Genomic DNA, 217,105 nt, shown 5'->3' with positions numbered 1-217,105 from the left:
AAATTTCTGTCTCTGCTATCTCTAATATTATCATCGAAGGCTTTTCGTCGAGCAAATATAAGTTTATTCTACCACTATGCGTGGGATTTTTTTAATTCTTTTTTTAAGCAGACGAAAAAAACAGAAAAACTCCGAGAAAAAGAGGTCTAGTGGGAATTTTTTTTTTAAGCAGGAGAAAAAAAAAGAAAATTTCCCAGAAAAAGATCTCAGACCTCGAGGTAATAAGCGAATCGGATTACAGTTTGGTTCGTGGTTTCGTCTAAATCGCGATACCTGCGGCCAAGTGATTGGCTGGCTATATCGGGGCCCGACTTAGTTATCTCGAGCCCCGAGATTATCATCCTATGGTTGTGTCACATACATGAATGTTTCAATAACAGAAACGTAATCCGAACGGCTTATCATCTTGGGGCCCGAGATCTCTTTCTGGGATTTTTTTTTTCGCCTGTTTACCACCCCCCCCCCCACACACACACACACAAACTCCCACCCGGTCTCTTTTTCTGGGAGTTTTTCTTGTCGCCATGTCGCTTTTGCGCTCAGTACATTATAGTTCACAAGAAAAATATTGAATACTCCTAAAAAGAATAAAACATAATAATTTATTTGGATAGGATACTGTGTATTTTTCGTTCTATTTTATGAGCCCTACATGGATGTAGATGATAAATAAAACGAAGCACTGATCTTAATGTTAAGTCTAAAGCATTCTAAATTAAAATTTAAATATTACTCCCGAAATCGGGAAAAATAAATGTTGGCTGCATGATTTTGAACATTTAAACTCTGAAAGATGAGACAGGCACGTTTTGTTTCTTTTGTTTTCCGAGGTTAACACCATCACTGTTACATTTTGAATCAACCATTTCTTTAGAGGTGTTAGGCTGTAGGATGTAAATTATATTTCCGGGATAGGAACAACTGACACATACATATAAGATTTGTGTTCTTAGATTAGAAGGGGAAAAAGTCTAATACAATTGTTTACCATACCTTTATAGACTTCTTTAGTTTTCAGTTAAGCCCGGATTGGGGGTCGAGCATTCTGTATACCGCTGAGAGATATATAGTTCTTTCCGATGTCGTCAAAAACGGTTAGAATACATGGAGATCGAACGAATAAGAAGGGGTTTTATGGATTGCAAACATGTATTGGAATCTGGAACGTCGCTTCAGGGAGAATGTTTCAAGTTTTCTTAAACAAGCACAAAACTTATGTCATTTACCATATTCAGTCAATACTTATCGAGGGGTTTATGTTCACCGGAGGGTTTTGTCTGCCGTGATTTTGTCCGCGGGGTTTTTGTCTCCCCCCCCCCCCCCCCCCACGACATCACGCTATACCATCTCTGCCTGCATGCAGTCGACAAGTCCTGTTGATTTTTTTTCTTATCTCAGCTTTACATGTACACGAGACTAGCTTTCTATTTGATATATATTGTAGGGACAAAATCGTTATTTGGGTGTTGACAAAGGTATATGGGGATTTAAACCCTGGGTGTGAAATATTAACCCCTCGCTTGCGGTTCAGGGTTAAGTTTCACACCCACGGTATAAACCCTCATATACTTTTCTCAACATGCGGACAAATTCTCGAATCCTGCAGATGACGTTCAAATGTGTCCACTGAGTAGGTTATCTCCCTTTGTAGGGTGCAACAATAGTCACATCTCTGAACCAATTCACCTATACATCGATCTTCTGCACGGAATTGATGGTTCTTTGCAGGATAGGATAGGCAAATATATGGACGCCTCGCCCAATATGAAGATTACTAACACCATATATTTGCGTATCCCATCACTGAGTAACCATATAACTAAAAATATGCATCAATAATGTAGGCATATCCCACATGAAGTTGAAAAAAGGGCGTCTTTATTTCTATGATGCTGCATAACCGAGATATTGTATTTCAAAGTAAGGCAAATCGCGTGTATTGAGAAAATCGAAAGCGCCGCTATGTTATTAATTTAAATTTTAAGTTATTTCTATAACCGTATGTATATGTGTATGTTTGTATATTTGAGTGTCTGCGTCGTTCTTAATTTTTACGTCCTGCAATTTTTCGGTTATATGACAATTTATCAGTTATCTGATGACGCGGAGTCAGTAGGTGTGTGTAGATATACTGCATATATCTTCTTGTGACAGAGCTAATCCATGCCGCCAAGGTCCTGCGATCACTGAATTATCATGCCGAAGACACCAGACATGACACCCAACCCGGTCACATGATACTGACGCCGGACAACGAGACCCGTATTGCCTTGTACTGATCATTACGAGAGCATATGTCTCTAAGCCCGCTTTACACCACCGCTCAAATAGTAACTAAACGTCTCATACAGCATCAAAACAATAAATAGAATTAGGTTAAAAATGCAGCGATGTTTACAATAGCAATTTATTATACGCCACTGGTCTAGAATAAACATTTAATAGGTTTAACACAAAACGTGACAATAACATGCTTAATTAGTAGCAACTTAGACCCGCCTAGCACCGTGGCATAACAAGAATCTGGTTGAAGAAATGCAGTGATGTTAATAATGATTTGAATCATAGGCGACAGAGAGGCTATATCTATACCATGCAGTCATCAATCTGAATGGCCGTTTCGGGAGGTCTAGTAACAATCAAAATACAAGTTTTACAATGAGTAGAATTACCTTCTAAATAATATGGACACAGAGTCTGGAATCCTTGGCCTCTTAAATGTGTCTTAACTTGGGACTAGGGGCTGTATCTCCATCGTGTAGAATCAGATCCCCACTTTTGGATATGTGAACAGTTTCAGTCAAAGCGTAAAACACGTGTATTTTGATTCATGACCACTTGAATTAACTACCAGTGTACACGATTCGGAAATATTTGCCTAGAAAATTGGTTGCGTCTTTCGGCCGTCATTAAAATTGTTGAATGTTTCTCTTTGCATGAATCCGTACATTATATTCTTTCTTAGTTCATTTATGGTTTGTGTTGAACATTGCTTCTGAATTGGCCTTGTATTTTAGTAGACGAGTTGTATAGGAGTGTGCTAGACGCCTAGATTGCCTCTCACCTCAAACACTCAAGTGTGAATTATGTAATTTACGGTAATTATTATGCAGAGTGCGTCTTAACTACGATGAATATGTGCAACATTTTTTTTTCAGATTCCATGCTTAATGTTTACTCAACGTTACTTTATATTCTACACCAGTGCCGGCTAATAAATTGCAATTGACGTCACTATATTTTTATCTAATTCTGGTTAAGCAATAGTGTCATGGGGGCGCGTAATTTTCTTACTGTTTTGAAGCATTAGCATGAACAGTTATAATAATAAAACCTTGTGTGAGGTAAATTGACAAGAGGCTGTATTTCACCGGTCACCGGCTATCACACTGTCGTCGCTGCTCTGGTTTTACTTTCTATGATGAAGTCTTTTATATATACAAAAGCTTATACTAAACCTTGTTGAGAAAGCGGTACCTTTTTTGGGGCTACGGTCTAAGGGAGATAACTGCCCCAGCTTGAACCAACAAAGCTGTGATTAAATTTGGCTTCTTTGAGTGTCCGGATATGATTTTTCATCACCCATCAACATTAGTTCACACGATGTTGTTTTTATCCATATATAGTTATTCTTATCCTGTAGTATTGTTAGATGCCATAGCCACCACCGCCCATCAAATCTTTTATGATCTCTTTGCAAACGTATGGGCCTAGTTAGTGCAGGTGATGTACAACATCTTTACCGTCCGCCCGTCCATGTGTCCAGGTTATACTTTATTGCTATAATGTCTCTTTTTTCAAACAACTAAGAAGCTAAATTCAAAAACAGTTTATATCTATTTAATTGTTTTTTTGTTTTTTTTTTTCACAAAATTTTGGTTGGCCCGATCTCAGAGCAGTTATCTCCCTTACACCGTGGCCAGTCAGGGCTTTGGCTCGCAGCCGACGTGATTTTGAACAAAGGCATTATTGCCAGAAATCATATTGGTTGGACCCCCTCACTTGTTAAACGTTATCCATATTGATCCCAAATTTCAAAACGTCTTTTCTGTAAATGAATGAATTGCCTAACTGTATAAATTTCTAAATGCTACTGTCATAGTCCCAACTGCCATTACATGTAGTAGGCCTATGCCTAATAAAATAAAAAAGTTATCAGCATGTATTTGTACACTGTGAAGCACATGAAGTTTTACGTTAGAGGCATCGGTAAATGATGTGATACAATTTCCCTTAATTATAGACTTCCATATTGGAAGGATTTGTGCACCTGAGATGAAATAATATTTAATCCCTGTAGGAACAAAGCCGACAAATATGTCGACCGCCCATGCGTTGAGAGTCTCGTGGTGGTTGTGTTCAAAGATCGTCTGAATTTTGAGAACGTGACTCAATAAGGCGGCATTTCTGCGACATTCCCTCAATTCCGACCTAATAATTAGTTGATAATGAAGTAAATAATCAGCCGCTCACCGATTCATGTAAGAGGAGCAGTTAACAGATTAGAGGCGAAAACGTAAGGAATGTTCTAGAGGTACACATTTAACCAGTATCCAAATAACAGACTTATAGGTTGTATCTCAGATGCGCTTTAATTGATACCGAGTGCTCATATCCAACTATGAGTGAATGGCCCATATAACCCAAGGTTATACAGTTAGACCATTACGATAATGAAAACTATCCTCCACACTCCGTCCATATGTTCCTACAAGACAATTGCACCCATTTCAGAAACTTAATTGGGTTGAATACCCTTGACACGCCGGTTTTTGCAGCACAATAGGCCTAATAACTTGTGACTTTTATTGAAGCCTTCACACAACAGCACGTACACGTACATGATCTAGCAAACGCTACAAGGCGAGGTATGTACACGTCATAGATAGTTGAAAATGAATGAGATCTACATGAACAGTTAGAATTAAACCATAACTGAGTTAATTTGACAAGTAGTCAGATTTCACCGGTAATACGTGTTACCAATTGCCAATTATCACAAGGTCGTCACTACTCTGGGTTTACTCTCTATGTTGTTGTATTATATATTGTTGTCATTTTCACGTCGAGGGTCGAATAATTGTGCTGTGATTCGAACAAATTCTCGCCACGGAGTGGCTGAACTATACTGCATATGTGGCGATGATTGCTATGTCGTTCATTCATTCATCCATTCAAAGTAGCCAAAATTTACAAGCAGATTTATTGACTGTGTTAACCTAGAGCAGTTATCCCCCTTACACCATATAGAAAGCCAAGTAGTTACTATTGGCTCAACGCCGATTACATATATTACGGAACAGGGACAATATTGCCAATCAAGCCGATTTTACCCTTCACTTGCTAAGCTACGTTTATTCCCAAATCTCAAAACATCTGAACGATGAAAGTCATTTAAATAGCAGACAGAAAACCAGAGCAACGACGAAAGTGTTAGAGCTGGCAAATCAGGGTCACATGTAGGGTAACCGATGAAATACAGACTCATGCAGGTCGCTTTAGACCTTACCTCAGTCAGTGTTTTGTTCTAATTGTTCATGTAATTGCATAAATACATGCAATACAGTTACAATTTATTAGACGTCACTGATCTAGAATTACTCAAAGTGCTGTATTGCCATCACATTTAACACACAATAACATGTTAGGCCTACTCATACTCTTGGTAGGTATAATTTGCAAATGCCAATATACAGGTCCGTGATGGTACCTGCTATCCCTTGCGACCCATTCTTTCTACTGTAGGCCTATTTCTCAAATGTATTAACTTGTAAGGGTTATTTTTATGCCTGCATATATAGTTTGCTGAAACGTAAAGAGTAATCATAGAAATGGAAAGTTAACATCGTGGATTTGTAAACTGTGGCGTATGAAGTTTTACTTGGGAAGGGTACACTGACAAATTACACGACACTGTATTCGAATGATAAACCTGTAATAAGAATTTGTGCATGTGTAATAAAATAATGCATCTGTCGTGTGAAACTGAAGAGAGTAACGTGGTAGAATAAGTGCAGGTTATAAAATTTCCTGTGTGCCGCGGTAATCTTCTGAATTTGGAGAACGTGACTTAAAGGCGGCATTTCTGCAACATTCCCCAAATTCCGACCATACTGTTGATACCATATGTGAAACGAATTATTTTCTTGTTACATTTCAACGTTTAAAGTAACACATCAATATAACATATACACACGAACGCAATAAAAGAAGCAAAAAAGAAACAAAGAAACAAAAAAGATTGTATAATGCTTTGGAGGTGAAGGATAGGCTGTTACATTAAAAAATATCAGATACTGTGAATATTTACTGTAGTTTGCGCTACTTTGGTACTTTTGCTTTGGATGTTGAGTCATAGCTTAACCAATCAAAGAAGCCTCCATACCACCTTCCGTGAGGTTACCTATAAAAGGGTATATCTAAACCTGGCACATGCATGGTTCGAAGTGCGGGTAATCTACACTGTGTGGACTCGTTGAACACAACAGGCCCCGACTGTCTAAAATACGATTTTATGGCTGAAATACGGCCAACGTGGCGTTAAATCCTAAATCAATCATTTATTCGTTTATTCTTTCGCAGAAGCCAAATTTAAGAACAAACTGGTTGGACCAAATTTAGAGCAGTTATCTCCCTTACACCGTAATCAGTCAGGCGGTGTTGGTTCAACGCCGATGGCATGTGCCAGAACAAAGACATTATATCCAAATTAAATATGAAAAATATGTGCACTGTGCTTCATAACAGTGTGTATTTCAGCTTAACCAGGGGTTAGGGGCTGTATACTCACCGTTGAATTATATCGCCACGTTGGGTATGAAGAGTTGCATTCAAAGCGCACTAGCTGAGATACATCAATATATCTTATTATCTACAACTTACACAGTAGCATGGTACACGATTTGAACACTGATTTCACTCATTCGCCTAGAACATACCTTGCGTGTTTCCAACATGACTGGATAGCTCTTGCCTGCTTCCATTTGCATGATTCCGTCCTAATTTCGTACTTCATATAGGCCTATATACTTTCTTAGTTCATTAGTGGTTTTTGTTGAACATTGTTTTGGAAATTAGTCTTAACTTTTTGTGTGTGCCATAAAACAATATCCAGGTCGGATAACTATGTCGACAATCGATGCGTAGATTTTCGCGGTGGTGTAAAGTTGTGTCCAAGACTTTATTTGTGTTTTTCTTCTGAATTTGAGAACCTGACTCTGAGTGGGCATTTCTGCGACATTCCCCCAATTCCGACTAGATTAAAATAGTTTATGTACTTTTTACGCACGGAAAATTATTTTAAGTTAATACATTTGTTTGTTTCCTTTTGAATGCAAAAAAACAAAAAAAAAAAACAAAACAAAAAAACAAAACAAAAAAACAGCCCAAAAAACAAAAGCGAAGTCTGTGTTGCTTTGACGATTGAGGCTACTGATTTTACCCTGTATGCTGTTGTGTTTTATATAGGATATTACCTGAAACATCTTCAGTCTAAGTGTCTTAAATTTCCCAATGAGTATAATTCTCAGAAATATGGAAGATTTGTCCAGAATGCCTGGCACAGCTCGGCATATACACGAGAGATAAAGACCGGATTCAGTTCAACCGGATTGGTCGTGTTGAGTTGCGTCCTGTCGCCTATATGCCGTGATTGATGAATCTGACGATATCGTGTGAAGGTCGAAGTAGTCGCTAGTAGTTCTGTTTGTCCAGCTGCGATCTACATAAGCTATATCAGCTTAACCTAAATTGCTCGAACTTTGTCATACGAGCCTCGATCTCCCTATGTAGGCCTACATTTTTGTCACAAAATGCTTTTGATTTAATACAACCACGCAACTACCGCGAATAAATAGGAGTCATGTAATAGTCGTAGGTTCAATTTATAGGCGTGCCTGCAATTTATGGATAAGCTTGAATCGGGGTGGACCGGCTGTTATTGATTAACGTGAAACGATTGTGCTGAATAGGCCTATAGCAGAGGTGGTACAAGTAGTCGTAGCTCTGGTGTAACTAGGGCTGCAAGGCGGACAACTTACAAACTAGCGTTGTAAACGATCTGGATACAGATTAAATTTCTCTCTTGAAAATTCATTGCTTTTTTCTGGCATCACAGTTTATGTTCACAGCGCTCCGTCATAGCTTCGTATAATATTATAATATAATAACGGAGATTTTTTGACGAACATGTTTTGGAAATAGATCAAGCGACTACCGACCTTAAACTACCATCATGGTAGACGATTTATATAGGAATGACTAATACGGCCCCTAAATTTATTATGTTTACACTAGTAAAAACTTCCTTGTTGGATGTTAAACGATCAAATCTATATCTAGCCAAAAAACCCAAATTTAAGAAGAGCTAGGTTGGCAAAACCCCGTATAGGCTTACAGTTATCTCCCTTATACCGTAGCCCACGAGAAATGGCGTCTCTTTCTTTAACGAGCAATTTTTCCCATACTATAGCCCAACTGTGTCAACTTTCAACAGTTATTTCTATGATTGCACCCATTTTGCTGAAATACAAAGAGTAACAATGAAACTAATAATAAAATAAGTTAATCAACGTGTATTTGCAACATGGACCTTTACAAGAGAGGCAATGACACATAGGACGACAAAGTTTTCAAATTTCAAAACTCTCAGTGCTATGGATATGAGGAAGTATCCAGGTCGGATAAAATTGTCCAGTACCGATATGTGGAGAGTTAAGTAGCAATATACATGTGTTGGAAGACTTTCTGTGTGCCGTGATATTCTTCTGAATTTGGAGAACGTGACTCTGTGGCGGCATTTCTGCGACATTCCCCCAATTCCGACTTTACAGTTGATCTAATCTGTGCAAGCCAAATTATTTTCGGGGAAAATAATTACGTTTACGTTTTCCAACATGAAAAAACCGTTTAGGTCTTACTGAGGATGTATTTGAAGCACTGGCTCTCAACATCATACCTCAAAAAATTAAGCTTACCCCAACTTTATGCATAGGCTTAGGCCTACACATGGTGTTAGAAAGACATTAAGTAACCAAATGTGATTTACAGGGCAAAGAACATTAGGCTGTTAATTATAAGAGTCCCCAAAGAAATGCAAGCCCCGATCTATTCACGCCATAGAGTAAAGAAGTAGGCCTAACTATATAGGCCTCTCTGGAATTGGAGAATCTTGTCCCATGAAGTGTATTAGCGACATTCCCAGTTTCCCGAGTCCACATGTTGGTAAATTACTAATATATCAGACTACAGCAACAAAAATGTGATGGTTGACAAATCGTTACACGTGACGAGTGAAATCAGCCCTCTTATCAATAAAAATTAGTTGGAGTTTTATTCTAGCTTTTTATGCAAATGCTGATAAATAGTAACAACTTAAATACTCCAACCACAATGGCTTATGCAGACATAAAGTAAAGAAATGCAGTGATCTTAATTGTAATTTATTAGACCTCATCATATTTAAATAAAGAATCACAATGAAAACATTGCAAAGGACCAGGCCTTATGGATTCTTATACCACCAGCCGAAACTCTGTTTATGTAAGTAGAGAATAAAATACTAGACTCAAACAACAGCCGCGACCACAGTGTGAAAATTGGTAAATGGTCACATGTAACTGGTGAAATCCGGCCTCTTGTCAGTTTACGTCAATAAGGGTTTTATTCTATCAAATTATGTAAAGACTTAAAAATGTATTAACTTATACTCCCTCTAGTACTATGGATTAAGTAATCTATGTTAATTGGAATTAACTAAATGCCATTGATAAAAGCAGAAAACAGTGTATTTCTTGACTTCTCGATAAATGTCACATACAGCTCTTAATTGGCGGCAAAATGAATTTACAAAAGGCTACAGAATGAAGGGCAAAATTATAGTAGGGACGACACTGTGCTGGTTGGCAAATTGCCCCGCGCAACCGGTGAAATACGACATAGTTTTGACCTTATTTAGGCTCTAACTGATCATGTGAATAGCCTACTTAAATACTATCAACTAACAAATTACAGAATTAGGTATAAAGTATGCATTGATGTTAATAGCAATATAATTTGACGCCACGTCGAATGCAGATTTGAGTGCAGTTTATAAAGGCCCTTGTGTAGGCTTATTACTTTACGAACCTGATTGATGAACAACTGGTCGAAAACAACATGATGCGACATACCATCTTAAAAGCGAGAATAAAAGCAAAGGGATAAGAAAGGCAAAACAGGCACAACGCTATTCTATATCTATAGGTGAACCAAGAATTCATGTTTGAGTAAACTCCCATACTCACACAGAGCCACTAGCTGGAGTTAAAGCGGATTATTAACAGGGTTAGCCCTGTCGAAAGCATCTATCACATAACAAAATACTTCAGCCCGCAGCATTCTGCATCTGCTAACAGTTAGTTACAAATTACAAATCTCGCAAACTCCACCGCCTTTGTATTAATTACTTCCATGTAAAGCTGATGACAAGGTCACCGTTTTTATGATTAGGGTCTTTTAACTATGGTAGCGGTACGGTTGTGCATATTCTGGTCTAGGCATTATTAGCTCCCGACCTTTCTAGTTAATATAAGATATTATCTCGGCTGTATTATCGTCATTATTGGTCTTACTATTTCTACCAGAATGCATACAGTATAATGCTTAGGATTTTATAGCTGAATCCACACCTTAGAATTTTCTTAGAATTGCATATTAAATTAATAAGCAGAAAATTCTCTCTCCGCTGCCTCGATAAACTGCATTCAGGTTAAATGAAAAATATACAGCATATCAGTTTAATCTTAAGCATAATTAGGTAAAAAAATGGAGACACGTCACTGATCTAAAATTACTCAAAATTCTTTGATATCAACATTCTTAATAAACAATCACATGAAAACACTGCCGAAGACCAATTTATTCATTTGCTTGGTGCTTTATACCGCACTCAAGAATATTTCACTAACAACGGCGGTCAGCTTTATGGCAACGCCAGGAGAAAACCCACGACCATCTGCAAGTTGCTCGCACACGTACTGCCGGAGAGGAAATCAGCATGAGGTGGACTTAAATTCACAGCGACCACATTGGTGGGAGGCTCTTGGGTCACTGCGCCGCGCTGGCACATTAACCACCTCGGCCACACAGGCCCTGCCAAGTGCCTGAGCCTCGGGGACTAATTATCCACCAGTATAATCCTGGTTTATACAGGAATACAATATAAATGTAAAAGACTAGATCATGAGATCATGAGAGTCAAACCATGGCAGCTAAGACAGTGTGACAGTTGGCAATGATAACACGTAACCTATGAAATCCGACATCTTCTTGCAATTTACCATTTCATGTAAATGGTTTAATTGTGGCAACATACAGTCCCCTAGCATTCAGGCATGGGCAGAATAAGGTATAAAAGAAGTGTGTATAACATTTTATTATTTGGGTTCTGCACTGTTTCTAAAATAATGTGTTTCACGGTAACCTTTCCACAGCTTCTCAACTGTGTGTCGGTTAACTAAAATAATTGATATAGATGGAAACTCTTGTCTCTTACAACATATTACTCCAACAGCCAAAGGCTTACTAACGCTGCAAGTATTAATTGTCACAGGAGTTGGTGTGTAAAAAAAAAACGGACATTTCATACGCGAACGTCATCACCGGTGTCTGAACGTCAGATATACAATTACCAGATGTACTCTGAGAAACAAAAAGCAGATGTGACTGAAAACACAGGAGTTGTGTGTAGTTAGTCAACGAGACAGTTCTTTTGTTTGATTAAGGAGTCCGTTTTTGATGTTAATCACCCGAGGAATCAAACGGCCGACTACCTATTCACAGAGAACAGGTATAGGTGGATACTAGTCTAGTTAGTAACCCGGACCTTTTTTATGGTTGAAGGATTTACTCTGTGGATCACAAACATATTTGAACTCGCATGTCTCTATCCGAAGTCGAGCACTCTGTACCATCTCAGGTAAACGGAAATTCCCAGTTGTTACTGCTAGTACAAGAACGAGAAAGCCTACTAGCCTAAATCCTACTGTTTCTCAGGGCTTATCCACGTTCAAATGTCCATCTGTCATAGAATGTGTTTAGGAAGGCTTCACGTGAAGCATTTAAGCGGCTGTTAAACTACTCTTCTACGGGGTGATGTATAATTACTATTTACAATGAATTTTATACGTTTATATAATTCTCACTTCATTTTGTGTTCCTTTTTTTTGATCAAATGCATTGTAAAACACCTTATAGTAAAACGGTTGGTTGTTTCCTGAGGTTGTCTTGCGATTATTAACCCGGGAAATCCATTATGGTAGTCGGCTAATACCCGAATGTTTGCTTCGGCGTCTAGATTCACACCAAAGCGGACCAGATTCAAACAATAAAATAGAAGCCATGCAATTCACGCCTTCAGTCTCGGTGGGAGGTAACGCGTGGGCCGGTACGGTTGTTTAAGTGTGCCTCTGGCGCGCACTAATACGTAGGCCTACCGTACCATAATGTGTGCCTATTTATAGTGTCGATTCAATGCGAACCAGAAGTGGACATCAGTGTGTAGAGCCTAAAAACATAAGAGTAGGTAATGTGAATTTTGAGTAATTTTTAAAAACCTCATCTTCATTTAATCAAGCTAGCGATGTCCCACATGATTACAAAGCAAGTGTCAACCTTGCTGACGGGAAAATGGATAACCCGAAAGTATAGTGAGTGTGCGTTCCATGAAAGTACATATATGCATTTGGCATTACAATCACGTTTGTTGACATTCGAAGTTTATGAAAAGAATATCAATTTAGGTCTTGGTTTGTAAGTCTTTAATACGTATATGTTATATTCTTCACGGACATCGAATGTTGAAAGATTAGTATATGGAATTACATTTTTGTACTGTAACAGATTACATGGTATTGCAATTCTATAACTACTTCATGATATACATGTAACATCGACCTGTGGTCCAACAATGCCCAATATATAACATGTAATATCGGCATGTTGTCCACCGAAGCCCAATATATAATATGTACTATTGGCCTGTGGTCCACCGAAGCCCAATATATGACATGTACTAGCAAAGTGTCGTCTGCCAGCGACCAACGGATGGTCGTGGTTTTCCCCAGGGCTCTGCTTGGTTTTTTCCCACCATAATATTCTTGAGTATGGCGTAATACACCAATCAAATATATAGATTAATCAAAGTGAGGCCCAACGATGCCCAATACATATGATGTAATATCGGCCTGTGGTCCAATGATGCTCAATATATAACATGTAATATCGACCTGTGATCCAATGATGCCCAATATATAACATGTAATATTGGCCTGTTGTCCAACGATGCTCAGTATATAACATGTAATATCAGCCTGTGGTTCAATGATGCCCAATGTGTAACATGTAATATTGGCCTGTGGTTCAATGATGCCCAGTACATAACCTGTTATATTGGCCTGTGGTCCAACGATGCCCAATATATAACATGTAATATTGACCTGTGATCCAATGATGCCCAATATATAACATGTAATATTGGCCTGTTGTCCAACGATTCTCAATATATAACATGTAATATCAGCCTGTGGTTCAATGATGCCCAATGTGTAACATGTAATATTGGCCTGTGGTTCAATGATGCCTGGTACATAACCTGTAATATTGGCCTGTGGTCCAACGATGCCCAATATATAACATGTAATATTGACCTGTGATCCAATGATGCCCAATATATAACATGTAATATTGGCCTGTGATTCAATGATGCCAAATATATAACATATAATATCAGCCTGTGGTCCAAGGATACCCAATGTATAACATGATATTGGCCTGCTGGTCAGTCAAAATGCTGATATGTCTTTAGTCTTTAATGCTGGCTCCCTGGAACGCCATGTTGCATAGATACCACATGTGATACAACTTGGCCACCACACTGCATTCTATTTAAACTGCTGTGAATATCCTAACATTAAATAATGCTTCTTTGCTTATTTACAACCTGTACACTTTGGCATATTTTGAGTGCACTGTTGCCTTAAAAATTCTACTCGCCAAAAAGCTTTGCTGATAGCCAATTGAATCTATATTGTGTCTTACAATGCACACTTCCACCAAATTATGTCTTTTGATAGGAAAATGGTGAAAAAAATTAGTATATTAGCTTTCACCTAAAATTTGGACCAAAAACTGTGCAGGATGGAACCTTTCTCGCAGAGGCAGATAAAGGTCATAAAAACACATTTAGTGCAGAAACTCAAAAATTTCAAATTTTCTCAAATTTTAGCTCAAAGAAGGCATACTGGCCATTCTTAATAGTGCATGCCTTGTGGTAGATGGAGCTGTGAACAATTATTTGGTTACCATAATTACATGACAGTTGCCAGGATTATGTGTGGAGGAAACTGAGCCGTGGAAACCACTCGGATTCGAATCTTTGATCTTGCTGGACAAGAGCTTGTGAACTTCCTTCACAGGACATTATCTCCATGCCTGATATGTCCTTGAAGGCTGAATAATTTCTGTCAGAAGTTATTTATAAATTTATTTGAATGGTGTTTTTCACCATACTCGACAATATTTCACTTATGTGAAGGCGGAAACATTATGATGGGAGAAAACCAGGTAGAGCCTGGGGAAACACATAACCATCTACAGGTTGCTGGCAGACATTCTCACGTACAGCTGTGAGCTTGACTTGAAGTCACAGCAACCGCATTGGTGAGAGACTCCTGGGTCATTGCACTGCGCTGGCGTGATAAGCCCCTCAGCCACTGAGGCCCCCTTCAAAATTTCTAAAAACAAGTCAAAGAATGTTTGCTGGGTGTTGTAGATGTATACCAGACTTTATTTTCAAATTGCTGCAAACGTACTGAACACATCAATAGATAAAAATACACCTGAATATACCACGTGTGCTCATTTCATTAGAAATCATCCATTTGTACACAAAGTTCAACATAAAGGTCATAATGTAGCATTTGACAAATAACACAGTAACATGCAAAATTTAAAGATCTACTCCAGTTCAGCAACTTTTTGTGTTCCAGTTTAAAGAATAATCATACGGTTAATGGCTCAGATAATCCTGGTCATTTTTAAAAAAAATTTTGACCAATTAGCATATATTCAATATATGTACCTCCTTTGGAAGCCCCTGAGAATCTGTTGCTCCCACTTTTACCTTACATGTATGTTCTCACAAAGGCTTTTCATGTCATTCCAGCAATATTGCTATACATCAAATTTCCCTGATTAAACATCAAATCAAGAATGTTTTCATGTCAAATGAGTCAAATTTTACTGAGACAACCATAGACTTGTTCTTCAGAGCAATTCATCTATACTCATTAAATGGTGTTATATAAATGTATCATTTTGAACCAATGTGACAGGTTTGATACCATATGTATGTTCTGAAGTTCAGTCGAGCTTTTCTCTGAACTGGGGTAGATTTTTAACATTTAAACAGGGTAACCATTGTCTTTGTTCTTTAAAACATTGATTTCCTAAATATGACCATAATCCTTCATTGAAGAACTTATTTTCAGCAAAATATGGCCATAAAGATGATTTTTAGAACAACCCTTAACCTACGCAATGACATACAACAGATCAAATAGATACCCATACATAGTATGATCAAATAGATACGCATACATAGTATGATCAAATAAATACACATACATAGTTTGCAGCCTACGCCCCAAAAATGTAGTAACTGTAGCACTATTACATTTAAAATAAACTAACTGCACCTCACAAAAGATCATCATATTACCTGTGTTTTTCACATATCATAAAGGGTCTTTGCATTGAGACACATTACACATGTACAGCTATCTACTTTCCCTGAAAAGAAAATAGAGTGCAGATGGATTTACCATCTAAATGTTCATGTATAGATCTCAATTCTGGTGTTGTAACCTACAATTTCTCTGCATTGTCACATGTCAATTATCAAATCTTGTATTTTGGCCTGACAAGGTTGTTAAATGAACTACATGTATATAAAATGTGTCCATCTACTTTCACATCTGGATCAGAATTGTTACTATTTCAAAAACCGGCACCATATGCATTCTATGTTTATAACCTGTGTAAATAAATGTGAGAAATTCGGTGAGAGATGATCTTAACTCATGTCATTTACAAACTAAGTTATGAGAAATTTGCTTCACAAAGTTTTGTGAAAGTTATGTCTACCTTACCAACGGCAGATTGAATCTGACTAGTTGTGCACACTGTGGGTTGTGAGAGTATAAGCAATGTAATTATATCCATGGTCAAATTGCCTTTGAACTATATGTAAATATTATCCTAGTGCCAATGTCAGAGAGGCATTCTGTCAACTATGAATGTCATTCCACCATCACTCTTGCATTATATTGTGGAAATATCACTCTACTGTCACAGCTTGATTCTTGGTTCTGCAATAGATTTGGGTTGTTATACCTGTAACATACGTATGTATGTGAGTATCACACAGCAAGGCAGCCTGTGAACAAGACAGACAAGATGCACCTGTTACATGACCTGGCCGTGTTGACTACAACTTCTTTCAGGAATACATAAAATATCTGTGAAATAACCTTTTACCAAGTCCATGGAATTATATTTTTTGAGAACAATTAAACAAATTTTTGAAACTTGTAGCAATTTAAGAAACCTAAATAATGTAAATTGTGCATGTGATTTATTAAACAAACATTCCATATTTCTTACAATATGCGAAACCTAAATAATACATATGTAAATAATGCAGTTGAGTGACCCAACCATATGAGGGCAGGAGGGATATACTCAATACAGAAAGGGGTTTGGAATGGGGAAGGGAGAGAAATGCGGGAAGGGTGGTGGTGGTGGCGAGGTCTTAACAACTCCTGAGTAGAGAGAGAGCTCCCTCTCACACAACCTCTTCTCTCTTAAGCTGGATGAGTTAAATGAGGGTATGAGCACTACACTCTTTGTTTAGTATTTATCTACTTGACTGATGTTTTGCACCGTACTCAAGAATATTTCAAGTACATGACAGTAGCCAGCACTATTGTGGGAGGAAACCAGGCAGAGCCCAGGGGAAACCCACGACCATCCGCATGTTGCTGGTAGACTTTCCTTCGTACGGACGGAGACTTTGTTTAGTAACCCACCTATATGTGGCTGCTGTTTGATATAAAAACACATATGTCCATGAACATTTTACATTGCAGCAATAAAAGCTGAACAATGTTATATCATTTTCTCCTTAGTTATACATGCATAAACATTTTGTAAACTTGAAGATTTCCTTGCACAAGTTGTGACATAATGTGGGTGACAGACTCTTAGAAACATGAAGACTTGCAAATATTGAACACTACAAATAAACATGAAACACACCTCAAATAACCCATCAAACAGTAACTTCCACTATCGAACTGAGCGCCAATATCAAGAGTGATCATTTCTAAATTAATATGATATTATAAGACGACTGCATATGTTCCATTGAACAAGTATCTATTTCCTTCAACCAAGGGATGGTCAGCTGCATTTGTATCAAAACTACCCTAATATTACATAGTTGAGACAAGCTGAATCACAGCCAAGGCAAACCACACTTCCAAGCTGTATGAAATATCTGCACTAATTGAATTCAATATACCACCACCCCTACCCTGGTCTATTAGTGCTAAGGTATGAAAATAAAAAAATGACTTCTAACAAAACAAAACATCAATATGTCCATCTATTTCGCATTTAAGAACACATATCAGTAAATGACTTCCTTAACACTTTTGCGGAGAAAATAACAGAAAATTTAAATTTCAGAAAGTAAAATAAAATTAAATGGACGAATGTTAAAGTATAATTTGTGTATTAAAGATGTAAAATAAAGACAACTGCAGCTATTTTATACCTGCATAAAATAACTTTATCATATCTGAATTGAGTATAAACTCATCAGTACTGGATCAATTCACAATACATATAGACAAATACTAAACAACTGAACAAAGGAATAAAGAATACCACGACCTCCTCCCTTGTTCAGAGGGTGGGAATGAAACAGCAAATCAATTTTAACTTATCTACCTGTGATGAAACCATATGATGTACACTCAAGAAGAAAGTATATTAGTTGTCATCTCCATTATACAACCATTCCTGAGTTTTAGTGAAATATTACATCATAAAACAATTACATATGTTTAACTTTTAACAGCCACGTGTGGGTATAATTTTGCTTTTCCATAAAATCCTTCAGTTTTTATCTGAGGCAAAAGATCAAATGTCATGTAAATACATGTACAAGAAAATTTGAACATGACAACACTAGGCTACATTTTCATCGTAGGTATTCCGATACATTACCGATGCTAAAAACAGTTTAGATTCATGTAAATCAGGACTCACTTAAAGTTAAATAATTTTGTTGTAGAGTAGCTTCCCCTGGACTAACAATTTCACAATTTTCCCACGATTTGTTCCCATATGCCAGAGGCAATACTTCAAACCATTCATTTCTTTTTCCTTTTAAGGACACAGCTACAGAAATCTTCACCATAAAAAAAGAATTAGTTTGGACTACTGATCCACATTAAATAAAGATAAGTTACATCTAAACATCAAAGAAATGGATATAAACGTGTGCATACATGAAAAAGACAACCTCTTAACACCCATGAAATTCACAATCATAATAATAACAATAAGAAACATAAACATAATCACTCAAAAACAAAACAATACTATTTGTGTAAAAACCACAAATTTGGTCGGATATAACAATAAAGTACAATCATGAAATAAAAACTTTCCCTGATTAATTTTGATGAATGACTCGGATCTGTTTATCAAATCTGATAATCTGAATTTTTTCTGGTGAGGTAAAACGCAACTCAAAGGTAAAATAAAGTTTGAAAAATAAAAAATTAAAATGTGTGCTTCTCTGACAAATGAAATAATAACACTGGAAGAGTGACTCCTATAATACTGCCCTTAACACACAACACATAAACACTGAGATAGCACCTGAATCTGCTTTCACCTCCCACTAACACATCTTTCAAATTTCTTTTTTTCATTTCTTATGAAATCCTGACAGCATCAAGCAAATACATGTATGCAGGTGCTAAAACAAGACTGGTTGAGTTTTTAAGCAATCAGGAAAGCTGCTTTTTAACTACTGTCTGCGTTATTCTGTTGGCCAATCAAACCTTTGATTGACAAGTTGGAAAAATTTTTCGTTGTGACCTCGGAAATACCTGCGGAGTTTTTTAACGACCTGAGGGTTTATATCAGGGTGGGGTCTCCCTTTGCTGTTAGCCAAACAGCTCTCTCTAGAATCCTCACGGACACAATAGAACCCCCTTGTTTCGTTGAAGTAAAAGAAGTCCTGCCCGATACGGTGCTCAAGCCCAAGAAAGTCTTCTACCTTCTTTATAGCCCTGACTGGATCATCAACCAATTCCTCCCCACTCACAATCAAAAACTGTCGCAAGTGGAAGAAGTTAAGCCACCTTGCCATATGGCGATGATACACGGAGCGGCGGATTGCAGCATAATGCACATTTATTTCTCCGGTCAGAGGGTCAATGGCATTGTCCTCAAATCTTTTGAACGTCTTACCTCGGTCAATCTTATTGTACATGAGCTGTGCATAGTCAGAGATGGTCCGCTGAACTGGGTCTCTCACAATCAAAAGTAGACTGATGGAATGGTTCATCTTCCACACACGCTCAGGAACCTTCTCATTCACAAAGTATGCAGGACTTTTCTCCATGGTAATCTGATTTGCATATGAGAATGGCATTTTCTTACGGTACCAGTCATAGCCCAGACTGTAGTTGTAGTCATCGTCAAAGAAGTGTATCTCCCTGCCGGCTGCTTGTATGTTAGGATGTAAGTTCAGAAAACGGAGCAAAGCTCGAGTACCCCCTTTCCGGACCCCGATTATAATACACTGAGGTAGACGTCGGCGGGTGTGGGCCGGGTGCCGACGTTCACTTTCCACAGCTGAAGGTGGAGTATTTTCAGGAGGTAGACTAACAGCAACTTTCTGGGACTGCACCAGTGAGCAGATTGAAGCTGGCGACACTCCCAGTGTTTTAGTGCAAGTATAGACAAAGAAAACAACAGCGACAACGACAAAAAAACTGATGAAGGTGACACGGCACCTTGTCAACCTTGGCCATTTGAATGTCTTGGGCAAAATTTCATGCCGCACTTCCTCATCCCCCACACGCATATAATTTCCAGCGGAGCTATTATTCTGAAGGGTTGGCATTTTCTAGACATCAGACAACTGAAAAGAAAAAAATATGCATCTGTTATTTGAAAAAATAATTGTTTATTTGATTGGTGTTTTAAGTTGTATTTTAGAATATTTCACTCATGCAATGGCGGCCAGAATGACATATAGGAAGGAAACTAAGCAGAGCCTTGGGTGGAAGACCCAAAACCATCTGGGGGTTGGTGCCAGGCCTAACCACTTTAATACAAACTCAGGGAGCCAGTATGAGCTGGATTAATTCAATTCACAGCCACTGCATCAGTGAGAGGGGTTGCATGACCTACTTTTGGCAGCCATATTAGAGTGTTGTGGCTATACCTATGTAAACAGGACTCCAATATGGCTGACTGGCTATTTTTATGATGTTGATGATGTCATGTGCATCCACTCTATGGTGTAAGAAATATGAGTTTATACTGTATAAATTGCAGAGATCACTTGTATGGGATTCCGCACTGCAAATAATTTGCATTATCATGCATGATGTATATTCATATACATATACTACACAACGGCCATATTAACTTGGTGTTTGCATATGTATATTCAAGAATGAATAAATCAATATTATTATCTCTTTATCAATTACACCATTTCATCCCCATATTCATAAGACAATAATGATAACATTTAAAACTTACGTGAATTTTAATGCAAAGTGTAACACACACACAAAAAAAATTTATTTTTCAAAAAAGAAAAAGGTAAACAAAAACTTAATTAACATTATATAAAGACATATATTAGACAGCAATCAAAACACTTTTTCCTCAGAACAGTCATCAAGTGGCAAGTGAAAACTGGAACTCTAACCATCAACAAAAAAAGGCGGCAAGTAACACTGATATTTTCTGACAACACTGTACTGAAGAATTATTCGCTTATTACACAGTGGTCAGGCTTATTGACTGAGGAACTGGAGTGTCCCGCGTTAACCACAGCCTTTTACTAGGCACCTGACATGCTTCCTGAGTTAGTGAAATAGAACCACTGAGTGATGGATTCGAGTTTGCAATCTCACTGGTAAGGGTCTGATGGGGTGAAGTCTATAAAATATACATCATTCATAAAGATAAATGTGGTTATGTGTGAAGCCAAGATTCCATACACGTGGTAGAGGTATGTGCAGCAAAAAAAATGAGTGCATATGTGTTTCATTCGGGTAAAATCAATCAGTCCCTGTATCGATTTATGTGACATGCAGTATATATAACTGGATAAGAGGAGTGGGGGGGAGGAGTCCTAAAAGCAACTTCAATGAAGAGGTATTTCCTTTCATGTGGGTGGCAAGTAATCAAAAGGATACCCAACATATCAAAGATCCATGCTTGCACATCTGCATACTGCTACTGGATGTATGGAACTTTAGCTTTAAACGTCATTAGGAAATTTGAAAAACACAGAGTACTACTCATATGTAAATACCACTGGGAAACAAACATTTAGACTGGAATTCTAAAATTTCTCTTCACTGGTGTAAATCACTTATACAATTAATTAGCATAAGGATATACATGTATTGTATAAAAATAATGTTGTATGAAACAGGCATGGAGAAACACAACTGGTTGAAATGAGGCCTAAACAGCTGCAAAATTGACATCTAAATGTCTGATCAAGATGTGGTAGTTCCACATAATAAATCATTGTGCTTTTATTACTGGTCTACATACAAAATGTTATTTTTGAAAAATACATAGGATATATATGGTTTTGTTGTCTTTTTAATTATAGGAGGTCCCTCAACTAGAACTGAAGAGCTACATGTACATGTATAGGATTTGTCAACACCTCTGTATGTTCAAAGCAGTGTTAACTGATAAGGATCAAGATAGTCTGAATTATTCTCCTAAATTATAAATTATTCATATCAATTTAATATTTCCACCAGGTTTCTTTTAGAACTGGAGAAGAACTTTAAGTGAAGTGAGAAGCATGCAAAGCATGGTGTCTTGCATGTAGCTGCGATTGTGAAACTATTAACAATCCAATGAATCTTTGTTTGTGCACGATCAACTATGTTGAACAAGATCACATATATCATGAAGTGGGCACTATATTTGAACTCTCAAACCATTTAACATCACATTCGGGGTGTATACAAATGGGTTAATCACTTTGATTACTGTGTTGTTGTTTTTAGAGGCATACAAAGATCACAAATTGTTAATTTTATTGATGAAACTTATATTTTCCCAGAAATATACCATCTTACCTTTCAAACAAACCTCAACACATTTCAACGATCAACAGAACTCTCTGAATCATGCAAAAGGCCGGCAGAAGTAACTAAAATCAAATATACTCTATTTTCTTAACAATTCTGCATATGAAAGAGCAACTTTAAGCATCATTTATGCCCATTTTTGATTTGGTTTTGAAATAAAACTACACTGATTGGGTTGGCCATTTTCAGGGCTTCACGCAAAGTATAATTTTGTTAGTCTTCACAAAATAATGCCCTCAGAATATGCTTAAATAAACATATTGCAAACTTTCAAAAAGGTTGGAGAATTATAGTAGTAGTTGCTAAACCTTAATTTTGCATCCCCAAAACCTTGAACTCTCTGCTAAGCCTATGGTTATCCACTTTCCCAACCTATTTCTTTAAGCTAGCTAAATTTATCAGAAACCTGAAAGGATGTAGTGGTTTATCCTAAGCTTGCTTCACCCAGAAAAATGGCATATAGATGTACATGTATCCTTGATTACAGGATACACATGACTGCTTCATTTATCCTAGTGACGTAGGTAAGCCACTGCTTTCCGCAGGTTCATGTACCTGATGCAGCCACAGCTAGATCTGAACATGCGATCTCATTTTTCAAGGCTCTGACATTTGCAGTGAGCCAGCAAATGCTTCAAATCATAAATAAAAACCATGCACATACATATAGTTTGTATTTTTCAAAATATATCCGCTAAACTTGTTCTTTCTCAAGAAGGCATATCATGAACATGTGAGCATACTGAATACCCTTGGCATTTTGTACTGTATATTGTAATCTGAGTATTAAATGAGTGTAATTTTAGTGATTTATTTCAGGAGTCTTTCAAACTTGAATTAGAAGCTTGTGCACACTTCCTCATGCTATTATAATCACTTAAAACCAGAATCTCAATAATGGTTTTAGCTTTGTGTGTTTTTAGGGCAAACTACAACCTTGTTATTTGAAACAACAGAGCTGGTGATAATCTTTATCTTTTTTTCATTAATGTTGAATTAAGAGAAAGGCTTAGTGGCTTTTCTTTGTGACAGATTGCAATCTGATGCGGATCACAGCCAACGAGTTAATGTCTTCTTCCAAAATTACAGGTCAATGAATTTATGAATAAATTATCATGGCCACTTTGAATGCATTATCAGTGGAAAGCTGTTAAAAAATGACAGAAATAAAGCCATCTTGATTGACATAGGGCTGCTTTCTTTGTCCCCTCTACGACAGAAGATGTCACACAGGGAGATAAATGACAACCACAGCATTTCAAATAGCCATCTAGGAATGGCCATGTGCTACTGCTTTTTCTTGTCAAGGATATGCATTCTAAAGTAGTAATTTTTTATGCTAAATTCTTCACACCCACACCCACATAACAAAGTCAAAATTTTGATCTCTTTAGAGGTTAAGCTAGTAAAGAGGCTTGAAAATTCCTAATAAAAGCATTAGCATCCAGTTCAAGTGAAAGATGGCATTGACAGTCAGAAAGTAAATAAATTAAACTTATACTAAATATATAATATGAATATATTTCTCTTCCTTCATAGTCCCTCACCCCCCCCCCCCCACCCCATCAAAAAATAAATAAATACCATAAAAATCATCCATTTCACAAAGCCAAATGTCCAAGCTTCAAAAAGACAGATAATCACCCAAATACACATCTCATGTCTCATCGCCACAATATGCTTTCCAATATATCTTCCATGTTTTTTTATTGTTGGAATGCAGGTTAGAAGGTGGAATCTATTATCAGTGAGTAGAGGCAGTGTACAATAGGCATTCGTAGCAACAGCTATGATGTGCCAACCAAAATCCCTTGACTCTGCAGTCTCAAAATCTGCAATCTGTGTTCAGCAGTTTAAAGATCTACAAAAGGCTACAGCACAGAGTAAATCCATATGAGTGACAACAGTGTGAAAGTTGGCAAATGGTGAATGTTGTGTTATGTTCACATGGCTATGTTTAGGTTTATGTGATGGGGAACATGAATGTAGTGACAGTACAGTTTGTGTGATGAAGGAAAACAATATATCTTTGAGCATTCAATATCTCTTGTTATGAGTGGTTCCATGAGTGAAACTACTATAATTACCTATTAAAGAAAGTAGGAAAAGATCATTTGCTTTGAAAGTAAATTATAAGAAAACAGGTCAAAGATCAGTATTGATGAGTAGAATGTAATCTGTTCTAGAGGCCAATGGGCCTGTTCCACAAATCTTTAGTGGCTCGCTAAAGTCTATTAGTCCTTTAATGGTCATTTACATGACTATCGTAAGCAGATTACGAAAAGTCAACTAAGCGTTTCAAAAAAAATAAATGTGTCTAATTCTGAGCCGGTTTACCCCAGTCGGCTATGTGGTCACTCTGCAGCAAGCTGATTTGTTGAATCATGTAATTTATAAATTAGCCTTGAAATATAAGTAAATTAAATTACTACATGTACATGCATGTGTTAATAACAGAACAAATGACACAGTTTACAGACATAGGATAATGACCGAAAGTTGAGTTGAATTAACAAAACTGGAAGAGCTTTAGTAGATTAATTGTAAGTTTTAACAGGAGTTTTATTTGCTGAAAGAGGCCGATTTAAACTTTCAAAAATGGGACACATAACACCTTCAAAACTTAATTTTCTTCCTCCTAGCCACCTTCAGGGACGGTAGATCCAGGGTCAATCCTGCATCGGGTCACACCTAAGACATTAAAAGAAGAAGTTGTCGCTAGTCCTTCCTTGGTGTTTGGGGATAATGCTGGAGTAAGTTACCTCATTGAAGTAACACTAGATAAAAGAGTGGTGGAAATCCGTCTTGCTACAAGGAGGCACATGACATGCACTCTAAAGACTCCTTTGTTGTCATATGACTGAAAAATTGTTAAGTACGCCGTTAAACCCTTAGTGTTCACTCACCTTTAGAGTCATGCGACACATTTTGCTTGTTTCTGATTGATTCATCCACATTATATGGCCAAGAGCTTTTTGTGAAGTTTGATTAAGTCAGAAAAACATGTTGTTGGCATCAAGAGTATCATCTGAATTAAGGTCTTTATGTGCTTCAATTCAATATTATTATCCCTTAAGAAATAAAAAAGTATGGCAAACTGCAGGTACCCAAAAAAGAAGGCCTATTTGCATGTGTGATGGGATCCATTATAAAAATCTGGTTATAATCCAAATGACTCTAATCCACTGACAAGTTAATGATTAAGGTTTAACTAGCTGGGTTGTTTAATCTGAACCCCACGCCTGACTGTATCCCACGTATCTGACCAGCCAGTTAAAATACTTAAAGGTGTGACTTAAGCACTATTTTAACTTTCATCAAGAGTTTTTGATCCTATGGCACAGACAACTTGGTCAAGAAAACATGTAAGCTACTTTGCTCCTGGCACCAATATCAGGATGTAGTTGTCACACTTCTTCGAAAATCTTTGAATCAGCCTTAACATAGATCCAGTTAGTTTTAGGATAAAAATAAGAACACAGCAAAGGATGTATAAGGAAGTGAAAAAGGAGAGCCATAAATAAGCCATAGCTCAATCTTGTCCAGCTGTCAGAAGCATTTGGGTCCACATCGGTAGCATGTCCTGACAGAGTTTGCCTGGCCACCTCTGCCATGAGTCCAATGGCCTAATAGAATTACAGTGGCAGCGAATGTGTCACCTTCCACCCCATTAGCCCAAAACGGGCGCATTATAAAGCCTGCCAATGGATCAGAAACAGACGTGATTTTGCTGGCATCTTGGCTGTCAACGCAAATTTTGCAAAATGCAAATGAGGTGTCAAGGATAAAGAAAGCCCTGGAATGTGGCTGTGTGTCGGCATTAATACAGACGACATGTCCTGATCGGCATTGTCACACCTGCAAGTGACATAAATCAAGCGCAATTTGTCTCATTTGTCTCTTGGAATGGTGACTCTGATGGCATGTCTGCCTTTCCAGATCCACAGCAATTTACCCATAATCCTGTTTATACAAATGAAGTTTTCCCGAACAATGGTAACTTTTCAAAGTCACATGCCCCTAAATCTTTTGAGATTAAGCTGGAAGGTCTTTATGCACAAAGAAACGATTCTTTTATCTGGGAATAAAAAAAGCAGCAAAAAGGGATTTCAATAAAGCCAGCTCCCGTTCTTTAGGGTGACAGAAGAAAATCTTGGTGACAAAAACACGACCATAATTGGCCAGTAGCCAGCACCGGCTGCAGCAAGAGATGGAGAATAACACAAGGATGTCCTTGTAATGTTATTACCTCAGATAATTAAAATGGAAATGCAACACCAGTCTGCATAATTAAGCAGGACAAAGCGTTTGGGAGACAATGGATGTGACAGTGTGGCTGGTCTGTTGAGAACTGGACAGAGATAGACACAGGGGCTCGGGGTGATTGTGAATCCCCTACTGACCGTGTGGTCAAAGTCTGTGACCAGATTCTGACAGATAGCCTAGGAAATATTGTCACACCCCAGTCTCTCCCTTGTCACCCATACTGGTTTTCTAGGCATAGTAGTGAGTCTTACAGATAACATCTAACTCAAAGATAACCTCTGCCCGACACTCTTTGATCACTCCAACCCTATTTTCTCTCCTTCCTTTTTTACGTTCTTTTAACTCTTATATGAAATTGTTCACTGATAACAATGCAGAAAAACAATGCCTTAAATTACCTTATACAATAAATGGATAAGACTTACAAAAAAAGGTCACAAATAGAAATATTTGCTTGTGTATGTGCACACCATTTGTGGCACAAATGATGACTTTCTTTAAGAAATAATTACTCCAAATTAGAAATTCAAGGTCTTTCAACTCACATTCATGTTTTATGAATTCCGTGTCTTTTTAAAGTAAATCATTTATTTGGACCTAAACTTTTGTCTTCATTCATTTTGTTACCTAGAGGCCTACTTAGACAAGTATTTTGATGAGTTTCTTAAAGGTAACAATATGAAACTAAAAAAATGTAAGTTTCAGAAGCAAAAGAAGTCTACTATTGATTTTTTCAGGCAAATTCTTAGGGCAACAACACTAAATTGTAACCCTCAGTAAATTAAGAGAAAAGAGTGTATTTCATTTCACTCTGAATTTACACTCAGTATTAGTACTAAGACAGTTCCATTACAAAATGTAAATACATGTTACATAATGTAAAATATTATGTTGAACCACACATTGGATAACGAAAACTGATCATTCATTAGGGCTGAGCTAATACCATAATAATGGGAGACCTAAACCATTCAACCACCATTTCTCTCAATGTCGTTAAATGTGGGCTGTGAAGCTTTTCACCACTGTATATAAACCTTCTTAATATCACAACTGGTGAATATATTTATAAAAACTTAATAAATAACTAAACACATTCAGCAGTGATATTTGGGTTGACTTTATTTTGGCTTCAAAAACAGTTTCAGGACTGAAAGAGGCATGTTTGCTTAAAGTAATATTAACACACATGCCTATAGAGATGCTCACATAGTAGCAACATTGCAGCAAAATAGAATGATCACTATTCTCACATGTTATTCCAACAAAATGGCACCAGCAGAAAAGATCTCTCACCAAAGTAAATGCAGACTCAAAACTAGAAAGCTATAGAACACTAATATGGGCAAGTCAGTCATAAACTGAAGAAACACATACTTGAGTCATGGCATAAAATTTGCAGTTGACATATGTATATAACCATGTGCATGAAGTATGTATACTATATCTAGAGACTAGACTTTGATAGCTTATTGACATTTCAATATGAAACAATTGTTATGGTATATTTCTGCTTTGCCAGAGATATAATATTCTGTCAACATATCTTTGGTCTTTATTCACTGTAGGTCTATCTACTTCAAAACAAAAAAGGGATAGGAATACTGATGGCCTTAAAAACAAGGTTTTGACAGATAAATATAAATGTATACCTGTATATGACAATGTACAAACCAATGTCTCTTGAAAATATGAGAAAAACACTCTCAAAATAAGTTAAACACTATAAATGACATACCATAGTGTTGTGACTATTTTATAGACAATCCATTATTGTCGCACAATGTTTTGGTCCATGCATTCTGTGATACAGGCAGGATGCATCGGCATGATAGATACATCTACATGTGCATTCTGGAGTATTAATATAGACAATCCAACATTGTGACAAATTACTTTGGGTCATGCTTGTTGTATGACAGTGATTCATCACACTCGAATGAAGGATAAATTGTCAATTGCATTTATGATTGGATTGCTGGTTTTTAGTAGCAACGGATATCAACAATAAATCTAAGCTATTAGTCTGGATCACTTTATAATATACTTTCTGATACATCGTTGGACACAGACTTGTAGATATAGGTATTTTGCATCAAATTACTATACATGCATTTTCTATGAATCTTAAACTCCTGTTATCTCACAGTGGCTAGTATCTCCAGAATAATTTTCTTCTGTCACATTTGTAGATGCACAAGGGAGGTAACCACAGAGCTAAACTCTACTGTTCTCAGCAATTAATTCTCTTGGATTCCTCATTTCTTACACTGTTGGACACAAGTCAACAAATAAAAACACAATGCATTACGCAAGGCAGCCAATCAAGCACTCTAATGAAACATATAAATGAGCCAATCAATCATTCTCTCACTCAGGCACATATTTACATGACATTTGGACCATCAGTACTAAAATGAAGACCATTTCACTATGTCATTTTAACAATCATGTCCATCACCATATCATTCATCCCTTTAAGTAATATTCATCCATCTACACACACTCAACTGTACATTCACTGGAGGCTGTTTTATCATTATTATTATTATTATCATTAGCACTGTTTATATAGCAACTCTACCGTGGATTACTCCCATTCCCATTCTATGGCAGACAACCAGATGCTTCTGGTCTAGGGTGTTAGATAGAAAACAGAATCTATGATGAACCTCGATGTTTCTAAGCAAAATCTCACAAAACATAACTCATGAACCAATGACTACTCCTCTTGGAAGTTTTGCCTACAATGCCAACTATTCTCACTTAACAAAGTGCCTGCATATGCCTACATACAAGTACAGTATCAGCTAGAACTGAAAAAAACATGCAGAAGATTTAGGTTTTCATGTAATTAATCACCAGAATATTTGGCTTACGGTATCACCTTTTAGCTGTTAAGACAGGCAGCCCTATATACAGATTAAAAGTGTTCCTGTTGGTGTGTCAGTTGAATTTCTTGACATCCTATCTTCGAACATGAGGGGCCTGTGTAAAACTTTTGAACAACAGGACCTTGGGTGTAAAACACCGGCATTTTTTGCACGATGTTCTTGTTATGATATTGCAACATCTACAGAAAACCGCGTTTAGAAGAACCATGTTTAAGACAATTTCAAATTCTCCTTTTTGACACGACATCAGTATACTCAGTGTTTGACAGGATGTTGGATTACTCAATGTTTTTTCAACACAGCTGATCAACAATGGTGTCACAGTATTATTATTGTAACACTCATAATGGAGGCAGGTCACAGTCAGTACATGTTGATATACAATTGCTTTTGTACTTTCCCACATGTAAAGGGTTGTGCAATTAATTGTATTTAGCAAGATGATGGTTAGCTCTAACTCCGGTTTATTAAAAAAGCTGTACTTTTTAATCCTTCAAAGCACAACTATACATGTATGTACACTTTCAATGTACATGTGTAGTTTTGATGTACGTTATAGGGTGGTGGCAATCTAATGTGCACTAGACACTGTCAATATGTTGATTAATTCTGAAAATAACCTCATCTTCAGCCTTTTCTAACAGTTTTGCATGGTACTGACTTTTGCATACCTTCTGAGCCTTTACAAGTAATGCATAAATATACTTATTTCCATTTCTCAGGTGGATAATTTGCATTCCTTCGTAATCCTTCATACTATGGTTATAAGAGTTATGGTGCTGTACCAAAATCCAGACTGAATACTGTGATGTATGTCAGTAGCTGATGTGTTCATCATAGATTCTGCTTCAGTTCTCTGGCTTAACAAAGTCACAGATCAATAACCCAGTCTTCTGTTGCTCATGGCCACTCTAATTGTTGGTTGATCATTCTGAACAACCTCCTGTTGTGAGGACGAAAAAAATCCTGTAGTTTTTGTGTGACAGTTTCATCAATATGCGGATGTTTACGTCCTTTGGTTGATCCCAGGCATCGTTCTGAGGTACCATTTTTCATGCAGTAGAACCCTCGAGACGTGTTGAAATACAGGTTCTCCTCAGTAATGAAATGATCTAGTCCCAGAAAAGACTCTACCCGACGGATTTCGGGAATGGGATCAGTGATCAGACGATCACCGTCCACGATGTGGATCTGATGAAGCCCAAACATCTCCAGCCATCGAGCCAAATTGTGGTGGTACACACTTATTCGAACAGCTTTGTAGCGAGTGTTCACTTTCCCTGTGGCAGTGTCTATGGCAATGTTTTCAAATTTGTCAAAGGTTTTATTTTTAGCCATCCTGTTTATGTAAACTTGAGTGTAGTCTGAGATAACTCGAGTGGTTGGGTCCCTTAATATGGCTATGAGTTTGATTGAGCTATTCATTTGGTATATCCTCTGGGGAACATCTTCTGTAATGAAATATGCCGGGCTTTTCTCAATGGTTACTTGTTGAGGAGTGGAGAATGGCATTTTAGTCCTGTACCACTCCAAGCCCTGTTTGTAATTAGCATTGTTGTCAAAGAAATGTACCTCATCATCTGCGGCAGCCACATAGGGATGAAGGTCCAAGAATTCTAGTAAAGCCCGTGTTCCACATTTTCGCACACCTACGATAATACACTGAGGCAGCCTTTGTTTCACACCCTTCAGTTCTGCACGTGTTAAATCAGTCTCCCCAAGAAGTTTTCTAAACCCCACACCTGGCATAGCATACTCAGATTGGCTGAAACTCTGAGCCAGTAAACTTGGTTGCAAGTCCACAACATATGTGATTACTATCAAAAGATATGTGGATATGAACATCCCTGTGAAGGCTAGAAACAGCTTAAGTCGCCTCGTCATTGTTGAGCTGTGTGGGTCTTTGAAGGAGCTGGGTAATTTCTTATCTCGGCCATCCGAACTGGCACAGGTTAGATTCTGCTCATCCGATTTGTCATCATTCTTGGATTCTGATGGCATGTGACTCTCAAGGCATCTAATGGAAAGAAAAATAAAGTGACAGTATTTAGTTAAGTTTTTGGAAAAAGTAATAAGATATTTATCTCTTCACTGTGTTTTGAAAATCAATCCAATCAAAATTCCATACATGTACCTCTCTTCTCCTTTACCTATTCAACTTAGCCCTGAACTAGACAGAGAAAGGCAAAGCCTTGAAAGTCACATGCATCTATCAGATCTTGTAAATCTCACTTGATTATAGATATTTTTACTGAAAATTTCACAATCATGACAAACTGTTGTCTGTCATGAAGACAAATATTCTGCAGATATGCCAATTAGGTTAAACATATGCTCGATAAATAAAAATCTATTCCAGTATACCGGATACCACTGCATGTCAATGAAAAAAGATTCATTGTATTTAATTCAGTACCTAAACATGAGACATATAATGTATGAAGGGCCCAGAAGGGCCAACACCATATGTCAAAGTTTAAGCAGGTCTGAGCGACAAACCTGTGATTCCATGCATAAAATTTCATTGAAATTGACACACTAATATGCAATCACTTCTGAAGAGAGTGGACCAATTGCTTAATCACAGAATAATAATTCTGTCATTGAGTTATCACTCGTAAGATATGAGACTTGTTTGTATTTTCTTTTCTCTTAAAGGACACAGAAAACATACCAGGAAAGCTAAATGCAGACATGTTAAGTTCTATCAACATAATCACTCCAAAACCCACCTAGCTTTAAGTTTAGTGAACACCTACCTTGGTGTGGTATGTCAAAGTGCATACTAGGTATATTAAATATTTTCATTCAAGCTGAGACAAAAGTCAAGCAAGGTGTGCAAAAAGCCAATATCCATTATTATAAATCTATTGAATAAGTACAGGTGCATGACAATTTTAAATTATTTTAAGCATGGTCAATTCAGCCTAATGAAAGCCTCAAGACATTCCAGCAAGAAATAACTTACAGGTGTATTTGTCTGCATGATAATAAGCAATTAACTATCTGCTGTGCTAACAGTGTGAAGTAACAACTGGACCAATGTCCCAGCTAATATGATACACAACCATAAAACCAAGCATTCAGTGCTAAACTAGTTATCACAGTAATAATTTGTCTACATCCTTATGAGCTTGACAGAAAATCCTTGTTTGACTACTGCTTTTCTTTTCAGATTTTGTTTTTCACTTTAACAGATGGCAAACATTCAAGACTGCACATGTACTTCTCTAAGTGCCACAAACCTGAACCTCTTTCACAATGTCACATATATACAATTCTTGATCAGAGCAATCATTTAAGTGAATCAACACCTACACCTATTACGATCTGCATATGCTATGAGCCTGTTTGTTCATTTGATTTCCATTGCAATTAATCTAATGGCCTGACAATGGATGGCTAGATAATTAGTGGAATTAAGCTTAGGGCATCCTCACCATAGACAACTCACCTAATTTGTCAGGCATGATGTAGGCAGTCATAATAGCTGTGGTAATTATTGACATGTCATGTTACCACAGAGCCTCTGGTTCCATTCACAGCTTTTAGTTACGGTCAAATAATGCAGTTGAGCCACAGAATTAACTGTTTATATGCAATTCTTCTACAAGGCTTTGGTTGCTTCCACGCATATCTCATTCAGCAGGTGCATGGCTATATGGTAAGTCTAGATGATGCACTCTAGATACATGTAAAAGTTAGTGTGAAAAGTCTCAGTTCTTGTACACAAACTGTAGCAAATGCTTTCCACATGTAGTGTTGCATTTACTTCATGTCTCACACTGTAGAAGAAAATATCTGTCCTTAGGCCAACATACATTTACATTCAATAACACGACACAGATTTCCATGAAATAGCAATAGTTAAGCCTTCAATGAAAAATAGCTTCACTAATGACAAACTCTGGCCCCTGATACAGAGTATCAGGCACAACTAATTCCTGTGTACCTGTGTTCACATATAAACTTCAAACCCCATAACTGAATCATTTAATGTGCTTTCTGAGACTAGCTGCAGTGCCAGGCACAAATGGCAAAGTTCAGCGACGAGTCATACACAGTGCCAGGCACAACTGTCAAAGTCCAGCATCCAGTCAGACACAGTGCCAGGCACAAATGGCAACATCAAGCAACCTGTTATATACAGTGCCAGGTACAGGCGGCCAACTCCTGAGTACACTCAACCCTATAGCATCATGTCATAGTTCCTGGAAATATGGGAAACTGCGTCTATGTTTTAACACCACAAGACACTTGCGGCAAATCATCTGCAAATTAGTCCAGAGTGCCTTGACTTAGCTTGAGGTGGTAAAATGAAATGTGACATCCAGCCATCACACAACACAATGAAATAACACTGTTAATCTTTAACTTTACTGATGAAGCCCACACCACAACATACACAATGTCTTATTTTATCCTAGATGTCAGTGACACGGGTGAGTTTGTTAACGTCCTGTTAAATCACACTCTTCAAAATGCTGTCGTTGCTAACCACAGCAATTGTGTGAGGGACATGTAGAAGGCTGAAGGGGTTAACAGTCCCTGGTCTACACTGCCTGTTCACAGTGAAAGCTGGGGATTTGGAATGGCCAAGCCTCCCTGTGTAAGCCTCCTGACTGGACAGACTGGGGCTGTGGACAGGCCCACCCTGCTTAACAAACAAAAGGTGGCCAACGGTCCGGGAGAGTGATGCACGTGGCTGATGAATTATGCAAAGGTGTGATGAGTGCGCGTCCACAGAAAATGGGATCAACATGATATGAAGCAAGAAAATAAAAGGGTCTGATCAGAGCGAAATCGTTAAGCCCAAGAGGCCTGTGGCGGGGCAAACAAAAGGCTTGGGTCTGGGTAAGGGCTGCTGCTGTCAGTCAGTGGCTGAAAACGGCCAAGCACTCTGGGTATGTCCTACTGCAGTCTACATCCTTGTGGGGCATGACCAAAGGGACCTTTAATTAGCCACCTCATCTCATCTGATAAGTCTGGATATTCTGGGATATGATATACACCATCCTCCATTCACATTTCCCATTTCTAGTGTCGGAGCCTAACATCCAAAGCTTGATCCTTTTTCATTGTTTTTCATGTAGACATATATTACATGTGATGACAACACATCAGTGATTTCTAATAAACTGCATTGTTTAATTTTGCTTAAGGCATGGTGCTGGGGATGGGGTAATTTGCCACTAAATAAGCTTTAGTTTACATGAACAGTTAGAATAAAACCCAAACTGAGGTAAATTGACAAGAGGCCAGATTTCACATGTTATGTGTGACCGTTTGCCAACTCTCACACTGTTTTCACTGCTCTGGTTTCTTTCCTTATGTCTTTCATACCCTCTAGAGTCAGTTCCCTTTCTCACAGCTGCTCATTACTTGCATGTAATATTCCTGTTCTATACACTACATAAAGTAGTGCCAAACTTTAGGCTGACACAGTTTGATATTACCATCATAACTGACACCTGATCTTCACAGCCCAAACACCTTATGTTTTACACTGACTCTTTACTATATACATGTATATGGAAATAGCCAATCCTTATGATACCAACCATTTGTCATGTGTCATGAGAATTTTTCACATCTTACTTGTGACCCTCCCCTAAAAACTAATATAGTCTGCACAAGAATGTGCTATTTTGCTGTCATTGTATTTGAGCAAGTCCCCAGTTTTTTTTAGACTCCAGCACCTGGTAGTCCTGTGTGTTGACATCAGGCATAAGGGGAGGGCTGACATGTACCTTAACTGAAGGAAGCTTGTTAAAATCCTCTGGTACAGCTGAAGTAAAAAAAAAGGACTGAAGGCCAACATAAACAGGGGTGACATGAGCAGACACCTTGAATGTGCGATCTGAAAGGTTACAGGGAGGCAAGCAGTTATAGCTCTGCATTGCTTGTATAAAGCATATTTGTCCGCTCACATTTGCATGTGTATACAGGGACCTATTACACTATAATTCAATATGTTTGACATTTCAAGGTCTAGAGAATGATGACCTGGACAAAAATTAAGGTCATCTTATATGATTTAAAGGTGTAAAATATAGTAGATATTTATAGAAATTATAAAACATGATGGAAGTGGATAAAATGCATTAAACAATCATTTATGTGTAAAAATATATTTACAACGTCACTCTTGTGATGAGCTGGACTTAGTGTGTAGTCATCATATCTATTCTGAGCTCATCTAACCATGCTAAAATAATGGTTATGACATATTTATACTTGTTTGGAGAGAAAATACCAAGTACAACTTGAAAACATTGGGTGATATTGAAATAATGTAGGCATTTATCAGAATTTTCCAAGAGGATATGGACGTAAGTTGTGGCCTAAAAGCCTTAAAAAAAACTACTTCTAGTATATACTTGTGTTTTTCTAAGAAACTTTATACTTCTACATTACAGCAGACAGAATTCAAGTCATTAAAAAGGCTATAAAACCATAACTGATGAGCTGCTGTGTTTTGCAAGAGGTTTTCTTAATTCCCTTCTTTCCAACCAGCTGGTAATTTTACAGCCTACTGCCCTGGGGCTCCCTGTGGGTCACAGAGCCAGAAGGGAACATGATCAGTTTTTACAGGGGACTGATGATAAGGCTACATCAGAAAAAGATATGTCCTGAGAGTCACACCCCTGGTGGCAGACAGCCTGGCTAAAGTCAGGGTTACTGTGAAGTAGAGGTCATCTGAACAGTAAAAGCAAGTGATATTAGCACAATAATATAGTGCAAATGAACAACACAGAGGTCAGCCAGAACAGCAGTTGGAGATTAGGAGAATCCATAGTCTCAAAAAGAACATCACCTTCATACAGTTCTCCAAGTTGCTTAGATTTGATGGTGAGGTCGAAACAATGAGACATGTCAAAAGTTTTCACGTGCCACTCATTTCACCCCTCGGGCGACAATACAGCAAGTCAAGCGTCCCCAAATTGCTCAAAGGTGGCTGGAGATCATCCTGTCTGGTGCCATCTGCTGAGGACACATCTTAACACTGCCAGCAAAGGGCGCAGCCAGCTGGCAAGTTGGCAAGGAGTTTTAACACAAACTTGGTGGTTTTGCAATGATGAAAATTGGGCTTCAACACTTTTTTGGGCCACTCAATCTTCTAGAAACCTCAGGAGTATTTGGTGAGACAATCCAATTTAGCTGACACAATGCAATATTGGCACAGCCAGGGTTTGCAAAATAAACCAAAGTGAGCCTTTTTTTCCCTATTCTTTTTGTGCAGGGGAAACTGACCAATACAATATGATGGAATCATATTTATCCTTGGCAAAGATTCCTGTGAATTGTCAACAGATATACATCAAAATACCACTTTCCGTTTTATCATGGTTAAGTAATGAAACATAGACTAAGCAAATGCTTTATAACATTTTGAACAGGTGAGGTTGTTGTTAAAACTCACTCCACAAGTAGGTATTCATACAATTTTGGGGTGACTAAGCTTAATTAAGAAAGCTAATATCTAAAATTGCTATTTAAAGCTGGCAATACCATATCACATATTTACAAATATGCGTGTTTCTGCTGCACAACAGTTATACAAATCAGACAAACTGTTTAATACAAGGTCAAGGGCGGCAGCCTTAAGGATATACCACAAATTAGTTATCACTTCAAATCCTTTCCTATTACTGGCCAATCTTGGACTCTTTCAACAGTCAGAAATGTTCAATTTTCCCACTGCAAGAACTGCTTTTAATTAGAAGTGACTTGAAGTTTGATTTTGAATGATTGTCTTCATGGGTACAGAATAAAGATGGGTGATTTTCAAAGACCAGCGTGGCATGATTCATTTGATGGCGGTTTGGGGGAAACATCCTAACACTTCCTGTGAACAATATAACAGAAAGGCAATCTGCATGTTATATTGTGTGATTCGGACAAGAACGGGATTTGAAGATTTTAACACCACTTTTCCTTCGCCGTGGCTAAGATTTATTTTCTTTGTGAAACCAATGGCTGAGTGCATGGCATGTCTGTGATACGAGGAAGTGATAAGGAGCTGCTTTTGTCCCCAAACAAGCTCGTTGTTCATCCGTGATCAATTCATTCCCCTCCATGCATTTCATTATATTACGTAATAAAATCCACAAAAAATTCCCATTTTATAGCGGCTATATTGGGTACTTAATTTCTCCTTTAAGAGTCCATGCTCCTGCACACAAAAAATATCCAATTGGCACATGCCAGACAAAAAGAGTCAAAAGTCAACAACAAAGGAAGTTCAAATGCAATGAAATTAGAAATCTTTCTCAATATGGGAACTTGAATCAAGCTCTCTCTCTTTAGTTTGTATGATTTCCAAAACAATGTGAAAGAAGGCCTGAATATGCTTAGTACCCTTTGCAAATGTCAGGAGTGGATTGTTCATGTGAACAATGTGTAAATTCTGAAGATTCTTATTTTCATGACATTAAATGGCCCAGTTTTCAGTCTGGTAGATTGTTCACCCAATTCTTAGAAGAATGCACAAATCTATTTGCTCATAGACCCCTTGGAGCGGAGTTTAAACTCTTATTCCAGGATTACATATATGTAAATTAACTCACACAGAATCAACAGATGTATTTATTTATTTTATTGGTGGTTAACTCAAGAATATTTCACTTATAAAATAAACAGCACTGTGGTGTTGTGGTGAGTTCAGAGTAAACCCATGACCATCCACAGGAAGAGGAAGGAAGTATGAGGTGAACTTGAACTCAGCTATCGCATTGGTTAGAAGCTCCTAGTTATAACTGAGACACGGAGGCCCTAACAAAAATTTCTGGAACTTAAAGCACATAGTGTTCTCCACAACAAACCACAATAGTTTATGATCTACCCAACTACCTATGACAATTAAACCAGTTAAAACCACACAACTGTGGTTAAATAGGAATGAAAAGACTTCCTAAAGCTAGATTGTTTGTTTATTTATTTCTTTAATTATTTATTTGATTGGTGTTTTACGCCGTACTCAAAAATATTAACTACATTTCTAATTGCATATTTTAAATGTGCATAAAATAATTAAAAACAGTCTTCTTTTCAAAATTAATCCCAGTACTTAGCAAACATTCTTTTTGAAAACAGCAGTGAACATTAACACAGTTAATCCCAATGACAGCATTGTCAGAATTCAAAAGGATTTGTGGCTATATTGTGAAATAGGAATACTGTCTAATACCAACATGAACATGACACATTTTAAAATATCAGAACAGTATGATTTGTATTCAACATCTGTACAGACTATTTGTTGTTATGTTCTGTTGCTATAGAAACAGATAATTTGATTTGAATGACCTTACTTTAAATTGAAAGAAAGTTAAGTTGAAGTTGAGTACATGTAGTTCAAAAGCGAATTTCCTTACATGGAGTTACATGGACAATCTCAACTTCACATAACATTCTGTGAAGTTTATACCTATGTTGTTTCAGCATTATCTGTCTTGACAGCTTTCACTAGATTTAGCTAAAGACAATACCTATATTAATGCATTTTTTACTCAGGCTAATGAAATCTATTCCTACAATTTGGCAACAATTTAAGTTGTATTACTCACACTTATTTAATTCATACTTACAAGCCTTTTAGTCTGTTCAGCCACATTATGATGATTTGCTCTGGTGTAGTGGACTTTGCACATGAGATGATTTGTGTATGTATATTTTACACATTTACAGCCATATTAACGCAGTGAAATATGACAGCATTGTGAATTCAAAATCCATGCTGGTTTGGACACAAACAGCTCTTGTAGACATCAAACACTGAAATGATACGATCTGGGATATTTAGACCATCATAGAGATTACTGGATATATGCACACCTCTCTATTCGCAACACCAGAACACAGTCTTCATAGGCATAGATAACCTGGCCTAGATAAGCATATGGGTCTAAACAGCACAAGCTGGTCACATTATCTCTACATGCCCACAACACCAAAACACAGATCAAATTTTAAGTGGACTGCTCCGTGGCTTACACACTGAGCCTTAGGCTGATTGGGTGGGGGAGGGGCGAGAGGGATCAGTTTGGCACATCGGACAATCACACTGTACAAATCACAGATTCTCAACAGCTAGCTAAGTATTAAAATAACTATTGTGAGACCAGTTCCACATGTTTCCAGGGAAGAAATATCAAAAACACATACATGTAACTGTATAATGTACATAAACTGTGCATCACACATGTATTATGCACTTATTCTCAGGATATAAATGATAAATATCGTCTTTTCCAGAAATTGTAGGATCTTTTCATTAAGTTGCCCCATATGAAATATTCTGAAATGGTTTAATGTAAGCTTGCTATAACAAGCCACACATAGTTAAGACCCCTAATTAAATGAGACTTTATCTCAGTGGTAAGACAGTAATCACGCTAATCATCATTATCATTATTGTGGTTGATGTTATTATAAATATCTAAAAGAATAAAGAGGACTTGTTTGATGTTTTAGTCTGCACCTGGCCTCTAAGCTCATATAGTGACTGGACACAACTGATACTGGGATGGTTAAAGGGTTGTGGTGTGTATTTATCTACAGGTATAAAAAAAAAGTAAGAGGAGTATCTGAGCAATGCTCTTATCTTCTGCTCTGTGCACAGTTCTCACCAGGTAAACATGAAATTTGTTTCGACGCAGAGGTCAAACACAAGGGTCTCCCAGAGATGGCACGTTTCGCAGTCGGATGTAATCTCCGTGTCAAGTGCAGCTGACCCTGTATCTCTGCATGAGGAATTAGAGCTAAACACCTCTGCTAATGAGACTGACATCTGGTCTCTGGCCTCACTGAATGCTAACCTCATTGGGAGCAAGCAGAAGCCAGGCAGCCAGCACAGGTTAAAGGTCGCACACATCCATGTATCCTCATGTGCACATCTTTTGTAATCAGTATACCAAAGCCTACCTGGACCAGTGCAATAAATTTTGTAAAATTTCCCCACAACAGGGCTTGAATTTAATTTTTAAACTAAAAATAAAACGTTAAAACTTGTGACAGGTTAAGAAGAAACTTTAAATTTCATCAGTTATATATATCTATTGTAAGTAGGAGAAAATGTTGTAAGTCTAGGGAGGAGGACAAGGGAATGGTCTTGGTCACAGTAAAAACCACTTAAGACAAAGGCTACAATGAGCAAGGATTTGAATGAATTAATGCTTAGCCATTACTAACAATACGTAACACTAATTAGTCTGAAATATGCATAACACCTTCATGTTAATGAAGGTAATTTTAATTATTGATAAGTAATTATTGACAGCTGTCTAGTAAAGTAAACCATTCAAAAGTATAGAAATCATCATAATTTTATTGTTAGACAGTCTTATCTCTTTTTCTAACAAAATATTTGTGTATTGCAACTTTGTTAAAATACCATCTTGCTGAGACATATTGCACTTGACTTTTCTCATCTATTCATTAAACGATATTTATGGTATTCAAACTTCTGTATGTAATGTCATCCATCTCATCTTACCTGCAGGTCCAGCAGTGCAAAAGACCATTAATTCCCTACATATATGTGCATATGCACTTTTTCAGAGCTCACATCCTAAAATAATACTTAGGTCTTCTTCAAAGGCCATATGTTGGGTGTATTGATTTAATGACGTAATTATTGACAAACATACACTGTAGATGCAACCATACACCTAATACTGGGCACCATTCACAAGACTGAATATTGTATGATAACAATTTAGTACAACTGCCACACATTCAACCATTATTATTAAAATGATCAATCAATATGATGCTTTGCCCTAAGTTACAAAACTGAAGTCCACAAGACTGTCATAACACATGTAACGTCATAAAAATGTTTTGAGGACACATACAAACATTCTAGTAGTAACTAGGCTTTATTTACAAGATATGCTTTTTAGGATCATAATGCTAAGACAAACAGCCTTAAAAGAAAGCTGTTTTATCAACTTAACTCTAAAAGACACCAGCCTATATGGGTTTAATAACTAAGCTAACAGGATAGACAAATCTTTCCATGTTCCATCCTTGGAAGGCTTTTAAGACTGTGGCTGACTTTATTGAACTTCTACCTCTTGTCTTTTTTTAACCAAAATATTATTCACTTTTCACTTTCTTCCTATCTGATCCACTATTACAAGTACCTATGCCAATTCCCACTCAACTCTGAGTATATGGTTGGCCACAACAAACCTTATGGTATAGCTTTGTATGCAAATGTATTACATGCACATACACATGTAGTGTGATGGTCTACTGGGATTCTTTCCCTACCAGTAATTCACAAAATATGCAGCAGTACATTACAGAGAAACCCCTGTGGTATTGTCATTGATTAATTCACCTATTAATCAATACTACACAATTCATTAACACCTGTCACCTTGTTAAGCAGTTACCAGTTGAATTAATAGGACAAGGAACCAAAAAAAAAGCCCTTAACATAATTTTCTGGTTCAGTAAGCATGTAATTTAAAATGTGTCTTATTATGTGACAAAACAGAAAGGGTTAACTGTAGGGTCCCATAGGGACACTTTTAACCTGAATCAGGTCACAATTTTTGACTTGACATATTTAAGAGTTGATATTTGTCAAAAACACTCAAAATGACATTGTATTACATTACAATACCCAGGTACCCCTGTCATCAGATTATATGATTACACAGGCTACTCAGTGGCATAATGTAACACATCTCCGCATAGTACACATACTTGCTAACACCTACATTCTAAGAGCTATTAACTTTTTACATCACAAAATATTCAGTTTTTAAATTGCATACCAGTGCATGTCATATCAACAAATCTGAAATGTGCTCCAGTTTGCCCATTTATATTTCACCCAAACAGATACGCTTGTTAACTATTGTGCTACGAAGCACTCATCCCCTGAGTATGAGTTACCATAAAGACAAGATCTTCAAACAAGTGGTAAAAAATTTGACAGTAGTTCTTGTCTGTTTAAGATTCATGCCCTCACAAAGGATACATTATCTCATGTCGTATATTTTGGGATAGTCATTACACAACGAAGACCAGTCAGTTATGTATTAATTTTTCACTAGGTATCTATATGCTGTGTTTAGATCAAACTCTAGCCCAACAGTACTTAAATATTAGTGCTTTCCCACCCTCAGAATGGCCCAAACAGAGTGCATTCTACTGTGGGTAATCTATGATAAAACCAACAGAAGAGACTCACCAAAGGTGAAGGATCTGTTTTATAGCAGATCCACAGCTATAAAAGTATACAACTTACCCAAGAAATGGTTCTGCCATCACCATAGTTAGACCAAAAGGTCCTATGTAAATGGGGTGTTTATTTTCATAGTTCAAGGCTTGACTGTGTTTTAATTGGACAAACAGGCTGACAAGTCCAAGCCATAAATTTCCCACTATATTCCCACTGTAACTAGCACCAGCTGGGAAAGAATTCTCAGGCATGAACACATTTTTTTTATATACCCTTTGAAATCCTACACAGTTGTCATAACTAATTCCTATGATAATCCATAAAGTAAATTGTATATTTATTTATTTATTTATTTATTTATTTATTTATGTGATTTGCATTTTATGCTGTACTCAAGAATATTTCACTTATTAGAGCTTGGCCAGCTTATGGTGGGAGGAAAGGGAACAGAGCCCGAAAGGGGAGGGGGATGGGGGGTACCCACGACCAGTAAATAGCATATGACAAACAACTGTCATAAAATTGTCACTATTTGCTATGCAAGTGTAAAATTTCTCAACTTCAAAACCCAAGATTCCTGAGTTTGCATTTAAAGGTTATTAACCTTAGCACATGGAAAACTGATGAACTTTGTTTGGAATATGTGTATTATAGACTCTGAAGCTTCCAGTATGAGCTCTGATGTGTAGTCTTTTTCAGTTACATTCCAGGACCTTTGAAACACACACTAAACATTCCCACAGACTTGATGACATAACATAACCACTCACATAAACACACGGAGCTGTATTAATGATGATCAATAATTTTAACTTTCCAACACAGAACACTTTTACAAAGCAAATTTATATTCACTATCACTCCACTATCAGTAAAAGAAGCAAAATATTTGCCCTTGCACTTGACATAAAGCTTTTTTTGAAGCCTTGTGTTTGTTCATTGGCAGTAAAGTATTTTGTTAAAGACCTTTAAGGACAACTATGCACCAAAATATACATGTAGCACGTGTACATAAAAGTCAATCCTGTCTCACTGTGTGGTTTCCATTTAAAAAAAAACACAATACTGACCATTATCTGATTAAACTTATTTGTAATATTTCCTATTGGGTTAAAATAATAGATACCCATTATGAACAAATCTTACTCCCCACTCTTGTTCATAGAAAAAAACTTCCTTTGCATCTACTGGGTATGCAATGTGAAGTTTCTTGTCTGTAAGATGTGGAAATCCATGGGGTGAAGAATCCCCAGAAAGACAAGTGAGGGATTAAAAGAGCTTAATAATAAGCATACCTGACGATAAACCTTGTAGGACCACATCTTGAAATCTCTATGTTGTTGATAAACAGTTATTTTATCTTGTTGCATTATCAAGAGCCATGTTTGTTTTGTTTGGGCTTCTGACCAATTCTTAGGAAATGAGGGCCTTGACAAACATCTTCACCTGTGACATGTTTACCTTCGGCTTGATTAAGGACTCTACACAGTACCCTTTATCAAACACTGGCTCAAGAAAAAGTTGAAAAGGGTTTAACCTATGAGCAACAGATCTTAAGAACTGACAGGTTTACACAAGTCCAGGGTTATCAAAGTTTATTGAAGTTGTTTTATACTCTGAGTATTTCAACACTTCTTTTACTGCACATTCTGGGTGTTCTGCAAGAAGAATTCATTTCTTTCTATTTCTATAAATTACTGCTCATCAGGTGTCTCATGAGAAATATTTCAGTGCTCAAACAAATTAATTTTCTCATCACAGTATCATTACGTTTCTAAATTTGATTTCTATCTCTAATCTACAAAGAAGCATCCAACAGAATTGATATCATTTGTGACCACTGCAAGGACTTGGGGACTTACACTGCACCTCAATAAATAAAAACACATATTTTCAGGCTTATAAAGACTTTGTCATGTATTAGAAAACTGCTATTAATATGGCAAAGTTGTCTTTACAATGATACCAAACTCAAATTACATAGATTACTATTAGTATTTCAATTCTGTCACATATTTCATTTTTTTTAATGAAACAAGTTACACTTAATGTTAATACTGTGCAACAGCAAATCTAAAAATGGCGAAAAAGAAAATCTTTTGGGTGTAAACTGTTATCCTGCATACAAATTTAAATGAAGAGTGCATCCTTGAAATGCATTAGAACAACCCCCTTTGAGTAAATAGTTAACATCTGCATTCTGCTCCAAAAAGCTCTGCTTTATTCAAGCTCTTAGGAAGTTAAGATTGCTTTATCTCTAAGTTAACATTTTGACAATAATTCTGACATATACACCTTTTGGGAAATTCACAAGCCAGTTATGTTAATAATTAACAGGAATGTAATACAGGCTATCCACCCATATACTTAGACCACACATACTTTCATTCAGGTGTCACTTATATCAAATTCAGCACACTCTCAGTAATGAAGGCAATTTATAAGAAACTTAAGTGGTGAACACGTGAATGACTGAGTGGTCTCTACTTTTTTAGCATTCTCTGAGGAAACTAACTGAATAACACCTGTGAAAGTGCTCATACTAAAATAAGCAATCTGAAAACATACTACCAGACAATTTATTATATGTCTATGTACTTTTTTCAGAAATTTGTTCTTTCTAAACTGTTCCCTTACCAAGTTCACAAAGAGCCGATATCTTTCTGACATGGTTGGCTAAAAGGGCACAATAACACTTCATTTCAATTACAATTCCAGCATTCTAGTCTCCTTTTAGGTTTTGAAGGGGGATACCATGTCACTTACACACTAGTGATAATGCAATGCTCTATTAATCTTTGTCACCATCATATTGTTCATTTCTCAAAACTGTTTGGTTTTTTCCTGTCTAAGGTTTTTTCTTAACATGAAGATTTGAATGATAATAGTGTGGGAGAGCATGATATCAAATATCCCTTGTGATACTATAGTGGATCTCTTCATCAAGCATAGAAGACTAAGCTTTACCTAGGCTGGGTGGAGGGATGATATTTATAAGTGTATGACGGAAAAATACTGTGTTCAAACTCCAGGGAACTTCCACAGTAAGTGGAAATGTTAAAATCTTTAGCTTCTGTGTGTGCCATCAAAATAGAGCAGTTTATGCTAAAGACTTGAGGACTTCAGATCAACTCACTTCTAAGACTATTATCATCCATTAGACTGAGCTGAAGGGGATATTAGATGGAAGACCGTTATGAACAATTTATCACGTCCACAGCTATTTTTGTGTAACATTATCCTGTCTTTGGCCATGCTTGTGTTTTGTCAAAGAGGTAGGTGAAACGTGGAAGCATTTTGCCGCAAGGTAAACTCATTTTGCAATCGCCTTCCTGGTTCCAAATGATGCTGGAAGCCAGGCAGTGTTTTTGGAACTGCATGTCGCATAACCCGCCCGAGGGACATAATAAAGCAGCTGTCCTGCCACAAAAGCGTCTCTGGTCTCAAGACCTGCTGGACTCCTGTGCGGAATGAATTTAAACAGTTGGCAGAAACACCACAGGCAAGAAATCGCAGCTGCATCCAGCAGAGCAGTAAAAACACATCATTTTGAAACGCCTGATTTGGTCCCATGACAGAAAGTAATCAACTACAACACTTAGATGCTTTGGTATGGAAAAGAAAAACTAACACTCCTGTAGATTTCATCATCTTCAAAAAACAAAATCTTTTAAAAGAAACTACATTACATGCTGAAACATAATTTGGCTTGAGACTTGAATGGAAAGTGTGATAACAGTGCTTGTTCGCACCTGCACACAGAATGTCACTGAGGTGCTGAGGTACTGTATCTTGTGCAGAAAAGAAAATCAATTCTGTATGGAGGTCAACATGTGCATTTCAGTATGCAACTACACTTGGGCAATAATAATTTACTTTTGATCTGAAAAAGAGCCTTGTTGGCTGAATATTGTAAGGTGTTGACTTTTACAGGTCAGCAATGAATTCAAGTTCCATCAACATATGCAGGTTGAGTTGAATTGGCTGTGGCTAATCGGAGTATACTCTATCAGTTATACCATAGCCATATATGTCCTTAGAAAAAGTTAAAACGCCACTGAAAGTATCTTATTTTACACTAAAGACAAAAAATTACAAAATCAACCCACTTTAAAGACGAGACATTTTTATTAATGCAATATGTACATTAATATGAATGTGGTGCATGTCTTAAGTTTTTCACCTTAAAAGAAACTGGAATATGCTGGTGATGTTTTCTACTCACATTTCATGAGCTTGTTATGTAAGGTTATTTTAATGAAGATCCATGGCTAAGTCACAGTGAAGAGACAAGCAAGGTTTAGAAGGTTGCCATTAATGTGTCGTGGCAGCTTTGTCACTGTCACTTAGATATCAGACATCTATTGGCAGCTAAGTCTGACAGGTCCTCTCATCTTCATATCCAGCCTGGACATGGCTAACATCATTAAAATAGTTGAGTCATCAGAAAAGAAAGAAATTAAGTCACAGGGGAAGCCTGTATGACAATGAGGTTGTCTTTCCTTGTCCTGCATCTTAGGAAGGGTGGGAATGTTCAGCCGTCCATTTCTACAAATTTCTGGTGAAAAAAACCTTTCCCTTCTGAAGCAAGAGCAAAGGATTCCTCTTGCTACAAGATTCCGTATATTCCACTGTCAGCTTCATAGTACTTATAATCTGAAAATAAGGCATTAAAACTAGTACTTGACAAACCAGCAAGAGCTATAATTCCAGCATGCAACCTCAATGGTCTTGGGCTGATTGCTTTCATGAGAAAAATCATTTTTGCTGAATGAGCTAGTAAGACCCTTGTTCTATTCAAGTTAACTCTGATAACAAAAAGGAAAAATTATGGCAGCATGGAGATTTCAGAGGGACAGAAAAAAGGACAAGGTGAAACACGTACCAGTATACTGTTCTAAATCTTCAAAATAAATCTGTTTATTTGATTATTGTTAAACTACTTGTGAGGTCAGCATGGTTTTCTCATTCTACACAAAAACAGTTTACATCTCTTATTCACTAGCACTGGGGCCCTTAACAGCTGAGTGGTTTAAAGATGTACGTAGTACTGTACACGTGGAGCAATCATCATTTTATCCGTAAATTCCATTTAAAAAAAAAAAACTCTCAAAGGTCTCACCTTTTTCAATTTTCATAGAAAATTCTACAGGGTACTCAATTTTAAACAAAAAGGTGCAACTTCAAGGACTTTACTGTTTCGTTACCTAAGACCTGTGTCATTCTTAACCATGGAGTCTGGTGTGACAGACAGCAGTTTGCACCAGAACAACATACCAGCCATACTTCTGGTGTGCCCACTAACACATTGTACAAACAGAACAAGGACAATCCAAACAAAACAAGGACAATCCAAACCAAACAAACTCTGTTTGACCTACATTTAACTGACAGTTATCAGTAACTGTAACAGAAGGCCATGGCTTGATGTTTGTGTAATATTCTGTGCCCAAGTCATTCTACTGTTTGTTTAGACAATTTCTATTATCAAAAATCCATGCAAAGACAGATATTTATTCTAATGTGAGTAAAACATAAAAAGTAAATACAACATACTGGATGTGTTTCCACAATCACACAAGTTATAAAAAATTAGATAATTTGGTGATCAGTACACATTTGTCGGAAAATAATTCCCTCCTCAAACACTATTGCAAATGTCTGCAGTGTGGATAATTTTAAGAGAAAAACACACAGACATGTCACGCAATAGCAACAGGACTGATTCAATAATGTCCAATAAAAATCTTTTACAAACACAACCTAACTTTGTGCAAATAATAATCTACATCAAATGATGATTTTTTTTATAGCTTAGAAAAGGTATTTGTGCATGTGTGAATAAAAATGTGTATGAATTTACATCTTGTCCAATGAAGTAAACGTGACTTATTTAAATTGTATAATGCTTCGTTGTTGCCCGTGGGTATAGTTTCTGAATAGGCTTCTTGGCCAATGGTAGGTATATAATTACCTCAAGATTCACAGCTTTTCAAGTTTAAACAAGCAGTTCTTTAGACATAGTGTCAAGAATATGAAGAATCGATATATAACAAAATGGGGTATAACTCATAACTCAAGGCTCCATTTTTAATAGATTTAATAAAAGGTACATAAAAAACATCCTAATTTAAAAGCTCTGGTTAAACGGGTCCTGTAGATAGAGTGTTCATGTCAAAAAGTTTATGCATGGACAATACCCTACTGTAATACGACTCAATAATGTGTATAAAAATGTATTTTCAATGATACAATAACACTGAAAGTCACATAATTTAAATTGTAGAATTAAAAGGAAAATGGTTTATTTGTTTGCATACATATCTTAAATCAATTATGAAGTTAAAATTGGTGAATATCTCTGGGAATGGTTGTGTTTACACTGGCAGATCAGTCCAAATGAAATTATACTTTACTGATGGGAATGAGACGACGGCTCGATTGAAGATTTTAATGGTTTTGGTCAGCTGAAAGGGATAACAATGGAGTTGGAGTTGATCCCAGCGTAAGCCAGCATGTGGACGTGTGAAGAGGAGGATGATTCAGCCCTCAAGATGACAACAATAGTCTGAGTGAAGCTGCACGTGCACTGTTTTGATAACACAACCATGTTTGCCCAGAAATGTAACCAGTACAGTTCATCGTGAGAACTTCAGCCTCTCCACCCTTACCAACAGCTCTCCTCAATACCTAGATTAAGTTTTGCTTTACTACTATTAATGTGCTTATTACGACTAATACCACATAGGACAGACTCAAACCTATTTCTTACACACAGAACAATCTTTCTGCATTGCTCTAACTGTTCTTCAAATACATACATGTATATTAGTCTATAGATTTAACTGTGGGCGGTGTGGCAGAAAGTGTGGGTGTGAGTACGTGAAAAGTAGTAGTGGCTGGAAAACCAGATTGTTAAATTTTTCTGCCTAATTTACAGATATTAGCTGTAATGCTTAAGGGTGCCAAGGTTTCCTTTATATTTCTGTGGGGTGCAGTAAGTAGAAATTAATCTATGTAAATTAAATTAATACAATTGCTAATCAGACTTGGAAATAAATATTAATTAAACAGTATCATACGTTGACTAATATCATCCAACTTTGGCTCATAGTTAAACAAAAATGGTAATTAAAGCCGTTACGTTCCTTATAGCTATACCAGTGATCGAGCATCAAGGTCCTAAAGAATGTCAAAAAGAAAAAATATTCTTTTCTTTCATAAGAAAACACTATGAAAGTAATGCACTAATTTGCCACTATCGGAAAAATTAAGCTTTGGCAAACATCTGTTTATGAACAGAAGCTAACACACATAGTGACAAAATACTGAAAAGGACTAAGCAGTGTGGTGTGTTGCTTTGTTTAAAAAAGATTTAGTTACTTTTCTGTGTGGCATCCTAAAGCCTGTCTCTTCCTTATGGGTATGTAAGGTCTAGACCTAAAAAAGAAACTGGTAACTGTGATATTTCTTAAACGGTTAAATTTGGCCTAATAAGAGTTACATTTTTTGGGCTCGTCATGTGTGGGCTCGTACATGTGTGGATAGAAACTGTTGGTATATTTGGCCAAGGCTTTGGACTTATATTCCTGATGGCATGGGGGTATGGGGGAATTCCTTTGGGATTGTTGAGAATTACAAATGATACATTGTGAACAGGGCTGGCTTTATGTGCAAACACTGAAAATTAACTGCTGATAGCTGGGGAGAGGAGGGAGAGTTGTTCATTTTTCGGTTTGAGTGACAGGCAGCCAACCTATGTGGCAAGTTACCTGCAGAACATACACAGTAATACACAGTTACCTCTAAAGTCTATGTTAAATGTACAGGCTTGCGTTTCTATTTCTGCTGTAGGGTCGTGTCATTTAACCATTTCTGGCGAGAAAACCACTGATCGTGGCTCAAATCTGTTGACACCTGCCAGAAACTACATGTCTTGGGCTACAATTTCGTTTCATATTTCTACATACCACAGTTCTCTTGATACAGGCCATACAAATTACATGACTGTAAAAAACTTTTTAAGGTGTTTTTAGTCTTGACCTACTTTTAAGCTAAACCAAACATACCAAACAAAATGCTTTCTACAATATAGGTATGGCGATCCACCTGAAACTTGCAAGTGAAATTGCATCAAAAGATTATTCACCAATTTACAGTCATAAATGGTTTAAGCTTAGCTATAAAATTCAAAATGGCTACCAAATCATGTGACTGGCCAAACACCACAAAATGTCGAAAGCTGCATTTCGTTATTGAAAATGTGAGGTTTGTTTTTCCCACCTTTACCCGTTTTGGGGACACTCCAATTTTTACAAGCTGACTGTGAATAAAAATAACAAGTTTTTGAACGCATTTAAATGGCAAAACTATCACTTGTAGCCCTGCAGTCCTAAAATGTAAATCAAAAATGAAGATCTGCATTTGATCTATATACTAAGCAATTTTCAGCTTCATACTTATTATGATGTCCGGTCACATGACATTTGAAAAATGACACTAAAATGAGCATCAACTGCAATTTAAAGAACAACTATAAATCATAGGAAAAACTAAAACCATGAATGTCTTCAGCAGGTCGAACTACATCTAGTTCCTATCTTCTTTTTTTGCAAAATTCAACCATAGGTAATCACGTCACTAAAACAACCAATAGCGAGATTCACATTTCTTGACCGATTCGCATAAAACTTTCAATCCTGATACCCCTAGTAGTGCTGTAAAGGCATATCAATTTTAAAGGTCAGCAGAAGATTTTTTTTTAGATTTCCGTATTACTCCAATATGGCCGAAAAGTGGGTCACAGGTGGGTAAAGTTTTGTACTCCAGCAGGTAGCCCAAGCGATTTAGTTATGAACATGTGTAGAAAGTTAACACCTGTGACACGCAGTTAAAAAAAAAAACTGGTGTCAGAGAAGAAGCAAAATAATCTGAGCGAGAACAATAGTTGGTTGGAAGCCTAAGAAAAATAAAAATCAGAACGATTTCAACAGAGTGCTTGGCCACCTAATAATCTCCTGTTTATGTAAATTAAACACTATCCAATAATAATAAAAAAAAAAACAAATGAACCTATAAACAAGATTTTAAGAGTAAATTAAGTGGGTATATGCAAACAATCCCTATTATTCCCCCTATTACTGTCAACAATTTTCACTTAAACCATTTTAATCTTCATTTAACTTGATTTATGTGCTTAATACTCTCTACCACTCAACCAATGGCAAACTTGCTAATACAATATTGAAGTCAGGAAAAATCAAGCATTCTCCGACATTCCTACTACTAATTCGAATTAAGGGAGGAAGTTGGCATAGGTGGTGATCATATGAATGATCTATCCACGACTGTAAACTAAAGCTTTCTGAAAATCAATGGTAACAGGATCAAGTTTGGAGCTTGATGACTGTAAATTACGGTGATAAAAATACAGCACTAGCCCTTGGACATGGATCTGTACTTAGCAAAGTACTCAGTGGCGTGGTAAATTGTTTGGGGGATGGAACTGAACCAGAGTCAATCTCCACAACTGATTACTAAATTACTATCATTACAGGACTGAATGTCCAAGACAAGGGGTATTATCAGACAAATTTCTTGCTTTAGTATAAAAAATAATATAAAAAAAGGACACTAGAATGTAATACCAGTGGTCGTTTGTTATTTCAAAATTACAGGCTAGCTGCTGTGTTTTCTTGTAAAAGTTTTTGTGGCCAGTGTTGTAAATTCATTCCTGAGTAATCTAACAGTAACAACTACATGAAAATGTCTCCAACTATTAGACTTAAAAAAATAGTACATATTACCATCCATTTTAAATATATTTATTAATTCTTTATTTACTTCTCTGATTGTTGTTTAATTCCATACTCAATAATTTTTTTACATATGCCATAACATATATCAGCTTTACAACTGAAGGAACAAATTAGTGCACCAATGCACCAAAGACCAGTGAAACTAGGGTTGAACATGCAGACTATGAGCCAACATGTGGGAGTCACATGCCACCCCCTGAATTGCATAATTCTGTTTGCTCTGTGGGCACACTACAGGTGCAACTGTATATCTTATCAAAGTTTTTATCAACCAATGGAATAAGAGCACTGGTACCACTGAGGATCCAAAATGATTACTGCAGATGAAAGAAAAAAATTTTTTTTTGAAATACTAACACCCTCTGATATCTTTGTGGGTTTGTCAAAGCACACATGGTTTCAATGTTTTCATTTACTTTACTTTTTGAATCTTCCAGTTAAGTGACTGATAAGAAAACAAGTACTTGGAATTAAGGCTTGAAATTTTACACCTTTAATATTAGTACACATGCTACACAGTAAAATCAGTAACTTTGTTACAACCTGTACCTTCAATTTCTCTGGCATCCTGATTGCTAGGTCTTTTTAACCCAGGCTTCAAGTGTTAATAACTTTTCATTCAAGCTAGTTTACAAAAATAATAGTTAGCAAATCTACTTTTTAGTTAATTTCTAAAGTATTAAAGCAATGTTGACAATGCCTTGGTTTTACACACTATGCTGTAAATCTTTTATTATTTTTTTATACCTGGATAAACCAAAATTCTGCTGGTAGAGGCTTGGTCCTTTTGCATTGTTTACTGTAACTGTATGTTAAATGTGATTACAACACAGCATTCTAAGTAATTCTGGACTAATTATGTTTTATAATTTGCAATCACTACAATTTTTTTTACCTAAATCTGCTTTAACCCATGGTGCTAGGGGTGGTGTAATCTCTTACTCGTGAAGAGTAAGAGCATATGTAAATACTTGTCAATAATCACACTTGTGTCGCTGGTTTTACTCACTGTAAGTCTTATTATATAGAAGACAACATGCTGCAAGATCTACAAAGGTTTTGTACTTACTTACATCTAGCCAGTGGAGGACAGACAAAAATATAACCACAGATCATGAATGACTTACCAATAAACAATGGCTCATAGCTGCATTGTCTAACAAAGGAGAGCTTGATTAAACAACATTGGGAAGAAAATATCCTGCAGGGGAGAAAAGGATATTCATCTCAGGTGGAACAACTGGAAGCAGCCCTGTGTAGTTGGGTTGGAATTCCCTGTGGACATGGGCAGCACATGTTCCACTATGTGGCTTACAGACAATGCAGCTGATAAGGACCACACAACCTTAAAATGTAACTACAACAGAGCAGCTGCCTTCAGGGGAAGGGCTGTCCAGCATGAGCTTCCAGCCAGGGCTGGCAGGAGGGAGACTGCCTGGGCATAGAACCCTTCAATATTGTGTTCACCAGTTCTTCAGCAACCCAAGGCTGTAGCAGAACACAAAGGTCAAAACATAGGGACAGGGACTAGAATTAGTGTAATTCTTTTTGCAACAATGTACATGTACATCAATTATAGCAACAATAACTCTTTATGACACATAAATACACATATGGACACAAAATTCTGGACATATATTTTATGTGTGTAAGTCACAACAGAAACTTTATAAGCTTATGGAAATAGACTCATTATTCAATTAGCTATTAACCATACATCTGGTTAAAAACATGGCCAGTGAATGAAGACATGTTTACATATTTTTGAGATTGAATAGAGATTATATGTAAGGCTGTTAACAATACTGAAACACATTCACTTGCATACAACCATATGAATGTATACACATATACACCATATGTTTTGGTGCTGTACAGGAGTGAAGACTTGAGCAGAGATACCAAACAGGCAAGACTGGGGGGGTGTGGACATTCAATAGCTGGTCTGGTGGATCCAAAGACTCTGTGCCATGAAAATCAGTGCACAATGCTTGTTTATTCACCTTCAAAGGGCCATTGTTGCAAGCACAATGACAGCTTGTGAGAGAAGCTGCAGAAACTAGTCAATAGTAACAATAGAGGACACCTTAACAAGTTAATCTCATTCATTCCTGGTAATTGGTCTCACTCCGGGCAGTCAGGGTTTTACCAGGGACACTCTGGAGAAAATCTACACCAGTATACGTTTTATCTCTGCAAATCAATGATTTCCATGGCAACACCAAGAAAACACACAGAAGTGCTATGTAATCAGCAGAATGCCCTGACTCTTCGCTGCGTAATGAACAAGTAATAATGATGTATATGCTAAATGAAAAGAAACTAGTGACATTTCAAGACAGCATTGTGCCTTGTCTACATTATGATGGTGTTCTTCATCCAATTATGGCAGTGCCTAAGTTTTACAATGGCAACAATCACATTACATGCGACACAGAAAACAGATCAGGCTGAACCCAGCACCAGCTCTCCGGCTCACATGAAGAACAGATAAATGAGACCATTAACACATACTGCTTCGGAATTAGAGCTAAGCCACTTGCATTGAGAAGACCTAAAGAAATTTGCCTTACATCTCCATTGGGTGAATAACTAAAGTTTAATGTTCAAATTACACATGTTTATGTTTTTGCACAGGCTGCCACAGGCAGTACTTAAGCAAGCACACTCCTAAATCCAGCTGCTTTCACTGACGATCCTTTGCTGGATACACTATCACAAAGAATATTAGTAGTTAGGACAGAACATCAAAAAAAATTTATATATGCTTAAACTGTTTTACGGTATTAAAAATTAACCTGAAAGAAAATTTAAAAATCCCCCAAAATATCTTAAAAAAACAAAAGTTTCATAAAACAAAATCTGATATCTGTGGTATGAAAGAAGCCTTGAGATCCTGAAAAGATAAATGATGAGAAGTAGGCCTTTTAATCATATGTATTAAGATATGGTGTAAATTACTTTTCAGGAGCATATACTACATTGCGTTATATGCGTTACTTTGTAAGCCTCACAGGGATGATGACAATAGTTCAAAGGGACTTGAACACCCTGTCTAGAGCTTGTCTTCCAAGAAATCACTTATGGTGCAAATGGTTGACTGCGATAAGAAAACAATTCCATTTCATCAAATTGATGGATATCTTCATATTCTGCCAATCTCAGCCCTTTTAATGTCTTCCACTTAATCTCTGTTTTGATCAGTTATAAAGCAGAGATCACTTCGGGACTAATCTGATAAACATATCAGCATGCAGCATCTTTGTTGTCATAGCCAGCCACTGTAACTGGTCTTATCACAGAGAACAATGTCAGGCTGGTTGTTCTGACAATCTGTGACTGGGGCTGTCCAGCGGCCGGGGCAATGTCAAAGCTAGGGGAACCTATGACAGAATGTTCCCCTCACTAATTATCACAGTGGCTGGAGAATTAATGGCGCAAGCTGTGCTCTAATAAAATGTCAATAAACACCAACACAGCACACAATAGCCCAGGATTTTTCTTCCTCTTTTAGTTGACTGCATATTTCCATGACAACTCACTTGTCTTCAAAATTGAAGTTTAATTTCTTTTTTTCATAGCTCATAAAATTGCCATCAAAAAACACAACAGATTCCTGTTAGTTCAGCCCATTATCTCTATGGCAACTATCTTGAAAAGTAATTTCTTCTGAGGACATTTCTTGTCTTTTTTTCACCTGCTTGAGAAAAGTGGAAAGAACACCCTCTGTGATTCTTGCTTTTGATCTAGCTTTCAAAGACAAGTACACAAAATGGTCCCTCTCTTTTTTTTTTTGTAACTTAACTCCTTTCTGCCAATGCTATTAAAAAAAAAAACCCCACAGAAACAAGAGCTCAGAATGCCTGATTACACACATAAAAACTTAAACTTGACCCAGTCAAAAATCACAATAAACAATGACAGTTTAAGGCCCTACATTTAAACTATGAGCAGAATATTAATCAGGGAGACAGTCTCAAGACAAACTAAAAAAACTTAGGAATCTCTAGGGCGAAAGAGTTGAAACTCCAGACTCTAAGGGCGGAGTTAATATAAGACCATTGTTGAAGGCTGGCATTGATATCAAAGCATATCTGGTATTAAACATGCGTATCTGTCCCGTAGGGACACCACAGGAGCCTTTCCCCACCACAACTCTTTCACCAGCCAGAAATTGTGGGTCCGCAGTTGCTGGATGGCTCACTGATTGAGGGGATAAAGAGTGGCGTTTAATCATTATGCTGAACGCTTAATTAGAAAGCCAAAGACATTGGGTCTGTCTGCACTGCAGTAATGACACCGACCATTCCCTGTGCAACTCTTACACATGCCACAATTAACACCCTGCTATCATAACGCCCCTGTAGAATTATCATACCTTCAAGTTTTGCTCATGTCAATTACCTCCTGACAGCTACAATTGCAATTATTCGCCCTTAGTACGAGGGTGCTTAAAACGTGCCTTTATTAGACAATTTGGACAAAAGACTTGGTCATGAGATAATGAGCACCCCCAAAAGACGAAATCCTGTAGTGGGCCATCAGATGTTCAATACATTTAATACATACAGATAGATTCCTTTTAAACTTGAAACATTTGTGTATCACTAATTTCTAACTCCATGTCTATTTACAATCAAACTGAAAAAGTTTAAAATTACATGTATGTTTATTTGGAGAGTTTATACGTCTGTTATGTCAGGAGTGTTTTTACACTGACAAGTGGGGAAATTTGCCTTCATAGAGAGAAAGTGAAAAAAATTGTGTAGTACCATTTAGCTGCAATTGGAATTCTATGCAATGTGTGACATAAAAACATAACTTGATAATGGAAGACAAGCAATTATTCCTGTTTTCCAAACCCACTGTGTTCAAATAATAAAACTCGAAATCACAAAAACCCACAAATTTCCTTCAACTATGTCACATGGACATGATCAGATTTAAAAATTAATCCACCTTTATTTAAGCTGAACTATATCTGCAAAACTTCAATCAGGCTGACATGAGAAAAAAGTCTTTCATGAGCTACAAACTTACTTTTACAAATCAACACATAATATTACTCTTCACAATTAAATAACAAAGAGCTGCTTAAAAAATTCCATAAAATCAGAAAACTTTCTGCACAGAGGTACTCACCTTGCTTAAATCTGTACCAGCTTGCACGGCCAAAACTACTGTGACATCCTGAAGCCTAGAAGGGCAATTGGCAAGACTCAGCATGGGGAACTTACAGAATCTTAGAGGAGTGATTCACCTGAGGGTGTGAAAGGGGTGCTCCACTACACAGTGAGTGGAGTCAGGGAATTACAGCTTCCTTAGGCCCTCTGGCGGGAATCAATGGCCGGTACAAAAGGCACAGTAAGAAAGAAATTGGTGGCCACACAGCATGGTTAATTGCTCCACAAAGGGCGACTAATCAAATCCATCTGGGCATAAAAAGGCTTTCACTGTGTGCCCAGCAGAACAGTTAGGCTATTGAATGTTGAAGGGGCAGAATCTCAGCTAAGGTCACTAAGTCAGGATGGTAATGGCCAGTGTGAATAGGTCCAGGGGAGCAGACTTAGGCAATCTGTCAAACTATCTCTTCCTTTCTGATAGCCTTGATGTCCCCTGTCCCCACAGCCACATGCCAACACACACCATCCATGTGTTTTCTCCCGACGCCACAATAACTCTTCATTTAGACCCAATTTTTCACCTTAGGGCCAAGCTTTTTCTTTTATATCTCCAACCATTTATATTCACTCCTGTTCTTTCACATCAAGGATGATGTCACCCTTCCCAGGGCCTAAAGTGATAATGCCACAGAGAAGCTGGATTATGGAATTTTCAGCTTGAATGAAAGCAGTCTTTTGACAAGTCATGCACCACTAGGTAAGCTGTCTTGCCCACAATTACTGTCTTTCAGACTCACTTTGTTAACAGTTCAAGCACCAGACCTGTGAAAAATCATCAACCCATCACCTGCTGACTCAGTTAAAGATAAGAAAACCTCAATATCCATACAGTTAACACAGCTCCATTCATTTTCCATCCTATTCACAAAATGTAGTAGTTCAGCATGCACTAATGGCTTTGTGTGTGGTGACACAACAGCAGGTGAAAGTCTTACACTTAAGTGACAGTGCTGCTTTCAAAAGCTACTGACATTTACTGACACTATTCATTTTAGTATTTTGCTGTGACATTCAACCTCTAACAATCCTTTCAGTCTTACTGCTTTTAGATTTACATGAAGTATGTGACATTTTTCTCAGCTGAGATGGGGTGTCATGTCATTTATCTCTCTTTTAGACTGAATTTAAAAAAAAAAAAGAAGAAATTCAAGCACACAATTCAACTTCACCTGCTTAGAGCCCATCCAAACAAAATCAACCAACTAACTTTTAAAATATGTAACCTCACAATACTTCCAACAGCAATACTTCATCAAGTACATCAACTTGTTATATATGAATGTGTATTTATCAATGTTAACTTTGAATGTGTGTTTTTTCATAGCAACAGACTCAGTAGATCAGCAAGCTTCACCATGTATGACCTGGTGTAAACACACCTTCTGATGTAACCTATAAATACCAACATAATCACAAACAGATGTGACAGGCCTCATTAAACACTTAACCTGTCTTCAACCTGTTGTAACATCCTACAGCAGGGGTAACTTTTAGGCCCACTACTATTTCAATAGTTTTCTTTTCAGAGGGGGGTGGAAGGGTAGGGTCATTCTGTCTTTCCTCTCATTTCTTCCTAACAGGTCATTAAAAAGCTTGAGTCTGGTTCTACTTAGATGGCAAGAGCAAATGTTTGACAGGAATCAGTGCGAGATGAATGAGTACAAGACAACCCATGTTACTGGATACAGGAAGTCATGTATAAACAACTGCACTACCATCTTCTACCATCTTCTACGTTACACCTCTGGCTGCCATCTCATACACATATATGTATTAAACACAGACCAAGTCCATTACTTCATGGCATGGTACTACATCTAAGCAGAACCATGTAAAACATATACTTGAACTTAGAGAATATGAAATAGCTCAGTTGTAGAATGTGTGATACCTGCAGCCATGAGGTGCAAGTTCAATTTGTAATTCTTGTAGACTGCCACACTCTCACTGTTCTTGTGGTTGATGGCGAACTGTAATGTTTGTTGAAGACGACTTTACCCCACATGTAGGAAAGTTAACCAGTGATGTGCAAAAGGTTGATGGTTTACCTTTGACAGTTTGGTCTCTTCCACCCATAAAAACTGACTTCCTAAGCATAAGTGAACAATTCTTTAGTATGGGGTAAACAATTATCAAAGAAACAAATTGGGTGTGCCCAGCCACATCTTGTAATGTATTTGAAAAAGGAAAAATCCAAGAGGCTCATAGAGACCCTCAGAGAAACTGTTCACATTCAATGAAGAAACGATAAAAGAGTTGTACTTATCACAGTAAAGACTGCCGTATTTCAGCAGTGTTATTCCTTACAGAAATCAAGGATGAAAGAGTTATTTCCCTTGAACAAAGATGAAAAAAAACCCAACAAAAACACACACACACACACACACACACATATACACACAAATACACTTCACCATAAACAATCAACACTAATTAGGATAACGAACATTCAGAGACAGTTTCACAGATGATTTCTGTTTAAAAAATCTTACTTTTCAGAAATTAGGCCAGTGCTTAAGGCAGTGATCAAATGAAGAAGGACCCATCTAATGCTCATATCTTTTTGCAAAAAACAAAAAAAACCCCAAAAACAAACAAAACAAAACAAAGACAACAACTCATTGACAGTTTACTAAATTCTTATTATTGCCACACCTGCTTGTCCCATTACCACCAATGGTGCTACAGGATCAAACCACTTCTAACTGGTTTGGATGCAACTTTTAATGGGAAGAGGTCTGTCATCTGGGAAGAGCTGTGGTTAACTCTGGATGCTTTGGTATTCACCACCTATATAACTAAATGCCATCTAAATACAACTGAAAATTCTGGAGTACGGTGTTAAGTAACAGTTTAACAAATAAAATCTCCTCTGCCTGATTTCTACTGAATAAACAGTATAATACTGAAGCAATATCTTATTTGCACGTGTATGTATTCTGATCTTGCACACGCACATGGGGAAAACTTCAACACAACAGCTCTCCACAAAATAAGTAAATACATGTAGATATACTAGGGGCCATTTCATATTCCTTATGATGAAGGACAGGGAATATGGACAAAATGAAATCACATGGTGTTGTCAATGAGTATTTAAGTTACAACTTAGTATAGGTTTAGACTATTAGCAGGAGAAATCAGGAATCTGTTGAGATAGAAAGATACACATCCAGTACAATAGAAACTGAAACAAATTAAAATTCCTTCACAACATTTTCATATTGTTCTAAACTGCCATCATCCATAAATTAATGTCATCTTCTAAATCTCATCATTAAGGGAAACAGATTTTACTTAAAATAAAAATGTGTTTTGATCACATGAAAAGGTAAGTAAGGGAAGGGATAAATGTAAAGCTGTTTGCCCATGTTGCAGGTTCCACAGCCACAGGTTTTTAAAGCCAAGTTGTGGAACACAGACCTTAATTAATAGTCTCTTATTAACTTTACAACTTTTACTGTGAACAAATCTCACTGAAACTTGAAACATTCAGGCATGTGTATTTAATAGGAATGAGAACAAAGGTTCTGACTGGGTACGTACTGTGGCTACAGGTCTGAAAGGGGAGTACTGTATATCCATGTGCTTGAGAAAGGATAAATGTAGGTGTATATGCTTACCCTGCTTTGGTATGGGTATCCTAACCTTGCCAGGGTACAATCTCCTGTGACATCTAGGATAATGTAACTGTAATGACAAGAGTCCTGCTGACTTTAGGTCCTGGACTCACACGGATAAAGCTGGGCTATGAAGAAGACAATGATAGAAAGCCATGCTTTCAGTATAGAGATACATGGTCTCAGCAGAGAGCTATACCTGCATACTGTTGGCTATGACAGCCCAAAGTTAGATCGAATGCCTTGCAAGTGAAGAACTTAAGTCCATCAACACACAGCACAGCTTCAGAACAGTCAACACAGTGTGAACGATTTCACTTAGCAAGAAGATTTGTAGAGACTACCAACTGTTCCACTATGGAATTCCACAGCATGGGAAGAATGACAGCAAAACCACGCAGAAAGACAAGACACTTGTGGTTAGTGTGCTTGGCTAAGGTCCCCAATATCCATGGCAACAGCCAAAGACAGAGTGACAAGGATGTCCAGTGTGGGGTGTTGGAAGCACCTTCCTCTCCTGTTCTTCAGGGCACCCAGTCCCAGCCTTGTTGGTAGAATACACTCCTTACAGCACTACCAGACTGCTGAACTGCTCCCTGGTATTGACTGGTCTGGCTCCCTATAGCTGGCAAGGCTGCTTATGTTCCTCCTGACAGATGCTGCCTCTCAACCCTCACTTATATGGGTTACTCAGTCTGTGGTGGCTCCTGGAACTGCTAGGCTACTACTGGAGGCATCCAAGCAAACAGACCTAAATGTAAGGGACTGGCTAGTAAGTGGCTGGAGGGGAACATGGAATGGAGTTGAGATTGGGGTGGGCTGCAGTTTAGGGATATGTGTACTGGTCAGCCTCAGGTTATTAGAGCTGATCTGCCAGCTGACTGGTCAGAATTTGGATCCACTCAAGGGCTAAAAGCAAAATTTACACATAGAATAGTAGTTGTTGACAACTTGCTGGTAAAAGTTTTTAAGTTAAAGGGTAAAAGCTATGTGAACTACATACACATACAAACAAAAACAACAACAAAAAATTTACAGTCCTGCTATACAGTTAAATATTTTATTGAATATTTCTCTATATCTAATACTACAGTCCCATTGTCTTACTCTTTGTTTTTTTAGGGCAAACAGCTTATATATTTAAAACTTAACCAACTATAACTCATGCATGCTTCAATCTGCTTCCAGTAGGCTGTGTAGTTATGTTTTATGGATGAACTGGCCACAAAGACAAAAGCATGATGTAAAAAAAAAAAATAATAATCTAATACAAAAATAGGTTTTGAGATGTTAATAGAAAAATATTGCTGCACTGATGCCACAGTTACACCTGAAAAGTAGCACGACCATGGCAGCAAGATGAAATTCCTCAAGAAAGGGCAAGAAATATAGATCAGTATTGATTTTCTCTGAGTAAGGCTGGTGGTATCATACTTCCACTTAAAGCATCTATGTCACTGCAACCAAATCCATGATGAAACGTGACATGTCTTCCAAGGTGTATCATAGCATCTATGCATTCCATTTTCGTCTCATTACTTTTGCTTGGCTTATGCATGTGCCACTAGTTCGAGCAAAATGCAGTCATTACAGATTTCGAACTGGATCTTAGACATATGACTTAAGTACATTGTTTCTCATGAATGAAAAAATTTGTATCCATGAGGGTAGTTGTGAATGTTTGCCAAGTACACTGTTGCCTTAATACGGTTACACACCCCTGGGTGGCATGCTGGGGGTTGTGATATAAGCGGGGTCTCATAATAGTAATAAAAAAAATAAATAAATGCATTTCCAGTGTGCATGAAATTTTTGCCCACACACAGCAAGTGTGATACATTCCGTTCCAACATTCCTAGACCTTTATAAACTAAAAGGTGAACCTTAAATGACCACCATGTTCAGATAAATATGTGAGAAGCTCTCATTTTATTGCTTCATGATTCTTCTAATTCCTGTGTAACTAGACATATCTGCACGGTTGCTGTAACAGCAGCATATCTCCACATAATTACATACTCGCCCTAATGCACACTGAGAATAGCCACGCCTTGTTGCACAAACCAGAGGGGTTTAATTATCTCCCTTTGATAGCTCTTTTGGAAAACAAGTTCTGGATCTTCACTCAGCAAAGTAAATATGGGAAGGAAGAACTTTTGACAGAAAAACAAGGTAGGTCTACTCATAACTTACGTGTACAAACAATGATGTAAGTCTGCACTCTAATAACTTGGCATCACCTCTGCAAAGAAAGAGCTAAAAGTGTAAGGTTGATCTCTGTACATAATGGCTGATTTTTTTTCTCCCAGGACCACATCTTTAATGCAAAAATGGTTGTTTGTAATCAGTTTTAGTCACTCGTGCTCATGATATTGACATTTTCATGTGGAAGAAAATCATCATTATTTAAACTGGAAATGTAATTTTTTCGAATAACATCTGATTTCCCATCTTACAGTGAGGCTTCACTGTATACTATAATGAACATATCAACAAGGTTACACATAGCTCAGTATTACAAAGTATTTTCATTAATTATTGTCATCTAAAAGATCCATTCTGTAAATGTGTAGGACTGATGGGGTTGCACATGCTAGACAAAGCAACCAATGGATTGTGCTGATTATGCAATCTGTTACAAAGGCAATAAATGTTTTACAAGTCTGCACAGTGGCTGGAATTAGGGATACTGTTGCCTGACTGTAACAAGATTATCGGCTTGTAAACTTCAAAGCCTCTGCTTAACCACCTCATTACAATAGAAATAGCTCAATGCAATAGATATCCCTTGAGGAAGGCTAAACATAGTCTTGGCAAAATCTGCCCGGTCAGTGTAAGTTAACATCTTGTGTATTGCCATGAGATTAACAATGGTAAAATTTCCGACCATGAAACACAGACTGAAAGGCATTTGTGTGACTTACATGTATAAATGTTTCTCACTGAATTTATAGCAATATTTTTTCTTTTTCCTATGCTAGCACTTACAGTTCACTCATCTCTTTTAACATTTGTTTCACCTTTCACTGTAGTTAGTAAGAAACTACAGGTGTATTTCAGTATCTGTCTTTCAATATCTGTCTCTCTGTCGCATTCTGATAATTGCATGATGTAATGTAGCTAAATCTAATTGATGTTCTACATTGTTTTTATTAAGGCAACACAAAATACAGACAGAAACTTAAGCAATGTAGATGGTGGTGTGTCAATTTCAGCAAATCGGACCATGGATAAAGGGTAAGGAAAGCAGATAAACAATGACATAAGGCAATACATGTACATGTGCTGGATGAAAGTAAAGCAGTCAGTGAGTGAAGGCTAGAAATGTATAAGGCTATGTGTGCGCGTGTATGTGGGCGGAAGGGGGGAGGGGGGAGAAGGGAAAGGGAGGAACAATTAATGTACAGCTTAAACTATGATGGATTTTCTAGGGTTGTAATAAATTTGCAGCAGGAGGATTCCAAACCATAACAGAACTGCCTGCAGTTTCATAGCTTCCAAGCAATCTTCAGGAATCGTTTTCAGCTTCTGCAGTGCAGAGCAGTTTCCCCTGATGTACCATACTGTAACAGTGCAATTAGCAACACAGCAATACTGATATGGTTAGATATACAACCCCATTTTGGCAAATAATCAGATACACCGTATATAATTGTATATTTACCCTCTAAGGTTAAATGCATTAGCTTAAATTTTTATGTCTGAAATATGGTTATTTAAACAATTCTAGCTCATTGTAGCTTAAAATGGAGCAACCCCCACAGAAGTAGCACAGATGGGGCTACACTCTGGTGCAAAGTTACATAATTTCCAAACTCTTCAATTAATTTTTTGACTGTATCCAAAGAGGATCCAGAATCACTACATCGGAATACATCAAAGTTGCATCAAAATTCTAAACTTTTTATGATGTTTTATATTTGACCAATGGCATCAACAGATTTTAATGTCTTCTTCAAACCTAATGTAACTAGTATTACTCTATATGCACATCAAATTTTAGAAGGATCTGCCCACTGGTTCCTGAGAGGAAGATGGTTAAAGGTTTAATTTGCTCGAAAATCCAATATAGTCAGAAAAATAAGTGGCCTAGAAGAACTAACTTCAAAACTGTAAAAGGTAACCTCCGTAGTTAGGAATCAAGCCTAATCGCTGTTGTAGCATATACCAAAGAGAATCCAATGGCACATTTCTAACTGTATGCTAATTACATCCTTGACTATACAGAAAGTTTTCTTGGAATGTCTTGACAGACTAGAATTTTCTACAAATGTTTTACTATGCAAAGTTATACTGAAGTAATTCGTTAGAGTTCTTTGTTCCAAAAATTTTCAGCTAATAAGTTTCATCACAGATACATTATTTCCTACAAACATTTGCATAACATGGGGTCCAACATTATTGGCTGAGATAGCCCTGCTTCAACTGGCAATGAAATCTACAATGCCCCAGTGGACAACTGACTGAACAAGTCAGTGGGCAATTTGTATGATACTGAATCTATGAGCCTCACTGCTGAATATATGAACGCCTTCAACCTAACCCTGAGACATGCAAAGATAAATTGTTTCATTTTTCTGTCCAGATTCAACAGTGTGCAACAGTAGAGAGACCAAGGCTAAAAGCCGTTCCAGCTAGGCAATGGGAGCGTGATCCCATTTCATGCACGATCAAAGACATGACTGAAGCAAAGACCGAGGGGCAGACAAAAGGCCAATAAAGCAGATACTTGAAAACCATTTTTCACAAGTGCCCTGGAATAAAATGAGGATGTAAAGCAATTCCAACAGCCAAAAGATCCCATCAATCTAGCATGCCACTGACAATTTTGATGCCAATCCACTACAGTGACTGTATTTTTTCTTCCGTCTCACAGGTCAACCTCTTGCCTTAACAATGAGCTCTATTGGATAAAAGTTTTTGGCAAAGCCTTATGTATTGAAACAAAAAACAAAGCCATTCATCTTTTGAAGATTTTTCTTTTTTTCCAAGAGAGCTTTTCTTTAACAGTTGTAGATAGTTACACAAGTTGTTTTTGTCTTATATTTCACATGTTTCATGTTTATGACAAATATTGGCCAAAAACCAACCTAGCAATAACGATTGCAAGTAAGGCTTTGAACTACAATAAAGTAAACAGATTGCATAACGTCAAACACAACATCCATTTAAAACAGATAACTGCACTCTAACTAGCACATGTAAAATGCATCTTTTGAGTGTGTGACTCAGCACCCACATATAAATGTAGCTGTTTGTTATTGAACATTATTAACTTGATGTGTCGTTATCTTTTATGAAGTCAACTTCATGGACTGAGTAGTTCCTTGATAACATACTCATGTACATTTCATCTCTTTTACTTTACACAAATCGACTGTCTTTCAACTCTCAATTGTTGTTTTACATGTAGTTTATCAAACAGACATCTTGTGCATTACCTTCATCATACCTTCTGTAAGGTTATTTGATAAACATGATTACTTGTGTTCAATTTGAAAAAGAAAAAAAAAAGACTTCTAAAGTTAACATATAGATATATAGGTACATCAAATTTTGAAAATAAATGTACCAATTTCCACTCAATGAAATCAACTCTGTAGAATATCTTGAATACAAAGTTCAATATGGTGCATATGCCTATTTAAGAAACACTACAGGTCAGAAAGTTTGATAATTGCCATTGCCGTAGTTTTCCAAGGGCTTTAATTGATTCCCTCCAAACATAAATCTGACCACCCTCATAACAACGGAAAATTCATGAGTGTGAAGTAAAACTCCAAAGAAATAAATAAAAAATGTTGAAAAATAGAATATAACAGAACAGAGGCCTTTCAGGAAACCCCTTATTATCAATTCCCATAATGCATCAGCCTCTGTGACTACACACCAAGACCACGATCTCCACAGGCCTCCAACCACCAGTGCCAATTACTGAAGATTTGCCCTCCACAAACAGAAGCTCCCCGCTTATCAACTTTCATAACTGATGACAAATCACACAAATGACTTGGTCCGTGTTAAGTCAAACACTGGCAGTGTGATGGCTAAAGCCAGTCCTTTGAGATGATGATCAATACTCAGCTGTGGGAATGTACCAAGCTGTTTGGGGGGTCAACGCCTTTCTCGGGACACCACAGAGCTGAGGCTAACAAAGATTTAAGGCGACCAAGCTTCACAACCCAGATCACAGAAACAATATGTATATGTATGTTTAACTGTACCTAAATGTAGTTCAATCACAGACGTGGAACAGGAATGGATTCTGTTCACAAGCAGCCAAATACTTTTACCCATCATTGCATACACAGAAGAGGTAATGAATTAAATGTCAGATGTCTTTTTGCAATTGCAGGTAATAATATTACAACTCAAAATATCAATAGTCAGAGAGGGTAATGTAAAGAACAGAACACTGGATATAAATATAAACATACCAGTAGCTCATTTCAATGGGTCTGAGATCAATGCTGTCTTTATTGTTCCTTCATTCATTTTATCTGCTTATGGTACGAAAAATACGAGCTGGAAACCTATGACCTTCCACAGATTGCTGGCAGAAATGCTAAGACGTAATGTCATTATATGCACATAATCAACCACGGTTATAATGTACACACACTTAAATGTCTTGGTATATAACAACAACTTGTATACACTACGCGTTTGAAATATTCAACAGAATTCAACACTATCGACCATGTTACAGAATACATCTATATGAAGATAATATTAAATGTTTTATTAAATGTTACAATTTAACATTTTTTCGCTACCAAACTCCTTGAAAGTGTGGGGGTTCCGCACTGCCAGCAAATTGAGACAGTCCATTAACAAACCTGCATCTCCACAAGTGCAATCCCACTGCCATCAGATCATTTAAATCATATTGCCAATTTAGAGATTGTTTCTTGAGCTGTGGTGCATAGGCGAGAAGCACGTCTGCCACGAACTGTTCATGTCTCTGCCCTAAACAAATACACACCAATCTCTGCAGGCCTCAGGATCATTTTGTCTAGCCCATTTCATTCAGCTACCAGCAAAGCAAATGTAACATAGGCGACACAGCCAAGATTGTTACAGGTTGAGGAATGACTGGATAAACGGATACTGACCATCTAGAGGCAGTATTGGGGCTGGGCCCCATGGAGAAAGAAATGAACTTGTGGTCAGGGCTGACCAGCAAGAGTGGTATTCTCCAGTGATGGCTAGACAAACTCTCCTGGACAATATTTACTTTACAGAGGCAATGTAAATAGTAATATGGCCAGACGAAATGCTGCAATTCCCACTAATTAAGGTCAAACCTTTAAGGCTGCTAGTCACGATTTATCACTTGATAGCAAAGAGAAAACCCAGGTTTACATTTATCAAGCTCTATTGGTCAAGCGGGAAAGAGATAATGTGATCTTGTATAGAATCAAAATCCATACTATTCTTACCCTGATAATGAGCATCTGCTTTATTGGGCTGTAATCCAATGTAAACTGTACAATTTCAAACACCTTTCAGTTTACATGTCAAAACTTATTTTCAATCAAAGTCAAAACCTTGTTTCAATCCTCATTGAATGTTTTATGCTATGTTCTTATACTATTACATGCATTTGTATCATAGAGGCATGTCACTCTTGGGGGTCTTCTGGTTAATTAAAGTAACTTGAGTTCTAGTTAGTAATTTCAAGCGAATGCACTGCAACACACATGCAATGCAATATGCTTAGCTCAGGATATGTTATGAAGTTGGCAACATTTAGTCAAACACATGTATGGTACTAATTTGAGTAGGATATACTAGTTTCCTACAGAAGATCATAACAAGATTGTAAAAGGATTACTTGTAACATCTGAGGTAGCTGCTATCCTACCTCACCCAGAATATCTTACATGAGCCATGAACAGCACATCCCCTGTTTAATCTAGTCCACAACATAAACATGCAGTCAAGGTTAGGGGTGCTAACATATGTACATCTGTCTTTAATTACACCCTCAGAATAACATGTGGTCTAGGAATTTCACCAGCAAAAGCTGCTACAGTTTCCTAACTGACAGTCTTAAAATTTGAGACAGATTTAAGCCAAGCCTCTATGAACTTTGTGTGGCATTGGGTTCAGCAAAAATAGATCGAGTTACAACTTTTGGACTTATAACTTCTAGACAGCCAAAGACAAGCACAACATGTGTCTTATAGCCAGTGGATGTAGCTCTTGATAAGATATAGGTCTTACTATTACCAAGTAATTGTAAGGCAAACATGTCACAAAGTAGTTTACACTTGTGCCTATATTTATAACATGTTCTGTTATTTTCATTGCTGAAAAGATGTCACCGCAAACTGAAGCCAAATGATATAGCACAAATTGATGATTGCAACAGGTTAGTAGTGTAATTATACTCGGGCTACAATTTATCATCACAGATCTTAATTCTTTTACTTTCGTGTCCAATATAAACTATCTTTCCCACTATCAGCAGAACAGTGAATTAAAAAAAAAAATAAGTATAATATCATCAGTTTTTTTTTAATGACTCAATCTTAGCAAGCCCAGTCAACACGTGATGTGCATGAAAAGTAAAAACATAACTTAAGAACATAAAGCCAAAGTTAAATTAACCCAAGTGACATTCAATGTACACAGATGAAAGAAATGCTCTCTCTGCGGTTGCTATATTTTTCCTTAAAAATTAAAGCTGTTATGTTCCTTACAGCAATACTGGCGGCCAAACATCAAGGCCCAATTGAAAGTCAATTAAGAAAACACTATGAAAGTATTTATATATTTATCTGATTGGGTTTTACGCTGTACTCCAGAATATTTCATTTATATGACGGCGGCCAACATTATGGTGGGAGGAAATCGGACAGTGCAGAAACCCACGACCATCCGCAGGTTGCTGCATGACCTTCCCACTATGAAAGTAATGCACTGAACTAATTTGCCATGACAGGAAAAATTAAACTTTTGAAAACATCCGTTTGTAACACACACAACCACGAATACTTTATTCAATTGCTGAAGTACATAGACAATGGAAAATTCAACACAATCAACCTGCATGTACAAATTGTAACAGTGTTTACAAAAACAGGCAACATGGATAAAATGCATGACAAAAATGAAATATAATCAACTGGGATTGAAACCCACACTACCAGATATCATATATAATGCATTTGGTGCTGACAACCACCACAGCATCATGATCGAGTTAGGCCTTGCGATCACCGCACTGGGTTAAGTATGTACATTTCACGTTGCTTGACACATGATGTGCAATCACCCTACTCTGGTGTCCCATCTGGTTTGCCTGGGCTCAGTTCAGTTTTGAGAACTGGTGAGGACATACTGCATGTAGCTGCCAGGAAATGTTAGGTGACTAAAAGACATGAAATTTTGGTCTAAATAGTTAGAAGGAATAAGCAGTATTGTGTGTTGTTTTGTTTAAAAAAGATCCCCAATCCAAATCCATGGTGTATGGTTTCCTAGTTACTTTTCGGTGTTGTATCCTAAGGCCTGTTTCTTCCTTACGGACATGTAAAGTCTCGATCTGAATAAAAACTGGAAACCGTGATATTTCTTTAACACTGAATTTGGCCTAATAAGAGTTACATGTTTTGGACTTGTCATGATTCAAGGTACTTTTTTGGAAAAACATTTTTCATATATTTCGCCATGGCTTTGGACTTATATTCCTGAAGGCACGGGGTACGGAGGAATGCCATTGGGATTGTTGAGAATTACCCAAGATAAATTGTGAACAGAACTGGCTTTACGAGAAAACACTGAAAATTGTCCGTTGATAGCTGTGGAGAGAAGGAAGAGTTGTTCTTTTCTGGGTTTGAGTAACAGGCGGCCGACCTATGGGGCAGGTTACCTGCAGCACATGTAGGCCCTATAGTAATGCACAGTTACCCTCAAGTCCATGTTAAATGCACATGCTTACATTAGGCCTAAAAAAAAAAATATGTTGAGTTTCTGGCCACCCGACCAACCTTTTTTCTTTCCTCCCGATTCTAATTATTTTTATAAAATAATTTTATTTGAAAGTTTTGTCCCGTTCCCTTTCCCGCCTGATCTGTGTTGTGGAAATACACAAATATCGCTTCGGTGAACTCCGTAATATCCCGTCACTTCTGGGAGAGAAAGGTACGAGTCCGATTGGACCTCGTGTTGTTGCTTAGACAAAATGGCGCTGTTATGCGCAATAGTTGACTGATGCGGGAAAAACAAGACAGCCAAGCACCTATCTGTTAATGTCAGCGGGTCTCCGACTTTTAAAGAGCTGATACAAATGCTTCACGATCCGGAGGAACTCAATTTATCACCGTCGTTTTGTTCATCATTGGAAGATGGTCAGTAGATCGACATAGTTGATCTTACAACTCTGGTGTTGTCAGCTGTCAATGTCTTCAACATAGGGTTTATACATTTAAAGTGTACTTGTAACGACACACCTGAAAATACCGACACAAGGCTCCCTTCTACAAAAGTTTCCAGGTACTGGTAGGCCCACACTATTTTATTTCTGAACACTTTAGACTTCATTCTATAAGTGAAATATTCTTGAGTGCGGCGTAAAACACCAATCAAATAAATAAATAAATAAATTTAGACTTCATTCCTGTCCTCCAAAAGAAACCAGGACAATTTCTTAATTCCCTGCCGTGACCCACTTGTAATTAAACCCAGGTCGCCGGGTGAATCCGACGCACTAACCACCACAACACGCACTAACCACCACAACACGGCCGCAGGACAGTGACAACTGGGGTTTACTTTCATCACTTTGAATATGTTGCTAAGCCTTAATTGTTAGTACCCGGATGTGTGCAGTTTGTTTTGTTAGCTTGTTTTTGTGGGGTTCATTTTTTTTATATGACCTTTGAACTTGAAGTTCTTTCAGCAGATTTTGGAATCTGTTATAATGTATTTTTTCTCTTTTATATTTAACTATCTGTTGGAGCATTTTCATGCTTTCAAGTGAGGATTTTCAAAAACAGATTTTCTATGGTTTGTTCATAGTTTTAGCATCTGAAATGACATTTATATTCCTTTTTTAATACTATAATTCCCTAAAGTTTTACACGAATTTAAATTTTTCATACATTGTCAGATTTTATCGACAATTGCATGGTTTTCTAAAACCATAAAAGAATCTTACTGTATTACATTAGCTCCTGAATGTGAAACTTGTTTTCCATATTTAAGGTACCCGTCATCAGTTTCTGGTATCAAGCCAGAAATCTTTGCGTTCAATGTAGCCGAACTGCCGGACAGATATTTCACCTTGATGTTTAGATGTCTGATATAAGCTTGCCATTTGTACGGATTGATTTCCTCATTCTCGGTGTACTTGTTTGCTACATTGTTTTTATTTCAAGTTATACCTCTGCAGGGTTAGTGTCTATTTTAATTGCCGAAAGAATGATGAAGTAATTGATATGATTAATTTCTACTTTACCCTGGGCACATGTTGAGTTTCGTATTACAATTCTGGATTTTTTTGTTTCGCAGGTGCTCATCAATGCCTTGTGGTATGTCACAAATCACCAGGACACCATCAGAAGAGTCATCATTGAAGAGTGACATTCGTCCAGTTCCACCCATATTTGAGAAATTTTCGGGGTTTGCAAGTTTGCGTTGGCAAGTGGACAACGACGCTATTAGAACTGTATAAAAGAGGCTTTATTCTTTGGAGACCTGCCCTTCACCACTCTATAATAAAAATGGGGGAGTTGTTACACTCTACCAGTGGTTTTGTATTAAAGTGACTAGCCCGGATGGCGGTAGATCCAGGATCAATCCTGGGTTGAGTCACCCCTAAGACTTTAAAAGAGAGAGTTGTAACTTCCTCATTGGCATTCAGCATGAAGGGGATGGTGCAACAACTGTTTGACCCGTATCAGTATAATGGCTTGAGCAGGGCGGCTTACTTGCCTTCGGTAAGCGGTCTCAGTGAAGCAGCAGTGAAGTCAGAAGAGCGATGGAAATCCGTTCTGCAACAAGGAGGCACATTACATACACCCTAAGGATTCCTTGATCGTCATATGACTGAAAAATTGTTGAGTACGACTTTAAACCCCAAGCACTCACTCACTGTATTAAAGTGAAATACTCTTGACTATGGCATAAAGCAACAAGTTAGTCGATCATACACTAATTCTCCAACAAAGGCACATATGGGGATGTATTAAGGATTTAGGATATTGTAATAGATCTGTATTACAGAAGCAGCTACAACCAGCAGTAAAAGCAGAGATTTATCAGTTCCGGTTTGTCTGAATGCCTGGGTCAGATGTAAAAAAAAAAACAAAAAATCTCTACCTACCTACCCTAAATTTTTGAACCCATGTTACCTGAAACACAACATATTTTTTTCTTGGCCTTATTATTTCTAAAGTGGTGCCATTTAAATATTTCTGGCGAGAGAACTATAGATCATAGCACAAATTCTTTGGCATGCACCAGAAACTACATGTCTTGGGCTACAATTTGGTGCAAGTCTCAGATTTGTAGCTTTTGTAGTTCTCGAGTTACAGGCCACTAAAATTATGCAACTGAAAAATGTTTTTGACCGCATCTCAAAAAGTTACAAAGATAGGCAAAATCCAATTCAGAATCAGTGTTGTCAAATACACCAGAATGCACAAAAGCATTATCAAAATTAGACACTTTTTATGACATCATAAGTTCGACCAATGGCAAGCTTCCAATGTTTTCGATGGATGTCCAAGATTTTTTCAGACTTTTTCTAACTCGGATCACTCTACAAGTATATGAAATTTCAAAAGAATCCTTTCACTGGTTTTTGAAAATAAGATTTTTAAAGGCTTTGATCAAAATTCAAGATGGCTGCCATGAAAATATGCCTCGTAACCTTGTTCCTAAAATCACCACATTTTAACAACATCCAATAAAAACTTTTCCTTTTACAGCTCTTAAAGCTTTCAAAAAGCTTTTAAAAAAATGGAGTGAGTGAGTGAGTGCTTGGGGTTTAACGTCGTTCTCAACAATTTTTCAGTCATATGACGACGAAGGAATCATTAGGGTGCATGTTCGTGTAATGTGCCTGCTTGTAGCAGGACGGATTTCCACCACTCTTTTATCTAGTGCTGCTTCATTGAGACAACTTACCGAAGGCAAGTAAGCCGCCCCGCCCGAGCCATTACACTGATACGGGTCAACCAGTCCTTGCACTATCCCCTTCATGCTGAACGCCAAGCGAGGAAGTTACAACTTCCACTTTTAAAGTGTTAGGTGTGACTCGATCAAGGATTGATCCTGGATCTACCGGTCCCGAAAAAAAAAAAATGGAAAAAAAATAATAAAAATCAAAACAATTTCAACCAGTGTTCCAGCACACTTGCTTGGAGTGCTTGGCCACCTAACAATAGTGAATTCTACTACATCAATGCATTCATTTTATAAAGCTATAATCATTTATTTGCATGCTATTATCATTTACTTGCATGCTATTCATTTTCGTGAAAACTTCTATTTAATGGAAGTTACATTTGCAAGTAGGCATGAGCCGGTCAGCACACCACATCTGATGGCTTTCTTGTGGTAGTGTGATGTAGGAGTGGTGCGTGTAGGTGGGTCAGAATAAGAGCTATGAAAATATCTCTCTGGGGTCAAATCCAACGGGGACTTTTGACTTATTTAAAAAAATATAGTGTCACAGAAAGCCAATAGCTTACGATCCTTACGTTGAACAATGTTGACATTATGTATTCATCATTTTATCTCACAAGATAAAATTTGTATATACATGTATTAAAATCACCTTAAAAATCAGACTTGAAAATCAGATTGAAAATTGGCAATATGGATCTATACCAACGCTGGCAGTAATACAATGACTGATGTCATTCATATAACACGTATAAGGTTGTAACTAAGTTGTATCCAAGATGACCAAAATTGCACTTTCATGTAGCCTGGTTTGTTACCCCTGAATTATGCATGGTCCACTGGGGCTTGGTGAACAGCTTCAAAGCATTCTGGTTCAATCTGTCCAACAAGCTCTCAGCTTGTTAGGGTCCTCTTAGGAGCCAGAGTTGGATTATGACTCAGAGCTTGGTGAATCAGTTATAGTCCAGTATCTAAATCTATTGCCAGTGTATCGTTTCCCCATTACATCAGTTATCAATGCTATCGATGAGGAGACACAGTAACAACACATCATCCCACTGACTACACCAGCACCACTGGGCTGAGACTAACCAATTTCACCAACTTCCCTACTCCATATCTCCCGTACTAGAAACCAATTTACAACTGGATTTCACAAACGTCCTTAAGTGGCAATAAAAACACATGCAATTGGTACAATTAATTTAAGCTGGCTCCAGTGTGCCAAGAATGAATTGTTTCCCTTCTGAAAAAGGGTTAGAATGATGCAATCAGACAACTGTCACTGTGTCCTACTATGCATAATGAAGCTTTAAAAGGCAAAAACTATTACAAATGATTGAAATCTAAAAACATTACTAGTAGAACCATATGCTCTGGATAAAAGACAATGTTTTTTTTTTTTTTTCATTTTCAAGTAAGTACTTGTAGAAGCTAGCTACAAGCTGTAGCACACTCTGAGAACTTTTGAAATCATCCTTTTCTTACCATCTAAAAGAGGCATAATTAAAGGACAATTAAACTGTATCAGCTTTGTTCACCAAATCGATAACCAAACAGATATTTTATACTAATGCTATTTTGCCCATTAGTGTTTGAAACTATGATGAGCATTTGTCCAAACAACACTATTCTGAAAACAAGCCTTATTCAATGTAAAATTATTCTGATGAAATCCAACTCCACTCACTTATGGGGAAAATCATTTCTTTGATGACGAATTGCTTAGGTAAATACATTATTGGGGTGGTCCAACATTTTCAATTTTCAGAAATTAAAAAACCCAATGAGAACAGAGGAACAAAAACAGTACATAAGGAGATTCAAGTAGAAGTCAGAACTGAAGTGTTTTACTTGAGAGTAAGTGAGTGCTTGGGGTTTAACGTCGTTCTCAACAATTTTTCAGTCATATGACGACGAAGGAATCATTAGGGTGCATGTACGTGTAATGTGCCTCCGTGTTGCAGGATGGATTTCCACCGCTCTTTTATTTAGTGCTGCTTCACCGAGATGACTTACCGCCCGAGCCATTATACTGATACAGGTCAACCAGTCCTTGCACTATCCCCTTCATGCTGAACGCCAAGCGAGGAAGTTACAACTTCCACTTTTAAAGTGTTAGGTGTGACTCGATCAAGGATTGATCCTAGATCTACCGGTCCCGAAGCGGACGCTCTAACAACTGTGCTATCCGGGCCGGTGTTTTACTTGAGAAGAAATAACACAGAATAAGCACAAAATGATCGTATAAGGATGAGAACATCTAAAATGCCACTTCTAAAGAATATAAGGTGGGAAAAGCATCAATTCCCTTAGCAAGTAAACAAGGTGAGGTTAAGAGAGGATTAGTTAGCAAACCGTGATATAGGTAATCCTCTTGGAGAGTCTTAGACAAACTTGTTGAAACTGCTCCTGAAATAGGCTACTCAGACAGGCACAAGCTCAATTAGGGACAGTGCTTAACAAGACACCTATAGTGGAGTCCCTGTCACCACTATTCAGCTCCTCACCCCCCACCCTGCCCTGGACACATACAAGTCTGCCCAGTCCTTTCACCACCCTCTGCCCTGCCTGACCAAGCCACCCCAAGGAACAGCCTGTACTTCCTCTCATAGACTCATCAGGAAATCCATTTAATCCATATAGGTCAACCTCAGACAAGGGTAATTACATCCAGATGTCAGAACTAAACTTACACAGGATTAATCTTTAATGACATGAATAACTGTCTTCAATGGGAGTTACACATGTTTACACACTGAACACTTCAGACATATTTAATCTTCCCAGCATTTGTTTAAGATTACATTAAAGTTAAGAATCAAAGTTAAGTTCATGTTATTGTTATCTAAACCATTCAGCTCACCTAGGTAGACAAATTTCTATTTACTGTAAAATGTCATCCACTACAATGATGAAACTATGACTCCACCATGAGAGTGAGATGCCTGTAGGACCAGGTCAATTTAATAAGTGGTCAGTATATAAGAGCTGCTTACCACTTAGCAAACTGCTGATGGCAAGAGGACGACAATTATACTAATGGACATAATACTGGTAACTAGACTATGACATGCGAAGCTATTCCACCCTTTAAAACAAAATGCCTGACCAGCATCATTAAAGTGCAATTACATGTACATCATGACAATGGTGATCACAATTACAAGGGAGGTGATTACATCATCGTAAGGCATAATTACATTATCAGCAATTCATGTCAGAATATCACTCATTTCAGTAAATGGTGGGATCCATGTAATTGGTCACTACTTAACTTAGTTATTTTACCAACATCACTACATGTATGACAAGTCTTGTTGGAGGAGTTTGAAAATGCGACAACTGAAGATCAAAGAAAATAATGAAACTTGAAAAGATACCACCTCAGTCTGAACACATTATATTAAACTGGTGTTTTAAGCACCCTAAATAATTCCATATTTCCCTTGTAAATCTTTTTACAACAATAAATATAACAATATAACTTGTAATGTGGAATCACAGGTTTACACTTCAAACAGAAATAATACTTAGCTACTGATGAAAGTACAACTAATGTACATAGATGAGTACCATACAAATACCATGTTATTCATGTAATATTTCCAATCAAAACTAAATGTGACTGTTGGTCCTATCTATCTCCACTGGCAATGAACAAACTCTTTTTAAGACGCATGGAGTAAACAAGTAAACTACATGTGATATTAAGGCCTTCATCAAGGCCTTACATTTACAGTTATAGAGTGAATAAAACACATTTATTGACGTCGGTTCATAAATTCCATACAGAACACTCAAGGATAACAGAGATCAATTCCTGTCCAGTAAACAATAAAAACAATAAAAATGTCACTTACCTATACATTTGTATCTAAGTTCCAAGCTGAGTTTGTGTCGGCATCAGATTACTTTGTAACCACTGTATCCTGAAAAGGGATGGAAATCAAAGAGGCAAGTTAGGAGGGAGGGCAAACTCAGTGAATTAATTTCTGTAAAATATAGTAAAATATCCAATGAATGTACATGATAAACTGAATTACCAGTTCAAATTCAGAAATTTTTCCAAATCCGCTTCATTAGACGGACTAGCACAGAACTGTGTTGGCCCATGTTTATGTCAGTTCATCTTCAAACTTATTTTAAGGCACATGATCTCACTAAGTGCACCATAAAATACATTAACAATGACTGATTTATGATATGAGATATGACACAAACATTTTAATTTTGTGGGGGAAAAACAGGAAATCCTAGATACAGCATTATTATTATACCCTAAAGTTTACAGGAAACTAAAAACTTATCTATACTTGACATTACTGGAGTGAGAGAATAGGACAAGCCTTGATATTTCCTGCTAATGTTACAAATGATTCATCAAAATTTGCAATGCAACCTGAACAGTCCCATAAAATTTGCCATCTTGCTTTTCTCAGTGAAATGTGATATTAATTCATAAATGCTTACTCTTTTTTAAATTGTTTTAACAAGCATGTATCAACAGCAGGAAAACACATTATTCTATGCCCCTGAGGCACAGATAGAACTGACTGTATCTGGTGATGGTATGACTGATGGATTTGTCAAATGATTGTTAACATGGTTGTTGGCAATATTCATTTTCATGGTTTACAAGTGCAGAATAAAAAGGGAGTAGCCACAGGAGGATATAGGGAATGGGGAGGGCATGCAGAGAGAGGGGGAGGGCATGCAGAGAGAGAGGGAGAGTTGATAAGAATGTTAGAGTAGGCAGTGCTGGGATGGAGTTGATAAAAGAAACAAGCTGTTTTAGTACATGAACAAATGTGTCATGCCCTCATAAATAACCCACTTTTCCTGCCCAGATTTAAACTGATGGTTTAGTTAAGAATAATGGTGAAATAATTCAGTGATGGCGCCATGGCCCCTGGTGCTTCAGTTGGCTTGAAATGTCAGATACAATAGAGACAAGTGTACAGGTATTTTAGGGCACAGTTTAACCTTTAGCAAAGATTGTATCATAGTTAATTCAAATTTCCCCCACAAAATGACTGTTCAGACAATATAGTATACTATGAAAGTAGGTTACAAATATGTATACCAATAAGCAACACTGAAATCCAATCTGAGTGCAACCTAATCTCACAAGGACACATATAAGACCATATGTTCACTGCGTTTAATCATGTCCATAGTCAAACTATGTCAATAGTCCAACATTTCCTTCAAAGGGCAGTAAATATCATACAGATTATATCCTAGGATATCTTAACTTATAACACTAAAACTGGTTAAGTAGTTTGGTCTAAAACAGGAAAAGAACTGCCTCAAACTCACACTTGATCTGTAACTCACACTTGATTTGTAACTTGCCTTGGTGAAACAGTGTTACCAGGTTTTCATTCTAATACAATGAACCAATATGAAAAGATATCAGAAGGCTTTTGTAACAGACTGGGGACTGATAGACTAACTGTTCTGTCACAGGCTGGGGGCTGACAGACTAGGTGACATCCAAAAGTTCCCTTAAATTCAGTGCTAGTGCTAGGAGAAACTCTGGTTCTTGTTGCTTATACACTGACAAGTTTAACATTTATTGCATGAGTTGATCCTGCCAATCTCAAGAATATTTCACTTCAATGATGATACTCAGATTTATGGGGGTAGGACCTGTGAAAAGTTTTATAATGTAAATGGTGACAAAGATATGGCCATTAAAAGCCATTTACTAATTTACTGCTGCATAACCATGAAGCAACGGAAACACCCTGCACTCTAACTATGGAAAGAAAGATGATACTTCAAACTTTTACGCATATCATATCACACTATTCCTGAGTATGTAAAAAATTTAGTAACAGTACACCCCAAGGAAGATGATATGCTATGAATGAGGAATAAACGTGTTTACAAAAACATGGCAAACATGGAATCAAATTTAATTAATGCAAATTTGGCGTCCACATTTTAGAGTAAGGTAACATGATTTATTTTCTATGAAGGTTTCAAGTGATGTCTGTAAAAGTTGATGACAGGTCTGCTGTTTAACCTGCTCCATACTTACAAGAACAAAAATATTTCCTCAGCTTCACAAAACACAGACAAGTTTCTTGAGAATACATCCAGGCCTAACGCAAGTCAGAACCTCCGTCCAAAAATCTGTGTCAAATCTGTGAGAAGACTTCAACTTTTTGGTAGTCCTTATACTCCCACTTTTTCGCCGTTGTTGTCCAAAGAAGAACACACTTTTCTAAATATATTCTAGATGTAGGCATTCAAGCACAAAGCACTAAACCACAGCCGTCATCAATAGCTGCATCAGGAGAGAGCAACAGTCCAGAATCCTGGTAAACTCTGTTTAGCACCAGGCTTTAAACCTAAGCAATTATCTCTAAAGACTGCACAGTTTATGGCAGTTAGTCTGACATGGTTGTACACTGAACAGATGTACACTGTACATTGGATGGTGGGTAACTAGTTAGATCCCAGGGGGTTATGCTGAGGGTTCAAACAGACACACTGGCTTTTCCCCCTACTGATGGGGCCAGGGAGTGAGGGCCAGTCTCCCCATTGTGGCTGATAACCAGTTTCTGGTAGACTCCCCCTTCCCCACAGCCATCCATCAGACTGAAGGCAGGGACATAAACACACTGCACAGGGAGTCTCCTCTGAAGTGATATACTTGACTGTGCCCATGTCTACAACCTACTATAAACTATCAAAACAGACACCCAAAGACTCTAGCAATATGGCAACACTTATGAAGATGGCAGTACACTATGATTTCTGAATCCTGAAGTGCACTTCTGTATCCTGAATTCTGCACAATACTGTAACTCTCATACATTGAGGTAAACTAAGACTCCTGAATACCAAAGTACACTGTGTATCCTGAATACAAGGACATACTGTGATTCCTGAATACAGGGACATATTGTGATTCCTGAATACTAATATATGCTGCAATTCCTGAATTTTGAGATATACTGTTCATCTTAAGTATATCATAAAAAAATAGAGGAATTCCCAATAAATGCACTAATAACTCCTGAATATTAACTTCAGCTCTGTGAAACCCGATGATTCTCCTGCATATATCACTTCATTAATTTATTCACTGACATGAGTTGTGTTACATATTTGAGGGTAAGACACTGGTTTTCACTTTTTTGGTATGTAGAAGTATCTTGTTTTGGTGCAACAAAAAGAGTACACTAGGAGACTTGACAAGAAAAACATGTGCAAGAAGGAGAAAAATTGAAGCTATTACTTTTTCATCAAACCACAGTATTGCCAAAGGAGACATCCACAAAGCCTAAAACAAAAGAAATACCATGGAGATTTGAATCAGTCATGAGCTCCAGAGTAATCTATCACATGCTTATTTCTACAACTTAAATATTTGAATGCAATATACATGTACATGTATAGCTTCATTGAAAGGACTTCATGAGCTCCCAACAATAAGTTCAACAGTTAATGGGCTAGGCCAACTACCTAGTTTGTGCACATTGTCAAAACAACTACTAGAGGGGCAGCAGTGGAGGGGGGACTCAGATTATAATGTATCCAAACCGGTGACTCCCAACTGACATCAATACAGATGTTTTTTTTTTTTTTAATTATTGATATTTGTATTATGAGCCTGAATACTGAACTCATTCAGTTTTCACAGTTACACACAAGGCCTGGCTGGCTCAGACAGTTTAAGTACTGACTCTCTGCGACAATCAGGCTCTTAGACCATTAGGTTAAGTGCTTGAGCTGGAGCTCATCACTGATTTAATTCAGGAATCTACCATTTAATGTTTCGCCTGTGGCTCTAAGTTCAATGTTTCGAATGTGGCTCTAAGTTTAATGTTTCACCTGTGGCTCTAAGTTCAATGTTTCGAATGTGGCTCTAAGTTTAATGTTTCGCCTGTGGCTCTAAGTTCAATGTTTCGAATGTGGCTCTAAGTTTAATGTTTTGCCTGTGGCTCTAAGTTCAATGTTTCCCCTGTGGCTCTAAGTTTAATGTTTCACCTGTGGCTCTAAGTTCAATGTTTCGCCTGCGGCTCTAAGTTTAATGTTTCACCTGTGGCTCTAAGTTCAATGTTTCGCCTGTGGCTCTAAGTTCAATGTTTCGCCTGTGGCTCTAAGTTTAATGTTTCGCCTGTGGCTCTAAGTTTAATGTTTCACCTGTGGCTCTAAGTTCAATGTTTCGCCTGTGGCTCTAAGTTTAATGTTTCACCTGTGGCTCTAAGTTTAATGTTTCACCTGTGGCTCTAAGTTCAATGTTTCGCCTGCGGCTCCAAGTTAAAAGGGTAGTTATTCTGGGTGCTCAGGTTTCTTCGACCCATAAACTTGACCGTTGTTATATTAGTGAAAAAATCTTCAGCAAGCTGTTAACACCAATCAAATAAATAAATAAATGCATCAAACACCAGATCCAAAATGAATCAAAATAGAACTGTTGTGTAATGAAGTATAATGTATAAAGAAGAAGAACTAGTAGAGAATATTAAAGATACATGAGCACCTTTGTTATCAGCATTTGTCTAGAGGGCTTCTGCCTGTAAGTTAGCATGAGGTATAAGCCTGCGGATGGGAAAGGGGTCTCTAGCAGGAATAGACCACAAGCATATCTGAGCTAGATGTATACAAAGTAATCACTGGGAGACAGCTCACAACTGTAAGCCACAAGATACTGAACCCTTTTTTCACCTGCCACAGAAGGCGTTGATTCTAGCAGCAGATTACAGCCATGTGTTTTGGTTTGAGCCCTGATGTGTAAGAGTTACATATACAGGACGATCATGTTAGCACTTTGATATAATGACCTGCTACACTGATGTGTAGTGTAGGATTTCCCTAGAGATATAGTGCTTTCCAGTGGTGCAGTGCTGAGGCTTCTATTAATTTGATTCCCGGAAGTGATACTGGATGACAAGAAAACAGGGATGATCGTTTTAACTTCAGGCATGATGAAGGCTGGTTTCTAGAGAAAATTCCAGAGATGAAATTCTTTTTCAGAAAGCCCACATGTGAAACACTCACAGAGTAAATGCACTATATGCATGATCAAAAAGATCTGCTATAGTGGGGAAAAAATACAAATTCCACCTAGTACAGAGCTATGCTTAAGATGAGAAAATGACACCAACAAACATATTCAACGAGGTGACAATAAATGTCTAATCAAATGGATCAAGAGATGGCTAGCTGTAACTGTCAGTCCCATGGCCATTTAGGTTGCATGTTTGAGTCGAAATAGTGCTTTAGATCAATCTTTAAATCTGGAGGTTCATCAGGTACCTGTTAAAGGGCAATCATTTCTGTGCACTCTAGTTTGCTGACCTGTATGCTATATATAGAAAAGATACACTTCCAAAAAGGCACTTCAACGGTCTGAACTATACTAAAGCATTTTCAAAAGTAGATTCGCATTTCTGTTGTCAATAAGATCTTTCTGAATTACTGACCTAGCTTCCACATCTTTTCTTCACCACGTGGTATTTCTGAAACTGTCACATGTTTGTGATATATATTCCTACTTGTTTATTTTCTTTGTGAAAAAGGTGTTTACAAAAAAATCTAGAAACAAATAAAACATGTCCAAATAAATATGTGTAATAGTGGTGTGAGGAGGAGCAGCAAAATGTGAGCTATGACAACAGTGTTGAAAACAGATGAAGAAACAGTGTAGCGCGTACATGTATGGCTCATCTGTGCAGTTACACTAGCTTCAATGAATAGTAACAGCATGGACTAGTGATGGTGGAAAGGTCACAAGTGCATGTCAAAATAGATTGTACATGCTGACCAAGAAAATAACACACAATTGTGACACCACTGTAGAATAATCACATAAATCTTGGATCAATTGTAGAACAAGTGTCTGTCATTGTTTCCTGTTCACTGTTAACATGGGCTGGCAAATTCACACCTTGCTATTGAGAAACTGCATACTGGGAATAAAATATGGAAAGTGAATTCTTTTAACATGTCAATACAAAAATGAAAATTAGTGAACTGGCAGTTTTTGTTTTCTTCCTGCTGGATTGCAACATGAGGAATTTCAAGACCAAATGACAGCTGAACAAATATTGGACGATATTGGTTTAAAGTGCATTATATCAAAGTGACATTTACCAAATTTCTTGAAGATTTTTTTTTATATATAGGTGATATCAACATTGGCATTTTTAATCTACTACTATAATGGGAAAAGTGGCAAATTCCCTTTCATTCTTGTTTGTAGCTTCCTGTTGTCCAAATCCTTTACACATTAAACTGTGTTCTTCAAAAAGTAATGGCCAATGAAGAACAATTACCTTTACATTTTTCTTAAAGCAGTCCATACTCATTCAGAATATCACAGCAATAAAAAGGAGGAAATAAAACGTGGTAATTCTTCAAGCTTTCTCATATTTTAATTTTACACAGTGTACTATCCTGATTTGGGAATGCTGCTATGTCTACAGAGATACAACAATAATTTCTGTGAAGTGCAAAAACCTGGCTCTGTGAAAGCAGAGGTCATGAGTAAACATCAACATTCGGCAGCAGTCAAACTAGCGAAACATGGGTCTGCAACTTCATTATTCAGTCGCTGATCTGTTCTGGGAAGACCACCTTACCTCAGTGAACCAGAAAGGACATTCTTCGCCTACTATGGTTTTAATGTAAATAGTTTTAAAACAGGAATTAGCCCAATGTATGCCAGAACGTTTTCTGCAATTTGGGCAGTATTATGTCTATCCAAGATATTTACTTGTATTTGCTGAAAAAGCTGGATGTACTAGAATTATAGTCCTACTCGTCTACTGTAGCTATATTCATTATAAAACCAATAAGGCCAACTAAACAAATGAACCACTAAAACTCATGACTAATGTCAGAAGCTTACTTAATGTACATCTGTTTTTGCAATTTTTATACTTATATGTATTTCTACACTGTATGTGTAACAGAGCTACACTTTTGAGGGCCTCACATAAAATCAATCTCTGGTTGTCCGACTTTACATACTGATGTATACACTACCCTCTCGAAATAAAGTTTTCATTATTATTATTATTATGAACCAATCACACAACAGTGTTATTTAGCCATGAAGTCATGAATTCTGGTAACTATAATCCCTATACATGTACTGTACTAAAAATGATGGTGAAATGATCATCTTCCTGTCATGGTGATATCCAGACTGGATAGCTGTGAGTCATGACGAAATGAAATCATCATACTATTGATTAGTTGGACTTTACGTACAGGTACTTAATGTATACCCAGAAAGTGCAAATTCCATGCAATGATAACACTATTACAGGAAACACATACATTTAACATGGAATTTCATTAACTCTCTCATTTCATGTGCATAGATATATATTGTAAGAGAAAGCTACATGTAAATACACTAGGATATAGGTTTGTGTCATGCATAACTTGTTTATACTATTTTTTAGAGAACACTTGGAAGCCAGGAAATAATTCCTGGAAGGGCCTGCAATGCATCTTTTATCTGTGTGGAGAAGTCAATATGGCTGATCCTTACAGGCAGATATGAAAGAAAAGCTTTGGGCAAAGCCTGTGGGGTGGAAATAAGAGACTATACAGGGCCTTGAACAAAGCTATTGTTTCCCAAACAACCTGTCAAGGCAGTTGCCAAAAAGCTTTAGGGTTTTTCAACAGCCCTAGAGATAAACTGGTTGGCCTCCACCAGTAACTGTCTTATCAGGCGATGCCAGTGGTACCAAAGGTTCTGCAGACTGGACATTTTTCTAAACAGCTGAGATTCTGGTGATACAGGCTGGGGGAAGAATGTCAAACATTCACTGTTGACATCCTTCAGAAATAGTCTGCAGGACTCCCCATAAGTCTTTCTCCAAAACCCAGCAACAGTGTAAAAAAATCCAACAAGACTCTGCCACAAAATAAGGAAATTAAAAACACCACAAGGCTCACAGACTTGTGCCACATTCTCCTGGGAATTGTAAAAATCCTTGGCCTAGGTACAAAAAAGATTGTGAAAGCAGATTTCAGAAAAATGCAAGAAGCAGAACTGAACACAACACTTTGATTTTGTTATTATTGTAAAAATGTTTCATTTTAGAACGTAACTGTTTGGGACGTTTCATGTTCTGCGGGTAGGTGATGTTCACTTTTTAATAATGAAAACTTATTTCTCGCACTCCAAATAAAGGCTCTACACTGTAAAATATATCCAGTCTCAATACATTACAAAAAGAAAAATTTCGACAAGAGATCAATAAACAAACGCTCTCGTTGGTCAGTGTATGTGGTGTTTATGCGTGGCGACATTATACATTTATATAAAAGACCTTGAAATATCACTATAACTCCCACAGTTATGCAAGCAACTCTTTGACAAACAGTTTGATAATTATCACAACATAGTTACTTTATTTCCTCAAGTTAAAATTTAATGTGATTATAAACACAGGCATTTTCTAAATTCAACTGGACTTATATCTCGCATCATGTGCAGATATAGGGATTGCTACAAAGCCTTAAATATGGTTTACATGAAGCAGTATATTTTCCATTCAATGAGAAATTATTAACACTGTATGTGGAATACCAGGATGGAATTACTATGTAGTATATCAGTACTGTGAAACACTGTTATACTACTCGCTCTTATAGTCCATGGTAGTCAAGCTAATGTCACATTCCACAACATATATTTTTATTTCATAGGTGGCAAATAATCACCAATATAGTATATTTGTTATCATATAATTAATGCTGCAATCACATTAACAGAATGTTACATTAGTACTACAACCTTAAATATAATCACTTACAGGAAAAAAAGCCTAATGAATTCAAACCAATATTAGCTGTATGAGTCAGCCTTTAAGTTTAATATTACTGTATATAGTATGTTTCACCTTCATCATCATAACCTTAGTGTTCAGGAAACTGACTTTGAACCTCTATCACAGAGACTATTCAGAGGTCACCTGGCCAGTCTGGCTTGCTCAAATTCTTCCATCACATCCTGATGACTTTATTGGTAAGTTCTGAAAGATGGACAGTTTATTGCAGGTGATGTCCTAAAACTGCTTCAGATTGCTTCCTTTACTTTATCTTACACTTGCGTTTGTAATCAAGGGGTGGTAGCAACCAAAAAAGGCACTGGTGGTGGCAGTTTTACTGTGACTTTCACTAAATTCACAGTATGCTGTTATCAGAATCAAAAATTGGTGGGGAGTGGATTTATTTTTCATCAGTTTATTTGTAAAGAAGCTTGCGGGTGTTAGCTGTGGGGATGCCCTTTAAATTATCATTATGAATTAATTATTATGCATGTAATCTTCTGAATTAATGATATACCCCTGTTTGCATGCTGGATGAACAGAACATCAACTCTGTAAATATTTTGGTCAGTAAACCTTGACACATGTACAATGGTTACACAGGCAGACTGGAAAGATGCAACATCCTCAGCTCTCTTCTAACTACAATGGCAGAAGAACAATGAAAGTAAGGTGACTAAGAAGAAGTTAATTAAAATAATAAAATATTAATATTCCGTTTTATCCAACCTCTGATACATCATGTTTACATAATTTATCTACCTTCACAAATAACCGAAATCTTACAAAGCAGTGTGATATCAAAAGGAGAGTGTTTTCTAGCAAAATGGATAATTGTCGTTTTTTTAACTATTAAGCAATGTGAAGTCTGAAATAGTCTTTAGCTCGACATTTCACAAAACAGGGACTTTTATAAAGGCATTTTCCACTGATAAAGTGCATGAGAGGGCAATAGTATGAGTATAAATTTCCATAGCTCACAACACTATAGCTTAAATATGTCTTCATATGTAAGAAGAAAAATAAATGAAGCAAACTGCTTTTGTTACAGTAATTTGCCTGGCCAAACTTTAATACTCCGGACAGGAATAAATTGATGGGAGTTATTAGTTGAAAGCAATTAGTCTCAAGGCAAGTAACAGAGTTACACGAATTCTTCAAAACCCCCAGATTGCCCTGGGTTAAACTACATGTATGTTCTCCTGTCATCAGAGTGCCTGTACAATGGCTGTCAATGGTCTACTCTACATTCCAGCCTGTCTTAACCTACCCACAATCCAGGTTGGCTACGATTCCATCCACTTCTCCAGACTACTGAATATGCATCACTACTTTCTGTGCTCTGCTGATATTGCGGGAAGTTTGACCATCTACTGAGTAATAGTGACAGTGCTTCACCATGAATCTATTAACAGGGCTAGCATATACTTCTCTGAGCACTGTCTCATCCAAATTTCTTACACCAAATCCCTTCAGCATGTTATTCAAATCTTTTCAAAGGAGCAGTTACTCAAACTGAAGTTTTCCAATTGCATGGTATGTGTGACCTTGGTGTGATGATTGAGTTTAGTAAATGTTATGCAATGATAGTGATAGCCTAAAGCTAAGCTCATACCACAATACGTTCATACCATAATGCCCAGCTTCAGTCACAGAGACTTCCACATGGACAATTTCACTAAAAAATCTGTCTCAAACTCTACCTTATTTTTGCCATCCACTGATTCCTTAAAATACCTGAAATGTAACATGTCAATGCCAGCAGTGGAAAATCATCTTTCAACAGTAATCCAGCCATTTAAACTTTTGAATCGGACAGCTCAAATCAACATCTGACATGATTAGAATTTTTTTTTCAACTTCGGGGAAGGTGAAAGGCCGAGAATATTTTATCCCACCCAACAGTCTCTTTAAAGAATTGCATGCCCTGTAAACAGAATGCTGAGTGGGATAAACTTTTAGCAGCCAATCTGTGACCCTCCCTGAAGTTGAAAAAAAAATGCCCAACGTGGCAGATGTTGATATGATTTCGATTTGAAAGTTTAATCGGCTGGATACCTGTTGAAAGATGGTGTACCAATGCTGGCTTTGAAATATAACATTTCGGGGGTTTAGGGAATCGTTTTTTAAGCTTTTAGTAGCACCAGTATCATAAATGGTAAATTTAATATGATAGGGTCTCCTGATATGAGATACATGTATAAAGAAATTTGTATTCAATCATAATCTTGATTCATACTAAACATAGTTAAAAATGAATTAAAGGTTCAAAATAATCTTCATCAGACAGTGAATTTAATGCGCACATCGAACATACACAAAACAATATCAGTAATTCAAATTTACTTCATTATGTGCTAATAATGACACTGCCATTGACTAAAATTACACTGACATTGACTAAAACGTGAAGATCAATTTCTATTTCTCATGTGAGAGAGAAGGAAGGAAACATGAGCCACTTTTCACAAAATGTAATCAGAAATACACCATATTCCATTTTATCAAATACAAACTATTCTAATTAAAGTGGCATTTATCCATGCATGCACCGAACATTATGTGTTAAAGTTAACTTGAATTGTTTGTATTAGATGCCAAATAAAAAATGTTGGCCTTGTGGATCAACTTACCTCCTGAATGGGGTAAGTTGATCCACAGTGTGGGGCAAAGTTGATCTGCCACATGAATAAGCAAGTATCATTTATCTATTATTAATTAAGCCGTTTTATTTCTGCACTGTTAGTTATACTAAACTGCAAGTATTTCTATTTGGTTCTTTCACTGTCAGCCTAGACTGCCTTTGTAATGTGAAGTTCTCAATGTTGTGAAAAAGACAAATAATGACAAAAAATCAGATCTCTAAACACAAGTTTTACAAAGATTGGATAATGTGCATGCAGTTTAACATGCCTAGTTTAAATTGTAGTTTTGTATGCCACACAGGAATTTGAGCAGAATTCCTAAGTGTGGTAGGCGCAAGGAGATTTTGAACACCGTTATTATTTATCAGATTCCCTGTTGACAAAGAAAACCATGTTCATTCGCTCAGTTGCTTTAGAAAGATTACACATTCATAAGCACCTTTTCCCTTCTCTTATCTTACACGTACATGTATACTATCCAGAGTTGATCTAAAATCATACCAATTCACTCCAAACTCATGGAATCACTAACCATAGGATATTTGTAGTCCTAGATGACTGATAACATGAGAAATGTGTCAAAAATGTAGTTGTATGAACATATTACACAAATAACTCAGATATCAACATCAAAACATGTCAACAATAGTAAATAGCGTACCTTGGTACATGGGTCATCTTACCTAGCTGAACAATTACTTTTTTCTTGGGAGCTACCGAACTAGTACTGCTAAAACTGATTTTACATAACAAACCTAATCATTAAAGTATAAGTGCTTAGATGTGAAATTAGTTCCAAGCTAAGTGTTACTTTTCTGTTTACAAGAAGAATACATACATGTTTCAACATGTGTCACAAATTGATTTTGTTGTTTATTTTTCATGATGTTGACAGGTGCTACATACTATGTAACTAAGTGAAAAAAATTAGCACATGTTCTTGATAATATATATATGGTGCTTTTGTTTTATCTTGTACATCCTGATACTTTTTATCAGTGGGTGGCTCAACTTATCCTGGTCTCCACTATATGAATAAACTAGCATTTCCAACAATCTTCATGTGCCCATCTAGAGCTTTTCTCCTAAATATCAATGTAATATACCAATAATAAGCTAATTAAAGACATGTACATTTCCGTATGTGTATGCCTATATTATCAAAACACAGTACAGCCGCATAATTACAACATGCACAATAGCAGCAACTGCTCCAATAGTTACTGAATGATCTAGATCATCTAATGAACAACATACTCATATCATTACTTTCCCAAAAGGCTGGTAAAGAAATGCAATATTCTACTTTCAACACTACTGATATCTGTCTCAAATTTTACAAGAATTCGGGTATGATAGCTAGACTCTGTACTAAGTGTTTGCAAAACATATAAGCCCTTTCCATCTTGTAGTTATAGGGAATATAGTAGAACATACCCACATGTACTAAATAGTTCATGTCCATTCAATAGTGAAGTTAATCTCCATATGTTTGCCACCATGAGATGCTGGACAGCTTGTATGCTTTGGAGGGATGTTAAAATATGAGTCCTCCATTTCAAGTGCTAGGTTTCCAGGGCTATTGGTTTTTAAATGTAAGATCATGGGGCAAAGAGCACTCAGGTCAATAACCCAATTAGAATTTGTCCTAAAGCCATGCAAAGGCTACCTTCTTGATGAAGCCGAAATGTGGGTGGGCCATGATATGCCACATAACTGCACCCATTGACTGGCCCTTTTTTTTCCAACCGATTTCTGGATGATAAACAAACCAGTGTGCAAAGAGCTCCCTACATAGCCTTCAAGCACAATACCATTTGGTTCAGTTAGAGTGTAGGGCCAACAATAACATACCTATAGGACAGCCAGCCCTTGTCTTGAAGCTAGGAGCAGGCTAGACTGTTGTCAAAGAAACTGGAGATGACTTTGAGAAAACAGCAGAAAAAACCTTAGTAAGCAGTGGTCTATGTATGTTAAGCTGGCCTGCCCAGCTGTGTGTGTTTGGTCAGGAGGTTCAGGGATGGGTAAGCAAGAGGCACTACCTTAGGGGGTGTTCCATTGGGGTGGAGGAGCTGTCTACAGAGTGAAAACACCAAATCCAACCACAATTGTCATCTATCCTATGATCATAAATTTCCAGTGGGCATTAATGGTAATTGTACTCCAATTACATACTTCATCACCACGTCTTGAAGTAAATGTTTTTATCTAATAATATACAGTAACAACTAATAATAACACATATGCAACAGAACAAAATTAATCTTACATCAACATATAAGTATCAAACATAAAATTCAACCCCAAAAAGAATGTTCTAAATCCAGAATTAATAGGCTGTTTTCCAACCTGACAATTTCCTGGTAAATTCAGCTAATGACGTAACTGTAAGCACTTTGACAGGGGAAAAAATGATTGATTATATCACATCTAGCAAGACTCTCTTCAGTCAAATTAGGATGAAGTTCTATGAAAAAGAATGCCACAGATCCCAAATTTTGTCTGGGTCTCCCTGTGTTAGTGTTGCAAGGGTTGTAAAACATCAGAAACGTAACAAAATACTTGGAAGACTGGTCATATTTAGAGTACCTTCAACAAATCAGTTTCTGAACTAAAATCCTGTGATATAAAAGCGTAAGTCTTGCATAATACCAATGTGTTCATAAAAATGCCAAACTAACAGGACAACCCCAAGTGGTGTAGTGGTATAGCCTGTGTTAAACACTGCCAGACTCTCCCTTGGGGTGACAGCAATCCTATTAGACATCAAAGAAGTGGTGTTGGGTGTTGACAGGAGTTTTAATCAAGGTTTCTTTCCCCTGTGGCATAAAACTGGGGGAGAGCCAATGGATCTGACCCTGTCTGGTCATGGCAATAAAAGGCTCCACCAGGATCTATTGGGGTACTTATCCTGATGGTAGACATCCTAGAGCTGTCCCAGCCTCAGATCAACAGCTTCATTATAATGCTGTGAAGGACCAGTTTAGCAAAGCCCTTCTAAAGCCAGAAACAAGAGCTACATACATCAACGACTTCAACATAGACTCTGAAGGTTTTGGGCCAAAGTTGCTGCCGAATGGATTCCGGCAAAAGGCGATGGTTCCCATTGACTTATGCATATAGATTTCCCTTACTCTCGAACCCTTCAATACTTCATTCAACATTCTGTCAACCAATGGGCAGGTTTTCAAAGCCCACCTAATTTCTTAATGTCTACTCCCCTTGTGGACCACTGAGTAAGAGTTCCTTCTGCACTCACCACTAGCGGAATCAATGAGGGATTGTATCCGGCGAGCTCAATGCTTGGACATGCCCATTTCGCCTCTATAAACTAGGAGGACCACTAAGGGGAATGTATTGGAATTTGTCCCCCGCTTCAATGCTTTCAGGGCAAAGAGTGGGGAGAAATGGGTGCTCAATAGGGACAACCGTCAGCTACAAAGGCAAAACAGCCGAATCCCCAACACTTGTCTTGAATCCTGAAAGGAGGCAATTTCACTGAACACAGACATAAAAGTCCTCCCACATCTTGGGGTTTCCCCTCTCATACAAAACTCTCGCTTTGTGCTGAGTGAACATGGAAATCCTTTCAAGACGCCTGCAGCATCTGGCAGATGGAGACGAGCAGAGTGCAGCAAAGACGTTTGCCAGGTTGTTAACAAGAGCTGAACATATCCCTACACTCTGCAGCAGCATCAATTTTCTCACCATTCCCAATGATTTCATTTCACTCTGCTACAGCGAGAAAAAAAAAGGAAAAAAAAGATATAAAAATAAAAAAGCAGGGCAGACAGATTAGAAGCTTTCAGAATCATACAGAAAGGCAATGATAGTGTCAGTAATATGTTTTTGTTCCTGTTATAGACACATGTGATAGAAAAAACACATAAATACATCATGCCCACAGACTAGACCTGCACAAGTGTATTTCAGACAGCCTTTTCTCCAGAAAGCAGTGGACTCCATGCTTGTATGTTTAATGAACTTATTTATCACAAATTGAATTGTAACACTGATATTTTTTTTGTACATAACTGTCAACAATACCAGAGAAGGATTTCAGGACCCTATCTTGGATAGATTCACTTGAACAAGATGCAAAAATCACCCGATGTATACATATTTTTTGTTTGGTCACAGAAAAGGCCAGAAAACCCGAAAAACACTTACACTGTTTAAACAACAATAACATTTAATCAGAATAGAACCTAAAACCTTTTAAGCCATGATGACTTCGTGCAAGTCAATGTAGATGTTTATGGACCTTAGTTTTAAAAATACCGATTTGCCAAATCAGCATTTCATGAGTTGTAAGTCCAACGTGAGGATACTCGCAAAGTAAGGCAGCTAAAAGACTTAGTTTTACAGTAAATGCTTGAATGAATATACATCTTGCATAATCCGCTTTTTCCACCCAATGGCGCCCTTGGCTGTTATAGCAAAATGAGGTTCTTTAGCTGCGTTAGTTTGGTAATGTGGTGAAGGGCACCAATATGTCTAAACTTTTTATGAGAAATATGGTTCTGATGTATGGGTAGCATGTCATTATATGATGTGGCATAGGTAATTATCATTGTTTAAAGATGCACTCAGGCTTTCTTAACATATACAACAGTAGTCATATTTATAGTTGTAGAAAAAAGCTAGAGTGTGGAGCAAACTAATTCCCTTTCTGAGGTATTTGTACCTGAGAAACCTACTGGTTTAAAGCTCTAGCCAAACCAGAAGAAAGTCTGATATGGATTGGAGTGTGCAATGTCATTTGAAAAGGGCCGATCAGCAATTTTTCAAGGGCAATCAGAGTTATGTTTCATCTGAAGCCACCCTGGGCCTTGCAGCATTATGAATGTATGCTTTCCTTCTACCTGCAGATAACATAGATATGTGGTGATCTAGTATATGGTCAAATACTACTGCTCTAACAATTCTGTGAGGAAGAGCTCTGTTAATTTTTTTTTCCAGATTAAATTTTTATTGACAAGGCTTCTGGACATTTGAAGTCACATTTCATCACAATAAAACTTAATTTTGAACTGTAGCACTTAAATATTTATTTAAAATCAAATATTATCAATGTAGCCATATATACATTGAGAAAGTAACAATATCTCCCCTTATAAATATGTGTAAGCAGGCTGGCATTTCATGTTTATAATCATGGAAATACTGACATGGGCATGAAATGACACATCAGCTGAATTAAACTCCCATGAACTTCAGAGTTTCCAAGACATGGGAATGACCTATACCAGCAAATAGAGATACAGTTACAGTAACATTCTGCCATGTTATATCTACTGAGCTCTAGGCTTTTACCCACCTCAAGTTTTCTCACACATGTGTGCCCTTATAGTTTATACTTTTACCCATTCACAAAATCACAACCACATGCCTATTAAAGTTGTTTACCACAAATACAAATTGTATAATGGCAGTCCTGAGCCGGGACTATACAGATCTGAGAGATAGCCATTTCTTCAGTAAACACTTCTTGGCAGCCTGATCACACTACATCTTACACAACAGTTTACCTAGAAGGAATCAAAAAATCCATATATGTAAGGTATCATTTTTTTTTATATAACCTATGTTTTGCTCTTTGCTTATACAGTTTTGTTTGTGCGTGTATATGTCTACAAGTACTGTCAAACATACCCTTAAGTAGTATTTATTGTTATTATTTTTTACTTTTTTTTTGGTACCGTGCTTGGCCACGTGCCAATGATATGTTAAGCCAAAGACAGTAGAAATGTTTTCTTACTCTACCCATTTGGCACTGTTATGACACTGGGCCAACTAATATTTAGAGATTACCAAGACTGCTAATTTACATTATTTGATTGTATTTAACTATTAACTTAATAGCGTTTCATTTATATGTCAACAGTCAGCTTTCAGGCCTCAGGAAACCATGAACCTATATTTAGGAAATCATGCACTGCCCTTTGTCGGGCATATCCCAATGCCCAGAGGCTTAACACCATAGCTAAAACTGGAATCGAACACATGACCAATCTGGACAAGGGCAAGACGACAGTTGCAGCAAGTCAGCCTATGCTGCATCCTAGCCAGCACAGAAACGTTGCCAATTATAGTTAAATCTAGGTGTTATTCTAACTCATCACCTATCTCAGGAATGAAATGCAGTCTCCTGCTTATGAGACAGATGATCTAACATCCTAATCATGGCAGTGCGGTTTCAGGAAAAGGGTTGGAAACTATTTTGACAATCACTATGACAACCCTGTTTTTCATGCCTGTTTTTCGCTCATTTACAATGAATTATAAAACAACAAATAATATAATCTTAGATAAATCAAAAGAGGAGTAGAAACCCAGGGCCCAGTGCCTGACATACAATGTATATATTACTGGCTGACACTCAGCCAATACCACAATAAAAATGTATTTAAAGTAAAATAAAATCAATAAAAAAGCTTTAAAATTAATAAAAACTTGATTTGTTTTGTTCCTTCCCAGTCAGATTGCATTTGAATGTGACATCACTCAGCATGTCAATCTTATACAAAGTTAGCTTGGTTATTACAATGTCCCAATGATGCACTGAAGCCTGAATGGGCTGTTGTCCATAACACTTGCGGGAAGTGTTGCACCTAATCTGGTGTATAGCCTGTGTTTCTCCACTAACCAGATCTTGCCCAGCTAAACCCCTGGACTTCATTAGCTGCACATCACACCTTATCTGGTCTCAACAGGATGTCCACAGTCTGATAAACCCCACCCAACAAACAAAACTGCTGACCACTATTTGCCTATATCAGCAGGCCATTTGCTTAGATAGCTCAAATGTACTAGTGGTGGTGGGAACCAAGATTTTCAGGCCAGACATATGTGTTAATCCTGTGAAAGTCCTACTACTTCAAATGCAAAGTGATAAAAACCTTAGACAAAAAACTCTTGAACTGGTGTAAATGTAGATCCCTTGTTCTTATCTGGAGAACCTATCCAACAAATTTTCTCACATACTGCTTTTTCATTGTACAATCCACATGACCTTATATTGCATGTCACAGGATGATGTATTAAACAAAAAAAGAATACAATAATTATCTACATGTATATCAAAGTGTGAATCATGGCTTTACATTGCATTTTGGAATGCTATTGAATATCACATATCAGAAATAACCAATCATGCAAAGGCTGCAATATATTGGTCTGTTATGAATAAAAGTACAGTGAGGTTGTGGATGCTGCAAAGGAGAGTCTCATTAAAACCCATCTGGACAAGCAAACAGTTGCTCACCAATTCAGGATAGATCAGCCTCTTGCTTACCAGTTCCCACAGACAGCGTAAAGCATTTGTAAAATGACTTCAAGTTATTGTCGTAGCTGTTCACTGGTGGCTGCTAAGAAAAGCAACACATGTACTAGTAGCACTACTGAAGCATTCCATGAAGGGTGATCTGAGTAAGGGCCAGTGTAGTCTGACTTGATGACCAGGGTCTTTAGCCTTCCCAGGTGATCTCAGCAGGATAGGGACAGTGATAGCCCCTGACAATACAGCTACCTATCCAGTCCAGATGAATGCCAAATGGGGCTCACCCATTTACTTCAGGCTTAGTGAAGACATATGGTACTACGCAGAGAACCATCAATGTTGGAGGTATTTGTACACACATGTATGCCTGTAAATTAATTGTAGACTCAACAAAGTTTGCAAAATTCAAAGAATAATGAAACCTTGAAAATAGGAACATTTTTTTTTCTTTTTATTCAATTATACCTGTGATTATAAAAATGGCAGTAACCTTCAACCTACCCAAAAGTTACATATATTTGTCAAGATCTTACTGACTTCATGCATCATGGAGAACCAATGAAACTTCTTCATATGGTTCATTTCTTGGCAAATTTGAAAGCCATTATATGTGTTGTTGTGCTTTCTGTAATAAGAAATTCAGTAACCCAACATCAATTTAAAGGTGTAAAAGATATCTTAAAATTAGAAGTACAGTCTTTATTTAAGGTACTTCCTTTACCATTCTGTGCTGTAAACACTTTGTTCTGAAGAAATACCAATGGAGTCTGGTTTGCTTTTTGAAGATATTATACCTTATTATACCTTGTATAAGATATTATACAAGGAATGTATAAGCGCATGTATCCCTCAGGTAAACTATGTTTTAACTTGCATGAATAAACAGTATCTACAAGGAGGTTGTAAATAAATGGTTCTGGCATCTTTGTGCCAATTCACTTAAGCAATAAACTAACCGAAATAAAGAAAACAAGAGCAAGCAGAAAAAAAAAAAACAAAAAAAATTGCATGTACACCTCTTCAAGAAGTGTGTAAGTGGCAACACACTATCCAGAGGTCTTCACAAATCCTCAGAACAAAGCAAAACAAAAAACTAGCACTAAAACTGAATACTAGACCACACCTTCAAATTTATTTATATATTTCGTTGCTTTTTAACAATGTGCTTCAGCTTTTTTCTTCTATTATAGGCTATAGGTGCATTAAAATGGAGTATGATCCTTTGCCAGTCACGTGTGCTTCCTAACAGAAAGCTGCAGCTTAACCAGCCAAAAGTGATTATGAGCATTATACTTTCAAGGTGTGGGCTCCATTATCTGTGGTGTAAACACTTAGGACAACTCAGCCAGTAAAGGCCCCATATTGGCTAATGTCCACATATGTCTGAGTAATGTAATGATCCCTGGATTTAACATTTTTAGCCCAGTTTTTACAACTTTATTCAAATTGGTGAATGTAACATTATACTGTAAATCTGCAAAAACAATTTTCATCATCTTACTTCCCTTTGTTGTAATTCAAGAAACATGTGCAGTTTTCATAAGTCCCAATTTCCTTGAATAACTCATTAGAAGACTCAGCAAAAGTCAAACCCAATGCAGGGTTGTAAATATAAACCATCTGAAACTTTCCCATTTTACATGTATCTTACATCTTATTTTTTTTCTACCCTGTTACTCTCTGAACGTGCCTAAACTAATAAGTCTTCTTGGTAACATTCAGGTAACGGAGCATTCAGTCAAGCCAACAGCTAACTTGTCAGCTATCAGATTAACTGTCAGCTAATGACCTGGAATCAATTTTTCTGCCCAAGTTTTTATGCCCCAAGTTTTCACTTGTAATTTCTCCGACGATTGGTTATTGCAGAACACTCGCACCTAAAGCCAAAAGTTGAACTTGTAGGAAATCTTCCTCCAACGCCTTGCAAATGTTTCTTGGATTGAGTGCTGCTACACTACTACTAAAACATGGGGTAAGGCTATTTATGGAAGTCTTCAAAATATTCCTGCTGTGAGCAGCCTATTTTCAAACTGTATGACACCCAAATGAGTTCTGCATTTGCCCACAAAATAACGGAGAATAATATCCAATCCTAATTTCCATTTTTGAAAGTCAAAGCTGAGCAAATGCCAGATAAGGGTTCTCCCTGTTTTTAAATACACGCAGGACATGATAACATAATTGGCCTTAATACACAAAGGCCTTTTCAGGGTGGAAAATGTCAGCAGAAATGTGAATTGTTCTGATTTCAATACCACCCTTATGCCCCAATTAACCAAAGGATGAGCATAAATTAGAGTGTGTATCAGATACAATGTCAAAGATTGTCTGTTTAATGTCCTTACCCCCTGCTCTGCACCCAAAACCAACTGGGACATACTGTGTAATTCATCACGCAAATGCACGTGAATGAATGTCTTATTGGCAGGAAAGGCTTCTTTTCTTTGTTTTGTTCTGACAACTTTTTTATTTCATAATTTTTTTGTTACTTTTTTTTAAATATTCCTTTTGATTTTCTAATATTGAACATTTAACAGATGGCCTTTTTTCCTCTACTCATTTGTATATACATAGCTTACATAACAATTTTTTTTATGTCCCCATCATGTATCTAAAAAAGAATCAGTCAATATTTCCCTTATTCTGTCTATTTCATAATTACCTAGGGAATAAACATACCACATGGTAACCTGCTAGGGCTATTACTCAGGTTTTAACCTGGCTCTATGTTTACTGTCAGCCTGCGGATTAATGGCCTCATTAGGAGCTTAAGACCACAGCGGCGATAAACGAAGCTGCTTCTACAACACCCGCTTGCTGAAAACAATGGCAATATTGTGATGGAGGGAAGTGTTCAAGTGCGCGCCATGGATTGAAATGTCTGCGTATTGATTGCGAACGTTGGAATTCTGACAGCGACTACGCAGCCCGCACGACACCTTTTCTTCAACACTGTGGTCAGTCCCCATTCCCTAGCTTTCAAACTGCGCCATGTCCTTTTCACACCTATTTTGTAAGACACGCATGTGATTTGCGGTTACTTCCTATTCTGCAAGACCTCTTTGGCTGTTCTCTAAACCAGCAGGCGTATAACAAGCAAAGTCCATTAATTTTTCATAGGTGTATGATGATACTCATAAGATTATCGATACAATCATGGCAATGCTGTTGGATGAGATTCAGGAGTAGATCAAATAAGTTCTGCTACTAAAGACCTGTACTGAGACAAAAAATCTCCTCCTCTTAAAAAAGAACAATATGTTATTATCACAATGATGGTATATTTTGGCTGAAATCATGTAAATCTGTGAAGGAACTCGAGGAAACTGTTTTCGTGAAAGGCTACATGTACGAACCAAATATCTAATTTCACACACTTCCATAAGGCCTGGCAATACTGTAGGACATACATTAAACACTGATAAAAAGTGAAAATATTTTACTACATATTTATATACCTGATGTAAAGGTAATGTTCAGGAATACAGGACGAACTCAAGTAATACTGAACACGATGTAGTCAGAATCGTAATGTCCATCAATATTAAGCATGGCCTTAGAGGCATTAGATTATCACTAGGGACAGGTTTCCTTCAAGAAATAATGGTGAAAATTGCATGTCCGATACCTCACTTGTTGTTCCAACAAAATCATGCTAAACACTGGATATTAACACCTGGCAGGCAATTCCAAAACCCTGATTGCTGATTTTAGTCCCTCAAACACCACTCTTCTTATCCACTGAGGGATGAAATTCTCCAGTCTCATTTTCTGCAATGACTCTCAAGGGATTTGTCTGTCTAAACCAGACTTAATATCATCACTCTGTCAGATAACGGAGGGGCTTAGATAACAGAATTTCTCTTGTCCAAGGTAACAGGCTGAAGGAAAGGGATCATAACTTGTCACTTCTCTACACAAAATACATGATCTATCTTGAAGCACTAAGTATAAGGTTGATGCCAACATGGAGTATACAGGTATCAAATATTTTACATGTATGAAATAATTTTAGAATTTTCAGATCATGTTTTTTTCTCTAAAGACACTCATACATGTTACACCACTGGTTTACATACAGGCATTCTTTGTATTAAGTAAACTTTCAGAGTACACAGGCTGTTTTGCATATAACAAAGTCAAAAGTAAACAGGGGGAAAAAAGGGAAAATCAAAAATCTTGAAAAAGATTGAGTTCCTGACTGTGTCTAGTGTGCCATATTAACCTAGCAATTCAAATACAAACATCTGAATAACTCTGATACCATTAATGAAATGTGTGAGATGCCTATGTGCCTCATGATTAGTGCTGATTTTGAAAATGTTATCTGTGCATATAAAACATTTTATCATTATGCGGAGCATATATAAGTACATATTAACAAAATACTGATATGAAAATTACGATGGATATAAGTTGCTTGTAAACTCCAAATAATACCCTCCAAACATTACAACTCCAAAACATACTAATGACCACAAGCCCAACATCCTCACCTATCATCACTGTGACAAGATTTCACACCCTTCAAGATGAAGACAACGGCTGGTCTGTCCACAGTCCTGATTTACAATCCAGATCTCAAGGCTCACAAAGACTTCCAGCTCTTTATGGCCTTGGCTGGGATGAATTTCCGATTTCTGCTGAATCTGACTGAATGTATATTTAAGGCTGGGCCTGCCCTTGTCAAATCCTGCCAGGGTCATTACTTTTTCTACTGGTGTTGAGGGCCGTGTAGTCAGCTGCGGCCCATTCCCTCTGACCTTTCCTGTCGAGGTTCCTTAGGAATCTAACGGCATCAAAGCTGAGCAATCATTGGCTGGGACAGAATTATGGGCCGTATCAGGAGAGAACTTCTTCTAAGAGCAAAAATCAATCAAACCGATCACACCGCAGCTGGATGTGTGCAATATGGTCTACTAACCAAATGAAGGAATTTATTTTTCTGATTGAAACTTTTTTTTTCTTATCACTGATGGAATTAATTCTGATTTCTGCAGAGATTCAGGGGCTTCCCAAGAAAATTACAAGAATAAAAATGCAGAGACAAGAACTTTCTTGTAAGTACCTAGGTCAGAGATTTTGTTTGCTTTTTTCAAATAGCCTCACACATCAATTCCATGCATTAACAATCTTACCACTTTGCCAACAGGAACTGGTGAGGCTTAACTCTAAAGTATAAAGTGTACTTGAAGTATGTAGTGCCAGTTTAGAATGTATAAGACAAATTGTCCTCTTTTCAGAGTGTTTATGCAGTTAACATGCATTAAACAACAAAAACACAAAAATATATTCATTGCATTGTGAACAACACTGCTTTCAACATGTTCAGTCTGTAATAAAAGAAATAAAAACCTAATGATGCTTCCCATTTTTGACAGCATGACCTCTGGTTCACCTGATTCACAGTTTTCAATGACAATCTGTACATGCACCTCAAAACTGTATTCCTTAATTACAGCATTAATTTTTCATGATAAAATACTAGTAATTAGCTGCTGGCTGAAATTATCTTGCAACTAAATTTTCCACCATAGGTGTGTTCTGGTCATTAATCAGAGCTGAACACCATTTAAGACAAGTATTTAGTAGTGTATTTGGAAACAGCGTTGGTATGAGAAAAGGAAAAGGGAGTTCAGATTGGTTCTGGCAATGAAGAACTAACTGCCATTATCCTCCTAATGACATTCTGATGTCAAGCTCCAAGAGAAATCAAATATTCCTGGTAAAGTGCCATCTTGTCTGATATCATGTTTCAAGTATTCCCTACAAAAGCTCAACAGTTCACAAACTGAAGCATCCACTCGAACTTTATGGGAACCCTTAAAACTGATGTGGAATTTTATAAGGCACTGATATTCTGAGCTACAGAATCTAAATTTTCTTCTGACTATGCCTCATAGGAAAGGAAGCTGTACTTATGACTTTGCATGTCCACAAGTTTTTATGTAGAAAACAAGGATTACATTACCAAATAATTTCATATCAAAACGAGTCACAATTTTAGCATAGTAAACAGTCTTAAGAGTTATAACTGATTCTGACTTGTCTAAGAGAACTTTGATATCCTAGTACAGAGCTCCAGGTACAATGTATATCAAATAGCTTGGATCTGTGTATTCAAAACTGGGAAATGCTGACTTCAGAAATCAACTGAAAGATCAAAAATTGGGGCAATATGACTGGTTTAAATTAAACCCACCAATCTGACATACTGTGGATATAAGAGTTAATCCCCTTAATCTACAAATCCTCCTAATCTTTACCAGATCATGTGAGTAAGGCCTATATCTTGAGACAGGTCAAGGAAAGGCCATTTTCTTGTAGTTCAAAGTATCAAAACACAAACAAGTTCAGCATGCCTCATCAATCTTGGTCACAGTGAGCAGAGGATAAGATGTGGTGAAATGTTGTGTATGTGAGAAAAGACAAGTAAAACTGTGCTCATGAGGTACATGTAGTAGACAACCCATCACTTACACATGTCCAGACCATGTCATAACCCACAGTGACATCTGACAGCAGTATCTGACAGTGGCATGTCACAGTCCAGGCCACAGTCTGATGTCTGGACAACTGACAACCTTGTAATAACAAAACTCTAAAGACTGCTCATACAGCTGTTCATTTAGAAACCATAAACATTTTGAAGGGCGAAAAAAAAAAAAAAAAAAAAAAAAAAAAATAATTTGGGCCCAAGTGAAAATTAAAGTATTTGCCTGGCTTCATTTGATTGCTCTACATGTAGGAACTGATTAGTTTGTGAACACGTGTATTGATCCGACAGCCACACTTTGTTGTGGCAAAAGGCTTTCATAAACATTGGTTTATCTCAGGTATTTTGTATCATTTATTTACATGATTGGTATTTAATCAAGAATTTTTCACTTGTATAACAGTGAGTACAGGTAATCAGATTTCCACTGGCTTGTGTGACACTAAAACTCCAAAATTCCATAAGTCATTGGGCATGGGTTACATTCCTTGCATGAGATCCCTACCTTGACAACATGTGAATGGTTTATTTTGTTTTGCTGTAGGTGCTCCCTTAATTGTTTTCACTACTTTAGCTAGTTTGACCCATTTACAACTATATCCTCCCATGAAATACCTCCCCACATGGTGATACCTCAAAAGTCTACCATGCTCACTTATGACAAGCACCCTAGTTGGTCACAATAACCTTTTTCAATCTGGCATTTCATTGGTCCAAAGGTGCTATACATATTTTATCTGCTCCATTTAGCCATCAAAAATGCTACAGTCAAACCAGAAGGAACAAAGAGATGAATATATTACAGAATGATGACTTCAGACCTATATGCACACACAGTATGTTTGACAAGATTTAATCAAAACAGTGGTGCCCCTACTTTGCTCCACTTCATATTACTAACTGTTAAAGGCAAAGAAAACACTAAAAAAAAAAAAAAGGATTTATCAGATGAAAGGCTATTAACCACTGTCCAGGAAAATAGCTTTAGATTTTTTTTTTTTTTTTTAAATTTTTATAACTGACCAAAATGCATTTAAAACATAGGATTCTATGGTGGTCCGTTATGACCCAGAGGGTATCAGTGATGTCAGAGCAATATTTTTGTTTCAAGGTCATTTTACTGAATGTATTTGTAGCTCGAAATGAAGATGCATTATTAATGATGAAATATAGCAAAAAGATGAAGCGATATCACTGGTCCCAAAATGGTCAGAAAAGGTCGCAGTAAAATCAAAAGTTTTAAATGCATTTTACCAGGTCGAAAAATATCATAAAAAATAAATCAAACTATTTTGCAAGACAATATATAATGTACTTCACACTAGTGTGTTCTTTGCCTTCAAGCTGTGCCCAAAAAAGTTCAAAAGTCTCTAAAAAAGGAACGAGATGGTCAGTAAAGTTAGTTGGTGTGCAGTCCTGTTCAAAACATTCTTAGCAGTACATTGCCATAATACGTAGAAAAACAACCAAACTGTGGGATTGTGTTCACCATTAGGTCAAACTCACTTGATAGTTTCTGTGTAAATTTTCCGCTTGTCTGGACCAAATGACAGATGGATCATGTCTGAGCATTTCCTTATCTTTAGGCCTTTATACTATGGCCTATGGAAACCATACGCCTTTTTTTTTAATAAAGGGAGCCTTGCTGTTTGCAGAAGACAGAGATGTAGATCTGAAGCAAGCTGGAGATAAACACTCGTTTAATAACACAGTTTATATTTCAATGGGAAGACCCCAAGACCCTGCTTTCTTAGATCTGGACAAATACAAGCCTAGAGAAAATGATGTACACAATCGCTTACAACTTACATCAAACTCCTAGGTTAACCTCACCGCTCATTTGCTGTACAAGACTGTTGCTTTATCTCTGGAAGATGGCAGAAATCTGTAGCCAGACCCCTAATCTAGAGCATCTTTTGATTTTATCTCTTGAAGAAACCCTCCTCTAAACCCACAGAACCAACAGCAGAGATTCTGGATCTAGCAAGGTTTTGACTGGATCAAAACCCCTAAAGCAGTAGAAAAGTGGAAGTTTCTAACCTGACATATCAGAGGCTTACAAACAAACAAGGTCAGAAGGGTTAAAAGAGCTTTCTGCCCCAAAGGATATCAAGTTCCCCTCATCTGGGCTTGGCTGAGGCGTCCCCCCTTCCATCCAGGTGCTCTTCCGGGGGGACTCATCTTTTCATTCATGTTACAGCCAATCTGATTTTGGTCAGAGAAGATTGAAAGTACATTTATGTGACATACATCATGTGCACATAGTCCAGCAGATTCCATAGCTGAATGGAACAAGAACTTTTCTTAACCTGGGTTGCAAAATATGCTCAACTGATCTCTTTTTCTTATTCACGTAACAGTTAGCATAATGTAAATTGATGAGTCAGTATCAAATATTAAGTTCATAAGATTCCATAAGTAAGGTGAGTATGTAATGTTATTATGGACAGATTTATAGGTCAATATAGACTTATATTAAAGATCCAAGCTTATCCTAGATAACTTGTGTGTATAACACATGTAAACATACACATTTAATAAACACAAGATCTGTAGCTTTACATTCACAAATATTGAAAACATTTATATTTTCAGAGCAAATAATTGAAAATTGCAGGCTTCCTAAATGTATGTATGATACTGTATCAATTTATATCAGTTCTATCATTTTAAGAATTTCTATCAGTAGTTACTGACCATCCCAATGGATCATGCGACATTGATTTACGGAAAGCTAGTGGGTCACCACAGCCTTTGGAAGGCATTCAGGCCAATATGTGAAATGTGTCATTATGGACAACAATGTGTCCATTTGTTACAACTGATAAAAAGTGCACCATAAAATCAAGCAAGATTTTTTTGTCTTATTCAAAAAATGCTGCTGAATGTTTTTTTTAGAATATAAAAAAGCAAAATACTTATCCTAGTACAAGTAATTTTTATATTTATTTATTTATTTGAATGTTGTAAATGATACCAATCTACAGGAATTTTCCATGATAATCTGCTTTATGGATACACGATAGAGTACCACCATCCCTGTGGAGGAGCCTAACAAACATAGTCATCTAAAGACGCAGGTTGAACTAGCATCAGCTGGATTCAAATCTGGGTATTAACTGATCAGCCACAGCATTTATCAGGGAGATGAGATATGAACTAACCCACTAAATATGTTACTTCTTGGGTACTCTTGAACACACAATATAACTAAACATGACATGAAAAAACTGATAACTGTAATGATCATGCATTGGAAATAATATTGCATAAATTCTAATGCGGTCTGGTTTTGAATAATTTTACAAGCTCTGTTGATGTTTATCAACAAGAGAATATGTCAATTATGTGAAGTGCTTGAACAGAACCACAATACATTTACATGTAACAGAAATCTTTTTTTCTCTCAAAACATGAATGCATGGCAGGAAGAAAACGTGGACACAGGAAAGAATCATAAATCCACATAGGTTTCAGCTGAGTGGAAGTTTTCCAAAGAGTGACTATACCAACAGGAATCACACATGATCACCTCATCCTGCTGTATACCTGCAATTTGAAAACAAGTCATGGATGAATACAGAACAGATAGTCCTGGGACTAGCTGAGGCACAGACCATGCAGTAACAGGCTCCATTTTTCACGCAACACTATGGCAGAAAAACAAATTGCTCACCACCCTCATGCACCATTATTAATTTTTTTAACCTTTAGCAATTAGGCTTTAACAAGACATGATGGCTTTTACAGTAGAAACCAATGCCATTTTGTAACATCTGACATTTTATCAGAGCCTGATACAAAATGATGACACTTTATTGCACCAGTTTGTGATGGAGAGAAAGCGTAAATCAGCAGAATCTTGTCTCACTGCTGCTCGCACCCAGCAATTACGCCATGATATATTGACCTGCAGACGCTCAGTTCTGTGTAGTAGGGTGACAGCAGATGCAAGTGCATCTTTGAAGGCGATGACATTCCTAAGCAGGATTATGCATCACTGAGGTTAAAAGGCCCCACCTTTTCAACACAGGGTTCTGGCACCATGCGGAGACTGGCAACAAATACTTGTTTGATTTCACTCAAAGAGGTTGAGTCAGCAGGACTTTTTTGCCTGTCCTCAGAAGCCCCAGAGGGCAGGGTGATTAGGATGCGGACAGTGAAGATGCTCGATCAGCAACACTCCAGCTTGTTCTGCTGACATCTCCAGGCATACACATCCGTGAGGGAAGGGAGGTACTGGAAGAAAGTGCCTGTTGTTCATTGTTTTTTTGTTGTTGAGATGGTTGACAAACTACAAATTGTTCTGTTACCAGAAACAATAAACTCGACAGGAATTTGCCAAGATGGGAATTACCTGACAGCAACAGTTACCTCTTTCATTGGAAATTACAGCAACAGGGACTTGCACCTAGTCACGCGCGATATTGAACTACAAAAGCAATATTTCTATAATCAAAGGCCATGTGGGGAGTGGTGAGATTGGAGAATTTCGGGTGCCAAACCCATCACATAATATACGTTTTCCCATTGGACTAAATTACACACATCTACAAAACACTGAAACTTGGATCATATTCCTGAGACGATGCAGAGGTATTTGAAATTGAAACTTAACCTGTTGACACCATAGAAACATGTCACATTAGACAAAATTAAATAATCATTTATCACGCTGTACTTCACAACACTACATCACCGAAGCAATCAGTATTCACCACAAGAGGCTACAACTAAAACCACCCCACAATGTCGTTTTTCTTGTCAGTCATGATGAAGATCCAATGTAGAAATATATGGTGAGCTAACCGTAATTAGTGCTGGTAAAATGTGTAATTTATGTGCAGATGACACAAAAAGGATTTCTTGCTCCTCTGTTTTATGCAAGGCACACATAGTATTTAAGACCAATGTCTCGAAGGGCGGACAAGAATTTCAGAAAACCATGGCAACGGCTGAAAGTGCAAATGAAATTACAACTTGTTTGTCCGCAGCACTTCTGAGTAGCGAGAGAGAGTCAATTCTTTCAATTTGGTGCGTTCACAATGTTCAACATGCCTCAGCTTGGCGCTGACCATAATTCTAACAACTGCAAATGAGGAAAAGTGCAGGACAGTTCTGCTTAGGAAAATGATTCAATTATTATCACTGACCATGGCTGAACAGCAGACCACTAATAAGCTAGGACAACTGTAATAAATGAGACCAACTTAGCACCTCAACTGGCCAATAATTGCATTTCTTGTTTCACAAAAGGCTTTAGGTCCCAGGTTGAGATTTCAGCAATACAAAGGGCAAGGTTCAGGTCCATTTGTCCAGCGGGGAGACTTTTATTTCAGTTGACATGCAAATTAGATTTACCAGCCAGCAAGTGATGTGGATGACAAACCCGTAGATGACCTTGTCTCAATCTCCATTTTTTTACCGCTTGCTATGATGTCTAGCAAGAGGGCCTGGGATTAGCCTGGGTGGAGAAGTCAGGGCAAACTAGCCTGCCCCAGACTTTATCACCCATAAAAAAGGATGAAAAGGGCATAATATGAAAACTCTTCAATGCGTCTGACACAGACTGATTGGGGTCTGCATTTTTACAGCTCAAGTTTGGCCATAGGATGGATAAAAACGAACTGGATTTCAGTTACATAATCAAGACTGCAACTCAAGGTCTATTAATCAATCATGGAGAATGTGGAAAGAGAGAGTAGGCCTATGCCTTAAGGGAGACATGAATGCATGGGTACCACAAGTTATACAAGCACCCAATGCCTGGGTTACACTACCCTTGTTTAAGAATGCGCATGATGGCTAATCCAGCATGAAGACAACATGCAGACAACGGCACCAAATTTCAGAACAATCTATCACCTGGTTATGAAGAGCTGTCTGCATGCATGCAATTTCAGCTACTTGGTGTTGCATCACATTGCAGTTTTTCCAGATGCCCAACCCACGCACCAACTATATAACCTATGTGGCTTTACCAAGAATTCAGCTGAGAATAGACAAAAGTTTGATCTCAACAAAGAAATATAAACTCACACTGAAGCGTTAAATATTAATGGAATTTCTACGTAATTGCATGCCACTTAAGTTATAATAACAGTGAAATAAGGAGTTGACAGTGAGCTCAGTAACAATAAAAGTGCAATGTTTGGCCGTCACTGTAGTTATTTTCTTTCTGGAATCCTACAATCACTGAAGAGAGTAATGGAACTTTTGTATCCACTGAGGCCAATTAGGAACGCTCGGCCACCAGGGTTCTGAGCAGGGAAAACAAGGCAACTTGTCGCGACACATGCAACCCTCACAAGGGGGAATTAAATTTGTAATTAAGCAGGGCTGTTAGATAATACCAGAGCACTGTGGTGGGGAATTTAACAAATGACACCAGTCCCCAGGGAAACAATAAGAGATGTAGTTTAATGGAAGCAGGGTTCAGAAATCCATATGTTTCCTCCCTACTGATAGCCATCACAAGACTGCCCCTAAGATTGCCCAATGTTTCTACCCAACTTCCCCGGATGCGAAATGGCCTTGTCTGAAATGGTGTCAAAGGTCTTTTAGCTGATTCTTTTACCTCCAAGTGTCCTACACCACTACATGTACTGATCACTGTAGAGAGTAGCACTGAATCAGTCAGCTAATATAACTCAAATAACTAACCACCAGGTACAAGTAAAGTACCCGGTACATGTACAAGACAACATGTTAATTTGGCTAAAAATACAAGGACAAAGGCATAAATATACTATCAGTAATTTAGATATTTAAAGAGATAAGTGAAATTACTTAGAATGCATCACAATATGTGCACTTGTATAAAGATGCATCTCTATACAACAGGTAGGAAATTTCCTGTTTTATATGACATGCTGGTTCATAAAACAAGACCAAGCAAGCAAGCAACCTGAGACTTAGCATGCTTTTCAGTATAAACTCAGTCAATGAACTAACTGTAATGGTCTTTTCCTTAAGTTAAATTTCATATTGCTTTCATTTATTCTATATTCTCTCATTTACATATACAGCTGCCCATGTATAATTTATATGCTCCAGATTATTTCAGTCACTAGCAAAAGTACAAGTACATGTACTGTGATCACTCTATGGAGGTTTCAATTCTTTTAAATACTATTTTTGCAATTTGACAGAAATATAACCATGCTTCCAAAATGTAATAAAATATAATAATTAATAAGTCAGGAAACCAGAGAGAAGGACTGATGGACTACAGAAGGGATACAACTTACTTATAGTTTACCCAAGTGTGGTTAGGGCATTTTAACAGATATACACACATGTACATGCCCACAGACTGGCTCAACAAAATCTTTACAACATTATGCATACATATGCATGTTTAACACATTTTCTCAGGGTCTCAAAATGCTCACACTTATACATAAAGTATATGCATATGGTATTAAAATGCAACAAACCACAACTTCTCCCTGAATAAACCTCTTCATTTGAATATTGTTCACAAATCAGTGGTTCTAAGGACAGGGAGCACAATGCATGTTTTACTGGGTTTCATTAGAAATACTTGTGGTGTACTGAGGGAATAAAGATTCTGTCTGAACTTGCAGGTGATTTTGGTATTGATGAAACTGAAAACCACTTTTCTGGCTGCTTGCCCTGTACCTTGTTGGGTAGAGTTCAAAGAGGTGGGTGGGTTCAAATTGTTCTTCACAGAAGCATAATTTGAATGTCTCTGTTGCCTTTTTCAGTCCTAATTATTAATTCTCAAAATAAAACCATGAGTTACACCGACAAGAAATCCACTAATGACAAAGCTGATATGGATTAAATCAACTTTGTACCAGGGCATTCTTTGGGGTCAAAAAGTGAACATCCAACCTCTAGTCTGTCAAGGCAAAACCAACAGTAGTTTGCAATTAAGTAGCTGACAAGGAAACTAATTTCACGAACGACATAACTTGGAATCCAAGACCACATTCCAACCAAGAACTGGCAGCTAGTGTGTTTCATTGGGTATAAATGCTTGATTACACATCCTACATTGTTTCATTGTTAAATATAGGTACAACAAGCGTGCAAATAACTATTTAAGTGTGTCAGGTACCAACCACTTTTAAAATTTTGTGGCAGACAATTTTTATTTCTTTATCAGGGAGATTTTAAAAGCTAGCACTTTGCTTCAATAGGTTTCTTGCCTTACTTTTTCTCCCCAACCGAATAAACTTCTCAATTCTGAATGGGAAATTTGTATGTTTCTCCTGTTTTGACACATTCACAATATTATGCTTATATGACACAGCCAGATCTTACCACTGATTGACCAAGCATGCATACCCTAATTCTTCCAAAATTAATAATAAATGAAAGCCAAAACAAGATCTCTGTTTGATACATAATGACCCAGTTTATTGTTAAGACCCAGTTTATAGTTAAGACCCAAAGTAACGTGTGGATGTGCAGAGAATAGGTACACGTAACAGAGAATGGATCATGTATAATGCTGTAAAGGCCAATCAGCATGTGAAATGTTTTAATTGCTTCTAGAAAGGTTAGCTCTATGATATCTTGTAGGCTACTCAGAAACAATCAATAAAATGGTACTGCTGACAGTTGAATTTTCTTGTATTGAAACACACTTATGAAAGTTGGAGTGAGTGATTGAGTGCTTGGGGTTTAACACAACACTCAACAATTTATCAGTCATATGATGACGAAGGAATCCTTAGGGTGTATGTAATGTGCCTCTTTGTTCCAGAACGGATTTCCACCACTCTCTTATCTAGTGCTGCTTCACAGAGACGACTTACCAAAGGCCAGTAAGTTGCCCCGTGCCATTATACTGATACCTGTCAACCAGTCATTGCATTATCCCCTTCATCCTGAATGCCAAGCGAGGAAGTTACAACTTCCTCTTCTTAGATGTGACTCAATCCAGGATTGATCCTAGATCTACCGCTCCTGAAAGGGTGCTCTACCAACTGTGCTATCCAGACTGGTCATAAAAGTTTGATCACAAGTGAATTGAGAGAGTTACACAACTGAAGATCTCCTCTTTTTATGGACCGCAAAATTTCTTCTGGACAAAACGATCAGCGTCAAAAAACTTGAGGCGGACATCAGCCATTTTTGTACCTGATAATGTCAGTGTCCAGCCTGTTATTTGCAACCTTGGTACAAGTACTACTCACTCATATTATATATCTGTTTTATTCAAACACTGTGTGTTTTGTGCGTGACCATTTGCAAACAGTAACAATGTTGTTGCTGCTCTGGTTTTACCACCTAGACTATTGCGTTTTATTTTGTGTCCATGTGGTTATTCTCTTCTGAACAAGATATGGTACAACAGGGCAGAGGACGTGACAGGCACTCACAATGTGTAGAGTTCAGGAAGTTCACTGGTGATTTCTGAGCTATCAAGTTTTGAAGTCTGGTCAGTGGAGCCATCTATCAACAAGGACAGGATCAGTCTGAAAGGTCTGCTGACTACTAAAAGCTCTCCTCTTTTCTTTTACTGTAACGAAAACTTCTGTTAAATTCCATTTAGGAAAATCTTATAATATGCTGTAAACAGAAAAGTTAAAAAATTACAAATCCAATGAGCTTCTTCCATCTACCCAATGTTCTCTGCAAATAGATCAAAAATCTACTAAGTCAGCCAAGAATGCAGATGGTCACAAGGCTGATTGAATTACTTATTTTCTTAGCACAAAAACATGCGAAGGCATTTCGGGTGTAAGCAAAAGTCCCAACCTGGTCATGCTTAGTTGTCGATGAGATATGCACTTCTCCATGTAAAAACAACATTTCTCAGCCAACTGAAAACATTCTAAATTTTGGAAGCTAGTGGAAACATCTTTTCTTTACAAGGTAATCACCTGTGTATAAACAAGTTGTAAAAGAAATTTGGAGAATTAAAATGTTGCAACAAAAGTACTTTACCATTAACTTATACACAATACATTACCTATAGTGGCTACACACATTAACATATAAGTATAATGCAAATAACTTAAAATAGTGTAATGGAAGGTATAGATGCCCATAAAATACTCAATGTACAGTAAAATGCATTGGCTTAGCTTAATTGAGTCATTTACTTCCTCTTTTTATTTCAATATCACCACATTACATTTATGATATCTAATTTTTCATCACTACAACACCTACATGCAGGAAAAGACTTGTAGGCTATTGTTGGACAATTTTATCTTTGCCATGACATTTAGGACTACGGTCTAAATGCAGTTGTACATACATGTACTCCAATTACTTTTCCTGAACTAATAACTATTGTACTATTATACAAAGACCAAATGAAGATTTATTGATTATGCTGTTTGAGTAAATAAATGAACACCATGTCCATCATACCTGAGGTATATGAAACAGTGGCTTTTCAACTACATTTGTAACAAGAATTAAAACATCTCAGTCATTAAAACATGTGATTGAATACAGCACGATCACAAATACCACAAAGATTTCTATGACTGAGAGCACCTTTTTTTTAGTACTAGTTGTTTTTGATAGGCCAGTGAGTAAAATGTAATGTACACTAAGTTTTTTCAATTATTATTTCCCAAATTGGAAGATAAATGTACTTATGTTTAATTTATTCATACAATGCATACTACTACAGAGACAAATGTCTTTTTTGCAGATGTTTTAATTTTTTTTCTTTACTTTTCCATCTGATTCTCACCTGTTAGAAATTTAGATTTGGGTGGAGACTCATTACTCTGTGGAATGTAAGCAGGCATCCACCCCTACACTACAGACAAATTTAGATTTTAAAGGCCAGGGCACAGACTGAGTTATTGATCATGATTTACGGTTATTAATTCTCACAGTCTACAGGGATGGGTTTCAATAATGTGGACCAGTGCTGGGTTACAGTCTAGGGAGATCAACTGACTAATGGAATGACAAAGGCTTCATTTAAGCCTTGAAACCAACAACGATTGATTGACTGAGTGAGTGATGGCTCTTCATGTTCTATTCAGAGTCCGGATAATGAAAACAGCAGAGAAAACATAGCACTCAGAAACTGTTTGTCTAAAATCTTACACACATCTTCAGATTTTCAGATCACCAGAGCCATGACAAGTAGCAGGTGCCAGATTTTGTCTAAACGGTTGTGCCCTTCAGTGGGGAGAGTGTCTTTTTTCCTGAGCAGTGCCAACAACTATATCCTTCAGGCTTATAGCAGCAATTATTTAAGAAAACCATGTCAGGAATGTATCCCCAGTATGTCTGCCTCTGGTAATTTGTAAACAATACGCTGAACCTAACTGTGGATATCTTTCAGCAGAACAGCACCCGGTGTTCTCATCAATGTTTTAAGCCTGATTCTTATCCTTGTTGAGTCACTCCTCCCTGTTTAAATATATTCTCTAGTATATCATGATAGATGACCCAAGCTTTAAGCTTCATCTCCATTCCATATGCACAAGTCAGATAGAAAGTGCTTCATGCATCACTTCCCATTTCATGTGGTACTGCGAATATTATGGACATGAAATGTACTACAGGTAGTACAATGTGCTGTACATGTGGTTAAAAAAAAACGTATATATATTATAGAATATATTATAAAAAAAAATACATCACAGAAAGTAAAAGCAGAGCAGTAATGAGTGTGATATTTGGTAAAAAGTCACACATAACCTGTGAAATCCAGTCTCCTTGAAGTACAAAATCCATATGAACATGTTGTTACATGTAGATGTCACACAATATTTGTAAAGCAGTAAACAGACAATTTTGCAGAAGATATAGGTTTATAATTCCACAGAAGGGTCACTGCTTACTGATAAAAGAAATCATAAAGTGTGTCTGCTTTACTTAATATCCAACAATCACTCATCAATGAAACAGATTTTCCTAGGAGGGGTTGTGTCCAAAATTGGTACAGTAACCTAATTTCAGTAAGACTTGGGGGAATCCTGAAAAGTGCGAGTCATGCCACTGTAATGGTCATTCAGACTTTGCTTCTGCTTATGTCTACTTCGCTGGACAGAAGCCAGAGATCAGCGCCCTCTACCAGGACCAATTATTGAATTGTCCAGGCTGTCTCAAGCAGAGACAGAAGCTTTCCTGTTATCGATTCCTGCCAACGAAGATCTATCAAACACTGATGATTCGTGTCACTTTTGCCGCAACATACACATATTTAAAGACTAGTCTTCCAAAACGTCTTTCCTGAATTCACACATCAAAGAGGCGAACTTTTACAATACAATATGTACCAGAGCAAACTGTAAATTTTGAGAGCTCACAGAAGTTTCATTCATCACACCATGATATAAACAAATATGCCTTAAGGTTCATACACCAAGTGTAAGGTTTAGATCCTCAACATCTAAACTAATGAAAGGATGGCCAGAGAAAATGCATCTCCCGGCCATCTAACTGCCATGACACTGTATGTATTCATGTACAATGATTTATGTTTTTATTTGATTGGTGTTTTATGCCATACTCAAGAATATTTCACTTTTACAACGGCGCCCAGCCTTATGGTGAGTGGAAACCAGACAGAGCCCAGGGGAAACCCACGACCATCCGCATGTTGCTGACAGACCTTCTCACGTACGTCCAGAGTCATGTACAATAAGTTTTGCCCGTCATGTTTATAACTTAGTCTGACAGGTAAAACCGACAACAACGAAGAGAACGATGAGAACGGTCTCTCAAGTTGCAATATTTTGACACAAATAATTTGAGGAAAGGGGTGGGGATGGGGGGGGTGGGGTGGGGGGGTGGGGGGGGGGTCAGAGTAGTTAGTGATAGAAAGTTGCATAGTAGATCACTGAGTCAGAGAATCCTGACATAGCTTAACATATAATTCCCTCTCAAATTATCTCACTCAACAGTGTGCAGTAAGTAATATGTAGTACTCTTCAGGGACGAGTTACTCCAGAAGCCAGATTAACGCTTCACATAAATGTTGACTCATAATTTCTTCACCTCATGTGGAATAAGGCAGTATTAATGTTCTTTTACTTGTCATTTGTCTTACTTCCCACAATTAAAATATGCTGGGCAAGTGTGTTGGTAGTTGAAAAGCAATAAGAAATTCTTTGAAGACCTTTCGCATGCAGATATGACAAGATATTACAAGAGATGATTCATAGTTTTAAGACATTACATGTATATGGAGCAGTATTTACACCCTTTTTCCTTCACCAATTAATTAACCTGCCCAACATACAATCACCAAATAGTCTTACTTTTTCAGCATATGATGTGAAAAACTCTAACACATATATTAAATACATTACATATCAGTTATATTAAGTCATGAGTAATGAGTCCTGCAATAATTGTAACAAACTTTGTTATTTCACCTAATGATTTGAGCTCATGGTTTGCTCATCTACAACACAAAAGACAATGTTTTCAAAACACACACATGGAAATTCATAACTCTTTAGAATTTTTTAAGTAACATGCAACAATAAAAGCATACGAGGTCTCACTGTCCAATGGAATTCCTTACCTACATTCAGAAAAATGAGAATATATCAAATAAATCTTATACATGTCACCATTCCAGTTATTTTGTACACTACCTGAGCAAGCTGTATCAATCAATTCTACAGCTAGAGTTTCCCATTTTTTAAATGTATTTATCAATTGGATTACAGAAATGATCTTCACATAATATTATGTCAAATCTGGAGCCTGTAAGGCTTTGCTGTACACTATTACATTACACTGGGATTTTGATGGATATAAACTCAACATTCTCATACAGTTTTTGGGGCCGTACTGTAGTGCCATTATCGGATATCTACACACTGATGACCTGAGCTAACACAGACTGTTGGTATGTAACAGAGAGTCTCTCTGCATTGTTCTTTCATCTTAAAACATGTAATATAAATGTAAGTAAAGATCCATGTACACAGTAAGTTTAGATATAGATTTCAACGCTTACCACTAAACGTTTATTGCAAAAAACCTGAGGCCAGGTTGCGAGCTCAAACATTATTCTTTCTTGCACACTTTAGGCTGAAGCTCAAAAGGTTTAACATGTGCTTGACCTAGAGAAATGTAGGGATTTTCACCAAGCTTTGCATGGCTCCCTTCACTGTTAAAGTTCTCTTCATTGGTGACATAAAATACAGATTAAATAAATACAGTATATAGCCAGCATGAAAAGCCACAAAGAATTCCAGGTATAAATGTCAACTTCAGCTGCAACATGAGACTGGTTGACAGAAGTTAATTTGAACAAACCCTGAGAAAAGCAAATGGCACTGTACAGCAGAAGCTTTTCTTCTCATTCATGCTGACGACTTGCAATGAACTTCATGAATAGCTTTTATCTACTGTGCCATCTCATTTAACTATCCTGGCTTAGCTTTGATCATCAAAGAAACCCAATTTCATGCAATAGAGATACTTCAAAGATTAGTCTATTAGGCACACAGACACTTTCAAAAAAACTATTTCCAAACCACTGGCAAATTTAGCAATAACCATGAAATACCTTGATGAGAATGCAAATGTCATGTCAGATCGATAGAGATTGAAGTGCGAGTGTGGCACAGTAGGTAAACTCCTATCAAATTTATCATATAGAACACAGGAAGTTACAGACAGAACACGCATTCGGTTAGCATTGTTACTACATGTGTTATTTCTGCCTGTTTGTGCTGTCAGATGGATATCTGACATAATATGATAATATGACATATGCTATATATCATAATAGCTATGAAACTACAGCCTACTGTATGATATAATTTTGTTAGTATATATAACATATCAGTATACCATTGCAGATTTAATATATATGTGCTTTTGGAAAGCTAAACATTTGCAATTCATTCTTGAATCATACAGACTATTTGAAAAGTCAAACTTTCATAGGTGAACCAAACCTTAAATATCAAAAAATAAAAAAAAAGTAAAAATTTTTTTTTTTAACTTTGTCTAATCTTAATGCTTAACATGACTTTCCAGCTTTGCAAGGCCTAATTCTGATCACTTACATAGGTTTTTTTATTAGGAACAGTTTTTGAGAGAGTCCACGTTTTCCACAAATTATATGATTTTTTACTTTTATTTTTATACCCTCCTCCAAAATTGAAAAAATAAAAAAACACTGGCAAAAATGCTGAAATTGAGAGTGCTTAGCTGGTCCAGTATTCCTACATAAGTATGTAGGAGATGAGTTTATTCTTAAAGACTTTCGACTACTGACAAAAAATATGTATATAATACCTGTAGGAGTTATTACGAGATACAAAATGAACATTTTTTGTCAATTTTCCTGAAAACCATGATCTCTGAGCTAGAATACCTTTAATTCCATGAATACTATTTAAGTAACTTTTCTCAGTCATACATGCCAATTTCCTTTTAGATGGATGACACAAGCCAAAATCTGATGAACATTGTGTCTGTAATCACACAAAATTTTATTATGCTTTTACAGTAAACGAAGTGAAAAAATTAATCAGTGTCAACAATTTTACTTACATGACAAAATTAGCACTCACTATTTCATACAACTACCTGCTAGGATACCAAAAGCAATCGGTTAATAAAAAGTTTTGCAGAAATTAAGATATTCTTATATATATAACTAATTTCAAACAAATCTTAATCTAAATTAAGAAAAAGCATGTTAGCAGCTCTGTAGCCATCTTAGCTCATACAGGTGTGATGAAAAGAAAGGTGAAAACTGATGAGGGGTGTGTAGGAAGCTGTCCCCCCCCCCACCCCCAAATAACCATCAATGAAGCACATGTGAGATATCTGACAAGGGGTGTAAGGGATCAAGAAAATGTCTTGCATTAAAGTGAAGATGTAGCCTTAACATGAAATTAATCAACATAAATCTGAGCTAGTGTTACAATAGAGGCTGCTTGCCAAAGTGTGCAGGTGGGTGGAGATTGACCTTAGATAAGTACATAAATTCTGTACCCTGATTCAGGCAGATACACCACCAGTCAAGAAAGGGGACACCAGGCATAAGACCAGAGACTTCCCCACATTTTTGCCCTCAATTCACTCACACCTATGCCATATGACTCTCCCAACCCTTCTGACTTTTCAAACATGGTTCTAATATTTCTCCCTCTGTTTTCTCGGGGGAAATCAAACGAAACTGTTTGACTAGGTATATATAACATTGCATGACACCTTCTGATAACAGTCTAAAATGGAAATTGGTAATGTTAAACACAAGTAATATTCTCTGTTGTTGTTCTTGTTTTCTTTTTTTTTGTTTTCTTTTTCCTCTGCTTTTCATCCTGAAATTGTTGTGTGTTTTCTAGTTCTCAATTCCAGAACTGATCTACTTCGTGTTTTTAACAGACAGAGTTACTGTATTTGCGCAACCTTTTCGGATGCAGTGGGCAGCAAAACTTACGAAGAATTCAGGGTTTAATCCATGACAAGCACACGGGGAGATTGGGGTACCCTACCGCACACTGCTGGAGATCTGACATGTGTAACCCTCACGCGCTGAGAGACCCGGCACAACAACAACATCTGACAGTCAGCCAGCATAACTGTGTGCGGGAAGTAAATGACAATTACTGGTCACTTGTTATAATATTTACCAGAAATATCAAGTCCAAAAATATTACAGACAGGTGGTTGCATAGCCCAAAGGTTCCTAACGTAATGTCTAGCTCCAGTCATACAGACCTTCCACACGGACAATTTCACTGACGAATCTAACGATTCCCTAAAACGCCCTAAATGTTATATATCAAAGCCAGCATTGGTAAACCATCTTTCAATAGTAATCCAGCCGTTTAAACTTTCGAATCGTACAACTGAAACTGACATCTGCCATGTTTGGAATTTTTTTTTCAACTTTGGGCAAGGCGGTGTGCCACAAAAATTTTATCTTACCCAACACTCTCTATAAGAACTGAATGCTCTGTAAACAGATTGTTGGGTGGATAACATTTTTGAGGCCCATCACCTTGAAGTTAAAAAAAAGAATTTCAAACATGGCAGACTCTGGTTTGAGATGTTCGATTTGAAGTTTAAAAGGCTGTGGCATATGACTGAAGAGTCAATAAATACATGCAGAATAGGATTCACTTAATCGAAACAGTGATTAAGAAGTCAACAGGTTAAGACAACGGACTCAAACGAAATTCAAGTCTTAATTGCTTGTGTTGTCAACCATTTCCGTTTTTAAACAAATTTAAATAAATTATTCGACACCAGAAATGAAACAGTTAGAGATGTTAGACCATGTTGTACCGTCTATTGCCAGAGTTAAATGTGAGATTGTTGTCACATTACATGTTATGCTGAGCTGATAATACCTGACTGTGTGTATTATCTCAGACTAAGAATTTGAATGAGACTTGTCAGCACTCTAGGTCTAAACTCAAGGGTGTCAAGCAGTTAGTCCTTTTTGTACTGTAATCCTCAACAACAGAGTGGTATGGTGATGGGTGATCTTTAGCAGAATTAGGGGATTAAGACAGACTTGCTGATCAAAGGCCCGATTAAACACTCATCTTTAATCCCTTAATCTCTACATGATTAATTCTGATGCATGCATTCACTTCTGAAAAGCACTCTTTATGCTTGGACTGGTTCTTCTGTTCTTCAAAAAAATGGTTACAAGATACATGTAGAAGGAAAAGTTTATAAACTGATAACTGAAGTACATTTAACAATGTTTGTCCGTTTCTAAAATATTGATAAATATTAAATTTGTGATTTTTTTATGCTTCCGCATGTTAAACAAAGCACAAGCCTCCACTTCATTCAAATTTGGCCGAGTTTTACATGTTTTTTCTCGCAAGAAAATTTATTTTTACCCTGTTTGTTTGCATTAAATTGGAACATACATGTATGTCTTCACACCTCATCAATGTAGGCCCTGACTAACAATAGGCTAGCATTCTTTGTGTGAAAAACTGGAGGAGGCGTACATCTACAACTGACTAAGTATACTAGTATTCAAATTTAAACAGCTGAGTGATATTGACATGCAAATTGCAACTTTGCTCAGTTTCATCATAGATTGAAGGACCCGTCAATTACAGCAAGAGACCTGAACCGACCACCTGTTGTTTTGCCCGTGCTAAGTAGATTAAGTGTTGTGAACATCATTATAATACACCGACTAGTACAGGACTATGATGGTTTTACTGAAATGGTTCAGAATCAAAATTTTTATTTTCAGCAAACTAATAAACATGCAACACCTTCATAGTAAAGCAACAAATAAAGAAATACATAAAATTAGCCATTGATCTTCATGCTGTCATTAGTCTATATTGCTCTTGACATGACTCGGCATAACATAATGCCCTCCCATATAGGCCTACTCCAAACATAAATTCTGAAAGTACCGGTGCAACTTGGCAGGAAGGAGATATAATGAAAAATAAACAAGATAAATTGAGCAACGCTGTTGCATAAGTGACTGGACTTAGCTAAAATAATAAACAAAATCAGTGCAGCTCCCAAAGGATGACAACCACTCAACATGCTATAATGAGGCAGAGGAGAGCAGACAATCGTTTTGTATAATGAGCTAACAGAGTGAATCAAAGAAAATAAAGCTTACATTGCTAACACTCCCACAGGCCTGATTAATTCAAAAGTTAGCTTTGGAATGGTAGTGCCCAGTGGGGCATTTAGGAGAATCTTGGAGCAAGTAGGATCGAAGCATATTGGCGTTTGAGCTGATGGCGTGTGATCAGATTGCTGGTCATCCAGCATGTTCCAACCAGGGCGCTGTCATCGCAGGCCAGCACGTTCACAAGTGATTAGTTTGCACAGGGGCTGCCAGGAAATTGATCTCTTGCTTCTTCAGCTATTGGCAATCTCATGCAGCCCACAACGCTGTGGACCTTGTAACGTCTTCTATGACAATCACTATGGGCAAACTAGAGCAAACATCTTGGCGAAACCGTTCCCCTTCAGTGCTGTTTGCCAACAGACAATTCCAACAAATGAGATCTGTGCCAGTGAAACTTGTTAGCAAGTTCTTCAACAGCTTTGACATCCACTGATTCTCCTTGGAACAAAAAAGCTTTCGTGCCAGATTCTTGAAGATGAAAAAACAGAAATGCTGTACAATGAACAGAGCAACAGCTAGCCAAACTGACTTCCAGCCAGGCCATGTGGAAACATATTCAACAGGAGTAAATATTAGTTACAAGAAGGAAGAAAGTTTGCCTTTTCGACAATCTTCATTAAGTCAAGAACAGTTCTGAAACCATCTCCTTGTAAGAGCTCAAGACAGACGAAAAAAAAAAAAAAACCATATCCAAAGTTTATTAACCCTGGTCTTGGAAAAAACTAAAGAAACCTCTGATCCTTAAACCCTACAGTTGACCTTCTGAAATAATATTGGAAGATAATGATCAATAAAGAAGGTAGGAAATCTTATGCTTTGCTTCAGAGATCAGAATTCTAAAGTACCAGGAAAGTATAACCAAAGTGCAGCACATAAAACTGAGAAGACAGAAACCAGTAAGTAAATAACAGACCCTGGCCACCATGAGTTAAGTCAACAGAACTTCCCTCGATTGTTTGCCAGACCAAGTGACAACTGCAAAGTGCCTCATCTGAACAAATAACAGTTCACATTTCAAATATACTCTAGACTGCTATACACAGATCAAGAGACTTCAGGAAGGCTTTAGTAAGAGTATGTCTGCTTTATACAGGTTCAGGTAACTGGAAAATCAACAACACCAACAAAATTAATCTAAAATATGAATGAACTAATACACACCAAAGAATTAATACATGCTAATACATGACCAATTTAATGCAAAAGCATAATTTTATATACACATGTAGAATTTTAATGGTTGAATTAGATATACAATTAGCCATGTCTTATATGCACCTGTACTGGCCTGTTTCTTCAGACTGCCAAATCTGACAGTGCATTGTGTATATACATACATTATGTTATATTTATGATCAGTAAAAGTAGCTACATGTATAAAGCCTGAATAGATGTTAAGATTTTTTTTTTTTTTTTTTTTTTGATTGGTGTTTTACGCCGTACTCAAGAATATTTCACTTATACGACGGCGGCCAGCATTATGGTGGGTGGAAACCAGGCAGAGCCCGGGGGAAACCCACGACCATCCGCAGGTTGCTTGCAGACCTAGATGTTAAGATGGGCAGATAGCAATGACATGTAATCAGGTGTAGCCTATAAACTTTTGTGCAGACTTTTATACATTAGCTTTTTACAAAAGAGAAACATGCATAACTAACTAGCTAACAACTATGTTCTTAAAAAAAAAAAAAACAAATTTGACAAGATTTTGTGTCACAGTGGAGTGGCCATTACAGTTGTAAACCAAGTCAGTGACTGGTTTTCAAGAATAAAGATTATAAACATCATAGACACAGACAAACTAGGAGGCATGATGAAATGAGGTTTGCTGCTTGTGAGGTTTCTCACAATGAGATGTAGTGACATTAAAATGCCCAACAGTGAATGTTAAAACCTTTAGAAAATGGTCAAAAATGACTTCAATTGACTTGAACAAAGGAGGATGCATTTCTTGCCTGAAATGTAATGTATGTGCAGAACATCTTGTAAAAATTAAATAAGAGGTGTCATGAAATGCTGTATTTAAAGGGAACAGCATTAACCTTGATTCAACACTACGTTGATGGCCTAGCTGTCATATGTCTGCAAAACAAATGTCAAGTGGCACATGACTTAGGTGGACTTTACATGGCTGAATTTGAATTATTACAACATCTACCTTACATATAATGTAACTGTTGTCAACTAATCAATGAAATACAAGTACTTCATTGTACTTCAACTTCATAAACGATTCTTGCAAACCAGATTTGGCGTAACACATTTGCGTAACATTTTTTCTTGTTCAGCAGATTTTTCACATTTTGACTTGTTGAAGCACATTTGAACATTTCACCAATAAGCCCATCTAAGCATGAATTCCACGTGGTTTAAAGACATAACCCAATGGAACAACAATCTACAGAATCCAGTTCTTGGACTGAACATTGCCCTGCCAGGATGCTGGTAGGGATTTGGGCAGGGGTAGTGGCTGATGCAAGTAATGAAAAGGGGCAACAGTGCCATAGATGGGGTTGATTTCGAAGAAATCAAGGCCAAGACAAGTAAAATGTAAAAAAGATAATATGTTCCATAATCTGTAAATTAACAAAAACAATATTAGCCTTTTGTGCAAAAATCCAGAAATGTATGCATATCGTAAGTGTTGATCATCTACAAAGATGTATCTGTAGCTGCATAAAGAGCAAGAGATGGAGGACTGATGGATGAGCAGTTGTACATCACATCTCTTATAAGTGTCTTTCTGGACTGGGAACAGTAACATTATGACAATTATTATTGAAGGAGTACCATCATGCTTTGCCAAACCAGACGCACTGAAACATATACACAGTACACTGTATCTATCATTACATACTTGTAGTTTAGACAAGATTGACTGACTGTTAGTTGTTTGCCCTTGTGCTGCAGAATTTTTCACTTTAATGATGGCAGTCAGGATTGCAGATGGAGGAATCCTGAGAAAATCACCAAACTTCACCTGACAAAACTCGGACTTAAAAACCACTGCCAGCAAAACATGAGAGGTGGAATTGAACATGCAGTTCAGAGCCTACACAGAACCTATGATAGTTCCAAACCTCTTCAGCTAACATGCTCAGGTGCCAATGAGCAGCATCTTGTCTTAAACTCCACACATTTGAGATGGTTGTTTAATCAGATCAATCTCTCACCATTAGCAGAAGTGATGGGACTGAACCTTCACCTTTGACACAAGTTTGCATCAACAGGGTTTGACAGGTAATTTTCAGCCTCTTGAAAATAAGATTGCCCTTGATGAGAATAACTACTTCAAATATCTCCTTGTACCTTGTGACCTACCAAAATAGTTAGCAGTAAAAACAATTTCATATAAAAACTTACTATAGTTACCTTCCAGGAAATTACTCTAAAACTGATAATGGAAGTACAATGTACATGTAGTACACTTGGCAATGTATTAAGAATTTTTTTATGGTACAGGACAGAGGTTCCCAATCTCTGAATCTTAATTTCTATCCCTTATAAATAGCCTAATCAATAGAGGAGTATTGTGTCAGGCTATCAGACCAGCATCGATAACAACGTGAATCTACCAGCCATGTTTACCAAATAATAACCCAACGGCCAGCATCTGACAAACATCAGCAATAAAAGAAATGGCCAGCACTCACTCAGACAGCTTGATTAAGTTTGATGGATTCTTTGGATCAACCGCTGAGGCCAGCGTGTCCATATTTCATTAGGACCAACATACTTATATACACTTCCCCTACCAGAATGAATAAGATACTCATACCCATTACTAATAATAATCTATAGTGTCTCAACAAGGAGCAAATTGACAAGTCGTCTTTGCAGGCATTCTGCCAAATTTTTATACCCAGCACATCTACTCAAGTCAGCTTATTACATTTGAATACCTAAATAGTGACCTCCGGCTTTCTGCTTTGTGGGATATCCAACCATAGGTTTGTTGTATAAAATCAAGTGAATTGTAAATTGTGGAAAATGAAGAATGTATCGAAAAATACCAAGAAAAAATATATATACAGCAAAACAGGTAATACCAAAATAATGCAGCTATCCAGAAACACTGAAGGATACAGAAAATAACGAGAAACCATGGCTTGCACCAACTTCTTTTTATTAGGCAGGCTATGTTTATCTTTGCTTGCCGGCTTTATTTCATCTGTTAGCTTCAGGTTTGACAATTTACCTTTTATAAATTCTAATTCAAGAACAAAAGTGTTCACTGGTACAAGAATGGATTTCAAGCTGACAACGCACGTAGTATAATTAAAGACGTAGAGTACAGCATAGAGAGTAAGACAAGAGCAGTAACGACAGTCTGATAGCTGGCAAAATGTTCATGTAAATACATAAATGGCTAAAAGAGAATTAGGTTAAAAAAAATATGCATTGACATTAATTGCAATGTATTAGACGTCACTGGTTTAGAAATTACTCAAATGCCCTGTTGCCATTACATTTCACATACAATCAAATTAAAACAACGCAAATTGACACAGAGCTGCACCCCTCAAGCAGCATGCAGAAGACACCCCCTAACATTACTAAATAGTTAGATAACTTCAAAAAGGTTTAAGCTTCCACATGCCAGCATCAAGCCATTATGAACTACTAATTTCGTTCCATGGTCTCAGGGTATCTTTTCAATATCATAGTCCTAATGGTGACACTGGAGATGATACATGGCTAATAGAATATTTACCAGAAGAAATCGTATACATGCATGAAGATCACAAATGTAACATTTTAGGTAATCAATGGCACCAGGACAGTCCAGGCCCAATTCTCCCATAATGGTTTTCTTTATACCTACAATACTATGGTAACCACAAGAGAGTATACAACAGTTTTCCTTGACAAATGTCCAAAAAGTTTTGGCACCATCTGCATAGAAAGTGTCAAACGATTCCAGAATGCTAGTGATATCTCTGACCTATAGTGACACAATGGCCAGACCGATGGGCTGCAGAAATAAAACTAGAGTATGAAGTAATCAGATTGCTAGTCTAGAGGATAGGGGTAGCTCCAGCAGCAATCAATGGTATGCCCCTCTGAAAGGAAATGAAGGCAGTAACACAAACCTATATCAACATGATCATGGTGTAATCTGGCTCACTTAAGGAATGCTAGATGGCAAAAAGAGTGTGATATCCTTAAGCAGTTCTATGTCACTGCAATTCCATCCATGTAAAACAACCCAGATAAGCAACCATGTTATTTCCGCAACAGAAATAGCAGAATCTGTTTGACTGATGGGAAGATTATGTGCCAATGCCAGGAGTATACAGGTGCATTAAAGAAATTTGAGTGTTTCCCTTGAAAGAAAGAAAATGAGTTGGTGGGAGGGGGAATTTAGCATGTATTCAGAATTCAAAACATAAACCCTACTGACTTTGAACCAGATATGGATAACAACTAATATCAAAGCTCAACCCTCCTTCCGCTTTCTACTTTAAAAGTTTAGTACAGGAGCATATACTGAGTGCATTACAGAAGCTTGGTGATTCCCTTGAAAGAAAGCAAATGAGTAGGCTAATATGGCAAAATGGCCTATACAAATAAGTCGCAGCAATCATATGCTACTTGTTCAGTTGATAAGCTGATAACACTTTTTAGAACACCTCTGGAAAACTTTTAGGGGAATTAATTAACTAGCCTTCAGTATTACCCTAGCTCACCCTATTACCCTCATACACTGACAGAACGTGATAAAAAACAAGCAGAGCAGAATTTCAAGGCATTTGCATTATATATCTAATATAGGAAACTCTTACTGCTACTGTGGTATTGGGATAAGCTGACAGATTGCCCCCACTGGTGTATGACCATGTACTGTACTCACCCTCCTTCCGCCTTCCACTTTAGATGCTTCAGCACACTTCCTTAACAAGCATGTCTGGTCACCAACTTGAGATGCTTCCGATTGAGTGCTTGACTCGCACTTTAATGACCACTTCATTGAATTACTGCCGTCCTCATTTCCGCTGTAATTCTCAACCCTTGACAAGAAATCTTCAATTCTGTGAAGAAAAAAATATGGCATGCACCAATTTAATTTAGTTATTGAGACTTCCTCGAGATCCATGATTTTTGGCTAATTTCTTCAGTGTACATTGTTTAGACCTGAAGTATTCTCTGCTACATCCAGGAAAGACAACTACACATGCCGTATCCTTTTATCTTTGTGCTTCATATACATGAAATACTCAGATCAGTCATTGCCTTCTTTTTTTCTCATGATTTAAGTGACACAATAGGAACAGCGACATCAGACTGGTCATCTATGTTTTTTTGTCTAAATATTGGAAACTGATTTTTATTATGAAAACATGCACCTGATTAGGCCATAAAAGGCTCATTTTGGTATATTCCAAATATTACTACCTTTTTGTAAACCTTCATGCTGTGTATTTTGACTTACAATATGTACAGAAATTTATCCTGCCAAGAGAGGTATATACAGAACATGTATTTCCTCATTTTCTGTGGTCTTGTTTTTTTCTTTTGATGAAACTGAGGGTTCAGTCAATGAAAATATGTAATGAATGAATGAACACAAGAGTTAAGGGAATATGTTGCCATATGCACAGAGCCAAAAAGTACAAGTTCCTTTTGTACCAGATGCCCTCTCCTGTGCCATAAGGCACTTTGTTTATACACCAAGGCTTGGCTAGATTAAGTGATAGTATTGAACGGGATGATCTTTCACCCTCTTGATTAGTCAATTTTTGTTTCATAAATAAGAGCACAATTTTTTCTTAGTAAATTTGGCCCACAAATCCTAAAAGGCTATACTGAAAATCATGGTCAAATAGCTGAAATAAATGTCTTTAACAAAATATCAGCGTCATGTGTACATAAGTTTTTGTTCAAAATCAATAACAAATTTTCCAAAATATGTAAATTGGGTTACATTGTAAATTTTTCAAACTTTAAAATCGCTTTAACACTAGTAATAGTTCAGGTACGAGTCTGGTATTTACTGAAACGCAATGAGTTAAGCCATTCTTAGTATTCAAATACAGACAATATCATTTGATATATCCTCTTAAAATTTTCCTTAAAAGAAATGAAAACACACATGACAATGAAGAGTTTAGCTACAATTTAAATTTAACTTTACATTCATTTAAGACAGAATAATGTACTTCACTTACAGTTACAGTTTTTTTTTTAAGTTTGATTAATTTCTTGTCAGAAAATGTTAAGTGATTGTATGAAAGTCTTTATCATTACAAAGCCTTTGTGTCCTTCTAAAATTGCATTCAGTTTTACATGCATAACTTGCACTGAAAGTTGCTCTTTTATATGCAAAAAGTTTGAGAAATTAGGGTAACTAAAAACCGGGGCTTTCAGCAACATGCATGTATGAATTTCTCCCCGCATTTTCTTTATTTGTTATGCTTGTCTATACCAAGATTGCTATATCTATCAAATTTTTGCAACTGTCATGACTAAAAGAAAATGTGCTGTGATACTTGTATGTGTCGCATGCAGGTCACAGTGTCTAGTTAGTCTTTTATCCAGCAATTCAGACAAAGAATTACAAATCACATCTTGATTGTGAGAATCAGGGAGTTAGTACTTCATCTTGAAATGAAGTTCCCACAGCTCAAACCTCCAACATAAAGTTTATAATGAAAGGTTACTGACACCATTGGGGCCAGCTGTTACCAATGCTGTAATAAAGCCAAGCTTTGAAGATTGAGTCACATTATCACTTTTTGGTAGAACAAAGCATGACAATAGCAACACACACCTAAATGAGCTATAAAGAAAGACCTAAAATGCTGATAGCCCCAGCAGAGTGAAGGGACAAATTCAGGATGCTGGCAACTTTATCTGAGCCACAAAGATGAAAATGGCAACAGCATGGTGTAAACCAAGCGAATAAATGTTAACTGGGGAAGTACGATCCCCTGACATTACAAAGACACTGCCACATGTTAAGGTTAAGTTCTTATTTACTACCTGATGGGTTCAACATGTTCCCATTGAAGGATAATTCAGCAGACTGCAACATAACATCCATGGTTCTAAAGCCAATTTCCTTGTATCAAAAGTACAAAGATACAAGTTCATTCAACTAAAATAAAAAGTGAAATTTCAGAGACAATATATATTACCTTAGGAGAAACAATTTCCCAGTAGGATATCATTCTATCTAGTTCCCAAACAAACCAGATAACACCTTTTTAAGATGAACAGAATCAGGCAAAATGTAGATTACACATGGGTAAGATTTATGTTTACAGTATTCACAGAAGTTTCTTATTTATATATTCCTCAAGTGGGAAGGTCTTCCAGCAACATGTGGATGGTTGTGGGCTTCCCCAGTACTGGCTGCCATCATATAAGTAAAATATTAAATACATATTCCACAACAAGCTTACATATTAAAGGACGTATGGGTTTCTTACTGCATGCTGTCTACTTTAGCGTGTTGTGGTAGTAAAGAGCTCACTGTAGGGAGCACAAAATTGAGGCAATGGTCTTTGATATGCAAATTGTGAACTGCACGCGGCAATCCGTGAACAATTCCAACACTGTGAAAGGCTGAGCAAATGCTGAGCTTTGGTAGTAAAAAAACTTTGTTGTGGGGTGTTCGAGTACAAACTTGCTGGAGTGGTCTTTGATATGCAAATCGCTTCACATGATAGGCTATCCATATACTATGGGTGGCCACTGCTGCCCTCTCATTGGTTGAGCTAATACTTAGCTGACAACAGTGAATGTCTTCTGGATGGTTTAAACATTCCGTGACAATATAGGAAGGCACCTGCATCGGCCAGTGTGATAGGTTCCTAGTAATATTTCAGATGTGGAAAGCTTTCTACAGATACTGTGTATACCACAAATTGATACACACCAAGGTAAAATTTTACACTCTACAAATCAGGTAAAGTAGCTAGAGAGACAAAAAGCTTATCTCAGTAAGTGATCGCCAAACAAGAAAGGCTTGCAGAAATCCATGTTTACAAGAGAACAGAATGAAGTCAATCTGCATCTGCGCATGAAATCCACAAAACAAGAAATGGTAAAATGCTAGTTCAATTACTAGCTACACTTCTCATCCTATACCTACTGTTGTTTTTTTCAAGGCTTACTTTACATATAAACACAAACGCAGCCTATCCAATTTCATTGTTGTTGAACAAGATACGAGTCTGTTGGGGAAAGATTTAACCCAGGCCCTTGATATCACAATACAGGGTAGTTCATTGTCATGTTTTTCTACAAATGTTTGTACACCTGAGATTTCCAGGGTAGCTGTTCAGACAGCAAGAACCAAAAATCCTAGCATAAATTGGGAAACTTAGACCAAGATTGTTAATGAATTTCCAAATTTATTTTCAGACAAACTTTTAAAGGCAAACAGGTTTTGCCATGCGATAAAGCTATCGCCCGACACAACACCTGTTCAGCCCAACCTCCATCAGGGGCCAAAACAACAATTTTCTTTCTACTCTCTGTTTTCAGTAGAGATGGCTACCCGGATGAAATCATAATAGACAATGGTTCTCAATTAGTCTGTGAGGAATTTGAAAGTTTCCTCTGTAAACGTAATATCAGACACAGATTTTCTGCTGTGTACCATCCTGAAGGAAACAGCGGGGTTGAACACCTGAATCCCATTTTAAGAGAAACTGTGCAACTTGTGAAAATTGAGAAATGTCCTATATAGCAAATTTCTCAGCACCATGCTACTACATGGGCATCACATGTGTACATGGTTAGACATCGTGGATTACATGAATCCACTTCCAAAAACCTCTGATGATGAGATTAATGAATGAGTAAAACAGCGACAAGCCTGACTGAAAGAACGATTTGACAGACGTCACTGTGTGAGACCTCATTCCCTTACACCTGGCACACTGGTTAAAATCAAGAAACCCTGGCACACACCAAAAGGGGAAAGTAAATTTTCTGGTCCTATAAAGATTGTGAAACCAGTTGGATCATACACTTATGTGTAAGCAAATGGTCAAAAATGAAATGAAAAACACCTCTCTGTGTACAATGGAACAATTCCAACCTCTTTTACCCAGGGGGGAAATGGTCAAAATGGTTTGAAGATTTCAGATTTTCAGGGTAAAGGAAACTGTCTGCGCAATGTACAGCCTGCACCGGCAGTTACTCCCGAACTGAGAACTAGTAGTCGTAGAATCATTCACCTGCCCCTTTGGGCTAAAGAGTTTGTGATGGACATAAACAATTGAACGTTTAAACTGAAAGTAAATGAGGTTGTGTTAGAAATGCCTCTTACTCTATGGATCAGAATGTAGAGAACACTATAGGATGTGTTAGTAGCAGCTATAGGTTCGGTTTATTTAAAATGTATTGGTAAGATGTTTTGTCATTGTTTAAATCGATGTTTACAGACAGAGTTCGATTTCATTCTTTAGTCAATTATTCATTGCGATTAGTACTTAGTGTTAAGTCGTTGAAGCCAACATATATTTAAATGTATCTTTTTAAACAAGAGGGGAAATGTGACATCCGCTATACAAGGGGAATAATTCTAACCATATTCAGTGGCGCTGCTATCACGTGATGGTAGGGGAGCTGCCTCTATATTGTTGATACAGAATACACGTCCTGTCTCTCTCTCTCTCCTACTTTATGGCGACGTTGTTCTCTTCATCAAACGGCCATAAAAGCCTATAAAATTAAAACTAACAACAAAAAAAAAAAAAACCTAACCTTTAATCCATGTGTGATAGCCCAACATACAAGAGCTAAAAAAAAAAAGCTTAACCTGCCATCCAAGAATGTGCATTTACACACCAAACCTTAGACAAGAGAGCTAAACAAAAAAGCTTAACCTCCAATGAATGAGTGAGATCCCATTATACAGGTACAGGAGCTAAAAAGAAAAAAGTTTAACCAGACACCAACACCAACACTTTTCCCTCCCTCCTACAAAACCTCGCCATAGTTGGTACAGGCAAGTCCAAAATAAGGTAATTTGGATGAAAAAAATATAATGCAATATAATACCAAAATTCATATGTATATATCATCAGGGCCTGTTTATCAAGCCCATGAAGTTTCATGAAGGTTATGTTGAAAACTGGTAACAGCTGACCCAAACATAAAACCTCACTCTGAGGCTACATGTACACCTGTGAAGTGAAGTCCAATTCCTGATATTTATTTATTTATTTATTTGATTGGTGTTTTACGCCGTAGTCAGGAATATTTTACTTATACAACGACAGCTAGCGTTATGGTGGGAAGAAACCGCGCAGAGAAACTCACAACCATCTGCAGGTTGCTGGAAGACCCTCCTACCTAAGGCAAGAGAGGAAGCCAGCATGAACTGGACTTGAACTCACAGTGACCGCATTGGTGAGAGGCTCCTGGGTCATTACGCTGCGCTAGAGCGCTAACCAACTGAGCCAAATTTCAGAAAGGTAATGTGAAACAAGCAGACCCCAACATAAAACCTTACTCAACTGACCCAAACAAAAAAGCTTACTCGAACACTGACACCAACACCGACAAGGACAACACTTTTCCCCCACACTCACAATACCTTGCCTTACTTTGTACCTGCAAGCTAAAAATGATACTCAAAATAGGGAAAATCTAACCATTGAAAATATAATTTATTTCAAGGATTTTCCACTTACCATATTCAATATGACCATTTTTATGGGTGGAGAAAACATGCGATTTATTTGGCATTAACTACAAGATGCTTACACAGCAAATAGCTGTAATTAATTTCAATGATTTACACATCGTGCCCAGTGGCTTATAGTACTTGTGTACAGTTTAGATGTGTACACTTCTCTATTACCAAACCTTGTGATAAACAAGAACTGTTTTTGTTGCATGCAAAATTTCATTTTTTATCTTTTTGCCTGGGTTTGCTCTGAGGCCTTCACCCAAAATCTTGTTTAGTCCGTATTTCATGATGCTGTCAGAGTGGCTGATCTGAAGGTATCATCACCACCTGTTAGAGAAATAAACAAACTGACATCTCAGGTCAATCCAGAGGTCAAAACTTCCCATATGCCACATTAAAACCACTACAGCCACACAAGCTTAAGTGAAGTTAGTCAATAGCCATACACCTTTAAACTTATACAAGTAATTGCCACATTTCAGAAAAATACCAGCCAATGAACATTCCTATTACATTAAGAGGTAGCAGAAATGCTACAAGTCACAAAGGCACTTGTTTCCTTACAGCAATGAAGATTGCTGTAGGTGTGGTGTGCTTGCAGGGGATTATTTGATTTATTATTGACAGATGCTCTTGAAGAACTGTACTTCTTCACATTTAGTAAAAGCACAAAGACCCACTAAGGAATCAAAATCCAACTTTAAACTAGACATGAAAAAAACTCCTCCTGTAAATTGGGTGTCTTATCTAATTTAAGGATAAAATATGGTATAAATCCTGCCAAATGTACTCCTTGTGTGTGAAAAGCTTTCATTAACTTCAAAAGACTATGACAAAGAAATGATGGGAATCTGACAATAAAGCATCAAAGCAGTCCTCTATGAATTCTTTCATATGCTACCCGTAGTGAATTTGAGATGGTAGGTGGCTGTCGACTATGGCATTAAGGCTACGTCCTGCCTGAGGCCCCAAACCTTTTGTGCCCCAACAAGACCTGTCAACTACTCCCTATGCCAATTTATAAATCATTACTGTAGATTGGCAAACCACTAAAACTTCTGACAGTCCTGGGTAACCTGCATTTAATGAAGAGGTGACATCGGTGAGTGATAATATACCTATCTGCTACAAGTTTGAGGCATGAGCTCAATATCAAGCAATGAGAGACATCATTGGCAATGGAAACACAATAGAACTTACAATATATATATGAGTGTCTTTTTTACTTAGAAATATCTGAAAGATAATTTACTTGAAAAGGCCATAGATAAAAGATTTGAATAATCTGTAGAGTTTCTGCTGGGACTGAACTGTCATGAGCACATACAAGTCCAGAATCCAGAACCTTTGATGTATTGCACTCACCCTAATACTGCTCCCTAACAATCTTCTGCAGCAAGGAGCTTGGGTGTTAAGGCATCATACAAACTCGGCTGAATTTTCAACCACACCAGTCAACTGGACAGTCAAACTCTCCTTTGACTGCACTTCTCTGCCTTGTCATAAAAGTATAACACTATAACACTAGAGCTAAAATTCAATGATAAAAGGCCTGTCATTTGCACTCAGTTTACAAGACATGAGAAATTTCCCTCCATAGTTAAATCAATAGTACACCATTCTACTTGTTAATCAGTCACACATTAGGTCAGTCATTGAGTCAATGAGTCACTGTGAACTGTATTCCACAGGTCTTGAAGTCAAAACTTGACCTTATCCATGTGTCCTTATCATAGAGAGAAGGGTCAGCTAAATAAACCCTTTCAATATATGCAGAATAATGCTTTAAATCAAAAATTTATGTAGAAAATGCATCCTTTCTGCAACTGGAAATTTTTATTCATATCTGTGACTAGTAAAAATAACGGAAGATTCGCTTGCTGATGCAACAACATTATAAATGATGCTTTACCATAAAATGTTATAGATTTCTGGCTCGTGTGCATTAGCAATTCCACTCAAAATACCTTGATTTAAATTAAACTGATTTTCAAGAGCTTTTTCTTTAAAAACACATTTCTACATGTAACTTCTAAATATTAGAATATTTACATACATGTACAAGCTCATCTTTTCTTGATTTCTGTTGATTTGATGGCTATGGTTATCCTGTGGCATACTTCAGTCAGGTTTACAAGTGCAGGAACTTTTGCAATTTATGTAAACTTTCTCATGTACAGAAACTGTTTAGCATTAGCATTATCTCAGCATCATTCAAAAACTCCATGTAACAACAATTAATGCCAACGTTACAGCATATGGTAAAACAAATATTTCAAAGAAATGCTTCAGCAATGCCAAACACAGCATTTTGTAGTGCTTCTTTAATTAACCAGCTAAGTGAACATAAAAACTGGTAAAATCACTCAACAGTATAAAACCTTCCCAGCACTGTTATCAAACTGGAATCATTAATACAAACAAAATTGAGTCATCTACTGGCAGCAGGCTTGTCACTAGATAGACTGACAAAACTGTATCAAACTGTTTCCCCGTCAATCAATATATCTTACCCAACAGACTCCGCATATCGTACATTGATCCACCCATATGCCCATTAAAGTAACAGCTGTGCATTGGCAGTCATCCCCCTTAAATACCTAGGCACATCAAAATGTAGAAGCACAAAATGTTTTAAGCCCTGTAATCATTAAGATCTTCTGGGATTTTCTCAGTACTGTAGAAACAAATTGGCCATTTTAAAGAAATGCATATTCCTTTTAAACCCTATTGCATGTATTAGGTTGGCAATGATGCAGGCATGCACATATATTCGAGATAATGTTTCAAAAATAGTTCCGTAGGTTCAAACTGAAAGTTTCCCAATATCTCTCCATATTGTGACAATAATTTACATCTATGTTATCAGGGTTTCTCAAAACATAAATTTGTTCAAGTTAGCTTTGGAGGTCTATCCAGGCAGGTGATAACAACATCCCACTAGTCTAGACTAAGCGATTTTCTTCCAAGGAGTCTGTGAGGGGCAAAGTCACATTGTAAATTATTAGATGGTTATCTAAAAGGAGGCAGCATTGTATACTCTCAGTTCAGATAATCCAACCTAAGAGATGATGGGGAAGAATCAGGGCTGCTGAGGCCAAGCTTGTCTTACACTATCATAATGAAGAATGGCTGGATAACGCCACTTTGTGTAAAGAGGATCAACAAAAAGGTTGTAATAGAGATGCCTTCTGGGGGCATCTCAGGGAAATAGCCTATTAAATCCTCACCATGGTTGGGCAAGTTTATCAGGGGGTACAATCACGGCTTACTCCTTGAGGCCATCCAACACCTAGGATAGTAATAGCCTCTTGTAATATTATGCCAATGACCTCAACTGCATAACAGAAAAAAAAAATTGTGGTGGACAAACAATCCAACAATTCTTCACAGAGAATATACAACCTCTGAACAATCATGACAAATTTACATCCTTCCAGGTTTATTCAAGTCACCATTATAACCTCAACATCTTCACATACATGTATCTGTACTATCTATTACTACTGAGAAGAATTGAAACAGAGTATTACAAACTATGCTTTTAGTGCTTTGAATTATATTCTAAGCTTAAATCAATTCATTATTCATGAAAGCAAAGTGTGGAGGGACTTCAATGTTCATGTATATGCTATAATGATTACTATTAAATTTTATGTAACAAACTTATTGCAGTCAATATCATTTAACAGCTATACAAGCATATCATATACAGCCATTAAAAACCGAAATTATTCCTTCCATAGACTCATGAAATTATGCAGAACTTCAATATGCATTTAAGCTTTCTTTTCTTCTAACATTAGCTGAAGACCACTTGTTTTATACCAAATGAATATGGAGTGCATGTCTGTACATTACATGTGGGAAAGTTTGCCTGCAACTTGGCAACAGTTTACGCAAGGCACTATGACTCCTCCACTGATAAACCTGACCGCCATTATTTATGTGAAGAATTATTCAGCAATCAGCAATTTAACGAATAAATATGCTCATTCAGCTATTAAGGTGTTGCACTTGTTGCTGCTGATCATCAAATGAGTGCTGAGGTTGAAGGCTTAAGAAAAGTTTGTAGGGCACTTGGAGAAAGTGTGCCGGTTTGCTTCAGGCTCTCCACTTTCCATCACTCATAAATATTAATGTTGATGTAAAAGTGAAAAATTTTTGAGAACAGAATTAAGCCAAAGTCAAATAAATATTAAATATTTGAGACATTACTTCAACATGCTTTATCTTCCTATTCCAGGCTTTACTTAGCTTGTTCACTCTGTGACCTCACTTAACAGTTCTCACAAATTCAAAGTTCTGCATAGGGCAAACTGAAATGTTTAGCATTAAGATAAAAAAAACCTTATAAGAATATATTTTTACATTTTTCCAGAGTCGCACACAAGCTTGACTGATGATACCAGTTGTATATAATGGACCAAAACTGGAATACAACAATCTGTCAGTCAGGGCCTGTATTCTCAAAACTGTCCTTCCATTTGTATTTTAAATCAGCTAATCAATAAATAAAAAGCCCACATAATGAACCTATCTGAAAACATATCACAGATTCATACAAATCCACACTTTTACAACAAGAAACTCAAAACAGAGAGAGAGAAAGTTTAATTTCATTCGAGGCTCAATTCTGATCATGATTTTATTGTTGGTACCTATATATAACAAGTATATTATCTTCATCAGAGATATACATTGTATAATAAAACAGTTATAAACCATGGTGATGCATATTCAGTTGTTGGTTGTTATATTAAAGGAAACACAGAAAAAGTAAACATGTGCAAAAATACAAAGGAAAGAAAGGAACTAGCAAATACTACATAAAAAATAAACATATATAGGCTTACAAAGACAAAAGACAAGGTTTATTCTGATCAGAGGTATATACTGTAAAGTATTTATTATTAGCTGGAATTTACTTTCGTAGATTTACTTCAAAGATGTGTTCGTGAGGAACAAGGGTTAGGTAACTGCAAAAGATATTGCAAAAAAAAAAAAACTGTTTAATTTTTCGAGTTATAACATGACCGAAATTGCTCAAGCACGTCAAGCAAATATTATCACGAGTGGCTAAAATCCTCTCACTTCTTCATCTGGATCAGAGATGTAAACCGCAGGGGATCGATAATCAGTATGCAAGAAGATAACATTCGCACCTACACGTACTGTGAGCAGTATTTAAAGAGCCTAATAGGTGTCACTTGTTTTCGCACTGGCCTTTGGCGAGCAAGTGCATGTAGACCTACTTTAAATTAACTGGCAAAATGACCTGTCACCTTTTGAGCAGCACAGTTTAGCAGTAAAACGCATAAATTATCCATTATTGGAGCCAGTCATTCACGCTGTCAAGCAACAGGATAAGTTTTGGATTGTTTTCGGTTTTAATCGTCCTTTGTAGCCGGTCTGACACCACTAACATTGCTAAATTGCCATTGAGATGTAATATACAGTTCATAATTTGTCAGTAGCTCATTCATTGGTCCACAGGAGACACACAGCCAATGGGATAGCGTGTATCAAAGCGACATTCATTGGAAGCCAGAACATGCTGGTATCTACTTTTCTTTCACTTGCCTGGCATATCGAAGATTTATCAAACTAAATACAAATGGGCTCCCACTCTGTCTCATACCCACTAAACGTTATCACCATAATTTGAATATATTTAAGGCCTAATTTTCATTTAATTACAGCAAATACCTGCCTGACCACTTCGGCCTGTCACAGATGCAACTGTTGGTGATTGAAGTCGACCGCACATTGCTATGCATATGTTTTCGAATGTAATTTGGTTTTTATCCAAAAATTTGAGTATTTGTACCAAAAAACCCCACAGAATTGAGTTTTTTTAACCCCAATTTTCAGTGTTTAACTGAGTTTTACAACCAAATACCTTGTCTAAAATAAAGGTGTATGAATCCCCACATATGTCCATACACCAGGTTGTATGTAGTTAATGTGAATATTCCCACACCAAGCAGTAATGCAATCATCTCCAATTCCAGGTTCCAGTATAATACACGAAACAAACAATTTTATATCCTTCTGAATCCCCCGTGGACAAAATCTTACGCTTCCAGGTCATTTCAGCAGGTCTCAGGCAGTTTATACACAATAAGAATATCTTATAGGTCACTCAGTCAATTTACACTGAAACTTTTCTTCCCTAAGACCTTCACACACAAAGCAATGTATAGGAAACCTGTACTTCAGTGACATGTCAAAACATACAGCAAATATAACACAGCATTAAACACAGTGTCAAGTAGTTTGGCAGATAAATATGCAAATACAAAAAAAAAAGAAAAGAAAAATAGAGCAGTCAATGTGACTGTCCCAACCAGAAGGTGAATGGGGGTAGGTTGGAGACCCATTACCCATGGTTTCCTGTACACCCATTAGTGAGAACTCCCTTGCACACATGCATAACATAAACTAAGTGAGTAAGAGAGAAAGAGTAAAATTATTCGTTTGGTAAACTTGAATGTTTAATTACATTAGTAATATAGGTATATCATCAAGAATTAGCCACCTGGCCACTAAGCTGATCCACAAGCTGTGTAATTAGGACAGAACAACAATTTTTTTAAAGCATAACTACAGAGGACTGGTATAACATCAAATTACATACATTTTTGGATTTGAGGCATAACTTACCTCTACGTCATTTCTGAATTTTTACAAGCCTTGCTCAAAATTTTATAAAGTTAAAATCCCAGCCGAGTGTGTTTGTTTCTGACTTATCTGGGAAGATTTAAACTGCAATATCATATCTATACACCCATTCACACCTTGGTTTACCACATCCGGAAAAACCTACGCTGCCATGGTAAGAGCCCTGACTGAAGGAGCATGTGGCCACTTTGCCTAGGGTTTGCATGTCAGACTCCAATAGCAAGCAGTTTGTGTGACAAGATAGGAGGAGGAAGACAATAAATCAGTGGGAGGCAAGAAATTCAGTATCACTACTATTAGCACCTCCACAGTAACATGACAGCAATCAGTCCATGGTTGCCTTCTCTTGAGCAGCATTCTGGTCCAAACCAAACCCTGGAGTGTGTTATTTTTGCATCATGCATGGCCATAGATAATAAAATCCTACTCAAGTTTACCACACTGAAATCAGTAAAGGCACAAAGGAAGATTCTTGTCATGCAGCTTGGATTGTCTCCAAAGGCTAGATTAGTGTTCACTCATATATGTTGCTTGATTTTAAATTAAAAAGACTGAAAGATTTATAACTGTACTTTGGTCTAGAGTCCCAACTAGGTTAATAAAAGACATGACAAAAGAAACTCAAGGAATTGGCACAGTGTTCACCAGGGTTAACCTGGATTGCATAGCTTGGTTTGGAACCAAAAGCAGTATAACTTTAGAAGCTTTTCAATGCTACCTGACCCATTCGAATGATTTTAACAGCAAAATATTTCATCCATATATTCATTTATCTATTTACTTCTTGCACCTAAAAAATAACAGCATATTTATGATTTAGGACACACATATTGATAGGAAAGATGGAAGATGAATAAACAAGTGTAAACTATGCTATATCTTGGTAATATATTTCAGAAAACAAGAATAAAAATGCAGAAAACTCAAGATTATTTCATATGAGAAAAACTTGACCATATAATGACAATATCAAAGACCTTACCATTCTATAATTTGCTGTAGTAACACTTTTAGAAAATGTTTTGAAATTGTATCATTCTTAGTAAATCAAGTTTGGCAGGATCCTGCCAGACAAAGAAAAATGATGGCTTTCATATAAACATTTTTTTTGATTTTTTTTGCTTATCGTTTTTCCCTGCTATTAAATGACTGGATTTAAGAAGTTACTTACGCAGGTTATGTGACACATAACAGAACATATTAAATGACTAGAGTTAAGAAGTCACTTACGCAGGTTATGTGACACATAACAGAACATAAGAACTGACAAAAAAAAAGCAAAAAAAATCAACTTGTGATCAGCAATATGCTAACAAATTTAGGCAACATATAGGATCTTTCACTGCAGTTCATTTCCAGACAAATAAAAGGCTTCAATCTGCATGAAGATATCACAAGATGCAACTGTTTCCACAATCAAAGTTTTGATACAGACAGCAATCAACCAGTTCCTGAATCCATGCAAATGAGATTTTGGCTTGAAATATATGCTTTTAGAGTGCAATTTCTGCAGATAAAGATAATTTACATTTACATACATGTATGTGCATGAGACATCGCACAAGCTTTTTTGTGAAGTCATGACCAGATTAGACTTGGCATCTTGCCAAGAGCACAGATATAGCAAGAAAAACCTGTTGGGTTAAAGAAAAAAAAAGATGATTAAATTTCTTTTAGTGAGGATTAAATCAAATAAAGTACAGTCATAAAAACGAAGTTACAGAGCTGGACAATGACATCTTTATTGCAGTGAGATTAAATTTAAGGGCAAACAGTGAGCCAGTTTCTTTAGTATCAATGTTATTGTCCAGAGAAGCAATACCCAAAAAGTATCTGATGCCAGCTGTGGTTTAAAATGGCATGCAGTGTGGGGAAAGGAAAAAAACACAAGCTTGTCAAGGAGAACTGGAAAACAGCACAGAGACTGTGTGCCCTGGGAAGTTGATAGTAATGATTTATACGACATTATCAGCAATCGGGCAGATAAAAGAAGATTGTACAGCCATCTAACACTAAAGGTGCACCAAGACAGTAATGCAGTAATGGACCAGTCCTCTACCTTATACACACACACTTGTACTAGTCCATACACTTGTATTGTTATACAGTGAAGCTCAGACTTGGACTAAGTCTAAGATCTGTTTGCATTCTTCCCAGTTCAGCTTTCAGAAATACAGATCTGTACTTTGTGGAACTCACTATTTCAAATGTGCTGTCCCCAACCACAGAGCTACACGTAGCTAGGACTTTGTTGCAGGGTATGGTCAAAAGTTCAGTTATCCAGAGTAACTTTACCTACAGCACAGCTGGATCCTAACCATCAACTTTACGACCATTGTGGCCGGATAGGCAGACGGTTGGCCCATGGTCAGCGTACGATACGCCAACCACGCACCTTCATACTCCTGCTGTGACGCAATCCTCCAGTCATTGTACACAGCCCATCGACCCTCAATCATCAAATGTTTTAACGCTAAATACGCACCCACTTCCTGTAAACCATCATGTTTCTTATGAACACTGTGATGGCTCGCAACATATTTACTTGCGCATGAATTTCGCACAAAACTTGAGTTTAATAGCATACTGTTTGGGATCCTTACTGTTTTGGTCCGCCACCTGTATACACTGTGCTCTTCAGGACAGGGGATGCAAGTTTATACCAAGCGTCTGCAGTATATGATATTTAGCTTTAATAAAAATTACTTCACTAATTATTAAATAACAAGCCTACTCAGAGGCATTTATGGCAGAGTTATGTGCTGACAAATATATGCATATGCAACACGTTGCTTTCTCTGAAGTCTGCGCTGTACATGACAGCTCTATGCAACTATGCAATTGATGGTTATGATCCGGCTTTACTGTACATTTAATTCACTCTGAAATGTAATTTTTTCAACCGAATATCAACGACACAGATGCTGACACATTACATAATCTACCATTATCTGCCAAAGGTTTACTATTAAGGTTCTGACAAACTTTACATTAAAAATCTTCATTTTAGCATTTCAATGTTTTTTATCACCAATACTCACCAATTATCACCTACTTGGTCTCAAGTGAACTTCATGTAAGAGAACAATGCCAACCACATCTTTCCACCATGACTCACAGAACAATGAATGCTGAGGAATCTAGATAGTTGCCAGTCCAACTATCCCATAAATACTCGTGTAACTCAGTCATGGAAGGGTAAACACCTTAACCACTGAGCCACTTATGGCAATTGCAACATGGATTAAACCTTGTGTATTTGTTTTCACACTGAGATAACTTGCTTTAAGACTGAGTTGAAAAATCACAAACTTAGTACTTAGCAGCATTACATAAAAGAATTCTTGCTCTTTGAGGAAATATTTTGAATTCATTTGTTTTCTTCTTCCTTATGAATTTTCAATCAAAATATCCCCTTTATTTGGGATGGATGCTAAATTATACACATTTACAATGCACATTCCTTAATCTTGCTGAAAATAACAATTTTATAGTAATGAAACTGGATTTCACATACACACAAAACACTGTAATACCAGTACATGATGTTACTGGCAATATGCAGAAAACTAGGGGAAACAACTTGGAGTGCATTTGAGCTGCTGTGGAAATAGTCACTGTGTAAATTTGATGCATCAGAAACATTATTCTTAGGACAATGACTAGGTTAATGGCTCAAGAACTTATGTTGATGGTTGGAAAGCAATCCACTTGATGCCTTTCACTGTCACAGTTACTGCCCATTAAGCAGACTTTACTGTCTACTGGAAATGACTTGGCTCCTTCCTCATTTACCTCCAGATCCATTCATTTCCTTTCTCCACTGGGATTTTCACACTTACAAGCAGGGCTACACAACAAGTATTTCATTAGCATAGCTGTTTACGAGGGGGGGCCTTGGCCCCATCCAGATATGGCTGGGAGGCATTTAAGCCCATTTCTCGTACAGCAGAACACATAAAAGGTGATGAGAAATTTAAATTGACAAAATGCTAAGCTTTGCACATTGTCCTTTTTATTGTTGAACAGCTGTTGTTGTTCAGGTGTACTTGGATGCTTTTTGTTTTTGAATGTTACTATCAGAATGTACATATTTACAACTATTTTTAGAAATCAAACCTTAATACTATAATTCTTCAACCTTTTTGCATAGTTGCACGGTGTTTATTCCAGCAAATATTAAAGGCAACATTTGGTGTAGACAGATAAAATTAGACTTTTTTGTGAAGCCTTGAGATTGGATAATCCAACCAATGTAGTTTGTCCCCAAATTCACATCAAAAATGTGCACATATTGCACTTAAAGTTGCCCTTTCATATGCGAAAAGGTTGTGGAATTGGGGTAATATATTTTCCCTGTGAATATGAAGTTTGGTGTTGTTAGTAATATTACACGTACACAAGCAATGAAATGTTGAAATATGCCAGAAAGCAGTCATACTCTAAGCTTCAGGGAAATGTTTATTATTCTCATTCGACATGGGACAAAGCGAACTTGCCACATTGTCAGTATAGATTAAAGTACAGGAAAGTTGAACAAGAGTAGAGATCAGTGTTTCCTTGTTTCCAGTACAATTTAAGCAAAATAACATCATCTTCATGCTCTTACACATGTAACAGTCAAATTTACTGAAAATCTTCTCAATGCAAATGGGCTCAGGTTTAAGTGAGAGCTTCATTCTCTCCTCCCCCACCTCTCCTCAGAGTATTTTACACAAAATCATTCAGCACTCAATCATAGCTCAATACTTCAAGAAATATACAGTTATGTAGATACAAACCCTCACAATCATAAATTCAAGTCAGCTGCATTGGGGACTCCATTTTGACAGGCTGCTTATCTTACCGAATTACATCAGTTTATAAGTCAGAAGTGCTGTCCACTGTATACGCTGTGACTGGTAGCAAATCATATTTTAAAATAATCTACTAAATGATCTTTGGTTTCTCTGAAAGGGTATTTGTATACAGTCTAACAGGGACAGTTATCCAATGCAATGTAGGAGCAACATAGATGGCAAATACATACACACTTTACAGGCTTTAATGTTGAGCAAGGTACTCTGTTTCATGTCCACTGTCTGTCTTGCAGGATACACAAAAAGGATCTTCTAAACAAAGATTATGGTTTTAAGAAAGTTATGGTGATGAAGAAACGTCTAACAAAAAATTTTTAAAACTTTCATTTTTGATGTGCAGTTGCTATCTCTTAATTACCCCTGTATCTTATGCATATTTTCCATCAACTACATTATATAAGATACCCATGTATCTTATACATATTATCAGCCATAGGAAATATTCAGAAATGATGTCTACACTAAATGTAAAGATCCAACTGGACAGAAGGCACAGTCAAAGGAATGCATGCACATAAACTTACTCTTCGTATTGGAAAAAGAACCTGATTTTTTCCTTCCCACCAAAAACATCTACAAAAAGATGTGTTTCCACTAGACAAGTTACTTCAAGTAAGTAACAATAAAACTCGACACAATCATTACGAGTTACAGGCAGGGAATAATTGCCGGCTGGGGCCTTATTTCCATTTCTGCATGTAATTCTCCTTTTCAGCGATATCCATTGATTTCTTTCTTTTACAGGTGTCTTAGGGTTCACTGACATGAGCCAAGTTTCGCCTCTGACCACAAATAAAGTACCTAACAGATATTAAGGTAATTCATGAACTTTATCTTCATAGCACTGTCTGAAGTGTTGGGTTTTACAGTTCATATAAGCCTCCTTCAAGTGTAAATCATGTTCAAATAAACCCTGTCTTTCCCTAGCAATTTTAGCTCATTCATCAAAAAAGAGGAAAACAATATATAATACCATACTACATGTATATAGTTCAGAAATAAGTATATATATACAATGTTAATAACAAAGCTATATTTACATGTAACTTAAGGTGGTATTTATGTATTGCATTCAGGTTTTCTTACCATACTCATTTTAATATTTATATATAGGTGAATATCAGGATTTTCTTCTCAGGTAAAAGTGATATTTTATACAGTTAGATATTACATGTTAGATACATTCTGCCTTTTTACACCAAGACGCTACAACGTCAAAAATGGAAACATTTTCTTTCAGGACCTTGTAATCTGAGTTCAGCAGGATGACGTTATAAAACATGTGTGGTAAAGTTTTATGTTCCTAGATCATACAACATATCATGCTACTATTTAAATATAAGCCTGCGTGTCAAGTATAGTCCTACAACTAAAAAAAAAAAAAAAAAAAAACACTGCCTAACCTGTTCTGATACATAAAATCATGATATTGCCAAATGTAAATCAAAAACAGAAAACTGCACAAGGAAGGTTAAATACCATAAATATTTTTCACCTAAAAGATGAAAATGACAGCTCAGTAGTTTGAAATATGGTAGTAACTAGCCATAAAAATAACTATGAAAGCAGGTCATTAGCACTGACCATAGGCTTTAAATGCGGACAGGGTGGACCAGCAGTGAATCCATGATTGACATTTATTTGAAATTGGGTCAGTTATTTTGGAAAACAGTAGGTGACCAGTGGTACTGGCCTTCATGTACTTGGAATCCAGTACAGAGAACCTGGAAGTGAATTTATGTGTATAGTGTGGCTCTGTAGTTTTGGAGTGAGTGAGTGAGTTCTTGAGGTTAAATGTTGTACTTAACAATTTTTTAGTCATATGGCGATGAAGGAATCCTTAGAGTGCATGTATTGTGCCTCCTTGTTGCAGGACAGATTTCCACCACTCTTTTATCCAGTGGTGCTTCACTGAGACGCCTTACTGAAGGCGAAAAAGCCACCCCGCCGAGCCAATATACTGATAAAGGGTCAACGAGTCATTGCACCTATCCCCTGCATGCTGAACGCTATCGGATTCATGTAAAGATTCATGTACGGGTTCATGTGTGTCCATGGTTATATATATACTGTAACATTTATCTCTGTAACCTGTGCCTGTTTTCAATAATATCAATGAGAGCTCATTAACATGTAATGTAATCAAAGTTATATAACTTAAACATTTTAATGAATCTGGAAGGAACATATGTGTCCTATAAAATGAGCGAGTGAGTGAGTGCTTAGTGTTTAACATTATACTTCACAATTTTTCAGTCATATGATGACGAATGCATTCTTAGGAAGTGCATATACATGTAATTTGCCTCCTTGTTGCAGGACAGATTTCCACCTCTCTTTTTATCTAGTGGTGCTTCACTGAGACAACTTACTGAAAGCAAGCTGCCCCGCTGAAACCATTACACTGATACAGGTCAATCAGTCATTGCATTATCCCCTTCATGCTGAACTCCAAGCGCGGAGGGTACAACTTCCTCTTTTAAGGTCTTAGGTGTGACTTGACCCATGATTGACCCTAGATCTACCACTCCCGAGGCGGACACTCTATCCACTGTGCTATCGAGGCCAGTCTGTAGTTTTGGAGACACAGTGTCACAAGTCAAATACTGGAATCGGTTCCTCATACTTTGGTAGGACATGAAGTGCCAGAAAGTAAATATGCCAGAAAGTAAATGTTTCTGAATTGACCATGACAACACACTTTGGCCAAAGTTGGCCTTGGGTTAAAAACTGGAGGAAAACCTTCTGGAAAGCTCAAAACATATCGTTGAAATATCAGACCTATTTGTAAATATAAAATCAATATTAAAAAGAGCATTAAAAATCTAAAAAACACCCTTGATCAACTATGTGCCTAGATAATACAGGGTTCATTAAATTCTGTATACATGTATTTATTTTGGGCATCCAAGAGTGCCCTCATCTGAAACCTTTATATATATAGCCCAGGTACATGTAACTGCCCGCCATTATCCATTCATCGTATAATGATTGATCTAGAAAACTTTTCAACGATCTGAAGGAAGACATAAGTAGAGATTAAAAAAAAGTGAGAAAATCACTCCATTAATGCCTTGTTTGCTATGCCTCTGCCTGGGCCTGGTGTCACACAACAGAGCTAATCAAACGAACAGAAATCCCACAACATGCTTCAGCTCACAACTACCATTTTCAGCCGCCCGTTTCCCTCTCCTACAATCCTATTTCCTCCCTCGCACACCCGAATGAGATGGAATCATTTGCTTTCCCTCAGATCTCTCCAGTAATTGCTCAACTCTACGCATTCCAAGGAAAGAAGTCGATGATGCGTGCATGCAGTGATTGATAATGAGGTATGTACTTTAAAAAAAAATTAAAATAATGGGCAACAAACGATTTCACCTTTTTTTTGGGAGGGCTAAAATTACTGCACCTACTACATCTGATTCAACGAATTTTGGGACTTTCCTTTTCTGAGCTGAAGTGCTTGACTGGGCTTTTGAAGTCTTACAGCAAGATATGCATGTAAAAAATTGATTGATTCTGTACAGCTGATCTGAAGAGCTATTAGCAGGCTACAGTAAGAAAGATGATGAGATTACAAATTCCAGCAAAGGTCTCAATGATTAACTCAAATAAAGAGGGTGCAGCACTTACACTTGGAAACCCCTGGCCAACTCAAGAGCTTCCAATAAGAATGGTGAAGCAATGACATGTAGCAAGATGAAAATTAAGCAACCAGTGCTCCAGTGGGACAAGCTGTGTATGTATAGAGAACAGCCTATTCTCGGCACTCCAAGAGCAACGCTAAGTTCTAAACAGGAATGTCAAAAAACAGGTAAATCTTGGAGGAAACCCACAACCACCCACAGGTTACTGGCATGCCTTTCCAAATACGATCCGAGATGAAAATAACATGAGCTGGACTTGAATGGGTTAGTGGCTTGGCCATTGTGCACACACTAACCACTTCCTGGGCAGTGAATATGTAACCCTCAGCATCTTGAAATAAATGTGGGTAGTCTTTGGAAAGACAAGGGATGAGATTTTGAAGGTCAGAAAACATCTTCTACCCCAAGAGTAAATTCCAGGGTAAAAGCTAGATATATTGAGTAAGGCATCAGAGAATGATTGCTTCCCGTCAGAAACAAACAGCCTAATCTAATATCTATCAGAAATCAGCCAAACCACCACAAGAAACCCCTCCACTTCTTGGGCAAATACACCACTAAAGGTCAGATGCCACACAGAGCACAATGGTCTGTCAATCCCAATAAAATATTTAACAAAAACAAAATGGATTTATGACTGCAAAGGAGACTGACAAGGAAAAAATCTGTGTTGGAAGCATCGATGGCACACACAGACAACCTTTTTCCAAAATGTCAAAAACATGTCAAAAAAACAATGTCAAGACATCTTTTTTTCAACAGTCTTAAAAACCAGGCAACGTCTTTATGCCCTTTCTTTATTTGGCAACAGTGGGCTATGCCCATAATGACTGTGCAATCAAATGACCTGCTGAAATATCATTAAAAAAATTATTTTCATTAAAAAGTTCATTGCCTTACATGTCTTGAAACATACATGTTTTTAAAATTTCTATCTAAAAATCAGGCAACATCTGAAGCATTCATTGGATAGGAACGAATGACAGGAAATCATTAAATATACAAACTTTATGCAAGGATTCGGTGGTTTTCAAAATTAATTTGAGGTTACACAAAATGAACCTGCACACAAAATTTTAACAAAAATAAATTTCTGCACCAGCAATTGTACAAAAATCAACAACTGAAAATCACAAAACTAATTAAATATGTAAAAGTTATGAACACATCAGACTGATTTTCACATCTGAGGGTCCTCATATATGATGTAGCCTAAGGGTTTCATGATTCTCATCAAATTAGATTTAAAGATTTCAAGAGTGAGTGAGTGAGTGCTTGGGGTTTAACGTCGTTCTCAACAATTTTTCAGTCATATGACGACGAAGGAATCATTAGGGTGCATGTACGTGTAATGTGCCTCCTTGTTGCAGGACGGATTTCCACCGCTCTTTTATTTAGTGCTGCTTCACTGAGATGACTTACCGAAGGCAAGCAAGCCGCCCCGCCCGAGCCATTATACTGATACGGGTCAACCAGTCGTTGCCCTATCCCCTTCATGCTGAACGCCAAGCGAGGAAGTTACAACTTCCTCTTTTAAAGTCTTAGGTGTGACTCGATCAAGGATTGATCCTAGATCCACCGGTCCCGAAGCGGACGCTCTACCAACTGTGCTATCCGGGCCGGTCAAGATTTCAAGATCATCTGGCTTTAACTGTTTAAGACACAACATGTTTACACCTAATTACATCTGGCATCAAATAACCCTGATGACCTTGAAAAAAATAGATCAAAGTCACTGAAAGTCTGTAGGGTTTTGTCCTTTATATGAGGTACATGTATATGTGACATAAGTTTCATCAACTTTGCTCCTTGCCTTCAAAACATATCATCTTGACAAGCACTACATATGTGAGTAAAATCAGGGTCCCAACAGCAAGAACAGGGATAGGGCCTGTGTGTATACATGGAGGCTTTGTGCCCTCTCACACTGCTCTTGCCTTAATAACTGTTTTTATAGATATCATAATCTGTCATAAACTGTCTGGCAGATTCCTGAGACCTAATAAATTTTTATTTTTTAAGCCAATTTAACCCCTAGTAGAAAGACTGAAAAAGCTTATTTGTACACACACATTTTAGAACTTGTCAAAAAATAAGGATCTATGAGTTTCTCCTATGGACATTATGTTTTATTCTACCTTTAATGACTGTATTAATTAAGATCAACCAGTGTTCCTTTTTCATAAAAAATAGGCGCAATTCTTTCTCATGTCTTTTCGTTTAAGAACTTGCTGGCACAATGGGACATATTGTTTAATCCTGCTTTATAAAGCACTTCACAATCACATACACTGGCATTCTCTAGTTACTATTATTTGCATACCTTCAAAATCTCCAGGAATACTCATCTTAAAACCTATGAGGAACTGAGAAAAAAAGAATTCTAGACACTGGTCTTGAAAGATGTATAACTCTTAGAAAGATATCTTCCACTGAGACAGGCACTTTGAAAAAATATTCCTCTGCAAAAGATGCTTTTCCCATAAATCAAGTGTGTAAATACCCTATTTCTTGAACCTTTTCTGATGTTTACATGGAACTTTAAATGCAATTTATCCATTTTAATTGTTTTATTATAGCTGATGCCACCATCAGCACCTCACAGAAATTTTTTTTTTCAATCTAGCCATAGAAATGCAATCAAAATGTGATTAGAACAACTACAGGTAAACATAAAAACAAGAAATAGGGGAGTTTATATGCCTGTATAAGTGCATTTTGATTTATTTATTTATTTATTTCATTGGTGCTTCATGCCATAGCCATAAGTGCATTTTGGGTTGTCTGTAAAGTTTACCATAGATAAAACCAACATGGACTGAACAAGTTTGAGGCAAAATGGAACAGACAGTTGGTGGCAGGTAACAAAATAGTAAAGAAATGATTTTTGTAATAGGTTTGAAAATAAATATATATCCATCTATGGTAGTTACAACAAATGTGTAAAATTTTTGTGCAGACTGGAAATGGCTCTCAACTGTACCAAGTACCAAGCTGGTAGTTCACAAGACATGTATATGGAAGAGCAATGCATGGATATTGATGTGTATACAGGCTGACCACTTTCCACGACTGAAGACGGCCAGTAAAGAGAAGAAAAGCGGGTTTTGGACAAGGATCATAAATGAGGGATGGACCACATTCATTTCCTTTCAAGAAAAATCAATGAGATTGCTGAAATATCAATATGAAACTTGACAGACTGGGCTAGTTGGGACAGAAAACTTCATTAGTTATGCTACATAGTCTATCACCTTAAAGAATCACATATCTCCCAGTGAGACAGGCACTTTGATAAAACAGGCCTCTGTAAGAAGTTGCTTTTCCAAGAAACAAAATCATGTGGCAGACAGGCAATGAGGCAATGTATCTTCTTGACATTGAAAACCAATAAAACACTGTTGTCTATATAACTGTCGTGTGTATGAATATCCTCAAAGTTGTAAGGGACTGAGGTCCATGTGCAGTAAACGAAAATGAACCTCAAAAAATAAAAAATAAAAGGCTGAATTCATCCCTGTAGAAAGTCACCAAGTATCAATATCCATCCGCCTAAAATAACAGCCTGATTAAAAATGGAAATAAAAAAAGTTAATCTCAGCTCTTTTTCATTTCCTACTTACAATAATAAAAACTTTATTGGAAAACATATGGATTTTCCCCCCGACTACATAAATAAATAAAAAACTCTCTCCACAAACATTGATCAATTTATTGGTTTTTGGAAGCCTTTCCGTCTCAATGAAAAGGTAATAAAGGTGTGAGATTGAGGTTAGGGAGTGCCATGGTTTTACGACCTAGATAGTACTGATCGATCTCACTCTAAAATGAACTTATTATTTATCCATCTATCTTGGTAGATATCTGCCGGATGGCGAGGAAGGGTGATAAATAAAGCAGCCAATAATCAGAAATCTATTGATTCTTAATACAGTTCTTGACAAAGGGTTACCCTTGAGAGGCTGACTCCTGACTCGCATGAACTGCTGTATTAACACATGCAGTATGAACACTACACGGGACTATGAGCTAAGATACCATAAAACTTGGCTGTGGCCTAATATGTAAATATACACGTCAGTTGACTGAACTGACCTCAGAAACACCCCACAGCTAAACTGTACATGTAGCTTTTCTGTGCTTTTTTTTTTTTTCAAATACCAAAAGAACACTGCTGAAAATTAAAACTAGCAAAATGCATATTGATTTTGCTTTAAACAGGCATCTTTTAAACAGGCACCTTTGTAATGTTTTTTTTTTTTGTTTTTTTCATTTTTTGGTCACAAAATGCAACTATTGCCACGCACTGAGTGAATGACTGATTAATTATAAAGGTAATTATGCTTATAACTTAATCAAATTGTGTTATCTCTGGAGATTTTTTTCATACTAAAATTAATTCTTGCTAACAAACAACGCAAGGAGTAACAGCAGAAAATCATTACTAAAACCAAGATATTCATTGCCTGTTTACAATGCCACATTTTTGTAAAACATCACAATGTTCACAGGGGAAGATGATGTATTACATGTGCAGGTGTAATAGGTGTAAAGGTTTTCTCATGGTAACTTAAATGTCGGAGCAGCTACCAGGCCATATAATAACAGTCTGTTGGATTTTAAGTCTGTGTTTTGTATACACAGTGATGACTCACTATGGCACTATCCTCTTCAACTGAAGACCATGATAACAGCTCAACTCAGTTTAACAGTTACATTTAGCTGTGTCACTGGTGTTTTATGTCATAATCAGGAATATTCTGTTATATGAGAGCAGTCAGATTTATGGACAAAGGGAAGTGGGAAGAGTCCTAAGGAAACTTGAAGTGCTTGGACATGTGATAATATAGCTGTATTTGTAGCTACATGTACTGTATACTCTAGCTGATGCTGGATTTAATTTATTTATTTATTTTATTTATTTGATTGGTGTATAACGCCGTACTCAAGAGTATTTCACTTATACCACAGTGGCCAGCATTACTGTGGGAAGAAACCGGGCAGATCCCGGGGAAACCCATGACCATCCGCAGGCCGCTGCCAGACCTTCCCACGTACGACTGGAGAGGAAGCCTGCATGAGCTGGACTTGAACTCACAGCGACCGCATTGGTGAAAGACTCCTGGATCATTACACTTCGCTATTGCGCTAACCAACTAAGCCACGGAGGCCCTGCTGCTGGATTCGAACATGTAACCTCATTGCTCAAGGGTAGATGTCTTCAGGATGAACCCAGCCTGCAGGGGTCTGCATCACATGTAGATGTACACAATTTTAAATAAAATGGCCCAAAGAACGAGGTTCAAACATGTAAACTGATTAGGCAATTAATCACGTCTATTACATGTATCTCTTCATGGTTTATATGATCCATTATAACTTAAGACTTAAGACTGTAGTTAGCATAAATGTTAGAAAGATAGATGTGCATAAAAATTGATTTTCAATTGTATTGCAAAGCAATGGCACTTACCCGTTTTGTTTCCTTTCAAATCACATCAAGCTCATTTCTTCTGTGCAGATGACTTGGTCTTTCAAAATTCAAAAAATTGCCTTGCTTCTTGCATGAACACTGTCAGTTATCAGTATTACATTATAATCCATCAGGCCGAACTGAGGTGTATGCAGTATTTCATGTTTCTGTTTGATCCTCTTCTCAGCATGTTCACATAAAGACGTCCTTGTATGATTTCAATTTTTATTCCCAAAAGTACACATCCAGCAACCAGAAGAGTTTACTTCTTCAGTTGAAAGAATTCTTGTCATTCAACACCTGAAATATCTTCTGCTAAAAGAACATGTATGTCTTGCCAAAGATATATATCCATCTGCTAAAACAAGCATGGTAACAACCCACACACATGTGTATGAATAAAGTAATATGTGCACAAAATAAGTTCATATTCTTGTTTCACATAACCATACTGTGTATCAGAATTGATTTATTTATGTCCCGTTTCTTAACCACAAAAAAGGAAATATCAATACAGCAATGTAACGAACAATTTATAAGAAACATTTTCATAACATCAGCAAAAACCACTAAAGTTTCAAAAATCTAGTGAAAGAGTTTTAAGTACTAAAAAAATTACTTAGCTATCAAGACAAAATGTCCTGAAGAGTGTAATTCTTTATGATCTAACCACATCATTTATGGGTCTAAACAACATAATACTTAAAGACTACTGGAGCCAATTAATTGTAACTTAAGAACCTTGCAAAGACACTTTTGGAGTACAAACTTCTTTTAATTTTAATTTAACACTGTATTAAATGACAAAAAGTTGAATTGTTCAAAAACAATAATTAGAAAGGTTGGAATTGTGTCTCTACAATTTTTTAAGTTGCAAGATTTTCTAGGGCCTTTAAAGGTTTTCCTGGTCCTCTGAAGGCTTATCTGGCCTTGTACAAAGCATGTTTAATCTACTGTCACACTGTGCAGGCTCAAACATTGTTTATTAATAAGCTGTAAACATCGCACGTAACCTTGCCTTTCCTTCAAGTTGAAGAACTTTGGCCGCATTAATTATCACTGTTCATTATGCTATGGTAAGGAACAGGTGCAGTATGTGTCTTTTTGATCATTACAGTGAAACAGAAAGACTAATCCAGATCTCAACAAATTGTCACATAAACACCATAACTGAAATTAAAAATAAATTAAAAAAAATGCTTTGGAGATTAAAGATTAGTTTTGGGAAATTTTACCACAATACACCAGGCAAAACAGTAAATTAGCATACCTTTCTGTTAGACCATTTTCAGTCCCATTTAAATAAACAATCCATTATAAACCGTACTGGCATTAAGATCCTGGATCAGGCCAGCATTGATTCACATACAAATTACTCACATAAATGTGTACATGTGTTCTACAGACTAGTAACTTATACAAACACTTACCTTAAAAAACTTGTCTTGAAAAGCACAAGCATCAAGCTACCTTTCCAAGAAAAGAAACATTTTCAAGTCCATTCTGACTCTCTGCATGCAGGTCAACTCTATGTCCCTGTGTATGTCTTGGAAGCTGCACAAATCTTGAATGTTCCAAATGCCAAGTTGCTGCATAGCATATTGTTTTCTATGCAGTTTAGAAAGAGCAGATGATATGCAGGGCCACCACATTCACTGGTAAGCTGTCGAAATACAAAATAATACATTCAGCCTTTACAGTACGATGATTTATTACCAGTCAGTGATTTACAATGTAAGTAAATTGAGAAGAAGCATATCAATTAACATCATCAATGTGGTTGAAAGCCACTGTATTGTAATTCATACTGACGTGTGTGTACAACACAAAATAAATGCTACACTGTACATCTAAGAAATTGATCTACATCTCAGAGACTGAGAAAATAATATTAAAATTCTTTAGCTGCTCAACTCTAACAACCAAACTTTACAATATCATGAAACTCCTTTTTCACACAAAAAATTTTTTCCAGAAAACTGTTCATCCACAGGATATCCAATAGCTGAATTTCTTACTAATTTTTCTGAAATACTACAGCAACTGAAAGTAAAATACAGTGTAGTGAAACTTATCCCTATGCAGTTAAAGGGAGATCACTTTCTACACCTGTCATACCTAGACTTCCTAATCCAAGTTACATGTGAGTGGCTCTTTGATGACAGCATAAGGCTTGGTCTGGTTGAATGTTCATTTCACGTAACAGATATATGCAGCATCTGAACACTACACTTTTCTTAAAACCTATTGAGAATTATACAGAAAGCAATAAATAAGCAATGTAACTTTTTGGAAATTCATTTAGACAATCTTAACATTTCAAATTTAATTCAGTCACCATCATGAGAATTGAAAGTCTCAAGGTGAATCAACGCACATATTGGCCATTGTATACACCTGTATTTTCACCTCACCTACAGTGTATGTGCTAACAATCACAGGCCTTATATCTTGAAATTGGAAATTTACCATTAGCCATTTTCAGAGTACATGTGTCTTTCTTTTATGGAAAAGCAAGCTCATGGAAGGTCAATTTGGAAGAGCCCTATCAGTTATAAGGGATGCCATCATAGAATTGATGGTTTAGTCCTTGCACTTGTTTTCCTCAGCCCTAGCCTGAAAATTCTGGTCAGCATTTACAGACACAGGGTATCGACTGTAGACCAATTCATGTGAACATATATATACTGGTATGTGTAATAAGCACATGACTGAGAACATCTATCTATTTAAATGGATTTCTTTACTGCTTCTGCTCCTATCAATCATTTTCCTTATTCCATTACTTACAATAAAATGTTTAATTAAATGACAATAATTTAATTCAGTATTAATAACATATCACCAAAAGACCTAAGTGGGACATACAAGTATAACATCATTTTGCTGCATATCCTACTTCAATATAAACAGACCAACATCACAATAAGCAGACCTGATACGCCATAAATAACGTGTTGGGCAACAAAAGATTGAAGCCATTGGATTCGCAATGAGGAACTCATAAAATTCCATCCACCTGTAAGAGGATGGTCCAAAGCTATGAACTCTTCTCTTCTTTCTTTTATTATGTCACAATTATCGATGTATGTGGACTCATAAAACAGCCAGAAAGTAACCAAGCACGGCAGCGTCACAGAAGAAACAAAAGTGTTGTATTGGCAGCTATTTGGACCTTTTCTGTAGGCATATGCCAGCCTCTATGCACTGCAGCATCATTCAGTGTGACAGGAATATCTGCTTGATACCCCGCTGTGCAGGCCTATTGTCTTAAAATACTAACTGTAAACATTGCTTTTTATTGCTCTAAGACGTGCACTAAATATTCTATTCTATGCTGTTCCGTACTATTAATCTAAATTTACCTAGGACAACAGATATACCACCAACACTGGCGAATTCTGGAGTTAATGGCCTTAAATGAATGGTCTTACTTTCGTGCGGTACATGCTGAGTCAGTGATAATATTACCAAGAAGACATCAACATGGAAAATTCCTATTCTAAACGAAACTCTTAATACATGCTAACGTACTAAAACTTCGCACAATATTGACTGTGAATTGCGCTCGAACGGACTATAAGCCATGCTGCACTCACTTTGTTATCCAATGTTTACACATTTGACACAGATCTACTCATCCCTATTACTCACTTGTCACGATGTCCGGTCACCACAATCGACCTTCACCCTACATATGCAGGGTCAGGCAAACACTTCCGTTTAGCCTCCTTTTCGCCGTAACTTTCAACGCGTGCGGGATATCATTGTGAGTGCTCACGATGTTTTAGGCTTCCATCCTTAAACATCGACCTTTCAGACAACTTTTTAACAAAGTATCTTGATAATAAAGATATTGTACTTTGCACTCATGTCAAATTTTGTGTTATTTTGCAGAAGGACGTCCGCTATTCACGATGTCTGATGCGGAAGGGTTAGTATGAATATGTGGCAAATACATGTGACCTACAACAACAACGTCTGCCGTGGCAATCGTTGTCATTCTTGAAGTGATTTTGCATAGAAATAACCATTCCAGTGTAGGCACTGGAATGCATTGTAATATGTCATCTGTTGCTGGTCAACTCGGGAACGGCTTGAAGTACACTCTCATGTTTAACAGTAGGGACCTAGCTCTACCCAAATTTAATCTTCATAAGGAGTCCTACAAGTTTTGCCCAATTTTGTCTTTTTTGTGGGTTTCGCTGTGATTTTGGAACCACTTTTAAAGACCCTGCATTTTAGGTTGGCCTGCTTGTACATATGGTTCTATTAAAGTAACAGCACAATGACTCTGGAGCCTTTCACCAATGTGATTGCTGTGACCTTCCTCTTCAGTGTAGCAGCAACCTTCAGTTGGTTATCTCCCCAGTTTCATCCATGATGATGGATGAAAATGATCCATATGAACCATATTGACAGACACCGTCATGTAGAAGTAGGCTAAGTAAAATATTCTTTGGTATGGCGTATTGCTCCAACCAAACAAATAAGTCAATTAAATTAGATTGTATTTGTGGCAATATTTGACAGTCCTGGTAGATGACGCCCACATCAACTAATTTAAGTGAAGCAACCATAAGAGTCACTGCTCAGAACGAGGTCTGATGTGTCCTAGAATATTTAACTTGGTGTCTCTCAGCAGATGAGTTGTATTTTCATTTGGTAACTTTCGTAGATCTCTTGTGGTAGCTGTGCAGAGAAAAAAAATGTTTTACCACGTGTGAACTGTCTGTGGGATTGCTTTTTGCAATATGGGGTCGAACTCAATTTACAATCTCCAGTAATATTTGAGGATGCAAAATGTATTTGAAGAAATGTCACAGTAAGCTTCCGGCAACACATAATGGCAAAGGCTCACTTCATATTGTAATCAGAGTTACTTGTTTGCAGCCAACTTGTACCACTTCACCATTTTTTGATAAATTTGCATTTCTGCTCTACGCTTAAAACGATTTTATCTCCGGTCAATTGATCTAAACCACTAATTTAGTGTCCTAGAATATTTAACTTGGTGTCTCTCAGCAGATGAGTTGTATTTTTATTTGGTAACTTTCGTAGATCTCTTGTGGTAGCTGTGCAGAGAAAAAAATGTTTTACCACGTGTGAACTGTCTGTGGGATTGCTTTTTGCAATATGGGGTCGAACTCAATTTACAATCTCCAGTAATATTTGAGGATGTAAAATGTATTTGAAGAAATGTCACAGTAAGCTTCCGGCAACACATAATGGCAAAGGCTCACTTCATATTGTAATCAGAGTTACTTGTTTGCAGCCAACTTGTACCATTTCACCATTTTCTGATAAATTTGCATTTCTGCTCTACGCTTAAAACAATTTTATCTCCGGTCAGTTGATCTAAACCACTAATTTAGGGCAAAGAGTGAAAGGCACATGATGTCCTTTCTCCCCAAATGTTTGCATTGTTCTGCATTTGCAGGGTTCTATTTTCCCCCCAAACATTTACTAGACAGCAGGGCTAGTAGTAATATATTTTTCCTGGACCTGCTTGTAATCTACTGGAACATTAATAGGCCAAAATGACGAAAAAGCATGTTAAATAAGGTAATCAACAATTCAACCACTTTCTACATCTGTGATGTTGTTTAGCCATGACTATGTTGATAGTGAGATTTCCACATAAAGGTATAAGCAAAATAAACATTACCTATGATTAGCCATACTGCTTTTGTGAAGAAAAGTCTCCAAAATATACTGATTCATTACCACTCGTTAGACTAACTTTTACAGAACTTTTTTACAGAACATGATTTATCATTGCGCGAGAACGTATTTGTTTTTTGTGATTCTGGGCTCCAACCCTTTGGTAAAACTCCGCAAAAATCTATGAAAGTCCTGGTTTCGCTTGGCAGTGCATGGGACTCCTACCTTGCCAGCCACATAGAAATTTCCAGAGAATGTGTGAGTCATTCGAGGATTGTCTTTTACGCTGGGAAGAACCTCTAATTTTTTTTGCATCAACAACATGAAATTATGCAGCCTGCAGGAGATAAACTGTTGCTTTCTAAATACATGAATACTAGATACACAAGGATAGATACATCTGAAAGTCAGGTTTTTACAGTGACCAAGGTAATATTTTTCACAAAAACCGCAGGCCAGTAGGTGAAAAAATGTACTGGATCACTTGAAGTTTTACTAAAATCAAATCCTGATTTGGCCCTTCAGAGACAGAATTGAAGTCTGACAATCATATGCCACTGCGCTGAGGATTCTTCAGTTATTTACGTCATGTGAAGAAACTGGGCCCACTGTTAGTTAGTTTTTTTCTCTGTAAAGAGGTATATTCATTGATTATCAGTTAGTAAATTATGGCATATCAGTGTCTAAATGGTTAGCTTTGTGCATACCCAGAAAATAAGCAAGTAAGGTGCTTCACACTATTAATCCTCATCTTGATGTGTGTTTCAGAGATGATGTCCCTACAGGACCTATTGGTTCTATGGATGTAAACACTGCTTTACAGGAGGTGCTCAAAAATGCGCTGATCCACGATGGTCTCTCGAGGGGTCTTCATGAATGTGCTAAAGCCCTGGGAAAGTAAGTCTTACTTTATTTATATGAAAATCTATGTACTTTTTTCTTAATTCTGAAAGTGGATGGGTAAATATGCTGCACGGGATGAATTGCATGGCTTATTATAGGTTTGTCACTAACTACTCTATTGGTTATAAAATTAAAAATTGATTCAAGCTACAAGCTTACACATTCAAATTTACGTCTGTTTTATAAGTGAAAAATTCTTGAGCATGACTTCGATCGAAAAAATCTCAAGTCATGTACAGTAAGGGTATCCACTAAAATATATATGTAATTCAAGTCTCTGCTGCAGTACAGAAAATGATTCCTTTTTTTTTTTTCAACACCTGCTGTTGTTGATTCCCAACAAAACCTCCCACCCCCCCCACCCCCTCTCCACCCCACCCCACCCAATGGATGACATGGAAAAGACCAACTGTAAAGTGTACATTTCCCATCTACTCACCGATAAATACTGTGAGATCTGATGATGAAAACATATGCTCCCTCTTCTGAATGTAATGTGGAACGCATTTGTATTATTACTGAAGATCCCAAAATAGCTTCTGTGTTATTTGGAACTATTTATTATCTCTTCTTTATCTCAGGAGATTGTATATTTTTGGAATATAAAATTTTAAATCTTCAAGCCAAATGTATGTCAGCTGTGCAAATTATTAGTGACTCAGTTAAAATATATGGAACATGCATGTTGAAATTTTTCTGCTGTTATGGTGGACTGGTTCTAAAGCTTTTGTTTTAACAGCAGCATGCTTGATATACTACAAGAGTACAAATTCAGATGTTCACTATTTGTGATCTTGAGTAAATAGCAATATATTATGTTTTCATGCAATTTACGTCCAAATACGTTGTCTTAATTTTGACAGGAGTTTGTTTTATGCATGAACTGGGAAATCTTGGATGAAAATATGACCCAAATGTATATTGGCCAGCATTGTTAGTTGACATGGAAATCAAGTGGCCTTTCTTGAATTTTACAGGTCTTTCAAAATAGACATAAGCACCAATAAAATTCAGCTTTAGTTGTTTTGCAGGGATTCATAGTCCAACTTGAAGAAATGAATGTTTGGGGGGTGGGGGGGCTAACTTGAGTGCACATTTATTTGCAAACCAAGGCAAATGTTATGTACCATTGTGTAACTACAGTGTAAAATGGTGGCAGGCAACATGATGTGCAAAACTGAGACTTTCAGCTGGCTTAATGGTTGGAGCGTCAACTTCCATAGCCATGGTTAATGTGTTCTTATGGCAGGTGACAATTCCAAAAGTCTTTAGAAACTGATTCATTGGTCCACAGAAGAGACATCACAATATGAAAGGAAACTACATTAAAAGTGATCGTAAGAGTAGATAGCAAGAGTTTTTAAGTTGGATGCTGTAAATTTCTTAACCTCATAGTATAGATGATAATAGGCGCATTTGTGTGGCACAGCTGATCTGATGATGCACTAACATACCAAGCAGCATAAAGCCACGCCCAAACCTAAAAGAAATCAGTGGGGACTATGTAGCCTGTTCTCGCAGTCATGTGACTTGGGGATTCCCATGGGATGTAATGCGTTGTTGGCATATGAAAGTAGGTGGCGTACGCAATAGCTCATACATATTCAGGTAACCCAACAACCTACAAAAAGGAAAAAAGAAACACACTCTCAAGTGCCAACGCTTTTATGGATAACTCAGACTGTTTTGAAGAACATTGTGAACATGGTAACTTATAGATGAGAGACAAAGCGACTTGGTTACAACTTTAATCGGCAGTTCTACGTCACAAACTCAGTCATTTGCAAATGTCTTCGTCCCTCAGTTCAGTGTTCAAAATTAGGCTGGGAAGACCCGCAAGCACATGTCGTGAATTTACAAGAGATTGCATGGTTGTGTTAAATGGAAACAAGACTTTAATTCCCAGAGATGGAGACCCCCGGCAGTGAAAACACATCGATTTACTGTATATATTGACAGAAACCTACAAAATGACAACAAATGCTCAAATCTCTTCAATGACATAAAAATATACCAGGTCAGTCCTTGTTATTATGCATGTATGAAGCGTCCTGTTAGGAAGCAAGTTTTTCTGCATCCAACACCAGCGATTTCATCCAAGTAGTGGATACATTACCTGCTCGATACATTAGTACATTGTTAAAACAGATGTGAGCTTCACTCGTGGAGCTAAGATGATATAGGCTACTCTGAAAAATATGTTGTCATAACAGGTAGTGCAGCATATCAAGAAAATTTAAAGGATTAGTGTCCAGATTCCTTATTTATTCATAATTAGATATCCCTGTACATGTTATATTGAGTGGAAAAAATCTATGCAAAGTGTATCCTTACGAGAACAACTCTAGAAGTTACATTTTCTGTCCTCTGACTCGTCTATTAATACTTTCAGTTCTGATAGTGATAACATATGCTCAGAAGTATGCTCCCTCTTCTGTAAATCAAGGAATGCGTTTGTATTATTCTGTGTTACCTTCTGTGTTGTCTTTAAGTTAGCAATCCCCTCTTTTCCTGTGGTAAGATCGTGTATTGGTGTGAGAAAATGTAAGAAAGTGTTAGGCCATTACTGTTTAGTAATTCAGCTTTTGCATTGCCCAGTGCTTTGCCTTTTCCTCTTGTGGAATGCTGTCATTGTAATTTATTTATTTGGTTGGTGTTTTACATCATACTTAAGCAAACTCCAGCATCATTGTAATGATATAAATTGGTGCTTCATTGTTAGATTTCTAGACAGTTTTTCAGCATCAGTCATAATGCAGCATGGGAGACAACTGATTTGTGGAAGGAGTTGCTTCCCCTATCTCTCCATGACTACTGTAACTGTAAGGTGCTGTAATTCTTCAACCTTTTCGCATGTTTTCAAGGTGTGAATTCAAGCGTATTCTGAAGGCATTTTCTTGTGTTTGAGAAAATTACACTTTTTGTGAAGCCCTGAGACTGACCAATCCAATACAGTTCTGTCTCACAATCAAATTAAAAATGTGCATAATTTGCACTGAAAATTGATCTTGCATATGCAAAATGGTTGACAAATTAGGGTACATGTTTTTTAAGGTGGTATTGAGAAAAATACAGATGTAATACCAATTTTAATATTTACACTTTTTCTGCATTTTTCCGATTTTTTTTTGTTTTAAAGCTGTGTGGGACTTGAGTAATGCAAGTAGTAATGACCAGTAATTGTCATTGGTTTACAATGGAATGATACTTCTGAGATTATATTGAATGTTTTTATCATTTTAACGGTAGAGTAGTTCAAGTATTAATCTGCATCTTGGTCTGTTTCAGACGTCAAGCTCACCTGTGTATTCTGGCAAACAACTGTGATGAGACGATGTATGTGATGTTAGTGGAGGCACTTTGTAATGAACATGGCATCAACTTGCTGAAGGTAAGTCAGTTTCATAACTATCACCACTCCTAAATCCATTTAAATGAATGAAGGAAATAATTACAAAGTGGGCAAAAACAGAGTAAACACTACTTGGACATCGGACTTTATTCACCTAACAAAATATCTCTTGAAAATATCGCACGAGCAGTTTACTCGTGAATGTTGACACCTAATATTAAACCTGATTTTTGTCATGTTGGTGAAATACTCTTGACTACGCCATAATGCTTCAATCAATTTAAATAGATATGATATCAGACAAAGAACAAATTAAAGTATTCCTGAGCATTTGTCATTTCATTGTCCTATATCTGAATGACATCACATAATTTCATGAGTATATTGTTTAACCCATAGCAACCAATCAAGTAAATGTACAGGTCATGGGCTCTGCTCGGTTTTCTAAAACCATGATGCTGGCCACTGTTGTGTAAATGAAATATTCTTGTACAGCATAAAACACAAATCAAGTAAATAAATTGACATGTACATGTTTTTTTTGTATGAAATTTATTTGAATTTCAGGTTGAAGACAACAAAAAACTTGGCGAGTGGGCTGGACTGTGCAAGATTGACAAAGAAGGAAAAGCCAGGAAAGTTGTAGGCTGCAGTTGTGTTGTTGTCAAGGTGAGCCAACTCCATTCAGTAGGAAACTTAATGCATGTATTTTTATAGTTATAGACATTTACCTGTCAGGTAAGGAAAGCTGTGAAAGTATTCAGGCATTGGAGTTTTGTGAATGCCATTGGGGTGTGTCAAACACCAGTCAACTATTCATTGCAGTGACATGTCCAGTTATTTAAGGGTACTATTTAAGGGTGCTAAAAAACATCATATGAACATGCCTTAATACGTCTGACAAGTTCATGGAAATAACATAAGGGTACTGTTGATCTGTGTCATACAATAGGCAACTAACCCCTGCTCAATTTGCTTGCAAGTAACCAGCATGTTAGTGCTCATATCTTGTGATGACAATATATGCTCCCTCTACTGAATATTTAATGAGGAATGCATCCAATTGCCTTATGTCTGAAGATATCAGAGCATTTGTGCTGTGCTTAAAGTTTACTATCAATGGGACAAAGTAGTCTTGGGAGGAAGAAGTATCTTTTCGATGCGTATATGTATCCGTTTAGCTTTTGTGTTAATGTCTAGCTTTACTCCAGTATACTTACCAGATCATTAAAATTTGTGTACAGTCAACACATAACATCCAATGGATGTATAGTATACCGGAATTTTAAATGTTTTGATCAAAATAAATGTGGAGGAATTAATCTCTTTTCAAACATAACTAATTTATGGAAGGGTAATTGCCAATTCAGTACATTAGACACATATTAAATACCTTAAGCTACCTCATTTCATTTATAACTATGTACTGATCTCTTTTCTTTTTTATTGCATTTTGTAGGATTATGGGAAGGAGTCTCAAGCCTTAGATGTCTTGAACGAGTACTTTAAGTCCAAGAAATAAACCTGTTGCAGTGTCATCATATAATAAAACTATTGGGGCTGTGGGTTTTATTGTATGATGAGTAAAACAATACAAAGATGCTAAACTATTTTGCTCGTTTGTTTTTATTGCTTTCACAGTGACCAATGATGTCGTGTGTTCAAATCCAGCACCTACTGGCATAACTGGCTATGCTTCAGAAAATAAGGTGTGTACCTAATGATGTGTGATAGTTCTGCATCTGGCATCTGCTCATGAACGCGCATGACGGGGGTGTCTGACAAAAGAAATATTCTTAAAGACAGTTCTTCCCGAGTAAGGCCGGTTCGGCACCTGTACATGCTCATGTTGTAGTCAAGTGGTGACCAGTCTGGGAAAACCAGGGAAGGGTGTCTCAACCAAAAAGGCTTTGTCTAACAAAGATTATTGGATGGTACAGGTACAACCATCCTCCATAGGTTTTCTCTTAAGTTGGTTGTTCGGATCATCTTCATGCAAAGGTAAAGCCTCTGATCGTCAAGATTAAGTTCCTTAGGGATAGACTTAAAGTAATAAATCGTGCCTTTCAACAGGAATTTCCTTTGAAATGAGATGCCGGACGTGAACAAGAATCTACCTAACGACCTGCAAATCTCACTTGAGTGTGATTTTGTCTTGCCTGAATTTTTGCAGTTTCTTATTTTAATTTGTTCTACAGTATAATTCAATATTAAGTTACTCCATCAAAGCCTATTACCCACTGAAATGAGTACATGTGTTTGCCAAAACAAATGTTCGGATGTAAATGAGGCCCGACAAAGTTCAATTCTAGCTTCTGTTGAACATGTAATTGTTACACGACGGATTTAATTAACACTTTTGTCTGCTACTTATGTCCATCGATAGACCTGGCTGATATTTCACAAAAGGCATGGGAACGTTTGTTCAGCACACATGCAATCCATATTTAAATGAGTTGTCTATTCAGTGTGGGGCATGCTCTTCAGTGTATACAAGTCGGTTCCAATCTGTGAAAGAACACATTCTCTGTCATTACACACAGCATCCTCCCTGCTTTACGAGTACCCTGCTTTATAAATTTACTTGCCTTAGGCAGGTTATGGTCCCCATTCCACAGATTTTGTAAGGCAGAAAAAAACGGCGATAGATGATACAAACCAAAGTTTGCTCATGACTCCTCCCAACAGCTTCATAATAACATAAAAGGCAGGGTACCAGATTAAAGAGAAATTTTTTTTGATGGCAGTGCAGCAGTCACTGGGATAAAGTAAATGGCACAAAAAGTAGACCGATGTAATCTCTTAGCAACTGCTGTAGATAAAGGCATTGCTTTTATTTGACGAAAACTTGCGCAAAATATCTTCCTTTAGCGCCACGTGATTCAGAGTTCTTTGTTTGCCAATACCTGCATCAGAAAAGTGCCGGACTGTTTTATGTATTATTTTAAGTCCTGTCATCACATATCTATGCTGGTCAAGGGTTGAAAAGGTTGGATTTACAGTAAGTGAAACAAGAGATGATGTTTTATATAGGGCTACAAAACAGCTGTATTACGCATGCAGACAGATAGTGTAAATCAAGATGACCCCACTGCATTCATACAGGGTATTAAAAAAAAAACAAAAAAAAACTCCATACTAAATATAATATTGTTATTTATATTACAAGAATCTCAGTTGAATTTAATTAACAAAGGTGAGAATGACATCACAGTGGTCCATGAGAATAAAAAATGGTTTACCAATTGTGAGTCCAGTTTCTCACAAGCTTTCATACTACTTTTGACATTTTTCTGGTTACATGTACATTCCAGTATAGCAACACTCTACAAGAAGACCATGTTACCTCTTTAATGTCTGACGATACTCTAGACAAACATGTGAGCCCTGTTGCATACTGTGAAGCCCTACCTTCACAGTATAACAAGCGCTTTCACTTCAATAAATAAGTGCAAAAATCTTTATCTCTTTCTGAATCACCATGTAGACCCACACTGAGCAACAAAATGTCTGATCAGGCTATGGAATGAAGGAACATAACTTAAATCAGCAGGTCATCACATGCCACCTGTTGGCTGGAACTATTGGTTTTTTCATTTGTCAAGTTTGTGGATCAACTTCTGTCCATCAAGTAAACAGCTCAGGTATCAATTTGGAACTGCTGCGCCATCCACATGTAGTTTATGAACTGACACGAAATGATCATAGCCGGATTCAATCACAACCCTTAAGTGAACTGCAGTTACACTTCCAACATCTGCTGATCCCATCTGTAACTGGCCCTCTGATGAATCTAATTCTGAAACAGAAAAAAAATACCCTTTATGCATGAAAACTACATACATCTACAGCGTCTCCTGAGCAGTAAGGTAAGTTTCAATCTAGATATACTGTATTTGTAATAAATATTCACCTGAATAAATGTATTTTTTAGAGGCAAATAGATCACACAATATTACATTTTGATTTAGTCGTGAAACTTGCACGTTTCCAGTAGGATATCATCCTGCCTTTGAAACATGTAAGATGAAAATATCTTTCAGAATAGAGGTAAAAAGTTTACTTACAAAAGGACTATATATATCAAGCAAGTTTCCTGAAATGCTCATTATGCCCAGTGAGCCAAGTGTTTCAGCTTCAAGCAGAGGCAATTTTCATACCTATTTCTTTTAAAGGTTCGAAGTCAACTGGATCATGTTGTACACTGCGCTCTATACATAACTTCCGCACTGCAACAAATTTAAACCAAAATATTAAAATCAAACCTAAACAATTATGCTTTAGAAAGCAATTATTGCATTTATGTGTTCAACTGTTTAGTATAATATGGTACATTTAAAATACAAGCCAAATACTTTTCTTGACAGACAGCTTGCATAATTTTATGTGTTTACTGTTGCTGGTGTGTATTAATAGAGATTTTATCTGTCTGTCCACCTATTTACTTGACTATAAATATAAATGCAATTTTATTTTTATACGTTCATGTTCTTGTGTGAGGTGTAACTCAGAGTGGCTTGTAGGTCCTTTCTGCCATTATTGGTGGGTAGATAAATGTTTATATTGGTGAACAACATATCTTGTCCACATTCTCCTTAAATATCTGCCTGGGTATACTGTGTACTATCATCACATTGTAACTGACTGGCATAGTTTTGAGCTGCAAGTTCAATAAGTGGTGTGGAGATTTCCCAGCTCTCACTGCTTCTGGAGACTCGATAATAATAAGTGCTCATATGGCTGATTGCAGATGTACACTGAAGATCACTTGTCTTCCACCAATATGTGAGCATATCCTGTACTATGCCACATGTGAGAAAATTGATGGTTTACTCCTTGCGCATTGTAACAGTTTCCTTCACCCATAAAACTGAGCGCTATTGAATCATGTAAGTGAAAAATTTTTGAGAACAACCAAATAGATATATACGTGTAATCAGTGCTAAGTAGATATATATACTGTACATGTGTAAGACCATGAATGCATCACAATATAGCAGTCATCTAAATCTATACCAAACAATGTCCTGGAAATAGCAGCAAATTAGGACACAAATCTTATATGAATTGCAAAATATGGACAAAATATTGTTTTGTCAATACTGAAAAGTGCCTGGCCTACCAGATCATGCTGTATAGAGGAAACCTTCCTATACCGGATGACAGCATGTATACTAACATGTAAAATGTTATCTTACCATTATGAGTGGACAGTTCTATATTTTTCATGCTCATCATCTTTGTGAAAGTTACAATGAACTCTTGAGGAAACATGCCAGTTGTCACCCAAAAGGTGTCCGTATTTCTGAAAAAGGTAATGTTAAAGTATATACAAGAACATACAAGTAGTTCCACACAATAGGAGTTTTTATTGTCCTAAAGAATGTCCAAATAAATAAATATTATGTCTCTGACTCGAGGGTCATACTGCCACATATCATATCTCATAACTGTGAAAGGACTACCTCATTGATTTTGTTCTAGTACACTTACCAGTGAGTTGAGAAATATTTGGATACCCCATAGTCATGGCTGCTCAACTTCTGGTTTGTTAGAATTAAATCAGATTGCAGCACAAATAAACACTTTGCATACCTTGAAATGCACATTATCTCCCATCTTCCCTTTCCATCATCGCACACAACTTTGTAATGATAATCAAAAAAAACTCAAGGAAAAAGCCTCCAGGTTACACTGTTACCAGCCACCATGATTTTAAATTGTACACATGGATGTTGGTTGGACTGATGCTGAGTGCTATCTTAGCTAGTCTCATACAACATTACTGTGTTATATATACTTCTGACTTCTTGCAACAAGAGTCCTATCTCCTGGATCTGATGTTTTCCTTGAGTAGATGTATCAATGTCAAATCTAGGCCAAACATGGACATGGGGAAGAACTTCATGCCGAAGTATTGATGTCCTTCTTCGTGGTTTTTTTTTCACACAAAGCAGGCCAACAATGAAACAACAAGCCAGTTTTACTAAGAATACATGTAGGAACAGTCACAGCATATCTTTAATGGAGTGCTGCGAGTGCTTCCTTCACGCTAAAGCATAACGATGTGGTAAGGCAGGGCTGTAAAGGCTAGCCCTAGAATTGTGCTACATGTCATCAGGCTTATAACAATATCTGCTGCAAGTTCTAGTCAGAAAATTTGGATAATGCAAGCACCAGTAGAAATATAAAGAAACAATGTAGTCATCAAGGGCGAGGATCAAACCCAGGGCAGGTTAATTCATTTGACTTTAAAAAATTAAAAATAGCTATGGAGCAGAATAATGGACCCCACAGTTTGTGAGAGCTGTCAGATTAAGTTTGTAGTGAAAAAGGGGGTTATCTTCGGCATTTGTTCCATTCAATTTCACTGAAACTGCTGCTGCACATGCATGCCTCGCTGACCCAGATTTTAAAAATATGGCAGCCCGTGGCGACCTCCTAAATATGAACCTATTTTCGACTTCAGTAAAATTTTACAGGAGAATGGTGTACTGGCAAGTAGCGATTGTGGCAAAATGTGTGTAAATATTTCAACTTTCATAATTGCCATGCTGTATATGTACTCGGGACGAATCTAACGTGCATGCATCTGAATTGATCAAAGAGGTAGTTATAATCATTATAGCGGAATCGGGTCCAAATAGCTCTCGGGCTACGATCGGCCAGCAGTCTCTGCGTATCAGTATCCACCCTAGACAGAGGTCTCGAGCTACATGAACACACACCTAATTATGACTCCTCGTCCTCATATGGCTGAAAATTTGCAAAGTACGACGTAAAATCCCAAGAAGACATACACACCTGTACTCTACCAAGTACATCGTCGTCACATGATTGAAAAATTGTTAAGTACGACGTTATACCCCAAGCATTCATTCATTCATTCTACTAAGTACAGGTTTGTCAAACAGTATCTGTTGTTGTTGTTGCATATCACGAATTTGTCGAATTTAACGTTTAAGTTTTCCTACCCATCGATAATGTGTTCTGGAGGGTGTTTGTCATCATGAGAAGTTGCCAGCACGACCTGCGATCCAGCACTCGCCAATGCCACGTCAAACATCCTTGTTACAGTTAAAATTCAAAATGATTTACAGAACTAATTTCAGATTTTCATGAGCCAACACAAAAATGTCTTCCGGTCTGCTTTTGCGCGTCATTGGTTACGACCAATCAATTCCGCGCACTGCCATTTCACACTCGTACATTGTTTTGGTTCAGCGGGAACTTCAACAAGATAATCAAATGTACAGACTGGCTTTACCGTCTGCTGGTATAGTAACAAATACAAATATTGTGTAGAAGGTAGGGTTATTATTCGATCGCATGATTTGTCTGTGTAACTTGTATGTGTGGACTGTATGCAGGAGGCCTGATCAACAGTAACTGAGCAACTCCAGCCTGTGTCGTTGTATGGCTGTGATGATATAGCCTACTACATGTATTATATTGTAATTGATAACAGCATACACACCTCCGCGGAGCTGTTTAGTTTACTAAGTTATAAATAGTTATACTACTACTTCTACTATAGCCACTACTCCTACTATAGCTTAAAATGTTACTATGTTTGTGTAACAGTGCATTAACTCGACACTCATAGTATTGTATGTCACCCTATTTGTGACATAATTTATTAGTCTAATGCAAAATGTGTCTGATAGTGCTGGCTTGACACAGGTGTTTTTTTAAACAGGAATAATGTATCATGCCAATATGACTCATCGTCAAATGGGAACTACAAAATACAGAATCTTATTGTATAGGACTAATTAATTGTTAGGTTGACAATTTATAATTAGCATGATGCACTAGTCCATCAAGATGGACTCAGTGTGCTATTATAGAATAATTACATTCTGGGTCAGTCCCTGTCTCTCAACAAAATCATAAAAATGTTGTTATCCTTTTGTTACCTTTTTAATGTTGTATACCCCACAGTTTAAAAGACTATAACTCTACTCTGCCTAAATTCTATTTTGCCAGTATTTAATGATCAAATTTGACAATTGGAAAGAAAAGAGGACATCCATTTCATAAGACAAGGTAAGGCAATGTGATTTATTGAATGATACAAATCAATTGAAATTGTATATTTCCAGCTGACTTGTTGATTGGACAAATGCACCTTGTGAATGTGGCTTTAGTAGTTCTATTCACTGTGAATAGAAAGCAGATTAGGATAAAACTTACATTTACTTAGACTGACTGCACTATACTTGTGTATTCTATACAACATTGATTTAATTATGTGTGTGTCCAGAATTCTTGGATGTAGATTATTGTAATGTAATTCTTATTTTTTTTTTTGTAGTTTCAGATAAGCATGTCTTTTTGAACTGGCCAGAAAATATGATTTAAGTGGAGGGTATGGAGCCAGCTTTTACTACATACAGTCCAGTCAAAAAGAGACGGAAATGCAATGATGCTCATTGTGGAAAGCCACCAGTTGGCAGTGTAGTTGAGAACCCTACAACACTCTTTCAAACATGTATAGAGTATATAGCCAGAAACATCCACATGGTGGAATCCCTTTATGGTTTTCCAGATATTGTAGGATTCAAAATCTTCCAATTTGCTAAAGATATAGGGAAATTCAACAGTGTGACAACACAGTCTTTGTCAGCCATGGAGCTGTTCTGCGAGGCATATGGATCTGACGTCCTGAGTTGTTTGACATTGCGATGCTGTCATATAGGTATTGCTGATTACCTTGATCACCTGTGTTTATTCACTCACCTAGTAGAACTTGACATTGGTCAGTGTGGTCTGGGGGATGATCATGAGTTGCTGCAGCACATTGGACAGTTAAACAGGTAATGTGACAGTGTTTCCTTTACAGGCCTACATACTGGTATGTCTTTAAACAATTTCCAATTTTATTATTTGTGATTAGGGTGGTAATTCCTGTAAATCAGTTATCTGGCAAAACACAGTATATTACTAAGATTGCAATCTTGTTACCTCCACTCATAAACCTGAAACTGTTATACAAGCAATAATTCTTTAGCACTGGCAGGTCACCAGTCAAGTAAATAAGAATTGTTACAACATAAGATTGGTAGTGGCCCTCATTGGTTGAGTAGTTAGGACACTGAATGTTCAGATTCAGTTCTTCTGAGATATGAGCTGCTTTCTGGTATGAGGCACTGTACAGTGTCCTGTGCAGTTGCTGGAGAATTCTTGCACCTCAGTACTGGCAAACGCACATCGATTGTACATTTATTTGTGAAATGATGTACAGTGTTTGGCAAAACGCTACGACCATGCAATGAAGTCAACAAAAATCAGATTGTCAAAAGTTCTACCAAGCTACAAAGAGAATGACAGACTTATAGTGCTGCTTAGTTGCGGCTGAAAATTCTTGAATATATAGCATTTATTTTTTCATCTTCCAAAAAAAATTTTTTTTTCTATTCCTGAAATTTTATTTTCACCAAGTCACTTTTATGGCTCCGTACAGAACAGTATCGTCTGGGTCTAAAAAAATTCTCTTCCCCCAAATTTTTTTTCACCATGTAATTTTTTTTTTCCATCTTCCAAAAATTTTTTTTATCTCCAAAAAAAATTTGTTTCTCTTCCAGAAATTTTATTCTCACCAAGTCACTTTTATGGCTCCGTACAGAACAGTATCCTCTTAATAATAATATTATTGTTTATAACCTGCACTGTGCTATTTTATTCCTTTAAACTTTGATAAAGTAGTTTGATATGTTTCAGACTGAAGAAGTTATGCCTGTGTGAGAATGGTCTGTCAGACAAGGGGGTTCAGAGGATGACGATTCCGCTGCGCATCTTCAAAAGAGGGCCTGTTAGTTTACACACCTTAGATTTATCAGGTGAAAATACACTCAGTCTCCGTCTCAGTCTTACAGTCTGCAGACACTATTCTTAAGGACAAATGTCTTTCTTCTCTAGATTATGTTTCAAGTTAGCTTTGAATCAGAACCAGCCATTTGAAACAACTACAACTCCAGCTAAGTATATAATAATCGGAAAATGCTGTATTTCACCTAAAGATTGGCATGTGAAAATGTTCTTTCAGAAGCACATATAGGCCTTAAAGGATACATGGAAATATTATTTGTTAATATGTAGTATATGATATAGCCTAACATATACATGTGCAACTGCAAAACAGTTTGTCAGCTTTCTTTTGGGGGCATAAAAATGGCTTTAAATTACAGTTTTCATAACACGTCAACACTCAGGCTGTTAAGTAGCCAGCTGTGGTGGCATCAACAGTGATAGCTGTCAAAACAATTTTGTTGGAGAGAGCCCTAATTGGGAAAGATAAGCTGGTCCAACTTTCATAGTATGTTAAATTGTGATGTCTTTTCCGAATATTTCTGAAAATTGACAGGAAATATGCATAAAATAAAGGGGTTATTAAAAAATCAAAGTGAAAAAAATCTCTCAGCATACCTTTCTTCATGTGCCTTAAAACCATATTCATTGTTTTTGGTACTCTTTTATGTATCCTTGAAAATAATATTATTGGTGCCATGTTTTGGATAAGAAATTAATCAAGGCGAACAAACAAATCTTAAGTGGCCCTATAAGGTGGATGAATTGATCATGTTCAAGCAAAATGTGCCACTTTAAAAATGCTAAACTTTAGGTGAAAAACAGTGTTGATGACATAAAATGCATAAAGTCAGCCGTTGTTTTAGAAATGGATCTGTTATGAGCTTGTAGTAAATGTTGATAGTCACGTGATATGCTATATTTTTGATTTCATGTTTTTTTATTACTGTTAACTATGTTGCTTCTTAGCCCTTACATATTGGGTACTTTGCTCCAGCTCTTGGGCTTGACAATTAAGGTGGAAGGCTTTAATCTAGCTCTAAGTTTCAACCTGAAATCAGACGGTTTGTTAATGATAATGGTTTACCTCCCATTTCCTCCACCCATGAACCTGACCGTAGTGTAAATGAAAAAGTAAGGCATTCAAAAATGAATCAAGGAAATAAATTTAAAGGCAGGCTATATAAACATGGGCCTTTGCACAGAGAGCATTTGTTTTGAGGGTTTCCCTATAATGTGGTTAAGTACTGTAAATGCAGCATCAGAGGAAAATGAATTCTGGACTAACCTGTTCGTATTTGACAGAGAACAGAGAGATCACACACAGAGTGGCCAGATATCTGAGGTGTTTTGATGGGCTGTTAAAGCTGAATGTATCAGGCACATCTATCTTGGTAAGTCTGCTAAATCAGTTAGTATCTCATATGTGTCATGTGATGGTGTCATGTAAATTTCCATTGGCCCATAAGCAACAGATTGATAGAAGGGCCATCACTAGGGCAATTGATGTGAAATTTCAAACCTGGCTTTGGATAAGGAATGTGCAGATTGAAGCCTGCTGTCACTTGTGGGACCTTGATGAAAATGACCGGTCAGCAATGTCATGCTCATGTCGCCATATGTTGAAGGCCACATGTTTTCCAAGAATGTGGTGTGAATATATGCACCTCAATGTGGAAAAGTTCGCCACTTACTTGCCACAGATATGTGCTTTACGCTGGGCACTATGGTTTCCTCCACCCATAAAACTGACTATCACTACATAAGTGAAAAACTCTTGAGTATGGCACTAAGCAACAAGCAATTAAGCAATAATAAATAAATAAATGAATCATAGTCAGTAATAATGTGAATAATTTAATATATCAAGTATGAAAATAAAATTCACATAATAACTTTACAAGTACTGGTTTTCCTGGTGTCCAGTTTAGTGCCATATCTGGTGTCTACAGCATGGGTTTCTAGTGAGTTAGATTCATGCATATGTTGCATTGAGATCGGCTTGTTGCATGGAGACACTGTAAGCCATTCAACAAATATGTGAAAAATGAACAGCAAAGAACTGATTGATTCAGCTTTAATAATAAAGTTTTTTTTTTTTTTTTTTTACAGCCATGTGATGAAGAAAAACTAGAAGCTGATCTACAGATGTTATCAGTTTTGGAACAAAGCATTGATGACTGCTGTAAAACAGAAAACAAAGGCTGGGCGTCAGACGTGGTTTGTGATTGGATGAGTCAGTCTGCTCGTCTAATCAAAGCTGCCAAAATAGAGACTCAAACCAGCAAATTTTGTAGGTGTTCAATACAATCACCTGTTTGGTCAACAATTTTTAGTTTTTCATTATTAGTCAGTGTTATTCTCTGAGATTTGGCATCGGTGTCCAATATAACAGTGAAAGCTATGCTACAATAAATGTTATGTGTGGTATCTAAAAAAATATCTACATGTAATTAAAGCACAATAACATGATAGTGATTTTCCATCATTGATGTCCAAAATGCATGTTGATTACCATAAATTACAAAATTCACAACTTCTTTTGTATTAGAAGCAATATTAAGGTATATGTTAGAGGTGAAAAAAGTACTGCATGTATTGAGCTCATATTTACATACAGGTAAAACACAGTAACATGAGGGGGATGTTCCATCATTGATACTGTGTATTAATCATCATAAATTATAAACTTAACACCTTAGTGTTAAGCTGAGTGGTTATCTAAGAAAGTATGGCAGGTATTCAGCCCAGCACAAAAACACAAAAGGGATGTTCTATCATTCTCATTTTTAGTGTTGAATTAATTTCCGTAGGTTATAAAATTTATGACTTTCGTGATTCTTTTCTATTTTAAAATCCATGTTAATGTAAATATTTAAGGTCTTTATGTATGTAGCTGAAGTTTTTACATTCATGTTCTCTTACACGCCACTTTCACAAAACTTTATAAATCATATATTTCGTAACTTCTGTGGTAGCCATACCTCTAATCTAAGTTTGGGCACATATTTAATTATTTGTAAGTTTTTATAGCCTGCTGGCTTTTGGGAACAGTTAAACATTGATACCTCTCAAATATTTGCATCATTTGTAGACATGTTCATATTTATCTTATAGTCTGGATGTTTAGGCCAAGTAAATTGAAATTAAGTTGATTATTAAGATATTATGGAGCTATATAATAAATAAATGAATAAATCACATTGTAACACAATAGCTATAATAGTGGAGTGTTTTTGATTTGCATTTACCATAAAAATCCATGCCATTTCATGGTACTAGGATAGCAGGTCTGTAATGAACTGAAAACTTCAGTATTGCCTCCTACTCATGCATTTGATGACCAGTAAAAAAATTGGTGAACCATGATATTTTGCCATTCTGCATATAATTATTGTGGCGGAACTTGCCAGCTGTGGATTTGAACCAGCAATCTCAGAGTTCTGAATTCTCTAGTAGATTAAAGGGAAAGATTCGCTCCAGCCCGAAAGTAGAGAGTATTTAAATACCACCCTAGCTGTTACATTGTCACTATGGGTGGCATGATGTATTAAGTAATAAAACTGTTTTTATACATGCTGATTTTACCATTTATAGCTATCCTTTGTGACTTCAACCCTAACACTATGTATTGTAATATGATACTAACAATAAGCTCGTGTTTTTCTTGCAGACAACAGGAAAGCCAAACTCCTTTCTGCACTTAACAGAGACGACAACAATGACTGTACCAGTATTCCGTCAAAAAAATCATTTCTCTATTTCGTGAGGAAAGAGAATTGTGTAATTACAAACATTTATTCTTCATATGATTTTAAAAAATCACTAGATGAAACATTATTTACCCCAGCTGCAAAATGCTCAGACTTGCCATTTGCAGCATGCAGTTCCACAAAGGACAGCAGTAAACTGACATCTAGGAAACAGGAAGCACAGACCTTACGGCAAAAAGTCACCATCGAGGAAAGTGATGAGGACATTTGTAATTTGTATGCATCACAAAGCACTCCACATCATCAAAATCAATCATTATCTGATTTCCTGTCCACATGGTGATTCAAGTCTTCTTTAGAAAGGGTAATCCATCCTTGTTGCTGAAGTCTTTGGTGTTGATTTGAGCATACTAAAAATGGTTCAGGTAGTATTCAAACAGTTGAGTCTAGTTTCTTTTGAAACAGGAATAGCTTTTTGAAAATGAACTGCTCACGTTTTGATCATTCTGTCAATATATGTGTAAATAAATGCATCTAATAGCGCTGTTATCTTCTGTCATGTGAGTTGTTACAACTTTGCAGTGAAGGGGTAACAGGTTTTACCACAAAAACATGGACAGTTTAGTCTTGTTTCAATATGTTTGCTTGACTTTCTTATTTTGGACGAAGCCTAGGTCCCCATCCATTAATGCTTTTGTTTTCCATGGTGTTTCGCTATTCTAAAATTAAGACTGAAATCAGGCTTCAAGTTAACTTGTATAGATATATTTTTGTGGCAATAATTTTGTCTGTGCACATGTACACCTATTCATTCTTTACATATATATTCATATGCCATATGAATAAACACAAAGGCACTCCCAGTAAATACATGTATTTTTTTTTACTAAACTGGCAGTAGATACATGTATTTACTGGGTGTGCCTCTGTGTTTGTCCATTCTGCAAATATATGTAAAGTATGAATGTGTCGAAAAAAGCTGGACCCGGTCCAGATATTACAGTACAAATATGTTGAGTGTTAACATGGGGGTTGAGGGGGTTAGCATGCCCACCTCACACCAATGCAGTCGCTTTCAGTTAAAATCCAGCTCATGTTGGCTTCCAACTCCAGCGGCTTGTGGGAAGGTCCAGCAATCTGTAGATGGTCACAAAGCACAATGATTTTGTTTTCTAACATCCTGTAACTCCTGAAGACTACCATTGCTAAATCATATGTATCTTATGCTTTAATAGCTTAGTGCCATTTTGAAATACAACAAAATACAAGTAAGCATGTCAGTCATTTTATTAAATTTGTCCCATCATCATCACTGACATTTTCACATAGGGGAAGCTTTAGTTCTTTTACTGAACTGTCAATGTATACCTCATTGGTGTTAATTGAGTAGTAAGGCAACACAAACTTTGTGTTTCACAGAGAGGCAAACACTATAAAATCCAAAAATGGAGTAAAACAAACCTGAAATCAATATTATTACTGTCTGATCTTGATGTTTTTGTGATTTTCCAAGGCGTTTTGATCACATAAATATGTCAGCTTATATTTTTATACCTTCCTCCAATATGGAAAAAAAAAAAAATTTATTTCGCCAGTAAAACAAATTAAAATTTGTGTGGCCCAAGGGAGTTTCAGGTTGATGGTGGGGATGGGGTAGGAAGCTTGAGTAACCCACTTTGCTTCAGCATGAACCTGACAAACCAGACTTAAAGCCACAGTCAAGCATACACAATGGCTTGAGGTCCTACTTCAAACCAGAACCCTTTGACCATTGCTAGTAACATTAACGCGGAAACCGGATTCTGATTGATCCATGCAATTTATATACCACTAGTGTTTTAAGTTTTTTTATTAACTTGGCATCAAAAGTATCATTTTAAGGTTTGTTGTTTTCAGCAAGTGCATTCTTACATGCCAAACTTTAGGTGCAATGCAGTTAATGTATATCCAAATTCATGAATCTAGTCCCAATTCTTTTTGAGTAGTGATAATGCCCAAGGAGGAGAAATGAAAACCAAGGCCTTAAATGCTTGATTTTGACTTTTTATTTGTTGTACATAACCTCAGAATGGCTGAAAGTGTTAAGCTTGATTGAAACCCTATACCCAAATACTTACCTGGTAACCATAATTTGAAGAAAATAGTCCTCCAGCTTAGTTGATCTTAATAGTAAAACTTGAATGGTAAGACTGGTAAGACCATTCAAGGAGAAAAACAAATCTTGCTTAAATTTACAGAAACATACACAGGCGAAAAACTGTTAACTTACAATAAAATAATTTATAATTTTGGCTATCCAGCAAAAATATTCATACCGACATAAATAATTCTGGACAACTGGACTTCTCGGACAATTCTTTCCATTTTAGAATTGTTCAAATGAACAATCCAAGGCTACCTTAATTAAATCAAAATTACAGAGCAAACACATTGATGTAGCCCAAAAAACTCCTTGGCATCAAAGATATGAACTAACATTTTCTCAATCTCTATTACAGGGATATGTTAACAGTATGAAGGATAAAGAATCTATATTTTCAAATAACTTTTTCTTTGCCTTTAAAGTTCACAACATACATCTAGAGATTTGACATTAGACTGTAAACATCCATGTTTATGCTTATATTTCAAAGGTGTACAAATCCACTATTTGTTTCCTTATCCTTTAGCATTCATACATATTTTGCTCAAATTCTTGTACCATCACAATCAGAAGTACACGCAGATTCTGAGTAATTGCAAATAGATCTACTTTCAATGTCTTTGCTGACTTGCTAAAAGAGAGCTTTTTTATATACTTTTGAACAAAATCTCAGTCAATGGTCATCATGAAGGGTTTGCTTTAATATGTTTCCTCTGAAAATGTACTCAAAACTAGTCCTGACAGAATACATGCACAAGTACCAGTAAATCTCATTCTAAAATGTCAAATTAATGACTTTGATAGTTTCAAAAACACAAACTGTTTAATGTCCATGAATTAAAGAAACTAATTCCACTGAAAAAGTAAAAAAACAAAATCCATACATACACAAATACATATTTGAAAGTAATCAATCTAGAGCTAGACTTGGTAACATTTTTCAATATGCCAAACTCTGCATCTAGAATTATCTCGATAGGAAGGAAAAAGTCTATTATTTAAGCAATTTCATTAATGAACAGAATTACCCCTCAACTCATTACCGACCTTTATAACCTATAAATCCCGAAAACCCGAAACATGTGACATGTTCAAATTGCATCTCTTTGTGAATCTTTATCAAATATTAATATTGATACAGTGTACATGCTTTAACATATTAAACCATTAACTAAGACTTTACGCAAATAGATACTGATACATAGCTCCTTAGGCTAAAGAAAGTGAAAAAATAGACATAAAAATCAAGCCTATTATATCTTAAGTCTCATCACTGAAAGTTAGTAATACTTGAACATTTCACCTAAAACCACAATTAGAACCTAATGTATCTAAGTTACAGTGATAAGCATAGATGAAGAACAGCCAGGTTAGTGTTGAGCTCCCATGATCCATTCACCTCCACATGACCCTGAAACAAACAGGTACCGAGCATTAGATTACAGAAACTTGAACATGCCCAATCGAAGCTGGTTGAACACATAAGCAGGGGTCGAATTACAAAAAAGATAAATTCTTGATTGTGAACCCACATTAAATTTTCTCTTTTTTGTCTCTTGCTCTGATGTGTTTATCCTTCATACTCTACACAGAGACAAAATTTTATACGAGTAATGTCATTATTTCTATGTATTAGCTGATGCCATATCCTTGAACCTAGTATCAAGAATTGCACTTCACAGCTCTAAATCAGAAGATTTAGAGAATAACGAATTGCTAGGGAAGTGAAATGAGTAATATTACGCAACAGTGATTGCTCGTCAAAACATAATCTTTAATGAAGATTACACTATGTTATAAATTTCTTTTTTTGAAATTTTATGAAAATGAGATTTTGAACATTTCAATTCATAGCACATCAAAAAAATTAATAACATGCCTCTGTAGATTCACCAATTCTCAGATCTGCTTGATATAGACTTACAATATGTATTTTTAATAACACAAATTGTGTCCAATCATGCCCTAAAAGGACTTATTGCTAAAAGAAATTCATAGTTTTTGCGATGGTTCAGCTAAATACAAACTGCATTGCATTGGACTTTTAACTAAATGCCTTATAGCTGTATTTTTCAACAAATGTAAATATGGAGAATTACAAGGGGAAATCCATGACTAATCTAAGCTGTCCGATGGGCGAGATAATATGCAAATGAGGCAGTACATTTCTTCCTTTCTGTTGACAATGTATTATAAATTATTTATAATTTCCCACAATCTGTCTACCAGAACTGAAGTTACATGGTACACTGACATTTTAAGTTTACTGAACAATACTGCCGTCGTATACCCTACAAGGGGAGGTAACCCAGTAATAAAAGTCAACCTTAGGCCATGTTTCTAAACAAAGTGCCTTGAGTGAGTGGATAATGGACGTGAAACCTCGGATAAAACTGAACATTTTATTGTCCAGTCAAAGTCAGATACATGTCAGTAAACATCTGGAAGTCAAAACTTCATGTATATGACATTTAAAGGAGAAGAAAATTTAAATATGAATCAATTACCATTCGAAAAGCGGGGGCTTTTCCTCGCAGGTGCATGCCATCATAAAATTCTAATATGTACCTCAAGTTGATAAATTATAAATAAAGTCAACGCCAAAATCCATTGTGGGCGACTCCATTTTGCCTTAGAACTAGCCCTGAAGTCTTCTGTGTTAGGAGGAGAATTTCCGTCGGAAACTGCCGAAGTGCAGATTGTACATTTCCGGTAGAACTCTTCTTCCCAGAAGGTAGCAAACAGTACAATTCGTTTTCCGCTGGACAATCGGGAAACCGGAATGTTGGATGTAGGTTCTGAGTTTACACAAACAAGCCGGCAGTTTTAACGACTCTCATTGGCTGAGAGGCAACACACCCCCAGCATAAATTACAGGATGTTAAAGATGGAGGACGCGATGGACTCAGTGATTTATGCCAGTTTTGCTGTTTTCAGGCTTTAAGTGTATGACGAGGAAAAATGACAAAATTATGCAGCAGGCACCACAAAACAGAAAAAAATGTGCTCTTTTCAGCCTATAGTGTCATGATTTTAGGTTTTCTTCTCCTTTAAAACAGCAGTACAATTGTTTTGCCATAGGCAATTTGTGTCTTTAAATTCAATCAATCAATAGCATTATGGCATTAAAAGATTTTCATTTCATCTAGCTCTTCAATTTTTCATAAACAACAGCATTTAGTAATAACAAAATGGCATATCTGCAAAAAGCAGCAATGTGCCATATTTTCACACTGCCCAAACCTCTAACCATCCGTTGAACTTCATTTTGTCCTGGATTTGGAGTGTGACCTTGATCTAGATCTGGAGTACGACCTCGACCTAGACCTAGACCTTGATCTTGAGCTGGAGCTGGAGCTGGATCTGTATTTGGACCTCCTGACCTTTTTGCTTTTCTTTCTTGATGACCTAATAAAAAAGAGAATAGATACAAACATAGAGCTTATGGAATTTCCACATATACTTAAAAAATAACCTAAAATTTTGTGACAAAAGTTACTTCTAGCCTCAACCTGAGGGTTGTATTAATCGCAAAAAAGCACTTAAAAAAATGTAAGTTCCAGAACAAAAAATAATTTTTAAAACATTTATTTAATTACAGAGGTGTAATTTTGGTTGAAGCTTTAGGTACTTTACCTGATATAGGTAATTCATGGTTCAAACCATACATCATATTGTTTATTTAACTGATAGGTTAAGCTCTAATAAAAAGAGAAAAAGTTTCATTTGAATGAGGAACCGTATTCAAATGGAGGAAACTGAATACATTCAGGTGTCAGGAGGTGAACCACTTTCCCTGTAAGTTAAATAATAAATGACAGTAATGTCATTAGCAGTCCCTGTACTTGATTTTGAACAAGCAGCTTAAAGGCTATTTTCTAAGGAGCTGATGGACACTACATACAGGATCTGTAAATGTAAGATGAATAGATAACAAGAATGACATCATGTGAACACCAGAAGAAAGTGTAAAAAGGGATAATGACCTTTTGACCTTTACCATACCCTTTTACCCGTTTACCTGGACCGAGAGCCATGGCGCTTCCGGCTGTTCACAGACTTTGACTTGGATGAGCGTGACCTTGAGCGGGAGCTGGAGGAGGATGACCTGGACCTGGACCTTGACCTTGACCCTGAAGATGAGCTAGAGCTGGAGCTTGAAGATGACCTTGATGTTGATCTTGACCTTGCTTTACGTTGCACAGTTTCTTTAGTTTCAAGTGGTTTTTCAGATTTTTTGTCAACTTCAGAGGAGACCTTTTTATCCTCATCACTGGCCTGCATATCATAAGCTGAAACATCAACATCTCCTTCCTGCAGACAAAAAGAAAATGAGACTACTCAACAACTAGAATTACATGTGGATTACAGTAAGAGCTGTGCATGTTAAGTGATTTGTACTTAATATTGCAACCTTTATTAAAAATCTTATTACCCCTGGCACATGTACTTTGGCTTGGTCACAACCTACATCACAGTTCAACTAAAAGTTTTTCTTCATTCCCCTCACCACAAAAATATTGTTCAAGTCTCCATGACAAGCATGGTACTGAAGGAAGTTACACAATCACCTCCCTTACAAACCATTTTTGGAAAATAACGATCCCCATGCAGCCTAACGTTATGGGCTTGGGACAATAAAGTGGAGTTATATCCAAGTTAATTTATGCACTTTAAGTAAACTGTAAACTTTGCCTCATACAAACCACTCACATCATCATCACTGTCCAGATTATAGCGAGATAAATCCTCATCGTCTTCCTCTTCTTCATCATCGTCCTCCTCATCCTCCTGATTGCTGGGTTGAACAGCTGACACAGTTGCCTCGGCACTCTCTGCAGACAGACGCTTCTTTTTGCGCTTTCTCCCAAACTGAGAAAAAACAACACGTTATAAAATACCACCAAATAATGCACTAAATACCCCTCAGCCATAAGCACAGGAGGAGAAAGAGATAGTTTGTTAGAAGGTAATGTAGGCAGAATGAAGTGAAAAAAAAAATAGGATATGGTCGATGAATAACACCAAGGTTCTTCAAGATAACTAGGGGTCAGGATTGTTTCACAAATCAGGACTTTCCAGACAGCCAGGACAGTTACTGAGTACACCCAAAACCATTCCAGAGCTTGTTCTGTCTGTGCAGGCTGAGGATGTGGTACAGTTCCATTACACCATTGGTTCATCACAAAACTTTCTGTTTGCTACATAGTAACCCAGGCTGTCCTTATGCTTTTGTTCATCTGATGTCTGAGATGACACAGTTCTGAACACAAATGCACCCAAGGATCTCATGAGGTACAAGTTTTATGGAAATTGCTTCACAGTTTTAAGAGACGCCATGTTTACCAACCTGATGCAAAAACATGAACTCAAAGACATTGAAAAAGGCCAAGGTGACTGAAAATGAACTGGGTTCTTCAGATATACTCTATACAAAGTAATGGAAAAACCAGCCCACTAATGTGGCAACGTTGATATTGGTACTTTTAATGAACACATATTCTATAACAGGTTTACTAAACAACTAGGCCCATTCATAAGACAAGACACTTAATATTACAAACACGTAATGACCATTGCAACGCAATGGTTGCCATGGTTGTTACGTGCTCGTATTGTTAAGAAGGCTTCACCTCATCATATTCATCATCTGACTCCTCCCTTTGGATGTATTCCACCACTTCATCTCTCTCCATATACCCTCCTCCATACCCTGTCACAAAACAATACCACCAATGAACTTTTCTGAATACGCATTTAATTATTTGGTGAGTGAGTGCTTGGGGTTTAACATCGTACTTTAACAATTTTTCAGTCATATGATGACAAAGGAATCTTTATAGTGCATGTAATTTGCCTTCTTGTTGCAGGAGAGATTTCCACCACTTTTTTATCTAGTGCCTTCCAGATTGAATCACAACATCTTGTTGGCAAACATGCCTGCCTCAAATGTGATAATAAATACTAAGTGTATTCCAAAGTTAAAATGTTGTATTAAATTTCCATGCTTGATATTCTTGATATCCCAATGAACTAATGTTTTTGATTTGTGTGGCTAAGTTTATTTCAAGCAACGGAATTTATGGCAAAAAAAAGTCTAAAGTTTTCATGAAAAGTCTGAAATTAGCTCACCCTACCTCCAAATTACATTGACAATCCCCTGTGCTTATGAAATCAGTTTTTTTTTCATTTAAGTTTACACAAAAAAAGTCTAAAATCAGCAACTTGGAGGAAAATTCCCATACCTGTTTTAAGGGTGGAGGAAACCACAGGGCCCAGACAAAACCACCGACCAATAGATCAAGCTGCAAGCCAGTGATTTAACATTCTGAGCTAACAAAGGCCTCCATAACCCATTTTAACAATAAAGTAAGATGTCTTCATGTGGACAACTGCTAATTTCAACCCCTGTCATGTACATGCTTACAAGAGGATATTGTACCCACAGAACAGTCTCACAAATTCACAGGGTCATGCCACATGTCACCATTTAATAGATGTTTTCAAAAGAGGGTAGGTAACTATATGTATATACAACCTCTGTCATCTACATGCTTACAAGTAGATCTTGTACCCACAAAACTATCTCACAAGCTCACAGGGTCAAGCCACATTTCACCATTTGATAGGTGTGTTCAAAAGAGGGTAGGTAATTACCTGTTCTTGCCTCTTGTCGTCCGTATTTTGGGGTGTTACACATGTTACAGCTCATCCTTCTGGCCCAGTTAACGTTCCCACAACTTTAACACAATACAGAGAATTAACCAAAACAGAATAGATTTTCTTTAGTAGCCCTCTGCACAGACAGCAATTTCTTAATAGTGCATCGAATCTGTAAAAATTACACCATTTTCCCCCTTGGATGTTGCAAGGCTTGACAATGACTGAGTCAGTGAATTGTAGTAAAATCTGTAACTTAACAAAATGGTTAACAAGACAGGGAAAATGTTATATCCCCTTCGCCAATCACACTTGCAAGGAAATAAAACTTGAGGTAGCTTTGAGCTATTGAAGATATTGTAAAGAAGTAAGATAACTGATGATTTTAGTATAATTCTAATACTGGACATGTGAACAAATTACCCTTTACACTGCCAGTCATCAGCACTGAACAGTCCTTTGCTCTTTTCAGCCATGTTCTTCCCAATCTCCACACCACCCTTTTTGAATAAAGAGGCATCCTTGTTTTCTGCCATGGAAAAGCGTCAGTAACATTAATAAGCTTAGTGTGGCACAGGAAGTATCAGTAAGGGGACACCTTACAGAATTATACAAATGTTTTCAACACGGAAACAACATGACCACAGTGGTATAAGACTGATTATCTACCAATGTATTATCTCAAGCTTTAATACAAAAACACTTCTTCTATCAGCAGACTGACTTAATAAATATTACTAGTCCTGTTTTCAGGCAGGTGGATAATTTTACCATGCATTATTGTGAGGGATATATTTGTAATTATTTCCTTAGGTGCAATAAATTCTTATCTATCTTCTGGTAAGGGGTAAGAGCTGTATTTTAGAAAAAGGTATGCATATGCCTTTAAATTACAATTATGCAATTCAATACAATTTGTCTGCAAAACAACTCTGGGTGAAATGCGATGACAGGGAATCACTGCGTCGAGATGGCCTTTAGACATAAGGACTCCAATGCAAAAAAGTGACATGAAGTCAAGGAATTTGTCGTTTATGATCATTTACAACACACATGCTTGGCATCCACAGTGGAACATCCCCCTCTCGTTATTGTGCTTTACAGGTATCCACCATCTGAACTCAGTACATGCAGTGCTTTTCGATATGTCACACATAACATATACATGTACATGTTTATGTACACACAGACCATCTCCTTCCATTTACAAGCACACAAAGCTTTTTAGAATATCACTCATAACATTTACCTTAACACTTCTTTAGCAGTTTTTGGATGCTGACATAAGCACAAACACTTAAGGAATGACATAAGTTACACCTGTTCTTTGTATAGACAAGCAAACAAAAAAGAAAGCCTGCAATAATCCTTTTACTGGGTTAAACTTAGGGCAGTACCTGGTCCCCCCTATCGAGTGAAAGTAGAAAACATATCCAACCAAGTGTGACACAGATTTATACATACGTTTTGCTCTTCCACACTTGTTACAGGTTGTCCTTCTTGAGAAATTAATATTTCCGCATCTAGAAAACAGAGTAATGTGTTGAAACTTATAAAATGTAAAGACATTGTAACTCAAAATTCACTGAAAATAAGAGGTATACTTTCAAACTCACACGCTGTTGGTATGCTCATAATATCAATGACAGGACGCAACCATGCTTTTTCACTATAGCAACTGATATACATAGGCTCGTTCTCCATTACCTGAGAAATTCACCCAAACTGCAACATGAATTGGAACACCGCTACACACAGCTGTTGTCGTACAAAAAGTGATCTCCTAGAGAGTGGCAGTGACAGACCTGACTAAATTCTCCAGATGCTTATGGCTGGAAACTCATTGCCAGTTAAGCTTAACCTCTTCGGTGTTGATGAGGCTGACTAGTAGGAATATTATAACAACGGTACTGTTTTCCAACATTTCGGACATACAATGTACCATCTGATAAATGTTGTTTTGAGTGGAACTCTTGAAAGCACAGTGACTTTCCCTGCAAGTTGGCACACACCCACAACCCTATCTTTCTTCAATACTGCTGTATTTGCCAAACCTTAACCAGCTTTCTGAAAAGCTATTATAGCGCCTGCATATCCGAGCATGTTACTCGTCACTGGAAGTGGCTAATAGTCAAAGAAGTGAAAGTTTACATGGGAAGATATTGGGAAATTTACAACACTGGGCTACATTCTGGGAACTAGAATGTAATAACGTTGGGAGGACCGTTTTTCGACCATCGCGTTGGTTAAAGAGGGAGATCACTTAATCTCTAGCTTCTGATCCGTCTTACAGAATACAATAGGTTCCAAATTGAAGCTGGGCAATGTTCTTTAGGCCACACAGGCAGATACCAACTTGGATGTTTTCTTTTTATTCGTGTTATGAAACTGGTTCGTGGGGTTCTGTTATCAATCGTCAACCGTTACAATGCAGGCCTAAGGCCAATGATCGACGAACAGCAGCGGACCGTTCGACTTGGCGAAATAGATGAACGTCAGAATTTTAAAATAGCACACTGAGTCCATTGAGATGCACTACCTTCTACTGTGTACTGGATTATTATTTTTCATCTCCAAACTTAGATATCTATTAATATGGATAAGATTTTCGTTGCTCAAATCTGTTGTATTCAGGAAAGTGTGATAGGCGGAGCCACTCAGGTGTCATTTTCCGCGAGACGTGAGAACATCAAGAGATCAAACTTCCCAGTATGATATTAATGAAAAAAAATAACAGAATATCAGTGCATACTTCGAATCTTGACAAATCCAGTCGCCTTCGTTAGGTTTGAACCTTGACGACATCTTTTCTGGTGGGAAATGGGAAGCCGAGAACACCTTCACTTTTTCTGCATCATTGTATCCCCCGGAAGTGGCCGCAAACATGCACCTTTCTACCAATCACAATCAAGGTGCACCAGGGGCGGTAACTCTAAAGATCAAAAGTGCAGGTCAATCCGTGGCTTAAATTAGACCAGTTAGCCTGCAACAATATTGTCATGAAAGGTGGAACATATGTTGTCTCAACTTCATGTCTATGAAAACATATCTACGCTAGATATATAAAAAGCACATTTTTGGACACTGTATGCTCTTAATTAATTTATAAACTGCATGATGCAATGTCTAAAGTAGTGGGCTATAGAGAGCATCATGGATGAGCAAAATTATAAATTCTTGACAAATCAAATTACAGTAAAAGCCGGTGGTTTATGGTAGTAAAAAATTAGTAATTTGGTTAAGGGTATAACAGAAAGTCAGTCAGTTGGTGTAAAAAAGAAATTGAAAATAAAGAAAGAAAGTATAGGCAGAGTCGAGTAGTTAGTGATTTTTCATCTACACATTTCATCAAAGCAGTAGGTCAAACCGATTTGGCATTCAATCTTTGATCACTGTGCTCAGTGTTCATTTAACTGACTGAATTTTTTTATATATTGACATCTTTGTTCATATTGTCCCTAGACAAGGATTATTTCAGTACCTGTAGGCCTACTCTTCCTATTCGTTTCTGTTGGCAGTGCGGTCAAGCGAACGTAGAGCATGGTGTATGCCTCAGGGTATATAGCCTGCGTTTCAGCCACACAACACCGCAGTACTCACTTTCACATACTTTAGGAAAACCCCTCTGCGTGGTTATAAATTTCGCGTTTCTTGCGTCATGATGCAAAAAGTGATATTTGGTGGTGACAGTGAGTGGTGATACTAATGATGTATGGCAGTCAAGGTCTTGATCGAGGGATCCCTTTCATCTATAAATAGCAGATCTGTAAGCGAGACTAGGCTCTCCTGATTTAAAGATTGATTTACTGACATCCTGTGAGAATACAGTTTGATGTGCCTATGGTTGACTCACCATCTTAGGTTATTAGGCCCTTCGTCATTGTGACCGCGTGAATTATCCAGCTCTCTCTTTCTACTGCGAAAATTAGGAGGTCTGTCGGAAACGTGGCGAACTCGGTGGTTTACTCTCAGCATCCCAGTTTCTTCAACCCATAAATTACCATAATTTAAAAATTCTAAAGCTCACAGTTAGACTTATCAAATAAATAAGTAAGAAAACGAGCTGAAGTGTAATGTGTGTAACAGTCGTTGTGTACATGGGCCAGCATGGACACCCCAGCATGATTATTGAATTTTTTTACTGTTTTTTTTTATAAACATAAACAATAAGTGATGAATATATATGTATTGGAGAGAAAAGAATTTTTCTTGTGATATATACTAAAGCGCAATGTCAACTCGTGCACAAAAAAGCTATTTTTTTTTCAACCTTAAATAGTAAGATTAAGTGCTCTGGCCGCCCCCAAAAATGCTGGACGCAGTTATATTGGCATAACATTTCAAAAGAATCTATTACATTACAACATTAGCATAAACAATTATGTTGGAATAACTTCGCAACTTTATAAAATATACTTAACTATATGCAGAAATTGAAGTAGGACTAAATATTACCTCCTGTTATTAGTCTTATGTATTGGCCTTAGTGTACATGTATTTGTTTTATTTGTTTATTTAATTGATTGGTATTTTACGCCGCACTCATGAATACTTCACTTATACGTCGGCGGCCAGCATTATGGTGGGTGGAAACCGGGCAGAGCCCGGGGGAAACCCACGACCATCCGCAGGTTGCTGCAAGACCTTCCCTGAGAGGAAGCCAGCATGAGCTGGACTCGAACTCACAGCGACCGCATTGGTGAGATCCCTGGTCATTACGCTGCTTGACCTTAGTGTGTCACTATATCAAACGAAACAAAACTCTATACTTATAAATGTTAAAGAAATGTGTGATTTCAGGGTTATAATACATGCATCTTGAAAATGTCCTTTTCTCGGTCAATATATATATATATATATATATATATATATATATATATATATATATGTATATGCAGGTCGAATATCTGCAGGGTGAGAATTAATAAAAATGACACATAAAAGAATAAGTAATAAAACTAAGAATGACAAAGTAATTGGTTTTGTATATCTCCATCAGCACTATTGCGATAAGTTCATGTCTTTTAAATTTATCTTCAGCTAATGCTGTAATTCATCAGGCGAATTGTCGGAAAATGGGGACCGTGACGAATTCACCACACCAAGTTTAGGTATTCCCCACATTCCGATAAATGTGTGGGAGCTGCCTGAAGTTCAGCTGCAATATATGAGTTAAATTACCGTAAACTGCCACGTTTATTTAAAGTAAAAACTTGATACAAATGTAAATTGGAGCTTTAGGAATGAATAAATTATAGAACCATATAATATAGGCATATGGCAGGCTAGGGTATGTATACAAAAGGAATACAAAAAAAAATTACTACTAAAGTATAGTTGTATATGGAGATAGAGAGCCCCAGTTTATGTTATGTCCTTACGCTCATATATATATATATATTATTATTATTATGTCCTTACGCTCAGCAACAATATATATATATATATATATATATATATATATATATATATATATATGTGAGTGTGTGTGTGTGTGTGTGTGTGTGTGTGTGTGTTAAATACTGCTGAGCAAAACGATGAACACCACTAAACCAAGCTAATTTTTTATCGACTTTCCGACATATCACCAAAAACTGTGCACATGGTCACATTTAATAAAGATAAAACACACTACAATAACCGCTAAACGTAGATGTGAAAACATAGGATGTCAAGCACTTGTCTGACCGCCACGTGTTAAAAGATGGGATGTCAAAAAATTTATTTATTTGTTTGATTGGCTATTTTACGCCTTACTAAAGAATACCTTTCGCAAACGACAGCGGCTGTATCATTATGGTGCGAGAAAACCGGGCAGAGCCTGGGCGAAATCCACAACATAACTTATATGTTGTCGATCTCTCTTTGGTATGGCCTATATAGTCTACTGATCCGATCCCGGCTGGTCCGGGAAAGGTTTCATTTTGAATATCCTTTAAAGTATGAACATTCTGAAGAGTGAGCATCATGGTTGTTGTAAAGATGAACACGAAAGTCAATGTCATATAGATAAGCACTTATGGACCGTTCTCGAGTATGAGAACATATATATATACATATTGTTTAATATGAGCGCATGCGTTATCAGAAACAATAAAACTATAGGGAACAAATCAACCTAAATGCCCAATTCTTTTTTATATAATTTTATAGGTATTAAATTGAGAAAAGTTATACAACGGCATGATAGAATGACATACCGAGAAGATTAAATATATATTTTATATTTATACATCAGCAAAGGTGTATATTTAAGTTTTCGTTCAATGGAAAATGAGAATTTCAAGGATTAGCCAACCCGAGCTTTCACACAGGCAGTCAACCCACATGACAGCTGAAGGCTCTCTATAGGTTAGTGACAAGACTTGTTGACACGCCCACCTGTTGTTATGACAACATGTAACACAAACCGGAGTAAGGCAGTCCATTTTCAGTGTTGGATTAGTGTTGACATGTTTGCGCTAATCTCATCTGACAGTTGTCACCCACTTTTAAAAGGGCATTTAGATGTTGACAAACTTAAAATCAACCTGAGCAAAACTCACGGCAGAATATTAGATGAAAACAGATATCTTAATGTGAATATACAGTGTGGGACTATGAGAATGTATCTCTGAATGCCGTTATCAGGATAATTTAGATCCATTGCTTCTTCAAATTTTGTTATTCTGCAATATTAAAAAATGTATGTGCCCTTTTTTTAGCTGTCGACTATATTTAGATATTAATACGACAGGGTGTCATTTTAGGCCGGTTGCAATGTTAACATATTTATAGAGGTGCATCACTGTAAAGAAAGCCATGCCGAAGATATGACTCTCCTCTTAATCAGTCACAGTTTTCATACACCAGACTGACATGCAGCACTTGGCATCTCCCTTTATGATGAGTGCCATAGAAGAAAGAATAAAGATTGCAAATTTTAGAACTTTTAGACATTACAAGACCAGTATGTCGAATGCAATGTCACGGGTGCGTTTAGGGCGTTTAACCCTGTTAATCCAAGCAAAATAAGATACTACAAAAATGGAAATAAAGCTAAGTGTTGGCCATAAAGATGTACTAGACTAATTTAGAACGTATATATCTACGCAGAAATAGCCCTCTTTTACAAAACTTCGTAAATCAATTTTTCGTAACTTTTTTAGTAAATGGTAAATGATGTCGCCTGCTGTCACTGAAACTTGGACAACGTCATTTACGAGAAAAGTTACTAGAAATATGACTTACGTAGTTTCGTGAAAGTGGCCCCTGTGTACGACTGGGCTAAGTTTGGTTCTTCTATATTAAAAGCTCTCGGTTTTTGTGTTTTTGACCATTTGTCAGCTACCACACTCTCACTATTGATAAGATTTTCTATCTTTTACGCATACTTTAACAAGTTTTACAATCTTTACAAAAATTAAGCTGAAAATCCTGGAGTGAAATCTAACAGTAAATCAGTTCCGGTTTGCCTTAGACTTTTGGCTGCCCAATAAGTAAGTATCGACCCATAGGTCATGCGAAAATGAACCATCCAAATTTCGTCCTTTGGCTGAGTCATGAACCGCGTCGCTGGGAGTGTAAGGGAAGGGGTGTGTCGGTGATTAGTGGTTCCTCAGGTAAGAACATCTCTGCTTTTCAAAGGAGAAGTAAATAACAGAGGTATAGAATGCAGGGAGAGAGGGAAAGGGGTTAGGAAACATTTTCTGGCAAAATGCTGAACAGTGTTCATAAAATATAGTTTGATATGCAAGATATATATGTTAAATTTAATTATGCAGCCCTATTTCCACAAACTTCGAAGTCAGTCAGCCAAAAGTAAGCGTGAAAGTTGTATAACATAATTAGTGCCTCTTATATCTACGGTTTATATTTACTGTGCTCTTTCTTTGCGTAACGAAAAGGTAAATCTGTGTCTAAATTCCCTTGACTATATATGCAAGTCGGATAAGGCCATCATCGTGCCATCATAGCAGAATATGGGCGACCGGCTAAAAGAAACACACTATAGTAATAAAATGTACCACGCCACTTGCCTGTTGGACGATGGCAAGAAGCGATGACACGATGATGCGAAGCGATGGTACGAAGGCACGAAGCGATGGCATCCTACCATCGTGTCATAGCCTCGTGCCATCGTCCCCTTGGCCTTTAGACAAGTGACACAGTATATTTTATTACTATAGTCTATTTCTTTTAGCCAGTCGCCTATATTCTGCTATCTTGTAAAATCAGTCATACTCGCCAACAAAATTACCTTTCGCTCTACAGGCTCTACACACTGATATGTTCCTTTATATTATTGCAAGGAAGATGTAATCAGAGTACTTTTCTAATTCATAATGCTAAATTCACAAGCCTGATTTTAACACCAGGAACACATTGCGTCTGGTTACGTCATAATTATTCTGGAAGAAGTGACATGTTGGACAGTGGGCGTGGTGAGTAATTTGTTTTACAATAGCTGCACCAACATGCGCTTAGAACAAATTCCACGCAGTAACACAACTTACACTACTGTCTCAGCGAATAGACTACATTGTTTTTTATAATCAAAATTATAAGCCATACTGCTGTGAGATCATATACTACAAGAGATAAAATAAAACTCCTTTCTGAAGGTTATGCTATACTAAAACATGTGAACAATATAGAATATGTCAATGTAAGAAACAGGGTTTGGATTAAAGTCAATAGCAGTTTAAGCAACTGATGTGACCCTCCGACAAAACATATTGAACTCATCCCAATATCCAGCAAATTTGTTACAAATTGTTTGGATAATTATGACGTCACCCGAGGCAATGAGTTCAAACAATCTTAACCGAGCTTAAGCAGTTTATCATTATGATTTAGAAAAAGTGCTCTAACTTCATTTTCTGTGCAGGAATGTGGACTTCCAATATATTCATGTGAGTAAAGGCAATTTTAGTAGCGAGTATGACTGATTTTACAGACAACTGATTATAGACAACTGGCTAAAAGAAATCGACCTACTTCAGCTTCCCGTGTGTGCACGCTAAGGATAAACGCTCGACGCATATGGGTATGTACAAAAAATTTTGGACAGTCAGTGGAAAACGAAAATGAAGGCCACAGTACCCTTCTCTGGTCAAGTGAGTATTCTTGGGAGGGCGATATCGTGTCATCGCTTCGTGTCATTGTGTCATCGCATCGCATCATCGATGGTGCGATGATATGACGATTCTTATCCGGCTTCCATTGACCTTCGTCTACGACAGTTGAGTCGCATTGAAAACTCCCGACAAAGCACATGTGACCCCGTTCACGCACTTATCAACATGCTTTGACAGAGGTAGCGCAAATGACATGGAGACGCATCCCAAGTCCATTCACGATTAACAGAAATTACAAAAATGTGCATTTAAGTATCGGCCTTGTAAGGCTTATATTTCAGTATACAGCGGGAAGGAGATCGCATTTAACCGCGTGTACCTCTCCAGTAAAAGGCGTTGCTGACCTTTATTTCTCGTTAAATGTTTTTGCCGTTTGTCTAACTTTCAACTGCTTAACAATGCCGAACACTCCTCTGAGTCCTCCATGTTTGACATCTTCCCTCAATTATTATGTCCCGTGGTTAATTATCGTTAAAAAGGTCATTGCACAAGTAGGGAATGAATGTCAGGTATATTTTGGGCGTGTGGATATAGTTTAATGGAGGAGGTTCAACATGGCGGAGACACATGCGGGACGGGGAGGTTGTTAGCTCCGTCGCCGAAGCACTCCAGCGCGGCGCAATGACCCAGGAGCCTCTCATCAATGCTGGTGGGAAGGTCTGGCACAACCAGCGGATGGTCGTGGGTTTTCCCCGGGTCCTGCCCGGTTTCCTACCACCGTAATTCTCGCCGCCGTCGTATAAGTGAAAATATTCTTGAATACAGCACAAAACCCCAATCAAATAAATAAATAATACATACATATGACTTTGCGCAACATACAAACGACAATATAGTCTTAAACAGAAGTGAAATGTCAGAAAATGTTGGAAAAATCCATCATCTTATGTAACTGTGCACGGCTGATAACGAGCTTACTTTCTGCCGTTCTGTAAGACTTTATGATATATATATATATGAATCACAGGCTGCTGAATCGGCGTTTGGAGAGGATTTCTATACAGACAGATTCTCGAATCTTGGCAGTCTGATCCACCATAGTTTGACTAACTGGTGAAATCCGATTCAAGTCAAACATTGACATTCAAGAGAACTGGGTCATCTTATTGTTGGTAATGTCCAAAATCGCCATTGTGTGGATCCACCCTTGTCGACAAACGCGTCTGCTCGTGACAGGCAATTCTCGATCATGGCCAGTCTGCCGCCATGTTGTATCCACGACGACCTCAAACAGCCCCCACCCCCCGATCATGAACTTTGTCCTAAATATGTGTCATTTATAACAAACGATTGCACTTTCCAAATGATCGATCGTTCGAGGTCAAACCGTGGATTTCTATCATGCAATGTTATGTGAATTGAGCTTGTGTTGTATGAATAGATTCAAAAAGAGTGTCTTTTTCTTGAACCTTAGATATTACTATAGTGTCTACTCATATTAGTGAATTCACTGAATATTGAGATCGACGCACATTTGCGTGGATACAGGCTTTACAAGTGTTCGCAGGCATATTTTCTGTCTCGACATCAAAGAACACCAAACTAGTTTCTCTCTGCGATCTATGCATTCAACTGTATTCATCTCGGTAGATATATATTCAAAAAACTTCTTAAATTCATTCTATTTTCATAGCCATATACAGGTATAGCCAAAAATGTTAGGTTGCTGATCGCCCCTTGACCAGACAGATCACAGGTTAGAATTTAGCTCCCTCTATAGGAATCTGCTGCATCCGGCGACTTTTCAGACATATCTGTGGTATTTTGGGCAGTGATTTCGGCTACCTCCATACCTGACAGCCGTTGTATAAGTGAAACATACGCACTTGTGTATGAATGATAAACACAAATCATATCTATCTACTTAAGCAACTCAGTCCCAATGTGCACATTGTTGTTCTTTCATCTGAATGTCCACGTTTCTCCTCGTGAGTCACTTTTTCCCCCACTTAATATATATGCAAAGATGCATATTAATACACTGTTTGAAACCCAGTTATAAAGTAGGCTATTTATCAAGTAATTTGCTTATTTGTTTGATTACTATATTTTACGTCATCGTCAATGTTTTTTTTTTCACTTCTGCCACACTAGAGGTTTGTGGATGCAGGACTTTTGCCTTGGGAAGACCAGTATGCTCCTCGCCAGTCACTGGACAAAAGCCTTCATTTGTTATATACTTGCCTATCCTGACGGTGTACATGGTATATAAATCAATGGTTTAGCTTAGACAAGGTTGATTTTTGACCAATTATTTGTTAAGATTTTATTTCCTTGCGGTAAGAAGATCCAAATTCCGCCATATTTTCCTGCGGTCTTACTGAATCATGAACCATGCAAAAGATACAAAACATAGTACCCGACCCAATTTAAACAGACAAAAGACTGACAATTACCTTCAGCTTCCTCTACATATGATACCATAGTCCCAAAAATATTTTTTTCTCTTATATGTAGCTTTTGCTGTTTCAGACCATAAATAGACTTCCGTAAGTCTAAGAAGAACTTTTGAGTAAGGTGAATAAAACACTCAACTGATTGAAAAGAATTAAATAAAAAAAACCAGTGTATCATAGTGTATCTGCGATCACGCGTGTAAAAATGCCATCTTAGAATTTATATACTGAGAGAACTAATAATAATTAGGGCTTAAGCAGCATAGTCCGCTGTTCAGTGTGTTTGCGATGACGCTTTGTGGGCAAACTGGTAACATTATATAGCCATTCACTGCAAACAAACAAAACGGTCAGCTCATTTAGGTCCCGAATCGCCATTGCTAATGTAACAAAAATCCAGTTATAATTTCTTTTTTTTTTCTTCGGCTGGTGACATTGACTTTAATATTCACCGCAAGTTCAAACATCGCGCAATATTCGTGTCATATATTCTAATATGGCCGATGCAAGCTCAAAACATTTCAACAGAACAACTGCAGAACTTTGAAACATGTGAAAAACAGATTGAGTTGTGAAAAAATATGACCAGATCTTGTCCATCACATGTACGAGATCGGTAAAGATCGCTGTTGACACTGGGCTAATTTCCCGCGGTACTTTATCAAGGCTAAAGGCCCCGTGCATGTCTTGTTGAATGAACGCGGGTGGTTTTAGGCTACCACGTCAGTACTCTACTCAGAAAACTGTGTCCACAAAGCCGGGGGAAAACAAACAATGCTTATGGATTATTGTTGATGTATTGCATCAAACCAAGGTTGGTGGATGATTATGTACAGGGTTACATAGTGCAAATCAATACATAGAATGTTTGTTCTCACAAACGTTCCTATGACTACCAGGTTTGTTCCAGTTGTGCGTGTAGAAGAAAAATTAACCACAGAGCATGTTAAACAAGCAAGCGTTCCTCTCTCACGTGAAGTTTATTTACGCTTTAGAATTGTCAAAAAAATATACTGTCAACTATGAGGTTGACCCCAGAGAGAAGATGATGACCTTACCTATTTAAATATGATAAGTATTACTAGTATTATGATGCACAAATAAGTTATTCACGCTTAAGGCATGACTAGCAATTGATTTCCTCCTAAACCATGTGAATGGTAATTAGAACTGAATGTAATTATGTTGGCGCTACACAATGTAGAAACGCTTTAATTAATCCATATATGCTTCGAAACAGACATTCATATCCCAGCCGTAAATCAAAATTGGACGCTCCAGATCAATAATAGCAAGGTCTCAAAACGACGTTTAACACAATCCACCTAAAAACTAAAAAGGTATATTAAGTACGACATCGTGCAAAAGAAAGCAATCAACAGTTTTCAGTGATGTTGGACAGACGCAAGGAATGTAATAAGCGAAAGAGTGAATCAGTAATCAAATCGTATTTCATGCTAGTATATAAGTTGTCGATAATAAAATATGAAAATATGCATATGTAAAAGCTTTCATAATCCGCTCTTTTTCTTAAGTTTAAAACAGTGCTGTGTATTTTTGCATCATATATACGTAAGTATCAGGATACGCGAAGTTCTTCCATGGATGAAAATCGCAGTTGACTTTCGCTATACCATGCATTTGCTGTAGACATCATTTAAATATTAAGTTTATAGGAATATATAATTATATAAAACGTTTCTTGATTCAATCCAAACGTTGCTTGAATCAAAATTCTATATGTATATGCATGTAGATATATTTGCCATGTACATAAAATAAACTTACCCATTCACCCGAAGGGCCTATACGGACCCGGGCATTAACAAGAGGTGTACGAAAACCAGGCGTTCTAAGAGCCCTGGCCTTTAAAAATAGGTCAAATGTGAGAACCAGCAAGCTGATTCTGGATGTTTATTAACGATGGGTCAGTATTTTTTGAGACACAACGCTAAACATGTAATATATGAACTGTAGTCTGAGGTCAATGAGCATTTGTGTCAACCACGCTCTAATCTGTTCTGTGGACATCCATGTAAAAAGCTTCATTTTTGGTAAGTTCCATAACAAGTTCAGCAAATGTTACATAGATACATGGATAAGTTCTTAAGACATTTCGATGACGGGCATACGGAAGAACGCATGCGGACTGCCGTATCATCGTATACGACCACAACAATAGCCTTTGGCAAAGTCATTTTTGATAGCCAAGGGTCATTCCTCCGGGTTAATCTTTGCTTTTAAAGTAACGATTGGGATAGGCTTGGATTGCGCAATCCTGATAAAACAATCCTAGGTACCCATTAGTCCCCCACGACCTTGGTATAAGTCCAGTTTCCTAAGAGATCATTCGTTATCATCGGAATGTGATCCTACTTGAGTATGAGCTTTGTAAGGAAAACGAGAAAACAAGTTGTTAACTAAGCAACATTACTATTTCAGAAAAGTAGGCAAAACTAGCAAAACATTTTGACCATTGTGTTGAACCAGAGCCTGTCAAGTTTTTACGATCCAAGACCTGCATTTCTACATCAAGCACCCGACTATGTTGAATACATTAAAGACAACAGTATATAAATGAAATGCTCGAAACAGGCCCAGGTTTAGAGGTTTAGGGTCAATGAAGTGGTCGCGCCACGGTCAGTAAGATTATATATATATATATATATATATATATATATATATATATATATATATATATATATATATATATATATATATATATTGCATATATTTCATCATTCTGGAATTACTGGGATATTTAGTCACACAACGGAACAATTAACTTAACAAAATGACAAATCTGTAACTGTACAATTTCTTTTAGTTGTCCTCTACCTTTATTATTTAAACACTTTTCTACCACACGTGACAGATAAACTGTGGCAAGAGAGTGAAGCAAGACGATCTGCCTACATCTTCAACAGTAGCTTACGCGTACGCCTAGTCCATCTTGACACCCAGATCGTCCGTTTGTCTGAAAGAAATCCCTGTATAACGCCATCTCCATGGGACTAATTAAGTCCATTCTCGTGGATCCTGACCTCGTCTGCAGAACTTGTTTTATTATGTCCTTCATTCTGCACGGTTGGATTAGGAAGATCACGCCCGTAATGACAATCGTCAATGGAAATGTCATAGTTTTCTGGTTGCTTTCAATTAAAAAAAAAAAAAAGCAGAATTCTAGAACCACAGGCAGGTCAAGGTCTCGTGCCATATCAAGGAGGACTGAGTGCTACGAGGAATGTCAGGATTTTAAAATAACACAGAGAGTCCATTTAAATGGACTAACATACATGTACATTTGTAAGCCTACATGCCTATAATATCAAGGGGAACTCATTTCTCTTTAGGGTACTCCAGACTAGTTCGGGACATTTAGCAACTATGATAGCCTCACATTACGACTGTCTTTCCTCTTTTGTTCGGTAAGACTAGCAAATATTTGTATTTAAAACTGGCCTTTTCCTCTCACAGCTTGTTCACATTGATTTCTCTCTTGTGCTGAGAGACCCAAGTCGTGTTTTCCCTCCAAAGTCCAGCGCGTCGCGCCACAACAGCACGCACATGTTTCCAAAGGATGGATCCTGGACAAAGAAGCGGAACGATGAGTTGCGAGCTCTCCCATTGTTTGAGCACGATCCGTATGCATAGATACACGTATACTTCCATTATCAGACTGAACACGGATCATCGTAAATTGCTAGTGAGAAAAGATGAGAAAGAGCGCAGAGAAAAGACGAGCTGGTAGAAAATAATAGGGGAAGAATTTTTCTAGGTCTGTTGGATTGTTTTGAAGCACACATTCGGCCCGAAGCACTCCAGCTCCTTTTCCACGTGGACTATGCAAACTAAAGTGTTTTACCTTTTAAACTCTCTCCACCCTGTGACTGTGACATATACCTTATTAGCCTCCTATATATATCAATGTCCGTTTAAAACCGATCTATGGAGGCTCAGGTCAGGTTAGCAGCAAACGATAGGCCTTCACAAGGACATCTACCATAATTTTTGAAGCCAAATGCGGAATTCATCATTAACTTAAAGGATACTAAAAACAAGGCGTAAAAACGAACACATGAATGGAACTTAAGCGTTGCGTGTAGATACTGTATTCCAAGGTATCCGTTTTTAAAAATCGCACTTTGCCATGTTATTAGTATAATATAACGTGTCTTGTGATCACTTAAAATAAACTTCTTACCAGGACAAAAATATACAGTGAAATCAGATACCCAGATTAATACCTACTCTGTCACAGGTGCTTAGGCTTGTCATTTTCCTCGCGTATTTTGCTATATATCACAGTATACCATTGGTAGTGTCACAGACTGTAAAACCCATATACATCCAAGTTGTTAAGTTTCAATTTATTATAGGTTTGGTGTTTTGGGATGTGCGAAAAGCTTGAGGCATCCACTGCGACAAGTTAGATTTATTCATTTATTTATTTGATCGGTGTTTTACGCCGTACTCAAGAATATTTCACTTATATGACGGCGATCAGCATTATGTGAAGAGGAAACCGGGCAGAACCAGGGGGAAACCGACGACCATCCGCAGAATTTGAAACACAGGGCCGTATAAGGCAAGGCGGGGAATCTGCCTCGGAGAGGTACGATAAGAAACTGGAAATTTTTTTCAAAATGCTAGCACAATTCTGTAAATTTCCCAACCAGAGGTATAAACCTTGATCGTACGGCCCATAAAAATACACGGCCATAAGAAATTTTGTCCGCTAATAAAGCACTTCAGTGTATCCTGCATTGTCCAGTGAGTTAACGAAGTCCATCCGGAGAACAGCTAGCACGTTGAAAAAGAGTTCAAATAATAGAGAGTTTCTTTACATGGTACTATACTTTTGTATGATAAGGATATAGGCCAAATGGTATTAAATAAAATCAGAATTTATTAAATTAGAACTAATAATCGTCCAGGCGATTATCTAAACCTGGAATGACCACATATCGCTGAAAATGTAGTCTCAGATGCAGGTCATCGGAAAGTTTGCGGTAGTAACCTATGCACTGTGAACAGGTTACGATTTGATATATAAGAAATTGATAGCCAGAGATGGCTGTTTCAACTTCCCTCTTTTATACTTGATAGTTTTACAGCCAAACTGGCAACCATTGGTAGACCATTGGAAACAGCGTTTCACGTCCTTTCTAAACGATAGCTGTAGTTCAAAACATGCAGGTGTCAAGTGTGGCTCTTAGGTGCAGATCTTTGGAGTTCACTTGCCTTCCGGTCAAGTAGGTCACTCTCTGGAACGCAAACTATCAGCATGCTGGAAAGAATCAAAAATAGCTAAACCAAAGACCGTATTCAAGCGCGAAAGGTGACCGCGTGTATTTGTAAAAATCAGTTCACAGATACTCCATCAAGCTCGATGTTTTACCGGGAATTCATGCAGGTTTCCTCCGCCCATGACAGTGCATGGTAGTTGGCATATAAGTTAAATGGAGGTCTCCATGGCCGGGATGATTAGCGTGTCAGTGCGGCGAAATGGACTCTCACCAATGCGGTTGTTGTTCAGTCCAGCTCATGCTGGCTTCCTTTCCGGAAGTGTGTGGTAAGGTCTTCGGCAACTTGCTGGGCTTCCTCCCACCATAATGCAGGCCACCGTTGTATGAGTGAAATACTCTTGAGTACGGCGTAAAGCACCAAATAAATGTAAGTGAAATATTCTTGAGTATCGTGTTTCAACACAAGAATCAATCAATCAGTCAATCAATTAAATGACTGGAAGTATTATACCAAATACAAAAACCTCTGTTTAATTTTAGTGGTATTCTATCAGGATTATCATGGTTTCTACGGCCTTGATACTAAAAACATGCCTCAGCATAATCCATGTTGATCGCAGGAGATGTTCGTTACCAAAACTCACCGGACACACGCAAGTTTTGAAAATTCGTTCCGCTGAAGATAGAAGTAGGCCTACTATCGATGACACAAAATGAATAGCTCATTTTAAACACTAAACTAAGATATTTTTATTCTTCTTCCTATATATTTGTAAAGAACGAGTCTGTGGAAGAATATATAGGGTATAGACCTGATTTATAATTGCAAATAAGTGCGATGTAAGTAAGCAAAGCAGTCAACAACACGCCAGACCGCTTCGGTGGACTAATGATTAGAGCGTCATCCTCGATTGAAATCGGGTGACCCCGGGATCAAACCCGGGTCGGGTTACTTGATACTTGCTGCTGCCTCGCTTGGCGCAAGGAAACATGACGTAAAAGGGAATGTTCGCCTAACTCTCCATTCCTTAAAATTAATGGAGTAAAGACCCTGAAGGGGTATTCCGCTACTGAAAATCCACCCTGCTCACAATCGTGTGTTTACATGGCTAAAAATACATTTCTGCCATTAGATCTGCATGCTAATCAACACAGATTTGTTACTTTGTAGCACAGTCCACTGATGTCTGTTCCAGACCTGTGCCAATCGTTCCATTCCTGAAAAGTAATGTAGGGATGTAGCCATAGTTTGACGTCAGTGGTAGGTTTTAATGGTTGGTACTATGGGTATGTTGGGGTGTCATGACTGGTGTCTTCGGCATAAGGCTTAGTGGCGGCAGCACTTTGGCGGCATGGACTATCCCTGCCACAAGATGACACAATATGTGCCCACGCCTAATGACTCCTCGTTGCCATATGGTTGAACAATTGTTAAGTTCGACGTTAAACCCCAAGCATACATACACACATACAAAACACAACGTCCTAGGGATATTGGGGCATAAAATGGGTGTAAGCATTTCTCACGTCACAAGATAAGGCATTCAGTCAGCAAATTACTTATGAATGACAACTTGTTAGTTTATCCTACGTGACGTTTTTGGCTTTTTATCATCAAAACATCATTAATTTGATAATGTTTTAAGTAGTGCGATTTCAGCTAACTACATGACCAAAAAGAATAGGCCGAACAAATTGTTCGAAGACATGGAACACAAGTCTTTCCGGCAACAACTTATATAGTTAGCAGAAAGCATTTTCTTTCGGATGCATTCAATTGTGCATAGTCATTTGGCTACCGACAGTGTTGGAACGATAACAAATAGTACACAATGGAAGAGAGAAAACGAAGTCAACTGGATGAAAATAACTGTGGGAGTAAAATAAGAGGTGTATACACTGGACACAAACGACCAGCCACTGTTAAGCGGTTGGAAACAGGTAGATACAATAGTGGTGTCAAACACGAGACAATTGAATATAATACAAGCAACAGAGAACAGATTAGAAAATGGTCTGTTGGATATGTTTGTAATTTAATCCCTGGATTTGAAGTGGTAACCCGTGCACCTTAAACGGAGTACGGTTTGGTATATAAGAAACATAGCCCCAGGTGGCTATTTCAACTCATCCGATCTTTATACTTGGTTGGCAAAGTTCAAATCAAAGCAATCTGTTTCAAAACAAATCGCCCATTATGCTCTTCTTTTCAGGTTAAACGCGCTTGTGCCTTCCAGGAAAGACATCCTTGTGAAGACCCGTAACTGTGGAGAAGACAAAATGGCTGCTGCTTCAGGGATTGCCGCGTCGTGAATTTGGATCAGGCATGCCCTTAAATTAGTGGAATATATGTGCGGGCGAGCTGAGAGGTACATGTAAGAGCCACAGCTGACACCTGTTTTGGACTGGAACCATCGTTTAGGACTTGGCGGGTTTGGCGTGAAACCATAGGCTGCTGCTGTGGCAGTAAAACTAACCAAGTATGCATGTGGATGAGTTGAGTATATTCGCATGTATATATCAAAATTCTAAACTTAGGTAATAAGCACAGTTGATAATTTGTTGTAATATGCAATGCTAATGAATACGGTTCAGTTTATCCATTAGGAATGATACCCCCCTCACTCCCCCCCCCCCACACACACACACCAAAAAAAAAGTGTTCATATCACAAAACCACCGTAACAACTGAGGGTTGGGTTTTCCCCATGGAGAAAAATGGCTGGTTTACACCTCTTTTCAACACACGAATCTCTTTTCAAAGGATTTTTCTTCTTCCATTGTGAAAATTGTGGTCCTAAACACAGATGTCGAAAACCATGCATCTTGATGACGACACTGACCAGCTGAAGACATGTGACCTGTTGGGCATTATAGAACTCTTATATACATTTATACATGTATACAGTTATATCCGTTGTCTATGTGTAAGAAGGTTGAAGGGTTACAAGTTGTTACCACATCACCAGCGCTTAAATTACATGTATATCAACTCGCCACACATAAATCTTATATTTTGATTGCTATCCTGGATGTTCAACATCATAGAACAAACACAAGATTTTTATAACGATAAAAATAATGTTTTTATTTCAGAATTCGATTTTTCATACAAAAAGGTCCAACATTTACAGAGAATGTCGTTACAGGAGAACAATCCCAGACTAGCATGTATTATAGAGTAGCATGGAACTATTATTAACAAGTGTGTAAAATACTTCCAGACAGCATTAGTTCGTTTTAAATCTATAATTTATTTGGATTCCACAAATTATGGAATTTTGTTTATCCGAGGTCTGCATAATGTTGTGAGAATTTCTTTCCTTTTAATTACACCACATCTGACAGCAATATGCATTGCAGTAATATATTGGCGAAATGACTTTTTTTCTGAAGAAATCAGAATATGGGTTAATTTTTTGGAGAAACACATTTGCTATTAAAGTTGCTGTTTTGACATGCCATATTCACATCATCCGATTTGTAATCAGATATAACACGACCCAAGTAAAGACAAGTGTGTACATAGCCCACTCTCTGTGGTTACCATGCAGATGAAATGCAGGGAGCAAAACACTTCATCAGCACAGGTGACATACATGAGGCAGATATGTGATTATAGGTAAATATTACTCCCAACTTTGGCATTCAAAGATGAACATTAAGGTCATGTATTCATATGGCAAAAAAGCCAAGGGAATATACCACATTTTCTCACTTCATTAAATGGTCGAAATTAGTCAGAAAGAGTAGAATCTCATTTAGAAGCATATATCTGGCTGTTAAACTAATATAGGAATGATTTGACAATGTAAATTGGGACCTCATGACATACGAGCTTCTTAATAAGTATACAGCGATAGATTCGATATGAGTATTTACTGAACTTCCGTGAAAGGAATAGAAATTCACCACCTCTTTTCCGATCAGGTTCTAATGGTATACACTTTTATAAATCACTTATAACATCATTCATGTAATTAACACGTTTTATTTATACCTCTTCATCCCATGCATCCGCACCAAAAATTCCAAAAACACAGACTCCAAAAGAATAGAACGTTTAAAGTGAACGTGAAGTCTGCTCCTGTATGTACATAGAAAAACATAGTATAGGACACAGTTATCACAGAAAAATATGTAAAAAATTTTTATAAAGTTTTGAAAGCCAAGAAGATGAGGTTCAGCACTAAGGATATTGCAATGACGGACAATTTACTCGGAGTACCCAATGTTGTTGAAGCCCTTATGAACTTGGCCAATCACCAGCGCTGAAACGTCACGTGATAATCGCCTGTCACGTCAAAATACCTATTAGGTCTCGATTGTCAGTGTGGTATAGTGGATAGACAGATATCGATGCAATAAATTGGATTTGTGAAGCTTGAACCACATATTTATGGGCAGGAAGTTGAGAACAGTTGCCCGAGTCACAATACGTACACATTGGGCAGGATACTACAATAACTTGTCAGGGTGAGCTGGTAAGAAAACGCCCTCGGAAGAGTCATTGCTTGAAGAAAAATATTGTACCTTTGCAAGTCATATTTATCACATTACGAAAATATCTTCCCAAAATCTAAATGAAAGTGTCTGTTATCAATCAGGAGGTCCTGCTATGGTCGGTAAATTCCCTGAAGTGGGTATAGCCATCTAGGCCAAATGATTACATCCATGCAGGGACAAGACGAGCAGGACAGCTAAAACACGACGCTTGTGCTTACGAATATTGCCCTGATCGAGCGCCAATCTAAAGGAAACATCGGCCCTTTGAACACGGAACGGAACTCTTTGGTTGGGTACCAGGCGTGGTTTGTTTGTATTTGTATTTTCTCATTGTCACGTTGTTTAATACCTTAATATAGCTCCTAGGTTTTGTGACGTCACTCCAGATAGCTATAACATGGTAAGATGGCGTCATCAAATTAGTGGCCAGGGGCTGACGATTGTTTGCTATTTATTTTGTTGATAATAGAGTTTAGATATTTTTAAACATTTTTAGAACATTTCTAAAATACTACTTTATTAATGGATACAGTTTTAGTGGCTGACTTTATGTTCACTTTATCTTTTCCTCAGAAATGATCATATACATCCTCGAGAAAAATGATTGAGCCAGCTCTTTTGCAACACCTAAGAGCGTATTTATATCTCCGACTTTTTTTTTTTGATTAAAACCACAAATGTAAGCTCTTTCCTTGCTGCTGATTCCTCTGAAGGCAAGGAAGGTTGCACGTGCAAACGCATAAGGTTATTTACACAATAGTACCACCCAAGAATAACAAAACTGCGGCTTACACGGTGCTACGATTGGCTATAATATTCAGAAATACTGCATACAACGATGACATGATATCCTTATAATACTAATCAAGCTTGAATGCTTGTTACAATGTTGATGCTTACAAAAAATTCCCTCGGTAGTTTAACATATCAGGGACAAATTATATTCAGTCACTGATCAATGATAATCAATGTCTTCTTCATGAGAAATAGACCACTCCATACAAGATTCTGTAGAAGCATTGTTCATAATGGGAAGAATGCGGGTTAAGACTGCCAATTATCTGTTACAGAGAGTGGGAGATGATCTAATACTTGTGGCAATCATATCTATGTACGTAAACACCGATTGCATAGATTTAGCAGAATTCAAACAAACACAGTGGTCTAACGAAGAAATGCTCTTGCATGAAGTGTATGTATCTAATTGAGCATCATGATTTATCATAGCATTAAAACTGTAGCAGAACAATATATATATGATAGTCATACGAAACAGTATTAGCAAATTAACTCAGCTGTGTATGATGCAAGATGGCCATTCCGGCGATAGAGAAGACCAGGCAACCGCACAAAATCGTCGAAGACACAAACACCTTGACCGTAGATTTCCTGATTAATGTAGGCCTTATTTACACACTTTCAGTCACATATACTGGACAACCACGACTCTAGTAGAATATACAAACGACTCAGTTTACATAAACTTCTGATTTCTGGTAGAGAGATCTTAAAATGACCTACAGTTAAAGAAGTGATACTGTGAACCAAAATCATGTTCAACTGAGGAGGACTTAGTAGCTAATGACCCCATTGTCTTCGTACCATCTGTAACGTAGGCCCTAATAGGGGAGCTTCGAGTTCGAACTCTTTCATCGATGAACGTAGATAAAGTCCAACTGTATCATGTGGCCAGTCAAAATGTTAGGCAACCATTTTTGATCACATTTACTATAACATGGGCAAAAAAAGGTTCATAAACGTAATTTAAAAGAGACGAAAGACGGAAAAAATTGAGAATCTGAACGTTTGTGAATTTGAGATGTAAAACAAAGAGGTGTCATTTGTACTTCTGGAAAAGGGCGAGACAGGTGATCGGTAAATTAATGTCAACAAAGGCTGCCTAACATTTTTCACAAGTCACATGATATAGTTGGACTGCCCCATTTTACCGTTAACGAGAAAAGGGTTCCAATTCGAAACTCCTTAATTAGTGATCGTCTTGATCGCGTCTACTTCTCGTCTCAGATTACAGGGATGCCATCCTCTTATGAAGTTACCAGGCACAAAAATCTCATCAGGCCAACACTTTACTTGTCCGAGAAATTAAGAAGTTGACATTCACGTTTATCAGAAAAGATGTGTATGTGTTGTCAGACCATCATATATAACGATAAAGTGGAGACAAACACGAGCTTTGTAAAGATACAACAGGATACATACAGACACGAGAATGGGGCAGATAAGTACGAGCAATATGCGGAATGATAGTTACAAGCGTCATAGTGCAGACAAGTAGAGTATTGGACAGAGATGGCTACAAGCATCATGATGCAGACAAACGCCAACGTTGGCCAGACAAGCATTGGGTAAAGGCAGTTGGCTACAGGTAACATATTGGAGACAAGTGCGAGCATCGGGTAGGGAGAGTTGACCACAAGCTCTACATGGTGCATTTGGCTACAAGCAAAATGGTACAGACAAGCACAATTATTGGACAGAGAGAGCTGACTACCAGGAAAAGGCTACAAGTTTCAATGACTAGTAAAGCTTTTGCCATGTACCTGGCGAAGGAAGGTGGCTTACTACGGGTACATCCTCCACTCCTAAACCTGACCAACGTCGACTAAGTGAAAAACTTTCGGGTACATCGTTAATACCAACCAATCAGGTAAACAGATAAATAAGTTTAAGGATTTATCGCGGAGGATTAATCCATAATAAATGAATACATTGCCAAATTATCAGAAATATTTCCCAAAATTTCTGAAACATTCTGTAAAAAAAAGACAATTCACAAGTAATATAACCAGTTATTCAGGAAGAGGGGCGGAAACAGAAATAAACGACCACAACCATGTTTTTCTGATGTGCTGGGTAACTCAATAAATTAATTTTTAATATGGAATTCTGCAATGATATGCGTCATGTTAAAGCAACTGGACACACGGTGTTAATTTCGTTACTCGTACCCCACGTACATGTGGTAAACGGTAACAACTGCGTTTTGTGGTTATTGGTCAAAGATAACATGGCGGCGCTTTCGATTTTCTTAATGTGTGTGATGTTGCTTACTTTGAACTGCGATATCTCTATTATGTAGCATGAAAAAGACAAAAAGTTATACTTTTTAAACTTTATCGATATACAGTTAGCCTGGGGCATTCCATAAATCTACACATGTATAGCGTAGTCTCGAGTTGTAGCTCGTCTGTCTCGTTTTATACCTCTGAACTCTATGACCATTCCGTTATAGATCTGTTGCTGGATGACAAGAAACGTTTGGCGGTACTACACTAACCGCCCCCCCCCCCCCCCAACCAACCCACCCACCACCTCCTCAACCTGATCTCGAACTTCCTTTTCGAACAAGTTCGGTTACACGTCTAGTCTTCTTTTAGCATGGCATCGCATGCCCACTTCTTCAGTTTCAAACTAGATGGTGTCTTACATCTACGAATTGCAAATGGATTCACAGAATGTTTGAAAGAGGGCTAGCTTCATACTTTTGTTTGTTTTAGAGGGTATAGTTTCTGTATTTGGCTCAAAGTATGTTGAAATTGTCAATGCTTTATGGTTATTTATTAGGCTTGTCTTCTCATTATTGAGTAGAAATGTTTACCTTCCTTGTTACGACGTCGCACAAAAACTCTTATTACACGGTACATTTTATACAATTGCGATTGGAGGAAAGTTTAGAGTACGACAGCAAGTGGTAGTAAAACTGAAGGTTAAGGGCGTGACTAAGTCGGCGTTGGAGGGCCACAGACATGGTTAATAGAGATAAAGTTCAAACGGCTATTCGAGACGTTGAGCCCTACAGGTTGAAACCTGATAGTGAAGAACCAATAAGAAATCGTTTTACAACGAATCAATAGGGCGACGTCTATGTTGCGGTTTCCATGACGACAGCATGAGCCCAAAGGTGGCAACATGATACACAGCTGACAGTGCAATGTACTCAGCTATGCCAACATCTTGCCTAGTCTGAACTCAAACACCACAAGCTGAAAGAAAGTAGAGTCCACATTACTTAGAATATGACAGTTCAAATAGAATGGCTTTACTATGTTTGTTTAACCTTAACATTTTTTAGATTTCCTTCTACAGACCTTCTTTGTAGCTGACATTAAGATGTAGGTCTGAAGTGTAGAGAGTTAATAGAAATCAGTACTTCTCTCATTCCCGTACCATAAGCATACCACTACCATACTTCCAGAATGCTCATCAACGATTTTGTTCGACTTACATTGCTGAGAGATCAACAGATTCTTCAGAAAAATAGATCATTCATTAACCCCCCCCCTACATATCAGTGTTATTATCTATCTATAAATACTTTTCCAAATATAGTTTTTTCAGGTCTCTTCTTAAACAGGAATATTTGCCTTTGTTCACAAGAAAATAATATTTAATCATTTACAATCCACAATCTCTTCAATGGATAAATATATGTCTTATTGACTTCCCCAAAAATCTGATTTAATCCGGAGAGAACGATTTCAAAATCCATAACAACGCTCGAGCTTAATCTGCTGTTGTTTAGGCGCCATGTGTAAAACAGAGCATTAATTGATAAAGGTGCTTGAAAGTGATTTACGTTAATTTTCTATTTCCTATCAGAGAATGACAAAATACATGAATAAGTTTCCTATAAATAAACGGAACTCCGTTAACGCCTTTATCCGTAGTATACAAATATGATATTACTCTTTTCAAACCGTAGTCTACACAACGAAAAGACTTAGTTGCAGACGAGACTCAAAGAGAGTTTTGTGTATCCTTTTAACAACCCTCCTCGTCATCTTATTTTCTCCTTTTTATCTCTTTAAAGATTGAGACAAAACTATCTATAGAATCTGCATAACAACGTTTTAAACAATATAAATCTACGCTGTGCAGCAGTCAAAGGCATATATATATGTACACATAACAGTTTCTTTAATAAAGTCATTACCCTTTCCAAGATTTAGCATATTTATGCATTTGAACTTTGTTCTGTGCAGGATATATCCCACTGTTTACAGGTAACGTCATTTTTTGTGAATTCTCTCATGTAAAACCGTGCAGATCCCACGTCACTTCTCTGAAATGAAGAAAGAAACAGATTTTAATTAAAAGGCTTTTAATGGTCAGTTCTGCTACTGTAGTTCAATTTATGGTGATTGGATTACACTGAAAGAATTCTCAGGATAAACAAAACCATTATCCGGAATTGGACACAAATTATCCAAGTGTAGTTGTGTGAATCAGAGCAATTTAGAGCTGTTTTCATTGCTTAGAAAGATAAATATATTTCGAAAGAGACGCTTAGCGCCATCTTCTTGCCCCGTTCCCTATGCTCCTACAGGCGTCCTCTGATTGGTTATGATCATTTTTCACCAGAAGTCGTACTAAAAGAGTTTTCTTTACATTATATTTACACACTAACGTATATAATGTTATCCCAAAAACACTTTTGTATGTGACAAAACAATGAAAAATGAACAATTCTTCGTACTCGGCTGATTCAAACTTATACATAAAATAATTGAACTAAAATTTTTAGAGCAATTATTTGAATTCAGTTATTGAATACATGTTATGTGTGATGAACGTGAAAAAGATTTTTGATGTATACTGAAACTATGACTATTGAATGCATTATTTCACATGAAATAATCTTTTTTGGTATAGGAACTTTTGGCTGGTCATGCATTCAGACATACTAAAGTTATTCACCTTTTGGACTTAATGGAATTGGGTCAGCAATTTGTCCCGTGAACTTAGGACAACGTATTCTTCATTATGACAATAGGAAGCTATTTCCAATTCTGTCAGGCTGACACTGGAACAGCCAATTTCTCATCGAGACAGACTGAAAATAGGACAGCTACTTCTGCATTCTTATATTCATTAACAATCTTGAAAATGTACAACTGCTATAACAGATCCTTTTCCCCTGAACTACTTAAAAACAAGCATAATATTCAAATGAATTGTTTTTTTTTTCCAATGAGTCGTACATCCAAGTTGATGTAAACAAATATATTCCCATGTGCGGATATATGTAGACCTATACATGCAAACATGAAGGGTTGTTTTCCATAAGTCATACAAGTCGATCATACTTGAACGACAGATGCATTCCTTTGCAGACAAGTTTGATACTAAGATATTTATAGGACTATATATTATTGCCGTTTATCTATTATACAGGACCCGGTTTTACAACTGTTCATGTCACTGAACTACCGCATATGTATATAACATGTAGAATCATTTGTTTGTTATGACCTCTTCCCCAGCTGTATGAATTCTCGGCTGATGGTCAACAGATCAAAATGGCTATTCATCTCTGTATATTGTCCAAAGTTTCATGAAAAGAAAACATTGTTCCATTAGTACAATTTGGGAGTTGTATTCAGCTTCAAATTCAGTTTCCGTACCTCTCCATTCTAGATCAGACTACTAGAAATTCACTTTGCCGCTAGACTGCAACTAAGCATCATTTTAGGACATAATATTATGTACATTTTTTAAAAATATATACAAAATACAAATTCGTACTCTAACGGAATTACTCACAGCACCCCGGCTGTACATAGTAAATATGACTTTTTTGGTTTAATTTGAGCACAAACAAAACAAAAAGCAAAAAGTCATTTTTTTCATTCTTGCTACTCTATACGTTATGCACTAACGTTTAATACTTAAATACATCTACATTTTGTCAATTTTAATTATCCCATGATGGTGTATTGGACAAAAAATAAGTTAATGATGGGGAAATAAGGAAGCTTTAAAGAGGTCACTGGTGATCTGTGGTTGTTGCAGAACATATGTTTGAGAATAACGATAGTCCTCTAAATCCAATTAAATACAGCAGATGCAGTACAGGTTTTCGACTCTTTTATGTCACTGAAGATGTATAACAGATTCGAGCTGTTTCCTATTTAGAATACATCATGCAAAACCCCCTGTGTTAATCCCTCTATCGAAACAAATATTTACTTGAGGTAGAAAATGCTAACATTTACATATGGCAAATATATCTGGAATAAATCCCTAAGCAACGTGCGTTGGATGAAAGGTGCGAGGGTTTGCCTTGCATGTCCTTTAGATACCACAGTCACATTCATTCTCTGGTTCCACAGAAACGCTGGTAAGAACCTGTTCTAGTGCAAGCATATTCCCTTTCTAGAGTTCAGCCTTGCAAATCAAGTGAAAATCTCAATATAAATGCAAACGCCTCTTGCAGAATTGACCTTAAATTAAGCAATGAAATCCATTCTGCGAAATTCTACAAAAATTATTTTAAAAGCTGCCCTTTAACAATTAAATGATACATTTATATGGGAACTGCGATGCAAAATATACACTTGAGTGGTGTAAATTTACGAGTTTTTGTAAATGCATCAAAGGCAAAACACAGTATTATTTCCAGTAACCGTTAATACTGTAATTCTTTTTATGAATACTTCGGCTGTGGGTCCTGTGTCTTTGCAATTCTGAGATGCGGTGATTTCTTGTATAGTGGCTCAGGTAGGCTACCTTCACCCAAAAACCTATCTGCCGCCATGGAAGTGCATGGGTAGCACAAGTTTACCTTGTCAGGCGGTATTAATATTATGAACACGGTTTGCTAATTTATCAGAAGTGACATATAATGATGTGACTTAGAAAGACTGTTGAGTTTTTGAGGAAAAGCATATATATCGATATATAACACCTAATAATCTCTGCTTCTCGTCGCGTTACACTTTACACTGCAGTATACATCAAATTTCCGTGTTACATTCAGTCAAATCCCGATAAATCTCTCCTGAAATTCACTTTTCTATTAGTGTTTATTGCACACTTTTTCAATTGAGAGATGCGTATAGGTCTTCGCCACTGTATTGAATCACACCAAAGCGCTGAACCATGACCAGTGCTGGAGCAGCCAAGTGCCTATAAGATATCTGCACTCTTCATTAAACTCATATTATTCGCTTCTCAAAGCAGTCGAAATGGATATGTTAAGATGAGAGTTAAGTACATTCCAAGCTCTCTATGATTAAATATACTATATGTATATGGTTAGAACCAAGTGGAAACCTTGGCCACCTGCAAACATTCTGAGATTGTGAGATTATATTGGAGTTCTATGACAGGCCAGTTGTTCACACCATTTGTACCCAAAATGTATTACGTTTGAATTGCGAATATATGCACACGCTCTAATTCCTAACAAGCACTCGATAAATTGACGAAGAATAGTATTTGCGGAGTAGAAAAAAAATATGTTAAGGTGACGAAAAAGAAAATTTGAACACAAACATAGAACAACCATATACAGGAGCACAGATCCTACGCTAGAAATGTATATGTGTGTAATAAAGTCATGTATTGAAATATCAATTAACGAACGCAGATTCGCGATAACTACGACGTCTTGCACATTGTTGATGTCGTTTATCACCAAGATTATCATTCATGTTAAAAGATATAGAATGATATAGCAATTTTACCGACGGATCGACAGCGAGACAGACAGACAGACAGATCGAGACAGAGAGAGCGACACATATAGCTGCTTGTCGCAGCTATAACAAGCGCCAATTCGCCACAGTGGAAAGACGAAAACGCGATATTGTACAACTATTACGATTGTAATGAATGGGCCATGTTAAACGATAGCATAGGAAAACTTTATCAAGCCTGAACAGCCGATAGAGAGATAGATAAACATGGAGAACAAGTTAAATAGAGCTTAAATATTTTACATATAGACAGAACGACTTAATTAAGGAGCTGAAATATCTTACATATATATAATAAATTCATGCTAAGGAATATTTTGAGAGGTGCGAAAATCAATTTCAGCTCAGACAGACCGAATAAAAGGTTACTTGAATATAT

General features: G+C 37.1%; 6 protein-coding genes and 1 long non-coding RNA gene across 18 annotated transcripts; 3 read left to right on the top strand and 4 right to left on the bottom strand.

The window, feature by feature from the left end:
• Positions 1 to 14,802: 14,802 nt before the first annotated feature.
• Positions 14,803 to 158,383, bottom strand: LOC135469634 (heparan sulfate glucosamine 3-O-sulfotransferase 1-like). The gene is made up of 3 exons (XM_064748161.1): positions 158,365 to 158,383; positions 156,141 to 156,373; positions 14,803 to 20,263 (listed from the first exon to the last, which is right to left on the bottom strand). Exon 3 carries the CDS (start codon positions 20,243 to 20,245, stop codon positions 19,154 to 19,156), a length of 1,092 nt encoding a protein of 363 aa, XP_064604231.1. The 5' UTR covers positions 20,246 to 20,263; positions 156,141 to 156,373; positions 158,365 to 158,383; the 3' UTR covers positions 14,803 to 19,153.
• On the bottom strand, positions 27,828 to 155,707 carry LOC135469633 (heparan sulfate glucosamine 3-O-sulfotransferase 5-like). Of its 9 annotated transcripts, none has more exons than XM_064748153.1 (4): positions 154,711 to 155,707; positions 128,249 to 128,426; positions 78,461 to 78,529; positions 27,828 to 31,655 (listed from the first exon to the last, which is right to left on the bottom strand). In XM_064748153.1, exons 3-4 carry the CDS (start codon positions 78,466 to 78,468, stop codon positions 30,539 to 30,541), a joined length of 1,125 nt encoding a protein of 374 aa, XP_064604223.1. In that variant the 5' UTR covers positions 78,469 to 78,529; positions 128,249 to 128,426; positions 154,711 to 155,707; the 3' UTR covers positions 27,828 to 30,538. The 9 variants fall into 9 exon arrangements, with proteins under 9 accessions (XP_064604223.1, XP_064604227.1, XP_064604224.1 ...); XM_064748157.1 differs by lacking the exon at positions 154,711 to 155,707 and adding an exon at positions 133,892 to 134,092; XM_064748154.1 differs by lacking the exon at positions 154,711 to 155,707 and having other exon boundaries at positions 128,249 to 128,900.
• Positions 63,284 to 73,191, top strand: LOC135471887 (uncharacterized). The gene is made up of 3 exons (XR_010444478.1): positions 63,284 to 63,632; positions 64,618 to 64,697; positions 72,978 to 73,191. It is a non-coding gene; the product is annotated as an uncharacterized LOC135471887 (long non-coding RNA).
• A 52-nt stretch (positions 158,384 to 158,435) lies between the features above and the next one.
• Positions 158,436 to 166,239, top strand: LOC135470264 (small ribosomal subunit protein eS12-like). The gene is made up of 6 exons (XM_064749096.1): positions 158,436 to 158,479; positions 158,608 to 158,644; positions 161,143 to 161,271; positions 164,566 to 164,668; positions 165,197 to 165,298; positions 166,089 to 166,239. The coding sequence occupies exons 2-6, from the start codon at positions 158,628 to 158,630 to the stop codon at positions 166,149 to 166,151; spliced, it is 414 nt and encodes a 137-aa protein (XP_064605166.1). The 5' UTR covers positions 158,436 to 158,479; positions 158,608 to 158,627; the 3' UTR covers positions 166,152 to 166,239.
• A 1,526-nt stretch (positions 166,240 to 167,765) lies between these two features.
• Positions 167,766 to 171,768, bottom strand: LOC135471581 (intraflagellar transport protein 25 homolog). The gene is made up of 4 exons (XM_064750868.1): positions 171,604 to 171,768; positions 169,828 to 169,934; positions 168,790 to 168,858; positions 167,766 to 168,428 (listed from the first exon to the last, which is right to left on the bottom strand). The coding sequence occupies exons 1-4, from the start codon at positions 171,693 to 171,695 to the stop codon at positions 168,277 to 168,279; spliced, it is 420 nt and encodes a 139-aa protein (XP_064606938.1). The 5' UTR covers positions 171,696 to 171,768; the 3' UTR covers positions 167,766 to 168,276.
• An 84-nt stretch (positions 171,769 to 171,852) lies between these two features.
• Positions 171,853 to 178,591, top strand: LOC135471723 (leucine-rich repeat-containing protein 42-like). 3 transcript variants are annotated; one of them, XM_064751045.1, is made up of 7 exons: positions 171,853 to 171,937; positions 172,619 to 172,678; positions 172,947 to 173,448; positions 174,353 to 174,471; positions 175,745 to 175,833; positions 176,552 to 176,732; positions 178,113 to 178,591. In XM_064751045.1, the coding sequence occupies exons 3-7, from the start codon at positions 173,003 to 173,005 to the stop codon at positions 178,493 to 178,495; spliced, it is 1,218 nt and encodes a 405-aa protein (XP_064607115.1). In that variant the 5' UTR covers positions 171,853 to 171,937; positions 172,619 to 172,678; positions 172,947 to 173,002; the 3' UTR covers positions 178,496 to 178,591. The 3 variants fall into 3 exon arrangements, with proteins under 3 accessions (XP_064607115.1, XP_064607116.1, XP_064607117.1); XM_064751046.1 differs by lacking the exon at positions 171,853 to 171,937 and having other exon boundaries at positions 172,155 to 172,678; XM_064751047.1 differs by lacking the exon at positions 171,853 to 171,937 and having other exon boundaries at positions 172,155 to 173,448.
• Positions 178,592 to 180,026: 1,435 nt separating this feature from the next.
• LOC135469882 (zinc finger Ran-binding domain-containing protein 2-like) lies at positions 180,027 to 189,826 on the bottom strand. Of its 2 annotated transcripts, none has more exons than XM_064748515.1 (9): positions 189,708 to 189,826; positions 188,420 to 188,478; positions 187,379 to 187,484; positions 186,953 to 187,035; positions 185,929 to 186,008; positions 185,009 to 185,167; positions 184,317 to 184,609; positions 183,546 to 183,703; positions 180,027 to 181,706 (listed from the first exon to the last, which is right to left on the bottom strand). In XM_064748515.1, the coding sequence occupies exons 1-8, from the start codon at positions 189,758 to 189,760 to the stop codon at positions 183,559 to 183,561; spliced, it is 978 nt and encodes a 325-aa protein (XP_064604585.1). In that variant the 5' UTR covers positions 189,761 to 189,826; the 3' UTR covers positions 180,027 to 181,706; positions 183,546 to 183,558. The 2 variants fall into 2 exon arrangements, with proteins under 2 accessions (XP_064604585.1, XP_064604584.1); XM_064748514.1 differs by having other exon boundaries at positions 180,028 to 181,706; positions 183,539 to 183,703.
• Between the last annotated feature and the right edge of the window lie 27,279 nt (positions 189,827 to 217,105).

Source organism: Liolophura sinensis, chromosome 7, assembly GCF_032854445.1.
Source record: "Liolophura sinensis isolate JHLJ2023 chromosome 7, CUHK_Ljap_v2, whole genome shotgun sequence".
NCBI classification, from domain to species: Eukaryota; Metazoa; Mollusca; class Polyplacophora; order Chitonida; family Chitonidae; genus Liolophura; species Liolophura sinensis.
Note: the sequence above shows the minus strand (reverse complement) of the source record. Positions and strands in the feature narration are given on the sequence as shown.

Bases quoted from the DNA above. Each gene is read 5' to 3' on its own strand.
- LOC135469882 (XM_064748515.1), bottom strand. From the start codon at position 189,760: ATGTCGTCAAGGTTCAAACCTAACGAAGGCGACTGGATTTGTCAAGAT. The intron at 187,485-188,419 runs GTATGTATAAAT...TTTCCATGGCAG, and splicing joins CAAGTGTGGAAGAGCAAAAC to AAAACAAGGATGCCTCTTTA. The intron at 185,168-185,928 runs GTGAAGCCTTCT...GTTTTTTCTCAG, and splicing joins CAGATGATGAATATGATGAG to TTTGGGAGAAAGCGCAAAAA.
- LOC135470264 (XM_064749096.1), top strand. The intron at 161,272-164,565 runs GTAAGTCTTACT...GGTCTGTTTCAG, and splicing joins TGTGCTAAAGCCCTGGGAAA to ACGTCAAGCTCACCTGTGTA. The intron at 165,299-166,088 runs GTGAGCCAACTC...TGCATTTTGTAG, and splicing joins GCAGTTGTGTTGTTGTCAAG to GATTATGGGAAGGAGTCTCA.
- LOC135469634 (XM_064748161.1), bottom strand. From the start codon at position 20,245: ATGCCAACCCTTCAGAATAATAGCTCCGCTGGAAATTATATGCGTGTG.
- LOC135469633 (XM_064748151.1), bottom strand. From the start codon at position 39,254: ATGTGGCTGAACAGACTAAAAGGCTT. The intron at 31,656-39,228 runs GTAAGTATGAAT...TCTTTCCATTAG, and splicing joins CTGAACAGACTAAAAGGCTT to ATGCCTTGAGAGTCACATGC.
- LOC135471581 (XM_064750868.1), bottom strand. From the start codon at position 171,695: ATGTTTGACGTGGCATTGGCGAGTGCTGGATCGCAGGTCGTGCTGGCA. The intron at 169,935-171,603 runs GTAGGAAAACTT...TACCTTTTTCAG, and splicing joins CCAGAACACATTATCGATGG to AAATACGGACACCTTTTGGG. The intron at 168,429-168,789 runs GTATGAAAATTG...TTTCTGTTTCAG, and splicing joins CGAACCTTTAAAAGAAATAG to AATTAGATTCATCAGAGGGC.
- LOC135471723 (XM_064751045.1), top strand. From the start codon at position 173,003: ATGGAGCCAGCTTTTACTACATACAGTCCAGTCAAAAAGAGACGGAAA. The intron at 174,472-175,744 runs GTGAAAATACAC...CGTATTTGACAG, and splicing joins ACACACCTTAGATTTATCAG to AGAACAGAGAGATCACACAC. The intron at 175,834-176,551 runs GTAAGTCTGCTA...TTTTTTTTACAG, and splicing joins TATCAGGCACATCTATCTTG to CCATGTGATGAAGAAAAACT.